At 50.5% G+C, this 269594-nt stretch overlaps 6 protein-coding genes and 1 long non-coding RNA gene across 15 annotated transcripts; 1 reads left to right on the forward strand and 6 right to left on the reverse strand.

Moving 5' to 3' along the window:
* Positions 1-1354: 1354 nt before the first annotated feature.
* On the reverse strand, positions 1355-4927 carry LOC135191239 (uncharacterized). Its single transcript, XR_010308775.1, has 2 exons — positions 1996-4927; positions 1355-1950 (listed from the first exon to the last, which is right to left on the reverse strand). It is a non-coding gene; the product is annotated as an uncharacterized LOC135191239 (long non-coding RNA).
* Positions 4928-5068: 141 nt separating this feature from the next.
* ARHGEF12 (Rho guanine nucleotide exchange factor 12) lies at positions 5069-89755 on the reverse strand. Of its 3 annotated transcripts, XM_064173373.1 has the most exons (42): positions 88571-89755; positions 53817-53840; positions 53085-53173; positions 51427-51483; positions 41559-41657; positions 41069-41118; positions 40248-40305; positions 38994-39172; positions 38287-38364; positions 37136-37255; positions 36399-36533; positions 34762-34833; positions 33669-33761; positions 32859-32969; positions 32292-32390; positions 31678-31720; positions 31238-31343; positions 29625-29762; positions 29122-29154; positions 27674-27788; positions 26091-26196; positions 25669-25881; positions 25092-25221; positions 24771-24806; positions 24191-24345; positions 23388-23534; positions 22216-22301; positions 19850-19975; positions 18980-19094; positions 18082-18182; positions 17724-17801; positions 15590-15665; positions 15021-15188; positions 14031-14118; positions 13097-13186; positions 12877-12953; positions 12291-12518; positions 11245-11730; positions 8569-8658; positions 8345-8406; positions 6977-7049; positions 5069-5990 (listed from the first exon to the last, which is right to left on the reverse strand). In XM_064173373.1, exons 1-42 carry the CDS (start codon positions 88600-88602, stop codon positions 5986-5988), a joined length of 4467 nt encoding a protein of 1488 aa, XP_064029443.1. In that variant the 5' UTR covers positions 88603-89755; the 3' UTR covers positions 5069-5985. The 3 variants fall into 3 exon arrangements, with proteins under 3 accessions (XP_064029443.1, XP_064029441.1, XP_064029442.1); XM_064173371.1 differs by having other exon boundaries at positions 8345-8658; positions 88571-89752; XM_064173372.1 differs by lacking the exon at positions 51427-51483 and having other exon boundaries at positions 8345-8658; positions 88571-89752.
* A 4154-nt stretch (positions 89756-93909) lies between these two features.
* On the reverse strand, positions 93910-102651 carry LOC135191165 (TLC domain-containing protein 5-like). 4 transcript variants are annotated; one of them, XM_064173213.1, is made up of 3 exons: positions 102608-102651; positions 98331-98530; positions 93910-97945 (listed from the first exon to the last, which is right to left on the reverse strand). In XM_064173213.1, the coding sequence occupies exons 2-3, from the start codon at positions 98527-98529 to the stop codon at positions 97407-97409; spliced, it is 738 nt and encodes a 245-aa protein (XP_064029283.1). In that variant the 5' UTR covers position 98530; positions 102608-102651; the 3' UTR covers positions 93910-97406. The 4 variants fall into 4 exon arrangements, with proteins under 4 accessions (XP_064029283.1, XP_064029282.1, XP_064029280.1 ...); XM_064173212.1 differs by lacking the exon at positions 102608-102651 and adding an exon at positions 101690-101719; XM_064173210.1 differs by lacking the exon at positions 102608-102651 and adding an exon at positions 100688-100953.
* A 2125-nt stretch (positions 102652-104776) lies between these two features.
* On the reverse strand, positions 104777-108587 carry LOC135191190 (TLC domain-containing protein 5-like). Of its 2 annotated transcripts, none has more exons than XM_064173265.1 (3): positions 108512-108587; positions 107596-107795; positions 104777-106950 (listed from the first exon to the last, which is right to left on the reverse strand). In XM_064173265.1, the coding sequence occupies exons 2-3, from the start codon at positions 107789-107791 to the stop codon at positions 106406-106408; spliced, it is 741 nt and encodes a 246-aa protein (XP_064029335.1). In that variant the 5' UTR covers positions 107792-107795; positions 108512-108587; the 3' UTR covers positions 104777-106405. The 2 variants fall into 2 exon arrangements, with proteins under 2 accessions (XP_064029335.1, XP_064029334.1); XM_064173264.1 differs by having other exon boundaries at positions 107596-107792; positions 108512-108581.
* Positions 108588-111819: 3232 nt separating this feature from the next.
* Positions 111820-165765, reverse strand: POU2F3 (POU class 2 homeobox 3). Of its 3 annotated transcripts, XM_064173215.1 has the most exons (14): positions 165751-165765; positions 165253-165306; positions 164475-164543; positions 147232-147266; positions 128083-128187; positions 127202-127304; positions 121375-121457; positions 120902-121084; positions 119731-119872; positions 118138-118274; positions 116860-117021; positions 115276-115342; positions 114144-114276; positions 111820-112520 (listed from the first exon to the last, which is right to left on the reverse strand). In XM_064173215.1, exons 3-14 carry the CDS (start codon positions 164533-164535, stop codon positions 112481-112483), a joined length of 1251 nt encoding a protein of 416 aa, XP_064029285.1. In that variant the 5' UTR covers positions 164536-164543; positions 165253-165306; positions 165751-165765; the 3' UTR covers positions 111820-112480. The 3 variants fall into 3 exon arrangements, with proteins under 3 accessions (XP_064029285.1, XP_064029287.1, XP_064029284.1); XM_064173217.1 differs by lacking the exons at positions 165253-165306; positions 165751-165765 and adding an exon at positions 164790-164921 and having other exon boundaries at positions 114144-114255; XM_064173214.1 differs by lacking the exons at positions 165253-165306; positions 165751-165765 and adding an exon at positions 164790-164907.
* Positions 165766-176414: 10649 nt separating this feature from the next.
* OAF (out at first homolog) lies at positions 176415-186439 on the reverse strand. The gene is made up of 4 exons (XM_064173139.1): positions 186203-186439; positions 180571-180705; positions 178979-179159; positions 176415-178077 (listed from the first exon to the last, which is right to left on the reverse strand). The coding sequence occupies exons 1-4, from the start codon at positions 186437-186439 to the stop codon at positions 177803-177805; spliced, it is 828 nt and encodes a 275-aa protein (XP_064029209.1). The 3' UTR covers positions 176415-177802.
* A 44004-nt stretch (positions 186440-230443) lies between these two features.
* TRIM29 (tripartite motif containing 29) lies at positions 230444-262343 on the forward strand. The gene is made up of 10 exons (XM_064173087.1): positions 230444-230820; positions 230896-231301; positions 242884-242979; positions 245381-245614; positions 246352-246550; positions 247347-247349; positions 251262-251345; positions 255357-255447; positions 257856-257931; positions 262062-262343. The coding sequence occupies exons 1-10, from the start codon at positions 230444-230446 to the stop codon at positions 262122-262124; spliced, it is 1629 nt and encodes a 542-aa protein (XP_064029157.1). The 3' UTR covers positions 262125-262343.
* The last annotated feature ends 7251 nt before the right edge of the window (positions 262344-269594 follow it).

A 269594-nucleotide genomic window follows, 5' to 3' on the forward strand; every position in this document is an offset into this window, starting at 1 on the left:
CTGCAGGAGCTACCCAGGCCCGGGAGCCATCCTCAGCAGGGCCGGGCCGGGCCCTCAGGCGCTTGTCCTTCGCAGCGCCAGGGGACTCTCTGCAGGAGCTACCCAGGCCTGGAAGCCATCTTAAGCAGGGCCAGGCCCGGGCCGGTGCCGCAGGAGCTTGTCCTTCGCGCCAGGGGACTCTGTGCAGGCGCTCTGCAGGCAGGGGAGCTGTGCTAAGCAGGGCTGAGCAAGGCCGGGCCGAGCCGGTGCCTCCAGAGCTTGTCCTTCGCAGCGCCAGGGGACTCTCTGCAGGAGCTATCCAGGCCCGGGCCGGTGCCGCAGGAGCTTGTCCCTCGCAGCGCCAGGGCACTCTCGGCAGGCGCTCTGCAGGCGTGGGGGCAGCACCCCGAGGCGGGCAGCGCCCCGGGGCTTGTCCCTTTCCAGAGCCAGAGCCGAGGCACCGCTCCCGGGCGCGAAGCTCGCAGCCAGTGCCAGCCCCGCTCCAGCGCGGGCAGCTGCGCGGCTCAGCCCCGGGCCGGGAGGAGCCTTTGCTGCCCCCTGCAAGCCTGCGGGCCGGGGAGGGGAAGGGGTTTGGTGCCTCTCCTCCCCCATAGAAACCAACGAGAGGAATTTGGGGTATCCAGGGCTGTAGGACACTCCCCTGCTGGGGTTTTGGGCAGGGCTGAGTGGTTTGAAATAGGAGAGCAAGAGGGGTAAGGTTAGGACCCAGAGATAAGGAGCGCAGCTGCAGGGAAAACAACCTTGAGCTGCAAAGTTAGCAGTGTGAGGGGACTAAGGTGTGGGGGGGTGTCAGATTTGCTCAGGGCTGACCTCATTGTAGCCAGGTGGGGTTGGGCTCTTCTCCCAGGCAACCACCAACAGAAGAAGGGGACACAGCCTCAAGCTATGCCAGGGGAGGTCTAGGCTGGATGTTAGGAGGAAGTTGTTGGCAGAGAGAGTGATTGGCATTGGAATGGGCTGCCCAGGGAGGTGGTGGAGTCACCGTGCCTGGAGGTGTTCAAGAAAAGACTGGATAAGGCACTTAGTGCCATGGCAGACCACGGGTTGGATAGGGCTGGTTGCTAGGTTGGACTGGATGATCTTGGAGGTCTCTTCCAACCTGGTTGATTCTATGATTCTATGCTCCCAGGGCACATGGACAGCCCATCCTCTGCTGTGCAACCTCTCAGCATCATACCTGCTGTATTAGCTCTCTCTAGACAAGCATTGCTTTTAGCTGCAATAAAGATTCAACTTATGCATCACATTGGTGTCTCAGCATCATTCCGGTCCCTACACCATCTAGGTGACCCCTGCACTCTCCCCTCACCCCCCAAAAAACCCCAAACCCAAACAATCCACCAGCCAAAACTCATTTCCTTTAAGCTTATTTAATGATATTTGAAACGCTTTCAATTTTCTATGTCCCAGATCCTTGAAAACAGCTTTCTTTATTTATTTATTCTTTTAAGTGACCAATATTTAATTCCAGAAACATACAACCTTATCAAGCTAAGTCATAAAAGAGCTATTTTACAAACATACATCTGGATAATTAGAACAATAAAGTCTTTTTTTTTTGTTTGTTTGTTTGTTTTAGACATTCAAATATGATCAGTAAAAATACAGGATTATTAATAAAGATTTTTTTTTGTGTGTATTTTTCTTTCTTTTTTTATACTTCCAGATTTTTTTTTTTCTTTCTTTCCTTTCTCTTTAAAGTAAAAATCTCTGTTAAGAGTACATGATTGTATGTTGTACAAAGAAAATAGAAATATTCTAGCATGAAGAGAGCTCCACGAGACTTGTTCCAAAAGAAAACAGCAGTGTTTTGGCTGCAGGATCCCTTTTGCAGTACATCTGCTTGGCAGTTGGCACCTTTGGGGGCAGGGAATGAAGGGGTTTCTTTGGGCAACAGGGAGAAAACAAGACCAGGTATTATCAAGCACTGAGATCAAAATCAAGGGGCACCTGCTGGAGCATCAGCTCTCACCTCTAGGAACAGGGACATCAGACCTGCTGGAGCATCAGCTCTCACCTCTAGGAACAGGGACATCAGAATAGCTTAGGTGAATGAAAACCCTGGAAATAGGCCACGGTGCTGCCTGAGAGCTGACCCAATCCTGGCTTTTTGAGGTGTGCACTCCTCAGCCTTCTTCCTGATGTGAAGTAAATCTTCCCCTCCCTACAGACAAGGGATGCTTGAGAAACCACAGCGAGCAAACAGCAGCCTGCCCACACCACAAGAGCTTTTTGCTCTTCTATCCTTCAGGAGAAGGAAATTCCCCTTTCCAGACAGGGAAAACCTTTCCTGTGGCTTGAGAAACTCCAGTGAGCAAACAGCAGCCTGCCCACACCACAGGAGCTTTTGCTCTTCTATCCTTCTTCAGGAGAAGGAAATTCCCCTTTCCAGAAAGCATCCCTCTGACTTATTTTCTTGCTTGTCCCTTAGCAGCAGAAGGGAAATCACTTCTCAGGAGGGCAGGGAAGCATGGTTGCTACACTAGCTTGGTTGCTATACTACATCTTTGTTCCCAAGATAAGATTTTTTTTTGCTCATCTTATATTTGGGAAAGAAAAAGAAATAAATAAAGGAATCCAAACAGTGGGGAGGAAGGGCTGGGTCCAAAGAAACCAGAGCATGTTGTCCTGCTCTGCTAGCCAGGCTGAAGAAAGGAATGCACCATCAATCAATCACCAATCAGGGGCAAAATAAAATGCTTCCTAAAACTGGAAACTAAATCCAAACCAGGGTCATTGTATGGCTTAAAGAGAGGGGGGGAAAAGTGAGAGTCCTGAAGAGTGCATTTGAGTTCCAGCTCCTTCCACACAGTGAGACATGGTCTGAGGTCTGCCACCCAGTAGACGTGCTAGAAGGGGAGCAAGGGATCACCACAGTGCCAGGCTGCTGCTCTCAGGAGATAATGGGTCCCTGACCACACCACTGTTTCTCTAGAGGAGTAATGCCCTGTCTGTAGAGATGATCGATGCAGCAGCAGGCAGCCAGCTGAACCCAAAGCCAAGCAGGACAGAGCAGGCTGTGCTGTCTGTGCTGTCTACAGGACTTGCTCTTCTCTAGCAGCCCCTCAAGTTCTCTGAACCCAAAGCCAAGCAGGACAGAGCAGGCTGTGCTGTCTGCACTGCCCGCAGGACCTGCTCTTCTCTAGCAGCCCCTCAAGTTCTCTGCAATCTCCTGGCCTGCAAACTGTTTTACCCAGCACAAAGGCTTCTCTGCCATCAGCGTTCAGCCTGGCACAAAGTGTGGGTGTTTCCCCTTACACATCCTGAGAGGTGACAGGGGCAGAACTGCTCCTGTCCTTCCAACGGATTATGATCAAGGCAGCATTAAGGGACCCTGGGGAAAATCCCACTCCAGCAGCTCCAGAGGCAGAAACTCCAGGATGCCAGCAGCACAAACACTGCATTCCCAGCTGCTTCGCTGCTGCTACATCTATTGAAGATGAAACAACGTCGTGATGGATGGTGCTACAAAATGCTTATGCAAAGGTGAGAAGGTCAGAAGCAGGATGGGCAGGTTGCTGCCCCATGGCCCATCCAAACAGCTACATGCTGCTCACCACGAACCTTCAAATTCATGCAGCTTGCAGAAAACAAGTTATAAGGAAAGAGTATTAAGCAACCAGGCCTTCATAGGTCCCATCTTTGCTGGTCTTCCAGCACACTCTTTAAAAGCTCTCCCTGATAGACTTCAGTGCTCATCTTTCATCAGCCACAGAAGCCTGCTGGAAAACTTGTGGACAGCTACAGCCAGAATAACTGCTCCTGTTTCTGGAGTGTGTAGACCCAGGCAAGCATCGTGCCATGGGTTTGAGGGGTAGAAAGGGCCTTAAACATAAAGTCTGGCTGTAGCCCAGTTCTCTTCCTGGCAGGATTAGGGAATGGATGCCCCATCAGCATGAGGCAGCACTCTAGTTCAGGGGCTTGTCAGAGGAAGTCTGGATGTTTATAACCAAAGGAACCATAAGGCTGAGGTGAGGAGGGAAGATCCTACCTACCCAGAACAGAACCACTCAGGTAACACTGACAGGAAGCTCTGAGAGGTGCAACAGGACAGGCCTTGGTGGGTGCCAAGGAAGAGGAAGCTGCTGCCAGCCCAGAGGAGAGACCTTCAGCTTGTCTTGGCAGTGTAATGCTCTGCTGGTGAAAAACAACAGCTTGTGCAACTGGCTCTGGAAGCAGGAGAAATCCCTCCCTGCTCTAGAAGGGTTCATGGCTCCAACCTTCACATCACTTCTGCTCAACCTCTGTCAACCTTCACACGAGCTTAACCCTTGCATATTTCTCACAGGGAGAACAAGAACTGTTTTTTTAACCTACATCAGTAAAGGAAGGACAGATCTGATTTCTTGCCAGCACCTAAAGGTTGGTCTGAAAGGAGCAAGGAGAAGGATCTTTATGCTGACCAAAGCCAGACTCCCAGCACTTCAGGCTGCAGGCAGTGATGCAAATGTTGCTATAGCAGTCCTGAGCTGTCCATAGGGTTTACAGACTTGGCACAGCCTAAAACTTGGGAAGAGGGTACAAAGGAGAGTGTCTTACACATCTCCCACGAGCAGTCCCATCCATGGTGTCTGTGATAGCAGGGGCAGCATCAACCATCCTGTGCCAAGCAGCAACTCTCTTGCCCTAGCACCAATTTCAGAGCAGAGGCACAGGCAGCTTAAGTTGTCCAGTGTGAGTTCTGCTGGCAGCCTGATATTGACCATCTTGTTCCCAGACTGGAAGGGATTCCAACAGCAAAACCCATGAGACCAGGCCTACAGAAGCCCTAGAGAGCTGTTTCTGCCTTCTCTGTTTTGCACACCTCTGAGTCAGAACACTCTGGCTGGCACAAATCAGAACAACCCCCAGAACACCCACCTGAAACAAACAAAAAAATCATCCCAACCCCACCTCCCCCCCCAAAAAAAACACCCCCAAATCCACCCCAAGCCCTCAGCAAGACATACTTCCAGGTACTGAAACTTACTGGCCCTATAATAGGCAGTACCTGTGGCTAACTCCACTGGCAGCCCTTATTCATTCAGTAGTGACCCAGGGGCACCTCTGCCCCACATCTCTGAAACACTTCTGGGGTTGCATTTTTTGGTTTTAGTTGGTTTAGGTTTTTTTTCTCTTTTTGATCCAGAGGAGAGTTACAAAAAGTGCTGCAGGTCCAAGTATTGTCATCACTTTACAAAAGGAGACAATGATCAAAGCCAACAAAGTCAAGGAAAAAAAACAACCTATCTTTCTCCTCTCCCAGTCTCATCTTGCACATCAACAAAGGAGACTCCAAATGGGAGAGGAGAAGGAAAATTTACCCATCTCAAGTGCCTGGCAATTTAGTGCATGGAAAACTCTGGTTCCAGATGTGGGGACAGGAGCAGTTGCCATGCAGTCTCTGAACACAGATGATTCCAGCCACAAGCCATCCTACCACCTTCACAAGCAGCTCTTCACGTGGCAGTTTGAGTGCCAGCAGGGAGTGCAGAGTCCAGTCCAGTGAAGTCAAGATCCAGCTGCACAGGGTTCGAGGGACACCCTCTCCCCTCAGACCTGCCCTTTGGTTCAGGAGCAGAGGGGCAGGCAAGGCTGTCCTGTATGCAGAGGGCTAGAACTGTCACTACCCAATTAAAACAGAACAACAACAACAATGAAAAGGCAGATTAAAAAATTAAAATGTGCTTTTGATACACGGAATGAAGTCAAATAAATACATTGATTTTTTTTCTTCTTTAATGTCTAAATAACATTTTTATATCCTACACCCAAAGCTCTGTACATTTGGTTTGGTTTGGTTTTTTTTTTTCCATGGTTTTTGTTTTGTTTTGTTTTGTTTCTTTCTGTTCTGAAAAGAATTTCTGGTAGCAAGGAGAGAAGCAGAATAAAGTATGGGTCGTGTTTGGATGAGCCAAACCCTCTCAGCTCAGAGTCCAGGAGGAAGACAGCAGGAAGCTGTGTCCTTCATCCAATCTTCAGCCACTCCTGAAAACCTGACCAGCTTTAGTCTGAAGGAGGAGGGAGGGGGAAAAAAATGAAGAGGTTGGTGAGAAAGAGGAGGAGTGCAATGAGGGATGAATGCCCAGCACCTCTGAGCAGAGGCAGTGTGCTATGTGAGAGACAGCACTTCCACTTAACCCTAGGACCTCTGTTAGCAATTCCAGCAATTATCTGGGATCTCTAGGATGCCTGAGGCAAATTTAAAAGGGACCCATGGCAACCACTTTACAGAGCACCAGAGACACCTCAGAGAAAGACAAGACAGATTATCATCATTTCACTCATCCCAAAAGCCTCCCTTTGGGACTTCACATCAATCTAGGCTTCTTGGAAAGAGAAGTTGTACATCTTGAGATGCAGGCCTTTGGCAGGAAGGGCTGAGACAGCTTGCACACAACATCACAGGATGTTAGGGGTTGGAAGGGACCTCTGGAGAGCTTGGAGTCCAACCCCTCCTGCCAGAGCAGGATCTAGTGCAGGTCACACAGGAACATATCCAGGGAAGGAGACTCCACAACCTCTCTGGGGAGCCTGTGCCAGTGGTTTGGGACCCTTACAGTGCAGAAAGTCTTCTTCATGTTGAGGTGGAACTTCCTGTGCTGTAGTTTCCATCCATTGCCCCTTGTCCTGTCCCCGGGCACGAGTGAGCAGAGGCTGTCTCTGTCCCTTCTTTCCTGACCCCCAGCCCTCAGATATTTATAAACATTGACTAGATCTCCTCTCAATCTTCTCCTCTCCAGGCTCAAGGTCTCTCAGCCCTTCCTCATAAGGCACATTTTCAGAGGAAGGAACAAGCACCTCTGCACATCTGAGTGTCAATGGATTCAACTGACCTTTGCTGGAATCAGCATGGGCTCAGCCCCCAGAGAGCTGCTGGAGCAAGTGAAACGTTTTGGATGTGTGAGAAACATTAAAAATTGACTTTGTGCTCTTTGTTTAATGTTTGAAGCTGAAGTGGTATCAGCTACCAATTACCCACAACCTGGTTGCGTACCTGAGTGCTCTCCCGTGGAGGCTGAGCCAGCCAGCCCTTGGCGTCGGAGAATGGTGTAGTCTTCCTCCACCTCCTGAAAAACAAAATCAACCCCAAAATTCAAGTGGCTTGGTCTGTGTTGGAAGGGACCTTTAAGATTATCCAGTTCCAGCCCCCCTGCCATGGGCAGGGACATCTCCCACTAGAGCAGGTCGCTCAAGGCCTCATCCAGTCTGGCACCAAACACTTCCAAGATGGAAGCATTCATGACCTGCCTGGGCAACCTGTTCCAGTGTCTCACCACCCTCACTCTAAAGAATTTCTTTCTAATCTCCAGTCTCAATCTGCCCTCCTCAAGCTTCAATCTATTCCCTCTCATCCTCTTGCTACAAGCCCTTGTAAAAAATCCCTCCCCAGCTCTCCTGTAGCTCCAAGGCTCTCCTGTAGCTGGAAGGCTGCTCTAAGGTCTCCCTGGAGTCTTCTCCAGTCCAAACAGCCACAGACACCTCAGCCTGTCCCCACAAGGAAGTCTGTCCAGTCCTCTGATCACCTTCAGAGCCTCCTCTGGGCCCTCTCCAGCAGCTCCACGTCCTTCTTGTGCTGGGGGCACCAGAACTGGACACAGTGCTCCGGATGGGGTCTCAGCAGAGCAGAGGAGAGGAGCAGAATCCTCTCACTTACCAGAGGGCTATGATGAGAAGCCTGACTGCTGTGGGGTGCTCTGGAAACAGCTGTGTGGCACAGTGACCCACACTGGATCTCAACTCCTTTAGCAGCATCTTTGTCAGACCTTCCACTGGCAAGCAATACTCCACTTTCTTTCCAGACCTCAGTTAAACTCAAGGTTGGCCACAGACTCAGTATTTTGGTGTGTCTCACATGCCAAGAGTCTGGAAACCTTCTCCAGCAGAGGCTGTTATGCAGAGGGAATCCCCACCACATACAGGAAGTCACTTTGAACACAGTCAGGCTGAAAACCTTGCTACTGGTCTGCTGCAGCTTAGCACCTTCACTGACACGAGCAGCAGCTACATTTTTCATGTCAGAAATTCATATCCTTTAGGCCAGTGGCCCCTTCAGAAGCCCACTGCTGCAGACTGGCACTGGGTTTGTCCTACCCCCAAGGAACCTCTCCGAATTCCAATCAAAGCAGGCTCACATCCCCTCTAGCTCTAACAGAACTGCTTTTGCCTCTCCCAACCCACAACTCCACGCATGCAAAACACCACCAGATTTGGACTTCAAAAACTTGCAGAGATGAGAGGCAAAGGCACAAAGAGGCAGAGCTGCCTTTCTTCCCACTCAAAATGAGTTTCAAGCTCTTTTCTAAAGCAAAGCCCAAGGAACATGCAAACCTTGATGCATGCCACCAGGAACATGCTGCCATACCTTTAACTTTTCAAGGTCATCCTCTATCTTCTGGATGTACTGCATCATCTGCAGGCGTGACTCTAGAGAGAAGGGAGGGCTTGCAGTGAAGGAGCAGGACTCTTCCACCCCACCCCAGCGTGAGGCCATCATCTCCTCAGCAAAAGGGGAGCTTCCTCCATCAGATTGGGTGTCCCGTGGGGAAAGTGGCTGCTGCTGGGCAGAGTCCAAAGAGCTGTGGCCACCTGTGGTGCACTGGAGAACGAGAGATGACACCTCCTCGTCTGTGGAGCTCTCCTGCACCGTTCCATACCCATCAAGGATCAAGTAATTTCCTGTGAAGAGAACAGCTTTTTACCACCAGGTCCAGCTCAGTAATCACCAAGAAGCACTGAGCTGTAGACAGCTTGAGCAGGCTTTAAGAAAGATGAGTGGTGAGAGGCCCAGCATCTGAGAAAATGGGTAAGAAAAAGCATTTGTGAGCAGTGATCATATCAGACCTGACCAATTTGGTTCTGAATTAGGCCTCAGAGATCATGGCTGGTTTTTGGGCTGCAGTTTGGTAGGGACACCATTAGATGAGCTCATCACCTACCTTCCTCTCTGCTCCAAATTCATGGTCTAAGGCTGCAGTTTGAGAGGAACACCATTAGATAAGCTCATCACCTACCTTCCTCTTTGCTCCAAATCCATGGTTTTGGACTGCAGCTTGAGAGGGACACCATTAGATGAGCTCATCACCTACCCTCCTCTTTGCTCCAAATCCATGGTCTAGGACTGCAGCTTGAGAGGGACACCATTAGATGAGCTCATCACCTACCCTCCTCTTTGCTCCAAATCCATGGCTTTGGACTGCAGTTTGATAGGGACACCATTAGATGAGCTCATCACCTACCTTCCTCTCTGCTCCAAATCCATGGTCTAGGACTGCAGCTTGAGAGGGACACCATTAGATGAGCTCATCACCTACCTTCCTCTTTGCCCCAAATTCCATGCCTGAAAACCCTGCACTTACTAATGGTACCTGACAACTCAGGCTGCCCAATTTCCAACACCCACTGACTAGCTGTAGTACTGAGGATGCTTTTAGATTGGTTAGCTTTAAAATTCAGCTTTTAACATCTCAGCACCAAGCTAAAACAATCAGAGATAGAAATTCTTTCCCAGCCTGCACCTAGCACTAGGGTTACATCAAATAATTTTCTCTATAGTGTTACAGCAAAGCTACCAACTAAACCCAAGCCAATCTAATTTTGCTATTCCTGCACAGTTAAGAGAGTAAACAGCATAAGAGGTGACAAATAAATTAGATGCTCCAAGTTGTTGGCTCAGTTTTAATAATTCAAAATATCTCTGTAATTCATGGAAAGGAAAAAAAAAGTCTTTTCAATATGCAGTTGGGAGGCAGCATTCAGACAGGCACAAATTGGCTTATTCACAAGGAACAGGATCCAATTTTTCAATGAAAGGATATTTATGGCTAAGCAATTTAAAGGCAAATAGTCAAATGGTGGCCATCTACTAGGGGCTACAACAGGCATGTGAGACCAACTTCATCTGGTGTGCTAAATGCATTGCAGCATCACTGTGTTGGCTGATCCAACTCAGAGGATTTTGCTAACAGAAAGCGTGCAAAGTCCTCTCAAAGTGCTCACAGCTGATGTCTTAGAGCTGGTTTTTGCTGAGTTAACAGCTCTACAACATTCTTGCAGGCTGGAGTAGTTAAACTTTGAGATACTGCTCAGGTAACTGCCAAAGTCACAATGTGTAGTAATAACAACAGGATTAACACACCCATGAAGCTTTTAAGAGCTTCAAACTAAGGTAAGGTTGCAGGAGACAATTACAATGGGGAGTTAAACTTGAAGTTTATTTTCTGAAGCTCAGAATCATAGAACCATTTTGGTTGGAAAAGGTCTCTAAGATAATCCAGTCTAACCACCAACCAAACACCACTGTGGCCACTAATCTGTGTCCCCAAGTGCCACTTCCACACATTACTTGAACCCCCAAGGATGGGGACTCCACCACCTCCCTGTGCAGCCTGTTCCAATCCCTGACCACTCTTGCAGGGAAGAAACTTTTCCTAATCTCCAACCTAACCTTGCCCTGGCACAATTTCAGGCTTGATTAGGCAAAGCCACCATCCTATCTACAAAACAGCACCAGTCATGGGGGCTCCGTGTGTCACACTAAGGAAGTGCTTTGCCTTCAGGGAAAATGTCCCAACAAGCAGTTGAGAGATAAAGCAGCCCAGTGGCAAAGGCAATCAAGAGCTCGCATTGTGCCTGGTGGCTCTGTAATTACAGACTGTCACAGTAATCCCACAGTACTTCAGCTTCTCCTTTCACAGAACTGAGAATTCATTAGGTCCGTGTTTGCACAGCCCTTTTCAAGGCTAAGACGACTGCCAAGGTCTGAGAGTTGACTTGAAATGCCCTATAAGCAAGAGAGGAAGTCTCAAATACCTCGAGCACAAGCCCTGTGAGGAGAGGCTGAGGGAGCTGGGATTGGTTAGCCTGGAGAAGAGGAGGCTCAGGGGTGACCTTATTGCTGTCTGCAACTACCTGAGGGGTGGTTGTGGCCAGGAGGAGGTTGCTCTCTTCTCTCAGGTGGCCAGCGCCAGAATGAGAGGACACAGCCTCAGGCTGCGCCAGGGGAGATTTAGGCTGGAGGTGAGGAGAAAGTTCTTCCCTGAGAGAGTCATTGGACACTGGAATGGGCTGCCCGGGGAGGTGGTGAAGTCGCCGTTCCTGGGGCTGGTCAAGGCAAGGTTGGACGTGGCACTTGGTGCCATGGTCTGGCCTTGAGCTCTGTGGTAAAGGGTTGGACTTGATGATCTGTGAGGTCTCTTCCAACCCTGATGATACTGTGATACTGTGAAATACTGCATGTGCAGGGAGTGAATGAAACCTGCTCACCTGAGATCCGGATTTGCACATCCTCTTCCTCTTTCCTTTCCATCAGTTCGCTTTCAGAGGGATTTTCATCGCTGTGAGCTTCTCGAGCGTCAAAGAAATGCTCCCCACTTTCATCAGCACCCACCCCTTCCAGCTCTGGGGTTGCCATCTCCAGGTTCAGACCCATGTGGTCTATTGCCAAGGTACTGCCCGGTCTGGGCTCCCTCCCCACCAGCTGCATGGCATCCCCTGAAGCTGGCGATTCAGCGGAAGTCCGGAGGCCATAACCGGCTGCGGCTCCGTCAGTGCCGGCTCTTGGCAGCGTTCTGTCTGCTCCGGGCTGATGAAGTTTGTTGTTGTCAGAGTGCTGCAGTCCAGGCTCGTTCCCACTTTCAGTTTGGGCTTCTTGAGAAACGGTCCTGAACCTGGGAAAGCGCTGCCAGTCTTCGTGGGGGCCCTTCTCAGCGAAGCCGAGCTGCTGCACCAACAACTGCTTCAGCAGGCCCACTGCAAGAGAAGGCAACGGTCAGAGGGCTTCAGCACCTCCCTGACAGCAGCTCAGACACAAAGGCCACCTGGGCTAAAGGGAGTATCCTGCAGCAGTCAGCCCTCTCTTTACTCCTGGTAGGAAAACCAGGGATAAATACAAATGTCTGAGGCCTGAAACCTTACTCCACATTTTGCCTTACAAACCTGTCCAGGGAGAGGGTGGTGAGACACTGGCACAGGTTGTCCAGGGAGGTTGTGGGTCCTCTCCAACCCAAACCATTCTATGAATCATTTCATACATGGAAGCCCCACAGAAAAAAAAAACAGTGAGATGCCTAAAGCTAAAAGAAAGGGCCAGAATAAAGAACCATACAATCATTTTGGTTGGAAAAGGCTTTTAAGGTCATTGAGTCCAACTATCAGTGAACCAACTCAGAATTCCCTGCTGTCAGATCCATTTCATTTTGCTCTGATCTGCAGCATAGAAATGGGCTTCAGGTTTTAACTCAGTGATTTAGGTGGCTAACCTAAGAAATTCCACCTCCACATCCCACCAGACACTGCCCACAGATACTCACAGTTCCTTAATGCATCCAATGCCCACTGCCCTTCTGAGACCGAAGGTAAACTGCCAGCTGTGTGCTCAAAGCATGCAGAAGAATCTTTAAGTGTCAGGTCTGTCTGCTGCACTTTATCAAATTGTCTGTCTGACACTAGAAGACTTTCTACCTTGGACTTCTCAGACATGATGGGTGAAGAGGACTGAGCGTTCAGTATTAAGGGAGATTCCAGGCCCAGATCTTTATCTAGCGAACAGAAAACAGACACTCAGGTTAAACAACCACACCAGAGGTGATTCTGACCTGCAGACAATTCTGCCTCCCACTGAAAACTATGAAAACACTAAAAATTATAGTTCTTGAGTAGAAGCTTGATGAAAGGGCAAATCTTTCCAGGGGAAAAAAACAAAACAAGCAGTAATTCCCAGTAAAGTATAAAGCAAAACAGTGAGAAGTACATTTCCAAGAGGTTCAGTATCACCTCTCGACACGACTTGTAAAGAAACTATTCCTTTTCAGAGCTATGAAAGCATCCCCAAGCTTGGCACATTTGCACCCCATGCAGCAAATCCACTGACATCATTTCCCTGGGCCACTGTTTCACCTGGACTTTGTAGGCCACTGGCAGGAATGTCGTGCTGCTCCTTGAGCTTCTGTTGCTCCTCTTCCTCACGTTCTTCTCTGCAGGGAGGGAAGAATGAACACGTTGTTGCAGTCACATGTATCTGAACTGCTGCATCAGAATCCCTGCTTTGGCTGGCAAGCTTTGAGCAGGAGGTGTATTGGTAAAGGAAAAAGCAGCCCTTCTTCCTCCAGCTACTTACTCGCCAGGTCCTGACTGTGGTAATGGAATCACTCTTCTGCTGCTCCCCATTTTTACAGTCCCTGCCATCTGAGCTATAAGGTCCTGCCATCTGCAATAGAAACACCAAATAAAAACATGCAAGACATGAAGTGGAACAAATCCTTCTCTATTTAATACCTCTTAAATGCAGCTAATACTATCACTGCTTTTCTTATCAACAGAAGTACCTTCTCCTTTATTTTATGTTAATGCTGTGACATTCAATTCCTCAGTAACACATTGCAACCACAAGGGAAGCATCAGAGCATAATGCTCACCTCATCAGGATACTCTTCTGCAGAAGGGAATGAGTGGCAGGGCCTTAGAAGGATATGTCAGTTATTTTATGTATGAATTTCACATATTACTGAAGAGTTCCCTACATGACACTCCAGAAGAGTTGCTATGAATCATACAAATAAATCTATGCCCTGCTTGTACTTCAGAAGAAAAGCATTTCTAGCCAAGAGGAAAGAAAGCCTTCGGCTAGGGAATCAAATTCAAGCACTGGAGCGCTTACTAGCATCAATGTCTGCAAAGCTCAACTGGTTCTGCATGAAGATGCAGGATTTCAGTGACTTATCTGGCAGTCAATCGTACAAGAGCAGGATTGGAAGGGTAAATAAAAGCATTTTTGAGGTCAGAAAAGAGTCTGGGGTGATCCAGACAGCAAGGAACATCAGAAGCACTGAGTGTGCCTGTGTGGTGTTTGTTTCCATCCCTCTGTGTGTGGGCTCAGTAGCGTTTGTGCTTTTCATAAGCAGGGGAAGACTAACCTTGGCTGCTTCCTACACAGGCCAATGGAGCTTTGCTTTCAGCTAAGCTTAGAGAGGAAACCCCTGGACACCTGCACAGTGAAAGATCTGCCAAGCACAACCAAACCAAGAGCAGATGAAGCTGAAGCCATTACTTACACATTCTTTTCTGAAACAGTCTGTGCCACCAGTTCATAAATGTGAGCTCCATTTTCTGACATGGAGATGACGAAGAAAGCTTTGTTATCTGAAACAACCCAAGGACAGGAGAGTTTAACTGCATGCCTTGTCCCACAAAGTTTTCTGAGCATTCCTAAAACTAGGCATAACCCCAAGCAGAAGCAACAAAAGCAGACAACTTTCCAGTGCTCCGATATACCAAGATCCATCTTTCCCCATCCAGGAATTTGTCAGTCCTGAAAGAAAAGAACCATCACTGGCCAAACATTGAGGGGCTGGAGTGTGCCCAGAGAATGGCAAGGAAGCTGGTGAAGGGTCTGCAGAACAGGGCTGGTGAGGAGCAGCCTGGAGAAGGCTGAGGGGAGACCTCATTGCTCTCTACAACTCCCTGCAAAGAGGCTGCAGTGAGGTGAGGCTTGGTCTGCTCTCTCTAGTAGCAGGTGATAGAAGGAGAGGAAATGGCCTGAAATGATGCTAGGGGAGGGTTAAGCTGGATATAAGGAAAAAATTGTTTGCTGCAAGAGTGGTCAGGGATTGGAACAGGCTGTCCAGGGAGGTGCTGGAGTCAGTCTGGAGGTGCTCAAGAAAGGTGTGGTCATGGCACTTGGGAACATGGTTTAGTGGCCATGGTGGAGTCAGGTTGATGGTTGGACTCATCTTAGAGGTCTTTTCCAACCCAAACAATTTCTCTTCTCTTTTCCTCCTAATAATTTCTGGAGTACCTTTCATCTAATACAATCAGAGCACTTTAATTTAGAAATCTATTTAAAACTCAAGCTGTGCTTATTACTGATGCAAAGAAGTTCAGCAGCTCATCCATACAAAGCAAGATGTTGGACAACCAAGAATTAAGCCCACACATCTTTCCACGTTCTACTCTGGAACTCCAGACCAAAACCCATCTGCCCTCAACTGATCCAATCTGCATTTTGGGGTTCCTCTGCTGCATTTCCAATTGGTTGCACTGACCTGTTGCCACCTGACGAACCAGAACTGTGTTGAGTTTGATGATGGGGCTGAAGGTGTGTTTGCTGTCAGCTGTTGATGCCAAGATTTTGCTGTGACACTTCAGGACCAGTTTATCATCTTGTTTCTGCAACAGCACCAGAATGTCCTCCAGAAGCAGAGTATAGAGATCTGCATGGGAGTGCAAAAGGAGCCAGAAGGAGTTAAAGATTCATAGTTTTGTATCCCCCTCCTGCAGAAAGGCAAAAGGTTGCATTTTTGATTACTCATGCAGAGGCAGCAATCAGTGCTCTGCCATTCTAGGCAATGCTTGCAAATCTTCCTCATCAAAACTACAGCAGAAAGCTACAGATGGAATTGGATCATCTCATGACTGACTGCTGTGTCCCTGCATGGCCTTAATGATACTCCAGCACATTTCAGAATTGACAAGAATAATTTAATCAGCTCTGAGAAACACACAGGCATTATTATAGGTGGCAGGAAGAATGGTAATTGGGAAGTGCAGAAATGCTCCCTCCCTGCTCAGCAAACAGACACAAAGCTAAGGCAGTTGATGGAATGAGACTCACCAATAGTTTTGTCACGATTAACCTTCCAAGTGAGAGGTCCTTCATGAAGCATTTTTCTCTTTGTTAGGTCCAAGTTCTGTCACCAGGGAAAAGGGGAGGAAAAAAAAAAAGACAGGATTTGAGATTTCTGGGAATGCAAGGAAGAGGAAGGCATGGGAATATCAGAGGAGGGCCAGGATGGGCACTGCAGTTTGGGAGTGAGAGGATGAACCCAGTTTGGAAAAGGAAACATGGAGCAGGGTTAAGCTGTGCATGCAAACCAAAGTCTTTTGAGAGGTGCTGTGGCAGACCTTACAGCTAAACTGCAGCAGCTGAAGAGGGCCTATAGGAAGGCTGGGGAGGGACTATTTAGAAGGGCTTCAAGTGATAGGGTATGGGGCAACAGTTTGAACTGAAGCAGGGGAGATTTAGGTTGGATATCAGGAGGAAGTTCTGCAGAATCAGAGTGGTGAAATACTGGAACAGGTTGTCCAGGAATGTGGTTGAGGCCCCATCCCTGGAGACATTCAAGATCAGACTTGTGGCCCTGGGCAGCCTGATGTAGCTGGAGGTGTTCCTGCTGCCTGCAGGGAGGTTGGATGAGATAAGCTTTGAGGGTCCCTTCCAACCCCACACAATCTGTGCATTGCTCTATTACCACTCTTCCTCTGCCACTGCTTTTTTGCAGATGCTGGGGGTCAGAGGGTGGAGTTTCCCTACCAGGGCACTAAGATGCCAGATGATTTCTAGGAGTTTTTCCAACACCCCATAGAAAGTTTGCAGCTCCAGGATCACAACTGGTTAATGCTTCAGCACTTGATTTGCAAGTCAAGTGTGCCTACAAAATGCTGTGCTGATACACAAATCATTCCACCGATCTGATGGACTTTAGAATGTCAATGGATTCTTCAGTCATTCCAGTGCCTGTGACATTTAGATCTGCAGGCAAGCAGCAGCCAGAGTTTTCACAAGTCATTCCTTCCAAGTCTCAAGAGTCTGCAATCAATGACAGCAAGATTTCATAACTTCCACCAAGTTCTCCATTCCCTAACTCCCTGCCTGCAAGTTTATTTGTGGGAGGATACATGACAGAGTCTTACAGAAAAAAAGTCCTCATGAAAAAATTCTTTGGATACCCACTGGCTTAGGGGAGGACAGGAGAGTGATAAATAAGCAACAGAGAATCTAACACACCACAGGCAGTGATTAAAATTAGAGACCAAATCGTGAGGAAAAGATGCAAGAGGAAAGGGGGAAGTGTCCCTCTGCAGCAGCTATTGCATGGAATGGTTTAGGTTGGAAGGGACTTTAGAGATCATGTAGAGGTCCTGTAATGACAGGACAAAGGGTAATGGGCTTAAAGTGGCAGAGGGGAGATTCAAACTAGATGTTAGGAAAGGGTTCTTTGCAGTGAGGCTGGTGAGACACTGGCACAGGTTGCCCAGGTAGGTTGTGCAGCACAGAGGCACAGAATGGGATCAAAGATCACATTGGGTGATTCTGTGCTCCACAACCTCCTTGGAGGTGTTCAAAGCCAGGTTGGATGAGGCCTTGAGAGACCTGTCCTAGTGGGAGGTGTCCCTGCCTACAGCAGGGGTTTGGAACTGGATGATTCTTGAAGTCATTTCCAACATAAACCATTCTATGATTCAATGATCATCTACTGCAACCTTCCTGCTATGGGCAGGAACACCTCTCAACTAGACTTGATTGCTCAAGACCTTATCCAGCCTGGCCTTGCACACCTCCAAGGCACCTACTGGAACACCTATTTGGAACAAGAAAAGAAAATCTGGGGATTTAGGTTGGAGATCTGGAGGAAGTTTTCTTCACAGTGAAGGTGGTGAAGTCCTGAAACAGGTGGTCCAGGGGATGAGGTTGAGGCCCCATCACTAGAGATATTCAACATCAGCCCCAGTGTAGCCCTGGGCAGCCTGCTGTAGTTGGAGATGTCCACACTGACTGCAGTGGAGGTTGGACAAGATGACCTCTGAAGGTCCTTTCCACACTGATGCAATCTGTGAATCTGTTCATCTTCAGAAGTGCCTTTCAACAATCACCACTGAGCTTCTGAGATGACACAGACACTGAGCCCCCAACAGAACAGGGCTGCAGTCACTGCTTACAGAGAGATTGCTTTACCAGTGCCACTCACCCTGAACTCATCCATCATGGGATCCTCAGACTGCTTCAAGTAGGACAGGTCAAGACGACGCTGATAATCCTCTAAATGCTGCAGAAAATGGGAGGCAGATGGTGACTGAGCAGCAGAACTCACCAGAGCCAGAGTGCAGGCAGCCATCAATACTGCCACACATCCCAAATTGCCTGGCATTCCTCCCCTGACAGGAATGAATACCTCTGCCACAAAAGAGCTTTGAAACGCTACACAAAGTCCCTAGCAGAGGCACTCTAGATGTCTTAAACAGCTTGCTGCCCTTCAGCTCTCTCCTCCCCAACCCTTAATGCTCACTCTGTTCACCTCCTTAATGCTCACTCTGTTCACCTCCTACCTGCTTGTTCTCAGACTCTTTGACAGCCTGGTTCACGTGGTTAAGGATCTGACGACAGTGATCTGCTGCTTTCTTCACTTTTTCTTTCTCTTCAGGAAGTTCTGCAAGAGCAAATAAAATGTGACAATGCTTTCCAATAAAGGTTCCAAAAGCCAGAAATCTAGAGCAGCTTGCTGACCTCAAGTTTCAGAAAGACAATTTCAGCTCACAGTGCAGCTTGTCAACAAAAGTACTGCATTGAAAAGTGAAATGCCAAACCCAGATTCATGGCAAGAGATGACACAGACTGCCTTGCAGGCCCTGAGGCCCTGGAGCAGCCTTCTGGTAGCTGAAGAGGGCTACAGGAAAGCTGGGGAGGGACTGCTTATGAGGGCTGGAATGATAGGATGAAGGGGAATGAAGTCTCAAAAGGGGACATTTAGACTGAACATTAGGAAGAAATGAGGGCTGGGAATGATAGGACAAAGTGGAGTGGATTGAAGTCTCAAAAGGGGACATTTAGACTGAACACTAGAAAGAAATTCTTTAGTGAGGGTGGGGAAACACTGGCACAGGTTGCCCGGGGAGGTTCTGGATGCTCCCTCCCTGGAGGTGTTCAAGGCCAGATTGCATGAGGCCTCGAGTAACCTCAGCTAGTTGAGAGGCTTCCCTGCCCATGGCAGGGGAGTTGGAGTGGCTGATCCCTGAGGTCCCTTGCAAGCTAAGTCATTCTATGGTTGGGGTCTTTTTAATGATGATGACACTTTTTAGCCTGCCCTCCTGTGCAGAAGGCAGAGTGAGGTGACAGTGAAAACAGAGCAACCCATGAACTCGAGCTGCTCTTCAACACGTTTTGAAACCCCATTTGTGGAGAAAACCAGCTGAGATGAAGGCACAAACCCTAGTGGCAAGGCTTTACCTGTGTACTTAGCAATGTTATCCAGCAGCAGGGGGTACTTAGTCAACCTCTGCATCTCTTTGGGAATGATATCCTTCAGCTGCAACCGGCGGCACAGGGGATTGCTCTCAGCATCCTAAATTTAAACACCACAATAACTGCATTTGTCATTTTTATTAAGATCTTAATTACCTGAAGGTGTTAACATCTATTCATCACACAAACAGCTATTACTTCACTTTTCAGTAATTAAATACAAGACAAGAAATGCCAAGATCCATCACTCAGACAACACATTTCCCTCGCCGTGTGCAGTCACACACAGCAAAGGCTCATCACAAAATCAGCAGCTTCCTTCTCTCATTACTTCACAGAGGCCTGGAACCATCTCCAATCAATCTGAGTCACCACCACAGAGGGAAGACATCAAGTTGAGGCTTTTACATTACAGTGAAACCCCAGCACATTTTGCAGGATAATCCCATCCCTTCTATTACCGAAGTTCTGCTCAGCCTCTGCTAATGAAGATAATGTTCTCTCCCCCAGGTGCCACAAGTCACTTTTTTTCCTGGCAGGCAGAACAAGTGTCCATCACCTGTCTTCTAGCCAGCATTTTCCCCACTAAAGTACTCACCCACCTTAAGTGAGATACCATCTCCTGCCAGGACAGCGCGTCCTGACCTGCACATTCTGTGTTCCCCAGAACTAAAGGCTCCTCCCTCCAGAAATGGTTAGCAAGAGATAACTACAGGATTGGAAACAATCCCAATCTGAAGACAATGGTAGATGTGACGTCAGTCATTTGAATAGCTTCAGCTACAACCATTCATTATGCTGTGCTGGCCACCAGCCACATCCTCAGGCAACTCAAAAGCCTTGCACAAAATTCACCTGCACGAAGGTCTGGAAGCGAGAATCCTTCTTCTGCCGTGACTTGATGACCTCTAGAGCAAAGGGCTGGTTACTGCAGAAAGTGGCAGTTGCATGTTTCAGCTTCTCCTCTGCTGGTCCACTAAACTGTGTCAGAAAGCCAAGAAAGTCAAATTTAGGTAAGACTTCAATTCAGCAGGTGCCACTTTCAAGAGGCATAGAGCCACACAGACAAGAAAGAATTAGTGGCAAAGCAACTTCCATTCTGTTTTTAAGGCCGAGGCCTGAGGAATCCCTTTACATCAGGCTCTACAGCTCTGCCTCCAGCCCTAGCACATCCAGCTCTTTCCACAAACACACTGCTGATTCAGAGAGAAGAGAGTGCCAGGCCTGCCCTGCCAGCTGTAAGGAGAGCAAAAAAACCCCTGCCCTCAGCTGAATGACAAAGCATTATTTAGCAGACTCTTGGTGAACAAAGCCAAGACCTAAAGCTCAGCTTGTTTCTCAGGGACACTCATGCTTAAGCACCAGAATACATCAGAACATCTTCTTTCCTGACCAAAACTCTTAAGCACCAGAATACACCAGAACATCTTCCCATTCCTGAACAAACCTCTTCAGCACCAGAATAAATCAGAACATCTTCCCATTCCTGACCAAAACTCTTAAGCACCAGAATACATCAGAACATCTTCTATCCTGACCAAAACTCTTAAGCACCAGAATACATCAGAACATCTTCTATCCTAAACAAAACTCTTAAGCACCAGAATACATCAGAACATCTTCTATCCTGAACAAACCTCTTAAGCACCAGAATACATCAGAACATCTTCTATCCTGAACAAAACTCTTAAGCACCAGAATATATCAGAACATCTTCTATCCTGAACAAACCTCTTAAGCACCAGAATACATCAGAACATCTTCTTTCCTGAACAAAATTATCACAGGAAGATGGGACAGCTGTGAGCAGAAGTGAGAAACGTGCTGCAGGAGAGAAACTGTTCATCTGGTACTGCAGCTCTTGCCATTCCTGCTGCCCAGCCTGGGATGCAGTAACTCCTTCAAACACTCACTCTGGAGATCAGGATTGTGTGTCTTTTGTTGGCTTAGCCACTTAGCCAAAGCACAACCCAAGGGCATAAAACTATTAGCTTAAGGTCTAGCTTCTCTAGCAGACATTCTCATCTTTTTTCCCCCCACAATACACATAAGAACTGAAAGGGTTGGAGGTGTTTCTTTACCAGCCACATCTGATTTTCATTCTCTCCCTTTTTTCCCTCTGTACTAGACAAACAGTGGGATGTAAAGGAAAAAAAAAGACACTGCAAGAGACTTCTGCATGAAGGGTTGAAAAGAATAAGCAGATCAATCTTCAGTCCTAAATTAAGCAGGTTTGAAAGCAAACAAACTGGGTGATTCCTGAGAGAGAATTGATTGTTTTTAAAGAAGCTTATCACTCCTGCTCCTGTCATCTGGAGCTCAGAAAGGAAGCCTGTGACAGTGCTGCTGTAAATCTGAAAAGGTTCAGTTATGTAAATTCTAAGATTGGAAAGCAGTATTTTAACTTTTAACTGTGCCACAGGCAACACAAGATTTATATTTCAGTGTTACTGAAATAAATTCTGCTATTGTATTTTCCAAATTCCTGCTCTCACTCTCACCTTTATGTCTCTCTACTGACATGCCATAAGGAAATGATTTTTTTCCTTCCTTAAATCACTCTTAACCAAATGAAAATCCTAAGAGTTAGAATCATAGAATCAAGCAGGTTGGAAGAGAGCTCCAAGCTCAGCCAGTTCAACCTAGCACCCAGCCCTGGCCAATCAACCAGACCATGGCACTAAGTGCCCCAGCCAGGCTTGGCTTTAACACCTCCAGGCACAGCAACTCCACCACCTCCCTGGGCAGCCCATTCCAATGCCAATCACTCTCTCTGCCAACAACTTCCTCCTAACATCCAGCCTACACTTCCCCTGTCACAACTTGAGACTGTGTCCCCTTGTTCTGTTGCTGGTTGCCTGGCAGAAGAGACCAAGCCCATCTGGCTACAGCCTCCCTTCTGGTAGTTGTAGACAGCAATGAGCTCTGCCTTGAGCCTCCTCTTCTGCAGGCTGCACACTCCCAGCTCCCTTAGCCTCTCCTCATAGGCCTTGTGTTCCAGGCCTCTCACCAGCTTTGTCACCCTTCTCTGGACACCTTCCAGCACCTCAGTTCTTCCTGCTTTCCTTCAACCACCATCCTCTAGGTCTGTGTTGGTACCATGTGACAACTCTAAGACCTTCTGTTTCTATTAGCTGAGAACTTCCTTCACCAACCTCTGGCTCTGTCTGTCACTCTATGAAACATTATTTCCAAGTAGAAGGAAGCAAAAAGGCTCTTACCCAGGAGAGCAAGTCTTCCCCAATCTCATCAATAACAGAGGTCTCGTTCCTTTTCCGGACAGCTTTCATCTGATCATTTAATGCAACTTTAAAAAGGAAAAGAAAGAAAAGTGAATTTTATTAATACCACTCAAATTCTTCACTTATTTTTCAGCATTTACTTAATTAATTTGCCAGAATAGCTAAGAAAATGCTCAATCACCACTGCCCCTTCCAACACAGCAATAATGTAGAACACACTTCAAGCCAGCTACACAGAAACATGTAAGTGATAACTCAGTGGCAGAGCTGAAATTCTGCTTCTGAAGAGTCCTTTCTCTAAACAATTAGGAAGGGTCACCCTTCAAAACCACCTCCAGACTGGGTTTCATATTCTCTCCAACAGCAGCTGGAACGTTTTAGAACATTAGCCCATGAAGACCATTGCTCCTCTTAGCAAAGCATGGATCAGCACAAGAGAGGCTGTGTATAGAGATAACAAAAAGCCAGTAACTGAAACACTGGACACAGGCATTCTATATCCAAATCCCTCTGCAAATCAGCAATGGCAAAACTGTGTGCAACGGGAGGAACACTTCTGAAGTCTTGTATAGAACCACAGAATGGTTTAGGTTGGAAGTGACCTCAAATAGATGTTCCAACCCACCACCATAGGCAGGGACACCTCCCAGTGCAGCAGGTTGCTCAATGCCTCATCCAACCTGGCCTTGCACACCTCCAGAAGGTTGTGGAGCACAGAATCACCCAATGTGATCAGAGATCACATTCTGTGATTCTGTGCTCCACAACCTCCCTGGGCAACCTGTGCCAGTGTCTCACTACCCTCACTGGAAAGAACTTCCTAACGGCCAGTTTCAATCTCCCCTCTGCCAGTCTGAACCCATTCCTCCTTGTCCTGTCATTACAAGACCTTGTCAATAGTCCCTCCCCAGCCTTCCTGTACTCCCTTCCCTCCCTTCAGATACTGGAAGGCTACTACATGGTCTCCTCAAAGCCTGTACTTCCAGTCTCTCCCTTCAGATACTGGAAGGCTACTACATGGTCTCCTCAAAATCTTCTCTTGTGTGAGGTTTGCCTCTTGTTTCAGGAGCACCTGCTTGAATTTTTCGGTTGCTCACATCCAGAATTACAGCTGAGACTACAAAGCCAAAAGGCAGCTCAGCTGCTCCTACCATGAAGCCCAAGGATATCCTCCAGATTGGAGAAGATTTTCCTCTTGTCACTGGAGTTGAGAATGCCCTCCCTGGTGACACGCTGGTAGAAGACATTGTGCAGAACCTTCAGCGTGCGGACGTGAGCTCTCTCGGTGTAAAAGAGCTCTGCAGAGAGAGGGAAAAGCAGGATTGTACCAACATCTACTCCAAGAGGTGTGCCAAGGCAGATCCAAATGTGAAGCTAACAGAAATCAGAAGCATGAATTAACAACAGTCTCTTCCCCAACACTTCCTTTGCTGGCCCATACACCAGCTCACTCCAGAATGAAGCTATGCTCTGCTCTAATTCCATGGATGAGAGAACAGAGCAGCCAATTGATTCGTGACTCACAACTGACCCCAAACACACAGGGAGCTCTCAGCAGCTCATGTAGCCAGACACTGTTCTGCAGGATTGCAAAAACAGGAAAATTGAGCTGAAGCTTGGATAGATGAAGCTTGGTAGCAGCTTTCCATTCACATTATCTGCTTTCCAATGGTCCTGTCAGGGCTTCTTGCATTCTTTTACAGAACACCATAGTGCAAATTTGCCTTCCAGTGTCCAAACACTACATGGTGTTTATTTCTTTTCTAAGGACTGGCTCAGTCTCATCTCAGGATACTTTTCAGTTACAGACATGAACTCTGTAAACCAGAAGCAAGGGATGACCACTACCTGGAGCAGAGCAGTGAAGGAAGACCTACTTTTAAATATTCAGAACTTCAGAGGACAGGTTTCAACTTTGTACCTGGGAAAGCTAAGATAAAAACCTCCATCTCACCATTAATGACTTCCTGGCGCTTGATTTCATAGGGTTTGAGCCCCATCAAGACTTCTCTGCTCACAAGTTGCTGCCAGTTGGGAGGGTCCATGTCCATGTCAAAATCACAGAGCTCATCTTCACTTTGCACATCTGCGAACCCAACGCTGTCCATCCTAACAGGGAAAAACAGGTCAGATACTTCCCCCTCCTTGAGGCATGGATGTAAAGATGGAGGAAGAGAAAATCTGAGTTGTAAAGCATCAGAAATCATCTCCAGAGCAGCTGGAGGCTGCTACAGGTCTTAACCTCTAGGCATCTTTTCTCATTTTGTCTTTAACAGATGAAGTAAGAGCGAATCTCTTCCATACCTTCCATACCACTCCTTTTAACGACACAGACACATTAATTTGCTTAAAGTAAAACTGGTGAAAGGGCAGCTTACAATTTCTTTCCTCCCTCCACCTGCAGATCCAGAGCTAACAGCACTACACAACTCTCCTGGCTCAGAACAAAGAGCAGTGCAGCATTCATTCTGTTTCAGATCTATCAAAGTCTCACCAAAAAGCAGTGAGGTTCAAACAGGCAGAAGTCTACTCACTTGCGAAAAGGCTTTGGTGTTCCCATGTCAACCATTCTGCAGAGAAGGAAAGAAATGATTAGGGAAGCTTATGCAAGAATTTCCTCAGACATTCAGCACAACTTCAGAGGCAAGGCCTCCTAACTGGTAGATGTGGTCAATCTGCCAGCCTAACCTTTCCTGACACATGGTTTTCCAGTCCTGCCAGCGCAGGCACCAGCACTTCCTGCTTCTACCCACAGCATTAAACACCAAGGACAGCACTCTTACGGACTAAGCTTCAACAGCCAACGTCACATCAACTTCCTGTCCAGCCTCAAGCAAGCAGGCCACCATAGTTACCTCTCTGATTCTCCCTCCTCCTCCTGCAAGTTCTCCAAGGGAGATGGGAATTCAAAGGTGTTATTAGGTGTGCGGGGTGTGCCGTCCATAGAGTCACTTGCGGGTGGAGCTTCTCCAGTCTGCTTCAAACCTGAACAGAGAACAAGTCCAAAAAGTCAAGAACAGTCCCAGATTAGACTACATGAAAGAACTTCATAACCTCTTTACAGCCTCTTGACTCACAGCCTCACTTCAGCTTAAAGCTGGAGGAAATTAACTCCTCAGCTGGTAAGAAAACTCTCAGTGACAAACATCTCCAGCTGACACTGACTTGGTGCTTACAAAAGCAGGCACCTGAGATCATTTTTAATCCCTCAGAGATGATCCAATGCCATGGTGATAGAATCCACCTAACAACAATTTCTGGCCATGATAAGATTTCCTGATTTGAACCATAAAAGATGACTAAGGTGGGGAAGATGTCTCATGACATAAACACATTTCCCAATTTGGCAGGTGTGTTGCATCAGAACTGTGCTTTGCATATCCCCTTCACAACAGAATCTTTAACCATTCTTCTTTGCTAGCATTATCTTACCTGCTTCACTGTCCTTGCTTCCCTCTGGAGAAGAAAAGGGACCCACTGCCAAAGGAGACATTGGGTTGGCTGGTGGGTATGGTGCATCTGTTCCATCACTGGAGGAGCCACTCTGGCGCATTTTGCCCGGCTCTGGTGGCTCTGGGCTAACAGAAGCTGCTGTGGTTAAGTGCTTTGGGTGGCGAGGCTTCTGCATCTCCATGGCCCTGCCAACTGAACACATACACAGCTGTTACCTTGCTGAAAGAGCTTCTACCTGTTCTCAGGGATGGATACAGGAAGCATTTGGGGATGAAATAAATATTGTGTGTCTCTAAAAACGTGTCTTAAACCCAAAAAGGTCACTGAGTCTTCTCAGCCAAAAACTTCATCTGGCTTTCAGCCTAACAGTTAAGGAACACAGATTTCCTTGTCTGACATACTTGCACTGCTATCATGTCGACTTGGTCTCCTTGGTGGGCCCAGAATATTAGGAAAGCCTCTCCTCTTTCCTTTTTCCTCTCCTTCTTTCTCCTTCTTGATGCTTTGCTGCAGTTAATACACAAGAAAGAAAAGCAAAGCAAGAGATCACTCATTTCTTCAAATTCAGTTTCTGAGATACTGACTTACTCTTGAGAACTGCAGGAGTTTGGTACATGAGAATTTGGTTTCTAATAAGTTATGGAGAGTTCAACATCCTGCAGCATCAAGGGCAAAGACAAGCTATGGACAGACAGAAGTGGTGTGTAATGGAGACACATAAATTCACAGGGTGGTTTGGATTGGAAGAGACCTTGAATATCATCCAGTTCCAACCCCACTGCCACAGGCAGAGGCACCTTCCACTAGCCCAGGTTGCTCAAGGCTTCATCCAACCTGGCCTTGAACATCTCCCCAGGGATGGGGCATTCACAATCTCCCTGGGCAACCTGCTCCAGTGCAGTGCTTCATGTTAGAAGCAAAACCCCCCCACACCCTGTTTTTAACTTAGCAGGAGCTGGACACCACTCTCCACCCTAGAGTAGGAGATCTATTTACAGTGACTGGTAGAACTTCCTTTCTCTACAGCCCCACATCTCATGACTTCAAACTTCCACAAGCATACAGACTCATCTGGGAGACAGAGATACAACTTATTGTACTACTTCAAAAAGCTTGTGAATGCTTAACCAAACCTTTATTTTTCCCACTGTCAGTGCTGAACTGCTCCTAATAGCCTTAAGATTTCAAAGGAAGTTGGAATGCTGATAAAAATAAATAGCTGGTGTGACCAGATACACCCCCACAGTGTGGGAGACAATTGAAGACACCCACAGAGATGAAGTTTTGGTGGAAAAAAAAAACATTATGTAACTAGGAAAGTGTGGGTGGCAGGAAGAGCAACTGCATCATGAAACAGGAGTTTTGGGGCAAGGTTCTCAAGAAGAAAACTGAAGCGCACAGCCTTAATGAGACCCTTCAGTGAGTCAAGGTCTTAATATATAAACCAAGGAGTGAGAAGTGGTTTTAATGAGGCTGGTATTGGGAAAATCAAGCTGCTAGAATTCAGGGACACAAATAAAAGAAGAAAGAAGGCAACTCAGTTCCAATTCATCTGTTAGAAATCTCACGTAGAGCCCAATTTCAACTTTAGGTTTTCTGTCCAGCTCAGTAATCCCAGACCCTCTAGATGCGCAGCAGTGTGCCCCCGTGTCCAGGAAGGCAAATGGTCTCCTGGAGTGCATTAACAAGAGTGTGACTAGTGGGTGAAGAGAGGTTCTTCTTCCCCTCTACTCTGTCTGGATGAGGTCACATCTAGAGAATTAGGTCCAGCTCTGGGCTCCCCCAGGTCATAGAAGTGTTGGGTAGAAGAAGGTTGGACTTGACGATCTTATAGGTCTTTTCCAACTTTAATAATTCTATGATTCTATTCTATGATGCAGCAATAAAGACTAAAATCTGATTCTAATGTGTAGATTCTAAATTCTAATAAAGTAGCCATGCTGGGCAGCTTTGGAGAAACAGACTCTGGCCACATCAGCATTACCTTGATCTTTGGCAAGAAACCAATCCGGCCACGCTTCTGCTCCAGGTTCCGAGGCTCCTTCACTTTGACTCCCAGGTGCTTCATGTAAGTAAGGATCACATATTGCATTGTGGAACTGCCAAGGACAGAAAGGCACAAAAAAAAACCAACCCAACATTAAAAGATGGAGGATAAGAAGAAATGCAGTGGGGAAAAAAAGACAAATCCAACATTCTTTTGGCAAAAATTAAGAAGAGTAGGAAAGACTGAACAAAAGATTAAAGAGTATACAAAAGATACAGAAAGACTACATAGGAAAGATGTAAAGAATATGTAAAGGAAAGGAAGAAGAGAAAGCTTTGAGGAGACCTTGGAGTGGCCTTCCAGTATCTGAAGGGGACCTACAGGAGGGCTGGGGAGGGACTATTGACAAGGCTTTGTGATGACAGGACAAGGGGTGATGGGTTTGAACTGGCAGAGGGGAGATTTAAACTGGATGTTAGGAAAGGGTTCTCTCCAGTGAGGGTGGTGAGACACTGGCACAGGCTGCCCAGGGAGGTTGTGGAGCACAGAATCACCCAATGTGATCAAAGACCAAAGCTAGACTTGGCTGCTCAAGGCCTCACTGAACCTGGTCTTGAACATCCCCAGGGAGTGTTGCCCACCTCCCTGGACACCCTATTCCAGAGTCTCACCACCTTTGTACTGAAGAACTTCTTCCTAAGATGCAGTCTAACCCTGCTCTCCCTCAGCTTCAAACCACTCCTTTGTGTCCTGTCTTTAAACATCCTCTGCAGCCTTCCTGGAGGATCCCTTCAGGTACTGGCAGGTAGCTCTAAGGTCCCACTGGAGCCTTCTCTTTTCTAGGCTGAACACCCCCAGCTCCCTCTGCCTATCCTCACAGCAGAGCTGCTCCAGCCCTTGGATCATCTTTGTGGCCTCTGGACTTGCTCCAAGAGCTCTGTGTCCTTCTTCTGCTGGGGACAGCACAACTAGACACAGTACTTGAGGTGAGGTCTCACAAGGGGAAGAATCAGCTTTACTCTGCTCTTGTAAGACCCCACCTTGAGTACTATTAAATACTTCAGTCACATAAAAATGCTAAGTTATGGTAAAGTAAAAGGTTCAGTTGCTGTAAAGAGTAGAAAGCTGTCCAGATGGTTGCATAAATAGAAACTGAACAGGGCAAGGCACAGAGAGAAAACAAAAATCAGAGCAGGTTAAAAGAGCTACAGAACAGAACCAAAAGAAAGATGAACTCAAAGCGACAGCAACTTTTGTAGGTCTGAAACAAATGCATGAGCAAGGCTTGAGAGCAAGAGGTTAATGCTCTGCTCTGAACTAAAATGAATGATGCCAGGGGGGTTTAGGAAATGAGAGCTAGAGCCAGCAGAGGGCTGTCATGTTCTGCTCAGCACAGAGCCAGCAGTAAGCTTCTGAGCAGAGTAAGCCCACAGAAATTCCATTACCTCCTGTCTTCTTCCAAAGGCTGAGATGTCATCCTAAAAAGAAAGCATACAAAAACAAAACTCAACCCCCAATTAACATACAATGACATCCACCCTAAGCATTAGCAGCCCTTTAGCAGTAAAGTCTCAGGAGAGAAATAAAAGAGTAAACAAACTGAAGTTTTAGCCTGGAAAAGTGGATTCAGCTCATAGTAAAGGAAGAAATAGGTTCTCAACCTGTAGGTTTCTACAACCCATAGAAAGGACTCTGCTCTAATAAAGTGCAAGCTGTGGAAGCACCACCTCTGCTCTTCAAACAGCAGCCTCCTTGAAAAGCTATCATGGACTTTACCTAACTATCAGCTTACGTCTGGCTAGCATTGCTCAAACACACACTGACAGCAAAGAGGGCAGGCAATGCAAACACCCATTGCAAATTGCTTCTAGTTCCTAATTTCTTGCTCTGCTGTTGTCAGGTTCGGGGTAGATTCTTTCCCCACCCTCTCTCTCCCAATTATACTCACAAGACTTCCTCAATTTTAGCAATGATCTGTTCTGCACATGCTCTTTCCTTCTCCACTGCATTCCTGTCACGGACACGCTCTGCATCCAGCCTGCTCAGCTCTCCTTCTGCCAGGGTCAATCCCATGCTCCGTTTCTGCCTGGAAAAGGGGGAGAGGGAAGCATTACTTGAAACAGAACATTGACAGCTCTGGGAAAAAGGACATAGGAGTCCTGGTGGACAACAGGATGCTCAGGAACCAGCAATGTGCCCTTGTGGAGAAGGCGGCCAATGGCATCCTGAGGCGGATTAGAAGGGCTGTGGTTAGGGCGAGAGAGGTTCTCCTCCTTCTCTGCTCTGCCCTCCTGAGGCCACATCTGGAATAACATGTCCAGTTCTGAGCCTCTCAGGTCAAGCAGGACCACAGAAAACTGCTTGAGAGAGTCCAGTGCAGAGCCACAAAGATGCTGAGGGTAGTGGAAGATCTACCTGGGAGGCCAGGCTGAGGGAGCTGGGGCTGTCCTCATTCCTGGTGATAAAGATGTGCAGGGCAGTGTGGGGAGGATTGAGCCAGGCTCTGCTCAGTTATGTCCAGTGACAGGACAGGGGCAATGGGTGCAAGCTAGCGCAAAGGAGATTCCATGGCAACAGAAGGGAAAACATTTCCTGCTGTGAATGCGATGGAGCCCTGAAATAGGCTGCCCAGAGGTGGTTGTGGAGTCTTCTTCTCTGGAGACATTCAAAACCTCTCTGGATGTGTTCTCTGTGTGACCTGCTCTATGTGGCAGGGGAGTTGGACTGGACAATCTTCCAAGGTCCCTTCCAACCTCTATCATTCAGTGATTCTGTGTGAAAAGAAACCTCCTCACAGCTTCCATTATTGGCTTGAAAATTGAGAAGTCACAACATTTGCCCTCCCTGTAATGCACAGCTAAGAGAGGCTTGGGAGGGACAAAGCTGTGTGGTATTTATCAAGAGAGGCAGCCACTGTGAGGGTCAAGAAAAACAAGTTACTCTTTTTTCAGCATCCCAGGTTGGATATTTGAAGATCATCCTTGAACTGAGAGAGTCTTGGGTCTGAAGAAGTCCCTTAGTGAACACTTGTCTTGGTTTATAATCACAGTATCATCAGGGTTGGAAGAGACCTCACAGATCATCAAGTCCAACCCTAATGTCTCACTTTGGCACAGAGCTCTTGTGACTTCACATCAAAGGGCATATTAATGATGAAATTCTACTGTATGCCCATGACAGCTCTCTAAAGTGGATTATCCTATGCCCAAAGGGGAAAGGAAAGGAAAAAAAAGAAGGAAATAAAGGAGATCTAAGCTGATTATAAGCACAATTAGTAAGAAGGATTTATATGACATCACCATATTCTGAAATTGCCTTCAGTAGCTTCAAGGAATGAAGAACTGAAGCTCTAAAAATAATCTTGCAATTGATTACTTGCAACAGTGTCAAAAAACATTCAAGGAATGGTCACAGGGTGACCCTGGAGGCCCTCTCCAGTGGTATCTTCCTGTTCAGTCAAAGGTAGATTACTTTGCCTCTCAAGTTTGAACTTCCTCAGTATTGGACATTGGTTGAGAGCAGCAACGGACTAAATGAAAGCTACACAGGTCCTGTTGTTACCTGAAATCTTCCAGATTCCTCTGAACTTCTGGGCAGACTTTATCCTGCATGGTCTGTATGAACTGCCGGTGAAGCTCTTCAGGAAGGAGTTCTGGTCTTCTTCTGTCTGTAAGTCAGAAGGCAAAAGCTCATACATTAGTCAAGGCTAAGCTGGATGAGGCCTTGAGCAGCTGAGTTTAGTAGAGAGGAATCTGTGCCTGTGGCAGGGAGGTTGAAGTAGATCTCTGAGGTCCCTTCCAACCTAAAGCACTGTAAGATTCTATGAGACACATCAGAGCATGCATTATGTCCTCCTCAAGAGACCTAGCAAGATTACTTTGTCTCTCCCTGTAGCACATGACAGTTTGTGTCTGCATTAACTCCAAGTGCATTCCCAATTTGCTTGGACTGCCTCAGAAAGCAGACACTGCAAACAGACACCCAAGGCAAAAGCATCCTACCTAGTTCTAAGGAGATTTCTTCTGGAACTGGAACTTTAAGATTCTGCAAAAGAAAAGAAAAGAAAAGCTGAAGAAATCCACACCAAACACCTCAGCAATAAAACAGAGTCCAGAGCATACAGGAAAATCCCTTCCCAAGCCATAATGACACAAGCTGAACACACCTGAGGTGACTCTCATCCTGAATACTTATTACACAAGGTTTACTTAAACTAAACCTGTGCTATCAGCTTGTCCTACATCATCTGACAGTTGAATTCATGTCAGTGAGGAAGTCTCCCAGGCATTCAAACACCACATTTCCCAATACACCAAGAGAGCAGCAATTATTAACTAAAAGGCAATGTGGACCAGCTAAGCATTGCTTAGGGATCACAAAATTATTCCTCCTATCAGATCAATGGATCACAAAATTATTCCTCCTATCAGATCAAGCACTCTCCATAATTTCCTGAGTTCCCAGGCACCCCAGACTATACAACATTCAATCTGCCATATTCCCTGGGAACTTTTTACTTTAGAGTAGGGCTTTTTCCACCCCCCCAACATTAGGAGAGTGGAGAAAGTCCTTTTGCTAGATACACTTGAAAATCTGACAAGAGGCTGGAACCTACTGCAGCTCGGTCCAAGAAGAACTGGTGGAACTCAAGGAAGACACGTCGAGTCTCTTTGGAGTTGGTTTGCTTGTACAAGTCTGTGTAAAGGTAGCACAACTGTGGGGGTAAGGGAAGGGAAGAAATTAAGTGATGCCACAAGAACTCTTCTAACACCCTAACTCCAAGTTGTCTTTCAAATATTTCAAGGAATTCAGCACTGCTGAGTTGAAAATGTTGTCAGCTACCTTGGGCCACCGAACTGCTCAGCAAGGCTGCCCAGGTGAAAAGAAGCAAAGGAGGTTGGGGAGAGGGGAGGAAGAGAGAGATCAGAGCTTCCCCATAGACCACTAATGCCCTCAAGGTGGAACTAAATGCTTTCAAGAGCTAAGTACTTGTTTGGCAACAGCTAAATGTAAGGGAGGCAGTTCCCTTTGTGCTTCTTTTCTGCTGCCTGCACAGGATGTGCATTTCTCTCCTTGCCAATCCAGCCACGGCACTGCCAGTTACACGTGAACAGGGAGATCCTGATACACTCTGGTTAAGACCACAAATTTGGGCCAGGGAAACAACCCCAGTACATCTTACCAATGCTGCAGGGTCAAACTGGGACACCACATGATGCAGAAGAACAGCCAGGTGAGCTGGCCGAGACTTGAGGAGCTCAATGTTTTGGAAACAGCTGCACTGTCCATTAATCTGTAGAGATGTAGGGAAACCATTTCAGTTATTCAAAGTTACTGTGAGAGGTAAAAAACAAATAAGAAGCTTTGTTCCAACAGCTTAGCTCCTCATTGCTTTAACTAAAACAAAAACTTACAGATTCCAGAACCTTTGCAATGCCATTTTAACATCTCAGGAAGAGCTTAATGCTGCTTTAAAATATTTTCCTCAACACGATGTAATGAATCACAATTCACAGAAAAGGACAGCTAAAACAACTCAGAATGAAGACATTAAAAGCCATGGCAGCAATATTGCTGTGACAGTAATGCAGAACATGGCCTGGAGGTGTTCCAGACCAGGTTGGATTAGCCCTTGAGCAAGCTGGGCTGGTGGGAGGTTGGAACTAGATGATCTTTAAATTGGAACTAGATGAACTTTAAGGTCCTGCCCAACCCAAAGCATTCTATGAATCTATGAACTTAATAGAAACTAAATAAGCAAAGGAAAATTGAAGATGTCAAAAGAATTTCTAGAAAGGTTTGAATTAAGAGAAGAAAGAGTAACAGAAAGAACCAAAGATGACAAATTGCCACCAACAGGGATCACATCCTCTAATTCTTCATTCACCACCCAGGAACTTAATAAAAACAAGTGATAGAGCACTTGTGGGTTAGGCACAGAGGAACAGAATTTTGGTTGACAAAGATGTGGCTGAGGCTAAAACAGTCCCACCTGCTCATGTTCAGTGTCAAAGTCATCATCCTCTGCTCCAATGATCTGAGGCCCCACTCGGGATAAAGGACTTCCAACACTGGTCTGGCAATCCTGAGGTGAGTTGGAAGGGAAGGAAAAGGAAGAAAAAAATGCACAGTGCTGTTACTGTCTCAGCACAGCAAACCTTCATCAAGCCAGAGCTGTTACTTTATGTTTTGTTCTAAGTGTCTTTACTCAGCTTTGTTCAAGTTTGCAGCTGTGAACTGCAAACTGCAGTGGAACTGCAGTGGTGCCCAAGCTGCAGCTGTCAACTGCAAACTGCAGCTGTCAACTGCAAACTGCAGTGGAACTGCAGTGGTGCCCAAGCTGCAGCTGTGAACTGCAAACTGCAGTGGAACTGCAGCAGTGTCCAAGCTGCAGCTGTGAACTGCAAATTGCAGTGGAACTGCAGCAGTGTCCAAGCTGCAGCTGTCAACTGCAAACTGCAGCTGAACTGCAGTGGTGTCCAAGCTGCATTCCTGACAAATGGTTCCTCCAAGCTGCAAGCATTCAGAACCATTCAATCAGCTGACTCAAAACCAGCCACATCACCCAGATAAGAGCACAGTGAGCATGTGGCACGTTTTCATCATTAGGATGACAAATGCCATCTTAGTACAGAAGGAGAAATATGACTTTGAAAAGCTGAGCAGATGAGGAGGAAAACACTTTAGAAGTCATCCTAAGGATGACAATAACACACTCAGACAGGTCTGCACTTTCTGCCGTGCTTCATTTTGACCTAATCTTGAAGCCATCCCTCGTGACAAAATACCCTAAAGGCTGTTTCCTTTCCTGCTGGCCTGAAGGAGTAAAATATCTACAACTGCTCTACCTAGTTTATGTCCAGCTGTTTTACTGCTGATTATGTATTTCTTGCTTCTAAATGAGCCTGCTCTTAAGCTCCATAAACATTTACTCAGCTAATTAACTTTCCCTACACCATTTTAATTGCATTTTATTTTCCAAAGCAAAGTTTGTGCATGCTCCATCTACAAAGTGAAGGAAATCAGCAAGATTTTAATGGCTGCATTACAGGAGATGCTGCTGTAAGACTATGTTTTGTACTCACAGTATCTTGAACCTCAGCCTTTTCTGGGCTCTCATCTGGATAAATCTGCTCCTTCAAGCCACTGCGAGGACTCTGGGAAAGAAGGAAGTTTGGTTCTGGTAAGCACCAGCAAAAGCAGGAAAATGAGAACTGCACAGGGAATTTGCCAACCACAATAGCCAAAACTTCTTCTTTCTCACAGAGTGAACTGTTAAATAGCTGAGGGGTGAACAACCAAACTCAAATGTATGATATGCACAGTTTCCAACCAAAAAAACCCACCCCAACCAACCAAATTCAGAAGGAGTTTTGGTTGAAAAAAAAACAACCAGTTAGAGAGAATAGCAGAGGTCAGTAACTTCCCTCCACCTGCTGGGGAGCCTCTTTCTCATGTGGTCCAGCTCACACAACTTTCTTTGCAAGAGCAAAGTGCTGCTGGTTCATCTTCAGTGCATCCACAGCAACACTCAGGTCTTTTCAGCTAGGCTGCTAACTCAGCCTGTTGATTTCCAGCCTACAGGAAGGCTGCAGAGGGACTTTTCATAAGGCTGTCTAGCAACAGGACATGGGGGGATGCTTTGAAGCTGAGGCAGAGCAGGGTGAGGCTGGAGGTTAAGAAGACATTCTTCAGTAGAGGGTAGGGCTATGCAATAGGTTGCCCTGCGTGACTGTGGATTTCCCCTCCCTGGAGCTGTTCTAGGTCAGGTTGGATGAGGCCTTGAGCAGCCAAGTCTAGTTGAGAGATGTACTTGCCCATGGCAGGGAAGTTGGAGCAGATGATCTCTCAGGTCCCTTCCCTAGCTGAGAGGTGTCCCTGCCCATGGCAGAGAAGTTGGAGCAGATGATCTCTCAGGTCTCCTCCAAACAAAGCCATTCTAGGATTCTATTAGGGAGTGAGCTGTGAATTTTGTTCTGCAGTTTTATACAAGCATGAGTGGTATTTAGTCAGATGTAGAGATGGAAGGTTTCAAAATAGCCATGCATGCTCACATGCTGGAGGTGTATCTGACCACCTTCCTTTCACTTCCACCTCCTAGTAAAAATTTAGCTCCCACATGCTTAACTTTGAAAAAAACTTAGGCCAAAACCCAAGTAGAGAGTCTCAGTTCCTCTGCACTAATCAGATAATAACTAACGCTCAGGTGCCTTGAGACTCCAATAGGGAGATCCTATGAGCCCACAGATTGGTAACTAATGAGTGAACAGACTAAGAGCTTTACTGTTGGCAATAATTGAAGCTGAGTTGGTAGAAGTGAGGCTCTTCCCCACTTACATGGATGGCAGCTTGCCCACTGGCTGGATCTGAGTCACAGCTGCCACAATCAGAACATTACCACACTCTTAAAAGATGCTCTAATTGGCATCTCCAAGTTCTGAAGATGATGTTGGCATCCATCTTTCTTTGTCTGGTTATAGGAATTGTGCCAGGAAAATCTAAATCTGGATAAAAAAATATCCCAAACCCTTCATTATTTCTTTCCCAGTCCCTAATGGAAACACAATGAAGTATGCTTCTGCAGGGAATTATCTTTGATGTGCACTGAAAAGCCTGCTCCAGCAGTACACAGAGCTACTGAGGCTTAATGGCAACAGAAACAAACAATCTACATGAGCAGACCAAATGCAAAAGGTTATCTAAGCAAAGCTGTGGAGCTCACATCAGCAATGTCACTGCTTGGTCTGGAAGGGCTGTCACCACTGTAATCCAGTTTGCTCACACAGTCTCCACTCTCTGCCTCCACCTCGCTGATCTGCAGCGATTCCGTAACAGATCTGGAGGACAAGACTCCATCCTAAAAAGAGAAAGGGAGTTGGGAGGTATTGGGAGACATCCCTGGACATTAGCTGCTTCCATATCCAGGTAGTTCAGATTGCTCATACAACATCTTTATACAAGGGCCTGTAGTGATAGAATGAGAGGGAACGGATTGAAGCTGGAGGAGGGCAGATTTAGATTGGAGATTACAACAACATTCTTGGCAGTGAGACACTGAAACAGGCTGCCTAGGGAGACTGTGGATGTCTCCTCCTTGGAGATGTTCAAAGCCAGGCTGGATGAGGCCTTGAACAACTTGGTCTAGTGGGAGGTGTCCCTCGCCATGGCAGGGGGATTGGATTTACATGACCTTTAAGGTTCCATTCAACCCAAACCAGTCTATGAATCTAAGCACTAAAAATCCACTGTCAACTCTACCCTGCACAGTTGACCCTGCTCCGTATTTCCTGCCTGGCAAGCTCTGCAAGTCTAATTGCAAGTCTCAGCTCTAGGGGGAGCAATTCGCTTGTACAAGCAGGGAGGAGCAGGGCAGGGAACTCCTACTTGCCCAGAACACCATCATCTCCCAGGAATTTTAACCCGGAACCCAGCACAGAGCAGCCTGACACATTCTGTTACCTGAGCAGAGCCTGTGGCTTTGGACAGCTGCTCCTGCAGCTGAGGAATGTGTTTCTTTGTTTCCTGTATCTCCTTGAGCAGCCTTGTGGTATGTGAGCGGCTGTACTCTTCCTGCAGAGACTGAGAAAAGAAGTGCAGGAGCTTTCAACTCGGTTATCTCCTTGATATCAAAGCTGAAAACTACAACCTACTACTAATCTGCATTCCTTTTGGGCTCGAGGATCTTCAGAGGTCCCCTCCAATCCCTACCATTCTGTGGTTCTGTGACTAGATCTCTGGTGTTAGGTTGGTATATAGCAAAGCTAAGCTGAAAGACAAGCTCTGCAAAGGCATGCTGGTGAATGGCTGAGAGCAACCCTGAGGAAAAGGACCTGGGGGTCCTGGTTGATGGAAAGCTCAAAATGAGCTGGCAGTGTGTGTCTGCAGCCCAGACAGCAACCCTGTGCTGGGCTGCAATAAGAGCAGTGTGGGCAGCAGGGCAAGGGAGGGGATTCTGCCCCTTTGCTCTGCCCTCCTCAGACCCCACCTGCAGTCCTGTGTGCAGTTCTGGAGTCCCCAGCACAAGGACATGGAACTGCTGGAGCCAGTCCAGAGGAGGCCACCAGGATGCTCAGAGGGTTGCAGCAGCTCTGCTCTGAGGACAGGCTGAGAGAGTTGGGGCTCTGCAGAATAGAAGGCTTGGAGGAGACCTTGGAGTGGCCTTCCAGTACCTGAAGGGGGCTTCGGGAGGGACTATTTACAAGGTCTTATAATGACAGGTCGAGGAGAAATGGGTTTAAACTGGCAGAGGGGAGACTGAAACTAGGTGTTAGAAAAGGGCTCTTTCCAGTGAGGGTGGTGAGACACTGGCACAGGTTGCCCAGGGAAGTTGTGGAGCACAGAATCACCCAATGTGATCTTCAGTTCTGTGCTTCACAACCTCCCTGGAGGTGTTCAAGTCCAGGTTGGATGAGGCCTTGAGCGACCTGTTCTAGCAGAAGGTGTCCCTGCCTATGGTGAGAGGTTGGAACTGGCTGATCTTTGAGGTCCCTTCCAACCTAAACCATTCTATGATTCTACAAAGACACTGCTAAGCAGAGATTCAAGAATCAGCCTCTGCATTTGCATTGTTGCTTTCCCCCACTGCTCTCAAACTCACACAACTCCAGTACCTGCAGCCGCTCCTGCTCTTTCTGTAGCATCTTCCTCAGAATCTCCACCTTTTGGTTATGGACAATATTATTTTCCTCCTAGAAAACATGGAAAGATTAAGAGTTGGGGTTTTTTTGGGAAGAAAACAGAATGAATATGCTCACTTTTCATCTGCTTCCTCATCTGTGCTCTGAAAGTCCTGGAAGAAACACCTGAGGTTTCTAAACCCCACCCTACATATTCTTTCCTACTTTGGAACACAGCTATCAACACTAAGCAAATCAACACATAAAAACAGTCAGACCACAAGTGTTTGCTTAGTTGCTTTCCCTACTCTTCCTTGCCACATGCCCATACACCTTACAACCTACTTTTGAACAGAAAACTCAGCACATCTGACATGGACTAGGCCAACACACAGCCTCACATCATGCAAAGTGCAGTCCAAGACGACCTGTAGTCAACCCCTCAACTGCAGCCCTATTATCTCAGATGGGGCTGGATATTTTTACATGCCAAAAGACTGTTTTCCCTGCTCACTGCAGAAAAGAGTCGTTGCATTTTACATGTAAAAAAAAACCCAGTCATTCCATGCCCACTGGGTAGCAGGACAAATATTCCCACTCCAACGTATGAGTTGTGCAAAACACTTCAAGAAATAAATATCCAAGAGTTCATTTTTGCCACTGCCAGGCTGGTTCTGTGGAAAAAGAGCTTTAAATCTTACCCCCACAAGCACTGGGCTAGTGATCCTCTCTGCATTTCCTGCTGTGCCAGGAGAATGGGGAGATGTCATGATGGGAGACATATGCCCAAATGCTGCCAGATCCACTTCAGAATCAACTAATGGAATCTGGGGCGACCCTGGTGGGCGCCCCTGAACAGTGAGAGCTACATAGGAGCCCGCTGCAGGGAGAAGAAGAAGAAGAAGTCACACTCCAAACACACTGACAGATTTCTCTGGCTGTCTTTTCATCCTAGAGACAAAGCTCAGGCTATTCTTGACCCACTCCTTCTTCAGAGATCACTGTCAGCTCTCTTTTTGGAAAACCAGATTTGATTTTTGGGTAATTCAAACACTTGAATCCTCCCTGGGGGTGTTCAAGGCCAGGTTGGATGAGCAACTTGAGCAACTAAACTTACTTGAGAGGTAAAGTTGAGCAACTAAATTTACTTGAGAGGTAAAGTTGAGCAACTAAATTTACTTGAGGTAAAGTTGAGCAACTAAATTTACTTGAGAGGTAAAGTTGAGCAACTAAATTTACTTGAGAGATAAACTTGAGCAACTAAATTTACTTGAGAGGTAAACTTGAGCAACTAAATTTACTTGAATGGTAAACTTGAGCAACTAAATTTACTTGAGAGGTGTCCCTGCCCATGGCAGGGAGCTTGGAGTAGATGATCAGACTCTGAGGTCACTTCCAAGCTGAGCCATTCTATGATTCTATAATCATCCTTTGATACGATCCTGGAATCAGCCTTGCAGGCAAAGTAATTTCTAGTCCATCAGGTTACAGTTATCAGGTTGCCTTTACAGTACACACACACTCATACCACAAAATGTACTGTGCTAAGGTGGAAGGAATCACTATTACCACTTTCCTGGTACAAGAAATATCAACCAAGAATGCCAGCATTTTGCAAGCATCACACAGTAACCTACTAAATGAAGAGTGCCTAAAGAGCTATGGGATTTAAAATGGAATCAAAAGATGGAAAGACACATAGGCAAGGTTTGATGGGAACTTCAAACATCAAGCTAAGGAGAAGCTTCAGAAGCATGCCTCAGCTCAAGTCTGGGATGTCAACATGGCCCAAGTTTCACTTCACTGTTTCATACACACCCTGTGCCACAGCATGGGCCCTGGTTAGACCTCATTGTTGTCACCTGATTGCTGAATTGGTCACTGGTCCTTTAAAATGTTGTCTTGCATGCTTTAAAGGAGCACAGTGACAGAAACAGCAACCTGCCCTTACTTACACTTGATCAGCTTTACCACCTCCAAATGGTTTGAGTGTGTTACCAGAGTGCCATTCACCTGGAGACAGGGAGGAAGCAAAAGTTAATAGTGTTCAGCTACTAATTTCCATCCAAAGGTACTCAAGCACTACAGAATAAGTACATGAAGAGTATTTTCCTTCCCCCTCCATCTCCATCACCATGTTTTTCAAGACACTAGCAACTAAACAGTTATCTTTCTAACAGTGAGAAGAGCTCTGCAAAAAATAAACCTATGCAAAGGAAACCAAGCAAGTGAACAAATAAAAAGCAATCCTCCTCTGGCTAGGCAGAAAAAACCTGAGGGCAGCTATTTAAATTCATTTATTTAAATGCCTAGCTGAAATCTCATCTCTTTCTGTGTCAGTAGCTGCAAAAACACAACAACATTTTGTAGCAATAGCTCAGGTAAGCTGTTTTTTTTTTAGTTACTGACTTGATTTCTTAGTTGTTTGAAAGAGAGAGCATAGACCTGAGGGCAGTTAGGGGACAAAAACATAACCCCAAAGGACTACTTACAGCTAATCACCAATAATTCTCTGCTCCTCTCCCCTCCCATTCTGTATTTTTGTAATACCTGAACTTGCTCATGAAGTTCTGCAATGGAAGTGATCTTCCCAACAAAAGTAACACCCAGCAGTGGGTTTCCAGTGGTTGCAGTTCTGCTATCCCCTGAACATGGAAACTTAGCCCCTTCCTCTATCCCACAGGTGAATACAAAGCTCACAGCAGATGGATCAATGACACTCTTTCAGGGGAAGGCAGCACTCAAAATAAAGGAGCCATGATTTGAATGCACTTACCTTGATAATTCTATCACCTGTTTGCACTCCAGCCCGCATGGCTGCTCCATCTAGAGAGGGAAGAAAGGATTCAGTTCCCCATTTCAACAGAACTGTTCAAAGCAAAAGAGGTTTAAAGCACTTCTGCAGTTCCACACAAAGCTCCTTCCTGCACTCACTCAAGCTTCCTCTGTTTCCAGCAGATAAAAATCTCTGAGTATCTAGACTGAAGCAGTTCTGTCCTCAGAATGCAGTGGCTACAAAACCCCACAAGCCCATGACGTTCCAAGCAGCCATGACTTCCTCTCAGATGCAAGAGCTCAGTTTGCACCAGATGACTGCATCCCAAGAGCGCAGCACCCTGTCCCTGCACATCTGCTCGGGAGCTACAGCCACCCCGTGTGTGAGGAGGGCAGCAGCAGTTTCTCCTGGAGCTCACACACGGCTCTTTGATTCCCAAGGAAGCTCTCCAGGCTGCTCCCTGGCAGCACACTCAGCTCAGGCTGCTCACCTTCCTTGACGGACTGCACGAAGACTGGATTGTCTCCGCTGACTGTCAGCCCAAATCCGTTCTCATCCCGCTGGATAACGACACACCGCTGAACAAGACCTGTATGGGAAAGGTGGGGAGAGGGCAGGAGAAAGAGGAGAAGAGAAATACAAAGAGACACAAGCTAGGCATCAGTCCAAAACCTTATCCTCCTAGATAATCACAGAGCACTGAATGAAACCGTACAGGACAACAGAGGGAAGAACACAGGAGAGACAGGAACAGGGCAGCAGTCCAGAAACAGACAGGAATGGCAAGACAGGTCAAGCTTATTGCTTCAGTTACACAAAACAGAGATCTCCAAGAGTAGAGATGCAGACAGCTCTGGCACATCAGACACAGCTTGAGGTACAAGCAGCTTTTAAAGAACAGCAGCTATGTGCATAAACCAATGAGCAGCATTTCCCTTTGTCTGCATTCATAGTTCTTCAGGGTATGGCAGAGGGCTGTCATGTTCCAGTACATCACTGAAGCCACCAAACAACTTTTACTATCTACTCTAAAAAAAACAAGTTATGAATCTCTCAGACTCACATCTGCAGCTTGGACTAGAGCAGATTTATTGATCAGAAAAAGTTCTCCCAATTCTCAGCAAGTCTCATCTGAGGGCACCTGCTGTTACAGATGAAAATACCACACAGGATCAGAACAGCAGCAGTGAAGAACAAGCCACACTATGTGGAACAGGACTTCTGAAATCATGGCCATGATTGTCACTGAGCTCCTGAATTACAGGGCCAGAATTCTAGGAGATGAGTTAGGGTCTGCTCTAACTCTGCTAACTCACACTGTGCTGTGTGACAAAGGCATCTTGTTTTGTTAGCTGCTGGTGGGATTGCTCAGCAAGTGACCACAAACCTGCTGCAGAGATGGTAGGGAGAGCATTTTGGAAAGGTGAAATGCTGTGCATGTCTCACCTGAAAACAAAGAAAGGGAAAGCCAAAGCAGGACAATGGCATAATCGTTGCACAGCACAGTCCTGGGAGTCACTGCCAAAAGCTTGCCACAATGGAGCTCTTATCTAGAAAAGTGACTTCAGGAGCAGAGAGCTGAAGCACCTCTGCTATGGAGACAGGCTGAAAGAATTGGGGCTGTTCAGCCTGGAGAAGAGAAGGCTCTGGAGAGATCTCATGGCTACATTTCAGTATCTGAAGGGGCCCTACAGGAAGGCTGAGCATGGGCTGCATAGAAGAGCTTGTGGTGACAGGATGAGAGGCAGTGGTTTGAAACTGGAGCAGGGGAGATTTAGGTTGGACATCAGGAGGAAGTTCTGCACAATGAGAGTGGGGAAATAGTGGAACAGGTTGGTGAGGGATGAGATTGAGACTCATCTGTGGAGATATTCAAAATCAGCCTTGCTTTGGCCCTGGGCAGCCTCCTCTATTTGGAGTTGCCCCACTGAATGCAGGAGGGTTGGACTAAGTGACCTTGGAGGGTCCTTCCAACCTGCTGCAACCTGTGAACTCTGCAAAATGCTTCAAAGATGGCTTTGAATTCAGCCAGCAGGGATTACCAGCTACCAAACACCAATCTCCTAACAGTTTGCTTCACTTTGGCATTTCTAAAGCCACCAGGCAAAATTCTCACACCAGCACCTCGAGAAGGAATTTGAGTTCTCCACAATCAGGTACTAAAGCTGCAGTGGTTTCCTTTAGTTTGGAGAGTGTAAAGGCAGTTGTGAAGATGCTGTCCCAGCAAGAGTGCTTCTTCTGGAATCACTTTTAAGGAATGAATTGTAACAAACTGTAGAGTCAGGCCCATGTCTAAAACTCCTGCTGCCCTGTTAGAGCTCCTTCCACTGCTCTGGAGCAGCTCCTAATGGAAGTGAGGAGCCTCAGTGAAAATACTCTCTGCCTACTCATGCCTGTTCTCCTTAAGTGTGATGAAAATGGGTGTGGGAGAGTTGCAAAAGGTTCCACTCCAGAACCTCTTGCAGCAGTCTGGTCACAGTATCACAGCCCAGTAATTCCCCTTCTGCCAGCAAAGCAGAAGCAAATTATGTTACACATCACAATCTACAGTCAGCTGATGGAGTGGATGCAAGGTGAAAGCAGGCAAGGAGAAAACAACCCCACCACCTTTCAGCCTCTGTTCATATGGTTAAGCAGAAGAAGATGCCTCTCCCTTCTGTACCTCCCATTTTTCTATATGACCAAGCTTCTTTAAGTCTCACTTCACAAGAATGATGCCCCAGGGTGGGGTGTGGGAAACAGAGCATATGCCATTTCGTACAAGCAGCTCGTTCTAAAGCCTGCTGCCAGATGCACAGCTTTTATGAGTAAGGCACTAACTAATCTCTTGACTCACAAGAACTGTCCCCATTTAAAGGCACAGCACACAGCTCTGTGTCCTCATTGCTCTTCCACTGAAGTGCTTTCCTTTCCCAGAGCCAATAAACCCTGGCTCTACTGATAAGCTTCCTCCTTGAGTGAAACTTATGCCAAAGCAGTGGCAATGCAGGAGGAACTTCCAGAGCATAATTTAAGTTCTAATAATAATCAACTTAAACTGTACTGGAAGAGGTTGCCCTGGGATGTAGTTGAAGACCCATCCCTGGAGACACCCAAGATCAGCTTTGATGTGGCCCCAGGCAGCCTGATCTATCTGGAGGTGACCCTGTTGACTGCAGAGGTGTTGGGACAAGATCACAGGATAAGGAGATCCTGCTCTGGGTGGGGAGGGGGGGTTGGACTAGATGATCTTTCAAGGTCTCCTCCAGCCCCTAAATTCTGTGATGCTATGTGTGTGTGACCCAAAGAGATCATTGAGTCCAACCCCCAAAGATGACCTCTGAGGGTCCCTTCTCAGGCAGTGCAATCTGTGAACCTGTTTCCCATCACAAGTCTCAACTTTGCTGAAGCTCTTTTCACTTCAGAACGGAGAGGCAATCAAAATTAGGACAACTTGAACCCACATTAGTCCATAATTGCTTTTCCTCCACATTTGTTCTCTTCAGACAAGAAGCAGACACTTAATCCTTGTCCTAGCACAATGTAAAAGGCTGGAATGAGGTCCACTTAGGCCAGCTGAGAGATACTATGCTTGAGAGAGACACACAACACTTCACAGTGATTTCACTGAAGTGATCTGAAGGTTTTCCAAAGACAACACTAGGACCTGCAGAACCAGATCAGCACTCTCTGGCTGAACCAGGCAGACTACAAAGAGCAGCCTTCAAGTGCTCCCTTTCTACTCTGCTGTGAGGAAAAACTAGCAGAGAACCTCTCCTGAACGTGTCATTTGCTCACTTTTGTTCCCTAAGTAAAATGCATTCAAGGTGAAATCTGCTTAGAGGGGCAATTTTAAGATCAGAGCAGCAATGCTTTCAGAACCCACACCCTCTACCTTCAACACCTTGTTAGATGCTCTGGACTGGATTGAAAGGGAAGCTACAAACCAATGGCACAAAAGGCAGAGCTGGCAATAGCTGTCACCATCACAGCAGGGTATCTCTGGAAGGGACTACTGACAAGGCCTGGTAGTGATAGGATAGGGGGGAGTGGATTGAAGCTTGAGGAGGAGATTTAGAGTGGAGTTTAGTGTGCTAGTTTGAAGCTAGCTGGAATGTATTGGTGAGAAGAACTAGATGGCAGGCTGTGAAAAGGAAACAGTGGTGATGTCTACTTCACTCATAGGCCTGCTGAGATGGATAAGAACAAAAGTACAGATAACACAGCTGCTGTCTGGGCTTTGGGCTGAACTTCTCTCTCTCTCTAACCTAACCTCTTGTCTGTGTGACTAATCCATCTGCCTCCTAACCCCCCCTGGCCGACCCTCAAAACTACCTTAAACATCTTGGGTAAGGTTGAGGGGTGGGAGGAAAGGTGGAAGGGCAGTTGTGAGCCCCTCCTGCGGGACTCAGGTTTCTGGGAGGACTGTTGTGTTTCTGTATTACCTTTTAACCTGTATATTTCTGTCTATAACTGTATATACAGAATCAACCAGGCTGGATGAGACCTCCAAGCTCATCCAGTCCAACCTAGCCCCCAGTCCTATCCAGTCATCTAGACTATGGCACTAAATGCCTCATTTATATTGTATATATCTGCCTGTACCTTGTGCTAAGCTGTAAATATAAAGCTTCATTTGATTTCCAGAGCCACTGAGTCTAGCCTGGGTGATGTCCCGAGTGTGCAGGGGCAGGGAACACCCAAACCATCACATTTAGGAAGAAGTTCTTTGGAGTGAGGATAGTGAGACACTGGAACAAGTTGCCAAGGGAGGTTGTGGATGCTTCCTGTCCACCCATGGAGTCGCTGATCTCTCAGGTCCCTTCCAACCTAAGCCACTCTCTAGACAAGAGATTCTTTACCTTGAACTGGAATTCATTCAGTCAAATAGGAAATTGCATTTCCCTAGCAGCACACAACCACTAGAGCAAGGCTTAGTTCTAAAAACCTGACTCATTGCAGAGAATGGAGACAAGATTTACATATCCCATAATACAAAGTAGCTTTTCCCCTGACCAAATCGTGTGGGACATGGCTTGGGAGGAGCTTTCTGAACTCTAACCTCCCTGGAGGCATGAGGCCACAATGGGAAAATGTAACTCAATAGTGTTGATTTGAAATGAATCATTCAATAAACAAAGCCAAGCTCCTTGGGATTTTGAGAATGTCCCAAACGTTTCACATCACTTGGGAAGTTCTCTTCCTATATTTTCAGAGGCCCTGCTCTTATAAATCACACTATCAAGAAGATAGGGGGAAAATATATACATAAATATAAATAGGAGAGTTCTCACAGGATGCAATTCTGAATTTCACTTGGAATCTCCTTAGCTCTTCATACCAAAGATCACAGCAGAAGCACTCTTCAGGTGGTCCCAAGGTCCCCTCCAACCTAAACCATTCTATGATGATTTTTCTACTAACCTGGTAACAGAAATCTTGTCAGGTCAGTGCAAAAACTTAGCTCCTCACACCAAAGACCACACCAGAAGCATTGTTCAGGTGGTCTCAAGGTCCCCTCCAATCTAAGCCATTCTGTGGTCTCAAGGTCCCCTCCAATCTAAGCCATTCTATGGTCTCAAGGTCCCCTCCCCTCCAACCTAAGCCATTCTATGATGATTTTCCACTAACCTGGTAACAGAAATCTTGTCAGATCAGTGTAAAAACTTAGCTCTTCACACCAAAGACCACACCAGAGGCATTGTTCAGGTGGTCCCAAGGTCCCCTCCAACCTAAGCCATTCTATGATGATTTTTCCACTAACCTGGTAACAGAAATCCTGTCAGATCAGTGTAAAAACTTAGCTCTTCACACCAAAGACCACACCAGAGGCATTGTTCAGGTGGTCTCAAGGTCCCCTCCAATCTAAGCCATTCTGTGGTCTCAAGGTCCTCTCCAACCTAAGCCAGTCTATGCTGATTTTTCCACTAACAGAAATCTTGTTAAGTCAGTGCAAAGGTCCCCTCCACCCTTAGCCATTCTATGATGATTTTTCCACTAACCTGGTAACAGAAATCTTGTCAAGTCAGTGCAAAAACTCTGGTTTTAAATCCATCTGAGCTATTGACTTGATAAAACCATTCAGAACAATGGCACTGAACAGTGTTCATAAACCAAGGGTTGGGAACCTCACTAGAAAAACAGCAGCATGGATTTGAACCATGATCAATAGGACTATCTGCTGCCATGGCAACCACACATTCAAGCCCTGTGGTCAAGTGCCCCTTGCACTACTGCCTGTTACAAGGGCACTGACGAGAGGCTTGCAAGAGTCCTTTCGTGATCTGGACCAACAGCAGACACAACATAAAGACACAAGGCCTGGGGACTGATGCAATAAGCTGAACAGGAAGAGTCAGCTTGATTTAAAAACACCTCAAGAGGTGTAAAAATGAGAGTTCAAAACAGAAGAGATTTTCAAATTTATCCCAGATTTGCATGGAATATGTGGGAGAGTTCCCTGAGAGGCTGTTCAGCCTGGAGAAGGCTCTAGGGAGACCTTAGAGCAGCCTTCTAGTACCTGAAAGGAGCTACAGGAGAGCTGGGGAGGGGCTTTTGACAAAGGGTTTGAAGAATGAGAGGGAATGGGTTGAGAAAGGCAGATTTAGGCTGGGGATTAGGAAGAAATTCTTTCCAGTGAGGGTGGTGAGATACTGGAACAGGTTGTGGATGTCCCCTCCTTGGTGATCTCCAAGGCCAGGCTCGATGAGGACTTGAGGTGTCCCTGGCCCATGGTGGGAGGCTGGGAGTAGATTATCTTTAAGGTTTGCTCCAGCCCAAACCATGCTATGAGTCTCTATGACACTGTGGAAGATGATGGCACTAAACAGTCTATTGCAGCTATCTAAAACTCCTCTCACCTCTCTCCTGAGCACCTGAGCTTGTTGAATACACAGATATGAGATGGGTGGGTTTATGGAGGAAAACATCACACTCCAAGTTTCATGTCTGTAGATCAGAACTATTTCCCTATCTAACCACTTGCTCCCCTTCCCAAGCCACTCACATACTTCAGGAAAGTTTGCTCTCTTGCTGCCTAACTAAGAATTTCAAGAGCTAAGAACAAACCTATACACAAAAGCCTCACCTCCCCTTTCTGCTGTCATTCAAGACTTTTCTCTTATCCCCTTTCCAAGGGGACAGAGCCAGCTAGCACCAGCTAGCACCTCAGTCCCCAGCAAGCAAACTATCAGCACAGCATTTCTACTTCTAGTTTTTCACATAGTTTGGTCCCATCCAAAGCAAACAGCAGACTTCTCTACACATACCACAGAACCTAGGAAAAGTAGACACAAAGGCAGGGCAAGGTCCAACACAGCAAGGGCCACAGGAAAGGAAGGATGAGTGGAAACTGCTCCCACAGATACTGGGCACGGATCGAGCATCTGCAGGAAACTTTGGGGGAAGTAAAGGCTTACATTAGGAAGTTATGTTTCTTTCTGCCACCCATGAAAAACTGGGACACTGCACAGACGCAGGGAGAAGTATAAACACAGATACATTCCATCAGGCAGACCAAATGTTTCCTGTAATTAACCTACAGCAGTTTGACAGCACCTCCAGAACATTATGGGTAAGCAGCACTAAGCAAAAAAACGCAGGTTCAGGGCTCTAATAAACCTGAGCTGTCACTTAGCAGCGTGGGGAGGAACAACACCAGGCAGCATTGCAGACTAAGGGTTGTCCTGCTAGAAAGCAGCTCCACGGAGAAAGACTTTGGAATCCTAGTGGACAGCAAGTTATCCATGGGACACCAATGAGCCCTTGTGGCCAACAGGGTCAATGGCATCCTGGGGTGCATCGAGAAAGTGTGGCCAGCAGGTAGGGCTAGGGAGGTTCCCTTCCCTCTCTGCTCTGCTGGAATACTGTGGCCAGTTTTGATGTCCCCAGTTCAAGAGAGACAGGGAACTGCTGGAGAGAGCCTAGTGGGAGGTGTCCCTGTCCATGAGGGAGCTGGGGGTGTGCAGCCTGGAGAAGAGGAGGCTCAGGAGTGATCTCATTGCTGTCTACAACGACCTGAAGGGAGGTTGTAGCCAGGTGGGGTTGGGCTCTGCTGCCAGGCAAGCAGCAACAGAACAAGGGGACACAGTCTCAAGTTGTGCCAGGGGAGGTCTAGGCTGGATGTTGTTAGGAAGTTGTTGCCATAGAGAGTGATTGGCATTGGAATGGGCTGCCCAGGGAGGTGGTAGAGTTGCCATCCCTGAAGGCTTCAAAAAGAGACTGGCTGGGGCACTTAGTGCCATGGTCTGGTTGACTGGACAGAGCTGGGTGCTAGGTTGGACTGGCTGAGCTTGGAGGTCTCTTCCAACCTGCTTGATTCTATGATTCTATGTCAGGAGGGTTGGAACTAGATCATCTTTGGAGCACTTTGCAAGCCAAACCATCCTATGAATCTATGAACAAAAGGGCTGATGCGAGCATGTCTGTGTTGGTTCAGAAGGAACTCGTCAGGGGTGGTGAGTTCTGGTTTTGGGGGTTATTTTTCTGCTGTTATTTATTAATGCTCCTTAGAAGCAGAGACACGTTGCTATCACTTTGTATTCCATAGGTGGTTTAAGAAGTTTGTCTAACAGCCATTTACAGCTGGCATTTCTGTTCTAGTGGAATGATGAAGCTGATAGTGGAGGAGTTACTGAATCTGCCCAAAGTCCCTTTGCCACAGCAGGTTATGCAGCAAGCAATTTTCTCAACAGAGGAGAAAAAAGAAATCAGAAGTATCACAGACTGTTTTACACATCAAGAAAAAGGACAGGAAAGGGGAAAAAAAAGGCAGCTCATGAACTGAAAAACATAAAAGGTAGCAGTAAGTGCCATGTAGAAGTAATGGCCATGTAGGAGTAAGTCAGTGGCTTTAAGAAGGCAGCAGGACTCAAAACAAGCTCCACCAAAATAGGAAAGCTTCATGACTTCCAGTTTCTGAGCACAAATACCATTAGGGATCAGAAGTTCAATGAGTCACTAACATAAAAGTTAATATGGAGAGAGTGCTCCAGTCTGGGAGGGCTGCTCCTACCCCAGACTCTTACACACCTGCTTGTTCAAGCCTCCAAGCCCACAGTATAGCAGGAATTATAGAATCAGTCAGTGTTGGAAGGGACCACAAGGCCAGTTCCAGCCATAATGCCAGGGGCAGGGACACCTAACACTAGATCAGGCTGGACACAGCCTCAGCCAGCCTGCCCATCTCCCTGGGCAACCCATTCCAGCCTCTCACCACTCTCATGCTCAATAACTTCTTCCTCACATCCACTCTGAATCTACCCATTTCCAGATTTGTTCCATTCCCCCCACTCCTATCACTACCTGACAGCGTAAGAAGTTCCTCCCCAGCTTTCTTGTAGCCCCCTTATGATACTGGAAGGCCACAAGAAGGTCACCTGGGAGCCTCCTCTTCTCCAGACTGAACAGCCCCAATTGCCTCAGTCTCTCCTTACAGCAGAGCAGCTCCAGCCCTGTGCTCATCCTTGTCGCCCTTCTATAGACACCTTTCAGCACCTCTATATCACTCTTGTCCCAGGGGCTCCAGAACTGGATGCAATACTCCACGTGGGGTCTCAGCAGTGCAGAGCAGAGGGGCAGGATCACTTTCCTCTCCCTGCTGCCCACACTTCTGCTGCAGCCCAGGCTCTGGTTGCTCTCTGGGCTGCCACAGCACACTGTCAGCTCAGACTGAGCTTCTCATCCACCAGCAGCCTCAAGTCCCTCTCCTCAGGGCTGCTGTTAAGCCAGTGACTGCTCAGCCTATATTAGTACTTGGGATTGCCTCGACCCAGATGCAGGACCTTGTTGTGTAAATAAGCAACAATAAAGGACTGCCAGGGGAGTTTCCCCCTCTTGAGAACAAAGAATGTTGAATGAAGTTCATTTCCTTGTATTTTTTTGAAATGACAGATACCTTTTTCCACTCCTGTGAAACATGACAAGGAACTGACAGGAGATCCTCTACAACTCACACAGAAAGATCAGCTGCTACCTCACCCAGATTAACCTCTGCAGCTACAGCAAAACATAAGATTTTTCTAGAATCAAAAAAAAAAAAAAAGAGCTCTGCTGGAGGCCAGCAGGAACTGCATCCTCCCACAATGCCAAACACACTCAGTGGCACAAAACCTCCAAGAGGAGCAGTTCCAGTAGGTTTTCCCAACTACCAACAGCTAACAGGAAAATCCAGCTGACAGCCTGTGCTTTCCAGCTCCAAGTTAGTTTCCAGCAACTACAAAAACTACAAGCTGACAGCAACATTGAAACCCACTCCCTGCTGCAGAGCCAACCATGCAGATCATGTAAAGGATTAAAAAATGAACAAGCCTTGGGTGCACAGACAGAAAGCAGGGAGCAGACTGCAAAGGTGCAAGGCTGCAGCAGCTGCTTTAGCTTACCATACGTCTCGGATCTACTCTCCTCCGAGCTAGACTTTGTCTTCTTGGAGGAGCTATCTGCACGAGAGCAGGAGAAAAGGAGAGAGAGATATAGAAAATATGGAGACCAAACATGAGAAAAAAAAAAAAACAAACTTCATGAAAAACACAGACTGATTTATTAGGTTAAATCGTGCAAAACATAAATAAGATGTGAACAAAACACAGGTGAAACACTTGGAATAAGGAGTGAATAATACGAGCGTGAAGACACAGGTAACACCACAAAGAAACTACTACAGGATCTAAGACATAACAAAAGAAGTTCTTTGCAATGAAGTACAGAAAGTATTGTGGATAAAAACCAGGCCAAGCCACTCTGGAAACGTTTATGTCCAGAGCAATTGCCATATGCATCCTGAATCCAGCCCTTCAGAAGGAAAAGGATGTTACGAAGGCTACAGCACAGAGTTCATCTATCAGAGCAGATCACAAGCACTGCAACAGTGGGACCAGGTAACAGCTCTCAAAATTGGAATGACTTTCATCAGATTGAGATGAGAGGACTCCTGAAGTTTGCTTCTGAAGAAAACAAACTCCTACAAGATAAGCTTACAGCCTGAGATCTATCCCAACTGGAAATAACTTTACATTACCTACTCCTACCTGAGGACAAAGGAAAATGAGACAAACACTAACTCAGGTATTTTTTTCACCCTCTTTTCCCCTTGCAGGACTTTATTGCATTTGTAAACTGCTACTAGAAGTCCATTTTAATTTGGTTTGTGCACACTAGGAAGCAGTCATGCAGCTAGTGGCAGAAGTCACGAATGGGATGGTTTAAAAAGATCAGCTTCAAACGTCCTGTGCAAACCCCCACATTCTACACCCTCTTCTACCTTTACATTCGACTCTCATCTCTTCCACAAGCCCCAGGGAAAAGACTGCCCTACACAGCAGAATGCACAGACATGAAAAAAGCACATTGCATGGGGCCAGGAGGCTCAGACAAGGGCCTATCATGCATTTCATGAACATACACAGTAGTCACTGGGTTAGTGTTTCAGAGAAAGAATGAAGTATCCCTGCATGCATCCTAATTTCCACGACAGGCTTACCAAGCTGACCCTAACTTAACCTTTTGCAAGGGTTAAAAAACAAATAAAAACTAGGAGAGAATATTCTTTAAAAATAGACATTTCTCTTAAAGCATATTATGGTGGAGAATATAAATCCACTTCAGAAGTAAGAGATGGGATCAAAATCCACTAAGGCTCAAAGAAAAGAATAATAAATCCAACAGGCATAGTGGCTGCAGTCGAGGCTAGAACATCTCCAATTTCACACTCCAACTAAAACACCTAATAGAGCTACTCACAACTAATTACAGTATCTGCCTACTGAAATTTCAGACTGATTTTTCTGCAAGAGGAAGTCATTCTAATTATTCACTGCCACCACTAATCTAGGTTTATTCTTGCCCAGTTAACAGCTGCTTTGTAGATCAGCGTCTCTAAATGCAAGTCTATATTCATTTAGGTGCCTGCATGCTTCAGAAAGGCTTTTGCCACTGCAGAACAATGCAACTCTGGAAGCCACTTCTGGTGACACATTCAAATAATTTCTGTTCCCAGCCCCAGCAAGTCTGGATTTCCCCCTGGGAAGCGTTAGGACACTACCTGTTGGATCAAAGTCGTGCGTGCTACTGCAGCGTTCAACCTTCTGCTTCTTGTCAGCTGGAGACTCTCTGCTCAGAATGCTGCCGTGTCTGTGTGGAACCAAAGCAGAGGATCAGAAAGGCAGGGGGGGGAGGTGGGGAAAGCACAGGAACAGGCTGCCCAGACAGGTTCTGGAGTCTCCTTCTCTGGACATACTCAAAACCATCTGGATGTGCTCCTGTGTGACCTGCTCTGGCAGGGGGAGTTGGACTCCATGATCTTTTGAGGTGCCTTTCAACCCCTTTGCCATTCTGTGATCCTGGTTACCATGCACAGAAGCATTGCACACTTGGAAATAACTACAGCTAGTTCTGTTTGCTGATGAGGAAGTGGGATGAAAAGACAGAAATTCAGTTCTCCTAAAAATGTATTTATTCCCAGACTGAATTAAAGTGGAAAAAAACAGGTATTATAGGGTAGAGATTAGTAGGGGAGGGTGGAGAGACATTGGAACAAGATACCCAGGGAGGCTGTGAATGTCCCCTCCCCAGAGGTGTTCAAGGCCAGGTTGGTAAGACCTTCAGCAACATGCTCTAGTGGGAGGTGTCCCTGCTCATGGCAGGGGTGTTGGGCCTGGATGATCCTTGAGGTCCCTTCCCACCCAACTAATTCTATGCTTTTTTTATTTGAAAAGCATTTCCCCTTTAAAAATGCTCTGTCACAACTTACAATACAGGTAAAACAGCAACTCACCTTGTAGGTTTTTTGAGAGGAAACCTGCAAAGAAGAAAGAAGAGAAAGTTTAATGATTTTATTACTTCATCCCTCTCTCTAATGGGTGTTGCATTCAATGTGTTTACACCCCAAATGCTGGCCAGCTCACACATGCAAATTGCCTAGGCAAGCATGCACTAATATGGCAAGTCTGAAACAAACAGGGGATGACACATTAGCCAGTGAAATTCAAATGTTGCCTGCCTGTTACTGAAAAGAATTACAGACACTTAGACACCTGCCATCTTTTAGATAACAGCTTCAAATCTAATTGAAACACAACAACTAACTTCAAATGAAAGACCTTCAGTTGTGTAAGACTTTGGAACCTATGGGTAAAGCAGCACAGAAGTTAATAAACTGAATCAACAGGTTGCATAGAGATTCCATGAAGAGCAGTAGTTTTTTTTCCTCCTCCTTCACAAGTGTTGCTTTCATCTCTGAAGTCTGGGAAATCCACTCTGCTCCAAATAAGGGACAAGAAAGCTAATGAAGCCTCTCCTCGTTCTGCTCTACCTGCAACAAGCAAACCTGTTTACGAGCAAAGTCATAGGATCATAAAATGGTTCAGGTTGGAAGAGACCTCAAAGATCATCCAGTTCCAACCCACTGCCATAGGCAAGGACACCTCCTACTATAACAGGTTGCTCAAAGTTCACTCTTGTGCTACTGTGGCTGGGTCAGCTCCTTCCTTACTTTCTGTCCAAAGATGAAGTGCAAATGGTTTTGTTTGAGGGCTAGACAACATCTTTCTATTTATATGGTGCTCACTGTCACTGCTTCTTTAGCAAGAGAACCCTGTAGGCACTGAAACCATCAGGACTTCTGTCTGTGCTCTGGCCTCCACAGTGAGCACAGAAGTGTCTTGGAGGGATGGCCAACAGCCCACAGCTCTCTGGGTCCTGCTAGGAGAGGGTTAAGCCATGCCAGCTCACACGGGACTCTCCAGGAGAATTCCCACCGCACCCACAGCTTTGGGTGTTGGATCCTGGTGCTCGCTCCCCTTGTGCTCCACCATATGCTGCTGTGGTGCAGCCCAGAGGCAGCTCCTGGAAGCTCTGGAGACACCAACTTCCTGCCTTTCTTTTCTCTCCAAAGCAAGCAGGGAGGGAGGGCCATGGTGGGGAAGCAGGCAGGCAGCAGGTCAGCGTCAGGGCCAAGCTTCTCAGGCACACACAGCAAATCTGTGCGCAGCCAAAGGGTTATGAGCTGGTGGCAATGACAGAGATGTGGTGGGACAGCTCACATGGCTGGAATGTGGGCAGGGCTGGTTCTGGCCTTTTTAGGAAAGACAGGTCAACAAGGCCAGGTGGTGGAGTTGCTCTTTATACCAGAGAGCAAGCAGAATGTACTGAGTTCTGTCCAGGGGCTGGGGAGGAGTCAGTTGAGTTTGCAGGTGGGAATTAAGAGGCAGAGTAGCATGGGTGATGCTGCTGTGGGTGTCTATTACAGGCTGCCTGATCTGGACAGGCACTGACAGCAGCCTCCCAATTGTAATGACAGGACAAGTGGTAATGGGTTTAAACTGGCAGAGGGGAGAGGGAAACTAGATGTTAGGATGTCACTTCTTTGCAGTGAGGCTGGTGAGACACTGGCACAGGTTGCCCAGGGAGGTTGTGCAACACAAAAGCACAGAATGTGACCAAAGATCACATTCTGTGCTTCTGTGCTCCACAACCTCCCTGGAGGTGTTCAAGGTCAGGTTGGATGAGGCCTTGAGGGAACTGTTCTAGTGAGAGGGGTCCCTGCCTATAGCAGGGGGTTGGAACTGGATGATCTCTGAGTCTCTTCTAAACAAAACCATTCTATGACTCTATGAATTGCAAGCCCTGGTTCTTATGGAGGATTTTTGCTGTCCAGATAGCTGCTGGAAGGCTTCCTCAGCCAGCCACAGTCCAGAAGGCTCCTCCAGTGCACTGATAACTTCTTGATGCAAATGGTGGATGAGGCAGCTAGGAGAAGAACACTGCTGGATCTCATACTCACTAACAAGTAGGGTCTGGTTGAAAGGGTAAGCTTGAGGGTGGGTGTTCTGCTGACAAGACAGAAAAAGACAGAGCTGCTGGATGCCTTCTTTGTGTCTGTGCTGCTGAAAGCCTTCCTCAGCCCACGGGTGCTGAAGGAGCTATGGAGCTGGGTCTCTTGAGCTTGAGGAAGACTTCAGAGTAGCCTCACTCATGTTTATAAAGATGTGAAGGGCAGTGTTGAGAGGATAGAGCCAGGCTCTGCCCAGTGGTGTCAGATGATAGGACAAGGGGCAATGGGCGCAAGTTGGAGGAGAGGAGGTTCCAGAGGAACAGAAGGAAAAGCTTTTCCCTCATGAGCATGACAGAGCCCTGAAGCAGGCTGCCCAGAGAGGTTGTGGAGTCTCCTTCTCTGGAGACAATCAAGATTCATCTGGGCACATTCCTGTGAGACCTTCTTTAGGTGATCCTGCCCTGTCAGGGGAGTTGGACTGGATGATCCTTCATGGCCCCTTCTGACCATGAGCCAGCAGTGTGCCCAGGTGGGCAGCAGAGCCAATGGCATCCTGGGCTGGCTCAGGAGCAGTGTGGCCAGCAGGACAAGGGAGGTTCTTCTGCCCCTGTGCTCAGCACTGCTCAGGCCACACCTGGAGTGCTGTGTCCAGTTCTGGGCTCCTCCATTCAAGAGAGATGTTGAGGTGCTGGAAGGTGTCCAGAGAAGGGCAGCAAGGCTGGGGAGGGGCCTGGAGCACAGCCCTGTGAGGAGAGGCTGAGGGAGCTGGGGGTGTGCAGCCTGAAGAGGAGGAGGCTCAAGGAAAAGCTCATTGCTGTCTGCAGCTCCCTGAAGGGAGGCTGTAGCCAGGTGGGGTTGGGCTTTTCTGCCAGGCAAACAGCAACAGAACAAGGGGACACAGCCTCAAGCTGTGCCAGGGCAGGTCTAGGCTGGATGTTGTTAGGAAGATGTTGGCAGAGAGAGTGATTGGCATTGGAATGGGCTGCCCAGGGAGGTGGTGGAGTGGCTGTGGCTGGAGGTGTCAAAGCAGAGCCTGGATGGGACACTTAGTGCCATGGTCTGGTTGATTGGCCAGGGCTGGGTGCTAGGTTGGACTGGCTGAGCTTGCAGGTCCCTTCCAACCTGGCTGATTCTATGATCCCTTCCCACCCTGTGCAGCTCCCCTCACTGTGCTATAGCCCCATAGAGAAACATCTTCCACCTACTACTGTAAACACCACACAAGCTGAGGGCACAGCAGGGTGTGGTTAACAGCTGGAGACTTGATTCCAAATCTAGCTGGCAGCTTTTGGCTGCACGATAAAACCCTGTAGACATTTTGGATGATAGCTGATGAACATCAGCACATTTTCAAACAAGTTGTTCCACTCTCCTGAGTACCAGGAACAATTAAAAGCCAAGTCACATTTTGTTTTTAAAAGACAGGGTCAAATAATTTCAGTCATTTAAATGCACCAAATGACTAAAAGTAAGGGGTGTTAGTCATGGTGCATGGGGAAAATGATTTACTGTACAGCCAAGGGAGGGAAATATGCCTCCAACTGGAAGCACTACTCCAACCTCTCTCTCCACCATGGGCAGGGACACCTCTTGACTAGACTTGGTTGCTCAAGGCCTCATCCAACCTGGCCTTCAACAGCCTCAGGGAGCAGGCATCCACAGCCTCTCTCAGCAGCCTATTCCAGAGTCTCACCACCTTCCTATTGAAGAACTTCTTCCTCAGCTCCAGTCTAACTCTGCTCTTCCTCAAACCATTCTCCCTTGTCCTGTCTCTAGACACCATCATCACAAGTCCTTCTGCAGCCCTCCTGGAGGATCCCTTCAGCTCTTGGAAGGTAGCTTTCTAAGGTCCCCCTGGAGCGTTCTCTTCTCCAGGCTGCACACCCCCAGCTCCCTCAGCCTGTCCTCACAGCAGAGCTGCTCCAGCCCTTGGCTCATCTTTGTGGCCTCCTCTGGACTCGCTCCAAGAGCTCTGTGTCCTTCTTCTGCTGGGGACACCAGGACTGGAGAGAGTACTGGAGATAGGGTCTCACCAGAGCAGAGTAAAGAAAGGGGCAGAGAAGTCAGCTCACACATGCATGCTCCATTCAGTACTGGACCACTGCCTAAAACCTACCTTGAAGCCACAACAGAGTTTTAAGACCTAATGTGTCAAAACACAGCAAAGTGAGGAAGGATTCCCAGCTTCCAAGAGTACAAAGCATTCCATTCTAGCCCAGGAGGTTGAAAATACATCTGACCATAAATAGCACAGCATTCAGATCACCATGTTGGGGATTTTTTCCCTCCCCTACTAAAATATTACCAGAATCCAAGTATTTGCTATCTCAAAAACTCATCAAAGACAAAAATATTTAGATTCAGACAAGGGCTCCAACCTTGGAAATATTTACTCATGTGCCTAACTTTAGTTTCATTTACTTCAGACCTATTCACATGCCTGAAATTAAACTGGTATGTGTGTGTTTTGTACCACGCAAGTAGAAATTACTCCAACTTGTATGAGATGAGTAAGAAATATTGTGAAACCCATACAAAAGAGAACAGCCAAAAACCGCTTGCTTGACAGAACTGATCTTTAATTAGGAGATGAAGAGCTGCAAGAGAAGCTTCTTCGTTGCTTTACTAGTTTCATTTAGCCAAGAAGCTGCATGTTACAGGCAAACCTTCTTCACAGAGTCCTAAATTTGAAAGAGTAAAACCAAAACCACACAAATCAGCCCAAACTCAGGAGAGATGAGAATTATTTCAGGTTCTTCTGGTGATTTTTTTAGGCATTTAGAAAGAAAAGAGGAAAACTGAAGTCAACTCAGAGTCTGATCACAGATGAACCAGGTTGGAAAAGGCTTTTGAGATCATTGAGTCCAACCTATCAGCTAACACCTTCTAATTAACTCAGCCATGGCACTAAGTACCTCATCCAGTCACTCATCATGTCCCCTCCTCAAGTGAATACCCCAAACCTCATCATCCTACTCTGGGTGGTTTGCACTAAGTAAGTACTCAATGAGTAGCTCTTTGGCCAGAACCACGTCCATGGATTTTGGTGAAGAAGTGAGTTGTGTAAGCAGCAGCTACACTTCTGGAAGGCTGAGTTGGACTCTCCTCTTGCTTACAACACAGATACACAGAATGGGTTGGGTGCAAAGGGACCTTAAAGCTCATCCAGTTCCAAGCCCCCTGCCATGGCTTTCCACTAGACCAGGTTGCTCTAGGCCTTGTAGCAATGCCTGAGGGACACCACTTGTCACTGGTCTCCATTTGGACACTGAGCCACCACTGAGAGGTGATAGGAATAAACTACTGCAGGTGAGGTTCCCACTGGACTCCAGTAGAGAATTTTTCCCCATGAGAACAGATGGACATTGGAATCATAGAATCAACCAGGTTGGAAGAGACCTCCAAGATCATCCAGTCCAACCTATCCCCCAGCCCTAGCCAGTCAACTAGACCATGGCACCGAGTGCCTCATCCAGTCTTTTCTTGAAGACCTCATCTCCCAGGGGCAGCAGTGCATAGTTTGAAGACTCACATTGGCAGGGTGCTGAGCCAGCTCACTGCAGCTCCACTCTCACCTAGAAAAGTTGGAGCAGATGATCCTTGGGGTCCCTTCCAACCTGGCATTCTGTGAGTCTATGAAATGCCACTCTGCAGAGCATTTCCAGAATTTCATCTTGAAAGAGACAGGAAGAACCAGAGGGGGGAAAAAAACCCAAGCCAGAGCGTTTGTTTTGCCAGTTTGCAGATGCACAGATCCACCACGGCACATCCTGCAGGGGCTTAAAAGCCCTGAGAAAAGCATTCTGGGAGAGTGCTGACATGACCTGAACAAAAGCAGTACCAATGTGACCTTAATATAGAGCTAAAGGCAGTCTCCTGTCACAACAAAAAGGGGTGGCTGTGATCTGCATAGAGCAGTGGGTGAGTAAAAGGGCTGACGAGATAGCAAATGACAGGCGGACAGAGAGAAGCACAGATGCAGCAAGTGGACAGCTATTAGCAACCAAGAAAAAACGCAGACACAAGTCTGCCATTTCCCTCTGCTGCCCACAAACTCCAGCTGTGACCACAGCAGCTATTCTGTGGCCAACACTGATTCAACACATCGAGGCTCTTCACCTTAGCATTAAGGCACTTAAAGAGCAGTTTTACGCAGTGTCATCTCTTCCCCATCCCAAAGCGCGGAAGCTCAGCAAACCACAGAGTTTTCTTCCTCAAAACCCCACTGCACTGCACACAGATGGCATCAGATTGTAACACAAGCTGCAGAGAAGCAGCCAGGCTAAAGAAGAGACCCAGAGAGCATGGATTCCTGGGAGCTGTCAGAGCCCACGGACAGATGTTCTGAAGTCAGGGCAAGTGCACAAGCAGGCAAAACTGAGCTAGGCAAGAGAAGCTTCCATGTTATTTTTGTAGGAGCCCAAGGCAGCAGCCACAGCTGATGCAGTGACTCATGGAAGAGTCGTTTGTGGCATTATTAGCTTGAGATTACTGACAGCTTTGTGAGCAGGCCTGGTCACTGCCTGCTGAGGAGGAGTAGGTCCAGAGGAGGCTATGAAGATGATCAGAGGGCTGGAGCACCTCCCCTGTGGGGACAGGCTGAGAGAGTTGGGGCTGTTCAGCCTGGAGAAGAGAAGGCTCTGGGAAGACTTCAGAGCAGCCATCCAGTATCTGAAGGAGTCTTCAGAAGAGTTGAGGTCCTTTTTACAAGGACTTGTAGTGACAGGATGAGAGGGAAAGGCCTGAGGAGGGGAGATTGAGACTGGAGGTTAGAGGCAATTTTGCTCTCACACAAGGGGCTCCATGGAATTTCCTGATGAGACTCATAGCATGATCCATCCAAATGAGCACTGCTCTCTCTGGGAAATGCTCCTTTGCAGAGATGTGACCAGCTCTAAAGGGAGCTTGCAAGAGTGTTTGTTAAACAGACTTTGAACAAAATGAAGCAGCAGCAGGTTACTCTGGAGCTCTTTCCTTTGCACCCCTGACTGCAACACTCTCACTAGAGAAGGGCTTCTATTTCTCTATGAACAGTAACATTTGGAAAGGGTAGAAGAAAAAGCATCTCTTGGGAAGTTTCATCCACAGTTCAGTCATTCAGTCCCAGCCCAAGCAAGTGCCTCAGCTATTTTCCATGACACAAGCACTTGGATTTTTCCAAGAGCTGATGTCAGGGGTTTTCATGGAGAAAGAACTGCATTTACAGGGCAGGCAAGGAAGGAGGGCTTCCCCAGCAGCTATTCTCAATGTGGCCTTTGTGCTGTTCTGCTGCTGAAGCCAGGACCCTGCAAGAACTTCTAGTCCCCACAAAAACTCTACAAGGGGAGGGGAAAGAGACATTTTCAGCAGCCAGTACTGTTCTTCCACTCCTGACTGACTTCCAAGGCTCAGAAGCATCAGCTTTCCATCTGCAGGCCTGAAGTTACAACCTCTTAAGACAAGGACACCTATTGTTTAGTATCTCTGCCATAGGGTGGAAGCAGACAAACAAACTAGAACTGTAGAGGAAGAGAACATAAATAAACCAAGCTGCTCATGTGTCCCTAAGGCTGCTTTTAAGTTCATCCTAAAAGCAAGACTGAAGCAACAGGGCTACAGTTTGCCCACAAAGTACTGTAGAGCAGGAACAAACTCTGCTCAGAAGCTGATAAAAAAAACCATAGGTTACCAAATCACAACTTATTTCCTACCAGTTTCCCAACATGACTGGTTACAAGCTACTAAATCCATCACTCTCCACCTCTGGGAAAGACAAACTTCCATCTGTGAAACAGAGAAAACCCCCAAATGAATGAAGTGCTAGAAATACTACAAAACACCAAGCCTTCTCCTAAGGAGAGCTTCAGCAGACATTACCACAACAAAGATGTAAGCACTGCAAGGAACAGCCACCCTTTGTTGCTCTCCTGCAAGCTTTCATTGCATGACCCACTTAAGGGAACTGACCAGGGACAGGAGAAAGGTCAAGAGTTGTCATTTCGGGAGTCACAACCCAGTTTGTTCAATTCTTTAAGTAGGCTACAGACAAATATCACCAGGCATTGAGAGCTCAAGCTTCCCTGAAGCAAGGCAAAGGAGCTAAAATATGCACAGTTTGGCCATGCTAGAGGAGCTCCAAAATAGCCTTTTTCTTCACATTTTCATATCATCTTGGCAACTGGAGCTTGAGTTCTTTGAGGGGTGGGAAAAAAAAGAAGAGCAGAACATGTGTGCTCTGACTCTCATCTCCCACCTGAATTTCTGAGAACCATTTGGAATCCTTTTTGCTCCCCTTTGAAACCATCAAACAGGAGCACGGAGGTTTCTTGCACAGACAGGGCGTGGCAATCCAAATTAACCTGCCTCCCTAAACTGCAGCTAATTACGGGGAAATGAAATGTTTGCTTTGCTTGCCAATAACTGCAATAGAGAACTGGCTCAATGGAAGCAGCACTGCTTCCCCGCCTCCCTCTACCACCACTCCTCCTACACAGTGTCTGGAAAAGCTTTCTAGTTAGATGCACAAAAATCAAAAGCAGGAGACAAAGGAAAAAGGCAGAGCTGTGCCAGACAAATTTTATTTTCCTAAGCCAACCCTGGCAATCTAAAGCCATCGACTGCCACGGGATTTGCTTTCACCCGCCGCACGCAGGAGGGCTGGGAGATCACTCGTGTTACCCCGGCGTGTCAAGTGCCCTTTGCATTTCATTAGGCACACAGCCTAGTTCCTTATTAATGCCATACCTAGCTTGTGGTTGTTATGAACCAGCAAGGAGACTTAGTGTGGAAACAGTTCCTCAAACCAGCCAAAGGCAGCAATTAGAAAGGCAGAAGACAAAACCCACTGCGCTCAACGCGACTGGAAATGGAGTTTGCAAAACACCGCAATGCTAACTCCAGTTACCCAGCTTTAGGTTTTGCAAATGTATGTACAAGGTTCAGAGTCTTCCACATTGGAGTATTTGGCCCAGAGTTCACATTTCTGGTGAGTGAGTAGAGTTGCCTGGCACAGGAACACCACACCTCTACAGCCTGTTACTAATAAACATCGCTCGGGTGCTAGACGCCAGTAACCAAGTACCACACTAAGGCATGTTCACAGAACGACTTAGGATGGAAGGGACCTCCCTAGGTGGATGATCTCAGAAGGGATCATCTACTCCAACCTCCCTGCCATGGGCAGAGATGCCTCAACTTGACTTGGCTGCTCAAGGTCTCCCTGAACATGGCCTTGAACATGTCCAGGGAGGAAGCATCCATCTCACCACCTTCATACTGAAGAACTTCTTCCTAAGACCCAGTCTAACCCTGCTCTCTCTCATCTTCAGACCATTCTCCCTTGTCCTGTCTCTAGACACCATCATCACAAGTCCTTCTGCAGCCCTCCTGGAGGATCCCTTCAGCTACTGGAAGGCAGCTCTCTAAGGTCCCCCCGGAGCCTTCTCTTCTCCAGGCTGCACATCCCCAGCTCCCTCAGCCTGTCCTCACAGCAGAGCTGCTCCAGCCCTTGGCTCATCTTTGTGGCCTCCTCTGGACTCACTCCAAGAGCTCTGTGTCCTTATGCTGGGGACACCAGAAGTGGAGACAGTACTGGAGTTGGGGTCTCACCAGAGCAGCAACAAGAGGAATTTACTATTCCACCAACATTTCCTTCAAAGGATGACTTTAAACTAACAAGGCTGAATTCTTCCATCCCTCAGCCTCACAAACTGATGTCTGGCTTAACTTTACACCTGAGATTTACCTTGATACAGATGTTACTACAGTTTGTAAACATCAGCAGAAGTACTTAGCTCAGAAACACCTTCACTAATGGATTTATCTATTCAACATCTATCATCAGGCTGTCTGACCTAGTGCACAGCACAAAGCTGCACTAATTTATTCCTGTGCTCCAAGAAAGGCATCTTGTCTTAATTTAACTTTTCCTTCAGTGCCCTTGTTAGCTTGTTTTAAAGGTTAATGTGAGTTTACTGGTCTAGAAATGCAATGCTAACACTTCAAACACAAGATCTGCCTGCTCATCAGAACCAGGAATTTGTCAGTTCAAAGCTAAGCAGACACTCAACCAAAGAAAAGCACTTTCAGCCCTGCCTTTCCTTTTCCCAGCCACTCATGAATCTCTGGTCAAACTACACCCATTCTGCATGGGGATGTGCAGACAACATCTGCTCTTATGACCTTTGCAAAGCTTTTTAGCATTTGCCAGTTGCAATAAACTACTTTACAACTAATATATCTCAAACCACCCAAAGGAGAAGTGCTCCCAGTGGCCTCATTCACACCAGGGCAAAATTGGACATGCAACTTAAACGAAAGCTGCAGCACAGAGAGGACCAAGAAATCATCACCACATTGTTGCTTAACCTATAGGCTGTATTAATAGCTCTTAGCCCTTCCTAGTTTCCAAGCTAGCTAATTCTGCTGGTGAAGATTACTCCTGTAGATGCAAACACCCAGGGCAAGACAAATCTAAGCTATTTGAGAGCAAAGTGAAAAAAAATACAGCTAAATGAACATTTCACCTTCCTTACTCTGACATCTCCCAAGAGACTTTCTATCCTAGCATTACTTCAGGTCTTTGAACTGCCCATGAATCCTGTGGCCAGCAGGTTGAGAGAGGTGATTCTGTCACTCTGCTCTGCTCAGGTCCAGAGACCTCACCTGCAGTGCTGTGTCCACTTCTGCAGCCCTCAACACAAGACAGGTATGGACCTGATGGAGTAGGTTCAGAGGAGGGCTAAAAAGATGTTCAGAGAGTTGAAGCACCTCTGCTATAGGGACAGGCTGAGAGAATCCAGGGTGTTCAGCTTGGAGAAGGCAGCTTCAAGGACACCTCACAATGACATTTCAGTATCTGAAGGGGAGCTACAGGAAAGCTGGAAAGGGACTGTTTAGAAGGCCTTGCAGTGATAGGATGAGTGGCAGTGGTTTGAAACTGGAGCAGGATAGATTTAAGCTGGACATCAGGAGGAAGTTCTGCACAATGAGGATGGTGAAACGCTGAAACAGGTTGCCCAGGAGTGTGATTGAGGCTCTGTCCCTGGAGACATTCAAGATCAACCTTGCTGTAGCCCTGAGCTACCTTCTCTAGTGGAAGGTCTCCCTGCTGTCTGCAGAGGGGCTGGACAAGATGACTTGATGGTCCCTTCCAATGAGATGCAATTTGTGAAGCTGTGGAAGTTCCTCAACCACACATCTCACTGTCAGAGTTTAACAAAAAGAAAATGTGAGGTAAACTCAATTATAAAATGATCAGCAACACTAAAGTGAAAATTATCTTAGCTATTTCCACGGTCCAAAAACCCCCAGACAGGCTCCTGTCACACACACACACCTATTCTTTCTGCCCTGAAATGCAGGTCCCACCTATTAAACACAGAAGATGCACACAGCATGCACTGCATGAGAGGTGAAAATCACACAGATGTTTGTGGCATCCTTCACATTTCATCTCCTCCACCTAAATTACAGGATGTATTCAGAAAGAGCAACTGTAAAAGACTGGAGCAGAGCACAAGATTAGGATTTCACAGCAACATCAAGTCCTGTTTCTTCTACTGTAAAATGGAAGAGGGGAGGGAAAAAAAATACAGCAGTGAAACCATGGCAGTTGTAAAATGGCTCAAGATCCTGAGAACAGCATGTGAGTCAAATATGTTGCTATTAATAGGCCTCCAAATATGTTTGTATCAGTATCTTCCTCTTGGATCTCTTATATAAAAATAGATGGAAAGAAAAAAACAACCTCTAAACCAAAACAAAGCAACATTTACTCAGGAAACCTACCAGCTGTTAAGAGGTGATTGCAGCTAAATTCCTCTGCACATGTGGCAGCAGTATAGATAACCAAGCTATCAGAAACAAAAAGATCAGGTTTGTTTCCCCACCTGCTTCACTCAGACCAGTTCTGAGGAACTGATTCTCAGCCAGGCACAATGCTGACAACTCTCCCTGACTCTGGTCAGAGCAGAGCTTGCAAGAGCTTCATTAATACAAGGACATGGAGCTGCTGGAGTGGGTCCAGAGGAGGCCACAAAGATAATCAGAGAGCTGCAGAACGTCCCCTGTGGGGAGAGGCTGGGAGAGTTAGGGCTCTTCAGCCTGGAGAAGGTTCCAAAGAGACCTTAGAGAGGTCTTCCAGTGCCTGAAAGGGGCTACAGAAGAGCCAGGAAGGGACATCTGACAAAGGCTTGTAGTGATAGGATGAGAAGGAGTGGTCTGAAACTCCAGGAGGGCAGATTTAGACTGGAAATTAGGAAGAAATTCTTGACAGTGAGGGTGGTGACACATTGGCACAGGTTGCCCAGGGAGGTTGTGGATGTCCTCTCCCTGGAGGTGTTCGAGGCCAGAATGGCTGAGGCCTTGAGCAGCTTGGGCTGGTGGGAGGTGTCCCTGCCCACGGCCAGTGGAATAGGAGCTGGATGATCTTTGGGGTCCCTTCTGACCCAAACCATTCTATGTATCTATGAACTTGCAGACTGTTGCTCAGCATTTTAGACAATTACTTCTTTCTACAACGCTGCTTTCCCAGAAAATGAGCATTTGTCCCCAGAAGGAAAAACCACTGCATAGTATATCCACTCAAAAAACACAACCCACCAAACCAAACCACACACCCCACTCTCCACCAAATAAAACCCCAAACTAACACAAAAAGGCTTTTTACCTATCTCACATATGTATATATGATAGATAATCTGTAAAAGGTCTTCATCTATGTGTACATAATGACCCAATCCCCCCCAGCAGTGCTAAGCAGCTCCCAGCTATTCACATCAAAGCCTCCTACCCATCCATTAGCAGAAACTACTGCAAATGGAGAGGAGTCTCCTGGTCTCTCTGCTGCCTGTCACCGCATTAACACTGCCTGCACTCTGCACCCACAGCACTGTCCAGAGCACCTCTGAGGCTGTATCTTTTACTGATGCAATTGGTTTCATTTTTAGATAAGCTTCACAATCAAATGAGAAAAAGACCAGTGAAAATGGTATTCAGAACATAACCACTGAAAACACTCCCAGATGGTTTACTGAACATCGATAGTTAATTGAATATCAACAGACAAAATATCAGCTCATCACATAAATCACATCCAGGCTGCAAAAAAGCTGGTGAGGAGGTTCTGCTTCCTTGCTGGTGTGTAAATTCAGCACTGGGAGACGGAAAGAAGGTAGTGCTGCCAGCACTAAGGCATCTTTCCTAGCTGTCAAAACCTTTGTTCTTGAGCTAAGACACTGAGACAGAGATTTTTCAAAGCAAGCATAGGTAATTTGCCACATTTTCACAATGAAAATACAAAAGAGTAACTAAGGTTCACACAGCAGCTATTAAAAGAAAGAGGGAAAGAAACAATAACAAAAAAGGAGAAAAGCCTTCCCTCCCACCCTTTTTCCAAGAGATATTAAAGGAAAAAAATCCTCTCTCCCTCCTCTGCACTCCAAGAAGCTATTTTCTCATCTCTCAGTATATTCATCTAACACAGAATGGAAACAAAGACCCTCAGATATTACCTGTTTCATAAGACAGAGTCAGCTCAACAGGGAGATCCCAAAGGCCCATTTCCAAAGGGAGCACACTCAGACCAAGTCCTCTTCAAGCAGCACAAGCTACCCCTCTTGGAAGCTTTCTGGTTTTCTATGCTTATCCGATATCCTTAAGAGGCATCTGCCTGATTGTTTCAGTGACCACTTGAGGGAAGGGAAGAAACTCCACCTCTTCTCTCCCACCTCCTCTCAACCACCATCAGCTGTGGTCCAACGCTGCACTGCTAATGGACACAGAGAGAACAGCATCTACGTACATCCCACAGAGACTGCATGCAACAAGACAGCAGAGAAGAGCTAGATTTCCAAATGAAGCACTGCCAGCCACGCTGAGGGACAGACCAATCTATCCCTGGAGAAGCATTATCTGTGTATGCAGCAGATATGTGCATTCCCTGTGCATTTATGCACATACATATAGGCATGTGTGCATCTAGAGACATCTACGGGCATGCATGGCATTAAATCAGATCACTGAGCAAAGAAACGGCTTCACGGGAGGCACAGAAACAAAGGCTTGGCATAGGGCTGCAAGATTTCCCCTTCGACCCACTTGCAGCCTTTTGCAGAGTCACACTGTGCCTCCTAATGGGTTTTGTTTTCAGGCAGTTGGAAAACACACACCTGGAAAACAGAGTCTCAGAAGCAAAACAAACCCAGAGCATCTCTATTGTTTCAGAAGAGGGCAGGGAAGAGGGTGAGGAAAGCATGCCTCTTTCTGTCATCCAGGGAGAGAAACCGGGAGGTCAGATCAGGGGGGCAATGAGCTTACTGCTCTTAGAGCTTCTCAGAGTGGTCAAGCCCCGGAGAAGAAGGGCTGGAGGGTGAAGGGGCTGTTTTCTTTTTCTGCCCCAATAACCTAATTAAGGTTGTGAGCAGTGCTAGCGGGATAGAAATTTCTTCACGCTACACTGTCTGTTTGTGTTTGATTAATGTAAATCTTCCCAGGGCTCTAACCATGCCCCAGGCACTGTGATGCCTGCCTCTCCATTAACAACCACCCCAGCTGCCAGTACCGCAGGATGAGAGGGGAAAAGTCACATCTCTACTCCAGCCTTTGCCATAAACCCATCTAACTCAGTCAACATTATTTCTGGTGACTTGAATTACCATTTCTAATTAAATCCTACTTCTTTTCTTTTTCCTTTTCCAATTCATGAAGGCCTATTAAAAAAGGTGAAATTAATAATTAACAGCAGTTCCTTCCTTTTGCTTTGCTTCAGTTCTCATGACCAAACTTTTGTAGACCACACTCACCATAACTTTTGTGCTGCCCAGTCCAGTGCATGCTGGTACCAAATATAGTCTCCAAGCCACAACTGCATCAAGGCTACAATTACACAGCAGACAGGAAGCCAAAGAAATCAGCTCCAAGCCCTCTATCTATTTGCTGCACGGTTCTGAGCATGCCATAATTTCCCAGGCAGGGCTTTTATTTTCCATGCTTCTATCTTTTCCAGTGGCATGCATCTCCAACTCCTAAACTGCATTGCATTGGTTTGTCTCCTGAAATATTTGCCCAGCTCCTCATTTTCTAGGAATTTCATCAATCAGAAGAAGAAAATGTCAGCTGTCAAGAAGAAAATGGTAACCAGAAGCAAGCAGAAAGCCCAATCCATAGCCAGATGCTCAGACTCCAGCCAGCAGCCCTTCCTTCCAGGGCCCTGCTGTATGACCTGAAGCACAGGGCAGAGGGAGGCAAATGACCAGGACAGTAGTGGGATTTTTTAAGCAAACATCAGGTCACAAAGAGTTAAGGAAGCAAGGGAAAAGCCTTTGCAAATGGCAGAGCAGAGCTTCACATCCAGGCTGTTCATGCCTGAGTGAGGATCATGTGCAGCCAGCAGCCGCTGCTAAGGCACAAAGAGGCTGTCAAAACAGAGATATTTTTACACCTGGGTTACATTTTAAAATCAAGCAGTTCCCAACTCTTCTCCTAAATGCTCCTCATCATTAAGTAGATGAAACAACATGAGCAGGCCAATCTGCCTTGCTTTACACAATGTTTGGCTTCCCACTTCCTTCCTTGTACTCTTCTACCTACGGCAGCAGTGCACACAATGCACTCCAACGAGTGCAGTTTGGAACAGATGGGCAAAACCAGACCTGCTCCCCCTTCACAGCTGCATGCCTCAGTTTACCCTTCAAGAGAACTGCACATCACCCTGCTGCAGGGAATACAAGCTTAAGATTCATAGAATGGTTTGAGTTGGAAGGGACCCCAAAGATCATCTAGTTCCAACCTCCCTGCCATGGGCAAGGACACCTTCCACTAGCCCAGACTGCTCAAGGTCTCATCCAACCTGGCCTTGAACACCTTCTGGGAGGGAGCATCCATGACCACCCCTGGTAAACCTGTTCCAGTGTCTCCCCACCTTCACTGTAAAGAATTTCCTCCTAACCTCCAGTCTAAATCTCCCCTCCTGAAGCTTCAATCCATTTAATCTCTGAGGTCCCTACCAAGCTAAGCCATTCTGTGACTCATGGTAAACAACTCAACAGCATCAACACCTGGGAAAAGAAACGTGTTTGTACCATGAAGCAATCTTAAAACCTTCAGAAACAGCTACTGCAGCCTCCTCTTCATTGTAACAAAGTCAAAACCTCTTTGAAGGATCCAAATGAAATTACAGTCTCTCAGAAAAAGGATCAAGTAGAACAAGGATTTAAGCAGAGTGCACAGCAACAGTGCTTTTGAAAAGCCATTATGAAAAAGAAGTCTTGAATCTAACACAGAATTTGCTCATTTCTTGCTCTCAGGTTTCTTTCACACTGCAAAAACAATATGGAAAGCAGCAGGCTAAGTAAACAGGGCCAGCGCTGTAGATGGTTTCAGTGCTGAGATCCTGACTTTGTGACTGAACCTTGCTTTCTAAAGCACTTTGGGAAGCTTATTATAGGATCATAGAGTCAGTCAGGGTTGGAAGGGACCACAAGGAGCAGCCACTCCCAACCCCCCTGGCCACAGCCTCAGCCAGCCTGGCCTTAAACATCTCCAGCCATGGGGCCTCAACCACCTCCCTGGGCAACCCATTCCAGCCTCTCACCACTCTCCTGCTCAACAACTTCCTCACCACCAGTCCCAATCTCCCCACCTCCAGCTTGGCTCCATTCCCCCAGTCCTGCCACTCCCTCACAGCCTAAAAAGTCCCTCCCCAGAATTTTTGTAGCCTCCTTCAGATGCTGGCAGGCCACAAGAAGGTCACCTGGGAGCCTCCTCTGCTCCAGCCTGCACAGCCCCAACTCTTTCAGGCTGTGCTCACAGCAGAGCTGCTGCAGCCTCTAAGCATCCTCCTGGCCCTGCTCTGGACACTCTCCAGCATCTCCACAGCCCTCTTGTAATGGGGGCTCCAGAACTGGATGCAGGACTCCAGGTGGGGTCTCAGCAGAGCAGAGCAGAGGGGCAGAATCCCCTCCCTGGCCCTGCTGGCCACACTTCTGCTGCTGCAGCCCAGGCTCTGCTTGGCTTTCTGGGCTGCAAGGGCACACTGCTGGCTCCTGTTGAGCTTCTCCTCCAGCAGCATCCCCAAGTCCCTCTCCTCAGAGCTGCTCTCCAGCCACTCACTGCCCAGCCTGGATTTGTGCTTGGCACTGCCTCGACCCAGCTGCAGGACCCTGCACTTGACTAGACTCAATGTATCACACAGGCGGCATGCACCACAACTTTCAGACACAGCTCTCCTGCTTACTTACAGTCAGGAAGGGGATAAAAATAACTGATTTTAACAGCATTACTACCCAGTTAGATCCACACAGAGCAGGCATGTAAGGCTTCACTCTTGGCTGCAGGGTTTCTGCTTGTGCACATCACAGACTTCTCATTTGGCAGTCCCCTTTTGTATTTCTATTTTATCTACAGCTTTTGGGGAGAAAGCAACACAATGCATTCCTTTCAAGCACAAACCAATGCAGCTGCCAGGAAACAGTGTAAAAACAAGAAAGATTCAGGAATGGAAGCTTGTATCTTGCTTCCGACCCTGATTTCCCAGATTTCCTTCCCTCGGTACTCTCTTAGGCACAGGATGTAAGAAGAAAACAATTTGGAGGAGAGAGAAAAAACCAAGAACCTTTACAAAAACAGTCAGAAGAAATCAGAGGTCACTAAGCCTGGCAATGTAGTTTTTAGAAGGCATCAGAGACCACTAGGACTGGAAATGTAGTATCACTGCTTTAAAATCTACAGGGGGGTTCTAGAGTCCTGGACAACAACAGAGAAGGATGATAGAGACAGAAAGCATGGAAATGGAACACCACTTTCCATATCACTGAAAAAAACCTCTGCTAAGAACATGTGCTATGGAAAGAAAAAGGTCATCTCTCATACGTCACAGAATGCCTTGGGTTGGAAGTGACCTCAGAAATCATCTGCTCCAAGTTCCTTGCCATGGGCAGGGACACCTCAATTAGACTCATCCACCTGGCCATGAACACCTCCAGGAAGGAAGAAGCATCCATGACCTCTCTGGGCAGGCTACTCCAAAGTCTCACTACCCTCATACTGAAGAACTTCTTCCTAAGATCCAGTCTATCCCTGCTCTTCAAACCATTACTCCATGTCCTGACTAGGCACCCTCATGACAAGTCTGCAGCCTTCCTGTAGGGTCCATCCAGGCATTGGAAGGCAGCTGTAAGGTCCCCCTGGAGTCTGCTTGAGTATAAGCTAGAACATAGGAGGTCCCACCTGACCTTGAGGACACACTTCTTTACTGTGAGGGTGACAATGCCCTGGAGCAGGCTGCCCAGAGACGTTGTGCAGTCTCCTCTGGAGAATTTCAAAACCCACCTGGAAGCATTCCTGAGAGACCTGCCCTGGGTGATCCTGCTTGGGCAGAGGAGTTGGACTCAGTCTCTATGTGCCTTCCAACCCCTACCACTCTGTCAGTAGAGGATGAGAAAAGTCCAACAGCTCTCTCTTGCTTGAGATAGAATCATAGAATCAAGCAGGTTGGAAGAGAGCTCCAAGCTCAGCCAGTCCAACCTAGCACCCAGCTCTGTCCAATCAACCAGACCATGGCACTAAGTGCCCCAGCCAGGCTTGGCTTCAACACTTCCAGGGACAGCAACTCCACCACCTCCCTGGGCAGTCCATTCCAATGGCAGGCAAGAACCTCCTCCTAACATTCAGCCCATACCTCCCCAGGCACAACTTGAGGCTGCGTCCCCTTCAACTGAATCACCACTCAAATCCTCTAGCCCTGCTCTGAACAAAACCCACCTTCTGAGCTCCAGCCAGCTGACTAAAAAGCAGATCTCAGCACAAGTTAGGATTAGACTGGCAACCTACTTTACAGAGTCAATCATTACAAGATTGAACCACATCTGTCCGTTTGTAATGCTCGGCTGCATTAACCCTGAGCAAAACACAGTGGTTAAAAAAAGAGAACTTTGCAAAACAAAACACTGAAGTCATTAAAACTTGGAGCAAAATTGCTAATTGCAAAGCATTTCCTAGCAATAGATAAGTAAAGAATCTGCTTTAAGCAGAGAGGGGTGGGGAAAAATCCCCAATTCAGCAGGAGCCACCAATATCTGCTGTGACACACAACATGCTACTGGACAATTTCCTACAGACAGTAATTAAAAGTTCCAGCACAAACAAGACAAACTGATTAAAAGACAGCTGCTGAATCTGTGACGCAATCAAAAACCCCAAACCTAGCTGGAAAAAGTGAGAGATCCTTTTATGAAAGAGAATCCCAATTCTTTCAGCCTCTCATTGTCTGGGCTGACTTCTGGCATAGGAAAATGGGATATATGGAGCTTCGTTTGAAAGGTCAGAGTGTTTCCTTCCTTCATCTTTTTACCATGAACAATTTTAGAAGGCATGAAACATTCAGAACAGCCTATCTAAACAAATTCTTGCTTATCCTGTCATTTAATTAAGTTCAACCATTTCCAGTAAAAAAAAACACCACCACCACCCAACCAACACTCCCCAAATCAGCTCCAAAATATGGTATTTATCCCAGTCACTAAAGGCAACTTGAGCCCTTCCAAAACAGCAAACTGAGCTAAAGAGAGACAAGGAATGATTGGAGAGCTGGCAGTTTGAAAAGAGAGAAATTAGAACAGGGATACTCCATTTTCTAAGACAAAACCTGTTTAATTCATAGAATGGGTTGGCTTGGAAGGCACCTTGAAGATCATCCAGTGCCAACCCCCCTGCTATGGGCAAGGACACCTCCCACTAGCCCAGGTTGTTCAAGACCTCATCCAACCTGGCCTCCAGGCAGGGGGCATCCACAACCACCCAACACCTCCAGGCAGGGGGCATCCACAACCACCCAACACCTCCAAGCAGGGGGCATCCACAATTTTCTGGGCAACCTGTGCCAGTGTCTCCCCACCCTCACTGGAAAGAATTTCTTCCAAACCTCCAGTCTCAATCTGCCCTCCTCAAGGTTCAATTCATTCTCTCTCATCCTGTCACAACAAGCCTTTGTCAAAAGTCCCTCCTCAGCTTCCCTGTAGCCTGGCACCTTCATCTGACACCCCTCACGTATTTATAGATACTGATAAGATGCCCTTTCAACCTCCTCTTCTCAAGGCTAAACAGCCCCAGGTCTCTCAGAAGGAATGTTCAAATTCCCCAGTCATCCTTGTAGCCCCCACTGGACTCTCTCCCATAGATCCCTGTCCCTCTTGAGCAGCTCAAAGCTGGACACAGCATTGCAGCTGTGGTCTCACCAGAAAGCTTTACCATTATAAGCAGAGCAGTGGAGCTGCCTCTTCCTTTTCAATCCCAGGGCAGGAGCATTCACACAGCTCATCACAGCAGTGTCATTATAGGGGAGGACACGTTCTTCCAAGAGGCAGATCAGCACCTGAGTGGGGCCTGGGAGCTGAATCATCTGAGCTTTTTAGCATTTGCTCACAAGCCCAGTACTGCTGCAACCTGGCAAGACACTTCCTGCTTTTGTCTCTGGAGGGGGGTTGGTGGTTTTGGGTTGTTTTTAATAAAAACAGGCAAATTTTAAATCAGCAACTGCAGCTGCTTTGCAGCTAACATCTGATCAGCCACTACACAAAATTAACTAGTCTTATTTTCATTCAGGCAGAGCATGCATGCAACTTATCTACAGAAACTTTAACATGCTGGTTCTTATCAGCTAGATCTGAGAGCCATCCATGCTTGCAAGAAACCACAACTCCCTCAATGTTTTATCAAAGCATGCTCCAAATGCCAATACAGAGTGACCTCTCTTATACCCCCAGCACAAGAAGGACATGGAGCTGCTTGAGCAGGTCCAGAAGAGGACACAAAAAAGATCGGAGAGCTGAAGAACCTCCCCTATTGCAGACAGGCTGAGAGAGTTGCGACTGCAGCCTGAAAAAGGCTCCAGAGAGACCTTCGAGCAGCCTTCCAGAACCTGAAAGGGGCTAAAAGAAAGCTGGGAAGGGACTTTTGACAAGAGCTTGTTACAATAGGATGAGAGGGAATGGACTGAAGCTTGAGGGCAGATATAGACAGGAGGTTAGAAAGAAATTCTTTCCAGTGAGGGTGGGGAGACATTGGAACAGGTTGCCCAGAAAAGCTGTGGATGCCTTCTCCCTGGAGGTGTTTAAAGCCAGGCTGGATGAGGCCTTGAGGTGGGAGGTGTCCCTGCCCACGGCAGGGTGGTTGGAACTAGATAACCTTCAAGGCCATTTCCAACCCAACCCATTCCATGAATTTCTGTTGGACTCTACTCACCGAACACATTCCCTATCCATCAGGAGCCATCCACACTCAGACATCCTCACAGCACTTAAAATGTTATGTTGTGTTACCAGCATAACCAATGCTGAGTTCAAGCACCAGAGCTGATTCGAGCTAGCACAGATGCAAGAAGCTTGCAAACATAACAATTAAGCACTGATCAACAGTAAAACATCAGGACTCAGTGTAAGAAATCAGTCAAGGAAAAAAGGTTTTGCTTAAATCTGCAAACGACCCACAGCAAGGCAAATTTCTCCCAAGCTATTTTCTGCCTGGGGTTCTGAAATGGAATAGATGTAATCAGAGCCAGTGCAGCATGGAAACCACCAGGATGCCAACAGAAGTGCTTTAATCTAAAGCAAACATCTCCACATGACAGAAGGGAGAGAGCTGGGGGAGAGTACAGGCAGCTTGCAATCTCGCAAGACAAAATTCATTCGCTACTGGGCAATTCTTTGTGCACATCATCAGGCAGATGAATGGGCTTGGCTGCCATTGAGAAACAGATCCTGGGGCCACGGGGACAGCCAAAGCATTTGTCACTGACAAAGGGCTGCCCCACAGATCTGTTATTGCTGTGCCAGGCTCACGCAGCCTGACATCTATATCCAGTCTGCACACAGCTGGAGAGGTAACAGAGACAAAGGGAGGATGCAGTCCTCATGGATTCTCAAAGCATGCAACCACCTTCAGGAATGCTACCAGACTTAGCACCACTGAGAAAGTATTTCTTCAAAGCCCACAGGAAAACAGACTTTCCAGGTTTGGGTCCCAGATATTTGAGGAGGCTTCTCACTGCCACAGAGCTGATTATTGGATTTCAAATTCACCAGCACAGCAAAGCCATCCAAATACAATTCTGGGAGGAAGATGAAGAGATTTCACAGGGGAATTGAATAAAACAAGGTCCCTCAGCAGAACAACCCTTGTGCAAAATGTCCAGAGTCCCTTTTCTGCCTCTCCTCATTACCTATTACATTTCTTTCTTTAAAGGAACAAGCAACCAAACAACAAAAATCCCAAGCCTCCACCTCATTATTTCTATGATGCTCTTTTGTTATTTTCCCCTTTCTCTACCTAGCTGATGAAATGCTCTTTTGGGACCAATTGCAGGTTTGATCTTAAAGAATTCACAAAAAAGGAAAACCACAAAGAAACAAACAACTTTCTAAATAACATTTATCTGGGGGGAAATGTATTCCCACTTCCTAATAAAACAGAAGAATCAGCTTATTTTGCACTAAACTTCAGCAGATTTCTGAAGCCATTTGCTGATCCAACACTGATCAGAGATCCATAGAACAGTTTGTGTTGGAAGAGACCTTAAAAATCATCCAGTTCCAACCCCTCTGCCATGGGCAGGGTCACCTTCTGCTAGCCCAGGTTGTTTATCCAGCCTGGCCTTGAACACCTTCAGGGAGGGGGCACCTACAACCTGCCTGGGCAATGTGTTCCTGTTACAGATCAGAAGGAGCCATTTTCTCCATCCATGAAGAGCAACAGATGGAGGAAGCTTTTGGGCACACCCTGCGCACTGGGATGTTCTCACCACTGCAGAGAGCAAGCAGGCTCAGTGAAACAGCCTCCCAGTAGCTGCAGAGCCACGATGACAAAAACAAAGAGAGAGGAAAGGGGCAGGTTCTCTCCCATCTGGCTAAACTCCAGCAAGAGCATTTAGATTTGCAGGCTGCTCAAAACCCAAACCTGTTGCAAAGTTATTTCCTCTCCCTCTTTCCAGCTAAAACTTAATTATCTGCTTCTGCTTTACATGTGACCCAGGAGCTCTGCTGAGAGAAAGCCTCCTCCAGGAAGGCTGCTGCTGTCAAAACAAGTCCTGAGCAGCACCCAGTGCCTCTTCCCCTCTGCCTGGCACCCACCAGGCAGCGTTACAGTATCTCATAACCAGGCAAGCACGTTTCACACTACCAGGAAAGAAGTGTTTTTTCTGGCCTAAATCAGAGACTGTGGGTCTGGATGACTAGGGCCAGAGTATAGCCAGATAGCCCATCTGTGGAGGGGGAGTCAAAGAAACACCACAGCAGGTGCAGGCACCAAAACTCCAGAGCTAATATCTCACTGATGAGTGCAAAAGCTGATAATAAGTCTACTAAAAGGAAAAGGGAGAGGAGGTCAAGGTTTGCTATGCAATACTTAGAGCTGAAGTTGCACTGGTTAACATCCAAAGTAAACAACACTCCAGCATTTAAAGTTATCCCCACCATTCCTGCATCTTTCCATTCTGGAAGAAGAGAAAAGCCTGCCTGCTTTGGGAGTTTTTCCCCCTACCCTTCCCCTTTCCCACCCCCAGTATTACAGTGGTTTATTCTCCCAACAGTTTCTGTAATGTGAGTGGGTTGAACATTTTACATAACTTCACAGGCTTGACAGATCTGAGTGTAAGTCTCAGGGCTTTCAGTACTGCTTAAAGAGCTGCAGTGCTTGGCAACATCACACCAAGCAAATGTTGAGTAAGTGTTAGCAAACTGCACACCAAGGCACCCACCACTGCAGCAATGAAACCAGCTAGAGAGCAAAGTTCTTTCAGACCACGTCCTCATTTCTCAACTATCACAGACTTACAGATTGCATTGGGTTGAGAAGGACCCTCACAGCTCATCTTGTCCAGCCTCCCTGCCGGCAAGCAGGGACACCTCCAACTAGAGCAGGCTGCCCAGGGAGACATCAAGGCTGATCTGAATGTCTCCAGGAATGAGGCCTCAACCACAGCCCTGGGCAACCTGTTCCAGTGTTTCCCTACCCTCATTACAAAGAGCTTCCCTCCTGATAATTCAACCTAAATCTATCCTGCTCCAGTTTCAAACCACTGCCCCTCATCCCATCACTTCAAGCCTTTCTAAACAGTCCCTCCCCAACCTTCCTATAGGTCCTCTTCAGATATCAAAATGTAGCTTTAAGGTCTCCCTGGAGCCTTCTCTCTTCTCCAGGCTGAATGGCCCCAACTCTCTCAGCCTGTCCCCATAGGAGAGATTCTCCATCCCTTTGATCATCTCTGTGGCCCTTCACTGGACCCACTCCAACAGGTCCATGTCTCCCTTACACCAGGAGATTTCCTACTGTTGAAGGTTCTATAGTAACTCAAGAGTAGAGAAGAAGTCTGCCACAGAGGTATCCATTTTAACTGTGCACTACAGACTTGGATGCATCCTTCCAACAAATAGAATCCCACAACAATTGCAAGCAGCTCTCTCTGCAGTATCCCCATAGCACCTTCACCAGCCAAAATGATTGAGCTTGTTGGTTGGCTAAGATCAGATCTGCACCCACACGAACCACTTCTGCTACTCAAACCGCAGGGACTGTGCAAGGCAAACCACAACCTATCATTTTGTGTCTCTCAACAGACAGCAAGAACAAATTGCCAACTGGAGAGCTGCAGCTCACCACGAGGAGATCTCAAAGCTAAGCACTTTTATCTTTGACACAGAACTATTTCTTAGAAACCAGCATTCCCCCACTTCCTTAACATTTAGGAAATTCACTCCCATAAATTCATCCCCTTCTATTACACTTCCTCCTGAGTATTTTTTTTTCCAAAGTTGCTATGGTGCTGCTTAGCTAAGTCAGGTTATTGATGGTTATACAGCAGGAACAAAAAAAAAAAACCCAACATACATCATTCTTTTAAAACCAGAAGTTATTTGAGAACAGCAGCTTGCTTTTGGCTGATATTCCTCCCTAGCTTGGGCCATCACAGAATGATGATGTTGCAGAAGGCAGAAATAAATACCTTATCAACACAGAGCAGAAACCAGCACTATTTTCTTACTTGCAAGCACCAACTCCAAAAAGACACTTCACAGAAGTGGCTCAAATATGAGACTTGATGTCACTCCAACCAGAGCAACATTTTGGAAGGCATTACAACAGCTGAAAGTTTTCTGGTCCTGACCAGACCCACACAGCTTGCTCAAGGAACAGATACTCTCAGGCACCAAATATATATTCAGCCCTCCACAGAAAAATGAACAGTTGCAGCCCTGGCTTGTCAGGGTTTATTGCCTTAAGCCAGCTGGTCTCAGATCCTGACGGCTGATCTCAGTCCCTGATGGCTGCCATGTGCCTTCTGAATGCACTGGCAGACAGGAAACCTCTCTCCTATCTGGCAGTTGCCACCACCTCTCCCATTTCTCTCCCTCTCACTCATTTCCTATTGGCTTTCTCATCATCTTACACTGCAGCTTTTTCCTATTTCCTTTTTCTCCTCACTCGTTATAGCTTCCCTTCTTCATTTCTCTTCTCCTTTTTCCAACACTTTTCTGGCAGCTTTGATCTCAGTCTCTGCTCACTGGAATATTCCTTTACACCTGGGTGCAACAGAAGCCTGCACTGGTGCCTGTGTGCCACAGGAGTGCTGAGAGGAGATGCCTCGTCTGATGCGCTGCCAATGAGCTACACTCACAGCCACTATCATAACAGGGCAAAAAGGCTTGCAAGCAGCCATCAGATACTTTAGGTGAGCCTGCAGGTTGCAGCTTGTATGTTTAGGGGAGTGGCAGACTCACAATCCTGTACCCGTCTCGCATCAGCCCAGTGCTTTATTACATAGATGGGTCTTTTCCTCCAGACAGGGAAATGTTTGCTCAGGTCAATTTGGGTCCCACCTAAGCTTTACAATCCCCTTCCAGCACTACAGAACCATGGAATGGTTTGGATTGGAAAGGGCCCCAAAGATGATCTAGTTTCAACTCCCCTGCCACGGGCAGGACACCTCCCACTAGACTAAGTTGTTCAAGGCCTCATCCATCCTGGCCTTAAGCACCTCCAGGGAAGGGGCATCCATGACCTCCCAGGTTAACCTGTTCCAGTGACTCACTACCCTCACCATAAAGAATTTCTTCCTAACCTCCAGTCTATATCTGTCCTCCTCCATTCCCTCTCATCCTATCCGATACTGACCTTCCAGTATCTGAAGTGGGCTACAAAAAAGCTGGGGAGAGACCTTTAAGGCTCTTAGGGAGTGAAAGGACTAGGGAGAAGGGAGCAAAGCTGGAGGTGGGGAGATTGAGACTGGATGTGAGGAAGGAGTTCTTCAGCATGAGAGTGGTGAGAGCCTGGAAGGAGGTCAGATTACCAAGAACAAGACCACAGGGAGGTGGTTGAGGCCCCATGGCTGGAGGTGTTTAAGGCCAGGCTGGATAAGGCTCTGGCCAGTCTGATGTAGGGTAGGGTGTCACTGCCAATGGCAAGGGGGTTGGAACTGGATGATCCTTGTGGTCCCTTCCAACACTGATTCTATGATCAGAACAAGACTTTGTCAAAAGTCCCTTCCCTGCTTTCTTGCACTTCCAGTCTCCCTGAAGCCTTCTTTTCTCCAGGCTGAACATCCCCAACTCCCTCAGCCTGTCCCCATAAAGGAAGTGCTATCAGGAGGATGGAGACTCCCCTTTATAACGGGTCATATGGAAAAGAGAAGGGGTGATAGGGACAAGTTCCTGCTGGGACATTCCCATTGGGCTCCAAGAGAAAATGTGCCAGATGTTGGGAAAAAAAAAACACACACAAGCAGTGGAGTCCCCCACATCAGACAGTTCTAAGACTCAGCCTGACAGGGTGCTGGGCCAGTTAATTTCACCTACACCATCACCCAGACAGGGTGGATCAGACGATCCTTGAGGTCCCTTGCAACCTGACATTCTGTGAACCTGTGAAACTATTTCAAGTGCAGAAACTCCTGTGCTACACCTTAGGATCTTTTCCACTTCAGGTATCCATGCCTAGGAAGGACACCAATCATTTGCCTTTCCAGTTCCAGAGCAATTTAATGAGGCACCTCACCAACTGACATCACAGAGCCCAGAAGTTTCAGTGTTGTCAAAACAAAGCTTAAAAATAGCCACAAAGATAATATTTAAGCATTTGCCAACAGATGTAAACAGCAACATTTCTTATTTACCAGACTGTGCTAAAAGATGGAGCTATGCAACAAAGGCTCCTCCTGCCCCTTGATCTTCCAAGCCAGACACAATACTGAAAACACTCAAAGAAAGGCTGTGGAGTAACACTAAAGAGTAAAGCGACTTTTAATAAAGGATTTGTCAATGTCTCGGGCCCAACATTGTTTGTTTTGACTATTTATACTTAGGCTTACATTTCAAACATCAGGACATTGTTTTTTCCTGTCATTTTTAATGTATTTATTTTTAAGTGTTTTTCTTTTAAAAGAAAAATGAGTAAACCTTGTCTCTTCCTGTCTTTTTTCCCCCCCCCCCCCAAGTGTGCTGTTCCTATTTTGGATATATCCTGCCTTGTATTTTATCCCTTGTATATTCTTGATCAAACACTGCATGGTTTACAACCCTTTTCGGTTTACTACTTGGCCATTGCTTCCCTTCTCCTTATTTTAAGGCCTCTTACATTAAGATGTTATATTATCTACATCCAAGCTCCTGATCCTTAGTTTAACCAAGCTGAGACGCAGCCTAACACTTCCATTCTTTAAACCTAACAATTATCCAGAACAAGACCACAAAGCACAGTACCACCTACCCCAAAGCATGCATTTGACTCGATTTTCTCTTGGTGCTATTGACATCTCTTACACAAGAAAGATCTCTTTATCTCCAAGTAGATAAAATATCAGGACTAGAAGGAACAAAGGGAGAGTGCTTAGGCAGAGGAGTATTTGCAGAGCCCTAAGGATGATACAAGAACATTTTTATAAGCATGCTTGATCACCCAGTCTAGAAACAAAAGGATAATACAAATGGGATTCATTAAGAGGTCTCCTACTGCTAATTTTCAGAGGGGAGGAAGAGGCATTCAATGAGAAAGCTGCAGGATAAAGCCTTGAAAGCAAGAGCCTAAGCTTATCTTTCAAGCGGCACAGCCAACATACTTGCCCAGTGTCATGGTTTAACCAAGGACACCTGGTGACCCAGAAGGACCACCAAGAGGTTTAAGTGAAGAATTCAGTCTCCAGACAGAGGCAAACACTGCTCCTCTTTGAGCCACTTTGTATAGCTACAAGCTACAGCACTGGGCTGGCTAGAGTGGGGGGCTTGCAGCTGTAACCACGAAGGGCAAACAATCTGCCCAGAACATTGTGGAAAAAATGGAAGGTAAAACAGTTAAAGTAGAAAATCCTGTTGTTTATACTCCACAGCTTCTTCAGAAGGCAAAGAAACAGAAGCAGGCACTGAAGCTATTCACAGAATAGAAATCACATAAAATGCTTAAGGCACAAACTCACCAGGAGACCCCACTTGAAATAATCAAAAGATCTTGGAATATAGTCATAAAATATGGAAAACAACTGGTACAGGTGTCTGCAGCTCTTTCCTCAGGCAAATAAATACATGAATGCTCTACACTACCTTCAGATGGACTGCCAAATAATCTTCAGTGCCTAAATCACTGCTTTTACACCATGATACACAACAGTGCTGAAAGCAAACTGAAGACTGCTTTGATTTCCAGCAGGAAGACTGTAGCCAATGCTGCCACCCTCAAGGATCAAGAAATTCTGCACCTATATGGGTCATGCTCAACACAGAACTCAGCCTCATAAAGACTGGTCTGAGAAGATCACAAATGAACACCCACAAAGCTCACCAGCAACTTCTGCTCCAAGGCTCAGATGCATATTCCTTCACAGGCGTCTCTAAATAGGATGGCAGCAGGCATTAACAGAACAGCACAGGGACCTTAAAACATGCCAATGTGCACAAAATTGGCCACGGGAGGAAAGGGGAGGGACACAGCACAGAGAGGACAACCCACAAGTGATAGCCAGTGGTTGTGCCAAGGCACTACCAGCACTCAAACACTACTGCAATGACTCTGTAGGAGTTTGCTGCAAAAGACACTACTTCAGCCTGGAAAAGCCAGAGAGGTCCCCTCCATCCTGCAGCAGGGTTTCTGTTTCACGTTCACCTAGGCCCCTGTGGATATCACTCAAAGATCTCAGATTATCACCATGCACTTCTCCAGCCTTTTCATTCCACCCCTCACTCCCCTCCAGGCTTTCCATAGCTAGTTCTGGGGAATATTTGTTTCGCCACTAAACATATCACACCTTAATTCCTGCAGATCTGGACAAGATTTATAGGACTCTAAAACTGAAGTAGTTCACATCCCGGTCCCATTCCTAATCTACCCATTGCAAGCACTAATAAATACTATAATAGGAGTTATGTGCACTGGGAGAATTATACAATTGAGCTAACAGATGAAATATCACTCCTGCCTCCACCCAAATAATCATGACGCCCACAGCTCTATTCAAAACTAGAAAATCAAGCTCACCTCAACTTCTGTCTCCTGTAAAAACCCTAATAAACTATGCAGACTGAACTGGTAGCGTTTGCTTCCCAGCCAATAGTAAACATCCCAGGCAGCACTGTAACAGCTTCAGTAAAAGCAAAATAAAACAAAAAGAAAGAATTTCCGCACAGGCTACATCAGCTGCTGACCTGCAGGCACAGCGAAGGCACAACGCTGTGAAGCTCAGTGCTGTTTATTACCTGCAGGGAGGCTGTAGCCAGGTGAGGTTGGGCTCTTCTGCCAGGCAACCAGGGACAGAGTCACAAATTGTGCCAGGGGAGGTCTAGGCTGGATGTTAGGAGGAAGCTGTTGGCAGAGAGAGGGGTTGGCAGTGGAATGGGCTGCCCAGGGAGGTGCTGGAGTCACCATCCCTGGAGGTGTTGAAGTCAAGCCTGGCTGGGGCACTTAGTGCCATGGTCTGGTTGATTGGCTAGGGCTGGGTGCTAGGCTGGGCTGGCTGAGCTCGGAGCTCTCTTCCAACCTGCTTGATTCTATGATTTGCCTCCATGACTACTACACTTTTCAGTCCACAGAAACACAGGCTCACTTTCCATAAATAACATAGAATGGTTTGGGTTGGAAGGGACCATAAAGATGATCTAATTTCAAACCCCTGCTGTGGGCAGGGACATCTTCCACTAGAAATATTAGATCTTACGAACTCTGCTGATTGAATGAATGCACAACAGCAGCATCCAGCTTCTCAATGACATTAAGGAGTGACTTTCTATCAAGTTTTTACCCTTACTCTGCCAGAAAAATAAATCCCTTTTCCCCCACAATGCAATTAAAGCAGTCCTAGTTACTACACAGGCTTACAAACGGCCAAAGACAGGGAAAGTGCATCTGAGGAGATAAGAAACAATTAGGGTCTACTTTAGTACCAAGTCAGAAGCAAATCACTAATTAAAACTTCTCAAGGGTAATTAGGTGGAAATTCTACCTCTCCTATTTTCCAATCATAGCAACAGAAACTACAACAGAGTTATAAATAAAACTCATTTGCAAGTAAGTGCATAGGAAGAGTTATCAGTTCCTCAGCGAGGTCCTGTGAAAGCAGCAAAAGCCTCCACTCTTTTATTGTGCTTTAATAAACAGAGAGGAACATAAAGCAAGTTCTGCAGCCGTGCAATTGCTCAACTCTGCAGCGTGTTTGGAACGGCTACAGGAAGATAAATACAGTTAACTCCGACCCAAAAATCAAATGAGACAAGAAAAATTAATCACACACAAATATTTCTTTAGTGTCATAACAGGATACAGCAGAGTTCTGATCATCCTTTAACGGCCAAGCAGAGCCTGCAAATGGCTGAATTTCATCCCGGCCCCACTCTGTCCTTGCAAAGAATCAAACCCTTATCTCGCTCTGCCACAAACGGCAGAACAGAGCAACGCCCAGAGTCAGCCCCACGGTGTCTGGGCCAGAGGAGCGCTGCAGTGAGCACTGCAGGCACACTCGTGTGCAGTTCCACAGAAGAAACAGGAAAACACCTCCTCTAACACGCCCTACTCAGGGTGAGGGGCCAAAGCTGGCCTTAGATGGTCACTGTAGTCCAGTCTCCTCCTTCCAAAAACCTGACAGCACAAAACAGCATCCTGCAGCAGAAATCCAACCTAGCTCTGGAAAGTAGACAACAAGCTGAGGAAGAACAATAGAAACATTCAGGGCACAAGGTATGGCTTACCTCACCTAAACCAATCTATCTGAAAGGACGCTGGAGGGAGGTGGGGATCAGTCTCTAGCATCAAGTGATAGGTCGAGAAGAAATGGCTTGAAATTGTGCCAGAGGAGGTTTAGGCTAGAGATGAGGAAAATCTTCTTTGCTGCAAGATTGGCCAGGGATTGGAACAGGCTGCCCAGGGAAGCAGAGGAGTAACCATCCCTGGAGGTGTTCCAAGAAACGTGTGGATGTGGCACTTGGGGACATGGTTTAAAGGCCACAGTGGTGCTGGGTTGATGGTTGGAGTGGATGATCGTAGAGGCCTTTTACAACCAAAACTATTCAATGATTCTATAAATCCAGAACTGGTACTTTGCTATTCACCTGACCTGATTTTGGACACTTACTTTAATGGAAGAAATGGTCCCCTTGATGTGCCTATTTTCTTCCACAAAGGCAGTGTAACTGAACAGCTCAGAGATGTCTACCTGAAAGACTTATTCAACAGGCAAGATAAATGGCAACTTAGGAGGCCTCTAAACCAACACAACGTGGCTAAGAGAGGATTAGATTAAAAGGGTGTAAATGTTTACAAACAAAGTTGCAGAGCAATAAAGCTGAAGATGAATTGTTTGATATGGTCTACTGGGCAGCAAGATTAGGAAAAGAAGGTTCTGACAAAGTAAAAGAAGGAAAAAAATGTAAACATCACTGGTTAAAGTTGACTCTCTCATACAACTAGAAGCTGTGTAGGACACCATGGCAATGCTGGACCACTTTTTGCTGAAGTATTACGATACAAGAGATATCTTTTTCTAACAGCAGCCTCCAGACACTGAGCTGCTGACCAGGAACAACATATATTGGAGGTTTCTTCAGCAACTTTGCTAAACAATCATCACACCCTAAGAAGTCTTCATATCCCTTTATCTTTTTAATACTCTTTATTGCCCACTGTCCTCTCTCTTGAGACACTAGAGGAAAAAAAAGAGACAAGAAAATGATGTTGCTTCATGAGACAGCTGGGTTAATAGAGTCCAACTAGGGAATGAAGCAGAACTATCATCAGAATTAACTGGGTTAAGGTTTGATTCACAAACCAGATTACTTCCAGCCACGCAAGAGCTGAACTGGCATGACTGTATTTCAGCATAGTCTCAGACATTAAAACTCGAAGAACTTGAGTGGGGAAAGTGGAAGAAAAAAGTATAAATGGAAAAATAGAGGAAAGGACTTAAAGAAAACATCCTTTATCATATTGCCTACTTATCATATTGCCTACAGAACAGCACTAGAAACAGATTTGCCTACTTATCATACTGCCTACAGAACAGCATTAGAAACAGATACTCATTCATATATATATTTTAGTGCCATAGATTACATCAACAAGAATATTAAAGGCATAAACCATGTGAAGGATGAGACAAGTGCAACATCAAACAGCCACCAAAGCACGTGGTACAACTGCCATCTGAAACTGAAGTGATATAAAAGGAAATATCTGCTGTCTGTAACAGGAATTTAAGCAGCTATACATAAAATGTCCATATGTAAAGCTAACATGAAGGAAAAGAGCCCCACACTACCCTGTCACGTTCATTTGACAGAGATGGAAGCTGAGTTTTTCTGTTTTAAGGCAGTTTCCAACTTGATCTCACCAGGGAAGGTCACTGATAAATACAGAGAGACCTGCACATGTCATATGATTTACACCATGCAGATTGAATGACACTAGAAGCATCAAGTTTATTTATATTGCACCTGCTTTACATTCCAAGGGCTAGGAGCTGGGGATTTAAAGAGGCAAGAGAGAGGTTTCTCGGGCCTAGTGAGAAAGCAGGCTTTTCATCAGTGTACTGCTAGGACAGCAGTGACCAAAAGCTTACCCTCCTTCAGGTCCTGCACAATGCTGCGGGCAAAAATGAGAGGCCTTGCTCCAGACACTAGTAAGTAGATGCCCACATGATGCAAAGGGGCACCACCACCTCACCCAGCGCTCTGGTCAAAGGTTCAGTCAAGGAATAAATGGGCCACAACAACTGAATTCCCTTTGCACCCTCACAGATGGAGTTCCTTCAGGCCAGAGGCGAAGAGCTCTGGCAATGCCAGGTCCTCCTTCCCCACATTCACCCAACCATCACAAAACCCTTGCCACCAGCATGCCCTGACTGCCAGCTGTGGAGACAGCTCTTCCAGTGGCATTAAAAGTCTTTCAAACCAAACCTCGAATGGAACACCAAACAGAAACATCCTCTTGACGTGACCGAAAGCGAAAGGAAATGAGACCTTTTCTGTCTCCACTGAATTTCAGTTCGGCTGCTGAAATTCAATAAGGGACAGAATTTTGTCCTGCTAACGAGCAAATTAAATTCTCTGCCCTCACGCATTTCCCACGCGTCACTCAGCTGCTTCACGGGATGAAAATCCTGTTCCTTTCGAGATCTTGCAACCTGCCACCAGACACAGGCTCTTAAGTGCTTGACAAAATGATCACAAAGCCACTGAAATGCCACCTTCTTTTTACTGTCACTGCCTTGTCACCCGCTCTGCTAGCACAAACAGTACAGAGTCAGTTTCAAAGCGTTAGCACCCTGTGAGCAGCACAGTCATGTACACAGATGGTACAGGACCCTTTCTGCACGGCTCAGGCACTGTGTGGTCTGCAAGACTTATGGAGCCATGAGAAGGCCTAAGTGTAATGAAAAGCACACTCCTGAGAACAGTTGAGAGCCTACAAGGTGATCCTCATCCCTCTCTCCCAGACTTTGATCATAGATACTCAAACTTTAACCACCAAATACACACAACAAAGGAGAACAGAATTAAACAGAAGTTTTTCAGCTTACAAATACAAAAAAGGCATCTTCTCCTCTTGTCCAAAGCCATCATTTCATACTTTTGACTCAAAAGAGCATAAAAGAGATTTCCTATTTGATTTTTTTCCCCTCAGCATAGAAAACATACGTTCTCCTCGTTTCTAAAACACCCCAGCTGTCAATGAAATGAACACGGCAGCAGCTGCAGAGAAGCCCAGAGGCCTGAGCAGGTATCTAAGGCATGGAACAGTGTAATGCTAAGGCCATGTACACACCAGCAGACATTCCTGCTCATCAACTCTCCCTCCTGCCCTCACCTGAAGTGACCTCTCTTCAGAAGGCTTCGACGCTTGACCTAATGACAAGCAAGCACATCCTCCACGCTGATTTTGAGCTCAGACACAAGCTGCACCCTAAACTCGTCACTTTCCCTGCTTAAACTTCTCACAGAAACAGTTCCTCTTGGTGAGCCTTCCAGTACTAACCTGCCCTGGAAGCCGAATTACAATCCCTGGCTCTTAAAGTCAACCTAACAGGCTTGAAAGCAGTTGGACTTGAAAGACTTCAGTCTCAAAGTCAAGGCAGTTGCCTTGACGCTCAGCCACTCCAGGTACATCTCCATTCCCAGATACTCAGATTTACTCCTGTTTCTCTGATTCCATCCATCTCGCTGTCACAGAAGTCAGAAAGCAAAGTAAAAGAGCTCTGGGAAGAGCCAAGACTTCAGAAAACTAAAAAGAACCAAGAAGACATTTCATTTTATACTGACCTGTCCGTGATTGTAGACTGTGTGCCACTCATTGGAGCCTTTGGCAAGAAGTCGTATTATCCAATTTACATTTTACTACTACTGCGGGAATATTAACGAGGCTTTGCCCCTCACTGAGGTTCAGGATCCAGCCTTGCTCCAGAAGAGGCATGCACAGAAGACAAATTCAGTTCAAGGGCAGAAAAAAAAACACCAACAAGCAAAAAGAAAAAGCAAAAAGAAAGAAAGGGGTGGGGGGGAAGGTAACAACGAAACAAAGCAACTCCAAAACTTCTTGCAGTCACTCGGAATATCCAGACCACGGAAGTGGGGTGTGGAGGATGTTCAAGGAAAACTCCAACAACGCAAAAACAAGCTGCTCCCCTCGCTGCTCCCTTAGTCCCGAGGAAGAGGGGGAAAGTAACCGAGAAAGAAAAATCTTCCCAGGCAAGCGCTTCTCACCGCTTCAGAGTTCCAGAACGGAGGGGACCTCGCAGCGTCCGCGAAGGCGGCAGGACAGCAGGGAAAGCTCGGGGCCGGCTGCTCGGGGGCTCGCCGGGCCCGCACGCTCACCTTCCCGGCTCGCTCTCGGCAGGAGGGGGTGCCCGCCGGGCGCGGGGTCCCCCCTCCCCGCCGCTGTTTACAGCCTCTGGCCCGCGGGGGGCGGGCGGCTCGTCCCGCCAGCTGCCGGTGTCCTAAGGGCCGCAGCGCAGGGGCCCATGTCCCGTTGCCGGCCCGCCCCGACCCCCCGCCCGCCGGCTCGCCCACAGGGGGGTCGGGAAGGGCGGCCGCCCCACCGGCCGCTGCCGCCTTTAGGCCCGCAGGTCCATGCCCCACCGCTCCGCCTGTCCCGCTTCGGCCCGAGCTAGAGCTGGGCGCGGCGGCCCAGTCCGCTGGTAAGGCCCGGGGAGTGCTCGGTCCGGTCAGCCGCGGAGCCGGAGAGTCCCGGGCCGGTTCGAAGCAAAGTTCCGCGGCGAGCGCTGGAGACGCGGCCCGTTCCTGCCGCCGTTCCACTCCTCCCGGCCCGGTTCCGGCCCAGCTAAGGCTGCTGCGAGGCGGGAGCGGTGCGTCCCGGCGGAGCCTGCGCCGAGCGGTGCCGGGCCGGGGCGGGCCGCCCGTGCTCGCCCCTCCCCCGCCCTGTCTGGGCGGGGGCTCTATCCGCGGCCGCCTCACACCCTCCCCTCCTGCCGAGTCCTTCCGCCGCCGCTCCGCCCGCCGGACTCGTCCGCCGGCAGCAGGCCTCCCCCGCTCCCTGCCGCGGGCGGCGCGCAGGTCTTCCCTTTCCGCCGGCTTCTCGGGGCGGCTGTTTGGGTGCCGGGGTCTTTCCCCTCCGGCGCAGGATGAGGCCGGGATAGGGCTTTCTTCTCGGCTCTGAGCCGGGGCTGGTCCCCCGCCTCCTCCAGCCCAGACCTGCGGTTTCCCCAGGGCTCGACTCGGGCGGGCACACGTCAGCCCCACCGGCGCCCCTGGGCCCGTGTCAGGGCTCCCGGCGAGCTGCGGGGAGGGAAGGCGGATACCCTGCCGGGCTCCCCCGCACTGCGTGGCCCCTGCCGGGACGGCCTCAGCCTTTTCCAGGCCAGCGGCGTGTTTTCATCCCATCTCAGCTTCTTAACAGCTGCTCCTCTCTTGGCCTGCCCTAATGCTGCCGAAGAAGTTTCCCACTCCATTTCCCGTCCTTCCCGGAGCTGCAGCCATCCTCCCACCCCGCCCAGCTCCTCTGTTTTGTCTTGTCACAAGTTCTCAAGGGCAGGGAGTGTCCCTGGATCCATCGGCACGGTATGTGCCGGGGAAAAGACGCCGAAGAAACTCGTAGCAGAAAGAAAAAAAACAATAAACTAGAACAGTAAAGCGCCGGGAGCCCTGCAGCTCTGGGACCTCCAGCAGTCGCCGGATGCGGTGTTTATCCCAGAGCTTTTCGTAGCTCCCTATCGAATCCTGCCCTGCATTTCCGCAGCGCATTGCATTAGGAAGCTTTCTGACCGGCGAAGCTCCCTGCACATAGCACTCCAGAAGCAGCGCAGTCCCTGCTGCCCTTGCCTTGACACAAAGAACTCCAGCAGGACAAGGTGAGCTACGCTGTAGGACGCTCTGCCTGCTGACCTCAGAGTGTTTGGACGTTCAGGTTGCAGCACCTGGAATTCCCTCTTGGCCACAGCTCCCTGCAGTATCACAGTGTCACAGTATCATCAGGGTTGGAAGAGACCTCATAGATCATCAACCCTTTACCACAGAGCTCAAGGCCAGACCATGGCACCAAGTGCCACGTCCAACCTTGCCTTGAACAGCTCCAGGGACGGCGACTCCACCACCTCCCCGGGCAGCTCATTCCAGTGCCCAATGACTCTCTCAGGGAAGAACTTTCTCCTCACCTCCAGCCTAAATCTCCCCCGGCATAGCTTGAGGCTGTGTCCTCTTGTTCTGGTGCTGGCCACCTGAGAGAAGAGAGCAACCTCCTCCTGGCCACAACCTCCCCTCAGGTAGTTGTAGACAGCAATAAGGTCTCCCCTGAGCCTCCTCTTCTCCAGGCTAACCAATCCCAGCTCCCTCAGCCTCTCCTCGTAGGGCTGTGCTCAAGGCCTCTCCCCAGCCTCGTCGCCCTTCTCTGGGCGAGGTTGGACGTGGCACTTGGTGCCATGGTCTAACCTTGAACTCTGTGGTAAAGGGTTGGACTTGATGATCTGTGAGGTCTCTTCCAACCCTGATGATACTGTGATACTGTGGACACACTCAAGCATCTCAATGTCCCTCCTAAACTGGGAGGCCCAGCTTACAGAAGCCCACCCTTGCAGGTACACTGCTGTAACTGTGCCATTCATGCCACGCACAGCACAGTTCCAGAGAGAAATGCCCCTCAGCTCCACATCCATTCCAACAGCAGGGCCAGGGTCTGACCATGGACAAACAGCATGAAGCAAAGTGTTAACAGATCAGAAGCCAAGTTGCAGGTACATTACCTAATCCCAAAATCTCATTGCCAACACGGGGAGGATAAATAAGACTCCAGCCAGGCACTCTTGTGCTCAAACACCCAGGAATAACATCTACCTACTCCAAGTTCAAGAACCTTCCACGCTGCATCTCACATCACCAGGAATTAAAGCTCCCAGCCTCCCAGCGCAGAGGAACTTGAAGAACATGAGTCTTTTCCTGCCAAATGCCAACAGACCCAAATAATCTTATTAGCTAATCCACATCATGTAGGACACCATCCTTCTTCCCTGTAATTAATCTTACCTTGTTTTACTTCTTCAAAGCCTGGACACTGGGCTTGGGAAGAGCCTAGAAAACAGGCTTCTGGAAACTGAGGGCCAGATACATCATTAAGCAAGCAGGACCATATCTTGCTTGAAGCTATGCTCGGGCCCCTGCTGCTCTACAACACACAGCTTTTTCCTCCTTGGAGTTAAGTGAGCATGAGTCAGGGAGCCAGGAGACTGTTGAGCAGTCTGACGAACTTGTTGTTTGGGAGAACAAATGAAAGAATTTCTTGTTTGGAAGGAAGAGAGGAAGCATGCAATGAAATAGCTCTCTACACGATGCTTGACATATCTACACAGGACATTTAATGCTTCCTCGCAGCTTCCTTTTGAGGAGGATGAAGGCTTGGGAAAAACAAGGAAGGGAGGGAGGAGTGTGAGCCATGCAGTCACGACTGCCTCTCCTTCTGCAGCTGTTTGCAGGGGTAATGGAGTGACAGAATAGCTCTGTATTTATTATGTATGTCTTTATTGCCTCTTCTCTGCAGTGAAACTCTCCCAGCTTTTAACTTAGGGAACATTGAGTTCTGTGCCTTGAGAGGGAAGGGCTCCTGGGAGAGCTTCTTTTTCGTGGCAGGCTCAGCATTTGTTTATTAGGCCTCGATGGCTTTTTTTTTTTATTACTTTAATTATATTTTATCCTGCCTGTTAACATAATGGCAATAACAATTAGCTGGAGGAAATCCCCAAGGGGAAAAAAAAAAAAAAAGAACAAGAAGGAAACTTCTCCTCTGGTGCAGTAAACAAATGGAAAATTCAGGGCAGTGATTAACATTTGCCAAAGATTTACTCAGCGTTGCCAAAAGGGACATCACACCAAACCCCATCAGGGACAAAAAGGAAGAGTAGGACCCTTCTGCCACACAGTCCAGTAGATGAGCTCTTGCTTCTAATGAGCTGCATTCACATTTCAATGTCTAATGCAGTGATTTAAAATAAAAAAAAAGCTCTAATAAAACAACTCAGAAGTAGACTCTGAAGCCATAACTGCTCTTTTCTGCAGTTGCTGAGGGTTTTTTGGTGGGAGCTGACTGCACATTTACATGAAGATAGATGCCTGTTTATGATCTGTCTGCTGCCTGGGCAGCATTACGATGTGAAACCCTGAGTAGGGGCTGGAGAAATCAATAAGCAATTACACTGTGCAGTAGCAATTAAAAGAGATTGGGTCTTTTGGGTAGCTCTAAAGTCATCGCTTAGCCTGAGCTTACAGACAGTGCCATCACACAGCCACAGATGCTACAAGTGGAGACTGCTCATTAACCTCATCAGTCTGTGTCTCCAGGGCAAAGCACCAATGACCCTCAACAGTTTGGGGTTTTTTTTTTTACAGTTCAAAACAGAGCTAGGCAGCTCAAGTAAGAAAGACCCTGAAGCAAAAGCCCTTTTGAGATATATATATATATATATATGCACACATACACACCCTATATAGTGTAACAGAATGGCTCAGGTTGGAAGTGATGTCAGAGATTATCTACTCCAACATCCCTGCCATGGACAACGACATCGCTGGGTTGCCCAAGCCCTCGTGTCTGTGTGAAGTACACCTTGTTAATTTGCCTTTAAGGAAAGGATAGCGCAAGGACAGACCTCTGGATGTGCCCTTTACGGGACCCCTCCAAAGCAGGCTTGTAGAGAAAGGTTTCACCGAGCTCCTCCATGCAGAGTCCATGGCCAGCCGCTCACCCGAGGCTCACTGAGCAGCTGTCGCCCTCTGCTGGTGAAGGCTTGCGTGGCACCGCTGCTCTGAGAGCGTCCCCACCGGCAGCTCAACAGCAAGGTCCTGCTCACACCCGCGGTCCCTCCCGTTTAAAAGGGGCATGGCAAAGCGGTGTCAGATAATGGAGCTCTGGAGTGCTCTGCTTGCTACACTCTGACCGTTCCAGGGTTCTGGTCAGAGCTTGCATTGCTGTGGGCTGAGCACAAAGGCAGGGAATTCTCAGATTCTCTTTCTCCCTCTTCTCCTCCCTATTATTGTTGTTATTAATAATTTCATTCATTATATTTTGTTTAATTCACACTGGCAATGCTGACTTATCCAGCAGTACAACTTAAGAGCTGCATCAAAAGAGGAAGGGGAAAAAAAAACAAACCAACAAATTTCTCATATAATGAAATAATCTTTATTTTATAAAACATAATACAAAGCATCTACACCATTGACTGGTGGAACATTGTTGCTATTACACAGTAATTCAAACACAAGTTATCATTTCACACTAGTTCTGCAGTTCCCTTTTACAGTTTGCACTATGGACTACCTCATGTGCTCCCTAGCTTCAAAGTTTTACTTCTCCTGAGTCTGCCACTCTGCACTGGAGCCCACCAGACAGACTAGAAGGCCTTGCTCTGAGACACTGTTCCTAGCTCTACCTCATAAAGCCATTCCTATGGCCTGTTTTCTGGTGTCCCTGTATAACTTCTAAAGCCTCAACATAAATCACAGTGCTCAACCTCTTCTGGACAAGCTTCTCCCCAGTTCCAAGGGAGCTCAGCCATTAAGTACATTATCTTTCAAAACATCTTCACACAAGGGTTTCATAGATTCCTGCAGTCACTGACTGATATCTTTATTCACTTTATTCATTATTTATGGCTGTAACCATGCATTAAGCTGCACACCAAATCTCAGCAGAGGTCAGAGCCCAAATCATCTGGACAGCTCAGGAAACTCTCCTTGGTAGGCCAAATCAAGAGCTGCACTGAGAAATGAGCAGGCTGTTTTCACCAGCATTTCTTTATGCCTTGCTGCTGAAATCCCTTATTTCCTGCTCAAGATGGCTGCTCAAACTATTTGGGCTCCAGATTTCTTGCAGTCCTTACTAGGCAAAACCCACCAGGCATCCTTGCTTCAACTTGAGTCCAGCTGAACAAGAAGCAGCACAGCTGATCTTTATGCACATGTCTAGCTTACTGCTTTTAACTCCTACCCAAAAGCACCACTGCAAAACACCTTGGGACTCCTGGTTTTGGGAGGCCAGCCAGATGCTGGCAAGTGCCACAGCCAGGTGACAAAGTACTGAAGATGGGTCAGAGTGAGAAGTGCTTCACTCAAAGCATCTTGCCTTCATATAGCACAACTGAACACAGACCACCAAGCATCCATCAAAGGTGGTTTAGTGGTAACTAAAAGCCCACGAGGTAGGTAAGACTGTACCCACTTTTAGTAAGTGGGTAAGCTGAAGCAAAAAGGCTCCTTGACATGGCTGACAGCAGAGCTGGGAATGAGCCAGCAAGTCCCAACCAGCCCTTCTTATCTCCCTTCAAGGCTCAAAAGTTTTTAGCAGTGCTCTGTGCTAAATGAGTCAAGTTTCCTTTTCAGGACCAGCTCACCCATGGGTTGGCTTTGCTAATCTGAAGTACTTCGGCTGCAACAGGCAAGGCTCTCACAGCAGAACTGGCACCTGAGCTGCACTGGACACCTGATGCTGAGGCTCTAAATAAATACATACATAAATAAATGACAACAATAACAAAGGAAAAGGGCTTCAGCAAAATGAACACCAGAAACTGCCAGCTGGGGACAGTTCTTCCCTGCAAATGGGACCAGTTAAGCCACACTAATCTTTTTTTTTCCTCCCAGGCAGGTTCACTTTTTCACTGAAATGAGGTCAAATTCTGTGCCTCTCACTTCTTTAATTATCAGGCTGTAAAGGAAGTTGTTCTTACCTGATAAAGGCTCACTTTGTAAAAGTGACCCAGATCCAATCAGGGAGATAAAACTGAATTCAAAGCCCTGGGGCCAAAGCATCAATTCAGACGAAGGAGAGGCAAGTGTAGTTGTGTCTGGCTTGAACAGGGCAGAGAACACACTGGAAGCTGAGTAGCTCTTCCATATCAGCCACCTTGTTTTGAAGACAAGCTGGCCACTCTTCAACCAGAAATCCCAATTTGGATGCAAGGAAACACTTTTGTCAAGCTACCTATGGCCCTGGAAGAAACAGCAAAGCCAGTCTCAAGTGTTTCTTAATCACTCTCCCATAGAGCTCCCAGACACTTACCTACAGTACCCCACTATCCTCACACAATGTGCCAGACTCTGGGTTCAGATACACTGATCTGGGGTGACAGGGCAACAGAAATCCACAGCCCTCACTACTAGTTAGTGGTTGATGGTTGGACTCAATGACCTTGGAGGTCTTTTCCAAGCAAAACAACTCTGGGATTCTTTAAATCAGATTCTGGCCTCTCTCATCTTCTAAGATTGCCAAAATGGGCAAGCAGAAATTGTCTGCAGATTGCTGCAGCAAAATATCTGCATTTCCTGGGGTTGTTTTTTGAAGTTACTTACAGCTTGAGGAAGGTATTTGTCTGACAATCCTGAGGCATGCCATTTGGTCTTGGGCTGGCTCTGTGCTCTGCCTGAATTTGGGGCCAATAAGCACAACAGAGGGAATTTTGGCAGTCTGCTGAAAAAAAAAAATCAGGGCTTGGCTCATTAGCCAGAGAAAAAGAAAAGACCTAGGGGCAAGTCCTGATGGTGCTTCTCATAAGGGAGAGTGTTGGTCACTCAAGGAGTTAAAAGTAGTATTTGGAGAGGGTGCATGGAGTTTGAGGCTGGAGAGGGCTCTGGGCAACCTGATGTAGTTGAGGATGTCCCTTCTTACTGCAGAGGGGTCTGGACTAGATAACCTTCAGAGGTCCTTTCCAACCCAGACCATTCTATGATTCTATGAACAATCATGGATGAATAAGAGGGGAAAAGAAAGTCAGCAAAGAGTTTCACATCAAGAGCAGTGTCTTTGGGTGTATTCACAGAGCACCCAGTCTTGCAAGGTGCCAGTGCTGATTACAGCTTCTGAACACTACTGGAAAAGAAGTTCTCAGTTATTAAATAAGATATTAAAAGAATTAGGGTAGGAAATGACAATCTCCCTAAAACACTCCACTTTCTAGCTCAACCACCCAAACAGCTTCTCCCAAAGGAAACACAGGGATAATGAGCAAAGTGCAGGTAACAACCATCGTTTTGCAGTTAGATAGCACCCCTCAAGTAAAGATCTGAAAGTGCATAACACAGATGGATCAGTTCCATCACCCCAAATTCACAGATGGGGAAATTAGGCACAGAGTTAATTATGTGACTTGCCCAAGGCCACATAACCAGTTGGTGGAAGAGCCAAGAACCTCAGCTCTGATGAAACACTGGAGCATGCTTCTTCCTAACAGTATGGAGAGCCAATTTAGCTGTCTAGACTGAACAGGACACTGAACATGAAGATCTAGTGTTATTTTCTCCTCTCTTTTCTACTCTCTTTCAAGATTCTACCAGTACTGAAGGAGTTAGCTGCTAACATTACTTATTTACACCTGCACTGCTGGACTGGTTATGTTTGGTCTGTAAAATTAGCCCTTCTTTCACTGGTATCATTTATTATGTGCTTATGTTCATACTGAACCAGCCTCTGCCAGGCCAAACACTGCAGGTCCAAAGAATCCATGGCACAGCTCCACAGACTTCAGTGGAGTTATGCCAGGGATAAATTTGGCTCCAGAACCGCTAACGTGTGTTGGCTCCTCTCCTGACAGTGGCATTTCAGGCATGATCCCCTTCTTGCCAGACTGTGAACTCGAGGAAGTCTTTACTCAGCATCTAGTCAGTGTTTTTTCAGATGCCCATTAGTTTTCAAGTGGAATTCCTCCCTCCTCCGACTCCTCCAGGCATGGTACTTCTTCATGCTCTTCCTCCTAGCGAAGCGACAGATGCTGACCATGAAAACCCAGGAGACAGCGTACATGATGACACCACCCAGCTTAATGTACCACCTGGGTTTGGGAGAAGCAAGCTCACAGTACATCAGCCAGGCCCCCACGCCAATCCTCACCCCGGTGAAGAGGACCACGAAGAAGAAATCCACCACATCCCCTGTGAAGCTATGGTAACATCCCATCTCCTTCAGGAACCAGCGGGCCTGCAGCAGGGGGTTAGTGATCTCGCTACCAAAGATGACAGCATTGACCTCTGCAGCTGACTCCCCGAGTGCCAGTGATGCTGTGATGCCCAAGATGCTCACCAGATGGTGGGCCAGCATGAGGGCACCCTCTGTCTGGAAGTACACACACCAGCAAAGGTCAAAGAGGAAGTAGCCCAAGCTAAGGCACAGCCCATGCACCTGCAGAGTTGTGTTGGGTGATCCTGAAACATAAAGACACCTTTAAGGCAGAGAGGCAAGCAGCAGGTAAGACCTAAGACAAGGAAGGGACACCAGCACTGGCAGGCACCAGGCTCAGCTGGAGAAGTCAGACGAGTCACAGTGCTGGGGTTGTTTGTCTAACAGCTGCACACACACGTAATGACCACATGTGATCACACGCTCTGCCAGACTGCAGCTGGAGAGGTCCATTCCACTAGCAAATACAGTGCCAGTCTCTCCACTTCTCTACCATTTTAAGTCACAAAGCAGCTCAGATAGCACTGCAATCATCACTTCTCCAGTGGACTGGCTCCTGATGTAACAGGAGAACCCTGCTTTGTGCCATCACCCACTGGGGAACTTGGGATCATAACTCTGATTACCTACCTGGGTGACTCAAAGGCCAGGGACCATCAATAAAGCCAATGTAAGCAGAGAGACAGGTAGCAAGGATGCCATGGGTCAGTGTCACCAGCCTGCAGCTCCATTCATAACTGTGGTGCTTGAAGCGATGGCAGAACCAGGCATAGAGAGAGAGCCAGGCAAGCAGGCTGCAGGCTACCCACAGAGGCAGGGGGAACAGCATCCTGTCACAGGAATGGAGACAAAATGGATCAGGAGATCCAGCACCTGGCACTCAGCACAACCCAGTGTTGCAGTTCACCTGCCACCATCCCAGCACTCAGTGGCAGTGCTGTTTCCTGATGGTGTTACTTGCTCCTGATGATTTGTTTCTGCAGTTCTTCTGGGGAAAGGAGGAAAGAAGCCTATGATGGAGAATGAGAGCAGATTACAGTGTGGCCACCAGCACCCAGATCCCTCCAGTGTCACTGCAGCTGGAGGAAGATGCACTGAAAGCAATGACCTTGTAAGGCAGTAAGTTCCCCAGCCAGGCTGAACAGAAAACACACCACAACTTAGTAAAGCACCTCAGAAGACTTCCCCAACCAGTCTGCCATGCCAGATCTGCTGGATATGTGAGTGCTCATCTGTACTGCCTGAGGGACAAGCTGAGGAGCACCACATCCAGCAACGAGGCTTTGATCCAGAGCTACACCTGCCCCTTCATTTTAGTTCCCTGCCCATAGATCTGCATTTGCCTGGTCTGCTTGTGTTGCCCCACCTGACCTAATCATCCCTTGGTTCTTCCTTTCCTGAAACACAAAAAAACCAAGATAACTCAAAAATGTTGAGCTAGCTCCACTACTAATCAGTTCTTCCAGTGCAGAGAACACCAACTGCAAATAGAAACACAAAGGAATGGATGTCCCCTCCCTGGAGGTGTTTAAGGCCAGGCTGGATGAGGGCTTGAGCAAGCTGGGCTAGTGAAAGGTGACCCTGCCCATAGCCAGGGATCTTTAAGGTCCCTTCCAATCCAAACCATTCTGTGAGTCTGTGTGCTTGAGGGAAGCACATCAAAAGAAGTTGAGTCACGCACTGGGATGCTTAGAGTTTCCAGTTGTGTAATAGCAAAAGTGCCACTGGTCCTGCTGGTATCTTCTGACCAGCAGTCTGGCTTCACACCCAGGGCTGGGGAACACCACGAGGACTACATACACATGGCAGGGACTCAAGAGTTGTGATGCTCAACCTTCCTGTTTGACCTGTTGCAAGTATCACCAGGAATGACTGCGGAGGCTGGGTAAACAAAACCATTACGGTATAATGGGCCTTGAGAACATGGGAGAACAACACAAGGAAGTGATTAACTACTTGGATCAGCTGCTTACATTGGCATCCCTTGTACTCGAGGTCTGGGGCACCTAGAGTCGGGGCAGGAGGAATTCTGATGTGGCTAAAGGGATTGACCAGCTGAGGAAAGCTGGTAGAAGGAAGAGGAATGACCTTTTAAACGCTGTGAGGCATTTTCCACACCTCAAAGCTGGAAAGAAGGAAGGAGGCTACCTTCCAACTGCACATCAGAGCTGAGTAGCTGTCCTTACTTAGACATACAACAGGCATTGCACCTGTCCCTGCACACTGGAAAGGGCAACAGCCTTTAAGCTCAGCAGTGTTGCATTTTGTAACCCCAGCAGCAATGAGGTCACGAAGGGAAGCACGAAATTGCAGCTTGAGTATTGATTTCATTCACTCACCCTCAGATTACCTAATTCCAGTCGTCCTGGATGCTAGCAACATAATCTCTGCACCTAACCTTCTACCCCAGACTAATTAGGAACTGTCTCTCGTTCCAGAACAGCCAAAACAAAGTCATCTTTGCATAGAAGGATGCAAAGCAAAATACAGTAACTACGTGACCCTAAAAACCTGGTCCAGAACAGCCCTGCTCTTCCTCTAGCCGCCTAAACCCGAGACGGGCTCCCCCAGCGAAGCTCCGTTACCTGCTTTTGGGGTCGTTTTCAGCTGCTTTGGCTTTTTTTCCCCTTTGTACAAAAGAGAAAAAAGGAGGAGCCCAGAGAGCCTAAACAACGCGCCCCAGAACACGGACAGCCCTTGCCCAGCCGACCCGGGCCCTCCCGCAGCCAGCCGCCCTTGCTCTGCGGGATGCCGACACCCACCGTGCCCCTGCCACCGCCCGCCCCGGCAGGCAGCCAGCACCGCTCTCCTCCAGCCGCTGCCGCAGCTTTGCGGGGCCCAGGCCTCCGCATGCCGCCGCCGCCGCTGCTGCTCTCGTGGGGAAGAGCTCTGCTGCTCGGGCACGGCTACGGAGCGCCCGGCGGCTGCGGGGCCTGGCCCTTACCCTCGCCTCGCTTCCCGCAGCCCTCCCGGCCCCGCGCACCCACCTGCAGGGACGCGGCTGCTGGCGCCGGCCCCGGCGCTCGGCAAGAGGAAGCGGCGGCGGCCGGGCGGCGGCCGAGGGGCACCTGCTGGCGGGGAGGAGGGACGGCAGGGGCTGCGGGGAGGGAGCGGGGGAAGGAGAGAGGGACGGCAGGGGCTGCGGGGAGGGAGCGGGGGAAGGAGAGAGGGACGGCAAGGGCTGCGGGGAGGGAGCGGGGGAAGGAGAGAGGGACGGCAGGGGCTGCGGGGAGGGAGCGGGGGAAGGAGAAAGGGACGGCAAGGGCTGCGGGAAGGGAGCAGGGGAAGGAAAGCGGGACGGCAAGGGCTGCGGGAAGGGAGCGGGGGAAGGAGAAAGGGACGGCAGGGGCTGCGGGGAGGGAGCGGAGGAGGGAGAGAGGGACGGCAGGGGCTGCGGGGAGGGAGCGGGGGAAGGAGAAAGGGACGGCAGGGGCTGCGGGGAGGGAGCGGGGGAAGGAGAGAGGGACGGCAGGGGCTGCGGGGAGGGAGCGGAGGAGGGAGAGAGGGACGGCAGGGGCTGCGGGGGAAGGAGAGAGGGACGGGAAGGGCTGCGGGGGAAGGAAAGCGGGACGGCAAAGGCTGCAGGAAGGGAGCGGGGGAAGGGGAAGGAAAGCGGGACGGCAAAGGCTGCGGGAAGGGAGCGAGGGGAGGAGGAAGGAGCAAAGGGGCTCCGGGGCTCCCGGCCGAGCCTTTGCACAGGGAACCCTGCAGCCCTATTGCGCATCGCCCCCAAAGGCAGCCAGGAGCTGGTGGTCCTCGCGGCTGGCCCCGTGTTTGCGGAGCTCTCTGCCAGGTCAGTGCCCAGCGGACTTCGCTGCCCACAAGACAGGAAGGTCTCGCACGGACGCGCTCACATCGCTTCGCTTTAGCCCCTGGGAAGGGGAAATGAGTCCCACGCACCCAGGAGCAGCTGCGATAACCTGACGTGTCCCAGAGACAAGCAGGCATGAGCACACAGCTGCAGACAGATAGGGGCTTTCATTACTCACACCCAGGCACCGCCTGATGCGAGCAGACTCCTCTATGGAAACTGCAGAACGGCGCCGGAGCAGCACCGGCTTGGAGGCGAGGCAGCCCGCGGGGCTCAGCGGGCAGGCAGAGCGCAGAGCATGCAGCTTCAGCAGGCTGGGGAAGCTTCGCTGCCCTGCCCAGAGCCTACCCACCCGGGCACTGCTTATGCAGCAGTTACCGAGCCCAGCGATGTCACAGCGTCGCAGCACGCCAGGTTGGAAAGGACCGCAAGGATCATCTGCCCCAGCCTTTCTAGCTAACAGTACCTGTGAAATGAGCTGGCCCAGCACCCTGGCAAACTGAGTCCTCAGAATGCCCCGTGGAGGGGACTCAGCTGCTTTCCCTACGAGATGATTCCAATCTCTAACTGCTCTCATGGGGAAACACTTTCTCCTGGAGTCCAGTGGGAATGTCCCCAGGAGTAACTTGCCCACATCACCCCTTGTCTTCTCCATGGGACTCTGTCAAAAGGGAGTCTCCATCCTCCTGGCAGCCACCCTTTGTGCACTGGTCCATGGCAATAAGGTCTCCCCAAGCCTTCTCTCCAGGCTGAACAACCTCAGCTCTCTCAGCCTCTCCTCACATGGCAGGGCTGCCAGTCCTCTGGTCATTCTCCTGGTCCTTCTCTGGACAGATTCCAGCCTGTCTACATCTTTTTTTGCACATCACGGACCAATTTCTTCTCACTGCAAGCATCCAGTGCTATAAACCACATCTTTTCTTTCCCCAACCTTCGTGTACACCCAGAGTAGCAAAATCCAAGCCTTAAGCAGGACACCTGAAGTTCACAAACACTCCTCCAACCAACACACATACTCCTTTCATAAGCTGCAATCAAAGCAATCTCTCACACCCAGAATAGGGATTTTTTTCCCCTTCATCCTGACAGTTTTTACCTTTTGAAGTATAGATGCTGGGAGTGGCTTGTCCTGCCTCTCACAGCACCTGTAATAAGCCTGTTTTCAACTGGCTATCTCACCATCTTGCTTTTCTAGTTGAGGCCAGGCACACGTTCCTGTCGCTACAAGATGCTCATCCTTCAGCTGTTTCAGCACAACATCCTCACTAGCAGTAACAGTGCATCTGCTTCTCTGACAAATCTCATCTTGCTAACCAGGGACAGAACAAGAAGGAATGGCCTCAAGTTGCAGCAGGGGAGGTTTAGGCTGGACATTAAGAAGAATTGTTTTCAGTGAAAGTGTTGTCAGGCATTGGAACAAAGTAGCCAGGGAGGTGGTGGAGTTGCCATGCCTGGAGAGGTTTAAAAGCTGTGTAAATGTGGTGCTTGGGTATATGGCTTAGTGATGGACTTGGTAGGGTAAGGTTACTGGTTGGGCTCGAAGGTCTTTCAAACCTGAATGATTCCATGACTCCTGCACCTTTGCTGGATCAGACACCAGGCCCATTCCCATAGAATCAGCCAGGCTGGAAGAGACTTCCAAGCTCACCCAGTCCAACCTATCACTCAGCCCTGGCCAATCAACCAGACCATGGCACTAAGTGCCCCAGACAGGCTTTACTTCAGTGCCTCTAGAGATGGGGACTCCACCACCTCCCTGGGCAGCCCATTCCAATGCCAATCACTCTCTCTGCCAACAACTTCCTCCTAACATCCAGCCTAGACCTGCCCTGGCACAATTTGAGGCTGTGTCTCCTTGTTCTGTTGCTGGGTGCCTGGGAGAAGAGCCCAACCCCACCTGGCTACAACTTCCCTTCAGGTAGTTGTAGACAGCAATGAGGGGTCCAATAATAACCAAGATGGAGCTGTCCTAATACCTTCAGACAGAACACTGTGAAAAAAATATGAGGGAGAGTTGTCCTTGGTCATGCAATCTCCAAAACATGCATCTAGTGAGGTGCAAGGTAGCAGATTAAATCATCTCCCAGTGGATTGTACTAGAAGTTAGGTGCAGCTTATACACTAATTTTCGTGTTTGCTTTGTGCAGAGTCAGCTGTTTCATTCGGCAGGCTGAGTTGCACTGGCTCATTTTGCCTGCAGATGAACAGCATTCAGCAAAACAACTCGGGACAGGAGCCTCTGCTGACATTTATTTGCCCACTGCTACCCATTTTTTTGGACCAAAAATCAACTGGAAATACACAAAAATCCAGTAGCCTTCCTCAGTGACAGGTCAAGACCGAGGTAAAACCTCTCAAGGGTATTTGACAGATGAAAGTCAGGCCCCTGCATTAAAAATCACATCCTTTACAATGTTAACAACAGGACACTGGGGGTGGAGCTAGATGCTTTTCTCTCATCCCATTAGAGGGTTTAACACAAACTGTCCTTGGGGCATGACCACCTGAGAGCACTTTGCTTCAAATCTCACAGGATACCTCCCATCCATTCTGTTTCACATGCAAGCAACCTGCAGGTTGTTGACTTATTGTCCCTCAGCAGAAGAAAGAGTTTCCTTTTGGAAGCTTAACCCACTTCCACTCCAGAGTGCTGACCCAGCAGGATTGAGTTCCCAGCTGGAAAGAGTTTGCTCAGCAGTGACTTAGTACATTTCATAACACCAAAGGTGGTGTTGTGCTTTCAGCTGCTTCTCCAAATGCAGTGTAGCCAAGCCACCTTGCAACCCAAGATGCCCAAATTGGTCCTTCCTAGGAGGAAATGCATCAGGAGAGAGGCACTGGTGCTGCAGAAGAACAAAGAGCAACCTGAGATGTAGGCCACAGCCAGAATTTAACAGTTACCCTCTGCCTTTGTGTCTCTCAAGAGCAAACACCTCAGCTCAGTGCACCATTCTTAAGCTTCCTGCAGTTTGGGCTGTGACTCATTGGCAAGGCAGGCTATGGATACATTAGTCACAAATCTGAGCTTCAGTTTACCTTCATCTAGCCTTCAAACCTCAAGCTTGAGCCTCAGAGCACAGAGCTCAGCCTGTACTTGTTTCCCCACCAGCTCACTCCTTCCTGAACTGCACGAAGGGCACCAGCCAGAGCTCTGACAGTGCCTACTAGCCATAGCGTGCTTAGGCTACCCTCAGCATGCTTAGGCTACTCTCAAGCTTGTCTTGCTCAACATTAGCTTCCTTAAGATTTAGCACAAAAGAACATAACAATTTTGATTGTTTTTATTTTAAAAAACCCAGAAACCTTTATTTTGTGTCTCACCACTCACAAGAGCTTTCAGAAGAGCACAGCAGCTCTGTCAAGAGAGCATACCTCCTGATGCCAGGCTCTCAGAGCCATGCTGACAACCTTGCAGGAGGTGCAAGGCTCCTGTTTTAGTCAACATATTAGCCTCTTGATTTGCCTGGATTCACAGCTGCGAGGCATTCAGAGGGCATGTCAAAAGTTAGGTTACCCCATGTCACCTTTTAATCTCTCCAGACACCTTGTTCTAACCCCCAGCTCAGGCAGATAGCTGCTCTGAACAGTGCCAAAGTTGGTGAGATAAGAGGCATGGAGGAGCTATGACAAGGCTGCTTCCCCACAGATGATGTATTCCTCCTCCTCCTCTCCTTCACTTCTGCAGCAGGGATGAAACCTCACTTGAGCAAGAGTCACACAGGCTGTTCAAGGTGCTCTCCAGCTTCACCAAGAAGCTCCTCTAAACAAGGTCGTTGAAAGCAGAAGGAAAAGGAAATCAGCCTTCCTAAGCCTGAGGGCAATACAAGGCCATTTGCTTCTCAGCTGCAAGCAAGGCTTGTTGGAGGGTAAAGCTGAGCTGCAGCCTTAAACAGAGGGAAATTCACATTAAAACCCAAGGAGAAATGTCAGGACATCATTTTGAGAGGTAAAGGAAACGAGAGAACTGCTCCAAGACCTGCCGGTGCTGAGCAGATGTAACACTGACATCTGCTTCAACTTCACTCTCTCCTCTGAAGAGAACCACTTCTTAGAGTTGTTAGCCATGCATTCAACTTAAGTGGCCTGTAAATGAGCCAGCGCCAAGACAGAAAGAGCACCCAGAGAGGGAGGGCTTGTGTCTCACCCACAAAATGCATGTTTTGCTTTTCTTCCTAAAGCAACCCAAGGCTTCTGGAGTTTAGTGGACCAAGTCTAATTCCTGACTTGCTTGCAAGGGCCTGAGTCAATCCCAGTGAAGTCCTGCTGCTCTAAAATCAGTGTCTGCTTGAATGCAATGCAATGGAAAAAGCTAAATAAATAAGGTGATTAAAACCAAGGAGGTAAAGTATTGCCTCACCTCGAGCACCATCACTTCACACACGCAAAGGATAACTCCACTGTACCTCTGCAAGTGCTTCAATCTTGTTCAGAGGCTTTCCTTCAAGCATGGTGTCCAACTCCAGCATTAAGGGAGAGTGAGGCTCAGTACATCTTTGTTAGGTCACAGCTCTACCCACTCCTCACTGGCACGAAGATGGGATTCTTCAGACTTGATTTTCTGGCTCTACTCTGTGAAATGATTCTCCCTCCAAAGCAATTACAGAACACACAGACTGTGCAGTCTGAGTAGGTTTGGCATTGCCACCCTCCTTGAGACTTGCTGGAGAAGGCAGGGGATCAGAGATCAGGAGGCACGGCAGGTTCCTCAGATTTCCACTCAGATGCCTCTTCTGCCAGATTTCCCATGTTCCTAGCACTTAGTCATCTCCTCCAGGGGTAGCAGAGCACAGCCAGTGCCAGAAAGTCAATGCCACATGGCTTTTAGGAGTCCCTTTCACAGGAATAGGCTTCTGTAGCCAGGAGCATAGCCCAAGGGATTGCCGTGCCAACGCCATCACCGAGCTGCCGAGTGCCCGTTACTTTTCGGGGCTGCACCCACACCCACGCTCCTCAGGCTGGCCCAGGAATGATACTTTTTCAACATTTTCCTCCTGGCAAAGCGGCAGATTTCAACCATGAAGGCCAGAGACACAACGTACATGGCCAGGCCTCCAGCCTTGAGGAGCCAGCTGGGATCAGGGGCTGCCACCATCGCGTGCAAGATCAGAGCTCCTCCTCCGATCCGCAGCGCCAGGAAGAGGAGCACGAAGAAGAAATCCACCACCTCTCCCAGGAAAGTGTGGTAGCAGCCCACTTCACGCAGAAACCAGCGGGTCTGGAGCAGAGGGTTGGTGATCTCATTGACAAAGACAACGGCAGTGACTTCTGCAGCAGACTTCCCCAAGGCCAGCACCAGGATCATGCCGCTGATGCTCAGCATGTGATGAAACAGCATTAGGTGCCCCTCCGTCTGGAAATAGAGGCACCAGCCCAGGTCAAAGAGGAAGTAACCCAAGGTCAGGCACAGCACATGGGTCTGAAGAGATGTGTTTGGTGAACCTGAAATGAAAGATGTGCACATCAGCCTGGGGTTTTAGGACATTCTTCTACAACAGGCAGCAGTACAGGCTGCGAGCATACTTCTTTCCTCCTTAGTTTCCAGCCTATGGGCCAAGTGCCCAGCTGGAAGCTTGGATGTCTGCTTCTGCCCTCCCTTCTCATTTCAGCAAAGCTGCCCAGGCCATCCCATCCTGCCATACGTCTGTTTGCCTTTTCCTCCCCTCCCTTTTTGAAAGCAGAGAGAGAGAAAGCCTGACCCAGAATTATCTGAGATAGAAAACATCAAACAAAACCCCACAGCCCAATGCCAGGAGTTACTACACCCTTGAAGATGCAAGCAGCACTTAGTCTGTTCTCAACACATTATTCCAGCACTAGGTGTAGTAGCAAAGTCAGGCTGCCAGCCTGAAAAAATTCACTATATACAGGGGTAAGCCAAAAACTAAAATATTAGCAGTAAAAAGTGTTAAGGGCTGGAGAAGAAGCAGGGGAGTTAAATAAAGCTCTCCCCCCAACATGCCTCAAAACTATACACATAAGAGAGTAAGCAGCTAAAGCAGTCAGCCCCCAGCTCTACCTGTAACAGAACCAGAGACAGCCCCACCGTATGACAAGGAGATGTGTCAGGGTAAGCTCCAAACATACCTGCATGGGTCAGAGGCCAGGGGCCATCCAGCAGAGTAACATAACCAGAGAGGCAGGTGACAATCACCCCGTGCAGCAGGGTGACCAAGCGGCAGCTCCACTCGTAGGAGCGGTGCTTGCTCCAGTGGCAGAAGCAGATGTACAGAACCAGCCAGGCAAGGAGGCTGCAGGTCACCTCGAGAAGGACAGAAACCATCCTGCTGAACACAGAGCAAGGACGTTAGGAGCCCAGCAGCCCCCTCAGCTCTTTGTGCAGACCTCCAACTCACTATTGCACCCCGGTGCGTTCGTGGATACTCCGGGGGAAAGGAGAGCAGCCAAACCCAAACCACACACAAACAAAACAGGCCAAAAGACCACCCCCAAGCATGTCTTGTGCCCTTCCCGGGAGCCTGCTGCTCCCCTGAGGCCTCTAGCACCCTTTCCCTGCACCACTCTCCTTATCAAACCCCAAACGCGTTAAACAAGATCCCAGCACTCTCCCGAGCCAAAGTGCCCCGGGCCTCCCCGGCCGCCGCTCCCCGCGGTGGGGGCAGTGGACACCGCAGCGACCGGGACGGCCAGAAGGACCAGACCCCCTCCGCGAACTGCATGGGACTGCGGGCGGGACTGGCGCTTGCCCCGGGGGTCCTCAGCAGCCCCCCGCCCGCTCCTTACCCCGGGGATCCCCAGCAGCCCCCCGCCCGCTCCTTACCCCGGGGATCCCCAGCAGCCCCCCGCCCGCTCCTTACTCCGGGGTTTTCCAGGAGCTTCCAGCCCGCTCCTTACCCCGGGGTTCCCCAGCAGCTCCCCGCCCGCTCCTTGCCCCGGGGTTCCCCAGCAGCTCCCCGCCCGCTCCTTGCCCCGGGGTTCCCCAGCAGCTCCCCGCCCGCTCCTTGCCCCGGGGTTCTCCAGCAGCTCCCCGCCCGCTCCTTACCCCAAGATCCCTGCGCCGGGACCTGGACCGGCTCTGCGCTCCCGGGACCTGCCGTCCGGCTGCGGGCTCCAGCGCTGCCCGGGAAGGGAGGAGGCAGCGGCGCCGGAGAGGCTTTTATCTGCCCTCCCCTTCCCTCTCCTCCCCGCCCCCGGCCAGGCAACTCCTGCCGCGGAGGATGCCCCGGGTCACGTTGCCGGCTCTCTGTTGCCCTTGCCCGGAGACTCTGCCGGGCACCTCTTGCTCCCTGCTCCCCATCCCTGTCTGTCCTGCCCCGGAGCGCAAAGGGCTGCGTGCCCCGGGCAGGGAGAGCTGCGGGGCACAAGGAAGTCGGCAAAACGAGGACGGGCGTTTGGAGGGCGGCAGCCAGGCAGGAAGCTCCATCCAGCTTCAGCCCTCCGGCTGCCAGTCACATAAGGTCCCCAGGATTTTAATCTGCCTGAATGTTTTTCTCGCTGGTGAAAGAGAATGAAGTGGAGAATCAGACAAGAGGGGAGGCGATTCCCTCCACCCCCCTTTTTTTGTTGTTGGTTGGTTTTTATCAAGTGTGCTTCCAGATTTTATGGCAGCTTTGAAAAGAGAGGCTGAGTGGACTTGGAGCGGTCACCTTTGCGGTGTCCTGCACTAGGTGCGAAGAGGGGAGGCTGAGAGAGGAGTCGGTTTGGGATCACAGATTGCATCGGATTGGAAAGGACCCTCAAAGGTCATCCTGTCCAATCCCCCTCGCCCAGTGAGCAGGGAACGCTTGGGGCCGGAGCTGGGATGTGGTGCAGGATGCCCAGGGAGGTGTGACACAGAACACGCAGAACAGGGTGAGTGAGAGAGGAGCTGAGCAGAGGCAGGAATGAGTAACCGCCACAGAGCTCTGCTTCCTCCTAGCCCTGCCAGAGAGCTCCGTGCCAGTTCCATGTAATTTCTGTTTATTCAGTTTGCTTTAAAAGCTGTCTGAAGGAGATTGTTCGTCAGAAACAATGAAAACCTTCCCCACGGCCAAAGAGCTCTGCTCTGGGAGTGAAACCAATCATTCAGAGAGGACTCATCTGTGGCCACTTAAGGTCTGTTGTGGGTGCTGCACTCCAGGGAGTGGTTGTGTGTTATAAAGGCTCTGGACATTAAAATGTAATCCACAGTCCAACCAGAGGCAGAAGTTGCTCTTATATTTGAGCTGAAGCTTCCTGATTTTTCTTTCCTTTGCCAGCATTTTGGCCCCTACTGTAGAGGATACGGAGGCAGGGACCCCCCCCAGCACAGAGAGAAGGCAGAAAGAAGTGCCACAGCAATCAGAAAAGTTAGATCAGTGCTTCCTCCTCTCCATTATTTTTTTGCTTTCCCAACATAAAATGGTTTTAAAATCAGAACAGATTTTGTTGGAGAGGGGGAAAAAAAAGTTTCATTTCCTATTAATGTTTTCACTGAAAACCAGAGATGATGAAAATGTGCCCAGTTAGAGGTTAAATGAGTGATGGGAGAGAATCCAGGAAACACAAACAACAATTTCTCCTTTCTTTGGTTTTTTTTTCTCTCTCTTGGTCAGAACATTTGGAACATTTTGTAGTATTTTCAGAAATACTTCATTTCCTTCCCCTCCCCAAGAAGTGGTACCTGAGCTTTTCCAGTCCTCTCTTGTTATCATCAGTGGCTGCTTCTACACCAAAACCTCACCCAAAGCCACAATTGCAGTGCTATATACACTGTGCAGGTAGGGCTCCTGTTTGGGTCCTGGTGGCTAACAAGTTCCCCATGGCACAGCAATGTGCCCTTGTGGCCAAGAAGGCCAGTGGGATCCTGGGGTGCATTAGGAGGAGTGTGTCCAGCAGAGAAAGGGAGGTTCTTCTCTTCCTCTACTCTGCCCTGATCAGACCTCATCTTGAATACTGTGTTCAGTTTTGGGCTCCCCAGTTGGAGAGGGACAGGGATCTGCTGGAGAGGGTCCAGCAGAGGGCTGTGAGGATGAGGAGGGGACTGGAGGGCATGGCTGATGAGGAGAGGCTGAGGGACCTGGGGCTGCTTTGTCTGGAAAAGAGAAGACTGAGAGGGGATTTGGTAAATGTTTATAAGTATCTGAGGGCTGCCAGGTGGGGGGGACAGGCTCTGCTCACTGCTCCCTGGGATAGGACAAGCAGCAATGGATGGAAGCTGCAGCACAGGAGGTTCAGCCTCAACACAAGGGGGAACTTCTTTAAGGCTCACAGAGCCCTGGCACAGGCTGCCCAGAGAGGTTGTGGGGTTTCCTTCCATGGAGCCTTTCAAGGCCTGTCTGGATGTGTTCCTCTGTGATCTGTGGATTGTCCTGCTGTGGCAGGGGGATTGGACTGGATCATCTCCTTGGATCCCTTCCAACCCCCAACATCCTGTGAGCTCAATACTTTGGGTGAAGGTAGCTGATAAATTCTACAGGTCCACAGACTCCCTCTAGCAATTAATTCATCACAGAAGACTGAGAACAGGACAAGAAACAATGGATCAGGTATTTTTTTCCCCCTCCCCAGAAATGACAGAGGATAATATTTACTTACAAAAAGCCAAACAAAACAACAACAACAGAAAAACCCCAAACAAACAAAAACCCCTCCAAACAAACCCACCCTAACAAAAAACAAAGCTCACATTTCCCTAAAAAACAAAGTCATCAGGATAAAAAAAAGAGACTATTACTCCAAAATGTCTATTTACAATCTGGATGCTGATTTTTACTCTAGTTCCACTGAGTGAATTACTCAGACCCACAGACAACCTGGCCGAGGTTTGGTATTGCTCAAATCTGCTTTAACAAAACTCAGTAGCTGCCTCTTTTCAAGTGGAGAGCTGCAAAGCAACCACAATTTCCCTGGTGAGATGCTGTGAGAGTTGAAGTTTCCTGCATGCACTTTGGCATCTCATGGAATTAAGAAAGGTTTGCAGGCAGCAGACCCTCAGGATTCACACCTGAGCAATAGGACTTTGACCTCCCAGGAGGAGAAGAGCAGGCAAGCTACATGGCTTACAGGAAAGACCAGAACACAGGCACACCTCTGCTCCAGAGCTGTTGTTTGCATTTGGTGGTAGATAAATCTCAAAAGGATGAAGAAAACAAAGAAGGGAAGGGTCGAGGCTAATCCTTGTCCCATCGAATCAACATAAACTGCTCTTTTTTTTTGGTGGTCAACAGAGGCAAAAGTCCACCCAAGGTTTTCAAACAGTGACATGCTCCAGTGAGGGCAAATGAGAACAATAACAAGACCTGGACACAATTTTTTTGCAAAAGACAACAACTTTTTTAAAAGGAAAAAAAAATTGCTCTAAAATACTTAATTAAAAAAAAAGGGGGGGGGTGGGGAGGGAAGTGGGGAAGAAAGGGGGGGGGAGGGGGAAAAAGAGCACCTTTAGAAAGAGAGCAGAATGGCTCAAAGCAAAGCAGGTGTGGTGGTGGAGAAAGCACAGTGCCATTGACCTTGGAAGCCTGTGGAGAACCAAGGCTCACATCTAGACACAGGACTCTGGTGAAATGAACTGGGTAACCTTGGCTCAGTTTGGGGGGGTTCGTGAGAGGTGTGCGTGACAGTAACAGCAGTGATAGACCCTCCTTAGGGGAAGCTCTGAAACGAGTGGGGAGGGGGAGCAGGGAGGAGAAAAGAGGGTGCTGACAAAGAAATCCTTCCAGATGAGAGGTGGGCAGGCAATCCAGTGGGAATGCAGAGGTTTGCAAGCAGAGGGCAGTGTGTCATGCGAGCAGTGCTAAGCAAGGGCTGCTTCTCGCAGTGAGCGCCTGGAAGAGCATGGTCATGTCACTGCTGGCATTGAGAATCCTTGGGGAAGGGCTGCTGCGGGTTTGAGTCCCTGGAGAGTTCCGTTGCTATGGGTTGCCTTAAACAAGACCTTCATTTGGGCAGCATTTTGAAGGCACTGGAACAATAGATGTTGCCCCAAGCGTTGCTCCTGGTTGGTCCATAGCTAGAAGTCAGAGCTCCTTTTACAGGTGGTGGAAGAGTCAGCTCAGTGGAGGTAGGTAGGTTGATTCCATCGGTACCAAGATCTGTTTGTGACACAGGAAATAAGAGCCACAGTTGCCATGTTGTTAACAGTTTCCCTCCCAGTAAAAATCCTTGTTACTCCCTTTCCAGCCTCACTTCAACTTGGCAGCCTGCAAATGATCCTTCGCTCCTAAGGGAAGCTCGCAGCAAACCCTGAGCAGCTTCTTCCACTGTGCTCCTGATTTCACACACACTACCTGGCTGTTGGGCTTCCTCCATGCCAGGGGAGGTCTGAACACAAACCCTATGAGGAGAGGCTGAGGGAGCTGGGGGTGTGCAGCCTGCAGAAGAGGAGGCTCAGGGCAGAGCTCATTGCTGTCTGCAACTACCTGCAGGGAGGCTGTAGCCAGGTGGGGTTGGGCTCTTCTCCCAGGCACCCAGCAACAGAACAAGGGGACACAGCCTCAAATTGTGCCAGGGGAGGTCTAGGCTGGATGTTAGAAGGAAGTTGTTGTCAGAGAGAGTGATTGGCATTGGAATGGGCTGCCCAGGAAGGTGGTGGAGTCACCATCCCTGGAGGTGTTCAAGAGAAGACTGGCTGGGGCACTTAGTGCCATGGTCTGGTTGACTGGCTAGGGCTGGGTGCTAGGCTGGACTGGACGATCTTGGAGCTCTCTTCCAACCTGATTGATTCTATGATTCATGGGACAGGGTAATGCCTGACTCAGGAAGCCCAGCAGCTATGAGTAATGCCCTCTGCTCTCTGTTGCCTTCCTCCTAACGCAGCATCCTTGATGCAGTGTAGAAACTACAAGAGCAGAGAGGTTGGAGCAGCACAAGCTGGGGCAGAGGCACGTTCAGTGAAATAACCAGAAGAGCTCTGAGCCCATGTGAAGCCCACAGAACCCAGCTCTAAGCCCATAAACTCTTAATCCTTCACAGCATCTAAAGGCAGAGCAGGAGAAAAATCTGTGTTGCTGTTTCATCTGCCACAGTGGAACCATAACTCTGCAGAGAGCTCTCTGGGTGGCACTGTAGGAGAGAAAAGTGGCTGTGGAGAGGGTTACCAAAGCAGAACCAGCAAAATAAACCCTGTTCTGCTGCTTCCTCCACACAAGGAGTTAGTTTAGGACAATCCTTATGGCCAGCATTTCTATCAAGTTTTTGTGTGCTTGAATTTATTATTAATTTTTAAACCAGTACAGATTTTCTGGCAAAACCTGGTTTGCTGTCTGGCTTCAAGGACTGAAAAAGCAGCAACATCCTCACAAGCTGCAGGTGAGTCACGGATCTATAGGGTTGGAAGGGACCTTCAAGGTCATTCAGTTCCAGCCCCCTGCCATGTGCAGGGACACCTTCCACTAGCTCAGGTTGTTCAAGGGTTGATCCAGTCTGGCCTTGAACACCTCCAAGGAGGGAGCATCCACAACCTCCCCGGGCAACCTGTGCCAGTCTCTCCCCATCCTCACTGGAAAGAATTTCTCCCTAATCTCCAGTCTCAGCCTTCCCTCCTCGTTTTCAATCCAATGCCTCTTGTCTTACCACTACAAGTCCTTCATGTAAGAACCACGTAGCTCCACACTGCTGGAGCCTCTAAGGCTCTGCATGTTCCTCTTTAAGGTCCCATTGCATTTCTCCCAAGCCCTCCAGCATCCTCCCCAGGCTGTGGGCCCCTGCTGCCTTACCCTGAAGAGTTGAAACCGGACGAGTTCATTGCAGCTTTGGAGTTGCTCTGGGCTGTGCCGGGGCTGCTGGCATGGAGGGCACTGCCAGGGGACGAGGGCCTGCTGGAGTTCCCTGGGGAACACGATGATGTTACTGTGTAGCAGAGAAAGCAGAATAAGGCTGGGGTCTCCTTTTCCTGACAAGGACAGCCCAAGCCCAAACACTGCCACCATACTTTGCTGCCATCCTGGTGTTCATCTGACTCACTGCCCCAGCCAGAGAGAGCCAGGACTGCTCTCTCCAGCATTTGGTTTCTGTGTGGATTGCACTTCTTGAAGGAGATCTGTTTTCTTCTGAAGAAGCACAGTAACCTACCCCTAAACTCTCCTCTTCTCTGGACATGTGCTGGAGCTTTTCCAGAGCAGGGCCAGGAGGATGCTCAGAGGCTGCAGCAGCTCTGCTGTGAGCACAGCCTGAAAGAGTTGGGGCTGTGCAGGCTGGAGCAGAGGAGGCTCCCAGGGGACCTTCTTGTGGCCTGCCAGGATCTGAAGTGGGCTACAAAAACGCTGGGGAGGGACTTTTTAGGCTATCAGGGAGTGGCAGGAGTGGGGGGAATGGAGCAAAGCTGGAGGCGAGTAGGTTCAGGCTGGACATGAGGAGGAAGTTGTTGGTGATGAGAGTGGTGAGAGGCTGGAATGGGTTGCCCAGGGAGGTGGTTGAGGCCCCATGGCTGGAGGTGTTTGAGGCCAGGCTGGCTGAGGCTGTGTGCAGCCTGCTCTAGGGTAGGGTGTCCCTGCCCATGGCAGAAGATTTGAACTAGATGACCCTTGTGCTCCCTTCCAACTCTGACTGATTCTCTGATTCTTGTTGGCTCCTGGGTGTGCCTGACCCCCAAACTCCAGTCAGATTTGCCAAGCATTATCCTGGGAACGTTACCATGCCCAGGAAACTCTCCATGTCTTTATTCCAGCCAAGAGGAAGACTCAGCTGCTCTTACTCCTTATACATTAGTTATGTGGGGATAGTTTCCCAGGCCAAATCCAAGGGTCTTATGAGGAGTGACTTGCAAATGTGACCTAGACAGCAGGTAGACAGAGAGCAAGAGCAGAGGAAGAAGAGAAGGAATGCTGAGGAAGGTTTCTGGAGGCTTACCAGTCCCAGGCATGGTGCTGTGCACCGGATTGACTGAGAGGGGCCCCAAGGACCCTGAGGTAGAGACCTAGAGACAAACAGAGACAAAGAATAAGCACCTGGTACTGTGAAGGTGTAGATCACCAAATGCCATCCCTTTCACACTCCCCTTAGAGTGTGCTGGCTTCCCAGGCAGGTTTTTCTTTAATCTACATAGAATGGTTTGGGTTGGAAGTGACCTCAAAGATCATCCAGTTCCAACTCCCTGCCATAGGCAGGAAGGCTCCCATAGGTACTGTAGTGCAGCAGCAGCAGCAGCATACCCACAGCCACAGAGGGAAACCAGAATGAATACTACATCTGCCTGACACTCTAGGTTTAGATGTATGGATCAGCTACGGAAAACCCTGAAGTTATCAAACAGAAGCCATCTGAGATTCAGCTGCTGGCCTTGGGGTGTTCTCAGCCTGAAACATCCCAGCTGACTCGTGTCTTTGACACAAGTAATCTCTTTTCCTGCAGGGAGTTCCTGGTGGGTGAGAATCCTCAGGTGACAATTAGCAACTTGATGGCTGCAATCAAAGCAAGCCTGGAGCATTTGCTGTTCGACCATGCTGCTTTGACTGAAGGCAAGGTGTTGCTCAGAGGGCCTGGTGAGCAAAGGCTCAGTGCTCTACGACGTGTTCAGAGGGCAGTTATCCGCCAAAGCTGCTGCTGCTTTACAAAGCCATGGCCTGCAAGCAGCACTTGTGCTGCTGACTGGAGGCTGAAGGTGTTGTGCAACAGCTGACCCAACCTCTTGTGATGTTGGCCTGCCTTCTGATGGGTAATTCCAAAGCCCAGAAGATTCCAGGATAAAATATTGCTCCCTCCCACTCACATCTACTCCAGCACCACAAGGAGATTCCTGCCTCTAAGTGGAGGCAACTAAGTGACTATTAACTAGCAGAAAAGCAGCAGCAGCAGCAGCTTGTAATCCACAGCAGCCACTGACAGGCAGTGGCAAGGAGCTGCTTCCACCAGCTCTCACAAGGGGTTCTCTTTTCTTCAGCCTTTCTGACATGCACTTGCCAAAACGTGGGTGGGCACCATGAGAAGGGCAGGTGGCACTGCCAAAGTGTGTCCTGCACTCCTGCCCACAAACTGGCACGTAAGTGGCTAGCACTAAGTTTCAGGGTTCAGAAGTTAATTGAGACAAGTGGATGTAATTCTCATTCCTCCTCCATCATCTTTGGAAAGCTTTTAGTTACTAATCCCAGGATGGAAAGTTTCAGGCAGCATCCCTGTTGGGATGAACTATCCCACGACTGATCTGTGCCTTCTGGGAAGCCTTTCTATTGCTTTCATTTACAGAGCAGAAGAAGTGTTCTGGAGCTGCAGGCATGAGACTCCATTCAAGGTGGGATGCTGAGTGTTTGCCCAGCTGCCTCTCCACATAGCCCTGCAGAGGTAGTCACCCACTGGACTCGAGCAGGCTTGCCAGCAGCTCAAGAACTTGAGTGTTTTGTCTTGTTTCCATTTCCAGCAAACCTTGCTGCATCCTCCCACCCCCTTCCCTTCTTGTCTGGCACGGCAGGCAGGACTCCTTAGTCCAAAGCCTCTCACCAGTCTGGAGTTGTAGATGGGTGACTTGATGGGGGATGGCATTGGGCAGCTGATCCGCTTCTCCTTCTGACGCCGGTTGCAGAACCAGACCCGGACCACCTCCTTCTCCATGGAGAGCTGCTCTGCTATCAAGGATATCTCCTCTGAACTGGGCTTGGGGTTCTGCTGAGAAAAGGCAGGAGGTTAAAGGAAGCCCCAAGGAGCTGTACTTTACACTCTCAATGTAACACTCCTGCTGCTGGAAAAGTGGAGAACCAGGGTGGGGTTGGCTGTAATCTGGGGAGGGAAGAAAATCTGCTTCTAATACAAAGGGTAAATATTTGGGTGAGAGACTGTGCTCTGTGAACCAGAAAGTGCCTCTGATTCAACATCAGGACCCAGGGATTCAGCTGGCAATGAGTCACAGCACCTGGCCCTGTTATTGCACAAAGCATCAGGCTCTGATCTTAACCCTAAATCACTGCTCAGGACAATGTGAGTGGCTGGTGGTGTTCTTGTCACTACACAGCACACCCAAGCTGTGAGTGCTGCTTGGGCACCTGCCTGCACCACCTTAGAACAGCCATTTCTCCTCTTTCTTGCCCCCCTCCCTCATTTGTAAGGGGAAATAATGGTACCTATGGTTTCTTCTGAGTCCTGGGAGTGATCAGGGGTTTGGAACACCTGTTCCAGTGTTCCACTACCCTCGTGGTGCAGAACTTGTTCCTAACATCCAATCTAAATTTCCTCTTCTCTAGTTTGAAGCCACTGCCCCTCATTCTATCACTACAGTTCTCTCTCCATCCTTCTTGTAGGATCCCTTCAGGTACTGGCAAGCAGCTCTAATGTCCCCCAGAGTCTTCTCTTCTCCAGGCTGAACACCCCCAGCTCCCCTTCCTCTGTCTGTCCTCATAGCAGACCTGCTCCAGACCTTGGATCATCTCTGTGGCCTCCTCTAGGCTCACTTCAAGTGTCCTTTGTATGCTGGGGACACCACAACTGGAGGCAGTACTGGAGATGGGGTCTCACCAGAGCAGAGTAAAGGGGAAATCAGTGCCTGATCATGGAGAGATGCAGCAATGAAACCCAACTTCTTCTAGCACAACATTTACCAAGGGCTGGGATTTCTTTGGCTTTCTAACCACTTTCCTGGCTAACCCCTTCAAGCAGTTTCTAGGCTGCTATCAAAGCAAACAAACAAGAAGACTTCTGCCTTTTTTGAGGCTTCAATGCTCCTGTGACCTAACAAATGTCAAACTCAGAGAGGGGCCACAGCAGATGGGAAGATTTCCCCCTCACATCTTGAAATCTCTTCTCCAGCGTGGAGCGAATGTTGGTCTCGATGCTGGTCCTCTTCTTTCTTTTCCTTCCAAACATCTCATTCACTGAGGGGTAGGAGTTAGGAGTGCTCATGGAAGAATCCAAAGGAGCAGATTCTGGAGGAAAAGGAAAAGAGACATTTAAACAGAGAAAGAGGTTTTTTTTTGTTCCTAGATTCTCTCTGGCAGCTCCTAAAGTCAGTTAAAAGTTCCAATACAGTGAATCCTTCCCCTAATTATGATCAAAACTGCTCCAACGGCCCCAAATCCAGCAGTGATCTTGTCTAAAGCAGGAGAGGATTAAGAGTGCTGAAATATTAATCACTGCATCACTTCTCCTTTTCCCAGCCTTGATTTCCAGCCTGGGGACCGCATCTTTGCCAACTGTTTAATTTCATACAGTTAAAGATGTTGGGTTGCACCAGTGAGGTCAGGCTGTGTGCAGCTGAGACATCTCCTCACATGATAACTTGGGCAAACATGCAACTCCTGAAGGGCTGGGTGAAGCACATGAGCCTGCTGTCTTCCTGCAGTGGTTCTCAGGCAGCAGAGGACACCAGCCCAGTCCTGCTGCTGTTGGGGGGCTGTCAGACAGCAGAGGACACCAGCCCAGTCCTGCTGCTGCTGTTGGGTGGTTGTCAGGCAGCAGAGGACACCAGCCCAGTGCTGCTGCTGCTGTTGGGTGGTTGTCAGGCAGCAGATGACACCAGCCCAGTTCTGTTGGTGCTGTTGGGGGGCTGTCAGGCAGCAGAGGACACCAGCCCAGTTCTGTTGGTGCTGTTGGGGGGCTGTCAGGCAGCAGAGGACACCAGCCCAGTTCTGCTGCTGCTGCTGGGTGGTTGTCAGACAGCAGAGGACACCAGCCCAGTTCTGTTGGTGCTGTTGGGGGGCTGTCAGGCAGCAGAGGACACCAGCCCAGTTCTGCTGCTGCTGCTGGGTGGTTGTCAGTCAGCAGAGGACACCAGCCCAGTTCTGCTGCTGCTGTTGGGTGGTTGTCAGTCAGCAGAGGACACCAGCTCAGCTCTGCTGCTGCTGCTGGGGGGCTGTCAGGCAGCAGAGGACACCAGCCCAGTTCTGCTGCTGCTGGGGGGCTGTCAGGCAGCAGAGGACACCAGCTCAGCTCTGCTGCTGGGGGGCTGTCAGGCAGCAGAGGACACCAGCTCAGCCCTGCTGCTGGGGATTCCCCTCGTGGTGCTATCTTCCTTTTCTAATTACTGCCCATGGGCTGATCTCTGAGCACTCAGAGTCCCTTCCTATTCTTTCTGGTTATCACAAGGAGGGACTGGATGGATCAGCTCAGTGATTTGCCCCAGGCCATGCAACAGAGCAGGAAGCAACAAGCAAGAGCTGCCCCAGACACCGAATTGCACCACACTGCCAGAGACAAAGGACAGACGTGGTTTGACCTCCAGGCTTCTGCTGCCTGACCCACAGAGGAGTGCAGCCTGCTCCCACCCCAGCCTCCCATCTGAGAGGTGCTAGCTCCAGCTCCAACCTCCCTGGCTTTTACTGGAGGTTCCTGGAAGGATCCTCTGGTCCTGGCCAAGACATTGCTGCATGCTGTGTCGGGTACCTGCATCGCTCAGCCACTTCTCCAGCAGCGGTTTGAGCTTGCACATGTTCTTAAAGCTCAGGTTGAGAGCCTCAAAGCGGGAAATGGTGGTCTGGCTGAAGTCGTTGCCGTAGAGCTTGCCCATGGCAAGTCCAACGTCACCCTGCAGGGAAGAGCCAAGTCACAGCATAAGCTCAGAAGCAGCCCTCACAGCCTCCCGCTGTCAGGTTGCTTCCAGCACAGGTTCAGCCTCCTTTCCATGACCTGCCTTCCACAGAATCGACCAGGTTGGAAGAGACCTCCAGAGAAAGTGGCTTCTTTTTGCCCATGGGAACCTGGCCCAAGTCTCTGAGCCTCTGTGTGCTGCAGAAGGTGCAGACAATGAGGTCACAGTCATGACTTATTAGGAAGGGCTTTTCTCTTCATACCTTTGTAAAGGATTCCTCCAAAGGGCACCAAACTGTATCCAGTCCAGCCCTTCCTTCATCCACAGCTCTGCCACAAACTCCCCCAGCCCTGGTGAGACCCCATGAAGCCAGGGAATGAAGCCAGCCCTTCTGAGCTCAGCCTGCCTTTGTCATCACCTCCAGGCCATTCTTTCCCTCTTAGTAAAAGCTGATTCAAAGGAGGCTCTCCACGACCTCTACTCTGCCCTGGAGAGACTCCATCTGGAGTACTTCACTCAGGTTTGGGCTCCCAGGTTTAAAGGGACAGAGATCTGCCGAAGAGAGTCCAGCAGAGGGCTATGAGGATGATGAGGGGTCTGGAGCACTGCCTGATGAGGAGAGGCTGAGGGCCCTGGGGCTGCTTAGTCTGGAGAAGAGAAGACTGAGAGGGAATTTAATCAATGTCTATGAATATCTGAGGGCTGGGGGTCAGGAAGAGGGGACAGACTCTGCTCACTGCTCCCTGGGATAGGACAAGCAGCAATGGATGGAAGCTGCAGCACAGGAGGTTCCAGCTCAACACGAGGGGGAACTGCTTGACTGTGAGGGTCCCAGAGCCCTGGCACAGGCTGCCCAGAGAGGTTGTGGAGTCTCCTTCTGTGGAGCCTTTCCAGGCCTGTCTGGATGTGTTCCTGAGTGACCTGCTCTGGCAGGGGACTTAGATGTGATGATCTCTTTGGGTCTGTTTCAGCCCTGTGGTTACACCCAGAAGTGACCTCAGCATTGCCATGGACCAGGCTGCTCACCTGTGTGAACCCCAACTTGATTCGCCTTTGTTTGAAAGTCTTAGCAAACTTCTCCAGCTCCTCCAGGTCGCTGGGTTCCTCAGATGCTCCTGAGGGAGTTAGGTGCTTTGCCACTTGCAGATGTTGGGGTACATCCAGGTGGGGTTCAACCGACGAGCCGGGGAGCCCAGAGCGGCCCACAGCCTGTGCAGACAGCAGCAAGGAGAGATGCACAGAGCCACGAGAAGAGAAGCTGGCACAATTTGCTCTGCCACCTTCCCCCAGTGAATCACAGTCTCACAGTATCATCAGGGTTGGAAGAGACCTCACAGATCATCAAGTCCAACCCTTTACCACAGAGCTCAAGGCCAGACCATGGCACCAAGTGCCACGTCCAGTCCTGCCTTGAACTGCCCCAGTGAAGCAGCACTTCTGGCAGATGAGTGCTCCACAGGGCAGGGCTCTGTGTTGGAGCATAGGCTGAGGCAAGTTACCTGTGATGCAAGGCTGGGTCCTGGCTGGGAGAGGAGAAGGCTGCCTTGTTGCTGAGGGAAGGAGAGGAGGTTTGGCTGCAAAGCTGAGGAGAGAAAAACCATCAAGTGGCACATCTGATGAGCTCCTCCATCAGTGGACAAGCAGCTGAAGGTCACTGAAGCTCTGACTGGAAAATGTTAGCTTGAAATAGGAGGATTTTAGCCATTGGAAGCAATATGGATTACAGGAAAAGTTCTTCTCACCTGAAAAATGCTGAAAGTGAAACCTCTCCTCCACTGCTCCCTGCCTGCAGCCCATTCACCTAAGGCTGAACTCAGGCACAGATGCTTCACACAGAGACCAAACTGTGATTTCGGATGCTGAGCAGCAGGGAATGTACAATACCCTTAGTGGTCATCACAGAGTCACAGCACCAGGCAGGTTGGCAGAGCCCCTCAGGGTCACCAAGGCCAACCTAGAACCCTGCTCCACAAGATTCACCTCAAACCATAGCCTCAAGCACCACATCCAAACCATCCTGAAACACAGCCAGGCTGGGTGACTGCACCACCTCCCTGGGCAGCTCGTTCCAGTCCCTGACCACTCTCTCCATGAAAAAACTTTTCCTAATGTCCAATCTAAACCTCCCCAGCCTCAGCTTGAGGCCATTTTCCATTGTTCTGTTTCCAACTACCTGTGAGCAGAGCCCAGCAGCAGCCTCTGCACAATGTCCCTTCAGGTAGCTGTAGACAGCAACGAGGTCTGCCCTCAGCCTCCTTCACTTCACATTATCCATCTCCAGCTCCCTCAGTCACTCCTCATAAGATTTATTCTCCAGGCCCCTCCCCAGCTTTGTTGCCCTCTTCTGGCCCTGCCACAGCACCTCCACATCTCTCTTAGAATCACAGAATCAAACAGGTTGGAAGAGATCTCCAAGATCATCCAATCCAACCTAGCAGCCAGCCCTGTCCAACCAACCAGAGCATGGCACTAAGTATTGGCACTCTTGTATTGGTGCTCTCACCCAGTGCTTCATCAGTGGAGCTATTAACAAGACATGCATCTTATTTAGAATCAGAATCAGTCAGGGTTGGAAGGGACCACAAGGAGCAGCCAGTTCCAACCCCCTGCCATGGGCAGGGACACTCTACCCTAGAGCAGGCTGCACACAGCCTCAGCCTGCCTGGCCTCAAACACCTCCAGCCATGGGGCCTCAACCACCTCCCTGGGCAACCCATTCCAGCCTCTCACCACTCTCCTGCTCAACAACTTCCTCCTCACCTCCAGGCTGAACCTACCCACCTCCAGCTTTGCTCCATTCCCCCCACTCCTGACACTCCCTCACACCCTCAAAAGTCCCTCCCCAGCTTTTCTGGAGCCCCCTTCAGATGCTGGAAGGCCACAGGAAGGTTCCCTGGGAGCCTCCTCTGCTCCAGCCTGCACAGCCCCAACTCTTTCAGGCTGTGCTCACAGCAGAGCTGCTGCAGCCTCTGAGCATCCTCCTGGCCCTGCTCTGGACACTCTCCAGCATCTCCACATCCCTCTTGTCCCAGGGGCTCCAGAACTGGATGCAGTACTCCAGGTGGGGTCTCAGCAGAGCAGAGCAGAGGAGGAGAATCCCCTCCCTGGCCCTGCTGGCCACACTGCTGCTGCTGCAGCCCAGGCTCTGCTTGGCTTTCTGGGCTGCAAGTGCACACTGCTGGCTCCTGTTGAGCTTCTCCTCCAGCAGCATCCCCAAGTCCCTCTCCTCAGAGCTGCTCTCCAGCCACTCACTGCCCAGCCTGGATTTGTGCTTGGCACTGCCTCGACCCAGCTGCAGGACCCTGCACTTGACTAGACTCAATGTATCACACATGTGGCATGCACCACATCTTTCAGACTCAGTTCTCCTGCTTACTTACAGTCAGGAAGGGGATAAAAATAACTGATTTTAACAGCATTACTACCCAGTTAGATCCACACAGAGCAGGCATGTAAGGCTTCACTCTTGGCTGCAGGGTTTCTGCTTGTGCACATCACAGACTTCTCATCTGGCAGTCCCCTTTTGTGTTTCTATTTTATCTACCTCCCTGGCCCTGCTGGCCACACTTCTCCTACTGCAGCCCAGTCTCTGCTTGGCTTTCTGGGCTGTAAGTGCACACTGCTGGCAGCAGAGGCTTTTCTGACTCCAACTTTCATCCCCAAAAGAGAAACTAATCCTGCTCCCATTTGATCTCCTGAGCCTGCACCCTCTGCACAGCGAAACGTAGCAAGCAGTGTCACTTTGAAGCTGTCTGACTCTTTTCTTTTCTACTCTACTGTATTTCAAACCAATGGAATTTCCTTTTGGAATATATAAACTGACACCAAATGATGAAAGGAGGGAGGGGAAAAAAAGAAGAAGAAGAAGAAGAAGAAGAAAGGCAATCCATAAAGCTAACAAAACCTGGTATTTATGGAGGCTGTGTAATTGTTCAGTTGACAAATGCTCCCCCACAAGCCTATATCTCTTACAGGCAATGTCCTAAAGGATTAAGCAGCAAAACAAAGCAGTGTAGTTCCCTGGAAATTTAAGTTAGGTGCTTCAAGTCTGTTGTGAGTGAAGCCTGTAGAATTTAGTGAGGATTTATGGCCTCTCTGGAAGCAGTCAATATATTCCATTGATTGCTCCTGACATTTAGAGGGAAAAAGCATAGAAATTTATGGACTTGTGGAAAAAGAAAAGAAAGGGGAGGAGGGAGGGGGAAAAATAATCTCCAGAATCAATCATTCCCTTTTCTCTCTCTTTTCTGCCTTTCCTCTTCTCAAATTGATATCTGAATGTGCAGGATCCCATTTATTTATTTAGATTGATGTTTCAGGAAAGGCTTCTCCAACGCTGGGACAACTTTGAAATTCAAATGCAGGCAGGTAATGAGGTGCACATTTTTAAGAGGGCAGGTAATTAATCACTGGAATGACTTGCCTAAGGCCATGGTGGATGCTCTGTCATTTGGAGTCTTTAAAAGTCATGATTGAACACCTTTCTGAAAGCTGAGCTCGAATGAAAATTATGGGCTGGAGTAGGGAGTCACCAGTTTGACAGCTGATGGGACCGAGGCAGTGCCTTCCCAGGATGAAGCCTTCAGCAGCAATGTTTTGGCTGACAGTGTTCCCAGCATCTACCTGGCTGCCTGTTCCCATTTCTAAGGCACAGAGCTCTCACCCCCTTATTCAGGTGTGCCAGCATTAACTATTCAATGTGCAGCACAGTGAGGCACATCAGAGCATAATCAATCTGACCTGAGAACATGTCTAGCTTAAAGTCATAGAATCAAGCAGGTTGGAAAGGACCTCCAAGATCATCCAGTCCAACCTAGCACCCAGCCCTAGACAATCAACCAGACCATGGCACTAAGTGCCCCAGCCAGGCTTGGCTGCAACACCTCCAGCCACAGCCACTCCACCACCTCCCTGGGCAGCCCATTCCAATGCCAATCACTCTCTCTGCCAACAACTTCCTCCTAACATCCAGCCTAGACCTGCCCTGGCACAGCTTGAGGCTATGTCCCCTTGTTCTGTTGCTGGTTGCCTGGCAGCAGAGCCCAACTCCACCTGACTACAGCCTCCCTTCAGGTAGTCATAGCAACCAAAACCTGTATCCTCGGGGAGGTTAAGTCTGCAGCTGAGTCCCCCATGAAATCCATGAATTGATGCACCCAGGAGACATTGAGGCTGCTCCCATGACAGCCCAAGTGACAGCTTCAGGAGTATTTTGTGTACCTCTCTGGTATCAGAGAATCATAAACCAGTAGGGACTGGAAGGGACCTCTGAAGATCATCGAGTCCAAAACAGGATCACCCAGGGCAGGTTACACAGGAGTGCATCCAGATGGGTCTTGAAATCCTCCATAGAAGGAGACTCCACAACCTCTCTGGGCAGCCTGCTCCAGGGCTCCAGCACCTTCACACCAAAGAAGTTTCTCCTCATGTTGAGGTGGAACTTTCTGGCTTCTAGTTTGTATTTCTTGCAGAATGCTCCACCTGTATCTGCACCAAACAACTAACTCCACAAAACCACTCTGTGCCTCCACTTTCACTCCCCAGTGGCTCTGCATGCACATGCCAAAGGATCAGGAAAGCTTGGCAATCATCTATCCAAATGGAAGTGCTCTTGCACAAGCAGCCAGCTACTGGCCAGAATATTCAGCCTGTATCCAGTCTGGAACCAAAAATGGTCATGGCCAAATCAGTGGCCATCTGCTGGGGGGGAGGGAGAGGGTTATAGCTGCCAAAGGAACTAAATTAATAGAAGAAGCTAACTTTGTGAAAGGAAGCAAGTTCTGGTTTGCAGCAGGATGTGTTTCCTACTGTGCATCAATAAAAGCAGGCAGCAAGCAATAGATTAGCCTGCCCCTGCCATTTCAAACTCACTTCTAGATTATTGGTGAGTAGACATCAAACAGTTCCTTTGTACATCACTCAGCATCATGTGGCAGAGTTCAGAGTTCACACAGCAGCACTGAGAAATACATTTGCCACTTGCCTACCACACAGATTCTCTTTTGGAGTGTACCCAGCAGCCAATTCAAGCTGCAGAGATTTTTGAGGTCTTAATTCTGACTCTTGGTTGATACAGAGGGACTTCAGTGCTGAAATGAATCAAGAATGTAAGCAGAAGAGCCAAGTCCCTTTGCCTCTGTCAGGTTATGGAGCAAAGCCTGTACTTGCCATTGCCTTCATCCTCATTGCTGAGGTGACATTAAAATAACCAGCAGTGAAAACAGAAGCCCAGGGACTTTCTCAGGCACTGAGTTCAACCTTCCTGCCTTGCATGGAGCTGAGGGCACTGTTTCAGAAGTAGTTAGACCTCCTGTCCTGTCCTCTCCTCTCCTGCCCCATGGCTGGGAGTGAGATTTGGGAACACCATGGGCAACTCTAAACCTCTCAGCTCTCATCCTGGGTTGCTCCTGGTTAGGTTAGATCTGTTTGTTCTAGTGCCAGAACTACCCTTGCACCAGAGCAGCTCAGCTCCTGCACTTGCTCTCCCTCTAAGGTATTTTGAGGGATCAGCTCCAGCTCTCCTCAGCTTTCAGGAGGAAACGATGAGGGCTAAACCAGAGGCTGAGAGCTCAGGCAGGCTGCAGCTGCTCCCCAGGGAGCTCCTCGCTCCCCAGCAGGCTCCTTGCTGAAAGGCAGGCAGATGCTGCTGCCTTGCTCTTCAGAGGTGGGATCCATCCCCAGGCTGCCAAGCCTGGCCCCAAGGTGGCACTCTTGGCGCACACAAGCCACAGGTGCCAGGAGCATCTCCCAGACCGGACCCTTCCCGGAGCTAGCAGGATAATCCCAGCGATGTGAGCGAGCAGGGAGGGAAGAGAAGGGGGAAAATGCATCTGCTGAGGTTGCAGCAGGACAGACACCATCGCCTGGGACCAGATGAAAGGCTACGGCTGTGAGAAGGGAGGTTTTTCCTAGATGTGTATCTGCTCCTAATGATTCCAGGCTGCGAGAGGTGAGGCTGCCCAGCCTGGAGAAGGCTCCAGGTAGACCTTAGAGCAGCCTTCAAGTGCTTGAAGGGCATAGGAGAATGCTGAGGAGGGACTTTTGACAAGGGTTTGTAGTGACAGGCTGAGAGGGAATGGATTGAAGCTTGAGGAGGGGAGATTGAGGCTGGAGATTAGGAAGAAATTCTTTCCAGTGAGGGTCATGAGCCACTGGAACAAGTTGCCCAGGGAGGTGTTCAAGGCCAGGATGGATCAGCCCCTGGGCAGCCTGGGCTAGTGGGAGCTGTTCCTTCCCATGGCAAAGGGTTGGACCTGGGGGATCTTGAATATCCCTCCCAACCCAAACTGTTCTATGAATCCCCCTCTCAGCTCCCATTGCTCTTACCTTGTTGCCCAGCCTGAGACTGAGACAGAAGAAACTGGGGAACAGACTGCATGTGACCAGGAAGCAGTACAAGCTGCTGCAGGGTGTGAAGAGAGCTCATATCCTAAGGGAAAAAGGAACAACACAACTCAGAGAAGTCTGCTCCTTACCCAGCTCCAGCTCTGCTGCAGAGCTTCCCTGCTCTCTCAGGCTGTCCTTGACCCCATTCACACTTCTGACAAGATGTAAGTGCTAAACTCCAACTTTTACCTTATGAAACCCAAAGTTCCCTCAAGGAATTAATTCCTTCTATGGTATACCTCCATTTGAGGCAAGGTATTCAAGAACAGCTGCACTGGTTCTGACCAAGAGTTCTTGTAGCCTAGAATCCTGTGGATGGCATAAGCCAGATGTTTATGAAATGGGCAACCATACCCAGGACTTTTCCTTGGCATTGTCCCAAACTTCCATTGTTTTCAGTTCAAAGGATTCCCTGATCATGGTTTGGTTTGCCTGCTTAGGAAACCCTCAAAGGAAATCTCTTCCAAGCACATGTCCAGCCTGGCTTTGAACCCATGCAACACCTGCAGAAAGCTGACTTCTGCCAACACAGATCCACTTCTCCAGTGTGGTGCCCACCAGACCCTCAGAGTCCTCTTTTGCCACTGTCAAAGAGCAGCTGTAGTTTGACAAGTGGTGCCCACCACACCCTCAGAGCCCTCTTTAGCCACATTCAAAAGGCAGCTGTAGTTTGACAAGTGGTGCCCACCACACCCTCAGAGTCCTCTTTAGCCACATTCAAAAGGCAGCTGTAGTTTGTAAGTGTCTCAAATCCAGCCCAGAGGCTCACTAACCAGTGCCAGGTCAGATTTCTGCATCCCTCAAGCAGCACAGTCACTTACCCCTGCAATTTGGCTTCCAGGCATCATCGATGACCCCTGCACAAGGTGACCTGACCTAGGGGGGATTGCAGATTGTAAGGAGTCACTGAGGTCTTCAGTTTTAATCTGAAAAAGAGCAAAGTGTGGCATTAGGGAGCAGAGAAGGGGCTGCAGGATGTGTGCAAGGGGCACCTAGGAGGCTGGAAAGGACCAGGAAAGGGCTGCTCCTTGCAGAGAAGAGGTAAAGGTCCATGCCTTGCTTTGCAGGATGGTGTGGTCCTTCCTCACCTCTTCTCTGCCAAGCCAAGAGGGAGCCTGCAGCTTGCTCAGTTAAAATGTGTTAATTAAAACACTTTAGGAAGCAAGCAAGTTCCAGTGATTTAGCAAAGTTTAATGCTTGTGAGTGCTTTGCTCAGACAAAACCTTGAGGCATGTGGGGGTTGCAAGGAAGAGATGAAACAATTCTCCTTTGGAGATCACGACTCAGAAGCTGATGGAAGGATTGGCTGTAGGTAACCACTCATTTTGTTCTGCAGGCAGCAGAGAATGATGCTAGAAGGAGGGGATGAGAAAGGAAAGATCATCAAGTAAAAGAGCTCAAAAAGCAGAGGAATCTTCCAGACTTGAAAATGCAGCACCCCAGGCACCAAAGGCTTTCTGGTAGAAGTTGAGCAAATACAAGAAGAAACTGTACTCTGGCAAGGACAAATCTGCTTCCTTAGCTGTAGGACAAGAACTGGAAAACTTGAAAGGTGCCAGCCCTTTGTCCAGTGGGCATTTTGACCTACTTTAATGTTCAAGCAAGATTCATGTCTCCCAAAAAAACCCAACCCAAACCAAAACCCCACAGAGCATGATGTCTGAGGCCACGTTTTAAAGAGGAGAATTTACCCAGGGACCAGAGCTGACTCCTTCTTTCTGGTTTATTCCATCCTGACCTTATTGCTATATGAAAACAAAACAAATCCAATAACAACTTCCTCCAAGCAGACAAACAAACAAACAAAAAACCCCTCCCAATCAAGCAGCAAGCCTCCAAACAAACACAGCAAGCAAACAAACAGCCAAAGGAGAACTGTTGCATCACTTCATGCTAACTGAAATCCTTGGCTAAGTCTGCCTGGGACAGCAGAGAGTGGAACCTGGTTGGGGAGATTTTAGGAGTGTTTAATTCCTGAAAGCTGTCTGAGAGGTGGACATGAACAGATGCCATGAAGAGGAGGCAAAATTCATACAGAGCAAGCAATTTCTAACCCTAGGCTTAAGTTGTTCCTAAGCATGAAAATGCCTTAAACAAGCCTCACATCCTGAGTTCCATTCCCCACCTAAGCCTTCCCAAACCAAGAAGATAACTTCTTTATGGCAAGAGATATTTGTTCCCCCTGCCTCTTTGCCACACACTGTAACAAAGTCAGGAGGGCAGCAGAAAGAACACAGCTTGCAAACCTGAGTTCCATTCCCCACCTAAGCCTTCCCAAACCAAGAAGATAACTTCTTTTTGCAAGACATGTTTGTTCCCCCTGCCTCTTTGCCACACACTGTAACAAAGTCAGGAGGACAGCAGAAAGAACACAGCTTGCAAACCCTGTCCACAGGCTCAGCATTGCAGATCCACTTTTCGTAGTAGGGCTGAACCTCACCACCTCCCATCAAACAACTCCTGAGCCCAGCATGCCCAGAAGATAAGCAAGGTCTCAAGGTCTCATTCGCAGTTTTGGCAGCGCTGGGGGGGGACTTCAGGTCGTACAACCTCCTGCCAGCAGAGGGGGACAAGAAATTCAGCTTTTAAAAGCAGCGACCCGAGCGAATCGGTTTGGTGGAGGGAGGTTTTATCTCCGTTTGACTAAACCGAAGCAATCCAACCAGAGCAGGAGCAAAGGAGAAAATGTGACCCAGTGCAGGAGCAAAGGAGAAAATGTGACCCAGTGCAGGAGCAAAGGAGAAAATGTGACCCAGTGCAGGAGCAAAGGAGAAAATGTGACCCAGTGCAGGAGCAAAGGAGAAAATGTGACCCAGAGCAGGAGCAAAGGAGAAAATGTGACCCAGTGCAGGAGCAAAGGAGGAAATGTGACCCAGTGCAGGAGCAAAGGAGAAAATGTGACCCAGTGCAGGAGCAAAGGAGAAAATGTGACCCAGTGCAGGAGCAAAGGAGAAAATGTGACCCAGTGCAGGAGCAAAGGAGAAAATGTGACCCAGAGCAGGAGCAAAGGAGAAAATGTGACCCAGTGCAGGAGCAAAGGAGAAAATGTGACCCAGTGCAGGAGCAAAGGAGAAAATGTGACCCAGAGCAGGAGCAAAGGAGAAAATGTGACCCAGAGCAGGAGCAAAGGAGAAAATGTGACCCAGTGCAGGAGCAAAGGAGAAAATGTGACCCAGAGCAGGAGCAAAGGAGAAAATGTGACCCAGAGCAGGAGCAAAGGCAAAAACTTGATCCCGAGAGGCTGTGCAAGGAGCTGGCCCTGTAATGTTAACCTCTGCAATTTGGAAGGTGCTGTGTAGAGGGAAGAGGATTACAACATCCACACTCTCATTGCTATAGCTCTGGACACCGCCGAAACTCGTTTTGCAATGCTATTTGCTCCTTGCAACAAGAGTTCTACGTGCTAGGCAATTCCAGTCCTTTCCTACCTTTCAGGTTGGCATGATCATCCTCTTAGTCTGATGCAGGGATAAAAAAAAAAAACCCCAACAACCCAACCAACAAAACCCAAACAAAACAAGAAACCCAAATCAGATGGAAAGATCTTCTTGATCGCTATCGCCGCGGGTCGGTGTCTAAATGGTAGACAGAAGGTGAGGAGAAGACACCGTTAGCCCTGAATCATCCACTCAGTGCAAGCCAATGGCTTGATGCATTAAAAAGAAGTCAACCAAGCCAAAAAAGATGAAAAAAAAAAGAAAAAGCAAAGCCCCAAACTAATAATTTACTCCTGCTTGCAATTGATGTGTGCCTGCCTGGCGCGACGCAGCCGCCCGAAACGAGGAGCTAGGGGCGGCTGGGAGAAGAAGCCACTTGGTCCCCATGGAAGTGAAGTGTTGGAGAAGCAGGAGCCATTTCCACACTGGAAGGGAAAAAAAAAAATGTTTCCAGCTGCCAAGTGGAATGATTTGGAAGCCTTCCAGGGCGAAAGGGGTGTGTAGCTGCATCCCGGCATCGCACAATGTGAGAACGGGAGGTGGGTTTGGCAAAGGACCTGCTCCCGACTCAAAAACAACACAGCCTCAGCTCCCACTGCTCCTTCCCCCGGCCCTGCGGTTCTCTGCCTCCCTCCTGCGCAGTGGGCGGGCACCTATGGGGCTCTTGACAAACCCTTCTCCCCTACACCTACTTTTTCATTGGGTTTAAGCTCAAATTTACCTCTCCCTCTCCTCTTCCTCTCCCCAACGGGCCTGCAGCTGGCTAATTGCTCATTAGCAGGAGCTCAGGGGGTATAGCCAAAACTTTGGGGATGGTTTATGCAAATCTTGCACCTTCATATACTCACTTTCCCCCCCCCCCCCCCCCCCCTCCCCTCCCTGGCTAAACCTGCAGTGTTCCCAACTGCACATGAAAAAAAAACCCCAAACCCCAAACCCCCCCAAAAAACCACACACATGGTGGGTGAGGCCACTCAACATCATAAGATTCCCTTAAAATAATGTAAATCTCAAATGAATAGAATAAGAGGAGGAGTTGGGTGCTCAAAGGTGCATCAGGCTCTTGTTTGTGGCTGGTTTGGGGTTTTTTTAATACAGAAAGGAGAAAAGTTCTCTTTAAGGAATGAAATAAAAAAGAGGTTGAGGATATCACAGAATCACTTCATGCAGATATTTGGTAGGAACCCTGATAAAAGGCTGCAAAAGAAACATTGATATAGCCAAAACCAGGACCAGATGGCATTGGGGTTCCTCAGGACCATGGCTTGGCATGACAGTCAGGCCAGGTGGGGAATGGGAAACAGGAAATCATGGAGAACAGATCCTGTACATGGAATGGTTTGGGGGCTGGAAGAGACCTTAGAGATCATCCAGTTTCAAACCTTCTGCCATGGGCTGGGACAAAGAATCATAGAATCAAGCAGGTTGGAAGAGAGCTCCAAGCTCAGCCAGCCCAACCTAGCACCCAGCCCTGCCCAACCAACCAGACCATGGCACTAAGTGCCCCAGCCAGGCTTGGCTTCAACACCTCCAGCCACAGCCACTCCACCACCTCCCTGGGCAGCCCATTCCAATGCCAATCACTCTCTCTGCCAACAACTTCCTCCTGACATCCAGCCTAGACCTCCCCTGGCACAGCTTGAGGCTGTGTCCCCTTCTTCTGTTGCTGGCTGCCTGGCAGCAGAGCCCAACCCCACCTGGCTACAGCCTCCCTTCAGGGAGCTGCAGGCAGCAATGAGCTCTGCCCTGAGCCTCCTCTGCTGCAGGCTGCACACCCCCAGCTCCCTCAGCCTCTCCTCACAGGGCTGTGCTCCAGGCCCCTCACCAGCTTCATTGCTGTTCTCTGGGCACCTTCCAGCACCTCAACATCTCTCTTGACTTGAGGAGCCCAGAACTGGACACAGCACTCCAGGTGTGGCCTGACCAGCACATCTTCCACTAGATCAGGCTGCTCATCTAATTTGGCCTTGAACAGCTCTAGGGGGAGGTCATCCACAACCTCCCTGGCCAGCCTGTTCTAGTGTCTTTCCACCCTCTTCCCACACAGTTCTATTTGGGATAATAACACTATAGAAGGATAAAGGAACTTGTGACAGAGTGGAGCCATGCAGTGCACTGCCAACCTCCAGGCACCTTCTTCTCCATGGGTCAGAGCAGACTGCCCGGGCAGGGCAGGGAGCAGCTCCGAGCTCCTCCAGAGCAGCTATCAGCAGGTGGCGGCACCAGCACATGGAGCTACTTAGGGCTTCTTGGGCTAGGAAAGGAATCACACTTGGGAATCTCAAGTGGATGTTTTCACAGCCTTAAAACAGGGTCAGCTGCCCCCGAGCAATCAGTGTGAAAAACACAGGAAGGGTGACTGGAAAGAGAGTCCTTTCCTCAGCTGGCTTGCACATCTGCTGTGCCTGGCCAAGGATGGATTGCTCCTTACCTATCTCTGGTCTAAAAAAACCCAACCAACCAACCAAACAAACAAAAACAACCCCCCCAAAAAAGCAAAACAAACTAAGAAACATATTGAGGGCGATGGAAAATGATCAAAGCTCTTCAGCTTGCTTGCGTAACCCATTTGTGGAAGGTGTTTCATAAACATTTCATAAGAAGGAGAATTATGAAGAAAACATCTCCCAACCTGCCTGCAATTACTGCACAAACTCTTCCTTACCAGTAGGAAGAAGAGGAGGGGACACACACACACACACAAGAAAGCACATCTGTTTTGTAACTGATCTGTGAGCTTTTGGCAAGCGTTCGCCTGCTGCAGATGCAGTGCAGGGCTGGAAAAAGTCAGCCCTGCACCAGGAAGCTTGAGAGATTCACCTCAGCACCTCTGAGTTCACTGCATGGAAGAGCTGTTGCCTCCTGACACGCTGACCAACAGACAATTGGAGTGATGGACTGAAAATATTTGGAGTCATAGGGTCAAGCAGGTTGGAAGAGACCTCCAAGCCCAACCCTAGCCAATTAACCACCAAGTGCCCCAGCCAGGCTTTGCTTCAACACCTCCAGGGATGGTATCACAGTATCATCAAGGTTGGAAGAGACCTCATAGATCATCAAGTCCAACCCTTTACCACAGAGCTCAAGGCTAGACCATGGCACCAAGTGCCACGTCCAATCCTGCCTTGAACAGCCCCAGGGATGGCGACTCCACCACCTCCCTGGGCAGCCCATTCCAATGCCAATCACTCTCTCTGCCAATAACTTCCTCCTAACATCCAGCCTAGACCTCCCCTGGCACAACTTGAGACTGTCCCCCCTTCTTCTGTCCCTGGTTGCTTGTGAGGGGCAGATTCCACAGGCTGCAGCCCTCCTTGTAGAAAGCCAGTTTAGGATCATTGCTCACTGGTAAGCACAGGGTGTTAGGGGTTGGAAGAGACTTCTTCTCACAGGGAATTGGAGACAGAACAAAGGGGAATGGCCTCAAGCTGAGGCTGGGGAGGTTTAGATTGGACATTAGGGAAAAGTTTTCCAGGGACTGGAATGAGCTGCCCAGGGAGGTGGTGCAGTCACCCAGCCTGGCTGTGTTTCAGGGTGGTTTGCATGTGGTGCTTGGGGCTATGGCTTGAGGTGAATCTTGTAAAGTAGGGTTCTAGGCTGGACTCGATGCTCCTGAGGGGCTCTGCCAACCAGCATGGTGCTGTGATCCTGTGATTCCACAGATCAACTCTGCACTGCTCTCCCTCACCTATTAGGCAGCAAAGCAGGCAGGCTGAACACAGCCACAAGCCACCTCTTTGTGATGAGCACTCCTGCACCGCTCCGTCATCCTTTTCACCCAGGTGGAACCCACCGACTGATTCAGCACCCAAAGGCTCTGATGCTTTCCCCCAAACTAGATAAGAGAGCTTCATGCCCTGCCAGAGTGAGGCTGTTACAGCCCTGTCAGCCTTCTCCAGTGCCATTCATGAGGCAGGAGCTGTGGTTGCTGCTGTGAGATAGAAGACAACCATATTTGTTGTGCAGTTTCTATGTAGACGGCAACCTCTTTGAAGCAGATGTTTATCTGCCTTCATATCTGCCTTATCTCACAGTCAGCAACTCCCAACTGCTTAGGAGTTTAACCTGCTCACATCCCTCCCACCACTGCAGAGCACTGAGGCTGCTGCACCGGAGTGAAGAGGGTCAGGTGCACATAGGCTTGAGAGGATCTCAACCAACTGCCCCTTGCTGGGAGCAAACAGCGAGGTTCTACCAGGGCTGAAGCACTTCCAAAGTGGTCTTTAATGCACCAGGACTGTCTGCAGCTGATCCAAAGTGATTTGCCTGAAGAGAGAAAGTTTTGTGACAGAAACAGCTGTCAAACCCAGATCCAGATTCAAAGTGGAGCAGGGAAGATTTAGGCTGGACATCAGGAAGAAGTTCTAGACAATGAGAGTGGTAAAACACTGGAACAGGTTGCACAGAGACCTGGTTGAGGCTCCATCCCTGGAGACATTCAAGATCAGCCTTGCTGTGGCCCTGCTCTAGTTGCAGGTGTCCCTGCTGCCTGCAGTGGGGTTGGACAAGGTGAGCTTTGAGAGTTCCTTGCAAGGTGCCCTTTGAGGGCCCTTTCCTGCAACCCAAGGCAGCTGCAGTTAGCTGAGCCTTCCCACCTGCCAGTGGCAGAAGCAGGCTTCTTGCTGGATTAGCTGCACACGTGGGCACCATCAAATACACACTAATAAAGAATTAAAGCAATAATAATAATGGGCCTGCAATTACTCTTTGCACATGTCCTATCCTGCACACATGGCAAGGCTTAACAGACCTCCAGGAAGACAGCAGCAAACCCTTTTGTCAACACAATGCTGCTCAGCCTGGAACCTTTGCTGTCCTTCCAGGCTGAAGGATGAGAAGGGGCTTTTGACAAGGGTTTCTTGTAATAGGATGAGAGGGAATGGATTGAAGCTTGAGGAGGGGAGACTGGAGATGAGGAAGAAATTCTTGACAGTGAGAGTAGGGAGACACTGGCACAGGTTGCCCAGGGAGGCTGCGGATGCCTCCTGCCTGGAGGTGTTCAGGGCCAGGCTGGTGAGCCCTTGAGCAGCTTGGTCTAGCAGGAGGTATCCCTGCCCATGCAGGGGGGTTGGAACTGGATGATCTTTGAAGTCCTTTCCAACTCAAACCATTCTATGAATCTATGATTTTTCAGAAGCTGTCAACATGACAAGAGGAGAGTTAATCCCTTCCTAAATACATTACAGGCTACATCCTGAACCCCCAACCTCCACACAGCTAAGTGAGGCCTTTGAGTTCATCAACTGAGGCCTGATCTGATGTACTTCATCCTCAGGATGTTTCTAGAGCCTTAGCTGTAGTAAAAGTGAGGGTGGGAAACCAAACTTGAAGAGTAACTGAGCTGCCTACTTCATAGAAGAGAAGAAGCAGAGCCACACTCAGCTCCCCAGCCATGGGCTTTCAGCCACAGCATTTCCCTGGGAGAACAGGACAAAGAAAGAAGCCAAAGCTGCTCTCTGTGCTCAGTTACCAACCTCAAGAGGATCACGTGGAGCACAACAGGCTTCAAAAGCAGGCAAGGGAGTGGAGAACCAAAACCAGAGGTGAGCAGAGCACTTGCTGAGAGTCTTCATGCTTGTATCGGTTCCTGCTCAGGTAGGAGCATCCTGATGAAAGGCTGCTCCACGCTGGAGGCTGCAGCCTCTGCAGGAGCACAGAAGCTAGCTCCTGCCTTTGGGAGGTGAGCTGTGTTCAGGGAGCACAGAAGCTAGCTCCTGCCTTTGGGAGGTGAGCTGTGTTCAGGGAGCACAGAAGCTAGCTCCTGCCTTTGGGAGGTGAGCTGTGTTCAGGGAGCACAGAAGCTAGCTCCTGCCTTTGGGAGGTGAGCTGTGTTCAGGGAGCACAGAAGCTAGCCTCTGCCTTTGGGAGGTGAGCTGGGTTCAGGGAGCACAGAACTGGTAAAAAGGCAGTGAAAAGCAGCCACCTGCAGCACCTTTGTTCTGGCTGTTGGTGCTCAGACATGTGGTACCTTCTCTCCAAAGCCTGAGCATGTGGCAAACTGATTTAAAAACAGGGAAGGGAAAGGTGCCACTGACTTGGCCAGAAGGGGAGGAACCTCCAGACCAGGCATGGAGAATGATTTCACCACCATTAAGGCTGTGATTTGCCTCTTGTCTCCATTCCAGAACTCTCCCTACCCATCCTCAGCCTAGAGGTCCTGCCCTTCTGCCCCAACCCTCTCATGAGTTGCAGCATGGTTTTCTGCATCCTTCTCACTTGCCCAACTTCCAAAGCTCTCCAGAACTCCACCTCTGCCTACACCTTTGTGCTTATCTGCTTTACTCCCACCCTGGCCTGCATCCCTGCCCCTTTCCTTATCAATCCGATTTCACACACGCCAGGCTTCATGGCTTCTCCCAAGCCATCCTGCATGCTCACACAGGCTCCCTGGAGCCTAAGCATGTTCATGTTGCAGTCAGCAGCAAAGCTGCCTTACTGGCCTTTTCTGGGGCCTGAGCTAGCCCCTTAACTGCTCTCCCAATTCCCAGCAGGACCAACTTCCCCTTTCCCCTCTCTTGTCTGTGAGGAGCAAACTGGGATTGTTCTGGTTCTCCATATCCTCTGGCTACCAACTAATCACAAACCATCTACAGTCCTGGCACTGCCTCCCAGCTGTACAGTGCTGATCTCCCTGGACCAGAGGAGGGCAGAGCAGCGTCCACCCAGCCAGCTGTGGCACAGGTAGCCTTGGAAGCAAGGCACTTTCCACCACAGCTTGCATTTGAAAGGAATGAAGTGGGAATCAGACAGCTCCCGTGACTGGGCTTGGCTCCATCCCCGCTCCTTGGCTTTCTCTGATTGGTTCCCAGCAGTTTTGGCACCAGTTGCTATGCCCCAGGGAGCTGGGACACAAGAAGAGCAGCTAGAGGGATTGCATTAAATACACACAAGTATTCTAATTAAAAAAGAAAGGGAGAGTGAGAAAGATCAACTTCACCAGAGAGCATCCCAGAGCTTTCCAGTTTGGGTGGAGGGAATGAGGTCTGAGAGGAACGAGGAGCTCAGAGCCAGTCCTCTGCTGCCAGGCAACTGCTACACTTCAGGGCAGCAGGGCAAGAAGGCTGCTTGCTAGTTACAAGCCAGTGTCTGACTCCTGATTCCACAGGGAGCACCTCTGCAGGGAGAGAAAGTGCCCTCTGATGCCAGGCTGCCAAAATTAGAGGCCTTGCTTCAAAGCCCATTGCCTTCTCCTGCTTGTGCTGTGCCTTGACCTTCTGCAGAATGGGTGTAGGGCCCCACCCTCGCTGGGTGGTGCCTGCTTTTGATTGAATTCTTGGAGCTCACCAGATGAAAGGCCTTCAAGAAGTCCTCTCCTTATTACAAATGAGCCATTCTCCAGTGGGCAGGGGAGTTATGGCCATGCACAGCAGTTGGTGCTACTCATCGCTTACAAAGGTGCTGGGCAACCTAAGTAGTGGCTTGGCAGTGGCACCAATGCCCTGAGCTTAGTCTCTGTTGTGGACACACTATTTGTGTCCCTTTCTAGAAGCCCATGAAACTCAGGCTTGCCTCCTGCAAGCCTAGAAAGTGTTTCTCAAAGGATGACAGAAGGGAGTTTGCATGAAGAGAAGACCTATCTGTCTTTCCCTGACCTCTAAGGCAGCTTTGAAGCTGTTGTGCAAGATGCATTGCCAGTGGACCGAGGCAGCAGGCACTGGAAATAGCCTGCAAATAAAGGTTGCTCTTCAGAAGCCTGCAGCAGGAAAGCAGGACTTTGTGAATGGGCTGCAGATGGATCTTAAGGAGCAGATAGAACCCAGCCAGCTGGCTCTGAAGTGGGGCTGGGTTGTTGTCAACTGTTATTCATAGAATCAAGCAGGTTGGAAGAGAGCTCCAAGCTCAGCCAGTCCAACCTAGCACCCAGACCTGGCCAAGCAACCAGACCATGGCACTAAGTGCCCCAGCCAGGCTTGGCTTCAACACCTCCAGCCACAGCCACTCCACCATCTCCCTGGGCAGCCCATTCCAATGCCAATCACTCTCTCTGCCAACAGCTTCCTCCTAACATCCAGCCTAGACCTGCCCTGGCACAACTTGAGGCTGTGTCCCCTTGTTCTGTTGCTGCTTGCCTGGCAGCAGAGCCCAACCCCACCTGACTACAGCCTCCCTTCATTGACTAACATAAATGAATTCAGAGGTTTCATTCTACCCCTTGAGAAAAAAAAAAATGAAGGCCAAATCCTTCCTCCTACTTCTTTCCCTCACAAGCTCCTCCAGAAGCTCACTGCCTGGTTTTGGAGTTCATTCCCAGCAATCTCATTTGAGGCATTTTGCAAGGTGCCAAAACAGACCTAGCTTGAAGAAGAGGTTCCTCTACCTGATCTGTCCTAAGCAAAACAGTGCCATATATAGAAGCAGAGGACTTTCCCTCAAGCCAAGGCTTTCTCTGATGCCTTCCCAAAGGGCTGCATTTCAATGAAGAACCAGAGCACACATACAAATTTATGCAATCAGCTTATCCCTAGGACAGAGCAAGGAAACTTCAAAAGGGAAAGGCCAAAGTAGTGTTGAGCTTAGATCCAATGTCAGGCAAGGCAGATACAGCCAGCCATGCTGATTTCCAGCTGGTGGAGGCTCAAGAGATGAAAAGCAGATGCAAGGCTTAGGCTGATACCCTGGGGCAATGCAGAGAAGAAGAGAGAGTGAAATCTGAATTGATCCCCAGAGGGGAGAAGGAAGCAGGATGTAAACCTCCCCTTGAGAAGAGGGTAAAGCAGGACTGGGATGGAAATCTGGAGGGCAGACTGAAACCTGAACTACCCACAGGGAAAAAGCCAAGCAGGAACAGAAATGACATATAGGAGCACATGAGATTAGGGGGAGGTGGGAACACAAAGTGGAATGAAAGGCTATGAGAGAGATCCCTGGGGGGAGGGAAGCCCTGGTTGAGCAAAATTAAATCTGCAGGGAGTTTTGCATCCCAGATATTAATAACAAACTACCTAGCAAGTGAGGCCCTTCTTGCCACCTTCAAAAGGATGGAGGGGAGGAAGAACTGGTCTGTGGTTGAGCACAAGACTATGAATCAGAGAATCAGAGCCCATATCCCAGCTCTGCCAGAAAACAGGTCCCTGGATTACAATGCACCTCCACAGGCAACTGTCCTAAAAAGCATCCATTGATTTCAGCTGCAATCCTGGTGCTCAGCATCTTTGGGCAAAGCCAGGTAGTCAGCCTGCATCTGCCTCATCTCTAGGACAGGGTGAAACACCTCCCTACCTTCCAGAGGCATCAGGATGCTAAATTCATTAGCAAAGTACCTTCAGACATGTGGGTGGAAAGCATCAAACAAGGTCAGAGTGTTATTAATGGCACTGAAGAGCCGCAGATGATTTGAGATCTCAGGTGTGCTTTGCCCACTTGAATTTCTCATATCATAGATTCATAAAGTTCATAGAAGGGGTTGGGTTGGAAGGGACCTTACAGATGATCCAGTTCCAACCTCCTGCCACGGGCAGGGAAACCTCCCTCTAGAGCAGATTTTGGAGTGGAGGAATTTTTCACTGGTCCTTGTCCCTCACTAGTTTTTATGACAGCAAAATACACTCAACTGGCCCCAAAAAAAAAAGCCTTCTCAGGTCCTACTGACTGGGAATCTTAACCAGCTCAGTTATTTAATGCTAACTGACCACTGGAAGAGAGGGACTTTGGGATGTGCTCCTCACACCCCCCTGCAGCACTCAAACTGCCAATGTGTGACACTCAGCGTGCAAGCAGAAGTGCAGAGCTGAGCTGCCTGTGAACTGTGAGGCCACTTCAACTGCACATCTCATCTCCTTATCTTGTTCTGGATGCTTCTCTCTGCTTTCTGAAGGAACACATCTCCATATTCCCTCCTTTTCCCCAGGTAAATCCATCCCCAGATCCCATTTCTGGGCAGCCTGTTGAAAAGAGATCTAGCTCCTGATCGGTGCAAACTGAAGACTATGAAGGGGAGTAAAGAAGCAGCAGGAAGATCCAGGCTGTGCTGAACCTTGGGCTGCTCAAACAGGCAAAGCTGCCTGCTCCTGTGTCTGAAATGTTGTGGAGTCCCACGGCAGGATCACCTTTCACTGATACAAATAGCAAACCTGTTATTAGCATTAAGCAAATAACAGCTCTGCCTGCCAGGGTTAGCCTTCTGCTGGAATGAAACTGCACCACACATTTGGATACAGAGCACACAGAGATCCTGCTAAGCCTTTCCAGCACTGGTAAGGCAGCAGCTTTCAGCTTTGTTTCAGTCCTCAGAGGGACTGGCAGCCCTGCCATGTGAGGAAGGGATGAGAGAGCTGGGGCTGCTCAGCCTGGAGAAGAGAAGGCTTGGGGAGACCTTATTGCCATGGACCAGCACATAAAGGGTGGCTCCCAGGACCATGGAGACTCCCTTTTGACAAGGAGTCCCACGGAGAAGACAAGGGGTGATGGGGACAAGTCCCTGCTGGGGACATTCCCACTGGACTCCAGAAGACAATTTTTCCCCATGAAAACAGCTGGACATGGGAATCATCTCCCAAGGGCAGCAGTGGATTCCTCTCCACTGGGCAGTTTGAAGACTCAGCTCAGCAGGGTGCTGAGCCAGCTCACTGCAGCTCCACTCTCACCTAGAAAGGTTGGAGCAGATGATCCTCAGGGTCCCTTCCAACCTGGCATTATGGGATTTCAGGAGACACTGCCTCCCTCCACTGGAGTGCAGCTCAGTGCTTGAGAGCATCAACACAGTCCTCTGGAAGGAGAGGAGATCTCAGCCTTCATTCTTCCCTACTTGCCCACTGGATGAAATGGTCACAGGCTCACAGGATGTTAGGGGTTGGAAGGGACCCAAGGAGATCATCCAGTCCAACTCCCCTGCCAGAGCAGGACAATACTAACACAGAGGAACACATCCAGGCAGGCCTTGAGAGTCTCCACAGAAGGAGACCCCACAACCTCTCTAGGGAGCCTGTGCCAGTGCTCTGTAAGCCTTACAGTAAAGAAGTCTCCCTTGTGTTGAGGTGGAATCTCTTTTGCTGCACTTTACACCCATTGCTCCTTGTCCTGTCCCAGGGAGCAGTGACAGATGGTCCTGCACATCACTTTGCTGATGGAAACCACATGAGTGATTCAGCCTCTGGGCATGCTCCTCATCCAGCTGTGGACTGATGCACAGCCCTCTGCTAGGCTGCAACAGTCACAACCAGGCACCTGAGCCCTGTCAGCTCCAGGCATCCACGAACCCTAGCTCCAGATGTGAATCCCAGAAAACAATATTATCTCAGGGCTTAACTCCAGACAAAGGCTGGTGAATTATCTGGATCTCTAGAACAGCTCTCACCAGAGCCATCTACAAAACCAAACAAGGCAATACTGATTTAAAGGCTGAGCACTGTGTATACTGATGGGGAAACAAACCCAAGGAGATCTGGTAAGGCCTCAGCAGCATCACCTGCTGATGGTCACCACCTTACAGTGAGGAAAAGCTCAACTCCAACACTTCCAGTCAGGCTTTTTCCTGGTCCCACTCAACACCCTTTCATAGCTTGACTTGTGTTGGATGTTAGGAAAACTTTCTTTGCTGTCAGAGTAGTCAGGCATGGGAGCAGGCTGCCCAAGGGGGTGGTGGAGTCATCACCCCTGGAGGTGTTCAAGAAAGGTGTGAAGGTAGCACTTGAGGACATGGTTTAAAGGCCATGGTGCTGTTGGGCTGATCATTGGACTGGATGATCTCAGAGGTCTTTTCTAGTCAAAACAGTTGGATGATTCTGTGACTCCCAAGCCTTCATTTGCTGAGTTACTCAGTTCCATCCCTGACACAATCCCGAACCACCAAGCAGCAGATGTCCCTATCTAGGTTGCCAGCAGTGAAGGTGAAAGTTTATTACTGTCTCTTTGCATTTCCCTTGATATAAACAGGAAACAACCAGCATTAGACTCACTGAATAAAAAGCCAAACCAGATGGGCAAGGCAGAAGATTCTTCTTTTTCCATACACACCCTTTTCCCTCTCATTCACATACAAATTACTCTTGCATCCAGGTGGGAGGAGAGTTTGAAGAGGGGAGGGGGGAAGAAATGCTTGCCAAGTAGGTTGAGGGATCAGAAGGCAGCTTTCTCATAAAGCTCAGGGCTGACCCACAAACTGCAAGAAAACCTCAAACTCCACAAGAGTTTCCCTCCTCCCCATCTGCAGGGTGAGAGCAGCCACAGGAGGGAATTGGTAGGCAAGTAAGGGGTCTAACCAGGTCACTCCACCCTTCTCTTCCCGCCTGGAGCACAACATGGGAGGGAAACAGACCTGAAATGTAGGCCATCTACAAAGACTGGGGGAGAGGCTTAAAGGAGGTGAGATTTATGATCTTCAAAGCGATTAGCAGCCAGCACTCCAAATAAAGTCAAAGAGAGCTCCAGCAGCTCTTGCATTTGGTTTGGAGCTGGGTTTCAAACCGAACTTCTCTGGCTTCAGTTTGAGAACTTGAATTGCAAGGTAAGAAAACAACAAGCAAGGGGGGAAAAAAAAGCCACCCCAAAAAAATATCAACCTCAAACCCCAAAACCAAATTAAATCCCCCCCCCCCCTCCATCCATAATGAGAGAGCTCAGCACCTGATTTCACATGAACACCCTTTGATATGCCCCCATCTCCCTTCTTCCTTTTGCTTGCCAACTGAAATCCGTTTGTGGAGTTGAATTTACCAATAGCTGAGGTCAGCCTGAAGCGTGAGGGTGCAGCCTGTGTGCCTTTGGGCTCACTCGCTTAGAATAAAGATGCTGGCTGAAGCCTGCAGAGGGCCAAGAGAGGGAGACAAAGAGCCACTGGCACAGACCTGTGCCCACTCGCATGGACGTGCCAGCTGCCCGCCGGACACCGCTGCAGAGCTCCTGCAGACGCTCTCTGTCTTTGGGGGAACCATAGAACGGTTTGGGTTGGAAGGGACCTTAAAGGGCATCCAGTTCCAACCCCCTGCCACGGGCAGAGACACCTCCTGCTAGACCAAGTTGCTCAAGGGCTCACCAGCCTGGCCCTGAACACCTCCATGGAAGGAGCATCCACATCATAGAATCACAGAAACTGCTCAGGTTGCTCAAGGACTCATCCAACCTGGCCTTGAGCACCTCTCCAGGGAGAGGGCATCCACAACCTGTTCCAGAGTCTCCCCCCACCATGGTCAAGAATTTCTGGCTAATCTCCAGTCTCAACCTGCCCTCCCTGAGCTTAACTGAATCAGACCAAACTTTTACCAAAACACTCTAAAATTGCTCTAGAAACAACTCCAAGATTACTTTGCTCTCAGGCTTTTGCTCTTTAAGCTGGTCAGGACAGGCTTTCATGGCCATGGTGGTCATATTTGACAGGTGGAATTGATGATCTTAGAGGTCTTTTCCAGACAGAACTATCCTATGATTCTATGACTCTGTGGCAAGTGTCCAGTCTGGTTTGCTGCTCAGTTACAGAAACAGAGCTGCTGGTATCAGTGAGAGGGGTTTGCTGTGCTCCTCTGGTGGAAGGAGAAAAACAGAAGTGTATTTAAAAAAATAAATCACAGAACCAAGCAGGTTGGAAGAGAGCTCCAAGCTCAGCCAGTCCAACATGGTTGGAAGAGAGCTCCAAGCTCAGCGAGCACCCAGCCCTGGCCAATCAACCAGACCATGGCACTAAGTGCCCCAGCCAGGCTTGGCAAGAACACCTCCAGCCACAGCCACTCCACCACCTCCCTGGGCAGCCCATTCCAATGCCAATCACTCTCTCTGACAACAACTTCCTCCTCACATCCAGCCTGAACCTGCCCTGGCACAGCTTGAGGCTGTGTCCCCTTCTTCTGGTGCTGGTTGCCTGGCAGCAGAGCCCAACCCCAGCTGGCTACAGCCTCCCTGCAGGCAGCTGCAGACAGCAATGAGCTCTGCCCTGAGCCTCCTCTGCTGCAGGCTGCACCCCCCCAGCTCCCTCAGCCTCTCCTTACAGGGCTCTGCTCCAGGACCCTCCCCAGCCTTGTTGCCCTTCTCCAAACACCTTCCAGCACCTCAACATCTCTCTGCAATGGAGGAGCCCAGAACAGGACACAGCACTCAAGGTGTGGCCTGAGCAGTGCTGAGCACAGGGGCAGAAGAACCTCCCTTGTCCTGCTGCCCACACTGCTCCTGAGCCAGCCCAGGATGCCAATAAGTGGGAAGCAATTGCTAGAACAAGTTGTCAGAGAAACACAATCTCTTTTGGGAAGGAGGATGTTTTTAATCAGGCAGACTCTGGCCCACATTTAACTGACCACAAAGCTGCCTGCCCCCACAGCTCAACCAACCTCTGCCCATCCAGAGGTGTGCGGAGGACTGGCACCTTAAAGATCAGGTCAGATGCTCAGGGGGTGTAAACGAGCACTGCTTCCCCACAGCCACTGATGTCTCCTTGATTAACCTCAGCCCTGCTTCGAGCTCTAACCCCTTTGTGGCGTTGCCGTCGGAAGAGTTTGCAACATGTAACGACCTTGTCCTTTCTCGGCTTATTTCTGACTGCAGGGGGTTTGCTTTGATCACCAAGGAGAAGCAGGTTGGATCCTTCCCCTGGCGTGCAGGAAGGCTCTGCACTCCACAGAGCTGGAGACACAAGACTTTTTGTTTTCAGCTGGGTATTCCAAAAAGCTGGAAGATGGCTGAACGTGTTAAGACACCTTTGATAGGAAGCTGCGACCCACCCAAACCCGCAGCAGCCAAACCAAACAACCGGCAGCTTGCTGACACCTGTCAGCCAGCAGCCACAGCTTGGAGGACAGAGAAGTCACTTCTGCTGTCCACCTGCTGCTAGCAGGAAGCCTTTGCAAAGGATTGTGACCCTTGAGCCCAGGGAAAGCACGGCTGGAAGCAGGGAGGTGGCTGTGCTGTTAGCAGTGTCAGCATCTGCTCCAAATGCTGGTGGCTGCCCCTCGAGTTGCAAACACTTTTGCTTTCCCTGCTCCAGCTCCCTAGGCAGCCCCCAGAGTCCTGCGTGGATCAGTGGTTAGCTCTCTAAAGCTGCTCTTCTCCTGAGTGCAGCTCCAATGATCACAGAAGCAGAGAACCTTAGAGGTCAGAAGGGACCTCCAGAGATCATTGACTCCAGCTCCCTAAAGCTGCTCTTTTCCTGAGTGCAGCTCCAATGATCACAGAAGCAGAGAACCTTAGAGGTCAGAAGGGACCTCCAGAGATCATTGACTCCAGCTCCCTAAAGCTGCTCTTTTCCTGAGTGCAGCTCCAATGATTACAGAATCACAGAACCTTACAGGCTGGAAGGGACCTCCAGAGATCACTGACTCCAACTCCCTAAAGCTGCTCTTCTGAGTGCAGCTCCAATGACTACAGAATCACAGAACCTTAGAGGTCAGAAGGGACCTCCAGAGATCATTGACTCCAACTCCCTAAAGCTGCTCTTTTCCTGAGTGCAGCTCAAATGATTACAGAATCACAGAACCTTACAGGCTGGAAGGGACCTCCAGAGATCATTGAGCCCAACTCCCCTGCCAAGCAGGATCACCCAGGCTAGTCCACACAGGAATGCATCCAGGCAGGTCTTGAAAGTCCCCAGAGAAGGAGACTCTACAACCTCTTTGGGCAGCCTAATCCAAGGCTCTGACACCCTCACTGTAAAGAAGTTTCTCCTCATGTTGAAGTGAAACCTTCTTTGTTCCAGTTTGTATCCATTGCTCCTTGTCCTACTGCTGCTGACCACCACAAAGATATTGGCCCCAGCCCCTTGACACCCACCCCTCTGATATTTCCAGCCCTTGATCAGATGGTCACAGGAATCCTTAGCTCCAGACTCAGAGGGTTATGTCTGCACAGATCCAAGATCTCGATGCTTCTGCAGCATGTTGCCTTCCTTCCCTTGCAATCCTGATGTGAGGCTCAGGAGTCTCTTAGAGACAGATGTGAACACCTGCATGCACTCACTGAGAGCTGCTTTTAGCTGTGTGAAGCAGGAGGATAACAGCAGACACAAGGGTCCCTCTGATGGTCAGTCACCACTAGGGTTTGCTTGCCCTGCTTTTGCCTGCTGCCCCTTTCTCTGCTGCCTTGCAAAGAGGAATCTGCTGTTGTAGGCAGGTCTGGTCTTGACCTAAGCACTCTGAGACCTCAAACCACCTCTCATCTTCAGCCCTTACTGATACATCTGTGAGTCAGCCTGGTGCTCTTAGGCTGGCATACCACACTGCTTTCAGCACCAGTGTCACAAGCAGCAGAATTGCATGGGGCTTTGGGGCAGGGTTTGCACGTTTGCCAGTGTAACTGAGGTCCTTTATGTTTCTAAATGACAATGGAGGGGATAAACTTAGAAAGCCAGAAAGAAGCCTCAAGCAAACGATTGAAAGAAACTCTCTAATTAGCTGAACTTCTCTGAAATAGGGAAGCCTGGAAACCAGAACTTTAATCTGTCATTCCATCCCACAAAGGGAATTGGGAAGAACTCCTGTGGTCTGTTTTATGGTAGCTTCTGACCTAACAGTTTTTTATCTCTTAGGAGTAGCTGCCTGAGACTCAGCAAGGGGAGCAATTAAAAAACAATCATTCAAGAAAGCAGGAGAACACCTGGTAACCCAGGGAGCTTCTTACCTGCCTGTTAAAGTCCAGCCCATTCTGCTCATTTCCTGCAATGAAACAGAGAAGAACAGCTCAGTGTTAAGGACAGGCAGCATGGACGGCAGCTTCCCATCACCTAGTGCACACACACACACTGCTGGCCCAGCTGAGCTTACTGGAAGGACAAGGAGAGCAGGAGAAAGGTGAAGTCGAGTTGAACACAGCAGCTTTGGCAATATTTGGTGGTAGCTGAAGTACAACAGAAGTGCTTCTGCCTGGGGAGTACCTGGCCAGGCAGCAAGGGTGGGGGAAAGCTCCCTGTGCACAAAGGATGTGAGCTGGAGGATGTTACCAATCTCCAGGGGAACCCAGGAGCATAAAAAGCAAGAACTAACTGTGGGAGAGGCCAGCAGTGCTGTGGCCGAGGCTGTTAAGCAGGGCTCTTAAGGAACCCGTGTGGCACTGAGTAATTAGGAGCTATCTAAGGGAACAGAGGGTGCCGTGGGGTTGTGCTCAAGAGGCGTCTCCTTGATTCCAAAAGAGATTGGCAGGCACAGGGGGAAAAAATCAGACAGGTTTCAGCCTGAAGGTACTGCACAGGCCCTCACTCATTCCCCTTTGATGATAAACATTCCCCCTTCCCCCCCCACTACTATCACACCTGCCAAATTCATCAAGAACATCACAGAGGAGAGGTTGTGTGCTCCACAGATATGAATGCTTTAAGGGATTCCACAAAGCCTCTTTAGCTGCAGAGGCAACCCCAAGAAACCCCTTCCCTTTGCAATCCATTCCTTAAGTTATTCCCTTCCAGTCCAAGGGGGTTTGTGATAAACAGCCTTAAATTGTTTGCATCCCACTGGCTCAAGCCCCCAGGGCCTCCTCCTGCTGGGTTTTTTTCCCCCCCCATATAACGTTCCCCATAAAGCACAGACCATGCCCTGTGATCTGATCAAGCTCCAACACATCACTTTGCCAGCAGTTCATGTCTCTCTTGTGAAGAAAAAAAGGAGTTGGAAAGCAGTTAAGAGAGGCTGTGCAGGCAAGGAGTGCAAATCCAACCCTCCCATTGACTCGCTGCCTTCAAGTGAGTGAGCCTCCTGCCCAACCTAGCACACAGCTTTGCAGCATGCACATAACCTTCCCAGGTGAATCAGCATGGTCCTTTGAGGTCCTCAGGGGGGGAGTGTGCTTGGGGCAGTTATTCAGAGATGGCAAAAATACTTGAGAGTCAACAATAAGAATCTGATGGAACCTCTGTTCTTTGCTACCTAGAAACAGCTCTGCAGATGTAATCTGCTGCAGCAGTGGCTGTGGAACCTCAGCTGTCCACGCAGCTCTTGTCGGGCTGAGCTAGAGGTGTTCACTATCAAGCACCACCAGACCATCTTCCACTGAAGAAAAAGCTTTTGGCTCCCTCCCTCTGAAACCTGCTCTACCTTCTCACCAGATGCAACTCAGATTCAAAGAGTGCATTGGGTTGGAAGGGACCCGCAAAGGTCATCTTGTCATAGAATCAAGCAGGCTGCAAGAGAGCTCCAAGCTCAGCCAGTCCAACCTAGCAACCAGCCCTGGCCAAGCATAGAATCAAGCAAGTGGGAAGAGAGCTCCGAGCTCAGCCAGTCCAACCTAGCACCCAGCCCTGCCCAACCAACCAGACCATGGCACTAAGTGCCCCAGCCAGGCTTGGCTTCAACACTTCCAGGGACAGCCACTCCACCACCTCCTGGGCAGCCCATTCCAATGCCAATCACTCTCTCTGCCAACAACTTCCTCCTAACATCCAGCCTAGACCTCCCCTGGCACAGCTTGAGACTTCTGCTTGGCAGAGGAGACCAACCTCCCCAGACACCTCCAACTGGAGCACACTGCCCAGGGCCACATCAAGGCTGACTTTGAATGTCTCCAGGGATGGGGCCTCCACCACATCCCTGTGCAACCTGTTCCAGTATTTTACCACTCTCATTGTGAGGAATTTGCTCCTGATGTCCAGCCTAAATCCACATTGCTCCAGTTTCAAACCATTGCCCCTCATCCTATCAGCACAGGCCCCTCTAAACAGTCCCTCTCCAGCCTTCTTATAGGTCCCCTTCAGGTACTGAAATGCAGCTTCGAGGTCTCCCTGGAGCCCTCTTTTCTTTAGGCTGGACAGCCCCAACTCTCTTGGCCTGTCTGCACAGGAGAGGTGTTCCAGCCCTTTGATCATCTTTGTGGTCTCCTCTGGACCCAGCCCAGCAGATCAACATCACTCTTGTGTAGGGGGTCACAGGCTCACAGGCTGTTAGGGGTTGGAAGGGACCCAAGGAGATCATTGAGTCCACCTCCCCCACCAGAGCAGGACAATCCTATCTAACACAGACCACAGAGGAACACATTCAGACATGGGTCCAATAGCTGGACACAGTACTCCAGGTGAGGCCTCAACTTAGATCCAGCTCTACACCTTCCCCCAAACCTGTCTGCACCTCTGTGCTGCTAGAGTCTGCTCTCACTTTCCCCCTTCCTCCTGACCTGCTTCTCAAAGCTTTTTGCTCTTCCCAGACTCAAGGCTTTATCTTCCTCGAGGTTAATTCCCTCCTCTGCTACAACCTCCAACTTGCCAAGCACTTCCACGCTCCTGTGCCTCTCTCTGCAGCTCTCTGCTCCCTGACCACCTCTCTCCAGCTGCTCCTGCCCGAGGAATTCGCTCATTCATTGCGTTCCAGCTCTGTGCCCCACGAGCCAACAACTGCACATCTAACGATGGGAATGCTGATAGTGCTAATGGATGATTGCAATCAGTATCCACACACCTGAGCAGCACTGGGTGAGGATCTTCAAGGCCTGCAGAGCCTACCTTTGAAACCCACAGGGGGTTGATGCAATCTGAAGGCAGTAGCTAAAGGGAAGAAAAGCAAGGAGGAGAGGAGGAGGAGGAGGAGGAAATAAAGTTCCCAGTTGCTAAAATAGACCGGGAAGGAAAAGGTAATTTCTGGTTTCTTGGATGCAAGAGCTGTGCTCACGTTCAAATGCAGCCTGTTGACGAGGCAAGATTCAGAGGCCTTGAGGGAAATCCCTCGGTCCCAGTGATGATGGCTCTGAGTCACTATCGTACGCCCCAAAAACTTGGAACTAGAGCCGCGCAGCTGGAAGAGCTGCAATCCACATCCCTGCCACCAGGCTCGCCTTCTGCAGCGCATCCTCTCCTCCTCTCCCAAGCTTCCCAGCTCTCGCTTTTCCCTCCCTTCGCCTTCACGTGCGGCCGACAGGCTCCTGCTTTGCTTTTCCCCTTGCTCTCCTGCAAGGTCAGGGAGCATCCTCCCAGTCACGCCCTCTGTCCCCACGCACATCCCTCTGCAGATGGACAGCGGCGTTCGGGAGCACCTCAGCCAGGTCCTTGGTGAGAGTGGCGCAGCCTGCAAATAAGCTCGGAGATTGACACTAACTCAGCCCTATCTTGGGCGTCTGAGTCTGAGAGAACTGCCCCAGGCTGTCTCGGTAGACAGTGAGAAGAAATAGGCACCTCCAGAGGCCATTCATCTGACCTATCTTAGATGCCTATCTTAAGTTGAGATGAATGGCCCTCTGGAGATGACTATTTCTCTTTATTGACTACAAAGGGACCCAGGGGCAACTAGTTCAGGCTTAGATGTCCAACTGCGAGAGATTTAAAAGCGGGCGAGGTGATTTCTGCTCCCAGTGGTTATGTAAATGGGAGCAGGATACACAAATCTCTCCGAGGCTGCGGCAGAAGCCAGCGAGTGTTTGCGCACTGATTTATTTGCAAACAAATCTCGCCCCTTTCTGTTTCGCTAAGACCTCGCATCTGAGTCACATTAAAACCGTTCCAGCTGCAAGCCCAGCGTTTGGGTGCGATAGGGACAAGCAACTCTCCCCTCCCAGTTGAATCGGTCACTTCTCTCCTCTCCCAGTCGAATCAGTAACTTGGGATGTTTTGGAAGTAGACTCTTTTGTTCCCAGTTTCTGTCAGCATCAAAATTCACAGCAAAGTCCTCAGCTGTCTCCTTAAAGGAACTTTCCGCCCAAACATCAAGGATCTGCACTTAAGATTTTATCTTTTCTAGCTGCAGGAGATAAAAAGAAGGAAGGATAAAAGCGGCAGCAGAACTCTGCTGGTTGTAACGGAGCTTCACACCGGCCAAGAGCTTGCCTCTCGCCACACCATCCAGACACAGTGGTACCCAAAGTCTCCAGTGTCTGCTCCAGGCAGCCCTTCCCTCCTTAAATTGCATCAAATTGGGAAAGCTCTGGGATTTAAATGGAGAGAGATTGCTCTGAGCCCTTCGTGCTACGCTTCCAGGGAGCTTCCCCATCCGGTGAGCCTTCATTGCTCTCTTTATGGGTGTTCTGGACAGAGGGAAAACAGCGGTGATAAGCTCAGCTGGTTCCCTGCAGCACTGCAGACAAGGACTCTGCTGCTCTCCTTGGTTCACCTGGCAGCTGTTTTGCATAGCACTGGCATCAAATCTGGTGCGAGTTTGCCTGGGGAGGTTTCTCTGGGGATGGGAGCTGTAGAACAGTTCCGGACGGCTTCCCCCCCACCCTCTGCTGCTCTCCCTCCCTGGAAAACAGCATCTGCTCTGAAAACCAAGGATAAGTAAATGCTTTATCAGAACCAACACCATTCCCATCGGAAGCCACCAAGACAGTCCAGCACTTGAGGATAAAAGGCAGAGAAGTAAAACCAAGACTGCAGTGTCCCTTCACCTTCACGGGTGTCACCTACCGGCAGTGGCAGCCACCTGTGGCTCTCCACTCAGTGGCAAAAACAGGGCTGCAACCAGCAGGTTAACCTTATTCCTCTTCCCACCCAGCTACACACTGAATCCACCTCGCAGTTTGATCTGGGACAGGGAATGAGAAAGTGATTTCAATCTTTAACAGGTGTTGGGGAATTCCCACAGGGAATCAGTTTTCTGCTGCATGCATTTGGGAGGGAAATTCAGAACAGCTGAAGACTGATGGAAGAACAGTGTCAGGCAGGGGATTTAGCTGCCTGGGCTTAGATGTCTAACTTTTGGGTGTCTAATTCCGAGCCAATTGCTCTAGGCTCTCTTTACAGGCAGAGAGAGGAAGCTGATGCATCCAGAGGACGTTCACCTCACCCCCGTGATAGAGAGCAGAGAGATGAATCACCTTCTGGTGATGCCTATTGTCATCACTGACTGTACAAGGACCCCAGGGTGAACAAGTCAGACTTCAGCCTCAAAGTAGTGAATATCTAAAGTGAAGATTAATCTCCCCTACCCTGAAGATTTTAGCACTCCAGTTGATAAAACACGATGACATTAGGGCCTGACAAAGCAGGCCAGCTGCAGAGCCCTTTTCAATGTACACTTTCTAGAAGCTGAGGTGTTAATTTGTTCACATTAACTGAGACAAGAATCAAATCTCTCACCTCAGACGATGTGTGAAGGCAAGAGATTAACCAGGAGCAGGTGAAGAAGAGTGGCAACGATTATTATAACCATAAACAGTACTTGACCCACTTGCTGGGAAGGAAGCAAAACATTCACCTGCGCTGAGGATGTGGTTCTAGAAGGCATAAAAAATGATTGCCAGCATCAAATGCACCCTTCAGGATTTCAAACTCATTCTGGAGACTCAAGCAAATGCCAAGTCATAGCCCTCACACTGCTGTTCCCAGCAGCCAGAGCAGGGACTTTTCCTGACCTAGCAGAGGCAGCCCTGGGTGGTAGGAGCTCACCTACAGCAGTGTTTAAGTGGCTAACCCTGATTCCTTCCAGCTGTGCCCAGTGGCTCTGAGGAGCAGAACTGCAGCTGAGTAGGTCCCAGCCAGTTCCCTGAGTCCTTCCACGCCCTGCTGTGATGCTTGCTGTTCCCAAGACTTACCTTAGGAAGGGAGCAGGGGGAAGTGTGAACAGGATGAGGAATTTCATAGAACCAATCAGGTTGGAAGAGAGCTCCAAGCTCAGCCAGTCCAACCTAGCACCCAGCCCTGGCTAATCACTCAAACCATGGCACTAAGTGCCCCAGCCAGGCTTGGCTTCAACACCTCCAGCCACAGCCACTCCACCACCTCCCTGGGCAGCCCATTCCAATGCCAATCACTCTCTCTGCCAACAACTTCCTCCTAACATCCAGCCTAGACCTCCCCTGGCACAACTTGAGACTCTGTCCCCTTGCTCTGTTGCTGCTTTACTGGCAGTAGAGCCCAACCCCACCTGGCTACAGCCTCCCTTCAGGTAGCTGGGAACCTGGGAGGTAGCAAGTTCATTTTCATGTTAACTGTTTGCTCTAAACACCTGAGCAGACCACACTGAGGCATCAGAGCATCTCCATGGGAAAGTTAGGGCTTGTTAGCAGGAAAAGTGAATCTGTGCTGACTCAGATGGCTACAGACTTGAGGGGAAGCTTTCACTGAAAGCCCTGGGTTACAAAAATGCCTTTCCTCTGACAGCAGTGCCTCAAAGAAACCCCACCTGAGAGCCCTTCTGCAGCTGAGTGCAACGTGCCCTTCACGTGGGGCTGGGAGCAGGGGGGGATGGAGCAGGACAGGAGTGTGGGAGACTCAGGCACCTTCCAGAAGGAACCCCGAGGGCAACAGTTGTTCCCACGGAAAAAAATTCACCTGCAGGTGCTGGGAGAGGGCAAGTCTCTTCTCTTAGACCAGAGGCAAGAGGCAGATCAGACCAGCTCTTCCTTTGCCCCTCTAATTCAAGTCAAACCAGCCTTTTCTTCCCCTGTTCCCCTCCCCGTCCTTTTTTATCCTCTTCCATAATGGGATGTTAAAGAAAAGAAAAGAAAAGAAAAAAACAATCAAAAACCCCTAAATAATGTTACCAAAAAAAAAAAAACAAAAAAACAACAAAAACCAACTAACCCAAACCAAAAAAACAAAAACCAAACCCAACCTTAAACCCTAATCACCTTCATTTGAATTTCAAATATCCCCCTCCTGGCCTCCCCCACGCCCCAACTGACTCAGAGCTGGGAATATGGAAATTTCTCCTGCTTGCCTTAAATGTGGCTGTGCTATGAAAATCATCAGCCTTATGCAAATCCTGAGCAGGCCCAATTGCCATAGCAACCAGCTGCTTCCAGCCCTGCTGCTGCTGCTGCTTTCATTTATTTGGGACTTGTCCCGGGGCTCTGCATAGCTGCAGGGGGAAGAGACAAGAGAAATCCTGGAGGCTTTGAGGAAAGTCTCACGAGGGACAGCTAAGCCTTGGAGAGCAAAGGCGTAGCCAAGGACTGGGCTCAGCATGGGGCCAGGGCAGGCTACGTTTCCTCAAAAGACTTCAGCCTGGCAATCTGCTTCCAGCTTGATCTGAAAAGGTAACAACAGGAGGCAAAAGGGAAAAAGAAGTCCGGACTGGGCAGCCTTTAGCTTGGCTGCTGAGCTCCACAAGAAGTGCCCTGTGCATGAAGCTGCACAGCCTGAGCACCCATCCTGCACCAGGCACTGAGCTCCACAAGGAGTGCCCTGTGCATGAAGCTGCAGCCTGAGCACTCATCCTGCACCAGGCACTGAGCTCCACAAGGAGTGCCCCATAAATGAAGATACACAGCCTGAGCACCCATCCTGCACCAGGCACTGAGCTCCACAAGGAGTGCCCCATAAATGAAGATACACAGCCTGAGCACCCATCCTGCACCAGGCACTGAGCTCCACAAGGAGTGCCCCATAAATGAAGCTGCACAGCCTGAGCACCCATCCTGCACCAGGCACTGAGCTCCACAAGGAGTGCCCTGTGCATGAAGCTGCAGCCTGAGCACCCATCCTGCACCAGGCACTGAGCTCCACAAGGAGTGCCCTGTGCATGAAGCTGCACAGCCTGAGCACCCATCCTGCACCAGGCACTGAGCTCCACAAGGAGTGCCCTGTGCATGAAGCTACACAGCCTGAGCACCCATCCTGCACCAGGCACTGAGCTCCACAAGGAGTGCCCTGTGCATGAAGCTGCAGCCTGAGCACCCATCCTGCACCAGGCACTGAGCTCCACAAGGAGTGCCCTGTGCATGAAGCTGCACAGCCTGAGCACCCATCCTGCACCAGGCACTGAGCTCCACAAGGAGTGCCCTGTGCATGAAGCTGCAGCCTGAGCACTCATCCTGCACCAGGCACTGAGCTCCACAAGGAGTGCCCTGTGCATGAAGCTGCACAGCCTGAGCACCCATCCTGCACCAGGCACTGAGCTCCACAGGGAGTGCCCTGTGCATGAAGCTACACAGCCTGAGCACCCATCCTGCACCAGGCACTGAGCTCCACAAGGAGTGCCCTGTGCATGAAGCTGCACAGCCTGAGCACCCATCCTGCACCAGGCACTGAGCTCCACAAGGAGTGCCCTGTGCATGAAGCTACACAGCCTGAGCACCCATCCTGCACCAGGCACTGTGCTGCCCAGTCTGGCATCCCTTGCTTGTGCACAGAAGTCAGAGCCTCCATACTCTGTTCCAGCATGAGCCAGGTCCTAACCCCAACACCTGCAGTTGGAATGACCTTCTGAGAACTCAGCACAGGAAGGGACCCGAGGAGATCATCCAGTCCAATCCCCTTGCCAGAGCAGGGCCACACAATCTAGCTCAGGTCACACAGGAACACATCCAGACAGGCCTTGAAAGTCTCCAGAGGAGACTCCACAACCTCTCTGGGGAGTCTATTCCAGCAGAGATCAGGGCTCCATTCTGCTCAGCATCTGCATCCCAGAGCTTACACCCCAGGGAAAAGCAGGCAGAAGAAATCATAGAATGGCAGGGGTTGGAAGGGAGCTCTGGGGCTGGAGTGTAACCCCCCTGCCAAAGCAGGATCACCTAGGACAGTCATAGAGGAATGCATCCAGATGGGGTCTTGAAAGCCTGCAGAGAAGACCAGGACCCTCACTTCACAGCTGAGGAACAGAGAAAGGCTTAACTAAGCTTGCCCAGGCACTGTGTGGCAGAGAGGCAGACTGAGACAGGGGCTCAGTTTTCTCACCTGTCCTGATGTGGACTTAATGCAAAGTGCACTGACACAGAAGCCAGGGCCCTGGGAGGAGTTTGTGCTCAGGTGGAAGTTTTGGTGTCCAGTTTCAGAGCTGCCTTTGGTTTCTCTCCTGCTCTACCTTAGGTGTCTTGTGGCAGGAGCGGAGGGAAGCATCCTGTGCTGACATCCCGTCACAGGTGCAAGCTGGCTGCATTTCAGGATGGAAGGGAAGAAGAGTGATGCTCACAGAGCATCCCCTCAAAAGGGACATTCTGCAAGGCCTTAGCAGCAGATGCACCACAGCTCCTTACCACCTGCAGTTTGTTGGGGTTTAAAGGAAAGAGTCTTTCTGACCCTGAGAGAGAAGCTATCTGCTTTACTGCTTCCTAATGCACTCAGCTCACCCAAGCTGGGTGGATTAGACATCACAGCTACCATGGCCAGCAGAATCAAAAGCAGGCCAAGAACTCAGCTTTCTGGCTCCATGAGCCCTCCCCATGAAGCCAGCAGTCTGCTGCCTTTCCAGGTAGCATCATAGAATCACAGAATTGTTTGGGATGGAAAAGCCCTCTAAGATCATTGCCCCCAAGCACCAACCTAGCATCACCATGGCCACTAAACCACCTCCCAGAGTGCCACGTCCACAGGTTTCCTGAACACCTCCAGAGATGGTGACTCCACTCTCTCCCTGGGCAGCCTGTTCCAATCCCTGACCACTCTTTCCATGAAGAATCTTTAACCTCATCTCCATCCTAAATCTCCCCTGGCACAATTTTAGGCCATATCCATTCATCCTGCCATCTGATTCTAGGCAGAACAGACCAACCCCTACCTCACTGCAACCTCCTCTCAAAGAGCTGCAGAGAGCAATGAGGTCTTCCCTCAGCTGCTTCTTCTCTAAGCCAAACACCCCCAGTTCCTTCTTCTCCAGGCTAAACACCCCCCAGCTCCCTCAGCTGCTTCTCCAGGCTAAACACTGGAATGGGCTGCCCGGGGAGGTGGTGGAGTCGCCGTCCCTGGAGCTGTTCAAGGCAGGATTGGACGTGGCACTTGGTGCCATGGTCCAGCCCTGAGCTCTGTGGTAAAGGGTTGGACCTGATGATCTGTGAGGTCTCTTCCAACCCTGATGATACTGTGATACACTCCCAGCTCCCTCAGCTGCTTCTTCTCCAGCCCTGTTCTCCAGCCCCTTCCCCAGCCTTGTTGCCCTTCTCTGGCCACACTCCAGCCCCTCAACGTCCTACTTGTAGTGAGAGACCCAAACCCAACGCAGCCAGGTGAAGCTGTGGGGTCAGCCGGGCACCAAGGCTGCCAGGGAGCAGCAGCAGCTGCTGCAGGGGCAGCGCCGTGGGGCTGTCCTTTACTGCACCCACACACTCACACCCCAGCTCCTCTCCCGGGGCGCTGGGATGCCCATCGCACACCCCGCCCTGGGCTCCTGGCAGGCTGGCCAGTTCCCCGGGTTGCAGGGTGGGGAGGGAAGATGTTCGGAGCGCCTGCAGCTATTCAGTTGCCGATGGTTGCGTTTGAAGAGCTTCCCTATCGCCCTTTCGTTAAAGCTTTGGCTTCCCCCCCATAGCCTCAACAGATGAAATCAAAGGGAAGTAGCTCTGCTTGGTGTAACCTGTTTTGATCAAGCAGATAAACGGGGAACAAGTGTCTGACACAAACAAACAGACAGACAGAGGCAAGTCCCACCTCAGCGTTTTGTTGCATCAGATAGAGAGGGCTCAGATAAACCACAAGAAGGGGGAGATCTCTGCCTCTCGGCTTGAAGACCAGGGGCGACACTCCGCAGTGCCAAGCCCCCACAGTTCCCATAAAAAACACTCAACCCAGAGCTTGCTGGCATGGCTTTCATCAGTTGAAAGAGATGAAAAGAACTTGCAGCCAAGCGTAAGGCTCTCCGCTTGTCATTACCCCCCATGGAGTCAGCGGCGCTGCCTGCGAGCCCAGCCGCAGCCTGCGAGCACCCTGGCACCGCACCGCCAAGGGTCGAGGGGACCCTCACAATGGAGAGGCCACCCAGTGCTTGGGCTCAGGCTGACCTACACAGCTCCTGGGCCACCGGGGAAGGCAGTCCAACCTACAGGGAGAAGCTTGTGCTTAACCCTCTCTTCCCCTGCGCACCTATTCTGGGAGGGGGAAGCACAGACCTAAGGTAAAGGAGAGCTTAAGATACGCAGGGCTGGGCAGGGAAGGCAAAAGTCACCACAACCATTAGACATGGAGGGGAGAAATGCAGAGCTGAAGTAAAGGAGAGCTTAAGATATACAGGGCTGGGCAGGGAAGGCAAAAATCACCACAACCATTAGACTTGGAGGGGAGAAATGCAGAGCTGAAGTGAAAGAGAGCTTAAGATACACAGGGCTGGGGAGAGAAGGCAAAAGTCACCACAACCATTAGACATGGAGGGGAGAAATGCAGAGCTAAAGTAAAGGAGAGCTTAAGGTACACAGGGCTGGGAAGGGAAGGCAAAAGTCACCACAACCATTAGACTTGGAGGGGAGAAATGCAGAGCTGAAGTCAAGGAGAGCTTAAGGTACACAGGGCTGGGCAGGGAAGGCAAAAATCACCACAACCATTAGACTTGGAGGGGTGGAATGAAAAAAAAAAGGAAAATGAAAAGAGAAAAGTAGGTTTTTGAGCAACTTCTTAGTAAAAATTAAAGCTTGGAAGTATTTCCTATGAAATTTGTGTGGATGACAAAGAAAGAGAAGAACTAAGCTCAGCTTTCCTCACCCCCCCCCCCCACGGGTGCTGAACAATGCTGAGCATTTTCTTGGAAAGAAAGAAAGAGAAAGCCCCACAATTATTTTAAACACTTTCAAAGTAACAGAATAAGCCAAATTACCTCCTTTATTCCCCAACCCCCCCTCACCCCTCTAAGCCTGGAACTGGCGAAGATATGAAAGGCTGAGATTATGGCTTCTGCTACCAGCACTTCCCATCAGATCTTTAGGCATCAGGTTTAGATCAAGGGCTTGGTTTGCAGCAGCATTTTGGCACTCAGCTCCCTCCAGTGTTTCATTTGATTTTTCTTTTAATTCTTTTTTTTTTTTTTGGGGGGGGGAGCAGCCTGCATCTGTTGGTGATGAAAGGCTTCTGTAAGCCTGCACCTAGAAGGATTCCCATTCTTTGCAAGCAGTAGTTTGGTAGCTGCCCTCTCTTTTGGGGGGTAAGGAGAATCCTGGGCAGCTGCTGTGGATTGGTTCATTAGCAAATGGCTCTTCAATTAATGAGTCACTGGGAAACAGACTTCCCCCCCCCCCCCCACGAAGCTAGTAACCAAAACACTATTAAGTGCTGCAGTAAATAGTCCTCTAACAAGGTGTAGAAGGGAAAGTCAAAACTTCCAGGGAAGTTGAGTACAAAGAGCTTTGCTGTTTATAAACAGATAGGTTGGGAAGAGGAGGGGTGGGGGGGAAATAAATGCACCCAAACCAAACTGGCAAAGATGTGTAGAGGTTTTAGGGAAAGCATTGAGGCAGACCCTCTGTGGGCTTTGGGGCTGATGTGCCAGGTTCACATCACACAGACTTCTTCCAAGGGGGTTTTTTTATGAGGGCTAGAACAAGAGGGGATGGATTTAAAGCTTGAGAAGGGCAGATTGAGGCTAAAGATTAGGAAGAAATTCTTTAGAGTGAGAGTGGGGAGATGCTGGCACAGGTTGCCCAGGGAGGCTGTGGATGCTCCCTCTTAGGGTCCTCTCCTGGCACAATTTCAGATCATTTCCTCTCGTTGTGTGGGGTTAAGTTGATGGTTGGACTCAGTGATCCTAGAGGCCTTCTCCAACAGAAACAATTGGAGTACTGTGTGCAGTTTTGGAGCCCCCAGCACAAGAAGGACATGGAAGTGTTGGAGCCAGTCCAGAGGAGGGCCACAAGGATGCTCAGAGAGCTCCTCTGCTGTGAGGACAGGCTACAAGAGTTGAGGCTCTTCAGCCTGGAGAAGAGAAGGCTTGGAGGAGACCTTGGAGTGGCCTTCCAGTATCTGAAGGGGGCTACAGAAAGGCTGGGAAGGGACTATTGACAAGGTCTGGTAATGACAGGACAAGGAGGAAAGGGTTTGAACTGGCAGAGGGGAGATTGAAACTAGACATTAGGAAAGGGTTGTTTGCAGTGAGGGTGGTGAGACACTGGCACAGGTTGGCCAGGGAGGTTGTGGAGCACAGAGAGGGAGGGTGAGGAGACACTGGCACAGGTTGGCCAGGGAGGTTGTGGAGCACAGACAGGGAGGGTGAGGAGACACTGGCACAGGTTGGCCAGGGAGGTTGTGGAGCACAGACAGGGAGGGTGAGGAGACACTGGCACAGGTTGCCCAGGGAGGTTGTGGAGCACAGAAGATCAAAGATCACATTCTGTGTTTCTGTGCTCCACAACCTCCCTGGATCTGTTCAAAGCCAGATTGGATGAGGTCTTGAGTAACCTGGGCTAGTGGGAGGTGTCCCTGCCTACAGCAGAGGTTTGGAGCTAGATGATCTTTAAGGTCCCTTCCAACCCAAACCATTCTACACAGCTGAGCAGTAGTCTGCGTCCTGCCCTGCCCACCCTCTTCTCTGGGAGTCCTGCAAGGGACTTGTCACCACAGGACGAGTTGTGGTTGCTTGCTGGAGTCCCACAAGAAGCTCCTAACTCACTTCAGTGCCTCTCATGGCAGCTAGAAGTCTGCTGAGGTGATCTCTGAAGGCCCTGAGCAGATCAGCAGATGAGGAGGACTGCATTAGAAAGGCTAATTGAAACAGGTTCCTTACATCAGGCCTCAGGGAAGTGTCACTCTTCCAAAGGAAGGAGATTTACTTGTTCTGATTTCCCTGCCTGATTTGAAGGCTCCCAGAGCAGAGCTTGTGCTGCTGCAAACAGGTTTTTGTCATTTTAAAGCAAATTGACTTCACATCTCTGCTTTCTTCTCTCGGTTACCCCTAGAAAGAGGTGCTACAGCTAACACTAATGGCTGTCTGGGAAGCTCTAGCTGAGACCTGTGTTTTACTCAGCCAAGTGTGGTGCCAGCTTCTCACCTGCTTAACACTCTGGACTACAACAGCAGCAGCCAGAGCCTCCTCCAACACCAAACCAACCAACCAAGTCACCACACTGCAGCCTTCCCTCACCTCGGCTGGGTGATGCCATCCATCAGCTCTCTGTGCCCAGGCACACAAAGCATTTTGGGAAGCTCTGGTACCTACCTAAGACCCTGTAGTAGCTCCCAGGTTTGGGGTGGGATTTTTTTTTGGGGGGGGTTTTTTGCTTTTTTTGGAAGGGCTTGGAAAGTTTGGGACTGACTTGCTATTGGGAGAGACTTCTCTCAAAAAGCAGCTCAGGTCACCTGAAAGTCCTGAGCAGATGCTGAGCTGGTCTGAGTCAATCAGAGGCTGTGGATGTCAACAGAACCAGATTTGATTTATTCTCATTTTGATTATGTTTAGTTCTGGGTTTATGTCTTCATTCTGATTTCATTGATTCTATTTTGTTCTGGGCTTATTTCTTCATTCTGATTTCATTGATTCTGTTTTCTTCTGCTCTTATTTCCTTATTCTGGATTTATTGATTTTGGTTTGTTCTGGGCTTATTTCTTTATTCTGATTTAATTGATTCTCTTTTGTTCTGGGCTTATTTCTTCATTCTGATTTAATTGATTCAGTTTTGTTCTGGGCTTATTTCTTTATTCTGATTTAATTGATTCTGTTTTGTTCTGGGTTTATTTCTTCATTCTGATCTAATTGATTCTGTTTTGTTCTGGGCTTATTTCTTCATTCTGATCTAATTGATTCTGTTTTGTTCTGGGCTTATTTCTTCATTCTGATCTAATTGATTCTGTTTTGTTCTGGGCTTATTTCTTCATTCTGATCTAATTGATTCTGTTTTGTTCTGGGCTTATTTCTTCATTCTGATCTAATTGATTCTGTTTTGTTCTGGGCTTATTTCTTCATTCTGATCTAATTGATTCTGTTTTGTTCTGGGCTTATTTCTTCATTCTGATCTAATTGATTCTGTTTTGTTCTGGGCTTATTTCTTCATTCTGTTTTTGTTGATTCTGTTTGTTCTGGGCTTATTTCTTTATTCTGATTTAATTGATTCTGTTTTGTTCTGGGTTTATTTCTTTATTCTGCTTTTATTGATTCAGTTTTGTTCATGGTTTATTTCTTTATTCTGGATTTATTGATTCAGTTTTGTTCTGGGCTTATTTCTTTATTCAGGATTTAATTGATTCTGTTTAGTTCTTGGCTTATTTCCTTATTCTGGATTTATTGATTCTGTTTTGTTCTGGGTTTATTACTTTATTCTGATTTATTGATTCTGTTTTGTTCTAGGCTTATTTCTTCATTCTGATCTAACTGATTCAGTTTTGTTCATGGTTTATTTCTTTATTCTGGATTTATTGATTCAGTTTTGTTCATGGTTTATTTCTTTATTCTGGATTTATTGATTCAGTTTTGTTTATTCTGGATTTATTGATTCAGTTTTGTTCTGGGCTTATTTCTTTATTCTGATTTTATTGATTCAGTTTTGTTCTGGGCTTATTTCTTTATTCAGGATTTAATTGATTCTCTTTTGTTCTTGGCTTATTTATTCTGGATTTATTGATTCTGTTTTGTCCTGGGCTTATTTTTTTTTTTTTCTATTCTGGTTTTGTTGGTTCTATTTGTTTTGGTTATATTAATTGATTCATGTCTTATTAATTTCATTTAATCTTAGGTTGTATAAACAAACTCATCTTTACTAAAGAAAAGCACACAGGATTTGTAGTCCCTCAGCATTTTAAAAGGGGTAGTTCTAGTCCCATTCAAACCTGCCCACAGTTTTCTGGCTTTACCAAAGTCTCTCTTTTCTTTGTTTTCAGCCTTCTCTCCAAAAGGAGATAATAAAATCATTCCATGTAAAGTTTTATTCTGCTTACACTCGCCCCCCCCCCCACCAGATCCTCCAAGCTTAGAGCTCTTCATTACTCAAAGGACAATGATTCTTCTACACTGTCTGTACCACTTTGGGGTTTAAAAGGTGCTTATTTCATAGAACAGAATCACAGAATCAAGCAGGCTGGAAGAGAGCTCCAAGCTCAGCCAGCCCAACCTAGCACCCAGCCCTGCCCAACCAACCAGACCATGGCACTAAGTGCCCCAGCCAGGCTTGGCTTCAACACCTCCAGGCACAGCCACTGCACCACCTCCCTGGGCAGCCCATTCCAATGCCAATCACTCTCTCTGACAACAACTTCCTAACAACATCCAGCCTAGACCTGCCCTGGCACAGCTTGAGGCTGTGTCCCCTTCTTCTGTTGCTGGGTGCCTGGCAGCAGAGCCCAACCCCACCTGGCTACAGCCTCCCTTCAGGCAGCTGCAGACAGCAATGAGCTCTGCCCTGAGCCTCCTCTGCTGCAGGCTGCACCCCCCCAGCACCCTCAGCCTCTCCTCACAGGGCTGTGCTCCATTTCCAAAGCCTACAGATGAATCTCATTGTTCCCAGCAATCTGAATTTGTAACACCTAGTGAGTACTACAAATACTTCTCACTGTTGCTTGTGTAGCTAGGAAGGAATCTGCCCAGGAGCCTGGGTGAGTCCACAGATGGGAGGTCTTGCACTCAGAGCCTGCAGCAGGCAGTAGCCATCAGAAGCCATGCCAGAAAATACAATCCTGATTTTCTCTAGTGCATATCACACCTTGTGGCTCTGCAGATGCTGATAAGTAACCGGGCAAAAACTATTTCTGACACCACCCCTACCATCCTCAAAGGATCAAAGAGGGGTTCCTCAGTCTTCCACACTGAAGGAAAACTGGGGCTTCTAGCCAGGGAACAGCAAGAGTCGAAGCAGCCCTGGGGTGGCAGCAGTGGAGAGGAGAAAGCCAATCGTGCTTCAAGAGTGATAAATTATTGCTGGAACTCCCTGCCTGGGTTTGACTATTCCCAAAGTCCCTCCCATTTTCCTGCTAATCCAAAAAGAGTTTAGTCCCCAGGGAGGTTTGTCTGAAGAAACATTCCTGACAAGAAGCCTGCGTGGAAGGAAGAGCTGCTGGTGCTGAGCAGAGCTGAGAGAGATCATCTCAGGGGGTGTTATTCTGCTGGCAAGGTGGGAGAGCATTTCCATGGTGAGGCCAGGGAGGACACTGCTGCCACACACACACCGAGTCACTCTCTTACAGAGGGATCTCACTCTCTGAGCAAGACACCAACACGATCCCAGCCCAGACTGCATTCCTGATCAACTCCCAGGCTGCTTGGAAGAGCACAACCCAGCAGCAACAGGAGTCAAACAAAGCACGGACAGAAACTTCCAGAACCCACCCCCCTCTTTTCTTTTACCTCCTTCCTCAGGCTCCTTAAGCTGCCCCCCACATCCTGGACCCTCCTTACCTGGCTCCACCTGGTCGGGTTCGTGCCGAGTGTCTGTGGAGTCTGCCGCATCTCCGCTCATCTTAATCTCTGCCAAAGGAGGCACAACTGATTTTAATGACAGGTCACAGTCCCAGGCACCAGGCATGTGTGGCTGCCACTAAACAGCACAAATGAATGTGTAATTATAATAAACCATCAGACTTTCAAATTTCTGATTCCTCAACATCCAGTCGCTAGAATATTCATCAGCTCCGAGGATGCACTTTCTCTCCTGTTGCTCTCTGCATCCCCCTCATTTCTTTCCCTCTCCCCACTTTGCTGCTGCCTTCTCACCTCCTGCATCGCTCCTCTGCAGCCCAGAGGATGAAGAATTCTTCCACCAAGAACCCTCCCAGCCTCAGTGGCCTCTCCTCTGAGCTTTATGCAGGCTGCCTGCACCCAGCTGGCGTGGCTCACGGTTTGACACTGTTCTCCACCACACCTGTGGAGGAGGCAGAGGATCCCTCCCAGCTTGCTTCTCTGCTCCCACGTCCTCTGCTTATCCCTCCAGTTGGTTCAGCCATGCTGGTGCTTGGTGCTGTACAAAGCTGGCCTCAGCAAGCCACCCACAGAGCAAGATGCTTCTGGAGAGGGTTGCAAAGTCTCTCTTCTCATCTGGCTGCCTTGCAAACTCAGTTCATTTCTCTGGACGCCCCTGAGCCCCCAGCCCTGGAGCGAGAAGAGTGCTTTGCCACCAGGCTCCTGTGTTTTTCCCCTCTCCCCCATCCTTAGCAACGCCAATAAACTTGCCATTTACCCTTGAAGTGATGGCTTCCACCACACCCGGGGCCACGCTCTCCTTCGGGGACAGCTGAAAGCAAAGGTGGGAATGGTTAACTCGACTCTGGGTTGCTCATCTCCTCCTGAACCCAGCCACAGCACACAGCCAGGGAAAAGAAGGAAGAGGATCTATTCAAATTCAGATGGACACCCCCTCAGCCCTTCTACCTTTTGCATGGGAATTTTAACTCTTTCCAGGCTAGATGGGGGGGAAAAAAAGGCAATTCTTTATTTTTTATAAGGAACCAAGTGATTTGCATCAGCTTCCTGCAGCCAACCCCAGCCCCAGGACTCACCCCATTTGCATGGGGTAATAACAGCAGAATGGAAGCTGGGCCACTGTTTGCTGTGGTTTTACTGGGGTAGAAAAGGCAGGTGGAAGCCCTCTTAAAGGCATCATGCAGCTTTTCTTCTCCCCTATAGGTGCCCTATGCTGTGGCCAAAAGAGAGAGAAGCAGCCTGTAGGTTTTTATACCTATTTCCCCTCTTATTCACACCGAAGCAGACAACTCTTTGGGGTTGTTAAGGTTTTCTTTGCCTCCATTCAAGCTTCCAGGGAAAATGGCAAATTGCTATATGGACAAAACTGGGTAGCTTAGTTTGGGCTTAAAGTTTAAAGCATTTTCTTCAGCAAATGGAAGGAAAAAAAAAAACCAACCCACCCCCAAAGCTGACAGGATTATTTTTGCTGGAGATAGAGTGCAGAAGCATTCACAGACTTCAGAAACTTCCTGTCTTTACATTTTATTAAGGAATGAGAGGGGAAAAGAGAGAGAGAGGGGGAAAAAAAAAGGAGCTGTGGCATTTCTTTTTCCCTTCAAGTCAATCCACTGCAATTAAAACATGAACCTTCAGTGGGGCTTCTAAGCATTGCTACTGCAGGAAGGGTAATTATCGTCAGCTATAAACATCTCCTGGTGTTGTAATGCTGCCAAAGGACCCTAACTTAAGCAATCTACAAAGCACAAGGTTTTGGTTGCTGCCAAAAGGTATCTTATAAGAAGAGAAAAGCCAAGTTCTCATGGAAGAGAGGAAGAAAAACCATCAACTGTGCCCAGAAGTTTGGTGCTTGCTCTAATGGTAAAGTCTGCAAGTTGGCAAAACAAAGCAGTGCAGGTCTCAGTGTGAGCACACAACTGACAAATGTGTGCGTGTGAGAGGAGGAAAATCACCTAACCCTTGAGACCAAGGAGCTGCCTATGGTGCACAGCAAGAGACAGAGCAGGAGGAAAGATGCAAAAGCAAACCATGGGAAGCTTTCTCCCTCTCACAGGTGTGAGCCCTCAGCCTCTCTGCCATTGATAACCCAGGGGCGGGTGGGCAGGAAAGGAGGAATTGCTGCTGCAGTTTGATGACATCTCCCATGCTCTCCATCCCTCCACCTGCAGTCAGGAGACAATGAGGCCCCCTCTGATTCTCTCATACATAGAGCAGAAGGGTTTTCTTTTCACAGACATTCAGAGTCCCATCATGAATGCACACATGTTACTACAGCTCAGATATCCTGGGGAGGGGAAGAAAACCAAACAAAAACTCAGGGAGAAAAAAAGAGAAGTCCTTTGATCAGAGCCTGCTGCTCTGAGGGGACTGGAGCTGCCCAGACAGCATCAGAGAATCAACCAGGCTGGAAGAGACTTCCAAGATCATCCAGTCCAACCTAGCACCCAGCTAGACCATGGCACTAAGTGTCTCGTCCAGGCTTTTCTTGAACAGCTCCAGTGGAGATCTCTATGTTGCTGGTGTAGTACCAGTCATCTTCCAGGGAAACTGGAATCGTTTTGGCTGGAAAAAGCCCTCTAAGAGCACTGAGTCCAACCATCAACCCAACACCACCATGGCCATCAAACTGTGTCCCCAAGTGCTGTGGCCACATGCTTCTTGAACACCTTCAGGGATGGTGACTCCACCAGCTCCCTGGGCAGCCAGTTCCAATCTTTGATCACTCTTTCCACAAAGGAATTTTCCCTAATCTCCAACCTAACCCTCCCCTGGCACAATTTCAGGCCATTCCCTCCCATCCTATCAGCTGATCCTAGGGAGAAGAGACCAGTCCCCACCTCACTCCAGTCTCCTTTCAGGGAGCTGTAGGGAGCAATGAGGTCTGCCCTCCACTGCTTCTCCAGCCCAAACAAGCCCAGGTGCCTCAGCTCCTCCTTACCAGAGCTCTTCTCCAGACCCTTCACCAAAGAAGAGTCTCTCACCCTTCACTCCTTGAGAACAAGGAACAGGCATACAGAGGAATTATTTCCTACTCTGCTATGAAGTGTAGCCAAGATAAAGGCAGCAGCTTTACACTGGTAGCCCAGAGCCTTCCACTATAAGCCAGGCTGGAGTGGTGCATCTGGATCTGACACCTCCACCCCATCTGAGAAAACAACTCCAGGAGAGGCAGGCTGGGAGACTTCTGAGTCCAGCTAAATGCAGGCTCCTGCCATGCAGCTCTGCAGGGTTGGCAGCATGTGGAGAAAAAGCAGGTTAGAAAACAAGCTCTGGGAAAGAAGAATGCACTTAGGACTACCCAGCTGCTAACCACAGACCTATTAGGAGCTGCCACTGTGGCCTGGGCCATATTAAAACTGTGCTGCTAGACCTCAGCTAGCAAATGTACCTGGAGTAGGGGCAGTCTGCTCACCCAGCCCAGAGAAACTGCACCAGTGCAGGCATTTCTCCACTTCTGATGGATGTATCTGCAGCTTTGGTTTTGCTGAGACAAATGGTGTCAGCAAATTAAACTTTCCCAAGCCCTTATTCCTTCTAGTTGCTCAGAGTAAGCCACCCTGAGGACTGTAAACGATGGTGGTGGTGATGGGAACTCAGCTTGGCTGAGCCCACAGCTGGAGCCTATTGAATATTCTGTGCTTTAGGTGCCAGGGCCCCTCTGGAAGCTGCAGCAAGGTGAAACATCCAAACGCCTGGGGAAGAGGCAGTGGTACCTGCCAGGGAGCAGGATGCTGCAGGGAAACCCTCTCAGCAAGGAGGAAGGAGCCTGGGCAGCCACCTTCACCTTGCACACTGCCTCTTCTCTGCACGGCCAGGCAAGAAGCAGAGCACATCTCTGCAGCAGCTTGCTGCAGGGCCATGCTCCTCAGGGCTGGAGAAACAACCTCCCACCAGCGCTCTGGCAGGTGCCAGCGGTGGGGCTCAGGCTGGTCTCCCTCCCTGCAAACGACTGCTTAAAGCTTAGGCTGCTCTGAGAGGTGGCAGGGAGGGACCATCCCAGCATGGAAGTCGAGCGTGCACCTGGCCAGATCCAGCCTGGGCCCGGTGCCACTGCCTCTGACAGAGGGCACAGTATCGACCTGGGGAATCTTCTCATGAAGAAAGAGTCGCCCACAAGCAGAGCAGCTGGGTGGGTAGGAGCCTGCGGGGGCCGCGTCCCCGAGAGACACGGCACAGCAGCACACCCAGCGCAGGTGCTCAGACTGGTCGGGCTCACAGCCTGAGCCAAGACCACGAGAGCCTCCCGCTCCCCACAGCCTCTCCTTGCGGCTGGCCGCAGTGCCAGGGGCTCCCCAGCTGCCCGTCCCCGTGGCTGGCACAGGGAGCCAGCCTGCTCCCTGGGGTGCAGGCGTCTCAGAGCCTTGCACTGCAGGCTTGGAGGAGAGGCTTTGGCCATCTCTGCTGGCCCAAGGCAGGCTGACGTTGTGCTAGGCGATGGCATGGCCACAGCATCTGCCTTTCCCTGCCTGTGAGCTTGCAGAGGGGCTAGAAGCAGTAGACATGGAGCCCATGGTCTCCTCCACACAGCAGGACCCCCAAACCCCTGAGTTTCACTGCAGCCTGCCAGTAGACATGCAAAGGGAACGAGCTCAGGGGATGTATCCACTCCCTACCTGGGGACAAGACACAGTGTTCTGTGCTGCAAAAAGCACTGGACACAGGTTATGAACAGGACACAGAGCTCACATAGCCTCAACACTCTGCTTCCTCTAAGTGCCACAGAAGGAGTTGTCAGGATCTGACCTTCATTGCTGCCACTGTTCTGCTCCTACCTCAGTGCCATCCTCAGCCCCGGCATGCCCAGGGACACAGTCCTGCCCCTGGAGCACAGGGGCTTGAGCTGAGGGCAGAAGCTAAAACCACTCTTTCAGCTCAGCACAGCTCCAAGGGATTTGGCAATGACTGCTCTTGTTCCCCCAGCTAACTGCAGAGGGGAGTTCTGCTGGGAGAGGATGTGAGGCTCCCTAAGCTGTACGTCTGGACCAGGCGCCCTGGAAGGAGGCTTCTCTCTTTCTGAGTATCCCTGTTCATTCATTCTTCACCCAACCCAGCCTCCTACAGCTCCAGCCTCATTCATTTCTCCTTTCATTTCCCACTTGTCATCAACTTTTCTCCTTCCAGCCCACATCCCCATTCGTTCTCATGCACACACACAGAGGCTCCTCCACCCTTGCCGCATCCCTCTCTGGGTTTGTCCTCTCTCACTCCTCCCAGCTTTATCCCAGTGACTGGACCCACAGGTCAGGCACTAAATGTCCATTTCCCAGGCAGCCAAGAGACCTCTGTGCCCTGCTTCACAAGCCACATTAGGGCTGGCAGTGTGCACAGTGCACCCACATCATGGGCACAGCTTGGCAGCCCCCAGCATAGGATCAAGGCAGCATCCATGCCCATTTGGGACCGTGGGCACTTAACCAGGCTGTGCAAGCTGACTCCAGCAAGAGAAAGGTGAAGGGAAAGGAGGGAGGAAAGGTTGCAGGAACCAGAGCAATCCCAGTTTCTGCCCAAGCCCACGGTCTCAGCTCCATCGTGAGCTCCAACCCGGTCCTTCCTCAGTGCTCTTTACCTGCGTGCACGGACTCCAGGTTCACCATCCTGCTGGTGGAGGGAAATCCGCGGTGTGCCCAGCCTCCTGCCGTCAGCCCCAGGTTGCCAGGGGCTGCCAGTTTGCCCTCGCTCCTCTGCCACCCGCTGCCTCTCAAACCAGGCGTGGGTCCACTGCCGAAGGGACCTAGAGCTCCATTGCCTGTTGCCATGCAGGGCCAGGTGAGCATGCGGCGCCGTGCCACGCCTCGCCCCACCTCCGGCTCCCTCGGGTGCCCTGACACCCAGCAGCCTGGCGCCCGGCCCATGCAAAAGCCTCCATTTGCATATTAGTAACTCGGGAATGGATGAGTCCCTGCAGCGCTACCAGGGCGTGGGGTGGGAAGGAGGGAGGAAGGAAGGCGATTTGCCCGCCCTCAGCTGCAGATGCAGCCCACAGCGCCTGCCCGCTGGCCTGCCGGGGGGGGGCTCTGAAGGAGCTTGGGTGCCACCCCTCCCACATCCAAGCTGACCCCTCGTGGATGGGTTCTTGGCTCTGCCCGTTGCTGCGCACAGGTGTGAGGGGCAGGTGTGAGGGCAGCAGTCACTAGCACCCAGGAGGGAAGGTGTCCAAGCTGCAGGAACAGCCTCTCCAGCAAGCAGCCTCCTCACTTGGTTTCTGATAAACCCAGACTCTGCCCAGAGCAGCCTGTGGGGGTGAGCCTCTGCCTGCCCCGGGTGAGGGCTGCCCCTGGGTGATGCCATGTGAAGCAGCCTGAAAAGGAAAGCTAAGAGAACAAATGGAGCCTGACTTGGCTAAAGACACAGGGTAGGGCTAGGATCAGCACATGTGGACTCTGCTTTCCTGACTCGTGCTCGCTGCACCTTGTCAGTCCCCCAGGAAGGGGAGAGGGGTAGCAGACAGAGGGGCAGCAGAGAGAGGGGTAGCAGACAGAGGGGCAGCAGACAGAGGGGTAGCAGACAGAGGGGCAGCAGACAGAGGGGCAGCAGACAGAGGGGCAGCAGACAGAGGGGTAGCAGACAGAGGAGTAGCAGACAGAGGGGTAGCAGACAGAGGGGTAGCAGACAGAGGGGTAGCAGACAGGGGGGTAGCAGACAGCCCTTCCTCCTCTTCCATCTTGTCTGACTGACTTTCATGGAAGCCAGGCAGGAAAACCCCCTGATGTTGTCTTCCTTGGTAGGAAGCCTCTAGACTCCAGATCCTCAGGCTGCACTCTGTACTTTGATGGGGACCAACAGCCACCCTGATGGACCCAGGCACTGTGGCTGTTGCCTGTCCTCGCCTTGCACCACCACGACGACCCCTACCGCTGCCTTGTGCAGCAGAGACAGCTGCAGCCCCGCTCAGCCCCTCCTGAAAGCGTTAACAGGCTCGATTGTTCGCTGCCAGGTACAAGCTATCACACATTCATCTCTCCCTGGCTCATTCACGTTCCAGGGCTCTCGGCTTTCCCACATGCTGCTCTCCCTCCCTGGAAAGACAGGTTTCTCTGAAGAGATGGGTGGGCGGGCGAGCAGGCTCTCCAGCCTCACCTCCAGCCCAGTTTGGGGCTGGAGTGCCTGCCCCTGGCTTGCCTGGCCGGAGAGGACATCCTCAGGCTAGGAGCAAAGGGTGGATGTGCTAAACGAAACTGCAGCAAGGGAAGGAGTGGAGGAAAGTGGGGAGAGGGGAAAGGGGGAAGGCAGGGTGGAGGGGAAAGGGGGAAGGCAGGGTGGAGGGGAAGTTCCCAGGTCAGAGGAGCAGGCTGGGGTGTGAGGGGGGATTTCTGAGGAGCCTGCTCGGTGCTGCTCCAGGAAGCGGAGAGGTGACAGGGAGGGGTTTGCACAGGCAGTGTTTGGAGCTGCCGGAGGGGCTGGACTGCTGCCACTGATCCCAAGCCTGTGGCGGAACCCCCAGCAGCCCAGGCCCTCTTCTCGGGGTGTACCTGGGCAGCTGCTGGGTGTTTTCCACATGCCCCCCCACCTCTCTGGTTTCCCAGCCTTGAAGACCGATGTGATCAGGCATCTTCACTGCGTCAAGCACGGCGGCTTCCAGCCAGTTTGAAGAGCCTTTAGGACGTGAGAGAAAGGTTCTGGAAAGGCTGAGGACCACAGGAGCTCTCCTTCTGCCAACATCAAAGCACCTTTTGTGCCGCAGTTAGCATTTTCACTTGATGCCACTCTTTGCTCCCTGCTTCCCGGCATTTCCCCCTCGCTCCGGAACAGAGCAGCCCGTTCAGGAGCCCCATGGAGGCAGGTCCTGCCCGGTGGCACCTCGGGCCGGGTAGAATCCCGGGCATCCTCTGGCCGGGGATGCTGGCCCTGGCCACGGGCAGGACCGCAGCGCCCTCTCCTGGCCCTGCCATGCACAGCCGGGGAGCCACCGCAGCCCCAGCCGCAGCTGGTGGGACCTGCTTTTTTCTGACCATTATTTTGCAGTCAGCGGAATAACAGCAACAAAAAGTTTAATATCTAGAAGCTTTTCTCCTCAGACAGCTGTGGGAACAAAGCCCTTCGCCTGGGTGCCCCTGGCACCAGCGATGTGCTGCTGCAGACCAGATTACACTGCCTGAAACAGCTCTGCTGCCCAGAGAGAAAAAGGAGGGGAAGAATCACAGCATCATCACTCCTTTCTGCTCTGGAAACAAGACCACCTTCCCCTCCAGGCAAAGGCAGACTTGCTTTAACTCTGCCCTGAGATGATCCCTCCTAGCTTCCAGCAGATATGCAGCTCTTTTTTTTTTTACCATAGCCATCAATGAATCATTAATCTGTTCCCATCCTCACCCTATCCATGAGCTCCTCCACTCCTGCTCCCTTCTTGGAGGAAGAAGAGCTCTGCAGCTAGCACTTGATTTATGGAGTGTGGCCTTTGGACGGGCCTGGAAGCATGAAATGCAGAAAGGTGTTGCAAAATCCCCCATTGCTAGCAGCAAGGATTTATGCCACTGCTTCTGGCCAGCTGCACCTTCTCTCTGTGCCAGGAAGGTCTCCTGTCTCCACCTGCCACAGCTGCTTCTGGAGAGAGCTGCTGAAGTGCATGGAGAAGGAGGGGTTTTCTTTGGAAAGGCAAACACACTGCAGCAAGGCTGGGGAGCCAGAGAGAGTGCCAGGGGCTGGAAGGGACCTCCAGAGCTCAGCTGGTCCAGCCCCTCTGCCAGAGCAGGATCACCCAGAGCAGATCATACAGGAACACATCCAGACAGGGTTTGAATATCTCCAGAGAGGCAGACTCCACAACCCCCCCTGGGCAGCCTGTGCCAGGCTCTGTCACCCGCCCAGGCTCTGTCACCCTCACAGGGAAAAAAATTCTTCCTCAGGTTCACATGGAATCTCCTATGCCTAAACTCCCACCCCTTGTGCTGGCACTGGGCACCACCCAGCAGAGCCTGACTGCAGCCTCCTGCCACTCACCTGCACATATTGATAAACATTAGTGAGGTCATTCCTTAGCCTCCTCTTCTCCCAGCAGCACAGTCCCAGCTCCTTCAGGCTCTCCTCCTAACAGAGCTGTTCCATTCATTTTGTCATCTCTGTGGCTCTGTGCTGGGCTCTCTCCAGCAGTTCTATGTCCCTTTTGAAGTGGGGGCGGGGGGCAGAACTGGACACAGTACTGCAGGTGAGGCCTCACCAAGGCAGAGTAGAGGGGCAGGAGAACCTCTCTTGACTTACTAACCACAGCCCTTCTAATCCACCCCAGAATGGCACAGGCCCTCCTGGCCACAAGAACACACTGCTGGCTCATGGCATCCTTCCATCCACCAGGACTCCCAAATCCTTCTCCCACTCACTGCTCTCCAGCAGCTCAGTCCTCAGCCTGTACTGATCCGTGGGGTTGTTATGCGCGGCTGTGAGCTGGGCCGGGGGCCGCAGGCATCCCTGCCCGCTGCGGACCTCCCTGCCCGCTGCGGACCTCCCTGCCCGCTGCGGACCTCCCTGCCCGCTGCGGACCTCCCTGCCCGCTGCGGACCTCCCTGCCCGCTGCGGACCTCCCTGCCCGGGGCACAGCCGCGCTCCGTCAGCGCCCTCTGGTGGAGGCGGCGAAACCTGCACCGCAAGCTGTGCCTGTCCGGTGCCCGGGCAGGACGAGACCCCCGGGAGCCTCGGAACGGGCACTGGGAAAGCCGAGGCACCTCCTGCCTCCCATGCTGGGGACAGTGGACAGCTTGCGGCACACCCGAGGGGCAAGATCCCAGAATAGCCAAGGATCATCTGCTCCAGCCCGTTCAGGTGATGGCGTTGCAATGAGCTGGCTCAGCACCCTGCCAAGCTGAGTCTTCAAACTGCCCAATGGAGGGCAAGCCACTGCTGCCCTTGGGAGATGAACATGGCCAGGTGGGGTTGGGCTCTGCTGACAGGCAACCAGCAGCAGAACAAGGAGACACAGTCTCAAGTTGTGCCAAGGGAGGTCTAGGCTGGATGTTAGGAGGAAGCTGCTGGCAGAGAGAGTGATTGGCATTGGAATGGGCTGCCCAGGGAAGTGGTGGACTTGCTGTGGCTGGAGGTGTTGAAGCCAAGCCTGGCTGGGGCGCTTAGTGCCACGGTCTGGTTGCTTGGCCAGGGCTGGGTGCTAGGTTGGGCTGGCTGAGCTTGGAGTTCTTCTTCCAACCTGGTTGATTCTGTCAGGGGTTGGAAGGCACCCAAAGAGCTCATCCAGTCCAGCCCCTCCTGCCAGAGCTCAGGTCACACAGGAACACATCCAGAAAGGCTTTGAAAGGCTCCAGAGAAAGAGACTCCACAATCTCTCTGGGCAGCCTGTGCCAGTGCTCTATGAGCCTTCCAGGCAAGAAGTTCTCCCTTGTGTTGAGCTGGAACCTCCTGTGCTGCAGCTTCCATCTGTTGCTCCTTGTCCTATCCTAGGCAGTAAATGAGCAGAGCCTGTGCCCACCCTCACTGTCCAACTGTTTCCATGGGGAACCACTGTCTACTGGAGTCCAATGGGATTCTCCTCAGCAGGAGTTTGTCTCCACCACTCCTCACCCTCTCCTTGGGACTCCTTACCAAAATGGAGTCTCCATGCTCATGGCAGCCACCCTTTATGCACTGGTCCATGGCAATGAGGTCTCCCTTCAGCTTTCTCTTCTCAAGGCTGAACAAGATGACCCTTGAGGCTCTCTTCCTACTCAATGCATTCTGTGATGCTGCTGACTGCAGGGGAGTTGGGACTAGATGGCCTTTAAAGGTCCCTTCCAACCCAAACTATTCTGTGATTCTAGGACCCACCTCAGCTTCTCACCTCCCCTCAAAGCCCAGCTCCACCAGAGCACACTCAAATCCAGGAATGCCACTAAGGTGAGCTCAAGTGTGCTGCTCACTGTGGAGTCCATGGCTTCACTTATGCACCACTCCTGGAGCTCCCAAACACAGCATTAGTCCTGCTGCAGACAAGCTCAGAGCACCTTTCACCCTGTCCTCCTACCAGTGCCCAGCTGGTACCAGGTTCCTCAGTCACCTCAGAGCCAACTTGCCCAAGGTGGCTCTAGCTTGGTGCTGCCAAAAGAAGCAGGGAAGGAGTAAGCTGTCTGTAGCACCCAGAGCCCCAGTGCTACAGAATAAGCACATTCAAGCTCACTGAGATATGACCCAGTGGCTCATAGAGCAAACTGATGTCATGTTCCAGCAGCCTTGTACAAGAGGCAACAATGGCAATGGGCTGCACAGGCCTCCCAGCTGCAAGGACACAGCTGTCCTGAAATCCTCTCCCTCTCTGCTCACAATGCACCTTGTCACACAGCTGGATTTAGCTCAGGCCACAGAGAACCCAGCCCTGCAAGTGGTGACCATGTAAGTGAAAAAGAAGCCATTTCAGCTTCCCCCGAGCTCGCAGCAAGAGGGCAAGCTGCTGAGGCTGCAGAAGTCCTTGTCCCATCTCTGCCTTCACCACACTAGGGGGAATCAGCACTCCACATTTCTTCCTCCAGCAGCCACTCAGCCAAGAGCTCTGAGCGGGCCCAAAATTCTACCACCCTCATCTCCCCACTGCTGTGGCTGCAGAGGAATAGACAAAGAATTCTTTATTGAGGCTGCTGCACCCAGGCAAGCTTCCAGCCACATCTGCACAATATCCCTTCATGGGACCCCACCACCACTCAGAGAGCAGAGCAGGCAACACAGGAGCTGCCTCTACTGCTCAGCTTTTACTTCACCAGAGCTTGGGCTTGAAGCTTCCACAGTTGCTTGTGATGAGTCAAAACTGCCTCCCCTGCTGAGGGGGTGATGTGCTTGAGATGCAGGACCACATCATCAGGCACCTTGGTGGAGCTGATCTTCCTACCCCATCCATAAGCCTTCAATGTCCTCCTAGGTGCAGGCTTGAAGCTGACCCACAAGGGAGCAAAACTTCATGAAGAACCCACTCAAATGGATTACACACAAGAGAACCTTTCAGGCCAGGGATGCTTTAAAACAACAACAACAAAAATCAGTTTATTTTACCTTACAAATGATAAATAATTTGTGTTTAAAAAACAAACAATCATTTCAAGTGTGTTTTACTTCATGTTGCAGTATTAAAATACCTTTTCCTTTCTTCCCCTCTTGAGTGATACAAAAATAATTGTGACCAAATTCTTCCTGCAAAAAAATCTCCTCTAGCTTAGGCAAAAAGGCACATTGTGAAGGCTTTTCCACCAGGGAGGTCCAGGAGTTCACAACGACCCCAACAACCTCTCCCTCCCCTCTCCCTGCTCGTTCTGACTCGAGTGGAAGAGGACACACAAAGCAGGCAGCACTCCTGCAGTGCTTTTTTGTCTGATGCCCTCTAGATACACAGCAGGGCCAAGGTGAGCTTCAGTGTTGTCCCTGTTTTACAGACAGGTGAAACCAAGGCACAGCAAAGCAGCAGAACTATCTAAGAGCTTCTGGTGGATATCTGGCAGAGTAGGACAGAAAACTGGACCTAGCTGCAGAATGTTCTCTTCAAAACAACAGTGAGAACCCACCTGGGATCCTCCTCCCCCCCTTGCAGCCACGATGTGACCATGGTAGTCACAAGTCTCTAGATGTTGGTTTGCCTTTTGCTTTAGTGGGAGAGTCACAGGACCAACACAAAAAGTTGGGCCTTCACTAGTCTAAGAGGGATTAATTAGAGCCCTAATTACCAGCCCTTTAGGGGTAGAAGTTATTGCTGGGATAGATCCCCCCCCCCATGCTATCTTCTAGCCACAGGAAGGAGGTAACAGCCAGTTAGGAAAAGACAGAGGCAGGCTCTTGCTTTGGGTGGGCTTCCTACCTTCCTTGCTCAGGGTATGTGCTCCCATCCATCAGCTGTTTTCCCACTGGGAAATGTTGTTGTGTCACCAGGAGGTGAAGTCAGCAGAGAGGCTTCTTCAGCAGCAGAGATGTTTGACAACCCAGGCCATCAAGATCATCTCTCTCCCTGCCCTGACCACTCACCAGGATGCTTGAGGCTGCTAACTGGTCAGAGCTGCCCCCTTCACATCTAGCAACTCCACAGCCAGGCAAACACCCCCCTCCTGGTGCTGCACCCCAGAAACCTGCACCTCCTGCTTCTTCCAGGAAGCTGCATCTCCTGGCAGCTGGCAGGAGAGCAGCAACACACCGTGAACAGAGCCCACTTTTCACAGTATGAGGCAGCTGTCAGGTGGGGAGGCAGTCACAGAGGGGCCAGAAGGAAAGGCACACACACAGAGCTCTCCCAGCACAAGGCATCACCGCGAACCTTATTCCTTCTTTGGAGCAGCCAGCCCCAGGAGGCCCTTGGCATCACCGACGGCGGCAGGAGGCAGGTGAGCTGCCCTCTGGGAAGGTCTGGCCTGGCTCTGCTAGGTCTCCTCATCCCAGAGGCAGAGCTGCTTCTGTGGCACGTAGTAATCAAAGGTGTAGCCCTTCTGGCAGCTGCGGATGCCGCACTTGTAGGAGGAAACCTTGCCCCCGGCGTCGCGGCTCCTGCAGTACTTCAGCATGCAGGGGTACCACTCGATGCTCAGGGAGTAGCTGCAGATGCAGGGCTTCCACAGGTCTGCACACAGCCTGCAACGCTGCAGGTCAGGGAGATCAGAGGTCTGCGGCAGGACCTCGAACATGGAGCCATCCACTCCTGCGGGAGAAAGCAGAGAGACGATGCTTAGGGCTCTGCTGAAAGGCCAGGCCAAAGGAGAGAGCCACCAAATGGCTGTGCAGGCTGCACGGGCTCCAGGACAGCTGAGGAGAACGAGGTTAGACAGTGTCTAGTGACAAGATGACAAGAAATGGATTGAAACTTGAGGAGGGCAGATTGAGACTGCAGATTAGGCAGGAATTCTTGACAGTGATACTGGAACAGGTTGCCCAGGGAGGCTGTTGATGTCTCCTCCCTAGAGGTGTTCGAGGCCAGGTTGGATGAGGTCTTGAGCAACCTGGGCTAGTGGAAGGTGCCCCTGCCCAGGGCAGGATGTTGGAACTGGATGATCTTCCAACCCAAGCCATTCTGGGGAACTATTTCCAGAGGCTGTTTGGGCACAAGTCTGAACAGGACCCATGGGGAGGAAGAAAAGCCCCTGAGGAAAGTAAGCCAAAAGTGACAAAGTGTACAGAGAAAGTATTTCCTTTGGGTGATGGACTGAGTGAAAGGTCACTTTGAAAACACCTCATTAGGAGAGCACCACCAAAAGAAGTGAGACATGCTAGCAGACAGACCAGAGCTTAGGTTGCCCGGGGAGGTGGCTCAGGTCCCATCGCTGGAGATATTCAAAGTGAAGCTTGGCAGGGCTCTGGGCAACCTGATCTAGTGGAGGATATCCCTGCTGACTGCAGAGAGGGTTGGACTGGATGACCCCTGGGGGTCCCTTCCAGCCCAGTGCACTCCCTGGTTCTGCAATGTGAGGTGCAAGCAGCTATACAAACGACAGAGGAAAAGGAGCCAAAGTGATCTCTGCTACCAGCAGAGCCCTGGCAGCAGCCCTGGCAGCGATGCCAACCTGCCGACAGGAGCAGTTCCAAGGAAACTGAGCGAAACTTACCTTTCTCCAGCCAAAATTTGACATCTTCCTCTCGGGTATAAATTGCTTCTTTGGCCTCTGCACAAACATTGTGGATGTGGGAGCTCAGCTGGGCTCCCTTGCTGAAGTTGACAGCTACATCCATGCTGAGGTGCTCCAGGCCCCGCACCTCCTCGGCCTGCCGCACGGTCCTGGGGTTCTTCTGCAGAGGATGAAGTGATGGAAATGTGAAACCTGGCTGCAACAATTCACTCCTTAGGTCGTGTCATGCCCTCAAACCAGCATAAGATGTGCAAATGGATGCTCCTCTGCAAATGCACCTGCACCCTATCTAGATGGAAGGCTGTAAGGCTCTTCCCGTTGCTGCTAACCTACAAATACCTGAGGGGTGGTTGTGGCCAGGAGGAGGTTGCTCTCTTCTCTCAAAAGAGAGCCAGCACCAGAACGAGAGGACACAGCCTCAAGCTGTGCCAGGGGAAATTTAGGCTCGAAGTGAGGAGAAAGTTCTTCCCTGAGAGAGTCATTGGACACTGGAATGGGCTGCCCGGGGAGGTGGTGGAGTCGCCGTCCCTGGAGCTGTTCAAGGCAGGACTGGACGTGGCACTTGGTGCCATGGTCTGGCCTTGAGCTCTGTGGGAAAGGGTTGGACTTGATGATCTGTGAGGTCTCTTCCAACCCTGATGATACTGTGATACTGTAACCCTGCTGAGAGTTTATCACCACCCTGATTTTCCCATGATTGTTAATCCTTTGCCCTGGTGAATGGTTCCAACTCAGTAGTTCCCTCACTGGGCACTGAGGGGCAGGGAGGTGCATGGTGACTGCCTTAGCCATCCACCCACATTTTGATACAGGTAGGATGAACTAAACCATGATCCCTTCTAGAATATCTGGATGGGCAATGGGTGGGAGCTGAGGCAGAGGAAGTTTCATTTAAACATGAGGAGGAATTTTTTCCCTGGGAGGGTGACAGAACACTGGAACAGGCTGCCCAGAGGGTTTGTGGAGTCTTCCTCACAGGACATATTCAAATCTTGCCTGAGTGTGTTCCTGTGTGATCTGGTATAGGTGACCCTGCTCTGGCAGGGGAGTTGGACTGGCTGAGCTTTGGAGGTCCCTTCCAACCCCTCACATTCTGTGGTTCTGTGACCTACAGGGAGGCTGGAAAGGGACTGTGCAGAAGGGTTTGGAGTGGCAGAACAAGAGGCAGTGGTTCCAAACTGGAGCAGAGGAGATTCAGGTTGGACATTAGGAATTCTGCACAATGTGCAGTGAGACACTGGCACAGGCTGCCCAGGGAAGTGGTTGAAGCCCTACCCCTGGAGACATTCAGGATCAGGCTTGCTGTGTCCCTGAGCAGCCTGCTCTAGCTGGAGGTGTCCCTGCTGCCTGCAGGGTGGTTGGACAAGATGAGCTGTGAGGCTCCCTTCCAACTCAACGCAATCTGTGAGCAATGCTGATGAACTCCATTTAATCCCAAGGCTCTCAAGCAGGAGGAGTGGTCAAAGCTGGGTCTAAGAGCACTCTGGAAGAGTGTCCAGACAGCTGTGGAAAGCCCTGGGTGGACTGGAGGAAGGGGCTCACCCTGCAGCCAGCTGCTGGGCGCCTCTTACCTGCCGCAGCTTTGCCATGGACTCGCTGGGGATGATCTCGTTGCGGTGAAGCCGCGTGACGAAGCAGAGAGCTTGGAACTGGCTCTGGCCCCTCTCCAGCTCCCCTAGGATTAAGGCACGGAAAATCTTCACCTCCTGACAAAGAGACAAACAAACAAGAGTTTGAGTCACAGATGTTTGGCATCCAAAGGGTGAACCTAGAAGCTGGGGTCAAGGAGAAAGGCTCCAGTCAAAAGAGCGAAGCCAAAGGTCTCATACTTCTGCTGGCTGAGCAGAGGGGTGGAAGTCCCAGGTGGAATCCCACCCAGCAGCCTGCAGCATACCAACTGGTGTCTGTAAAGGGGAAAAAAGGTTTTGCAATCCCTCTGGGGCAAGGACAAACTGCTACCAGGTCACATCCCATGTCCAGGGCTTCCTCAAACAGCAGCTGGAGGTTTCTGTCCTTTACCAAGAAGCCTCATTTTGGTTTATTAAACAAATATCACACAGCCACCATCTGGAGGCTTTACTTGGGGTGGGCAGTCCCAAATTTCCTCTGCTTTCCCTCCCTTCTGAGCAACAGGTATCCTGGGGAAGAAATGATTCATTTTTGAAGCCAGTGGCATGCAGAAGAGAAATGAAAATCAAATTACTAAAGCCAGAAGGAACTATTATGATCAGCTGCTGCTGACCTTCTTTTCTGCCCAGGTCAATATTGCTGGCACTACTATTTAGAGAGCTTCTGTGATGGACTGTAGGTCATCTCCAAAGCCAGCTTGGAAACAAATCACTGTTAGCTTCCACAGAATACTTTGCTCAAAAGCAAAAGCTCCCCATATCCTGGGAATCATCACTGACTTCTATGCAGGTATAAGTTCAGCTGGCTTCAGGGGCATTTGTATGCTCAGTGAGAGCCTGCCATGCCACCCTGGTGTCAGAGCATGCTGCTACAAGGGCTAAGCAACTGGATTAGGAAGGTGCCCCCTCCTCAGCTGAAGGGCAATTACTGCCATTTGGCACCACCTCAGCCATCCTTCTTAACAGAGCCATCTCCACAGAGAGCTGGACAGAGATTGGTGGCTGGGGACCAGCAAGCAGAAGCTATGCCAAGCTGCTCTCCTCCTGGCCTCCGGAGCTATTCCTCCTGTATGGCTCAAACTCAGCTTCTTCCACACCTCTTTCTGTGCCAAAGGAACCTACCTCTCTCTCTCTGTCTCCAAGCTAAGCAGTGTCCATGCTGGATTTTTCTGCAGACTAGCTCCTCCATCTCACCACTTACCCCCTGCCTCCTCTTCCATGCTCAGGAAAGGGGAGTATGCAACTCAGTGCACATCTGGAGAGCTGGAAGAACAGCTGCAACCTGGGATGCATGTCCCTCCCAGGAGAAAGGACTTAGCTTGGTGCACTTGCAGACTGAAAACTCACATGAGCAAGACATGGTTTGGAATGAAAGAGAGAGCAAAAATGCTTGTGAGATTACTATGGAGTGCTCATTTTTGGACAGCTTTAATGGGGAGAACTCCCACTGAGACACTGGCCCCACTGCAACAACCATGTTCCCATCTACATTTAGCCTAGCTGAGCAATCCTGCTGTGAGCTCCCATCCTCTGCAGTGCTCAAGGATGAGTAGACTAAAACCAGTAGCTGACCCTGGCATATTCTTCAGCTGTGGATTTCATTTCTAGTCACACTTTGTACAATCAGCATTCAGGCTGGAAAAAGCAAACAGGCATGGCCGTGTTTTGCTCTCCCCAAATTTCATGGCTCTCCCTGCTCTAGCTGTGCAACCTCAGATGCAGCAAGAACTGAAGCCTGTCACATCAAAAACACATGAGGCTTGTCACAGGGAAGGAGCACAGAAGTTTTTCCTACTCGGAGAGAGCCTTCCCCTCCCCAGGCACTTCACCTTCCCCACCAGCAGGAGCAGGGTAAATCAGTGCCAAGGCAGCAAACAGCACCTTCAGTTCTGGGTTGCTGCAGAGTTTCCCAGCACGGAACAAGCCCCAGCAGAACACTGCCCCAGCAGAACATTGCCTCAGCTGTGTGGGGACTCTCCGGATGAACTCACCCTGGGGGCGTTGAGAAGCCTTGGCCCTGGCCCACACTCAGTGGGTACAGTTACAGCTCTTGGTTAGGTTTGGTGTAACACAACAACCAGTTCAGCAGCTGTGCTCTAAACCATGGCACTGGAGGTAACCACAGCCTTGGCTTTCACAGCAAGGGCAAGCAGCTCCTCTTCCCTAAAGGCAGAGAGAAAAATCAGGGCACTGAGCTCCCAGCAACCCAAGCTGCCTGCACCTAAGAAAGGGACTTGCAGCAAGGACTTGCCTGCAAGAGGGAGCAGGGAAATCAATGAACTTCTTCCCTCCTTCACACTGCCCTCAGCCAGCTCCTTCAGGAACCATCATCTGGGCCACGAGAACAATGCAACCTCCATCTCTAGGGTTTATCCAGTAGAGACTTACAAGCCTGTGTGGTCTAGATCAGAGCCCAGCATCTCAACTTCACATTGAGTGGAGCAAAACAGTTCCCAGGGAAATATATTATAAATAAATGATTTCAATGCCTTCCTCCCCACAACCCATGCAGCTTCCCTGCCAAATTTCACTCCCCCACAGGCATCAGTGCTGCTGTGGGACTCACTTTTGTCTTTGCTGTCACATGGCTGCTCAGAGTTGGGGGTGCAAACAAAGGGGACATGTTGCTCGGGGCACTGGGTAGCACCAGCACTCCTGGGTCCAATTCCTCACTCTGTCAGCAGCCTTTGCTGTGGTCAGGGCAGTATCTGCACTGCCCTGGGGGAACAGCTACAGCTGGCCAGAAGTTGTGCTTGTACAACACAGTAAATGTGCTATTGCAGCCACACCGGGGGTCCAGCCAGCTGAGTTAGCCTGCTGGGATGGGGATTATGCTTTTTTTAACCCCTTTCTTACTGGAAATGTCTCTTCTAGTTTCACATTCAGCTTCTCTATAAGAGCAAATTGAGGATGTGTTGGGACAGGGGTAAAAAGGCAAAAAAACCCAAGTGCATTTCCAGCAGCAGTAAGGTTTGGACTCTGGAAGACAAAACTTTCACCACGAGAACAGTTAGAGACTGGAATCTCCTCCCAGGGGAAGCAGTGGAGGCTGAGGAAGAAACCAAGCTTTGTGTGTGCTCTGAGGACACGGCTCCTGCAGCTTCAGCTCTGGAGGGGAGGCAGGAGTGGAAGAGAAACTAAAATCTCACCTCTGGGGAAGACCCAAGAGAAGTCCCACCTAGCTTCCAGCAGTGTCAGAGCAGAGAAATGAACCAGGATTTCACTCTAACTGCTTTCTTCTCCAGCCCTTGCTCTAGCAGCAACTCCTTGTCAGCAATGAGAACACTGAAATCTGCCTTTGGACTAACCCCCTGCAGTTCAAGCCAGAGAAGTGGAAAAATCATTTGTGCAAAACTCCAACGTCCTGGCCACAGCACAACCACGCAGCCTAACTTGTGAGAGCCAGAGCAACACCCCCAGCTGCTCTCACCATGGCTCAGAGCCTCACGACCTTGTCTCTAGTGAGAAGTTGTTGTGCAATATTAGAGAGATGAGCACCAGAGCAGAGCTGGACAGGGCAATGCCTGCACGCAGCCAGAACAGGTCAGAAGGGGAAGCCTGGCCAGGCAGCTGTGGCTCACATCATTACTCACTGCACTGCAAATTCATCTCCTCAGTCCTTTTTCTGGCTTCCTGCAACTATTTTCCAGCAAGGCTATGAAACAGAGAGAGTCAGTATCCAACTGCCCGAAGTCTGAGGACTAGGAATTGGCTTCTGCAGCTCCAGTGTTTGCAAAGCCTTTCAGGGCCCATCTCCTGGAATGCTTTCCAGCAGGAGCTGAGGGGATGCATGGAGCTGGGGATTTAACATACTGAAGTCAAGATACTTTCAGAGAACCTCTCTCCAGAAGCAACTCAACTGTAACAAGGATGAGAGCAAGGGAAGAGGCTAAGAGGCTATCATACACTGTTAGGTTTGCAGGCAAGAGCTGAGAGCAAGCTGCCCTCAAGAGGAGCTGAAGCAAGGGAAAAATGCTGAAGAGATCAACAGCTCAGGACACCAGAAGTCCCCAGGTCACATCCCAGGTTCCCAAAGGGCCTACCTAGGGGACTTGTATTGAGTGTGGATTTCCCTTGGCCATACACTGTGGTGTGCCAGTTTGCAACCTGCAGGCTTGGGAGCCCTTCCTCAACTTCCCTGCTGTGCTGTGTCTTCTCTGGATTGTTTTTATGGGATAGCTTCCCTGCAGTGTTCTGGAGCACAGTGCACTGCCATCACCCCCAGAATCACTGTGACTGCTGCTAGCATCTCAGAAAGAAGTGGGCTTGACCCTGCACCCTCCAAATGGAAGAGGACTATCTGAGACCAAAGAACATAGCTGAAAGAGGCACCATAACAACCCCCTGACGAAAGGCACCAAGGTTCACAACAGGTTGGGACACAACTTTCCTATCTCATGGCTTTGAGCTTCCTCCCACTGCAAACCAAAGTCCACCTGTGCAAACAGTGTGAATGGAGGGCTGGAAGAAAGCAATGGTGCTGTGCCACCTGGACAGCTGTGCCATCCACAGAGCTGCAAGCAGCTCTTCCCTGTGCCATTGAACCTCTGCTGCGCCCAGCCAGGCTTGGCATGCCCTGAAGAACACCATGCTGGCCCAGAAGCTACCATCTCCTGCTGAGAAGTGGAGACTCTTGGGCTCCAGCTCTGCAATTATCACCTTCCTGGAGAGATGAGCTGCAGAGTGCCTAAGGTACTGCCTGTACTCGGCACACCTTGTGGAGAGGTGTCCCCGAGCTATAGCAGAGCAGGGACACCTCCATCCAGCAGCCAGGTTGGGGTGAGCTCTCCTCACACTCTCCTGCCCTGGCCTTGCCCCATGCCCAGCTGCTGCTGGAATATGCCACGCGAAACGATGCCACTCACAACTGGGCAAAGAGAAACAGGGCGGCCGGGTGGCTCTGCCACGCACCCCACGGGGATCTTTACCAGCTGCTGGCACCACAGAAGCAGCCCAGGGTACAGGTGGAACGGCCCTGGGCACAGCAGCCTGCCTGGAGCTGTGCGGGAGTGCTGCGGAGACTGCGCACAAGAGATGCCAGCCGTGCCCGGAGGTGGATGGACCTTTCCCTGCCCACGCCGAAGGACCCTCCTCCGTTCCTCACCGAGGCTTCCAGCTCCCGGACCCTCACTCAGGCTTTTCCCAGGCTCCATGCCAGCTCCAGGTTCGGAAGAACCCCGCCACCAGCGCTCACCCCACAGCAAGGAGACGCCAGCGCCCTGACCGAGCCCCTCGCTAAGCCCAGCCGCTGCGCCAAGGGGTGCGAGGCCAGAGCCCACCCTGGAGCCCCCAGCCCGCAGCCTTCGCTCTCCCCCAGCTCAGCCGGCAGCCACCGCGGGAGCCCCAGCCCGCAACACACGCCGCGACTCACCGCACCGCTGCCCTCCCCGGGGCCGGGACAGGCTTTGGGCGCACATGTTCCGCTCGGCGAAAGCCGCCGGCAGCCGCCTGCAGCCCCGGCAGCCTCCCGCACCTGCCCGGGGTGCTCGGGACGCGGCTCCTTGGGGGCGGGCGCAGTGCGCGGCGCTGGGAGGCGATGCCGGGACAGAGCCCCCGGGGGCTGCCCGGTCCCTACCTGTCTGAAGTCGGCGGTGAGGGTGACGAGCGCGCCGTCGGCCGTGCGCAGCTCCAGGCTGATGCAGTCGAGGCGGCTGTCGGCCTGCAGGCTCTCCTCCGTCACCTGCCCGCCGGGCAGCCGCACCCGCACCCGCAGCTCGGCCCGTGCCGCGGGGCCGGGCGCGCCGGGCAGCGGGGCCAGCGCCAGCCACAGCAGGGCGGGCAGCGCCGGCAGCCGGCGCCGCGGGCCGTGCATCCCCCCCGCGCCCGCCCGCCCTCCCGCCGCGGGCTCAGGGCAGCGCCGGCATGGGCCGGGGGGCGCGGAGCGGGCGGCGAGCGGGCGGGCGCGGAGCGGCGAGGGAGGGAAGGCAGCCCGCCCCGGCCCCAGCCCCGGCCCCGCTGGGGTGGCTCGGCGTGCCGCCCGCTCGCCCTTTTCATTCAAGCCCTCGGCGGGCTCTTCCCTCGCCCCCCGCCCGTCACTTCCTTCCCCCGGCCCAGGGACCGGCCCCACGGCGGCAGCGCACCGCCCCGCCGTTAAAGGGCCAGCGCCGGCCCGCGGCGCCTCCCGGCCGCCCCGCGTCCGCCGCGGGGCCGGGGCTGCGAGCGCTGCCCGAGGAGCGTCGCTGGGCTGGGTGCGGAGGGACATCGGCTTCTGCCGTCCCCGGGCTCCGCTGTGCTCGCTTCGGGTGGCTGCGGGTTTTGCCCTCGGGACGCACAACTGCCTACACGTTCCTGCTGGGACAGGAGAAGAGAGGGCAGCGCTGGCCAAGAGCTCCAGCTCTGCTGCTCGCACAGAGTCCTCTGAGCATGGGGTGGTTGATTCAAAGTGCAGCTGGGACCAGCGGCGCCTTACAGGTCCCTTCCAGCCCAGACTGCTCTAGGATTCTATGATTTACATGGTGGCTCAGGCTCTCACTGTTCTGGGTCCGCTGTGGGCACGCTGGATGTATTCCTGCCCCCCCGAGGATGTAACGTAGGACACTTCAGATTTTGTTGCACAGGGACACTTCAGACTCCGCATTTCACAGTCAAAAGGCTCCCAACGTGCCCTTCACCCACCCACTTCTGCAATCACTTCCAGATGGGCAGATGCTCGTGAAGGGTCCCTTTGATTTCAAAAGGTCTCTGCAAACACAAAGGTCACTGTGGCAGCGGGCTCAGGGACTTAGCAAAAGAGCCTTTGGAGGAGAAGCACAGAAACAACCATTTAAATGCACGCTTCCAGGCAAAGAGATCACTCTTGTCCAAGTAGGGCTTTTTTGTAGGACCTCACACGAGTTTTAACCCTCAATCTTCACATCCTCTCTCAGAGACAAATTGAATCTCTTTGAAATGCTTTTCAGGATAATAGCAGCGCTGCAAATGCAAGCCCAGGAGAGGAAAAAGTTAAGAGGTGCAAATAGAGGAGAAGAGAAAACAGCTCAGCTCAGATACAGAACGAGAGGGAGGGCCCACAAGGTGGAAAGGTGGAGGAAAAGCAGTTCCTCATGACAAAAGCTGCTGAGGAGAAGGCCCCACTCAACAGAAGACAGGATGCAAAACAGCCAGGAGGAGCCCAGCAGGGCTTGGGAGGAAAAGCAGTGCCACGAGGTCAGGTGTTTAAAACCAAGCAAATGTGGCACTTCAGGACATGGTCTAGTGGCCATGGAGGTGTTGAGTAGAAGGCTGCACCTGGTGCTCTTAGAGGTCTTTTCCAGCTGTAATGATTCTGATTCTTTGATCCTGTGAGGTCAGTGGGAACACAACCCCCCGGGAAGGCTTCCAGCCCAAAGTGCCATATTTCCTTCCCAGCCCAAATCCACTTTCCTGTGGCACTGGCCTTACTCCAGGTCCTTCAGCTTGCAACTGAGCCTCAGGCACCAGAGCACAGCACGTTGCCATGTGGTTGCTGGAGCATCAGGGGAGGTAAGGCTGCTCTCACTGCAGCTCTACACATCTGCAGGAACATGTTTGCCCAGCTGCAGGTTATAGCAGTGCCCAATGGGTACCTGGATCCTGGGGTGAGAGAGTCTCAAGTTGTGCCAGGGAAAGCATAGGCTGGATGTTAGGAGGAAGTTCCTCACAGAGAGAGTGATGGAATGGGCTGCCCAGGGAGGTGCTGGAGTCACTGTCCCTGGAGGTGTTCAAGCAAAGCCTGGATGAGGCACTTAGTGCCACGGTCTGGTTGACTGGCCAGGGCTGGGTGCTAGGTTGGACTGGATGATCTTGGAGGTCTCTTCCAACCTGGTTGATTCTACGATTCTGTGAGTCTATGACTGTCCTTCACTGCACTGCTGAGCTAGCCAAGTTGGATTGGGAATAAGTGGTATCATTTTTCTCCTGGTACCTCCTAGAGCAAAGGAAATCAGAGGGCAGGCTGTCTCAGAGGGCTCCTTCTGAGCCTCAGCACCTTGCCAGGAAAGCTGCAGTCCTGCAGACTGCAATCTGAGCAGAGCACAACTGAGCCTTCAATCTGACCGGGGAATGGCAGATTTGGTCACAGTCCAAAACCGAATGGACACACAGACAAGGAATGCCGGAGGCTGTGGAAGGGATTCGAAACGCTGGCAGGCAACAGAGCTAAAGAGCAGGCAGCTCTTCAGCAGCAGGTGACAGAAAAGTAGCTGGGGAGCACAGGAGAGAGCTTTGCCTGGGTTTGAAAGAGACTGAAAGCTGACGAGCGCAGGGGACAGAGAGTGCTGGTCAGCATTCCAGCAAGAGACACTTCAACAAATGAGTGCTGGGTAGAGAATTCCTGGCCATTAAGGGTAGCCAGAAGAGTAAGAACAGCTCAAAGCATTTTGGACAGGTCCAACTGGCCAAACCAATTCTGTACTGGTGCCAATCAGCTTTTCTGCCCTTGCTGTTTCATCAGTACAGGGCAGCTTTTCATCCATGTGATCCCTCCTCTGAACTGTGGGATGGGTGAAACGTGGTACAGCTCAGTGTTCCCACTGCAGGGTCAGTTGCTGAGCTGCAGTTAGTTTCACTGAATGTTAATGGTCCAAGTCAAGAGGGTTTGGTATGTGTGCACACTGCAGTCTTTTTCCTGGGAGGAAATTTCCATTAAAATACCTCAGGCCTGTTTGAGAAGCAGGTTAAGGAAAAATGAACCCATGCTGGACTTGAAAACACTCTGCTGGACTTTGTTGTGCAGTTCCAGCAGGGCAGTGTGTGGGAGCAGGGAATCAGAATTTGCCTTGGTGCCTTAGATGCATCCTTTGTCATCCCTGGGGAAAACCACTAACATTTGCCCAAGCTACAAACCTTCTCTGCTGGTTTGAGCCCAGGTAGAATATTTTGGTGAGAAGAGTTAGATGATAAACTGTGAAAAGGAACCAATGGGGATGGCTGCTGCACTCAGAGGCTTGCTGAGATGTGCAAGAACAAGAGCACAAACATAGATAACAAAATCTCTGTCTGGATTTTGGGCAGCACTTCTCTCTCTAACCTAACTTGCTGCCTGACTAATTCTTTTGCTTCCTAACCCCCCTGGCTGACCCTCCAAACTCACCTTGAGTGTAAGGCAAGGTCTGGGGTAAGGTGGAGGGATGAGAAGAAGGTGGAAGGGTGGTTGGGAGCCCCTCCTGGGCACTCTGGTTTCTGGGAGGGCTGTTGTGGTTCTGTATTACTTTTCAACTTGTCTACAGCTGTACAGTTTGTAAATCTCTGCCTGTATCTTGTGCTAAGCTGTAAATACAAAGCTTCATTCTTCAATTTCCAGCTCACAGGAGTCTAGTCTGGGTGATTTTCTTGAGTGTGGAGGGGTGCAGGTAACACCCACACCATCACACCTTCATTCCCTTTTCCTCACCTCCAAACTCCATTGATGGAAGCTCAGTGTCCCACTGGCACCTTGGAAAACCAGGAAGGGATCAATACCCACAGAGACCTGGACTCAGAGACAGCCTTTGATGTAAAAGCTTAGAGCTTCAGCAGGTAAGGGAAGAAGTAGAAGGTGTGAGAAGTGCTGTAGTATCCCACACAAGGCTCTGTGGGGAAACTGCTGTAAGGGCTTTTACCAGGCAAACAAACAAAGTCTGCAGGCACTCACTCTGCCTTCACCACCTACCACCCACTCCCTGCTGCCTGTCTGCTGTCAAGCTTGGTGATGCATAAGAACCTGCACCATTCCCTCCCTTCAGCCATTCCAGGAAAACATCTGCCCTGTCTCTCCTCCTTCCACACAAATCTTTCTCCTCCTAGTAGAGGATCAGCCTGCTGCAGCTATGTCTTCTGTGGTCTAGGAGGCTTCCTGCCTAGCTCCCTGAGCACAGCAGCATTTAAGACCAGAGAGAACCAAGGTCCTTGCTTTCCCCTCACTGTTTCACCCCAACGTGAGTAATCAGTCAATACTCCAGAGGCCATTAGCATCTGAAGTTTACCCTCCCATGGAGGAGAGAGCAATAATTACTGCTTCTTTCTCATCAACTTACAGTAAGGCTCTGTGGGCAGTTTTCTTATTATGAGCATGGAGCTGAGGTATTCAAAACACCACAAGAGCAGCACCACCAATACATCAAAGAGTGAGGCTGTTTGTTGTGAATGAGATGCTCATTCTAAGAAATGATCTTGTTAAACTCAGTGGGGAGCTGGGCAGTGGGAAAGAGCAGCTTGCTGAGAACTGCTCTGCTGCCAGCAACTCCTCTGCACCCCTCACTGTGGAGGGCCAAGAGGCACAGCTGCCATGCTCTGTGGCAGACAGAAAGCGAGTCCTGCCTGTGTCTGGTACCTGGAGGGCTGCAGGGGGCTTTGCTGCAGGTGCAGCACCACACCTCTTCCAGATCTCAGCTGATCTGAGTCCCACACATCTCTGCTGCTGCAGAAACAAGTTCATTACTGCCACTGTGGTTCTCCTCACGCTGCTGAATCAACAACCACAGTGGTTCCCAAGAAGCAGTTCCTCAGCATGTCTCTGCTCCTTCTGCACAGCCTCTCGTTTGCCACTTCAGTTGTCTTTGCCTCTATCACTGTGCACTCTGTTAAACAAAAATCAGTGCAGAAGCCATGAAGCAGTTAGGAAGCTTCTGTCACTGCAGCCCCAGGCCTTGTGCCCTGCTCAGACTGCTAATCCAGCCAGCAGATCCTGAGAGCCATCCTTTCTCCCAGCCTTGCCTGTGATTTACCAAGGTTTTCCAGCCCCTGCCCTGGCCTCATCAGGTTTATTTCCTTTGCTGAACTGAGAGCCAGACAGAGCTCTCCTTCCAGCACTTTGGCTAACTGGTTGCACAGACAGGGCAGTAATGTGAAGGTAAGGGGAATGAAAAGCAGACTTCTGGTTGCTTTCTGGTGGTTAAAGCTAGAGGTGGATAGGTTATGGGGCAAAGCTGGAGGTGGGTAGGTTATGGAGCAAAGCTGGAGGTGGGTAGGTTATGGGGCAAAGCTGGAGGTGGGTAGGTTATGGAGCAAAGCTGAAGGTGGGTAGGTTATGGAGCAAAGCTGGAGGTGGGTAGGTTATGGGGCAAAGCTGGAGGTGGATAGGTTATGGAGCAAAGCTGGAGGTGGGTAGGTTATGGGGCAAAGCTGGAGGTGGATAGGTTATGGAGCAAAGCTGGAGGTGGGTAGGTTATGGGGCAAAGCTGGAGGTGGGTAGGTTATGGGGCAAAGCTGGAGGTGGGTAGGTTATGGAGCAAAGCTGGAGGTGGGTAGGTTATGGAGCAAAGCTGAAGGTGGGTAGGTTATGGAGCAAAGCTGGAGGTGGATAGGTTATGGGGCAAAGCTGGAGGTGGATAGGTTATGGAGCAAAGCTGGAGGTGGGTAGGTTATGGGGCAAAGCTGGAGGTGGATAGGTTATGGAGCAAAGCTGGAGGTGGGTAGGTTATGGAGCAAAGCTGGAGGTGGTAGGTTATGCGGCAAAGCTGGAGGTGGGTAGGTTATGGAGCAAAGCTGAAGGTGGATAGGTTATGGGGCAAAGCTGGAGGTGGGTAGGTTATGGGGCAAAGCTGGAGGTGGGTAGGTTCAGACTGGACATGAGGAGAAAGTTGTTGAGCAGGAGAGTGGTGAGAGGCTGGAATGGGTTGCCCAGGGAGGTGGTTGAGGCCCCATGGCTGGAGGTGTTTGAGGCCAGGCTGGCTGAGGCTGTGTGCAGCCTGCTCTAGGGTAGGGTGTCCCTGGACATGGCAGGGGGGGTTGGAACTGGCTGCTCCTTGTGGTCCCTTCCAACCCTGCCTGATTCTATGATACTGACAAACCCACCCAGCACTTGTTGAGAGCAGCCTGAGCAGTCTTAGGCTTCAAAACAAAAATCATCCCAGAATCAGCTTTTGCTGCATGTTCAGACCCTGAGCTGCTCATCTTATTTACACTGGTGTTAATCTCAACTGAAGCTGCTGTAACTGAGGTCAGGGATCAGACACAAGCATCCTGCCTTCTCTCCTTCATCTCCCAGCCTTCATTTTCATGCCAAACTCTTGCTTTTAAGGCTACATGAAAGAATCATCAGTGCTTTTGGAAGGATTTGATCAAGGCAGCTATTTTTGGGATCTTAACATATAAACCCCAGCTTTTCAGTACTGTTCATAGCACCTCAGGACTAGAAGAGCTCTGGGAGAGTTAATTTGATTTGGTTTTGGTTTTTTATTACTATTATTCTCCTGACTCCCCAACTTGTTGACTAAATCTCAGCTGCTGCCAGGAATATTGCTAGAGAGGACCTGTGGCTTGATATGAAACTCTGGGAAAGCTCTGAAGACTCCATGTCCTTCAGCAGACAACTCAAAGAAAGGAATTAGGCTTCAAGTCACTTTTCACTAATTAAAAACTCTTCTGCATCCCTTTTGAGTGTTCCCTGCTGCCCCTCCTGAATGCCCTCCTTTTCTCAGCAATTACATAAAACAAGCTTCTGAATGGTGTTTAAAAACATCTTTACTGTCTCCAAACAATGCCCAGCATCTTCTAGCTCTGACCTGTTTTCCACACTATTCTCTGTCCTGAGCAATTAAAAGGTTGAGGAGTGGAGCAGCTTGGGTGTAATTAAATGAACAGGCCCCAGTGGCAGAGCACTGGGAGGTTAACTGAGTGCTCAACCTCTGCAGCCAATGCAGACTCTTCCAGAGATGCTGCTGCCCTGATTAGATGAGCGTTAATTGGGAGACCATGCAGAGGTTGGATGCAGCTGCAGGAAGGATGAGAAAGGCAGAGGTGTGGGGGAGGCTTCTGCTCCTTTTCTCCTGGGTAGATTCATGGGAGGAGACTGGTGAAAGGCCTGGAGCACAGCCCTGTGAGGAGAGGCTGAGGGAGCTGGGGGTGTGCAGCCTGCAGCAGAGGAGGCTCAGGGCAGAGCTCATTGCTGCCTGCAGCTGCCTGCAGGGAGGCTGTAGCCAGGTGGGGTTGGGCTCTGCTGCCAGGCAGCCAGCAACAGAACAAGGGGACACAGCCTCAAGCTGTGCCAGGGCAGGTTTTGGCTGGATGTTAGGAGGAAGTTGTTGTCAGAGAGAGTGATTGGCATTGGAATGGGCTGCCCAGGGAGGTGGTGGAGTGGCTGTGGCTGGAGGTGTTGAAGCCAAGCCTGGCTGGGGCACTTAGTGCCATGGTCTGGTTGCTTGGCCAGGGCTGGGTGCTTGGTTGGACTGGCTGAGCTTGGAGCTCTCTTCCAGCCTGCTTGATTCTGTGATTCTAAGAGTGTGACCCTGCTCCTGCTGTGGTCTGTGTGACCTGGTTTGCAGCTAGAGTGGGAAAGGGAAAATACCACAGAAATCATATCCTTGGAGCCACACAGATGAGGATCCCTCACATGAGGTATGAGGCCATAAGAGAGAAATCCTGAACCACGGGAGCCAGTGAGGACCACCCACAAACCGTGGGCAAGATCTAAGTTGCCTTCCTTTAGAAAGGCCAGGAGAGATGGAAGGATCATGTGCAAAAGCCTGCTCTGTCTGAAGGAGAGACCTCAGATTTTCTGCTGATGGTGTAGATCTGGGAGCTAATAGGAAATGCATGGAAAATCTTCCCTGTGGCCAAAACTGTTCTGCAGCTCCTTAGAAAAGTAATAGCTGCCTTTGTGCAGCAAGCTCATGACTAAGCATTGGCTGTGAATGCCTTCTGCAGAAGAAGCCTCTTGGTGTGGGCCAAAATACATCACAATGGAATGAGAGTGTAGAATTTGGTTGGTTTTGCAAGTCAGCCTTTCTCTCACCCTGAAGGTTTGGGCAGGCTTCCCTTCTGGTTTAGCTTCTGTGCTCTGCCGGGGGCAGGATAGGAGCTGCACTTGAGCAGTCAAACTCACATCTCTTTGGTGTTTAGCTGGCCTGGATGGCAGCTCAGGCTTGCTGCCTCTTACTTTCCCCTGCTCCAGCCTTTTTCTGTCCCACTGAAACAACTCTGCTACTTCCCTTAACATCTGGATTCAACTATCAAACAACAGGCTCTCTGTAGCACATTCCTCACCTCCCTCCCTGCTGCATGCCTCATGGGGTTTGTCCTCTCCGCAGAGGGAATAAACACAAAGAGGGGGAGGGCAGAGAGAGACAAAGACAAAGCAGTTGGTGAAAGACCTCTTTTTCTTTTCCTTTCCTCTTGGCCCGTTTGAGGTGGGCTCCCAAACACAGGAATCTCACTCGAACCCACTCAAGAATCTGCTGAAACTGTGCCATGAAAGCTGCCCTGCAGAAATCACCATGAGCAGCACTGTGCCACTTCCAGGGCTAGGGAGGATGTGCAACCCTCTGTGCTGCTGACAGCTGTTCTTTGCTTGGCAGGTATCTCACATAGCCAAGCCCTGGGTACCCTGACACTGCATGGCTCATAAGCCTCTAATATCCTTGGCCAAGCTCCAGTGTTGTGGTATGCTTTGGGAAAGAGGAGATTCGGGAGGTTGGTTTTGTCTGTGTGATACCTCTGAGTGAGCTGGAGTAGGTGCTGGTGGCTGAAGATGTCAGTAGAAAGGAAACTCCATCAGCTCAGACCTCCCTTGCCTGTAGAGATAAAGCTGGGTAAGGTCTGGGAGCACTGGGTCACAGTGCTGCCCTCCAACAGGGCTGTGTTTCCCAGAGAAGAACCAAACACCCTGCTGTGGCCATCTGAAAGGAGAGCCCTCAGGGACATCTACTGACCCATCTCAGTCAGAGGTTGCCTTTTGCCCTGGAGCACATGGATTTAGATCCCTTCTGGCTGACTTCTTATGCTGAGGTGATCAGAGCTGGGCAGAAAACACAAAGCCAGGTCCTCTGTGGCTGTTAGCTGTTAGAGCAGCTTTTCAGAGCACTGCTGCTTGCCTCCTGCTGTGCTCCTGGCTGAGCTATCAAGGGACAGGCTCTTACACTGGAGTTTCATGTCCTGCTCAGCTCAAAACAAGGAGTGAGGAAGCATGGCCCTGCCCTGATGTCTGCTCTCCCTGCAGAATCACAGTTGTGGGGACAGCAGCTAAGGAGGGAGATGCTACTGTGCCTGGCATTGCCAGGTCCAAGCTGTCCTTAAGATGGCTGAGTATTGTCCTGGAAGAAGGAAAGTGAAGAATCAAATGCTGCTGCTCCCTCAACACTCAGTTACTCCACAGATTTCATTGAGTTAGAAGGGACCCTCAAAGGTCATCTTGTCCAACCCCCCTGCAGTCAGCAGGAACATCTCCAACCAGATCAGACTGCCCAGGGCCACATTGAGGCTGATCTTGCCCAGACAGCAACTGTGTGCTGGGCTGCAGCAAAAGCAGTGTGGGCACAGGGCAAGGGAGGGGATTCTGCCCCTTGGCTCTGCTCTCCTCAGACCTCACCTGCAGTCCTGGGTGCAGCTCTGGAGCCCCCAGCACAAGCAGGACATGGAACTGTTAGAGCCAGTCCAGAGGAGGCCACCAAGATGCTGAGAGGGCTGCAGCAGCTCTGCTCTGAGGACAGGCTGAGAGAGTTGGGGCTGTGCAGCCTGGAGAAGAGAAGGATTCAAGGAGACCTTGGAGTGGCCTTCCAGGATCTGAAAGGGGCTACAGGAAGGCTGAGGAGGGACTACTGACAAGGTCTTGTAATGACAGGACGAGGAGGAATGGGATTAAAGTGGCAGAGAGGAGATGCAAACTAGATGTTAGGAAAGGGTTGTTTGCAGTGAGGCTGGTGAGACACTGGCACAGGTTGCCCAGGGAGGTTGTGGAGCACAGAAGCACAGAATGGGATCTTTGATCACATTGGGTGATTCTGTGCTCCACAACCTCCCTGGAGGTGTTCAAGGCCAGGTTGGATGAGGCCTTGAGTGACCTGTTCTAGTGGGAGGTGTCCTTGCCTATGGCAAGAGGTTAAAACTGGCTGAGCTTTGAGTTCCCTTCCAACCATTCCACGACCTCCACTAGATTCCTGCTGGTGCTGACTTGGAAGAGGTTAATTTGAGTCAGCAATTTATGCTGGAATGATCCCAGAGGATACTGGTTGGGGGGAGGGGGTGGAAAACAGGTGGTAGGTTCTTGCTTCATCTATCTAATTGGGAAGCTGACCAAAGTCAGTGTTGAGTTAGGCAATATCCTTTAAACCAAAAATGCTGTGAATCTCCCATGCAAGGCAAGCCTGGTAAAAAGAGATAAATCTAAGTGAAGCCCTCACATTCTAAAGGGATATAAATCTCATTAAAGTGATATAAATCTAACTGAAGAAACACACTGCAAATCCAGCCAAAAGGATATCCAGCTAAAGGCAAGCAATGCAAATGCACCAGAAGCACCATCAATAAAATCAGAGCAATGTGGAAGAGGTAATGGAAGCCATCTGAAACCTAAATCAAAGTGATAGAACAGGTTGATATAAACCTAATTAAAGTGATTTGTAAAATGGACATTTCAAAAAGAGTCACAGCCAACAGGAGATGGAAATAGCTGAAAAAGAGGGAGCAGGGTAGGTTTATGAGCTATAAAACTGCCATCAGTGATCCCAACTGGGATCATTCCACCTGCCACGTGAGGAAAGGCTGAGGGAGCTGGGATTGTTCAGCCTGGAGATGAGAAGGCTTAAGGGAGACCTTAACAACATAGACCAGGGTGGCTGCCAGGAGGATGGAGACTCCCTTTTTCACAAGCAGTCCCATGGAGAAGACAAGAGGTGATGGGGACAAGTCACTGCTGAGGACATTCCTATTGGACTCCAGAAGACAATTTGTCACCATCAGAACAGTCAGAGATTGGAACAGGGATTGGAACAGTTCCTGCATCAGCAGTGGTGTGAGCAGCAGGAGCAGGGAGGTGCTCATGCCCCTGTGCTCAGCACTTGTGAGAGCACAGCTCCAGTGCTGTGTCCAGTTTTGGTCACCACAGTACAGGAGGGACACTGAGGTGCTGCAGCAGAGGCAGAGAAGGGTGAGGAGGCTGGGGAGAGGTCTGGCAAACATGGCCTGTGAGCAGCAGCTGAGGGAGCTGGGGGTGTTTAGTCTGGAGAAGAGGAGGCTGAGAAGAGACCTTATTGCCCTCTACAACTACCTAACAGGAGGTTGTAGTGAGGCTGCAGCTGGTTTCTTCTCCCCAGTTACTAATGATAGGACAAGAGGAAATGGCCTCAAGTTGCATCAGGGGAGGTTCAGGTTGGCTGTTGGGAGGAAGTTCTTTCCTGAGCAGGTGGTCAGGCACTGGCACAGGCTGCCCAGGGAGCTGCTGGAGTCACCATCCCTGGAGGTGTTTAAAAGGAGAGTGGATGTGGGGCTTGAGGCACCAGCAGATCTCTGTCCCTCTCAAACTGGGGAGCCCAAAACTGAAGGCAGTACTCAAGATGAGGTCTCAGCAGGGCAGAGTAGAGGGGGAGGAGAACCTCCCTTGATCTGCTGGGCACACTGCTTGATGTCCCCCAGGATCCCTTAGGCCTTCTTCACAGTCACAGCTTCTTCTGCCCCATGTTGCATGAATGGCAAGAAAGCAAAAATGGGGACATGTGCATGGGGTAAATGTAGGGAAGAAAACGAGAGCAGTGCTCAGAGGAACCCCTGTGTGTTCCAGCCCAAGGTCCTGTGAGCTTTAGGGGGCAGTCAGCTAAGCAGGAGCTGGTGGGAACCAGCATAATCCCCTGCACGGCTGACCGCACTCATCCGACGGGATGCGACCTGACACAGCAATGTGGGCTGGGAGAGTCACCCCCCAGCTGAGGGTGGGCTCTGTCACCAGCTCAGGGAGGCTGAAATTTGAGCCTAAAGCAGAAGCTTAGGCACATTTCAGCCATGCTTTGCTGGGCTGAGGCTGAGTGCACGGAGCCAGCGATGGAGCCAGCGCTCTGGAAGGACCTTGAGCGACCTGAGCCAGGAGGAGGTGTCCCTGCCCACATCAGAATGATCTTCAAGGCTCCTTCCAACCCGACCCATTCTATGAATCTCTGCAGCACTTAGTGTGGCAAGGAGGGATGGGCTGTTGGGTGGTTAATGGCTTCCCCACACCCCTGACCTCCAGGAGGCCAAGGGCAGAGTCAGCCAGCACAGCCCTGCCCGAAGTTTCTTCCCCAGGGATGCTCATTTCCATTTCAAACTTCCCTGTGTGCAGAGAACTAGGAAAAACCAAAATGATGTGGAGGCTTTTTCCACTTCAGTTGTTAGCAATGAACCTCTCCTTGCCCCTGTGCCTCCTGCCTTTAAAGGCAGAGCTGTCCCAAATCCTGAGTTTTGCACTGAGAAGGTGGTTGATATTTTTCTCTCACATCAGAAGAATCTCCTTGCTGGTTTCCATTTCCATCCACTTCCAAACAGCATAAATGCCTAAGGATCTTTTGGGTTTCACTTGAGGGGTTTAATAATTGACCTCATCAGACTACAGCACAATTAATAAAGCTGTTGCTTGTCTTTGGAAAACAAAATCAGTTTCAGAATACAGCCAGACCTGCTGAAAAATTTGTCTTCCTTTGGCTACAAGGGAGCTTTCCACCCACCCCCCTCTTTTAATCTGAGGAATAAAATGTCCTTAGTTAGAATCACAGAACCATAGAATCAGTCAGGGTTGGAAGGGACCACAAGGATCATCTAGTTCCAACCCCCCTGCCGTGGGTAGGGACATCTTACCCTAGATCAGGCTTGCCTGATCTTCATCCAGCCTGACCTTAAACACCTCCAGGGAGGGAGCATCCACAACCTCCCTGGGCAACCTGTGCCAGTGTCTCCTCACCCTCCCTCTCTGTGCTCCACAACCTCCCTGGGCAGCCTGTGCCAGTGTCTCCTCACCCTCCCTCTCTCTGCTCCACAACCTCCCTGGGCAACCTGTGCCAGTGTCTCCTCACCCTCCCTCTCTGTGCTCCACAACCTCCCTGGGCAGCCTGTGCCAGTGTCTCCTCACCCTCACTGGAAAGAATTTCTTCCTAATCTCCAGTCTCAATCTGCCCTCCTCAAGCTTCAACCCACTCCCTCTTGTCCTTTTTACATTCCCTGCTGTCTCTTTCCACAAGCCCTTGTGAAAAGTCCCTTGTAGAAGTCCACCAAATCCAGAAGTGAAGTCAGTGGAGGTCACCCCCCCAATGGGGGCTTCAGTGGAGGAGAGGGAGGAGGGGTTCAGGTCCAGGTGATAGTGATAGCTTCACCCACTGAAAGCATCCCTTGACTAAGGCTTGGTGTGAATCTTGGAGAGTTGCTGCCAAGTGGAGATGATGGAAAGAAATCCTCCCTGTTAGTTCCTGCAGTCCCTTCCTGCAGCTCCCCAAACAAGCTGCTTCATCTCCAGCTGCTGGGGGCCATTATCCAGACATCTGACTCCTGGAAACAATCCACCCTTCCTCATCTCTATCTTCCTAGCTCAAGGTCCTCCTGCCTGACGTCCCTGCCAGCAGATGAGATGGAGGCAGGCCAAGGGACAATCTGTTCCTCATTGAGGTCATCCTGCAGCTCAGAGCTAGCTGCTGATGTGGCGTTTGGGGGATGGAGTGAAGGGGGGGAAGCAAATGAGAAAGTCTCTTCCTTTCCCAGCCTCACTCCCAGCACTGCTGGGGGACTGACAAAGCAAGAGAAGCACAAAGCCAGCAAAGCAAACCCAGCTCCTGCAGGTAACCCTTCACACCCTCCCATCCCACTCCCAGACCAGTGGCTAAACCGCAGCAACTCCCCAGCCGTGCACAGCCTCGGGGCTTCAGAGGGACTTTTTCTCTCTCCCTACTCAGTCTTTCCCAGGTCTTTTTCTGGGTTTGTCTCTCCTCCACTCATTTCAGAGCATAGGCTTCCCCCAGCCCTGCCCCAAAGGCCCCTCTGTGCTGGGGAGCTCCCCCTTGCCTCCAGTCCAGCCGAGCTGCTGTGTCATTTTAATGACCCAGCTCAAAGCGCAGCTGCCAAAGCTCAGGCAGATTCTCAGGTTCGGGTGAAAAATCACAGCTGCCTGAGAGTTTCCTGTTGCTCTGCTGCCCCTTGGGTGTCCCCTGACTAAGGAGGTGGAGAAAGTAAGAATGCAAAAGCTGAGAAGGCTTCAGTGCTGGGAGATTTGTCTTCTTCCCTCCAGGGAGTCACAGAATCAGGCAGGGTTGGAAGGGAGCACAAGGAGCAGCCAGTTCCAACTCCCCTGCCATGGGCAGGGACACCCTACCCTAGAGCAGGCTGCACACAGCCTCAGCCAGCCTGGCCTCAAACACCTCCAGCCATGGGGCCTCAACCACCTCCCTGGGCAACCCATTCCAGCCTCTCACCACTCTCCTGCTCATGTCCACTCTGACTCTCCTCACCTCCAGCTTTGCTCCATTCCCCCCAGGCCTGGCACTCCCTGACAGCCTCAAAAGTCCCTCCCCAGCTTTTTTGGAGCCCTCTTCAGATCCTGGAAGGCCACAAGAAGGTCACCTGGGAGCCTCCTCTGCTCCAGCCTGCACAGCCCCAACTCTTTCAGTCTGTGCTCACAGCAGAGCTGCTGCAGCCTCTGAGCATCCTCCTGGCCCTGCTCTGGACACTCTCCAGCATCTCCACATCCCTCTTGTCCCAGGGGCTCCAGAACTGGATGCAGCACTCCAGGTGGGGTCTCAGCAGAGAATCCCCTCCCTGGCCCTGCTGGCCACACTCCTGCTGCTGCAGCCCAGGCTCTGCTTGGCTTTCTGGGCTGCAAGTGCACACTGCTGGCTCATGTTGAGCTTCTCATCCTGCAGCACCCCCAAGTCCCTCTCCTCAGGGCCTCAGGGCATCAGGGGCAAGATGCTTCTGCCATCCTTTTCTGTGACACGTGGGAGAAATAAGCAGCATCTTCTGAGAAGCTACTTGCTCCCAAACCCCAGAGCTCCCAACTCCCCCTCATGATAGAACTGGACTCTGAATTTCAGATACTCCAAAGTCCAAAGAAGTTTGGCTGAAGCTGTAACTCTGGAGTTTGGAGTGAGCCTGTCAGTAGTGCCAAGCCAGAGCCCATCCTCTTAGATGGTGTTTCATGGAAGTAGGGAAGAAAACAGAAGAAGGGCACAGGATCTGGAGTAAGACAGGAGCTACATGCTGGGAAGAATGGAAAGATCCCTTTGTGTGCCCAAGGCACAGAGCTTGGCTGAGGACAAAACAAGATGGTCCTGCTTGCAGCCACCCTGCCAACCATTTCCAGGCTGGACAAGCCCACGAGTCACTGAGGGTGCCAGGCCTGGGAGGATGCATCATGCTGTTTGTGGGGCACTGCTGTGAGGAAGTCTGCAGATCAGAATGAACTGAGCAGCTCCTAGCACTGCAGGAGAAATCACACTGTGTTCCCTTCACTGCTCTTGGGGCAGAACTGTGAGAGAACAAGAATCCCTGACTGGGATAGAGCCACAAAAGGGTCAGGGCAGTCTTGTCTGCATTAATGAGACAAGAGATACCTTTTGCTTGAGATAAGAAGCACTAACCACAGCAGGAGGGAGGCAGAGCCTGGCACTTTGTGCTCTGCCTGTTTAGAGCAGAGGCAGGAAAGCAGCAGCTCACAAAGCAGATGCTGTATCCTGGCGGCATGCACAGAGGGGCTCCTTGCCCTGCAAGCAGGCTCAGCAAAGGCTTTTACAACAGGGAGCTGAGTTAATTGGGAAAGCTGCAGCCCTGGTGATGCTGAGGAAGTTTGCAGCACCGTAGGCAGCAAAGCCTGGGCTGTGGAAGAGAAATCTCCCCTCCTGCTAGCAGTCCCAGGGACCAGCTCAGGGGGCTGTCGCAGCCAGCTGCTGCTGAGGGTTTCCTTGGCTGCTCCCATGGGAAGAGGCCAGCCCAGCCATACCAAGAGATGAGGAATGACCCCAGTTCCCCTGCCCCAGGAAAGCATCCCACTGGTTTATGATTCATGGCTACAGGAGCATGGAGGCTGCTGTGTGCATGTAGCTTCTTGCATGCTAATCACAGCGGAGGATGGAGATGGGGGAGGTAGGGAGTGCAGGGGGATGGATCCCATTCCCTGCTAGGAGGAGCTCCAGACAGCCCACTGAGTCAGGGTGAGGTCAGCAGGGTGAGGCCAGACAGGCTGTGATTCCCCCAGCGACTGACTTTGAGTTGATGCCTGCTCACCACAGCCCCTGGCACAGGAACCATGTGTACCAGGGGAGCCAGTTTATCCCTTTGCCTCTCTCTCACCCTGACCTCAGCCGAAGCCCTTCCCCACCATCACGTGGCAGGAATGGCTCCATTTCAAGGGACAAAGTGCAGGAGTTTCTCATTAACAGAGACTGAAAACTGCCTGCTGTGATCCAGCTGCAGTAACTCTGCTGGAGGAGGGAGAAAAAGTGCTGCGGGGGAAGAAGAAGGAGGTAGAAAAGGAAATCAAACAAGCACAGTTGCCTCACAAAGCCTGAGCCAGGAGCTCTGTGCCTCTGTGCTGCCTCCCTAGTGCAGCCTGTGGAATCCTCACTGCCCCCAGCCTGTCAGACTGGAGAGGATCTTGCTCTGCTCCCTGCGATTCTTGGGGCATCTCAGTTGCAGCGACCTTGACTTCAGCCTAACACCCAGCAAGAAACTCCTGTGGGTGCACAGCATCCATCTGAGGCTTCCCTGTCTTGCCCAGACATCTGTAGCCCAGCCCAGGATGTTTGCAGCAAGGAGCAGGAACCTTTCCAGGGCATTTAGGAGCAGGGAACTGAATGAAAGGGAGAAGCAGGAGCAAGGGAAGTGGTTGCTGCAGTGTTTACATCTTCCCCTGCTCTGCCTCCAGAACGCAGAACCTGAGATTTGATTTCCCTCAGGCAGCTCCCAAAGAATTTAACTGGCTTTTTTTTATTTTAACCCTTCCCACCTCCAGAGCTGGCTGCAAACCCAACCTCTGCAGGAGGAGGGGGGGGAAAACCCACCCCATATTGCTAGTGAGAGCCCACTGCTGCCAGCCAGCCTGAGCCACGTGTGCCAGGGCTGGGAGCAGCAGCGAGGCAGGCAGGGAACGAGCCCAGCCTCATCTGCCGCCCGGGCCGGGGCCGGGCATAGTTAGCATCACTGGGGAGGTCGAGTTTCATAACAGCCTGAAGAGAGGGATCTGCCTCCTGGAGCAGCCCAGGGAGGAGTGTCCGAGGAGCAGACAGCCAGATGGTCGCTGTCATGTGGATGCCTTCCTCAGGCCGCGGGGGAGAAGAGGGATTTTGGCACAGCGCACAGGGCGAGGAGGGAGAGCGAACCCAGGCAGCGCCCGCGGCGGCGGCAGCAGGGTCCCAGGCTGCGGGGATGAAGGAGCAGGCAGGGCAGAGATGGAGGTGGGAGCCAGGTGGCTGTGGGAGAGGAGGGGGACGGCAGAGGGCAGGAGGGAAGAGGCTGAGTTCGGAGGAGGCAGGAGCGCTCTTTGCCTTCCACCGCCTGGGCTCAGCGCTAGAGAGAGCCAGTCCCAGGCGCTGTGCTCGCAGGTGTTGAAGTGGATGGAGCAAGCTGCGTTCCCTTCACCCCAGCACACAAACACCTTCACTCGCCGGCGCTCCCTGCAGCAAGCTCATCTGAGAGGAGCGAGGACCTGCCAGCGTCTGCTGCAGCTGCCCCAGGGGAGGTTACAGGCAGTAGGAGCATCCTTGCCTCGTCCCCGCAGGAAACGCCTCTGCTCCTGCCCAGAAAGGGGGGGGGGGGTGTTGGCCAGAGGGGCACACTGTTCCCTTCCCACCTCCTGCTAGAACCTCGTGTTGAGGGTGAAGGGCAGGTTGCCGGAGACAAAGCCCTGATCCTATTGCCATGGAGATGTTAATTCAAGCTGAGTTCAAAGGAAATGGTTCCAGCTAAAGCTAACAAGCCTGGCAGGAAAGCTCTGCTGTCAGTTGAAAGAGGCCAGCTTCTCATAAAAAGGGAAAGGAGGTGGGGTCAGAAAGAGGGGGGCCCCTTCCAAACACAGCTCCAAACACACACAGCCCCATGCCCTGCCTTTGAGCAAAGCCTCTCCCTCACCACCGAAGCCACCAGCTGTGAAGCAAGCAGGCAGCAGATGATGCCAGGCAGTCCTCCCCAGTTCTGGACCCTGACAGGACAGCAGCAGGGAGGCAGGGGGTGAACAGCCTGTCACACCCAGGGCAGACGTGGTGGGCATGCACTCAGGCTGCCACAGCTCTCACCCTAGCTGCTGAGTCCTCCTCAGTCGGGTGGCTCTGCCTGGGTACATGCTGAGGGCCATACCCAAGGTCCCATGCAGGGTTGGCTGCCTCCTGCCTTGCACCAGCAAGCACTGGGGGGGGGGGGGGGGGAGAGGAAACCCTTGACACCAATGCCACAGCTCCTGCCTTGCTGCCATGCAGACATTAAACACACCCTGTGAGATTAGAGAGAGATTAGAAAGATATTAGATAGCAGAGAAAGATTCTTGCCAGTGAGGGTGAGGAGACACTGGCACAGGTTGCCCAGGGAGGTTGTGGAGCAGAGAGAGGGAGGGTGAGGAGACACTGGCACAGGTTGCCCAGGGAGGTTGTGGAGCATAGAGAGGGAGGATGAGGAGACACTGGCACAGGTTGCCCAGGGAGGTTGTGGAGCATAGAGAGGGAGGGCGAGGAGACACTGGCACAGGTTGCCCAGGGAGGTTGTGGAGCACAGAAGCACCGAATGTGATCAAAGATCACATTCGGTGCTTCTGTGCTCCACAGCCTCCCTGGAGGTGTTCAAGGTCAGACTGGATGAGGCCTTGAGCACCCTGGGCTAGGGGGAGGTGTCCCTGCCTATGGTAGGAGGGTTGGAACTGGATGATCTTGAAGGTCCCTCCCAATCCAAACCATTCTATGCATCTGTGGGATAGCTGACAGCATCCTCAAGAAGGCTACAAGGGACTGACTGAGGACAGGGCAGCAAAGGGCAGGGCAGCTAAGGGCAGAACACAAAGGGCAGGGCAGCAAAGGGCAGAACAGCAAAGGGCAGGGCAGCTAAGGGCAGAACAGCAAAGGGCAGGGCAGCTAAGGGCAGAACAGCAAAGGGCAGGGCAGCAAAGGGCAGAACAGCAAAGGGCAGGGCAGGGCAGCAAAGAGCAGGGCAGCTCTCCCTTAGCTTGTGACTGCTGGCACTCAGATTTTCATCTGACCTTCAGGCTTCAGTGGGAGTATTCCAGTTGGTGTAATGATTAACCCTGGCAGGTGGGACTCGTGGGCTGGCACAGCACCTGGTGTTTGTGGCTGGTGTAAAGGGAATGCTTTGTCTCCAAGAGCTGAGGGTGACTGTTCACAGCCTCCCTGAGAAAGGGTGAGACTGACCCTGTGTGTTGGGTGTTGATGGGAGGGCAAAAGGGTCCATTCAGAGAGAAGGCAGGTGTGCTCCTGCACACAGAACACCTCTAAACTGACTCTGAGGAAGTGATTTGTGGGGGTGTGAGAATGGCAGAGGCCAGAGGCTGGAGTGGACAGCAGAGAGCACAGAGCTGCAAGGTCAATAAAGAGCTTTGAAAGGGATGATGAAGCAAGCAGCTGCCAACCCCTCTCCTGCCCTGCAGGAGCACTTTGAACATCTCTTATCCCCAGTCAGAGCAGGAGTGGGCCTGCTCTGTGCAAGATCTGGAGAGGAATTATGAGCAGCCCAGCTTAGTATTAGAGAAATTAACTGTGGGTTAAAAGAAAGAAAACCAGCCCCAAACTCAGAGCAGACTTTCCCAACCGAGCTAAATATCTTCCCATCTGCTCTTCCAGTGCCAGGAGGAGGAGTAGGCACTGGAGCTGAACTGCTCCCTGCCAGCCAAGGCAGTTAGAAAAGGAGAGGAAGTTTTGTGTGTACCAGATAGCCCTGGAGAACCTCCTGGCTGGCAAAGGAAGGGTCTAAGGGAGTCCTCTGCAGTTCTTGGCCACTGCTGAACCTTGAGGTGCCCTGCAGGGCTTGCAAGAAACTGCTCTCGGGGTAGCTCCTCACTCATTCCTCCACCTCCCTTTCCCTCCTTCCCTTCTCTATTGCCTTCCTTGCTGCTTCACTGCAGCCCCCTGCTTCTCTTGCAAGTTTGCCCTGCTGCTGGGCTCAGAAGTGCTGCCAGGAAAGTGGTGGGGAGCAGTAAGAAAGCGCTGACAGCCAGTTAGCGCTGCGGCTCTCATGTCCTGCTGCTTTAGCAAGACTTGGGCTCTCTCCCACCTCTTCCTTTGCTTTCATCTTCCCCTGCTTCTAGGCTGTAGCCAGAGGCTGCAGCTGCTGCAAAAAACAGGTGAAATTTGCTAATGGACAGCAGAGAAGTTTCCCACAAATCAGAGCAAGAAACATTTTCTCTCTCTCCTTAACTGTTTCTCCCCTCCTCGCAGGATGCCGTCCCCCTTTTCCTCCCACCTCTCCCTCCCTCCCTCCCTCAGACTCCTCTCCTTGCCAGCTGGCTCCTCTCCTCCCGTGTCGCTGCTGAGAGCACGAGGGGCTCCCTCCCGAAGCAACACTGACTTTTGGCCTGCTCAGCAACGTGCCCGAGCAAGAGGAGAGCAAGTAAGGAAAAGGGGAAGAGCACACTCGGGTTGCTGAAGCTACTCAGGCAGTCAGAGTGTGTGCAGTGGAGCAGAGCAGGAGACCTGAACGCTCTGGGGTCAGAAATGCCAGCAGTGACACTTGGCATGGCTCTAGCCTCATTCCTCACTGCACTGCAGTCTCAGAGAGAGGGTCACAGCCTGCCTGTGGCCACATGGCCCCATAGGGGGACAGCAAAGAGGAGGAGCCACAAACCAGGCAGGTCTGAAATGCAACTTTGCTGTGCAGTTAGGAAACCTCCAGGTTGTGAAGGGAGCTGGGATCAGGTGAGCCAAACCACCCCCAGCCTCCTTTGGACAAGGTTGGCAGAACACCACTGAAGAGAAGGGCAGAACAGCAAACACCCCAGGGACTCAGCTGGGAGCCTGCACCTTGCAAGTGTTCCCAGCAGAGCTGTCCACACAGAGTCACAGAATCAGTCAGGGTTGGAAGGGACCACAAGGATCAGGCAGTTCCAACCCCCCTGCCATGCCCAGGGACAGCCTACCCTAGAGCAGGCTGCACACAGCCTCAGCCAGCCTGGCCTCAAACACCTCCAGCCATGGGGCCTCATAAGCAGCACTTTTCAGAAGCTCTGTCTTCTCCTCCAGGAGTGGGAGAGGATCTGCTGGAGCAGCATTAGGAGAAATTGCACACTCCCTAAAGGAAGACAGAGAGGTTTGGGGTTGGTTTTTATCTGAATTAGAATCACAGAATCAAGCAGGTTGGAAGAGAGCTCCAAGCTCAGCCAGTCCAACCTAGCACCCAGCCCTATCAAGTCCATGGCACTAAGTGTCCCAGCCAGGCTTGGCTTCAACACCTCCAGGCACAGCCAGAGCAGGACCACACAATCTAGCTCAGGGCACACAGAACACATCCAGACAGGCCTTGAAAGTCTCCAGAGAAGGAGACTCCACAACCTCTCTGGGCAGCCTGTGCCAGGGCTCTGGGAGCCTTACAGTCAAGAAGTTATCCCTTGTGTTGAGCTGGAACCTCCTGTGCTGCTCTCACTGATTCCTCCACATGCCAGCTCCTAAGCTGCTGCTGTCTCTGCTGCTCTGGCCTGCTTCTGCATCCCTTCCAGGCATTCTGATAAGGGTTAGCATCCTTTTGAGGTGGTTATTCACCCAGCTAGAACTGGAAATTTCCCTTGGAAGTCATTCCCACTCCTTACCTTTCAAATATTTTGAGCTTTGGGTTTTGGGTTATTTAGTTTTGTTTTTGACTTAGAAAAATGGCAAACCTCATCTGAGCTCCTGAGGCCAATTTTCATTCCCATGGATTTCTCTCAGCCTACAAGGATTGGCTTCTTTGAAATCAGGAATGTTATTGGCCTCAGAAAGCCAAGCAGAGCCTGGGCTGCAGCAGCAGAAGTGTGGCCAGCAGGGCCAGGGAGGGGATTCTCCCCCTCTGCTCTGCTCTGCTGAGACCCCACCTGGAGTCCTGCATCCAGTTCTGGAGCCCCTGGGACAAGAGGGCTGTGGAGATGCTGGAGAGTGTCCAGAGCAGGGCCAGGAGGATGCTGAGAGGCTGCAGCAGCTCTGCTGTGAGCACAGCCTGAAAGAGTTGGGGCTGTGCAGGCTGGAGCAGAGGAGGCTCCCAGGTGACCTTCTTGTGGCCTGCCAGGATCTGAAGGGGGCTCCAAAAAATCTGGGGAGGGACTTTTTAGGCTATCAGGGAGTTGCAGGGACTGGGGGGAATGGAGCAAAGCTGGAGGTGGGTAGAGTGAGGCTGGAGGTGAGGAGGAAGTTGTTGAGCAGGAGAGTGGTGAGAGGCTGGAATGGGTTGCCCAGGGAGGTGGTTGAGGCCCCATGGCTGGAGGTGTTTGAGGCCAGGCTGGCTGAGGCTGTGTGCAGCCTGCTCTAGGGTAGGGTGTCCCTGGGCATGGCAGGGGGGTTGGAATTGGCTGCTCCTTGTGGTCCCTTCCAACCCTGACTGATTCTATGATCTGCAGGATTTGTTTGCCTTTCCATCTAAATTCAGCTCTGAATCTCTGAACCCAAGGTTACTTTTTCAGTGCAGTGCCCTCACTGCTTATCAAAATCCAGGCCAGGGCAATCCCTTTCTTTCCTCACTGGTTGGGTGAATGCTGCTGAAGAAATCCACAAGGTACTCCCTGCTGTTATCAGTGGCACTGATTTTTCATGCTTAATAGGAGGCTTTCAGCTCCTGAGTAAGGAACACACTCCCTCAGCCTGTGAGAGGTGAATAATGGTGCAGGATTCTCTCTCCCTGTCCCACCCTGACCCTGGAAATCTGCAGCACACCCCCTGACACTGCCAAGCCCAGCCCATCTTTCCTTCCCCACCGACCTGCAGCCTACTGGATCCCTTTTATGGCATGTCAAGGCTTGGAGGGCTGTGACTGCAAAGCTCTGTATTGCCCTGTTTATCACCCACACCTTCAGGGAGCTGGAGTAATTACCCCAGATCTCATCTCAGAGCAAGGTTTCCAGCTCTGCTGTTTCTGCACCTTATCAGACACATGCTGCACAGTGCAGTGCATCCTCTAGCTGGGAAGGAGGTCATGTTTCTAATGGTGAAGAAAAGCAGTCCTCTGAACTAGGGATCCACTGGAAATGGGATTTGGCAGAGAATGGACAAGACTTTACCTTCTCTTTGCCTTCTAATTCCTCAAAAAAACCCAAAACATCTCAGAGTTAGAAGCCAAGGGGCTATGCTTAGATCTTCCTGTTAAACACTTCTCTTAGAATCACAGAATCACAGAATCAGCCTCCAAGCTCAGCCAGCCCAACCTAGCACCCAGCCCTGCCCAACCAACCAGACCATGGCACTAAGTGCCCCAGCCAGGCTTGGCTGCAACACCTCCAGCCACAGCCACTCCACCACCTCCCTGGGCAGCCCATTCCAGTGCCAATCACTCTCTCTGACAACAACTTCCTCCTCACATCCAGCCTAGACCTGCCCTGGCACAGCTTCAGGCTGTGTCCCCTTCTTCTGTTGCTGGCTGCCTGGCAGCAGAGCCCAACCCCACCTGGCTACAGCCTCCCTGCAGGCAGCTGCAGGCAGCAATGAGCTCTGCCCTGAGCCTCCTCTGCTGCAGGCTGCACACCCCCAGCTCCCTCAGCCTCTCCTCACAGGGCTCTGCTCCAGGCCCCTCAACAGCTCTGGCGCCCTCCTGTGGACACCTTCCAGCACCTCAACATCTCTCTGCAATGGAGGAGCCCAGAACTGGACACAGCACTCAAGCTGTGGCCTGGGCAGTGCTGAGCACAGGGGCAGAAGAACCTCCCTTGTCCTGCTGCCCACACTGCTCCTGAGCCAGCCCAGGATGCCATTGGCTCTGCTGCCCACCTGGGCACTGCTGCCTCCTCTTCAGCTCCTCTCTCCCAGCACCCCCAGGTCCCTCTCTGCCTGCCTGCTCGCAGCCACTCTGCCCCCAGCCTGTAGTGCTGCTTGGGGGTGTTGTGGCCCAAGTGTCAGACCCTGCACTCTTGGCCACCAGAACCCTAGTATCAAGTGCTAGAGCAAGAGGAAACTACCTAGGAGTGTTCCCAAGTTTATGCTGGGCATGAGAAACAATTTATTCACCATAAGGGTTGTCAAGCCCTGGAGCAGCCTGCCCAGGGCAGTGATGGAGTCCCCACCCATGGAGAGGTTTCAAAGTCATGCAGATATGGTGCTGAGGGTCATGGTGGCCTGGTAGTGCTGGGTTACCAGTTGGTGATCTTAAAGGTCTTTCCCAACCAGACTGATTCTCTAACAGCAAGCCCTAGATGCTTGAGTGCAAAAGCTGACAGCACCAAGCATGCTGTGCACCAACTCCTGGCCCTGATGTCCTGAAATGGTGCAGGAATCTGCTTCAGCATCACCAGTGGAAGAAACAAACCAAAGCAATCAATGCAGAATGGCAAGAGAGTCTTCTTCTCTCTTCAATCTCTATTTGAGCTCCTCTCTAAGAGTCTCCCATTTCCACTCCCTTCCTTCATCTTTTAAAGCATTCCTTCAGCTTGCTCAGGGGGGCATCAGGCCAGGCTGCTGAACGCTGCTGTTTGCTCAGTTTAGCACTGGCTCCTGTCAGGAGGAGCCCTGCTGGCTGAACACACCGTTTGGGGCCATATGTGGTGTTATTTACACGAGGAAGGGAAGGAAAAAGATAGCACTTTGTGAAACATGAGCTGGGAGAAGAGAGAGATCCAGGCAGGGCAGGGTGGCATTGTGCCCACCTGAAGAAACCAGCCCACAGAAGGACACCGTGCTCAGGGAGAGGAGCACTGCAAGGGTCTGCAGCAAAGCCTCAGAGCAGGAGAAGGAATTGGACAGGTTTCTGGAATGGCTGCATGGAAGCTCTGCCACCAGCTGGGAGACTAATTTAGTTTCTGGTTTTCTTCCTCTCCTCCTCACCCTCCCTCTTTCTGTCTCTGAATAGGAGAGCAGCGCGGCCAAGGGCTCGGCTCCAGCCTGATTTCACAGGCTCAGGAGGGGCAGGCTGGGTCACTCCGTGGAGGAGCAAACAGCAGGGAAAGCTCAAGAGCCTTCTTAGCTTGTGCTTGAGCTAGAATGCTGAAGTGCAGCACAGGAAGCACTTGTAATCCCCAACAGGTCCTGGCCTGTCTGCATCCATCTGCATTGCCTCTTGTGAGGCAGAGCAGCCCCAGGACTGCTCTAAATCCCACAGCAGCTGGAGCAGGTAATGAAAGGAGAGACAGGCAGGGGCTGAAGCTGGCAAGAGCTCTGTCATCCTCCTGCTGCTTAGCACAGCAGTGCTCTGCTCTCTGGCTGGTGCTCAGCAGCAGCATTGCTTTTTCGCCACCCCCAGTGCTACCAATCCCTTCCCAGTGCAGCCTGTCCCAGTGCCCTGACACTCCTGCTGAGGATGATGTGCCAGTGGAGGTGCCTGTCCCAGTGCCCTGACACTGCTGCTGAGGGTGATGTGCCAGTGGAGGTGCCTGTCCCAGTGCCCTGACACACCTGCTGAGGGATGATGTGCCAGTGGAGGTGCCATGCTTTGGAATAAGATGTAAACCCAACTGCCTGACAGCCTGGGCTGTAAAAGTCTCCCTTGGCACCTTCTGCCAGCCTTATCTTCCTCCCTCAGCCCAACTCCAGGATAGAAGCCGAGCAAAGCAGCGGTGCTGAGCTGCCAGGATGTTAATGAGCAGCTCCTGCAGACACCTCCCCTGCCTCTGCCTGTGCTCACTGCTCAGAGCAGCTGCACCTGTGTGCCCCCAGACAGGCAGGGGCTGTGTTTGCTCCTCACTTGTTCAAACAGCAGCAGTTACAAACCCCCTCTCTCTGTAACCATCACTCGAGCAGGGAAGTGGCTGATTTGGCAAGGAAACTGTCATCAAGAGCAGTTTGCTGGAGATGTTTACACTGTGTTTCTGAGGGGATAATGAGCCTGCTGATAAGATAGGGCAGGAAGCAGTTGGATAGAACCAAGGGAGGGATGTGTTGATGGGAAAGCTGCTGGCTGCATGCTGGAAGGTGGCTAGGAAATACCCTGCTGGCATGGAGAGGGGCAGTGGCATTTTCTCTCCTGCATTTCCTTGTGCTAGTGTGAGCCTAGCTGGGATATTTTGGGGAGGAGAAGTAGATGCTAGGCTGTGAAAAGGAACCAATGGTGATGGCTGCTGCACTCATAGGCTTGCTGAGATGGATAAAAACAAGACCATAAAACACTGATAACAGAGTTGCTCTCTGGCTTTGGGCTGCACTTCTCTCTCTCTAACCTGCTGTCTGTGGAACTAATCCTTCTGCTTCCTACCCCCTCTGGCTGACCCTCCAAACTCACCTTGAATGCAGGGCAAAGTTTGGGGTAAGGTAGAGGGGTGGAAAGGAGGTGGAAGGTGGTTGGGAGCCCCTCCTGGGCACTCTGGTTTCTGGGAGGGCTGCTGTGGTTCTGTATTACCTTTAACTTGTCTGTTTCTGTCTTTAGCTGCAGAGATTGTAGATCTCTGCCTGTGTCTTGTGCTGAGATGTAAGTACAAAGCTTCATTCTCTAATTTCCAGTCTAGTCTGGGTGATTTTCTTAAGTGTGGGGGGGCAGGTAACACCCAAAGCATCCCAACCCTTAAGAAGGTCTTTCTGCCAAAGAAAAGCAGGTCTAAGAGAGCTGGACTTTCCAGAATCATCTTCTCCCCAGGGAAGGAATCTGGGGTGTCTTCCTGGCTGTAAACCCAACTGCCCCTTCCCAGCACCTGAGGCATTCCAGCAGGGAGGAAGAGAAGTAGAGATTTGATCAACCCCATCTAGGAGCCCTGCTGAATAACAATGAAGGCATTCACCCTGCTGGGGACCTTGCAGGACACACATGGACCAGGGGAGCAGTGCAAGGAGAGGCTGGCTCCAACAGAGACAGATACTCATTGCTGCTTCTGTGCTTCAGGGCCAGGCCCAGAGCTCTCTTGCTCCTCAGGGAAGGCAGAGCTGCAACAGCAGCATTTTCATCTTTCTAGCAGGATGCAGAGCAGGCAGGAGGGTTGGATCCAGGAAAGCTCCAGCCCTGTCCCCTGCCAGGATGTAGAGCAGGCAGGAGGGTTGGATCCAGGAAAGCTCCAGCCCTGTCCTCTGCCAGGATGCAGAGCAGGCAGAAGGGTTGGATCCAGGAAAGCTCCAGTCCTGTCCCCTGCCAGGATGCAGAGCAGGCAGAAGGGTTGGACCTAGGAAAGCTCCAGCCCTGTCCCCTGCCAGGATGCAGAGCAGGCAGAAGAGTTGGACCTAGGAAAGCTCCAGCCTTGTCCCCTGCCCCTCACTGTGGTACAGGCACAGGGAAAAGCCTTTCCCTCCCATCCCTCTCCCAGGAACACCAGTGTTAGACAGGTCCAAGCATCCATCTCAGCACCAAAGACCACCAAGTGGGCTTGAGATAATGTTCCCTGCCCCAGGCACTCACTCCAACCTCTGCTGGGACAGGCAGGTTATGGGGAACTGGCGCTGGCTGGCCTGTCCTGGAGGCATTTTCCATCCCTCCTTCACCTGGGGCTGCCACCAGCCGTGTGTGTGCCACGGAGGACATCTAGTGGCTGGCAAGCCTCGGCGGGGTGCCCTCACCCCACAGCACCCTGCCTGCTGGGGACAGGGCAGCACAAGCCTCAGGGATGCTTGTCCCATGGCTCAGCAGAGCTGAGGGCTGCTGGGGGCTTCTCTCCCTCGCAGCTCTCTCTCAGCTGCCCTCTCCACCTTCGGTGCTTGCTCACAAGCCCTAAACCCATGGGAGTGCTGCAGCATGGAGGGGGAAAGTAGGGCTCAGCACCTGGGGCACCCTCCTAGCCCACGGTCCTCACAGGGCAGGCTGTGTGGGAGGTTGTGCCAGTGCCACAGGCTGTGGCTATGTGGCAGGAGTTCAGCAAGGAGGGGTGAAGAGCAACCTGGATGCTCCCAGGATGCACTTCCAGATGTCCCCCAGGATAAGGGGAGCTGGAATGGGCAAGTGTGAAGCTATGGCATAGGGGAGGGGGCATTTGGGTGGCCAGTAGGGGTCCTCTCCACCACCACTGGGATGCCAAAAGGGCTCTGCACTATCAGTAAGTCAGTAAAAAGCATTCTGGGTGAGACCTCTCCACTCACATTTGCACTTCCCCTTGCTGCATGGGCAAGATGTGAGCCCTGAGCACAGGGAAGGCTGAGCTCAAAAGTCCATCAGGTGAGAGATGTGGGAACCTTCCAGCAATGCCCACCAGAACTTCAGCCATCAGAAGCACCCTTTAGTAGATGAGCTGCCCTTCAGCTGCCTGCTGACCAGCATGCACTCTCCTCAGCAGGGCTGAAGGTGTCCTTCCTGTGTCTCTCCATGTGCTGCCTCTCTCCCTTTCCTGCTGCCACAGGGCTGGAACGTTCAGGAGAGGCACAAGAGAGTGGGTGGGGGCAGCATCCTCTCTCTCCTGTAGTGGCAGAGGTGCCCTGAGTGGCAGTGTCTCCCTCTGACAGGAGGAACCCACCCTGACAGGCTGTCCTAGCCAGCTCAGAGGGCAAGATCATTGCAGCCAGGACACAAGGAGAGAGGCAGAGGCTGTGAGACAAGGACAAGTGCCCTGCCCTGTAGCAGAAGAGAGCTGCAGCTCCTGCAGGCCTCCACCTTTCTCACCCAGTCTTCCTCCACCCTCTTGGCTTCCCTTCCTGGGTGCCAGCCAGCCCCATGACGCTACCTTAGGCTGAGTTTGGACTTGATGGAGCCTCAAACCTAGGTGCAATTACTGTAATAAAGGCCAGAAACTCGTGCATGCATGGAGCCAAGTGGAGGAGCAAGGATGGCTCCCTGAGCTCCCCAGGCTCCAGGTGTTCCCTGCCCATGCACAGCAAGCATCAGCTCTTCTCCACTCCCTGGCATTCCTGTGGCATGTGGAGCTGCAGTGCCAGCACATGGCTGAGAGCTGCCTGGGAATCTCCCCCAGGATTCTGCCTTCTTTCACAACCATACCACCAACCAGGAGCCCAAAGCCTGCCCTCTGCCAGCAGCTCCCTGCTGGAGAAGCAGGCTTTGCCCGGAGGGAGTGAGGTGGGGAGGCAAGAATTGCCTGAGCTTTTGGGCCCTCTGGGTGCTGAGCACTTTCCAAAGCTCACATGCAGCTGCAAAGAAAGAGTTCTGCAACCTGAGCAGCCATCCTGCTCCACAGGGCAGCAGGCAGGCATGGAGGCAGTGCTGCCTGGCACGTAGGGAGAGACCTGGCCTGTGGCTGTGCCCCTTGCTGCTCCTGCCAGTGTCCAGTCTGCTACCCTGCAACTTTGTTATGGGCACTCAACTGGCCCCACAGGGCTGCTACTGCAGTGACAGAGCTGCCACTAGGTCCACTGCAGAGCTCCCCACGCTAGCCACACAGAAAGCCCTGCCCTGGGGAGGTAGGTGAGAGGAAGGGACAGGCAAGGATGCAGTGGGTGGTCGTGTCTGTGCCACTGAGAATCTCACTCTCTGCCCTGATTTTGAGTCAGGTCCTGCTCCAGGGGTTTCTGCAGCTGGAGAACCCTTCAGAGGTTGGTTTTGCTGGGTGAAGGTGAAGAGGGGAACAGCTTTTTCTGCCACCAGGTCATGTATGAGCCAAACAGAGGCTCCAGTGCAGATGGCAGGGAGATGGAAGCTGGTTACAGGGGGGCTGCAAGGGGGATTCAAGGTGCAGATGAGCCTCTGGGTTGCCTAGAGCAGCGAGGATGAATCTGGAGAGAGGCAGGAGCTAGGACAGAGAGGTGGGAGAGCAGAATGAGAGCCTGAGCTCCTGCCATGTAAGATAAGCTCTGGAAGAAGGTATAAACAGGTGCTGAAGGGCTGTGAGCTCAGTGCCAGTGACGTTAAGAGCTGCCATGATCAGCCTGTCCCTAGATCCTTTCCAAGGCAAACACCAAACATTTTCCATCAGACGTTGCTCTCCTTGGCTGCCAAACTTCACTCCCTTTTGTGCAAGCCAGGGCTGGTGTCCACATGCTCCCACTGAATTGCACATCCCTTCCCATGCCCCCCTGGACAGGGGCAGACAAGGGACCTAGGACAGCAAGAATTGCCTGTCCCATGAGTGCCATGGGCTCTGTGCTGCTGCCTGGAGGCAGAACAGCCTTTGCCCTTGCCTGCAGCTTGCTTGGCCTCTTGTTTTCAGCTGGAGAAGGGGATGACATAGCACAGTTGTTTCTCAGGCAGTTGCCACCACCCTGAGAGCAGAGGGTGGGATTCTGCTGCAGACCAAGGGCAAGCAAGTCCAGGCAAGGCACCCAGCACAGCACTGCTCCTTGTGAGTAAGAGTGGTAGATGCTAACCCTCCTCGAGGTCTGGTCCTGCCCCCCAGCCTGCCTTGGCTTCTGTCAGGTTGTCCTGTAGTTAAGGCAGTGACTAAGGAAGGCTCAGGCCCCAGCTCTGCTTTCTTAGCTATGTTTTGCATTTCTCTCCCAGAATTGCTCAGATTTTTATCTCCTCCTCCCTTCTTTTCCCAGGGCCATGAGGATGATCATAGGCCTGGCAGCCCTGCCACACAAGGAGAGCCTGAGAGAGCTGGGGCTGTTCAGCCTGGAGCAGGCTTAAGGGAGACCTTATTGCCATGGACCAGGACTAAAGGGTGGCTGCCAGGAGGATGGGGACTCCCTTTTGACAAAGAGTGCCATGGAGAAGACAAGGAGTGATGGGGACAGGTTCCTACTGGGGTCATTCCCATTGGACTCCAGAGGAAAGCATTTCCCCCGTGAGAGCAGTCAGAGATTGGAATCATCTCCCAGGGGCAGCAGTGGAGTCCCCTCCACTGGGCAGCTTGAAGGCTCAGCTTGGCAGGGCACTGAGCCAGCTCACTGCAGCTCCACTCTCACCCAGAAAGGTTGGAGCAGATGATCCTTGGGGTCCCTTCCAACCTGGCACTCTGCGATGCTGTTTTCAGCCTTTGTCTCTCCCCTTTCACCTCTGTCTCATTTCAGCTTTGCTATCCTATTTTTCCTCCCCTATTTACAGAGGAAGAGAGGAGTAAATCAAGAGGCACACAAGCACATGCACACACAAGGGCTGCATGTTTGTCTTGCTCAGTCACTGAGTGAATAAGCAGCCTTGTTCCAACACGTTCCCCCATTTAGCTTCCCAGGGGCTTTTCAGAATGAGAATTCCTCTGAACAACCAGACACAAGAGTGGAGCTCACAGTCATTTGCTGAGCCTGATGGCCTCATTCCTCAGGCTTCCCACCACCCCCACCAGCCTGTGCTCCTGATTTCCAGGAACCCAACAACGACACAGAGCAGGGGCACATCCCCTCCCTCCCTCCCTCCCTTAAAGCCTCCCCAGCAGGCAGGGAAGCCCAGCGAGGTCAGCTCTGGTGTGACTGAACAGCATCTCTGGCACAGACCAAACCCCTGACTGAGGTTTCTGTGCAGGGCAGAAGCCACAGGCAGCCAAGACCTTGCCTGGTGGGGTTTGTGCACATCCCTGAGACTGCTCAGACCAGCCCTGCTACCCTGGGCAGGTGATGACTTCTCATCCCTCTAAGCAACTTCCCTGCAGGTGGACCTGTCTCAGGAGGCTGAACCTGCTGCAGAGATGCAACTCCAGACACTAAAGATCTTGCAAGAGATGAAGAAACTTTTGGGGTGAGCAGCGTTTGCTTGGAGTGATGAAGACACTGGCCAGGGCTAGAGCTCACCCCACAAGCCTGCCAGCTTGCTGTCAGCAGCACCTGGGCTGTGAGCAAGCACAGCAGCAGGGCAGGAAGCACCCACCCCTTCCCCAGCTTCACCTGCAGTGCTCTGCTGGGGCAGAGGTTGCCCTGTCCTGCTCTCCCTCCTGCCATGCTCAGCTGCTCAGTGCCCATGCAGCCCTGGGCACCCTGGGAGGGGCAGAAAGACAGCTTCTGTCTCCAGGGTAGGCCAGGGCAAGAAGTGCTTCTCCATGCACTGAGCTGCCCTTGCAAGCAGCAACCACTGCCTGGAGAGAGGCTTGGCTTGGTATTGCCACATCTAGAGGATTTCAGAGCAGTCTGCATGCTTCAGAGGACAGCAGCAAATTATGCTGGAAGTTAGCATTTGCAAGCATCAGAGAAAAAGGAGCACCCTCATGGAAGAGTACAGAGAGACCCTGGGGGCTTACAGAGCCATGCTAGAACCATAGTCATAGAATCAAGCAGGTTGGAAGAGAGCTCCAAGCCATGGTCTGGTTGACTGGATAGGGCTGGGTGCTAGGTTGGACTGGAGGATCTTGGAGGTCTCTTCCAACCTGCTTGATTCTATGATTCTCATCCAACCCAACCTAGCACCCAGCCCTGCCCAACCAATCAGACCATGGCACTAAGTGCCCCAGCCAGGCTTGGCTTCAACACCCCATGGGACTCCACCACCTCCCAGGGCATCATGAGCACCTACACCCCAGGTCCAAGCCCAGGAGAGCAATCTGTTGCAGCCATCCATGTATCAGTGCATCCAGATCTGCCAGCTGCAAAGCAGAAAGTGTTTATCACTTCTCCTACAGCCCCCAAACCCATCAGGTTGTATGAGCTGTCAGTGTGCCATGAAGAACAGCTATCTCTTGGAGCATGCCTTGTGCCCAAAGATCCCACAGCACTTGAGGAGATGATAAAGAGCTTGGAGCAGAGCAGAGCACAGAAAGAATGATCTCCAGCTACAAAATGGTCCTTTTTGGTGTGAACAAACAGCTGAAAGGTGCAACCAGCTCCATCCAGCTTCCACATCTTGGCTTGTACCAATCTCCAGTGCATGAAAAGGATCACAGCTCACAGGATGTCAGGGTTTGGAAGGGACCCAAAGAGATCATCCAGTCCAACCCCCTGCCAGAGCAGGACCACACAATCTAGCTCAGGGCACACACACAGGAACACATCCAGGCAGTAATGGCTAACAGGCAGAGCACTGATCTCACAAGTTTCCAAGGGACATGGAGCCCCCTGAAAAGCCACAGTGCCTCTGGAGGCTCAGTGGTGGAGCAGTGCTTTGATACTGGTGATTCACAGGCTCACAGGGTGTCAGGGGTTGGAAAGGACCCAAAGAGATCATCCAGTCCAAGCCCCCTGCCACAGCAGGACCACACAATCTAGCTCAGGGCACACAGGAACACAGCCAGACAGGCCTGGAAAGGCTCCACAGAAGGACACTCCACAACCTCTCTGGGCAGCCTGTGCCAGTGCTCTGGGACCCTTCCAGACAAGAAGTTCCCCCTTGTGTTGAGCTGGAACCTCCTGTGCTGCAGCTTCCATCCATTGCTCCTTGTTCTATCCTAGGCAGCAGTGAGCAGAGCCTGTCCCCTCCTCTCCTGACACCCAGCTGAAAACCAATGACACAGAAACCAAACTAACCATCAAAGAAGTTAGAAGGGGAGAATAAAATCCCTCCTGGCCTTTATGGGCAACCAGCAGAAGCCTTGAAACAGAGGCTTAATTAATGAATTAAACCCAATAGGAAGATGGTGCAACAAGTGCTGCAAGCACACTGCAGGCCAGGCAGTACCATCCCCACAGTTACACAACCTGCTGAGGACTGTAGTGAGCTCACCCTGAATCCACTTTGGGTCCTGCTATCCAAGAGCAAAGGCCAGCCATGAACTCTGCTCCTACAATGTCCAGGACTCATCCTCTAATCCCTAGCCTAGACTCTGTGATGCCCAAACCTCCCCTAATGATCTCACACAAGCACTGCCCTTTAATTCAAAGAGATTTTTCTTCAGCTGGAGTCCCCTTTCCTGCCCTCCCTGTGACTTTAATGCTGACTGCTCACTTCAAAAGCCATTGCAAAGTTGGAGACTCAGCACAACCACTAGAAAGGGGTCCTGCTGCAGGCAGTGCATATCCTCCAGCCAACACCTTTGTCCTCTCACACACCCTCCCAGTGAATCACCTTCCTCCTGAGTATCATCCTTACACAATGGGCATTCAGATCCTACCTGCAACTTGTTCCAGCAATTAAGATTCCCTATGGTCCAGCTCATAGCCTGCAGGCCTGATTTCAGCCCTGGGAAGCTTGTGCTTGGCCAGTCACTGTGCCCTGGAGCAGCTATTCAGATGCTCATGGTACCCTAAAAGAGACTGAGGGAGTTGGGGCTGTTCAGACTGGAAAGGAGAAGGTTCCAAGGTGACTCTATTGTGGCCTTCCAGTATCTTAAGGGGGCTACAAGAAAGCTGAGGAGAGACTTTTTAGGCTGTCAGGTAGTGATAGGACTGGGGGGAGTTGAACAAAGCTGGAAAGGAGCAGCTTCAGAGTGGAGGTTAGGAAGAGGCTCTTCAGCATGAGGGTGCTGAGAGGCTGGAATGGGTTTGCCCAGGGAGGTGGTGGAAGCCTCATGCCTGGAGGTGTTTAAGGCCAGGCTGGATGAGGCTCTGGCCAGCCTGATCTGGTGTGAGGTGCCCCTGCCCACGGCAGGGGGGGTTGGAACTGGATGATTCTTGTGGTGCCTTCCAACCCTGCCTGATTCTGTGACTCTAAAAACCCAGCTCTGTATCTGAAGCTGAGTCCTCACCATCTTCATTGAGCTCTCAAATCAGCATGAAAATGCATCCCCCAAACAACTGCATCCTCTGGCTTCAGTTTTGCTTCCCTTCATAATTGGACTCAATGATCTTAAAGGTCTTTTCCAGCCTTGATGACTCTACCATTCTACTGTCTGTGCTCATCCTCTTCCCACTTCTGCTGCTAAAGTCTTGGAGTGTCTTTTCTGATGGTCACAGTTACAACTACTTTCAGTCTGGTCCCATGGAACCTAAAGGTGGGCCCTGAGATGTCCCTGCCCATGGCAGGGAGCCTGGAATGGGTTGCCCAGGGAGGTGGTGGAAGCCTCATCCCTGGAGGTGTTTAAGACCAGGCTGGATGAGAGGCCTGGAGCAGAACCCTGTGAGGAGAGGCTGAGGGAGCTGGGGGTGTGCAGCCTGCAGCAGAGGAGGCTCAGGGCAGAGCTCATTGCTGCCTGCAGCTGCCTGCAGGGAGGCTGTAGCCAGGTGGGGTTGGGCTCTGCTGCCAGGCAGCCAGCAACAGAACAAGGGGACACAGCCTCAAGCTGTGCCAGGGCAGGTCTAGGCTGGATGTTGTTAGGAAGTTGTTGTCAGAGAGAGTGATTGGCATTGGAATGGGCTGCCCAGGGAGGTGGTGGAGTGGCTGCGGCTGGAGGTGTTGAAGCCAAGCCTGGCTGGGGCACTCAGTGCCATGGTCTGGTTGATTGGGCAGGGCTGGGTGCTAGGCTGGGCTGGATGAGTGTTGGATATAGTAATCAGCCTGTGACAGATGAGTTTGGAGCTCTCTTCCAACCTGGTTGATTCTATGATTCTGTGAGGCTCTGGACATCCTGATCTAGCATGAGGTGTCCCTGCCCACAGCAGGGAGCTTGGAACTAGATGATCTTTGTGGTCCCTTCCAACCATGACTGCTTCTATGGTTCTAAAGATGGCAGGGAGGTTGGACCTAGATGGTTTTTAAGGGCCCTGCCAACTCAAACCATTCAATGACTATCATCATCTACTGAGACACACAGGGCAGTGCCATGAACATCTGAAGTTCATGCCACAGGAATGGAGTCTGTCTTGGCTAAATCACAGCTCTGAGAGTACCTCTAGGTCTGCTTTAAGCACACCTGTAGCAGCATCCTTGTCTTCTCCTCCTTGGGCTCTGTACAGGATAGCTCTGCTGATCTCCCTGGCTGCCCTGCTGGCTGAATCTGAGATGTGTGAAAGCAGCAGGAAAGCCTGAACTCGTTCTGCCTGCTCTGCTGTTAGCTGGGAGCTGGTATAATGCATGGTCATTGCTCAATGATGTCTCCATGCTTGACAGATTGATTTCATGTGCTCTCTTGTAGCAGGAGCAGCCTGCATGCATGTCAGCAGAACATGTGCTGGGCTGTGGATTTATCTCACAGGAGGGTGTTAAGAAATGAGAAAGGACTGAAAATATGTAGGATGTGAAAGGGAGTGGGGTTTAGTGGGCAGAGCAACAGAGCAGGCAGGTTCCCTGCTCCAAGTTTGGTTGGAGTTGTTGTGAGAACCAAGGCCAGTGAATCATGGGCTGGTTGAGCTAATGCTCTGTGATTCTCCATGACTTCACCAGGCAGTGGTGTTTGCAGCTCTGCTCCACAGCCTGTCCAAAGGAGTGCCCTGGGGTTGGCTTAACTGTTTCTATTCTCTTCAGTTTGCAAGGGAAGCAGGGTTTTTTTTCACAGAATCACAGAAGGTCAGGGGCTGGAAGGGACCTCCAAAGCTCAGCCCAACCCACCTGCCAGAGCAGCATCACCTAGACCAGGTCACACAAGAGGTCTGGAATGTCTCCAGAGAGGGAGACTCCACAACCCCCTGGGCAGGATCATAGGATCTTGGGGGTTGGAAGGGACCTAAAGAGATCATTGAGCCCAACCCCCTGCCAGAGCAGGACAATACTAACACAGATCACAGAGGAACACATCCAGAAAGGCCTGGAAAGGCTCCACAGAAGGACACTCCACAACCTCTCTGGACAGCCTGTGCCAGTGCTCTGGGAGCCTTCCAGTCAAGAAGTTGCCCCTTTTGTTGAGGCAGAACCTCTTTTGCTGCAACTTACACCCATTGCTGCTTGTCCCATCCCAGGGAGCAGTGAGCAGAGCCTGTCCCCCACTCCTGGCAGCCCTCAGATAGTTACAAATATTTATCAAATCCCCTCTCAGTCTTCTCTCCTCCAGACTAAGCAGCCCCAGGTCCCTCAGCCTCTCCCCATCAGCCATGGCCTCCAGTCCCCTCACCATCCTCATAGCCCTCTGCTGGACCCTCTCCAGCAGATCCCTGTCCCTCTTCAACTGGGGAGCCCCAAGCTGAGCACAGTATTCAAGATGAGATCTCAGCAGGGCAGAGTAGAGGGGGAGGAGAACCTCCCTTGATCTGCTGGACACACTCCTAATACACCCCAAGATCCCATTGGCCTTGGCCACAAGGGCACATTGCTGTGCCATGGGGAACTTGTTAGCCACCAGGACCCCCAGGTCCCTCTCCACAGGGCTGCTCTCCAGCAGATCACCTCCCAGCCTGTTCCAGTGCTCTGTCACCCTCACAGGGAAAAAAATTCCTCCTCATGTTTCCATGGAACTTCCTATGCCTCAACTTCCACCCATTGCCCCTTGCCCTGTCGCTGGGCATCACTGGGCAGAGCCTGGCTCCAGCCTCCTGGCACTCACCTTTACATAATTATTAACATTAATGAGGTCACCTCTCAGTCTCCCCTTCTCCAAGCTTCTCCCCAGCTCCCCCAGCCTCTCCTGGTAAAGATGTTCCACTCCTTTATTCATCTGCATGGCTTCTCCTATCTGGAAGTTGTTGGCAGAGAGAGTGATTGGCATTAGAATGGGCTGCCCAGGGAGGTGGTGGAGTTGCAACCCAGGTGCTTCCTGGCCTCTCTCACTCTCCTGTCACATCCATGCTGTGCCTCTTTTGGGCTGCATCTTTATTCCCTCCACACCTTAACCAAACCAATACACAGAAAGAGCTGCAAAATACAGCCCTGGATTTTATCTCTGCTGCTTAGGATACTTCCAGTGAGGGTTTTGTTGTGGACTGGATGAGGCACTTAGTGCCATGGTCTGGTTGATTGGCTAGGGCTGGGTGCTAGGTTGGGCTGGCTGAGCTTGGAGCTCTCTTCCAACCTGCTTGGTTCTATGATCTCTAACAAGGAATTCTGACAGGCTAAAAGTTGCATTCTCCAACCACACCACCACTGTGTCCTGCAAAACAATCAAGCCAAGCACAGAGCCCAGGCATGGTCAATTTACACCCTGGGCATTGATCTCACAAAGCTCTCACTGCAGTTCAGAGCATATTCTAGACTGGATTGCTATGATCTAGGGGGGAAAGATCAATCAGCTCCTTTTGAAGCTGACAAAACTCAGCAGTGTTCAGGAAAAAAGCCTTTTTTTGGGTTTCCTTCTGAGTTTTGCTGTGATTCCAACAAGGTGACCATTTCCCAGGGGCACAGAGAGTGGAGATAGATCTATTTACAAACCTCCTTCTCACTTCTTTGGGTCTTTTTTAGGGCTGGGTGCTAGGTTGGGCTGGCTGAGCTTGGAGCTCTCTTCCAACCTGCTTGATTCTATGACTCTATGAAAGAAAACAAAGGCTGCATGGAAAGTTGAAGAGGGGGAAAAAGAAGCTTGAAGAATTACAGGCAGTTGCAGAGTCCCTGCCTCAGTCTCCCTAATTGCTGGATGGGGTTAGGAACACAGAGCTGTTTTGCAAAGGTGTTGTCAGGTTTAATTTGTGAACCTTTGAAAACTGCTCTGAGTTCTTCAGATGAAAGGCTCTGGAGATGCCAACCGTGGGTGGATGCTCTGAGTCAGAGGCACAGCCATGGCCATGCTGGGCAGCAGCAGCTAGGTAGGAGACACTTCTCCTCTGCAGAAGAGGTAGGGATGGCTGGTGCAGAAAATCAAAAGGCACAGATGATGCTCGTCCAAGTGGTGAAGTCAATGCTGCAGGAACCTGGAGCCACCCTCTGGGGGGTGCAAAGGCAAAGCCTGCAATAGAGACATTCAGTCTGTGCTTTATTTTGGCTTCTGAATGGGATGAAAGCCATTTGTGTGCACAGGGCTGCTGAATAGGCCTGGGAGCTGAGGCAGAAATTGTCTGACGAGACAAGAGGGCTATGGATGGGCTGGAAGGTGTCCAGAGAAGGGCCATGAGGATGAGCAGAGGGCTGGAGCTGCTCTGCTGTGAGGAGAGGCTGAGGAAGTTGGGGCTGTTCAGTCTGGAGAGGAAAAGGCTCCAAGGTGACCCTCTTGTGGCCTTTCAGTAGCTTAAGTGGGCTAGAGGAAAGCTGGGGAGGGACTTTTCCCAATGACAGGACAAGAAGCAGTGGGAGGAAGCTGAGGAAGTTTCATTTAAACATGAGGAGGAATTTTTCCCTGTGAGGGTGACAGAAGCATGGCACAGGCTGCCCAGGGGGGTTGTGGAGTCTCCCTCTGTGGAGAGATTCAAGCCCTGCCTGGATGTGTTCCTGTGTGATCTGCTCTGGATGATCCTGCTCTGGCAGAGGGCTTGGACTGGATGAGCTTTGGAGGTCCCTTCCAGCCCCTGGCATTCTGTGATTCTGTGACTTTTTAGGCTGTCAGGCAGTGATAGGAGTGGAGGAATGGAACACAGCTGGAAATGGGGAGATTTAGACTGGAGGTTAGGAAGAAGTTGTTCAGCATGAGAGTGGTGAGACCCAGAACAGGTTGCCCAGGGAGGTGATGGAAGCCTCATCCCTGGAGGTGTTTAAGGCCAGGCTGGATGAGATTCTGCTCTCACACTCTAGTGTGAGGTGTCCCTGCCCATGGCAGGGGGGTGGGAACTGGATGGTCCTTGTGGTCCTTTCCAACCTTGACTGACTCTGGGATTCTGTGAAACCATCCTTTAACTCCAGGACTCCTCCTGTGATCGATGCCCAGGCAAAGTTCACCAGCACTGCCCTGATCCTGAGCACCAACCTCAAGCTTCAATCAGGTGTGAACAGCAGGTTCACACAGAAGGGATCTGAAGCACCAAGAGAGAGGTGAGCCCCATCTGAAAGCATCTTTTTCTCTCTTTTTTTGGCATGCAAAAGACATGCTGAGGTGTGAGGAGCAGCAGCAAGATGATAGGAAAAGCCTGGGCTTGGCTTTTGGAGAGAGAGCAAAGCTGCAGTCCCTAGAGGCCTGGCAGCAGAAGTGAAGCATTTAGCTCTTGCTGGTCACACATGGACCTGCCGTGGTTCCACAGGTAGCTGCAAGCAGGACTTGCTGGAGGCACCAATGTGGGATGCTGTGAGAGTGAGCTGAGGTTGAAAGGAGACCAGAGAAAGTGACATTACACACAAGTGGCTGGCAAGAGCAGGGAATGTCCCTTCCCTTAGCCACACAGGAGAGACTTCCTTTCTTTCTGCAGGCTTGAGGGAGGCTCAGCCCAGACTGCCTGCAGGTTCTGCTTCAAGTAATGCAGTGTGCACTGAGTTCCACTGGTCTGTGTGTGTGCTCATGCACCTGGCTCCCCTCTTTCTACAGGACACAGAGCAAACCTGAGCATCTCTCATCATTAAGTCTCCATCTTTTACTCTGGAGAGGAGTAAGATTCCACCCTGAGAGGGGATCTTAGGAATCCTTGTGACTATCTGAGGAGTGGGTGTCAGTAAGAAGGGGCCAGGCTCCTTTCAGTAGTGTCCTGTGATGGGACAAGGGACAGTGCATACAAACTGGAGCACAGGAAGTTCCTTCTCCACGTGGGGAAAAGCTTCTTTGCTGTGAGGCTGATGGGGCCCTGGAGGAGGCTGTCCAGAGAGGTTGTGGAGTCTCCTTCTCTGGAGACTTTCAAGACTCATCAGGATGTGTTGCTGTGTGACCTGCCCTGGGTGATCCTGTTTTGGCAGGGGGGTTGGACTTGATGATCTTCAGAGTGGTTGAGAGCAGCCAAGCAGAAAGGGACCTGGGGGTGCTGGTAGAGTGGACCTGAAGAGAAGGCAGCAGAGTACCCAGGTGGGCAGCAGAGCCAATGGCATCCTGGGCTGGCTCAGGAGCAGTGTGCGCAGCAGGGCAAGGGAGGTTCTTCTGCCCCTGTGCTCAGCACTGCTCAGGCCACACCTGGAGTGCTGTGTCCAGTTCTGGGCTCCTCAATTCAGGAGAGATGTTGAGGTGCTGGAAGGTGTCCAGAGAAGGGCAGCAAAGCTGGGGAGGGGCCTGGAGCACAGCCCTGTGAGGAGAGGCTGAGGGAGCTGGGGGGGTGCAGCCTGCAGCAGAGGAGGCTCAGGGCAGAGCTCATTGCTGCCTGCAGCTCCCTGAAGGGAGGCTGTAGCCAGGTGGGGTGGGGCTCTGCTGCCAGGCACCCAGCAACAGAACAAGGGGAGACAGCCTCAAGCTGTGCCAGGGGAGGTCTAGGCTGGATGTTGTTAGGAAGTTGTTGTCAGAGAGAGTGATTGGCATTGGAATGGGCTGCCCAGGGAGGTGGTGGAGTGGCTGTGCCTGGAGATGTTGAAGCCAATCCTGGCTGGGGCACTTAGTGCCATGGTCTGGTTGGTTGGGCAGGGCTGGGTGCTAGGTTGGGCTGCAGGAGCTTGGAGCTCTCTTCCAACCTGCTTGATTCTATGACTCTATGATTCTATGACTCTATGATTCAGAGCTCTCTTCCAACCCAACCCCTACCATTCTATAATGCAATGATGAAGCAGCAGGGCCAGATGACAACAGCCCAGCTGAGTCTGACTGGGACAACATTAGGTCACAGATATTGCAATGACTTGCACCTCAAGCATTGCCTTCATCATGAACACTGCAACAAACTGAGGAGCTAAAGCCATGGCTGGCATCAGAGCAGGCCAGGCCAAGCTCAGCCTGACCTGCCTTATTGGAAGGTGCCAGTCTTGTGCCTGCCTTTGCATGGTCAGAGGAATTAAGCACAGTCACTCCCAACTCTGCCTGGATTGACTGCATTGAACACTTTGCCTCCAGATTTCCCTCAGTAAAACCACCAGTAAAACCAATCAGAAAAGCTTTTGACTGCTTTACCCACTCCAGAATCTCAGCAGAGTGTCCCAAACCAAGAGAAGCCAAAGCTGCCTCCTTCCAAGGCTTGCAGATGTTTTTGTTAAGCATCAGTGCCAGCCTGGAGAGCTCTGCTGAGCCTGCTCTGTACACGTGAGAACCAGCACCTCCACCCTGCACTGCCTTTAATCACCTGGAGATCTGCAGCACTGTTGATGATATACAGAAGGCAGCCCAGGAAGCCAGGGGAAAGAAATGTGCCTGTGTCAGCCAAGCTCTTCTTGGCTTTAAAGAAAATAACATTGGCCTTTCCTCTGCCAGGGAGTGGCCTCTGGCTCAGAGTGCTGTGGCCCTGCTAGTGAAAGCCTCTGTCCATTGGAACTGCCCTGCTGAGACCTCAGCTCCAGTACTGCATTCAGGTTTGGGCTCCCCACTTGAAGAGGGACAGGGATCTGCTGGAGACAATCCAGCAGAGAGCTATGAGGATGATGAGGGGACTGGAACACTGCCTGGTGAGGAGAGGCTGGGGGACCTGGGACTGCTTAGTCTGGGGAAGAGAAGACTGAGAGGGGATTTCATCAATGTCTATGAATATCTGAGGGCTGGGGGTCAGGAGGGGGGGACAGGCTCTGCTCACTGCTCCCTGGGATAGGACAAGCAGCAATGGATGGAAGCTGCAGCACAGGAGGTTCCAGCTCAACACAAGGGGGAACTGCTTGACTGTGAGGGTGTCAGAGCCATGGCACAGGCTGCCCAGGGAGGTTGTGGAGTCTCCTTCTGTGGAGCCTGTCAAGGCCTGTCCTGTGTGCCCTGAGCTCGACTGTATTGTCCTGCTCTGGCAGGGGGGTTGGGACTGGATGCCAAGCACAGAGCCCAGGCATGGTCAATTTACACCCTGGGCATTGATCTCACAAAGCTCTCACTGCAGTTCAGAGCATATTCTAGACTGAATTGCTATGATCTAGGGGGGAAAGATCAATCAGCTCCTTTTGAAGCTGACAAAACTCAGCAGTGTTTAGGAAAAAAGCCTTTTTTTGGGTTTCCTTCTGAGTTTTGCTGTGATTCCAACAAGGTGACCATTTCCCAGGAGCACAGAGAGTGGAGATAGATCTATTTACAAACCTCCTTCTCACTTCTTTGGGTCTTTTTTTTTCCTCTTGTAAGAAATCTTTTGGCCAATTCTAGCTGTAATCTGTCACCAGGTATGGAACAGGTATGGCTGAGGTTCAGTGGGTGTTGAGAAGAGAGATTAGGAAGGAATTCTTCCAGTGAGGGTGAGGAACAGGCTGCCCAGGGAGGTTGTGGAGCACAGACAAGGAAGGTGAGGAGACACTGGCACAGGCTGCCCAGGGAGGTTGTGGAGCACAGAGAGGGAGGGTAAGGAGACACTGGCACAGGTTGCCCAGGGAGGTTGTGGAGCACAGGATCACAGAATGTGATCTTTGATCACATTCTGTGATCCTGTGCTTCACAACCTCCCTGCAGGTGTTCAAGGCCAAGCTGGATGAAGGCTCAAGCCTAGTGGAAGGTGCCCCTGGCCATGGCAGGGGGTGTTGAAACTAAGATGAGCTTTAAGGTCCCTTCCAATGCAAACTATTCTATCATGCTTTGATTTATGGGAAGAGGCAGATAAGAGCCATCTGCACCTTTATCACTGAAATAGGCAAAAGGGGTTTTGGTTTGCAGGTCACCTTGCTGGAGACTGTGGGAAAAACAAGATAAGCCAATTTTTATCTCAAGTCAGCTACCTTCTTCTGATCTACAGCTGGGCAGCTTCCAGGTCTAGCTGGATGGACCTTGCACAAACTTGACATCAAAATGAAGATAAGAGGATCTCTTAGAGTCATAGAATCAGCCAGGTTGGAAGAGAGCTCCAAGCTCAGCCAGTCCAACCTAGCACCCAGCCCTGCCCAACCAACCAGACCATGGCACTAAGTGCCCCAGCCAGGCTTGGCTTCAACACCTCCAGCCACAGCCACTCCACCACCTCCCTGGGCAGCCCATTCCAATGCCAATCACTCTCTCTGCCAACAACTTCCTCCTAACATCCAGCCTATAAAAGCCTTCCTTAAACCCAGTATTATCCATATCCTTCCCCTCCTTCTCCTGCTGAATACAAGGAAGCCCTCAGGGGCAGCCAGTCAAAGAGTGCTTGATTCTAGGCCTTCATTTTAATTCCAGCCATCATTATTTTGGTCCATGTGTGTGACCCACTTTAACAAACCCACCTGCAGCATCTCCATGGCCTCTCCAACCCTGCCCATCTCTGCAAGGAGGTAAACCTCAGCTCCTGGCAACAGGGAGTAGAAGTATTTTTGCACCAAGTGGTTGAACTGGTTGCTACATCTTAATGATTTTTTTTTTCCCCCTTTAGTTGTTGGGTGTTTCCCCCCCCCCCCCCCCCCCCCATTTCAATGTACATAAACAGCTCTTCCTCCCAAACCTGGTTAGACAAGAACCTTCCTGGGTGTGGACTGCCTTGTATAATTAACAGCACAGCTGGAGCTTCAGAGCTGCTTCTCTCTTTCTTTCTCCCTGCGTCTCCCCAGCACAACCCAAGCATTCTCCTCCTCCTCCTCCTCCTCCTCCTCCTCCTCCTCCTCCTCCTCCTCCTCCCAGGAGCTCCAGGTGCGTCACTTGGGCAGCCACTCTCCTGCCTCCCAGCGCCATTCCTTGCTGAGCCAACGAGCGGCAGCCGCTTGGGCAGGACGGGAGCTGGAGGAAGGACTGAGCCCTGTGCAGGCAATGGAAACAGGGAGCGCAGCGAGGGCAAACGGGACCGCTGGGAAGCCAGAGGACGCCAAGAGTGCCTCTGCCCCCAAAAAAGAGGAAGAAGTGAAGAAGAGCACAAGCCCTGGCGGGGGCGAGAAGGAGGCTCTGAAGGGCAGCGGCGGCGCCCCGCTGGAGACAGGCCAAATCAAGAACTCCCTCTTCTCTGGCAGCGACTGGAAGAGGCCAATCATTCAGTTTGTGGAGTCGTCCGATGAGAAGAGGTCGACCTACTTCAGCATGGACTCGGCAGACTCCAAGAAGATGCAGTATGGCAGCGGGCAGCTGGGGGACATGAGGAGGCCAGCCCTCTCCTTCGCAGAGAAAGGAGACCTCAGGAAGTCTCTCTTCTCCTTAGACTCCAAAAAGAGCTTCCTGCCCAGTGAGGGGGAAGGGAGGAAGTCGTTGTTCTCTGCAGGGCAGATGGGGGACCTGAAGAAACCTTCCCTTCCCCTGGTGGAGACAGGGGACCTGAGAAGATCCACCTTCAACAAGCCTGACAGAGCAGCTGCCTCACGGCCCAGGGTGAAGCTTGAGGATGTTCTGTGTGATTCCTGCATTGACAACAAGCAAAAGGCTGTGAAGTCCTGCTTGGTGTGCCAGGCTTCCTTCTGTGAGCTGCACCTCAAACCCCACCTGGAAGGTGCAGCTTTCCGAGACCACCAGCTTCTGGACCCCATAAGGGACTTTGAAGCAAGAAAATGCCCTGTGCATGGGAAGACCATGGAGCTGTTCTGCCAGACAGACCAGATGTGCATCTGCTACCTCTGCATGTTCCAGGAGCACAAGAACCACAGCACAGTGACAGTGGAGATCGAGAAGGCAGGGAAAGAGGTAAGGCTCTTTGTCATTTTACCTTCCTGTCAATCATTTTTGATGGGACCTTAACATTGCACCACAGCTTTTGCCCTCCAGCCTCCAGTCCCTTCTCAAATCAGGTCTGCAGGGATGCTGAGTGGGGAGCATGGAGTGGAGAACTGCTCCTGCCCAGGTTCTGCTGCAGGGGGGCAGTCGCTCTCCTGGCTGCTGGTGACGGCAGCATCGTGCTGGTGTGGTACAGCAGATTGGACTGGGGGTGGGGTGGTGGAGAATCTGGTTTCCACCTCTGGTTACAACACTGACTTTCAGCAGAAGGTGAATCAAAGTCCTGTGTGCTAAGTACTAAAAAACACCCCCAAACTGTGTCAAGTTTTGGGAGTGTTTGTGTAGTGTTGCCCACAGCCAGAGAGGTGGAGGAGCTCAGGACCTCCAGATGACAGGAGGTCAGAGCAGCAGCTGCTCAAGTCGGTGGTGGCTGCTGGGTGGCTGTTGAAAACTGCCATCTCAGCTACTTGGAGTGAGATCATGGGGTTGTGTTGTTCTCTTCTGGGTATAAGAGTGTCGAGCCACACCTAGGGGAAGAGGCTTTTGAAGTTTAGCTGAAGAAAAAGCCCTGGTGGGAACATGAAACATCAGCACTTCCCCTGGAGTGTTACTGCAACAGGGTTTAGAGGATGGACACCTCAGGAGATGCTGCTGCTATGTGGATCAGGGCTCACTAGTGGGAAGTCTTCCACCTTTGTTTGCTCAGACTGTCATGCTGTTTGCTTTCTGGGTGGAGGAGTGGTGATTCCACCAGCTCCAGCAAAGATCAGGGTCTCACCGTGTTCACTGCTGTACATCCCCATGGTAAAAGCATGTCCTGGCCTGGAGACCTTCTGAGCCAAGCAGACAGGACAGGAGAGATTACAGAAAGCAGCCTCATCGAATGAGAACTTGAACCACTTTGCCTAGAGCCACACTGTCCATGGCAGGAACTGGAAGGGCACTAAGAGCTGCTAAACCCTGCTCTTAGGCACAGCACAAGCTGGTGGCTCTGATGTGGTGAGCAAGCAAATACAGGCAGCAGCTGCTGGGAACTCCTGAGTTACCCTGAGCTTGGATGTACTCTTGAGTTACCCTGAGCTTGGATGAAGTCTTGAGTTACCCTGAGCTTGGATGTACTCTTGAGTTACCCTGAGCTTGGATGTACTCTTGAGCTACTCTGAGCTTGGATGTACTCTTGAGCTACCCTGAGCTTGGATGTACTCTTGAGTTACCCTGAGCTTGGATGAAGTCTTGAGTTACCCTGAGCTTGGATGAAGTCTTGAGTTACCCTGAGCTTGGATGTACTCTTGAGTTACTCTGAGCTTGGATGTACTCTTGAGTTACCCTGAGCTTGGATGAAGTCTTGAGTTACCCTGAGCTTGGATGAAGTCTTGAGTTACCCTGAGCTTGGATGTACTCTTGAGTTACTCTGAGCTTGGATGTACTCTTGAGTTACCCTGAGCTTGGATGAAGTCTTGAGTTACCCTGAGCTTGGATGTACTCTTGAGTTACCCTGAGCTTGGATGTACTCTTGAGTTACCCTGAGCTTGGATGTACTCTTGAGTTACTCTGAGCTTGGATGTACTCTTGAGTTACCCTGAGCTTGGATGAAGTCTTGAGTTACCCTGAGCTTGGATGTACTCTTGAGTTACCCTGAGCTTGGATGAAGTCTTGAGTTACCCTGAGCTTGGATGTACTCTTGAGTTACTCTGAGCTTGGATGTACTCTTGAGTTACCCTGAGCTTGGATGAAGTCTTGAGTTACCCTGAGCTTGGATGAAGTCTTGAGTTACCCTGAGCTTGGATGAAGTCTTGAGCTACTCTGAGCTTGGATGTACTCTTGAGTTACCCTGAGCTTGGATGAACTCTAAAGTGCTGAAAAGATTTCTCTCTTAAGGCTGAAAGAGCATCAATATCTGGAGCCTATCTCTGTTTTCCTGTGCATGTTTGGGGTATTTTCTTGCAGTGCCATCTCCAGCTTGCAGCTTTGATGAAACCAGGCAAGGTTTCCTCCCTGTTTCAGCCAATCTTAAGGGAATCCCTGCAGGACTTGCCAGCCTGCTGTTTGTTTCATAATTGCTTAAGCTGGCTTTTTAATGTCAGCTCTGAACATCAGCCTAACTCTCACCAAGCTGTGGCTGGTGTCTGCCAGCTTCTCAAATGCCCTCTTAGGCCTTTGCTACTGGGAAGAGGTTAACAGTTGCTCCCTGAGGGACCAAAGCCAGCCAGAGCCTTCTTTCTGTGGCTGGCTGGCCCTAGAACACCTTGCTTTTAAAGATTGGAGATTGAAATGATGTCTGATTTCTTTCTCAGAGTCCTTGTGCCACTCTGGTTTAGCTCCACGCTTTAGATCCTGTTAGATCCTGTACTGCCCTGTGCTGCTGCTGCTGCTGCTAAGCCTGAAGGATTTAGGGCTTTATCAACATGAATCATCCACATGTGCAAGTTTCTCCTGACAAGTTTTGATCATGTTCTAACTTGAGTGAGCATTCAGTCAGACAAAAACAATTAACAGGGTAGCTGTTGCTTACAAATGATTAGCTCTAGCCCTGATTTATTCGCTATAGGTGGAGCCTTAGCAAGAACCACAAAGAGGAATGAGCATTTCCAAGTCCCTTGTGTGCATCACCTCCTCTTTTCAAGTCTTGCAAATCAGCTGAGCTGGAATGTGACCACAAATTGGAAGAGTAGGAAAGTGTGGCTGGTGCTGCTGGTCTTTGTGGAAAGAAAAAGAAGGAAAGAAAAAGAAAGAAAGAAGAAAACAAACCCACTGCAGGTCGCTCCCATCCCAGAATCACAGAATATCAGGGGCTGGAAGGGACCTCCAAAGCTCATCCAGTCCAACCCCACTGCCAGAGCAGTATGTCACAGAGCAGATCACACAGGGGCACATCCAAATGGGTTTTGAATCTTCCCAGAGAGGGAGTCTCCACAACCCCCCTGTTCCCTTCACAGTGACAAAAATTCCTCCTCATGTTTAAATGAAACTTCCTCTGCCTCAGCTTTCTTGTCCTGTCATCAGGCATCACCAAGAATCCTGCCCCACTTTCACAGCCTGGCATGCCAGCAGCTCCAGGGTAGATTTACTACCTCCAAAGTTGCTAACTATGCCACTGTAGCCAGACAGACCCTTTCACACAGTGCTGGTTCTCTAGGGACAACCTAGAATCATAGAATCACAGAATCAAGCAGGTTGGAAGAGAGCTCCAAGCTCAGCCAGTCCAGCCTAGCACCCAGCCCTGCCCAACCAACCAGACCATGGCACTAAGTGCCCCAGACAGGCTTGGCTGCAACACCTCCAGCCACAGAGACTCCACCACCTCCCTGGGCAGCCCATTCCAATGCCAATCACTCTCTCTGCCAACAAATTCCTCCTCACATCCAGCCTGAACCTCCCCTGGCACAACCTGAGGCTGTGTCCCCTTGCTCTGTTGCTGGGTGCCTGGCAGCAGAGCCCAACCCCACCTGGCTACAGCCTCCCTTCAGGTAGCTGCAGACAGCAAGGGTAAACCTGCAAGGCATTCCCATTCCCTGAATATGCTGCAACTGCAATCCTGGAGAGGAGTCCAGCAGAGCTAGAGGAGGGCTCTGTGCTGTCATATACTTAAGCCTGGCTGTCAGTTGGGGTGCTCAGCATTTTGGTGGCACAAAACTGACCCTAATAAGGTGTAATATGCTTGGTTTAATTCAATCCCTTTCATGTCGAATATTAGTGTAGGTTAGAGACTCTTTTTGCTGTAGGGAGGAAAGGTGCTGGACTTCAGTGTTGGGAAAGCAAGGGATAGGGTAAGATCCTTCTGGAGAATGAGGTAATTTTGGCTTGCTGCACGATGCAGACAGAGTCAGTGCAGCTCAAGAGAAGAGGAATGCAAACAAGCCAGTACACAGACAGCTATTAGGCAAGCAGTGAAAGCCTGGTATCTGCTATCTCCTCTGTCTGTCAGACAGAGCAAGAACACAGCAGCTCTTTCCACTTCTCAGGAGCCTGGGGTGAGAGTCACTCATCCCCCTCTTCCTGATGTGCTGCTGGGAAGACAAGAGAGAAAAGCCTGGGGAGGAGCAGGGAGACAACTTGGCAGAGAAGGCAGAGACCTTTTATTCTGAGCTTCCACTCAGTGGTATCTGTGTATTTCACCCAGCAAACCTCTAATGCCTTCCCCAGATCCACTTTGCATTAGTTCCCTGCAGCAGATTTAAAGGCAAAGTAACACCCCCAGCAGAATCAGTAGTAGAAACAACCAAGAGAAAGTCTGTGAGGATGAATACTAACCACACACAGCTGAAAAGTGAGACCTGTCACTAGCAGCTTGCAGACTCAACTGGAATGCTCTGGCCAGACTGATTTGTCAGCAGGACTGGAGCTCCCTGTCCTTCATTCCAAACCTGGCTTACAGGCCTGCTCTCAAAACAGCACTTCACAGATGCAAGGTCCTGCAGCTGGGTCAAGGTAATCTCAAGCACAAATCCAGGCTGGGCAGTGAGTGGCTGGAGAGCAGCATTGAGGAGAGGGACTTAGGGGTGCTGCTGGAGGAGAAGCTCAACAGGAGCCAGCAGTGTGCACTTGCAGCCCAGAAAGCCAAGCAGAGCCTGGGCTGCAGCAGCAGAAGTGTGGCCAGCAGGGACAGGGAGGGGATTCTCCTCTCTGCTCCACTCTGCTGAGACCCCACCTGGAGTCCTGCATCCAGTTCTGGAGCCCCTGGGACAAGAGGGCTGTGGAGATGCTGGAGAGTGTCCAGAGCAGGGCCAGGAGGATGTTCAGAGGGCTGCAGCTGCTCTGCTGTGAGCACAGCCTGAAAGAGTTGGGGCTGTGCAGGCTGGAGCAGAGGAGGCTCCCAGGTGACCTTCTTGTGGCCTGCCAGGAGCTGAAGGGGGCTCCAAAAAAGCTGGGGAGGGACTTTTTAGGCCCTCAGGAGTGGCAGGAGTGGGGGGAATGGAGCAAAGCTGCAGGTGGGGAGAGTGAGGCTGGAGGTGAGGAGGAAGTTGTTGGTGATGAGAGTGGTGAGAGGCTGGAATGGGTTGCCCAGGGAGGTGGTTGAGGGCCCCTGGCTGGAGGTGTTTGAGGCCAGGCTGGCTGAGGCTGTGTGCAGCCTGCTGTAGGGTAGGGTGTCCCTGGGCATGGCAGAGAGGTTGGAACTGGCTGCTCCTTGTGCTCCCTTCCAACCCTGACTAAGAGTCTATGATTCTATGATTCTATGCCCAGCAGCCCCAGAGCTGTAAATAACCTCCTGCTCCCACCCAGCAGCAGCCCTAGCACTCAGATGCCACAGCACTCAGCATGCCAGGTCAGACCTACCGAGAAGCACTTGGATTTTGTTGTTTTCTTCTCCCTTTTCATTCTTTACCTTTTAAGCAGAGTTCAGATTGAGCAGCAGCTTGCAAGAGGCAGCAGAGAACTCCCCTGCAGAAATGGGAGCTGGGTGTTCCTGCCTTCAACAAAGGGAATTTTAAAAGGAGGAGACTTCAGAGGGTTTGAACAAGGCTTTGAAGTCAGCTGTCCACGGAGCTGGGTCCAGAGGGATTTCCATCCCGAAGCCCTCTCTGTGTTGCTTTCACTGCCTGAAGAGAGAGCAAACAAGGGCGTACCCATATGGCAGTGGAAGTATTTTGGACCTTTCTCATTGATGCAGGGCTAGGGGAGCAATGTGGCTGTGAGATCTTATCTCTGCTGCTTGTGGCTTTGTGGAGACAGCTTAAAATAGGTGCCCTTTCCACAGAGAGGCTGCATGGAGCTGCAGGATGTTCTTCCTAGCTGGAATGCTGCTGCAAAGAGGGATGCAGGCTGGATTCGCCTGCATTCTGCACTTTCATTCCACAAACAAGCTCATGAAAGAGACTGAAACCTGCATTCATATTGCAATATGGAAGGGACAGAGGGAGGAATCCAGAGCAAACCAACCAGTCCACAGGAAAGGAGCTATCTTTGGGCTCCCCAGGTTTGAGAGGGACAGGGATCTGCTCAAGAGAGTCCAAGGTAGGGCTGTGAGGATGATGAGGGGACTGGAGCACTGCCTGGTGAGGAGAGGCTGAGGGACCTGGGGCTGCTTAGGCTGGAAAAGAGAAGACTAAGAGGGGATTTAATCAATGTTTATCTATACCTGAGGGCTGGGGGTCAGGAGTGGGGGGACAGGCTCTGCTCACTGCTCCCTGGGATAGGACAAGCAGCAATGGATGGAAGCTGCAGCATAGGAGGTGCCAGCTCAGCACAAGGGGAACTGCTTGACTGGAAGGGTCCCAGAGCACTGGCACAGGCTGCCCAGAGAGGTTGTGGAGTCTCCTTCTGTGGAGCCTCTCCAGGCCTGTCTGGATGTGTTCTGTGTGCCCTGAGCTAGATTGTGTGGTCCTGCTCTATCAGGGGTTTGGACTGGATGATCTCTTTGGGTTCCTTCCAACCCCTAACATCCTATGAGCCTGTGATCTTCAAGTTGTGCACAGCAGAGAGCCTCTCCTGGCCTCAGCTCATGGCATTTGGGCAGGCTGCTGGCAGATTCTCCACAGGTCACAGCCTACTATCTTGCAGCTCTGTTTAAGAAAGGCTTTAGCTAAACTTAGTGACAAAACCAGCAGAAATAAGGTCCCCATCCATTTGCTTATTTCTCAGCCATGTCATTTCCAGGCTCTGTACTGGAACAACTAGTTCAAACACTTCTGCTCTGGCTTCATTAGTGCACTTGGTTGTTGCTGTCAGGCAATTAGCATAGCTCTCCCAGGCTGGTGACACAGGGGTGTTCCCTGATTCAGGCACTGGGTTCCCAGGCCATTAAGACATGATGATGCTTGTGCTGCTGGCTTGCAAAAATGAGTTGCTTCATGATGCAAGACTCAATCTCACATCTCTAGGCCCTTTACAGCAGAAGGGCTGGGTTCAGTTGTGGATGTTTAGGTGTACACTCTGAACTTAGGCTTAGGTCTCCTGACTGTCCTAGTTAGCTCTTAGCTCAAAGGCTCTCAGCACTAGCATTTGTCTACTTGCTCTTGTTAGCCCAGATGGTCTTAACCTGTGTTTCTTAGACCTTCTTCACTGATGTCATTTCTGCTCCTCAGGGACACCCTTCACAACACTGCTCTGTTATCTTGCACTGCTCTGTTATCTTGCACTGGGACCTTCTGAATCCCAAGTCTCACCCCAAGGACTTGTTCTGGGTGGTTGATCACTTGTGGAGACCTGGGACTGTCGACCCCAGAAAGTCTGAGTAACACAAAGGAAATGAGGAGAGAAGTTTCTTCACAAGGGATCAAGCTGAGAAGTTGACTCTCCCTACTGCAAATGCAGCACAGGAGGTGCATGGACAGCAGAAGCCACTTCCAGCCTGCCCCAGGCTGAGCAGGGACTTAAACCCATCATAAAATCACCTTGGCTGAACCCTTTCAACTGTTCTGCATCTCCAGAGCACCCCTGCTGAATCTTCCTCCTTCTGCCCATGCCATTAGCTCCTCTACCACCCTACAGCCTCCCTGAATGTCTCTTTAACATTTCCAGTTTCAATGCCTGCCCTATCAGGCAGTGAAACCCCTCCCTAGCTGCTGTCTGTCCCAGCCTTTCCTTTTGCCCTCAGTAGGAGTGTTTTAACCCATGCCAAACCCAGATGACTGTGGCATTTGCATGCTGCCTATTGGAACTCTCTCTCTAATTGCCATTTGCAAATCAGAATTCCACCTCTAAATTGTAGTGTGGGTCTGCTCCTAAATGATTGTTGCAGCCCATCCCAGAGGCACTCCAACTGCCTTTCTAAGGGAAGGGATATTTTACCTGCAACAAGCTGTTGAGAGTTAGCTATCACTTTTAAGCAACTAATAGCTTGCAGAATTCCTTTGGGACCTCTCTTAATTAAAAGCTACTAGAAAAGTCTAATATTGTTATCACCATTTCCCAGCTGTCACCTGGTATTTCCCTCCCCTCCCCAACCCTGTTGCCTTGCTTTTTCAATCTCTTCTGTTTGGAAGTGTCTATGTGGCTGTGGAAAGTCTGTTCCTCTCCAAAGAAATCCTCCAGTTCTTCTCTGTCCTTGTTATCCACTAGGAGCCCCAGGTCCCCCTCCACAGGATTGCTTTCCAGAGTAGGTTGTGAGGTCTCCTTCTCTGAAGACTTTCAAGGCCTGCCTGTGGTCTGTGCTAGACTGCATGGTCCTGCTCTGGCAGGGGAGTTGGACTGGATGATCTCCTTGGCTCCCTCCCAACCCCTAACATCCTGTGAGCCTGTGATCCTTGCAGGAACATTCTGATATTAGGGATGAGAAGGGAAACAAGACCTCCTGTGGCTCAGGGGGGTGTCTGCTTTTTGCTTTGCTGGCAGTCAGTGCCATTTGGATGCAGCTGAGGGAAAGGATCTGCATTCTACAGTCATTTCTCACGTTGCTGGCTGGAGTGCAGTGCTTTAATCTCGTTGCACTTCCCTGCTGAGCAAAGGTGGGTGCACTCCTTTGTGTCTTGATGCAGAGGACATCTCACAGTGTACATGAGAATGGGGGGGGGGGGAGGGAAGAGGAGGATTCATTCCTCCAAGTAACTGCCTTGAAAATGTGAAAACTGTAGGATCAAGCTCATGCTTTTATTGTCTTCAGCAGCAGCAGCAGAGCAAATATTCTCATCTTGCCACCCCTGTGGTTCCCTGATGAGTCTGTACCATAAACCCCTCCAATGTCTCCTCTGAACCCATGCAGACTGTGAGCTTCAGCTCATGATGGCAGACTCCTGATGGCTGTCAGGGTGCATGGATTACCTTTACAGGGTCAGTGCTCTACTAACTCTCAAGAAACAAGGACAATGACAGTGATGATGTGAGGAGGTGGCATTGAGATGCCTGTGAGGACTTTCACCTCTTTGGTTTCCTCTTTCTTCTGTTTTCTAGGGCAATAAAGCAACTATCAATTTGCTTCCCCTCTACACACAGAGGTTTTCTGAATTGGAACAGCTAGAGTCAATGGCTCTCAGATGCAGATGTACTGGAGTCAAGCTCAAGAAGATGCTCAGACACTACAGAGACTGGCACCAAGACAAGAGCCCTGATGGGCTGATTGCCTTGGTCTGAGCTGGCTGGCAGCTTGTCTGCTCTCCTTGAATGCAGAACTGAAAACTTGTAGACTCTCACCCCCAGGGCAACTCTAATCATGAGGGAAGACCCAGATTTTCATGTTGTGTTAGGTTCTTGGATGGGCAATAAAGCAGTGAGAACTACACCTGGTGTTTTGAACAGCAGGGAGACCTCACTGCTGTTGGAGCTGCTGTGGGAAGGGATTCAACCATTTCTCATCTCCCCTGTCTCCAACTGGTGGCCTAAATGTAAGAGTTTTGTGGTAATGCAACCATCTCTCAAAGGAGCCCACAGGAACAGTGAGTTTTCAGAGTTAGCTAAGTTGTGGAGTGCTTCTGCCAACTGCATGGTTGAGGCAGAAGGCTCTGGGGAGACCTTAGAGTGGCCTTCAGTACCATAAGGAGGCTACATTGGAGCTGAGGAGGGCCCTTTTACAAGAGCTTGTAGTGGTAGGATGAGAAGGAATGAATTGAAGCTGGAAAAGGGGAGATTTAGACTGGAAATTAGGAAGAAATTCTTTATAGTGAGGGTGGGGAGACACTGGAACAGGTTGCCCAGGGATGCTGTGGATGCCTTCTCCTTGGAGGTGTTCAACACCAGGTTGGATGAGGCCTTATGCAACCTGCTCTAGTAGAAGTGTCCCTGCCCATGGCAGGGGGTTGGAACTGGATGATCTTTGAGGTCCCTTCCAGCCCAGACTCTTCTGGGATAGTTCCTAAACAGCTCTTGGGATGTGGTCTTTGAGCAGGCTGCCTGCAGGTAGAGCTGTGCTGTGAGCCACCTGCATGCACACAAAACACAGGCAGAGCCTGAACTGCATGAGCCAAGGCTCTGTCATGATCTGCTGGGCAGGGAGGTGCTGAATATGAGCAGCTGAGGGAGGGCTTGCCCAGAGTTAACGGCGCAAGGCACCACTGAGCAGGCAGCTGCTGCTGTGACCCAGGGGCATGGCATGAATGCCAACCATTCTGTGCCACCAATGCACAGCTGCCTGGCCCCCCCATGGGCTCCTGCTCTGTGACCTGCCTTGTGCTAGGACCCTCTGAATGCCAAGCCTCACCCAATGGATTTGTTCTGGGTGGTTTATCATGTATGGGTGTTTGGCACTGTGGAACCTGGGAAATATGAGGAACACAAAGAAAGTGGGGGGAGAACTTTCATTAATAGAATAGAATAGAATAGAAGAGAATAGAACAGAATAGAATAGAATCTACCAGGTTGGAAGAGAACTTCAAGCTCATCTAGTCCAACCTAGCACCCAGCCCTACCCAACCAACCAGACCATGGCACTAAGTGCCCCAGCCAGGCTTGGCTTCAACACCTCCAGCCACAGCCACTCCACCACCTCCCTGGGCAGCCCATTCCAATGCCAAACACTCTCTCTGACAACAACTTCCTCCTAACATCCAGCCTAGACCTGCCTGGCATAGCTTAAGACTGTGTGCCCCTTGTTTTATAGAATAGAATAGAATAGAATAGAATAGAATAGAATAGAATAGAATAGAATAGAATAGAATAGAATAGAATAGAATGTTAGGAGTTGGATAGGACTTCAAAAGATCACCTGGTCCAGGCCCCCCTGCCAGAGAAGTTTCATAGAATAGAATAGAATCAGTCAGGGTTGGAAGGGACCACAAGGATCATTTAGTTCCAAGCCCCCTGCCATGGGCAGGGGCACCTCCCACTAGATCAGGCTGTCTTGAGCCTCATCCAGCCTTGCTTGAAACACCTCCAGGGATGAGGCTTCCACCACCTCCCTGGGCAATCCCTTTCAGGCACTCACCACCCTCATGCTGAACAACTTCTTCCTATCATCCAGTCTGAATCTCTCCATTTCTAGTTTCTTCCTGAGGGCTGAAGCTGAGAAGTTCACTCTCCCTAGTACCTGCTTCTGAGCTCTGGGAAGCCTCTGCAAAACGAAATGCAAATCCCAGCCAAGCTGCTGATCTAAGCCAAGCACAGTTGACTCTACCTCCTCCCTCCTCCTCCTCCTCCTCCTTTTCTCTCTTATTTTTTTTCTCTCTTTCTTTCCAAGCAGTCCCCAGCTTCATCAGAACATGAAAGCTCTCAATTCAGAGCAAATTAATCCACAATCCTGTCTAAACAGACTTTGTGCTGGAGGCCTTGGTGCTGCTGTTGCAACACTGGTCCAACGTCATTCCATAATTACATGAGCACTGTTAGTGCTGCAGAGGCACACCCTGGGATGGGCTCTGCCCTGCATACACAGCTCAGTTTTGAAACAGGCCTCTTCCCCCTCCAGCTAATGACTCCAACCTGATTAAAAGCAGCACCCTGACAGTAGCCCAAGTAGGTGGGTGCCTCAGCTGCTCTCTTTGCTGAGGGAGCTGAATTCTCCTGACCCAGCCAGCAGCACTGGGACCTTGCCCAATGTCAGCACATGAGCTCCATTTCAAGCAGTGCCAGGGAGCCATCCTTGCTCGTTGGTACTGGTCAGGGTGGCAGACATGAGTGGATGCAGAGTGTCTCTTTGAAGCTGGCCACCCTCAGCTGCTGTTCACCAGACTCCCCTTGTCTCACAGGCTGAGCTTTCACTGCAGAAAGAGCAGCTGCAGCTGAAGATCATTGAGGTGGAAGATGAAATGGACAAGTGGCAGAAGGAGAGGGACCGTATCAAGGTGGGTATGGGTTTTTACTTCAAGCTCTCCTCTGTTTACCCTCTACTTGTTGCTTGCTTTCCCACTCTCTCATTCCTCTCTCCACCTTTCCTCAATCTCTCTGGCATAACCCAGCTCTTACTCACTCTATCCTTTACCTAGTCTCTACCTCATCACTTTAAAACTCACTCATGCCAGATCTTGGAAACAACAACTCCTGCTGAAGTCATCTTGCAACATCACCCTGCGGGAGATCAAGAAGAGGCAGCCACAGCCTGGTTACAAAACGATCCAAGGCACCTCCCTGCTTTGAGTCCCTCACAGTTCTTCATCACCTGTAGCCAAGCTGTTTGGAAACAAAGCTGGGATGCTTTTTTTTCCCCTCCTGCTAGACCACACATGAAAACAAACTCCAGAAGGGCTCTAGATTGCCCAAAGAGAGATAAGGCAGTGGTGTGATGCTTTGGGTGTTACCTGCCCCCCCACACTTAAGAAAATCACCCAGACTAGACTCAGCCACTGGAAATTAGTGAAGCTTTGTGTCTACAGCTTAGCACAAGATACAGGCAGAGATTTACAACCTCTACAGCTATGGACAGGAATATACAAGCTAAAAAGTAATACAGAGACACAGCAGCCCTCCCTGAAACCAGAGTGCTCAGGAGGGGCTCCCAACCACCCTTCCACCTTCTCCCACCTCTCTACCTTACCCCAGACTTTGCCTTACACTCAAGGTGAGTTTGGAGGGGTAGGAAGCAGAAGGATTCGTTCCACAGACAGCAGGTTAGAGAGAGAGAAGTGCAGCCCAAAGCCAGAGAGCAAACTCTGTTATCTGTGTTTTATGGTCTTGTTTTTATCCATCTCAGCAAGCCTATGAGTGCAGCAGCCATCACCATTGGTTCCTTTTCACAGCCTAGCATCTACTTCTCCTCCCCAAAATATCCCAGCTAGGCTCACACTAGCACAAACAGGACCAGACCCAGGCACACCAATGAACACCTTGGCTGGAGTGGAGCTGTTTCTCTCCATACTGAGATACATCTGCCTTGTCATTCTTCCACCAGCAGTGTGGCAGGAGTATGGCAGTGGTGTTATTTATGTCTGGGTTTTTCATTCCTACCATAAGTGAACAGAGCAGTGAAAACACTGTTTGGAAGACACCCCAGCACATTTGCATAGTATTAATAGGCAAAGCCATTCCTCTCCCTTTTATGTGGTGCATGCACACTGGCTTGCCAGCTCTTGCTTTTTGTTTGCTCCATGCTGCTGATTATTACCATTATTAGCATTATTACTGTTATTATTATTGGAGCCTTGACCTAGAAATTTCACCTCTGAATAGAGCTACATCCACAGGCCTTCTGATGAATATTTCACAGGGATCTACAGTTCAGGTTTCCAGAATGAAAGGGCAGGACCTTGGCCACAGAATTCTTGAGGAGGCAGCACTGTGCACAAGAAAGTTAGAGTGTTTTAAAGGCTCACCTCAGAAAGCAGCTCATCAGCTGAGATAAAGGAGAGCATCTCATCATCAGGAAGACAGCCTACCCTTGAGGTTCCATCCACACAGTCATGGCAAGGAACCAGCAGAAATTCTTTGGACACAACATTTCTGAGGCAAAAACTCCCCAGAGTTTTGTGTACCTACAGAGACTCCCCAGAGTAGGCACAGCCTATGCAGGTACAGACTCTCTCTCCCTAGAGCCTCTGTAGGTACAGCCCCTTTAGGTACAGCCTCTATAGGTACAGCCTCTCTCCCTAGAGCCTCTGTAGGTACAGCCTCTATAGGTACAGCCTCTCTCCCTAGAGCCTCTGTAGGTACAGCCTCTATAGGTACAGCCTCTCTCCCTAGAGCCTCTGTAGGTACAGCCTCTGTAGGTACAGCCTCTGTAGGTACAGCCTCTATAGGTACAGCCTCTGTAGGTACAACCCCTTTAGGTACAGCCTCTATAGGTACAGACTCCCTCCCTAGAGCCTCTGTAGGTACAGCCTCTGTAGGTACAGACTCCCTCCCTAGAGCCTCTGTAGGTACAGTCCCTTTAGGTACAGCCTCTATAGGTACAGCCTCTCTCCCTAGAGCCTCTGTAGGTACAGCCCCTTTAGGTACAGTCTCTGTAGGTACAGCCTCTATAGGTACAGCCTCTCTCCCCAGAGCCTCTGTAGGTACAGACTCCCTCCCTAGAGCCTCTGTAGGTACAGACTCTGTAGGTACAGCCTCTGTCCCTAGAGCCTCTGTAGGTACAGACTCCCTCCCTAGAGCCTCTGTAGGTACAGACTCTGTAGGTACAGCCTCAACACTGAGAATGCTTGGACCTCTCCCCCTCTGCATCCCTCTTTAACAAACCCCTCCCTAAGAAGTTCACTATTTTATCTCTCCTGTGTCTTTCCTGCTGCCTCTTCTCTCTGCCCCTTCCCTCCACAGAACTACACCACCAATGAGAAAGCCACAGTGGACCAGCATTTCAAGGAGCTGATCCGTGACTTGGAGAGGCAGAGGGATGAAGTGAAGGCTGCCCTGGACCAGAGGGAAAAGATTGCATCAGAGAATGTGAAAGAAATAGTGGATGAGCTGGAAGAGAGAGCGAAGCTTCTGCGGGAGGACAAGGAGAACAGGGAGCAGATCCACCAGATCAGTGACTCTGTGCTCTTCCTGCAGGTAACTGAGCTCTCATTTGCCTTCCTTCTTTCTCCCAAAGGTAAATCCTCAGTTGGTGTAAGATGCACCAATCTGCTTCAGCTCCGTGTGAACACATGGCAGGGACCAGCTCTCACACCTGAAGCTGGGTCTGATCTGGAAGGTGCAGAACGAACTGAGGGGTGCCAGTGCCTGGCTCCTTTGTAGATGGCCACAGCTCACTGGCAGATCATTTGTCTGCCCTCTCCATCTTCACTGCTCTCTTTTGCATTTCACACTAATTGGAACTCAACATTAGCCAGTTCCTGGGATGTTTGGGGCTGTTCAGTCTGGAGAAGAGGAGGCTCTCAGGGGACCTTCTTCTGGTCTGAAGGGGACCTAAAAAAAGTTGGGGAGGGATTTTTGAGGCTGTTAGGGAGTGCCAGGACTGGGGGGAATGGAGCAAAGCTGCAGGTGGGGAGACTGAGGCTAGCCATGAGGAGGAAGTTGTTGAGCAGGAGAGTGGTGAGAGGCTGGAATGGGTTGCCCAGGGAGGTGGTTGAGGCCTCATGGCCGGAGGTGTTTGAGGCCAGGCTGGCTGAGGCTGTGTGCAGCCTGCTCTAGGGTAGGGTGTCCCTGGGCATGGCAGGGGGGTTGGAACTGGCTGCTCCTTGTGGTCCCAACCAACCCTGACTGATTCTATGACTCTCTCATTCTATGTAGCCTCCATATCCTGTGTTCCTCACTAACCTCTCCTACTCTTCTTTTTGTTTTGGCAGGAGTTTGGGGCTCTGATGAGGAATTATGTCCCCCCTCCATCTCTGCCAACATACAGTGTGCTGCTTGAAGGAGAGAGCATGAGCCCATCTATGGGACTCCTCAGAGATGACCTCCTAAACGTCTGCATGAGGCATGTGGAGAAGATCTGCAAGGCAGACCTGGGCCGCAACTTCATAGAGAGGAACCACATGGAGAACGGTAGAGTACCTGAGAGCTGCCCCCTCCCTCCCCAGGCACAGAGCCACAAGAGATAAAGTGTGATGAGTGGAATCATCTGCCAGGGGCATCAGTGCCTGTACCCTTCCCTGGACAGTTTGAAGACTCAGTTTACAGTGTGCTGGGCCAGCTCTTTTCAACTCCACCATCACCTAAACGGGTTGAAGTAGATGATCCTTGGGGTCCCTTCCTACCTGGCACTCTGGGACTCTGTGAGTGAGGGATTCACAGAGGAGGAAGTAAGCAAGGACCTGGGGAAAGAAGGAAAAAACACTAGCTCTGGCTGGGATTCACTCTGGAAAGTCAAAGCTGTCCCTCCAGACCTATGTGGGGATGGAGCCAACTGAAAAAGCAGGGATTTAAAGTATGTTGTGTGGAGGGGACCCAGGGGTCCAAATCAGTCCCATTTTGTGTTACAGCAAGGCAAGCAGCAACAGAAGAAGGGGATACAGCCTCAAGCTGTGCCAGGGCAGGTTCAGGCTGGATGTTAGGAGGAAGTTGTTGGCAGAGAGAGTGATTGGCATTGGATTGGGCTGCCCAGGGAGATGGTGGAGTGGCTGTGGCTGGAGGTGTTGAAGCCAAGCCTGGCTGGGGCACTTAGTGTTCTGGCCAGGGCTGGGTGCTAGGTTGGACAGGATGAGCTTGGAGGTCTCCTCCAACCTGCTTGATTCTCTGATTCTCTGATTTGTGTTTGAGAATAGTGACCCTCCCTCAAGAGGCCAGTGAGGACACTCTGCCTCACACCAGCCTGCAGCCAGCCCCTGCAGGTTTAGCACAGGAGGTTCTCAGTGCACCACTGCAGAGATACACCAAGGTGGCTCGGGGGCTGGCTGGGCAAATTGAGGATGTGGTGGCAGAGCTGTGAAGGTAGCCAGCTGACCATTAGAGTGTTGACATCCTGTCAGTAGCCTGCTGGCAGAGCTCAGTCAGCACATGAGCTGTGCTGGTGTGACATGCCACCTGCAAACAGCCCCTTCCAGCTGCTGCTTGCCTGCCTGCCACACGCAACACGCTGCAAGCAGCTGTAAGCAGCTCTCACTGCAAATCTGGGAACAGATTAGCCAAGGTAAAAGGTCTCCCTTTTAGAGCTCAGGTTAAACTACAGCTTGAACCAGCAGAAGTCTTTCTGATTGCATTGGCTGTGCCACCAGGGAGAGCTTTGCTTCTTACCTGCCTGAGCCAGGGTGTTCAAGGGACATGCAGTACCAAATGGTCCTCAGGCTTCAGTGATGCTTAAGGATGGGTGACCTTTCTTATGTGAATTGGATCCCACAGCACTGGGAGGAACCTTCTCACTTTCTGTGTCTCCTAGTTAGTTCTGTAGGAAGGATTTGATGTGTCCCTAGGCAGACTGATCAAGTTGGAGGTGTCATAGTATCATATCATATCATAGTATCATCAGGGTTGGAAGAGACCTCACAGATCATCGAGTCCAACCCTTTACCACACAGCTCAAGGCTAGACCATGGCACCAAGTGCCACGTCCAACCTTGCCTTAAAGTGCCCCAGGGACGGCGACTCCACCACCTCCCCGGGCAGCCCATTCCAGTGTCCAATGACTCTCTCAGTGTCCCTGACCTTTGAGGGTCCCTTCCAAGCCAGTGCAATCTATGAAGCTGTGACTTGTCTTGCATTACAGAATCATTAAGGTTGAAAAAGACCTTTGAGATTACATAAGACAGGGAGGACAGGGTGCTAGACTGGGACTCCACAACCATTGGAATGAGCTGCCCAGGGAGGTGGTGGAGTGGCTGTGGCTGGAGGTGTTGAAGCCAAGCCTGGCTGGGGCACTTAGTGCCATGGTCTGGTTGGTTGGGCAGGGCTGGGTGCTAGGTTGGACTGGCTGAGCTTGGAGCTCTCTTCCGACCTGCTTGAGTCTATGATTCTGTGAACCAAGGTTCACTTCCCAGCTCTCCCACAAACAGCCTTTGTAACCCTGGGCAAGTTACTTAATCCCATGAACTGACCTCTTGCACCAAGACTCTGCTTATCTCGCCAGGCTGCTGATATCATCTATTAATTAGTGTGGAATCCTAGATCCCAGAAAAATAAAGGTCAAGCAACTGGATAGGTAACCTGAGGATAAAATGCAGCCTGGCAGCTGCTCAGGAGGATGTGTGGCTCAAAAAGATGGAGGAAGGTCTCCTCATACCACACAAGCAGCTGAGGAGCTCTGGAAGCTCACTGCTATTTCACAGGATCAGAGGATGTCAGGGGTTGGAAGGGGCCCAAAGAGATCATCAGTCCAACCCCCCTGCCACAGCAGGACCATACAGTCTAGCTCAAGGCACACAGGAGTTCATCCAGACAGGCCCTGGAAGGCTCCACAGAAGGAGACTCCACAACCCCCCTGGGCAGCCTGTGCCAGGCTCTGGCACCCTCACAGGGAAAAAATTCCTCCTCATGTTTCAATGAAACTTCCTCTGCCTCAGCTCCCACCACTGCCCCTTGCCCTGGCACTGGCATCCCCCAGCAGAGCCTGGCTCCAGCCTCCTGCCACTCACCTGCACAGCTTTAGAGCCACTGCTGAGCTCACCTCTCAGGCTCCTCTCCTCCCAGCAGCACAGCCCCAGCTCCCTCAGGCTCTGCTCCTAACAGAGCTGTTCCATTCCCTTCAGCATCTCTGTGGCTCTGTGCTGGACTCTCTCCAGCAGTTCTGTGTCCCTCTGGAACTGGGGGGCCCAGAACTGCTCACAGTACTGCAGATGTGGCCTCAGCAGGGCTCAGTAGAGGGGCAGAAGAACCTCTCTTGACCTGCTAACCACAGCCCTTCTAATCCACCCCAGAATGGCATTGCCCCTCCTGGCCCCCAGAGCATATTGCTGGCTCATGCTCACCCTCCCATCCACCAGGACCTCCAGGTCCTTTCCTCTTTTGCTGCCTTCCAACAGCTCAGCCCCCAACCTCTCCTGCTCCCTGGGGTTGTTCTTTCCCAGATGCCAGACTCTCTTCTTGTCCTTGCTGAATTCCATTCCATTTCTTGCTGCCCAGCCCTCAGCTTGTCCCACTCATATGGTCAGTTCTACTACCTCTGGATAAAGAGCTACTCCTTGATCACTTGATCACTTTTAATTAGGGTCCCCTCCCCATTACTGATGCCACAAGTCCTCAGTGGTACTTGAAATCCATGGGATTCAAGCACCAAAACACTGGAGAGCAGGGCAGGAATTGAACAGTGCCTGAAAGCTTTGCCAGGGGCTTCATGGCCACAGCTGGGACTCTGCCTGATGAGAACACCAATGGTGTCCACTCAGGTGGGAAATGCTATTGAAGGTGAGCCTCAAACTTCAGAACTCTCCCTTTTGCAAACCACAGTTAGACTTGAAAGGGGACAGCACCCTGCATCTAGTGACTGCAAGGAACCAACTCCACAACTACTTCATGGATGTAATTAACTCAGGCTCCCCCTGAGTCATTGCAACAAATTCATCTGCAACCAGTTTGATCTTCTAGTGTGAAGCAAAGAAAAAAACCACTCACCCCAAAAAACTTGCCAGGAAGAAAGATTGGATTAATGGAATGAAACATTGCATTAATGGAATGGAACCTGCTCAGCAGCAGACTCCAAAGGGAATCCACTTTCTGCTAGTTGTCATAACTTGGTAGTGTGATGAGGAGGCAAATAACAGGAGAGCATTCAGGGAGTTTAAATGACACAGAAATAGATTTGAGAAACAGAAGGAAAGTTTGTGTGGTGACTTTAGAGTCAAGAATGGAACTGTTTCAACACAGGAGCCTCATTTCTCCCCTCACAGCACTCCAGGCATCCTTAGGAGCTTCGTTTCACAGAGTCACTGATTGCACTGGATTGGAAGGGACCCTCAAAGGGTTGTCTTGTTCACCCCCTCCCCTATCCTCACCCCTGCAGTCAGCAGGGACAGCTCCAACTCGACCAGCCTGCCCCAGGGCCACATCTTGTGGATCAGTGTTAGAAAACCCAAACCAGGCTGTGTAGGACCTGGCAAAAGGGTAGGTTTGATCCACACTGTATGCAGGCTGAACCCAGCATCCTGCTCCAGGAGCCCAGGCAGCTACAGCTGTTTGCAGCTCAGGTTTAGTATCGTTCTGTGCAACAGAAGAAACCAACCCTTGAGCCTTCCCAGGTTTCTGGAGCTTTGGAGTACTTGCACTTCAAGATCTGCTGGGGGAAAGCCAGTTCACAGGTTAAAGACAAAAGAAGCCAACCCCAAACCACTGCTTTTGAAGTGGGAGACATTTTTGGCCACATTTAGCCACATTTTGGTATGCCACTGCCTCAATTCTGGAGTCTCCCCATGGATTTTCAGGAGACAGAGTATTGACTGAATGGCCAAATGTTTCAGCTGTGCTATGCCTCTAAGGGAGCTGAAGCTGCCCAGGCTGAAGCTCTGGGCAGCTACAGCACGGCTCTAACCCCCAGCCATAGCCTCACAGAGGAATTATAAGACAGAGGAACTTGCTTTCAGAGAGCAGAACCATCTCTCCTGCAGCACTTGAGGAAGCAATTCCAGTCTGTTACCTCCTTTCCCACTTCTTCCAGCCCTCCCAAGGCCACTCAGAATCACAGAATTAACCAGGTTGGAAAAGCCCTCTGAGATCATTGAGTCCAACCTAACACCTAACCCTTCTAATCAACTAAGCCATTGCACTAAGTGCCTCATCCAGCCTCCTTTTAACTGCCTTCTGCAGCTCACACTCTGCTCTGCTCCTCCAGGTGACCACCGGTACATGATGAACAACTACGAGTGGAATCAGCCTGACAACTTGAAGAGATTTTCCATGTTCCTGTCTCCCAAAGGTATGGCACTCTGGGGGTTGCTCAGGCTCCCTCCAAACACAGCACAGGAAAGGAACATCACTAATGATTTGTCCCCCCAGATGTCACTTGCCTGCGTGTCTCCTGCTGCCCCCAAGCATGAGATCCATCCCTCTGCATCTCTTTGTGCTGGGTCTTCTCCCCAGCCTGCAGAGCTCTGAGGAGTGTTTGCCTTTTCATCTCAAACAAGGCAGCAGCACTTTTCAACTCTGTGAAGGAGAGCTCAAGCAACCAAACCCTTTCAAAGAGCACAGTTTGTAAATAGAAGGGAGCTTTAATGTGCTGCTAGATGGAAGGCAGTGTTAATTCTCCACCAGGAGCTTATCCCAGTGTGCTACAAAGTGTGAAAGCTACACTAAGCTTGATCTGCATTAGGTTTTTACTTTCAGCTGAAAACATAATTCTTCCCTATAGGGAAAGGATAGAAGTGAGGAATGTGTCCTGAAAAAGCAGGAATCTGCAGTTCCTTTCTGAGCTCTGACACAAACAGCAGGAGCCTTGGTGACTTGCTTATGGCCCAGGTGTTACATGACTACAGGCTGAGCTTTTGGAGCAAACAGGAGCCTTGGTGACTTGCTCATGGCCCAGGTGTTACATGACTACAGGCTGAGCTTTTGGAGCAAACAGGAGCCTTGGTGACTTGCTCATGGCCCAGGTGTTACAGGACTACAGGCTGAGCTTTTGGAGCAAGTGGCTCTTTTCACCACACTCAGTTGTAAAATGGTAGTTGCCTGTTTGTAAATGTAGTGGTAGGACTCTCCAGAGTTCACTAACTTAGAGTCAGGACTCTCCAGAAGCAGAGTGATGAAAGCCTGTAGAAACAAACCCACCCAAAACAGGAACAGAAAGGGTAGCACAAAATAAGTACCCGAGGTTCCTCTGGTGTCTAGAGAGCAAAGCCCTGCTTGGGTCTGCCAGATGTTTACAGCTGCTGCTCTGCAGAGTGGGCAGGGATATGCCAGAAATCAGCAGTGGCACACCCCTGAAGGAGTGTTTGAAGCATGGCATTGCCTGCTGTGTTGTTAGGGTTTCACAGGGCTAACCCAGATCCCAACACTGAGCCTTTTGTCTGCATTTCCACTTTGCCCTTCTCCTCTGCTCCTAGCCCACGCCTGGCAGCAAGCTGGCAGCCCAGCCTGGCGCCGACGGGGTGAGGATGCCATTTGGAGCAGATGCCAGGGGCAGAGGCAACACTCCCAGTTCAGCATCACCAAGCCTTTAACAGGGCTGTTTCCTGCAAGCCCCTCAGGTTAGAGGGCAGCCTCTTCTTCAGAGGCTGGAGAGGGGTACTTTGCCAGTGTGGGTTTGCTCTGACCAAAGCCTGTCTCCAAACACCACCTGGATGGCTACAGCTGCTGTTCTCTGCAGCTGCTTCAGGGCTTTACAGCCCCTGTGCTGTCAGGGAATCACAGAATCAAGCAGGTTGGAAGAGAGCTCCAAGCTCACCCAGCCCAACTTATCCAATCAACCAGACCATGGCACTAAGTGCCCCAGCCAGGCTTGGCTTCAACACCTCCAGGCACAGCCACTCCACCACCTCCCTGGGCAGCCCATTCCAATGCCAATCACTCTCTCTGACAACAACTTCCTAACAACATCCGGCCTAGACCTCCCTTGGCACAACATGAGGCTGTGTCCCCTTCTTCTGTTGCTGGGTGCCTGGCAGCAGAGCCCAACCCCAGCTGGCTACAGCCTCCCTTCAGGTAGTTGTAGAGAGCAATGAGCTCTGCCCTGAGCCAGGGAAACACAAGTTCTGCTAAACAGAGCTGTTGGTGCTGGAGAGAGACCACAGACTCCATCCTGCAGCCACAGCCACCCTCAGCCCTGCAGGATGGGTGGATGCTGAGAGCTCTAAGCTTACATGGGCTGAACCCACCTCTGCCCAGCACCTGAGGCTTAGGGTTTGGGTGGATATGGCTCAAGGTGCATTGGAGCAACCTGTTCACTAGTGGGAGATGTCCCTGCCTATAGCAGGGGGCTGGAACTGGCTGAGCTTTGAGGTCCCTTCCAGCCTAACCCATTCTATGATTGAAGGATGTGTTGTTGGGAGGAACACAGCAGACACTATCACATCCCACATGTGTCTGGGGCAGGGAAGAAATGCAGTAAGGCAAAAGCAGTGCCATAGCATGGTGTGGCCTGGTTGCTCTCTGCCCTGGACCACAGTGCCTGGACTTCCTTTTGCTGCTTTCTGCAGCAGAAGCTCCCTGGCTCCCAGCTGAGCTCCAGCAATCCTAGCCTCCTGAAGGATGTGCCAAGGAACAGGAGAGACCAACAGGGACTGTTAGATGCAGGGTTTATTATTCTGCCAGCAAGGACTCCTGCTGGATGCAGCTGCAGGGTGGTGTGAGGGTTGCACAGCAGCTTGCAGCTCGGTGACCTGCTGCTTCCTGCAGTGGACTTTTGAATACACAAAGAGAGGGGGAACATTTCTTCCTCCTACACATCCTCCTTGTCCTGAGAGCACAGACACTGCCTTCTCCCAAAGCTGCTCATGCTGGATTTTCTACCAACAAAGCTACCTTCTCCCCAGAACCTAAGGCCAGGATTGCACACAGGCTCTCTGCTGGAATGGGATTGAACAGCAGCCCAAGGCTCCACCTGGGTGAGGGCTCAAGCACGACAGAAAGGAACCAGCTGCTGAAGCCACACTGCTAGGGACTTGGGGAGCAGAATGAATCAAGAGGCAAAGGAGATGTGACCCACTTAGCTTGCATGCTGGCTGGCCAGGGGATGAATAATGCTCCAGACCCATAATCATTTCACACTCTATGCTCTACCTATGTGTCATGGAGAACTCTGGCACTGCCTCTGATTCATCTTCTCTGCAGAATTCCACAAAATGGGAGGGAAAACAAAAGGAACTAAGAAGACCACCACCCTCTGCATTGCATAATACACTCAGGCTATCTCCTGCCAGTTTTGCATCACTCCTTTTTTCTTGCTGGGCTGGATCAGTGCAATCTGCCCGAGGCCACAGGGGCAGGTTTGTTTGCTGCACTGAGGAATGCTACCCAAGCAGTGCTCTGTGCTAATTACAGTGGCCCATACTAAGAAACTGCTTGGATTTGAGCTCAACTTCTCTGTTTTGAAGCTCTGCTTGCACTCAAGGAGCCTTCCACTGCTCTTGTCATTAAAAAAGGCAGTATCACAGAGCATCTGCCTGCAGGGATGTCATAATGAGGCAGAGAGGAAAACATAAAAGGTTTCAGAAGCTGCCTACAAGATAGATGAACAACCCAACCCCTTCAGCTGCTCCACTCCTTTCTGTCTTCTTCCACTGAGCTTTCTTCTCCCGATGTTGCAAACCGTTTGGCCAAAGCCAAGAGGAGGTTGCTAAGATCATCTTGTGCCTTTGAATGCAGAGTAGAAGGGCCTCAGGTGCATGAGAGGGAGCAGGAGGGGCTTGGCTAGGAACACCAAGCAGGAAAGCAGCCCACAGGATGGCAGCATAGCAGCTCCAACGTTCAGCTCCCTCTCCCTCTTCTGGGAGTCCAGCACAAGGGGTACGGCAGCAGCAGCCTGCATCACAGGCTGGTGTCCTGGGGAGAGCCTGCAGCACATGTCTGGCACAGTGGCTCAGATAATGTGGGCATGAGCAAGAAACGTTCCCCTGCTTGTGCCTCTGGAGCTCTCAATGCAAGCCTCTGCCTGCAGATCTCTTTGCACAGCAGGCACGTCGGGTAGGCAAACCTGAGCTGGCGACTGAGTGCAGCTAAAGCCAGCCCTGTGGCAGTGAGATTGCTTTGGTTTTGAGAGGAGAAGTCGAGTCAGCATTCCCTAGAACCCAAGTAAATAGAACAGAAGGGCAAAGCCAACCACCCAAGCACCCAACACCACAAACCAGGCTTTCCCGCGCTCTCTGCGTGCAGATGTCTCGTTTGGGGCTGCTTCAAAATTGGTGGGGACTGTTTGATGGAGCAATGCCAGGCACAGGCCTTTGAGCCAGCTCCTCAGGAGCCAACTGCTGAACTGGATGCTCTTGTTTTACAGCCAATTTCAACCCACGGTCATGGGAATTTTCCTCCTTCCAAGCAACTGAGGAAACACTTGGTATGGGTAATTCCAACTTCAGCTTGAAAGGATCTAACCCCCCTGTGCCACAGCTTTCTAGCTGGCTAACCAACCTTTTGGCTTCCCTCTCAGCTATCCTGTCACTTGTCAATCACTGTCTCAAAGAACTATATCTTAGCTGAGGTATAAGCATCGTCTGCATGCAGCCAAACCCAGGGGCTCGTGGCTCTGGGTGCTATATACAGGAGACAAAGGCACTCCATGTCCATGCTCAGGCAGTGACAGCAGGAGATTTGCACAGATCCTGACACACCTAACCAAATGCAAGCAACAGGAGCACCAACATCATCCAAAGCAACCTGTAGAGGTTATGGAAGAACCAGGAGTGGGCTCCAAGTAGCCTCAGTCAGTCTCAGAAGCACAAGGCTGCTCCTTTCCATCACACACACACACCTCTTAGTTGGCTCATAAGTTCTCCAAGCCAGACCCTGTCTGATGCTCACTGCACAGCATCCAGCACAAAGGGGAGGGGATGCTTTGAGCCACTGAGAACCAGCAGCAGCAAGTCAGGACTTTTCTTCCCACATCCTCACTTCCCTTTTGCTTGCCTGGATTTTCTTGCTTTGGGTTGTTCATGCTCAGAGGGTCTTTTCTGTTCGAGGTAGCCTATAAGCTGCTACAGTCACTCCAGCTGGGGAGGTCTGCTGACTCACAGCCATGTCTGTCATTCCTGCTTTTGGTGCCACAGACAGGGCTGTCTGCCTCTCGTTGTCACTGCTTGAAGAGTCACTCTGGCAGCCAGAGCTTGACCCCAGGCAGGCCAGGAGGGGAAGCCTTGCTTTCATTTCAGTCAGCTCTGAATCAAGCCTTCACTGCTTGGAGGCAAGGGAGCTTCAGCAGCTGGGGAGTTTTGCCTCTTCATGTCTCTGGAGATGCATTTTACCTGTGAGGAAGCTGCTGCTCTTCGGTCACACCTGCACTCTGGGTCTGCCAAGGGAAAGGCTCTTCCCTGCCTGTCTGACATCTCTTTACACACACACACACACACACACACACACTGTGTACACCAGGACACCACAACTGCCTGCTCTCATCTGCCTTTTCTCACGCCAGGGAAAAGGCACAATCCCCTCAGTGCCCATTCCCCCCTCAAGCCAGCTGAAGGTAGTTTTACAGGATGTGGTTTGACATGCTTAGGCTTCCCCACTGCAGCGTGGAACACCATGGAATAACACCACCTCTTCTATCTTCCAGTAGGCAATGGTACTAAGCTGCCTTTTCAGTTCTCCTCGGTGGGACAGAATCCTCCTGGTGACTTCAGCAAACAGTCTGATGGGAGCCTCTTCACTAAGACCGGTACTAGGCATTTAGTTTGGTTTTTCCCTCCCTTCCTTCTGCCTCTTTTTATTTTTCAGGTGCTAAGCTGTTTAATCCTGTCCTTGCTCTCCCAGAGAAGGCCTGGAGCAGTTCTACCCTTGGCCCATATCCCCTGCCCTGACTGGCAATCTCTTAAGAGACAAGTACCTGAGCGACTTACCCTGCTGCAGCAGGGAGGCAGTTTAGTGAAGAGTGTTAGACAAAAGAAGTATTAAAAAGTTAGCTCTAGTGAGTAGTTGAAGGAGCTTTAAATGTTGTGATGAGTAGAAGTGAGGATTTCAGGTGGGTTTAGAGGCATAGGGACTAAGGGAAGGCACTAAGAAATAGTGTTCATGGCCGTTTGCCTCTCTGGCATCATCGATGGTTTAAAATAGCTATCACCGAATCATCCTAAAAGAGTAATGAGCACTGAGCACAACCTTTGAACAAACTAAGCAGCAGCTGCCTGTCCTCCTTCAGCAGAACCAGAACCTCCCCAATCCCCATCTCATACTCCTCTTCTCACTACCCACTAGTCCAAGGGCACCAGAGGTGGAATCCAAGAGCCTCGGCACCTGCCAAGCAGAGTCAGTTCTGATTCATTTGCAGCTGGGAGATGGTGGGGAAAGGGCAGTGCCTGAGAGCACTGAAGCTGGTTGTGATTCAGCAGGGCTGGTATTATTTTTGAATCAGGATGGAGCTGGTGTGGTGGAAAGGGGTTAGGGCTTGTCAGGCTGCCAGAGGTACTGTCATTAATTTCTGCCACGGAACCCAGGCCTTGGCTCTTTGTGCTAATGAAATAGCCTACGGTGCTCCTCGCCAGAGTCAGAGCACTTTGGCTGGGACTTGGCCTAAATTTAATTGGACTGATTGCATTCCACCTCTCTGCATCCCTCAGACATTCATTAGGCAGACCTTCTTTCCTCCCTTTTTCCTAACTGGCTGGGTGGTGGAATGGGCATCTGTCTGAGGGCTGTGGTGTCCCACCCCCAGAGCGGCTGCACTCCAGTAGTAAGCAATGCACTACTAATTAGGTGGCACTCCCAGCCCTGCTGCTCATCCTGAAGCTCAGGGATGGTGGCAGGGGCTGATCTGTAACTGGCTGTTTTATGTTGTCACAGCTTACCCTTCAATAGTGAGACATCAGTCTGCAAAGGTGACGCCACAGACATGGAAATCCACTAAGCAGTCTGTATTGGTAAGAACTACCCCCTGGGTGTGAAAGCATGTGCACAGCTTCAGCCAGAGAGCTCTCTCTCCTAGGGACACCTGAGGCTTCAAAGGCCAGGGCTTGTGTCCTTTGCAGATGGGGAAGTGAAGGCTTCTATTCCATTCATTGTTTTTTTTCTCTCGTGGTTAACTTCATCCAGAGCAGGACCCAGATTAACTCTCCTGCCTGCCTCCACAGCTCCACACTGTAGGAATATTCAGCACTTCATAACTGCCTTTGGAAAAGCTCTCATCTAAAATTTGATCCAGGCTCCTAGAAGCTATACAAATACTAGAGCAGACATACTTCTATCTGTAGTAATTTTCCTCCCTGCAGGGGTATCATACACTTTTTGGTCCCATCTAGAAAGCAAAGCTTGTGTGAATTACACCCAAAGCAGCCCCATAAAAATATCTTGCTAGATACAGCCTGCAGCAGGCAGATGCAATACCAAAGAGGAGGGCTCAGACTGCCATCATAAATCACTACACCATCTGCAAGTGGCTCACTTTGCACTGTTAGCACAAAGCAGGCAGTAGTAGGTTATAAGGGGCAGAGGGCAGTGATATTTTAGGTTTTGTAGTCTCAAATATAAGAGGTTAGCAAACAGTTAATGCATAACCACCATCAGTGAATCCCTTCTGCCTAACATCCACTCACGCTGTGCTGCAGTAAGATCTTGCACGCCCTGAATTAAGACCATCAGGTTTTAGCTTCCATCTCTGCAGACAAAAATCGAGTTGTGATCTGTGTCACATTGGTGAAATGTTCTTTACTGAGAGGGTCAAGAATTGAGAGCATTCCCAGGCTGAAGGAAGAAAGCAGAGGAGGTACACAGCAGAGTGGCTGCCTAAGGACAGCAGCTGCATTGCCTGTGCCCCACCAGGAGATGGATGCCAGTGAAAGGGATGTTCCTTGGCAGGCTGCATCACTTGCAGAAAACCCAGAGCCATGGGTCTCTGGATGTGCTACAGCAAAACCTAACTCCTAGGAGCAGCCAAGTTTTGCAGTATCTTCTCTCTTGGTTTGATCATTGCCTCCCTAAAAGATGAGAGAAGCATAGAATGGTTTGTGTTGGAAGGGACTTTAAAGCTCATCCAGTTGCAAGCCTCTGCCATGTGCAGGAACACCTTCCACTAGCCAAGCCTGCTGAAGGCTTTATCCAACCTGGCCTTGAACAGCTCCAGGGAGGGGGCACCCACAACCTCCCTGGGCAACCTGTTCCAGTGTCTCCCCCACCCTCACTGTAAAAATCATCTCCTGTACAGATGATCTGTGAAGTTGCTTTTACTGTACAGATCAGCTGCTTCCCCTCTGCTTAGTGGGGATCTCTTGCCAGTGTGTCCAGCAGATCAAGGGAGGTTCTCCTTCCCCTCTACTCTGCCCTGCTGAGACCTCATCTTGAGCACTGCCTTCAGTTTTGGGCTCTCCAGTTGAAGAGGGACAGGGATCTGCTGGAGAGAGTCCAGCAGAGGGCTACAAGGACAATGAGGGGACTGGAGCACTGCCTGGTGAGGAGAGGCTGAGGGACCTGGGGCTGCTTAGTCTGGAGAAGAGAAGACTGAGAGGGGATTTAATCAATGCTTATCAATAGCTGAGGGCTGGGGCTCGGGGGTGAGGTGACAGGCTCTGCTCACTGCTCCCTGGGACAGGACAAGGAGCAATGGATGGAAGCTGCAGCACAGGAGGTTCCAGCTCAACACAAGGGGGAACTTCTTTACTGTGAGGGTCCCAGAGCCCTGGCACAGGCTGCCCAGAGAGGTTGTGGAGTGTCCTTCTGTGGAGCCTTTCCAGGCCTGTCTGGATGTGTTCCTCTGTGATCTGTGTTAGTATTGTCCTGCTCTGGCAGGGGGTTGGGACTGGATGATCTCTTTGGGTCCCTTCCAACTCCTGACATCCTGTGAGCTGTGATCCCAGACACTTCTCTGTCCTCCCTAGCAGTTTTATTCTGCTGGGGGAGCTTGGTCAGGGCAGTGCAGTCTCTGTGAGCACTGGGCACTGGTGGATGCAAGTGGGGTGCTCTTAGCACTAAGCACCCCACAGCACAACACTCATTGTGCTCTCCTCCACAAACACAAGCCATGGCTTTCCTTACTCCTCAGACAGAACTCCTGGGGAACTTCTGCCACCGTGAAGTCCTCAGGCTATCTCTGTCTCCCTTTCTCTCTCATGCATAGGCTTGCAGCAAGCTGTTTTACTTTTATATGCACCAGCTAGCCCTGAACACAACAATTGACTTGATAAAAAACAAGCAGTAAAAAGAAAACCAACAACAACAACCCCAAAATAGAAATCCATGCAGTGGACTGCAGTAGCTCTGCAGGAGCTTTTATGGTCTATTGGGTCAGTAATCTAGCTTCTAAAAGAGGCTTAAATATATAGTTAAGTAATAACACATTCTAAAAGCTCTTTAAATATGAATTTTCACAAAGGATGATACTATTTGAAGAGGAATCTCTTTTTAATTCACAGGGACTCCTTCAAAATAAAGCTCCCACCCCCTTCCAGCTCTTAGTTACATTGGAAATGAAAGCCATAAAATGAAAAGAGGTTCAACAAAACTATGGTTCTATGGTTGTGGAGGCTCCTCCTCTGGAGACTTGCAAGGCCTGTCTGGATGTGTTCCTGTGTGAGCTGTGTTAGATAGGATTGTCCTGCTCTGGCAGGGGGGTTGAACTGGATCATCTCCTTGGGTTCCTTCCAACCCCTAACATCCTGTGAGCCTGTGGGAAGGGGACACTGAGCAGCAGGTGTTGGGAGTCTGCACTGAGCAAGAAGGTTGGGTTGGGTTTTCTTTGCCCATGCATCCAGCCTCCTGCCATGTCTGGTAGTCATAGATCCATAGAATGGTTTGGGTTTGAAGGGAGCTTAAAGGTCATCCAGTTCCAACCCTTCCACTACATAAGTAGCTCAAGACCTCATCCAGCCTGGCCTTGAACACTTCCAGGGAAGGAACATCCACAACCTCCCTGGGCAACCTGTGCCACTGTCTCATTTCAGTGATATTAACTAGATCAGGGCACCAAAATGTACCAGCCTGTTCCTGTGAGGTCTCTGCCATCTTTCTGCAAGTGAGATCTGGGCAGGGGATCAAGCCCAAGACAGATCAGGCATTACAAACCCACAACTGCTGCTGCTTGTCTTGGTCACTGCTTTGGTGATGTGAACATTCTCATCTAGGTTAGGTGCTTTGCCTTGAACAGTGCAATGAGCTCTCAGCATCAGGTTGCCCAGGGAGGTGGTTGGGGTCACAGCCCCAGAGGTATTCAAGGTGAGGCTCAAGAGGGTTCTGAGCAGCCTGGCCTAGTTGAGGATGTCCCTGCTGACTGCAGGAGGGGTGGGTTGGAGTAAGTGACATTTGGAGGTCCCTTCCAGCCCAGCCTAGCCCATTCTATCATCAGTAACTTGGCTTTTGTGTTTTGCAGTCCTAGGCTAGACTGCACAGCACAGCTTATTTGTTATGGTACAGATGAGAATGAAATTCCAGGGGTAGGTCCTACTAAGAAAAGGGGGACTGAAGGAAGCAGAAGTGGAGAGACAGCAAATGTCATGGGCAGGCTCTGCCCCTTCTCTCCACCTGCACTTCTGTTCACATGAACACTGAGCACGCGTGGAGGTGTGCATAAGCAACGCACCACTGTGTGAGAGCTTCCCTGCACCACAACTTGCCAGCCAGGAGCACCAAGAAATGCCATGCAGCCCAGCTGCTGCCTTGCAGAACAGAGCCTGGCTCCCAGTGTGAAAACTCCCCTGAGCTCTCAGGCTAGTGAGCAATTAAAAGACACTGTCAGAGGCATAAAAACAAAGGTGACATTCCTCTTCTCCCAGAAACCTTTCATCGAGCCATGAGTCACAGTCTGAGATTTCACATGAGGCAGAGGCTCATTTGGCTCAGGAATGAGGTCCATGCAAAGCATAAACCAAGGAGCAGCAGCGTTTGCACTCGCTCAGCCCAGCAGTGCAATGAGTTCTGGTGTTGCCCTGCCAAGAGGAGAGCCTTGAAGGTGCCAGGCCAGGAGCGTGTGGAGCTGCGGACGGTTGGGCAGAGCGGGTGAAGTGTAGGTGGTCAGAAGAAGAGGGCAGGGCCAAACTCACATGCCCCAAATTCTCCATTGCAGTCACATTACCGCCCCTTTTACGTCAACAAAGGCAATGGAGCCACTTCCAACGAGGCACCCTGAGTCCTGAAGATGTAGGGAAGAGCTGGCAGCACTTGGAGTGAAGACTCAGCTGCGGATTTTCATGGATGTACCTGCTACTATATTAACCTTACTGCTCTAATCTCTGCCAGGGAGAGGGAAGGTGCAGAAGGGAATAACCTTGACTAGAGGAAACAAGGAGTTTTTCCAAGTCACCCTGACATGTCTGCAGGCCTTAACAACGTAACCCCATCCTCTGCTGTCACCTCCTTATTCCCTCTCTGTCACTGCCCTTCCCTTTGCTTCTGTAGAGCAAGCTGCTCTGCTGTTCCTGGGAAGCATGCATGCTTGGGAACCCCCCCCCCCGACTTTGCTCTACCTGTTGCCCCCTTGACCTGAGTGTGTTCATATGACCACAGCTGTTAAGTCTTGGTGAAGGTCCCAGGCTGGAGGTGGGGTGAAAGGGGGAGAAGGTGGGCAAATACCTTCCTGGAATGGAGAGGCTCCAGCTAGCCACCGGGAGCAGACAAAAGCTCTTCCCATGCCCCTCCACCTTGCCACCCAGCCCTGCCTGAGATGAGGATGCAGCTCTCACTGGGATCACATCCAGTGCTGCCACCTCCCTGAGATCCCTGCAGACTGTTCCCCAGCCCTTGCCCTGGGCAGCAAGTTCAGAGCCCTTCATCAGCTCAGCTCTGCTCCTGCTGCCTTCCAAGAAGCCAGCCCACAGGAGCTGCTACAGCCCAAGGTCAGCTACTGGTGGAGGGTAGAGAGGTCTTCTATCCCATTACAGTTCCCCTCCAGCCAGCTTTTCAAATTAAAGTGTAGGGGGAAAAAAATCCATCCCACTAATTTAAGATTGATTAGATGCCATAGGTGTTGGGAGCTTTTTTTGGGGGGTTCTGTGTCCTTTTTCTGCTGTTTTGGGTTGCTTTGTTATTTTTTAATTCCCCTAAACCAAAACTGATTTATATATTGTGGTTCAGGTATTGCTTTTTTTTCCCTCCCCCCCGCCCTGCAACAGGCAATGAGAATTAGTTGCATAGCTTTTTTTTCCCCTCAGGATAATATGTTTTATTTGTCCCCTGGATAGCCTAATCATGTCAGCACTCAGCTTGCAAACCAACCAGAGCTGCTTAACCTTTCCATCATCTCCCTGAGACTGTTTTCTTTCCCCCCTTGGAGAAAGCTGAGAGGTTAGGTCCATGCTATGCAGCCTCTCCAGGCCTCTCCAGGCCAGTCAGTCAGAGCAGATGCCCCAATGCAGGATCAGAGCTTTCAAAACGGTGATAAGCAGCTGCAGAACAGAGAACCAAGACCTGACAGCTCCTTTTCATGGTTTGCTTTATTCAAGTGGGTTTTGGAATGGCTTCCTCCCCACCTTTCCTACCCCCAGAATGCTTGCAACACCTTGCTGAAAGAGGTCACACTTACTGCTCCCTGAAAATTACTTTCTTGCTAATCCCTGTGCAAAGATACTCGCTGCTTTTTAATCCAACACCTCAGACTAAACTTCTGAGGCTGACAGTTGGCTGCTCCAGAATACTTGAAATGGCTTAGAATGATTTGGTTTTCTTTGCTTGATGACCACAGGGGGAGGGGGTAGCATGGTAGAGAAGGATGGAATGAAAGGGAAACTGGGAATAGAGCTGCTAGGAAATACACTGGAGGGTTTGAGTATGTGCATGGAGTGACAGAAGTAGCCCCTGCTGCAGGTCTCACTGCTTCTTTTGACCCACCCCCCCTCCCCAGGCAGGCACCCAGGAAGGCTTTGGGTCCCTTCTGTTCCTATGACAACTTCCACTGCCCACCTTAATTTTCCTAAATGTGGGCATGATCCCTCCTCTTCCTTCAAATTACGGACATCAAAATCCTCCCCCCCCCCTCTTTCCAGCCCTAAGGAAGTCCCTGCTGCAGTGTTGGCCTTGCCCAGCACACAAATGACCAGCCTGAGGATGCCAGGGTCCCCTTCCCCCCCTTCCCACCAGCTCTGCCTTGCAGCCTCCTGGCTCCCAGCCTGTTTGCTCCTCATTTCGAGACCCTCACTCAGACCTCACCCCCTCACCCCCACACACTTTTCACCCTGGCACACTCTGGCAACAGGAACAGAGCTGCTCCCTACTTGCCTTAGCCTTGGGAGGACACCAGACCTCCCCTTCCACCCCACCGCTCTCCTCACATCCCTTTGCTCTATCAGAGGAGCAAAAGATGGGGCACGGCTCCTGCCCCCCTTCTACTTTGCAAGCCCCCAGGGAACAAGCAGCACAGCTTCGAGGTGTATTGTGCATGAACTGTTTCTATCATGTTTGTCTTGATCAGCAAAGCAAGAGGAATTCCACCTCCTCAGACAGGACTCGACTGCGCTGATGTAACCGAGGCCCTTCACGTGTGCAACACATGCTGCAGAAATAAAGGAGAAAGCTCCATGTCTGACCCAAAACCAAGGGGCATGAGGTCTCTGTCTGTCTTTGGTGCCTGTGTGATTGTAAGGTGAAGCTAAGCCTCATCTCAAAATATTCCTCCTATGAGCAAGCAGTTGGGAGAAGTCATTTCTCAGCTTCCAGAGGCTTTGCTTTCATCACTCTGGTTTGGATATTTTGAGTCAGGGTCAGGTCAGGTCAGAGAAAATTCTCACATCCTTCAAGATGAAAGCCTGACTGATGGACACACTTCTAGCATAATACTTTAAGACCACTCTGCAAGATATGTCCAAACTAGGTCAGTCCCAAACATGGGCACCACCAAGTGCTTCCCTGCAAGGGCAGCCTGTTGCTGTGCCTCTCCCGTGCCAAAGTCAAAGCCCACCAGTTCCCACTGGAGGAAAGAATGTGCTCACATCTGCACAGACCAAAATCACCCTGGGAGAGGTCAGGCTGGGAAACCAGCTGAGCTGAGGCTCTGTTTTGCCCTAGCCTAGACCCAAATCTTCCCAGGAGGTTGGTTCTGGGCACAATTGATGCCTTGTGGGGATAGAGGCCTCTGGTTCTGCGTGGCTCAAATTTCTTCTCTAGATCATGGCTTCTCTTATCATAGAATCAGAGAATCAGAGAATTATAGAATCAACCATGTTGGAAGAGAGCTCCAAGCTCAGCCAGGCCAACCTAGCACCCAGCCCTGCCCAAGCAACCAGACCATGGCACTAAGTGCCCCAGCCAGGCTTGGCTTCAACACCTCCAGCCACAGCAACTCCACCACCTCCCTGGGCAGCCCATTCCAATGCCAATCACTCTGTGGGAGTGAATAAATCCCTTGTGGGCTGCAAAAGATGCAAATTCAGGGCCAGAAATGCACAGCAGTGGCCCTGGAAGTTGCTTAAGGGAGTGACTGGACATGTGAATGTGGGGGGATAAGAGGAGAGCAGCAGGCAAGGCTCATTGCTAAGGCAGGAAGCTTTCCAGAGGATGCCCAGCAGATTTTTTCTCCCAGGTACTAGATACACCTCTTGCTCCCCAGACATTGCTGACAGTCACTCCTGAAGAGCAAGGATACTAGCAAGCCACTCGAGGAGACAGTAAATCCTCCTTGTTTACCCCACATGGGAGCTTCCAGAGAGCAGGGCTCAGCTCTTTCCCATCAATTCCGCTCGCTGCTTCCATTACTGTTATTACTGTGATTAAAAAGCAATCAGAGAGAAATCTTCTTCCTGTCCTCAAATTGCTGCAACCATCTCAGTTCCAGCGTTTGAGCATGAGAAGAGCAAGTTACAAGCACACTCCACACTCCTGGGCTCTGTGACACTACAAAAAGCATGAAGGAGGTCATTGCCTGAGCAGGCAGAGGCAGTGAGCAGGACTGGTGGTGCTGGCAGCGTGAGGATGGAGTAATGAACCTCAGACCTGCAGGGCTGCCTTGTGTCTGCTTGGGGAATCTAACCAGAGCTGCCCTAGGCACAGCAGAATGAACCTGCAAGTGTGGTCTGAGCCCAGGGCTGCTGCACACCCAGCATGGTTGGAGAAGATGGGACTGTTTAGGGGGTTGGAGTAGATGGCCCTGAGAGGTCACTTCCAACCCAGACCCTTCTATTTTTTTTATGATCAGAGAGGCTGGGTCTGGGGTCAGGCATCAGCTCTCCATCCAAGGAGATCTCTGGGGAAAGGGTTGGGGGTGTTTGGTCTGTCTAATCCAGCTAATAGCTGCAGAAGGGCAGAGGACACTTGGACACTCGAAGCTGGGGCATCAGAGCAAGAGTTAATGACAGTTATCACAGGATGGCAGGGGTTGGAAGGGACCCAAAGAGATCATCCAGTCCAACCCCCTGCCAGAGCAGGGCCATCCAATCTAGCTCAGGTCACACAGGAACACATCCAGACAGGCCTTGGAAGGCTCCAGGGAAAGGAGCTCTACAACCTCCCTGAGGAGCCTGCTTCAGTGCTCTGTGAAGGACAGAATTCACCCAGGGTGTCCCAGAGGGAAGTGAGCAGCCAGGACATCTCTTTGGAGGCCTGGATGCTGCTCAAGTCAGGAGTGGTCTTCTTTCTCCCTCCTTAACTTTTAGACTTCAGAGTCTGGTTTGCTGGCCCAGAGGCAGCTATATGCCTATGAGGAGAGGCTGAGGGAGCTGGGGGGGTGCAGCCTGCAGAAGAGGAAGCTCAGGGCAGAGCTCATTGCTGTCGGCAGCTGCCTGCAGGGAGGCTGTAGCCAGGTGGGGTTGGGCTCTGCTGCCAGGCACCCAGCAGCAGAACAAGGGGACACAGCCTCAAGCTGTGCCAGGGCAGGTTCAGGTGGATCTTAGGAGGAAGTTGCTGTCAGAGAGAGTGATTTGCATTGGAATGGGCTGCCCAGGGAGGTGGTGGAGTGGCTGTGCCTGGAGGTGTTGCAGCCAAGCCTGGCTGGGGCACTTAGTGCCATGGTCTGGTTGCTTGGCCAGGGCTGGGTAATAGATTCATAGAATCAAGCAGGTTGGAAGAGAGCTCCAAGCTCATCCAGTCCAACCTAGCACCCAGCCCTATCCAGTCATCTAGACCATGGCACTAAGTGCCTCATCCAGTCTTTTCTTGAGGGCTGCAGGAGCTTGGAGCTCTCTTCCAACCTGGTTGATTCTACAGTATCTCAGCACAGGCTTTATGTGTAAGCCCCACTGCCTGCCAGCTCACTCCTGTGCCCCAAGGGAAATGGTGTGGGGACAGAGCCTCTTGCTGGATGTCATCTGGCTGCCAACAATTCAAGCAAGCAGCTCCAAAAGCTGATCTCTAATAATCCATTCAGCTCACTCAGTCGCTTGACTTCTGCCACCGGAGCAGGACCAGGCACTGCTTGCTCCTTGTACATATTAAGTAGGAAGTTTCCAAATGAACAACTCTTCAGGGGCATAAACAAAGCATAATGAAACCTAATTGCTTGTGAATCTTGAAATTTTTGCAATCTTTTAATGACATAAATTTGCCACTCCCTTGCACAAAGATAACACAGAAATAAAGTGTTTGAGTTTGGTAATTAGCCAGCAGAAAACAGGGGGACTCGTCCTTAATGAAACTGTTGGGATGCTCAGTTAAAGGCTCTGATAGCTTCTGGATGCTCACTGGCAGGAATTGATCTTCTTGAGGCTTTCAGCTCTTCAGGCTGCAGACCTTGAAGTGATGCAGCAGAGCAGAGCCTTACCTCCAGGCCAAGCTGGAACTGAGGGCCAGGGTGACAGCAGTTTCAGACCTCCAAGTTCTGCCTCGAGTATTTCAGTCTCAGAGGCTAGCTCAGAACCTGCCTTTGAGCACTCACTCACTGCAGGTGAAGTTTAGCAAGTGGATCTGTGCCATGTGGAGCTGGGGCTGGCAGCAAACAGATTGGGTCACCAGCAGATGGGGTATAAGAGGTAATGAGAATCATAGAATCAGTCTGGGTTGGAAGGGACCTCTAAGATCATCTAGTGCCAACCTCCCACCACAGGCAAGGCCACCTCCCACTAGAGCTGCCACAAGAATCATAGAGTCATAGAACCAAGCAGGCTGCAAGAGAGCTCCAAGCTCAGCCAGTCCAAACTAGCACCCAGCCCTGGCCAATCAACCAGACCATGGCACTAAGTGCCCCAGCCAGGCTTGGCTGCAACACCTCCAGCCACAGCCACTCCACCACCTCCCTGGGCAGCCCATTCCAATGCCAATCACTCTCTCTGACAACAACTTCCTCCTCACACAGCTTGAGGCTGTGTTCCCTTCTTCTGTTGCTGACTGCCTGGCAGCAGAGCCCAACCCCACCTGGCTACAGCCTCCCTTCAGGCAGCTGCAGACAGCAATGAGCTCTGCCCTGAGCCTCCTCTGCTGCAGGCTGCACCCCCCCAGCTCCCTCAGCCTCTCCTCACAGGGCTCTGCTCCAGGCCCCTCAACAGCTTTGGCGCCCTCCTGTGGACACCTTCCAGCACCTCAACATCTTTGATCCCATTCTGTGCTCTGTGCTCCACAACCTCCCTGGGCAACCTGTGCCAGTTTCTCACCACCCTCAACCTGTGCCAGTGTCTCACTACCCTCAACCTGTGCTAATGTCTCACCCCCTTCACTGTAAAGAACTCCTTTCTAAATTAATTTGTTTTCCCTTCTAATAGAGGAATTTCTTCTTTATATACTTAGTCCATCTTCAACTAGCTCTAGGAAGAGCTTGCTAAGTCCCAGAAGTCCATGAGCCCTGCTGAAGCTGGAGTGAGCCACCAGATTCTCAGCCACCAGGCAGAGAGCTTGCTTGGTTGCTACAAGGAGCCTGACACCAACCCCTGCACCAGCAGCATCAACTGACACTGCTTTTATTAGCACCAGACCAGCTTCTGAATCCCTGCAACTCAGGTGCCACAGGACAGCTGCCTTGGTTCAGCAGCATCACAGAGAGAACTCCTTCAGCAGGGTGCTTGAGAGAGTCCTGTCTCGCACCCCATAAGGAGAGCACAAGCACTCAGGAGCTCAGCCTTGCGCTGCTCTCCTCTAGCAGTTCTGCAGACTCCATTAGCTTTTCAGCTGCCATTTGGCTGCTGTCAGAAGCAACAAAGATTCTTAACAGGGAAACCTTTAAAGGCCACAGCCTGCATGTGTGTGCTCTTTACGTGGAACCTCCTCCAAAGAGAAGATTTACTTCACCTTTTCTCTTCCAGCTCAGGACCTCCAGGGGACGTTAGCTCCATAGCCATGCTTCCCTGCCTACTTGTGGATTCTGTGAGTACTTTCCCACTGCAAATCCTGGAGGATTTAATATCCACTCTGTAATCTACTGGCACCACCAGGCATTATCTAACTAAACCCTAAATTGAAAGTGCTAGTCTTGCCATTTTCCCCCAGCCGCTGCGGCGAAGTCGACTGCTCGGAGCCTGCTGTAATTTACTCCTGCTCTAATTAAAACACATCAGGGCCTGTGTGGAGCTGATGGGTGGAACAGCAGCGTCTCAGGTCTCCCAGCCTGCCTCTGCTTTGTCAGACCTGCCTTTGGTCCATCTCCCCACACAACGGCAGGAGCAGCATGGGCTGAATTCTCCACTCCTGCTTCACCGTGGCTCTGATTTCGGTTGTGGAGTCTGCTCCTGCTCTAGAGACTTCCAGG

The sequence above is a fragment of the Pogoniulus pusillus genome, chromosome 38, assembly GCF_015220805.1.
Source record: "Pogoniulus pusillus isolate bPogPus1 chromosome 38, bPogPus1.pri, whole genome shotgun sequence".
In the NCBI taxonomy this organism is placed as follows: Eukaryota; Metazoa; Chordata; class Aves; order Piciformes; family Lybiidae; genus Pogoniulus; species Pogoniulus pusillus.

Bases quoted from the DNA above. Each gene is read 5' to 3' on its own strand.
- ARHGEF12 (XM_064173371.1), bottom strand. From the start codon at position 88,602: ATGAGTGGCACACAGTCTACAATCACGGACAG. The intron at 34,834-36,398 runs GTGAGCTCCACA...CTTCTTTCCCAG, and splicing joins CAAGCAGTGACATTGCTGAT to AGTCCTCGCAGTGGCTTGAA. The intron at 25,222-25,668 runs GTAAGATAATGC...TTCTCTGTTCAG, and splicing joins AAGCAAGGACAGTGAAGCAG to GTTTGAAGCAGACTGGAGAA.
- LOC135191165 (XM_064173213.1), bottom strand. From the start codon at position 98,529: ATGCTGTTCCCCCTGCCTCTGTGGGTAGCCTGCAGCCTGCTTGCCTGG. The intron at 97,946-98,330 runs GTAGGTAATCAG...TTTATGTTTCAG, and splicing joins CTGGCCTTTGAGTCACCCAG to GATCACCCAACACAACTCTG.
- LOC135191190 (XM_064173265.1), bottom strand. From the start codon at position 107,791: ATGGTTTCTGTCCTTCTCGAGGTGACCTGCAGCCTCCTTGCCTGGCTG. The intron at 106,951-107,595 runs GTATGTTTGGAG...CTTTCATTTCAG, and splicing joins CTGGCCTCTGACCCATGCAG to GTTCACCAAACACATCTCTT.
- POU2F3 (XM_064173215.1), bottom strand. From the start codon at position 164,535: ATGAGCGGAGATGCGGCAGACTCCACAGACACTCGGCACGAACCCGAC. The intron at 118,275-119,730 runs GTACCCGACACA...CTTTTCCTCCAG, and splicing joins GAAGTGGCTGAGCGATGCAG to AATCTGCTCCTTTGGATTCT. The intron at 117,022-118,137 runs GTGAGGGGGAAA...TTTTCTCAGCAG, and splicing joins TGGAGAAGAGATTTCAAGAT to AACCCCAAGCCCAGTTCAGA.
- OAF (XM_064173139.1), bottom strand. From the start codon at position 186,439: ATGCACGGCCCGCGGCGCCGGCTGCCGGCGCTGCCCGCCCTGCTGTGG. The intron at 179,160-180,570 runs GTAAGAGGCGCC...CATCCTCTGCAG, and splicing joins CCATGGCAAAGCTGCGGCAG to AAGAACCCCAGGACCGTGCG. The intron at 178,078-178,978 runs GTAAGTTTCGCT...TTTCTCCCGCAG, and splicing joins CAAATTTTGGCTGGAGAAAG to GAGTGGATGGCTCCATGTTC.
- TRIM29 (XM_064173087.1), top strand. From the start codon at position 230,444: ATGGAAACAGGGAGCGCAGCGAGGGCAAACGGGACCGCTGGGAAGCCA. The intron at 245,615-246,351 runs GTAACTGAGCTC...TTGTTTTGGCAG, and splicing joins ACTCTGTGCTCTTCCTGCAG to GAGTTTGGGGCTCTGATGAG. The intron at 255,448-257,855 runs ATCTAACCCCCC...TGTTGTCACAGC, and splicing joins TCCAACTTCAGCTTGAAAGG to TTACCCTTCAATAGTGAGAC.